This window comes from Netta rufina (assembly GCF_964035555.1).
Source record: "Netta rufina genome assembly, chromosome: 15".
In the NCBI taxonomy this organism is placed as follows: domain Eukaryota; kingdom Metazoa; phylum Chordata; class Aves; order Anseriformes; family Anatidae; genus Netta; species Netta rufina.
The window spans coordinates 7939459-8189681 of NC_140138.1; the positions used below are offsets into that span (position 1 = coordinate 7939459).

The 250223-nt window shown below is 39.2% G+C and overlaps 1 protein-coding gene across 1 annotated transcript; it reads right to left on the bottom strand.

The window, feature by feature from the left end:
• Window positions 1–49661: 49661 nt before the first annotated feature.
• Window positions 49662–229987, bottom strand: SHISA9 (shisa family member 9; the record flags this gene model as incomplete). Its single annotated transcript, XM_084296021.1, has 4 exons — window positions 49662–50032; window positions 67642–67797; window positions 222082–222209; window positions 229377–229987. The coding sequence occupies 4 exons, from the start codon at window positions 229985–229987 to the stop codon at window positions 49662–49664; spliced, it is 1266 nt and encodes a 421-aa protein (XP_084152147.1).
• Window positions 229988–250223: the final 20236 nt, after the last annotated feature.

Sequence of the window (250223 nt, forward strand, 5' to 3'; positions counted from 1 at the left end):
TATCACTAGGACTTTGTACTTCCTGACTGTAAGGTTCTTACAAAAAGAAGCCCATAGGAAGCAGTGGCATTGGAAACAATGAATAATAACCCCAAATGAATTCTCAGGTAAATGAATTTTAATTTCTTTTAAACTGAGTTCAGAGGATGATTTATTTATTTATTTATCTTTAAAGCCTGTAACTAGAAGAATCTGCATGTTTAACTTGTTATTTTGCAGGGACTTTATTTGTTTTAAATTTTAAAACAGCTTGTGAATTTTTATGCAGTCTGTTTTTTATAACCATCCAAAGGTACCTTGTGATGATTCAACTGTTAATAATATCTGTAGATTGGAGCTACTAAGGTGTTTTTTGTGTTTTGTCTGTTTGTTTTGTACTGAATATTCAATATCTCAGCACAGGAAATGGCCAAATCTCATGTTTCAAGCTAGCTGGCTGATACATGTTTTTAGTCAGTCTTCACTGAAAGCTTGAGCAAGCTTTCCTGTCCTCTCATGTCAGGAGACTAAATGTATTAAATATCTCTTAAAGTTGTGCACTTATATTAAGATATGATAAACTTGTTTATTTAAGAAACTTAAAATATTTTCTGAGTGAAGTGTTTGGCTTCAGTGATTCAGAGTCTTGAAGAATTTAAAAATATTTTCAGGTGTTCAGACTATTAAGGTATTCAAAGCAACTGTTATTAGTACATAGTTTCTGGCATGTGTTAGGGGCAAGTATGCTTAAAACACTTTTTTTTTTTTTTCCGCTTTATTTTCTGTATAGGAATTAGTTGAGGTGAATTATTCTGAATATGTTTATCTACCTTAATCCTAGTGATCAGGCTTAGCTGCAGTATTTAAAAAAAAACAAAAAAAGTTAAGAACATTGCAAGGACCTCTTTGAAAATATATGGAAATGACAAACTGCATTAGGATTGCGTATGTGTTCTTTAAAGCTTCACTGAAATTCTAATCCTTGTTACTTCACGTCTAAACAATGAAAGTAGTAGTATGGGTCTTGATTGTAAATGTTATTTATTTCTGTAGGATTTACCATCGTTATTCTATCCAAAGTATTTGTTATGGGTTTCTTTAAAGAAGTTTAGAAGACATCATTGGACACAGCTATAGAACTGACCATAGTGTGCTATTTTAAAGTAGCTGAGGTGACTACATTTAACTAAGAATACCACAGTATTACTCTCCTCGTTTGCAAGCAGTGATGCTTCATTGCTGTGCCCTTGGAAATATCATCAAATTAAAATTCATAAGTAGCCTAATGTTTGTCACTGTATGAATTTACATCAACTCTACCTTGGTTAAATTTGTTATTGAAGAAAAATTAGTGAATTATTCTGTGTTTACTAGTCTCAGGCATCCTGAGGTACAGCACAGTGCTACACAGAACACTTCGTGCTGACTCCCTGCCATACCTCCTGCTGGTGGGGCAGAACAAATACCTGCAGAAGTGGGCTTAATTTAGCATGTGCTAGGGCATCAATATTTTTGCAGCAAAGGTAGAGATTTTCCTATTTGTCAGCCTTGACTCTTTTTGTCATCACAGGTCCCATGAAATGATAGAGTTTGCCAATGAACCGATACCAAAACAATTTTGATTCTGTCCTCCAGAGTGTCTGTGAACTCTTTTAGATTATTGATATTAATTATCTACAGTTTTATAAATTCATTATGACTAGAAATATCCAGACTGTTAACATTAGATTAACTGTCTGTTAAGGACAGACTTGTGCAAAAACTTCTTTGAAATGACATCATAGTCTGACAGCAAAATATTGGTAACAATTCTGAATGTTTTGTATCCTTGGCTTTGCAGCTGAAGCATGGTAGGTTTGCAGGTCTCGTATGTTAAATCCTGGTGGGTAAGCCAAAATGCCAGTGTTTCACAGATGAATATGTGGTACTCTTGGAGTTTCATGACTGACTAGCATAAAAATCTGAAGAGCTGCTCTTTGGATTTGTATTCAAATAGTGCAATATACAACACTATAGTTAGAAAGTACATGTGCAGTTCTTGCTTGTACTTCATCTCTTCAGCATGATTGTCAGATTGTGCATGACAACTGACAAACCACTTAAAGGTAACATCTGTGACTCAGTGAGCCTAAATAATTATGCCCAGCCTCTAGCACGTGTCTGTATGCTTTGAGATAAAGCCTTTTGAAATGGCATTTCAGAATATCAATAGGAGAAAAGGCACGAACTCTTGTGTTGTTTTTTTTGTTTGTTTGTTTTGTTTTGTTTTTTCCTATTGCCTTCATCTTCCACTTACAGTTAGCAGATTTTGATATTTACTAGTGGTGCCTAGTAAATATCATTTGTGTTACATTTTCCTGCAGTTCTTCCAAAATGAACAGTTTGGAAATAACCATAGTGATGCAGCTACAGGTAAGTCAGCTGCACAATTAGGCCATATGATTGGCGTGTGGTCTGAACAGATTCCATCCTGTGTTGCTGTACCGTTACTCTCTCTATTTTCACCTGTGTTCTTTAACTGTGCAGATATATTGCAACTTTCTGTGTACCAAATGTCCAAGGATTATTTTCCAACACAGGAAACTGTGGGAGAATGTTCCTTCTAAATACAGAAAGACATTTAGCAACAACTGCAACTTAAACGACAGCAAGCAAGCACCAGAAGAATAAATATGTGCATCGTATATAATTTGGGCAAAAACACTTGCAGTGACATGGGGAAACTTGTGGTGTAGTAATAGCTGTAGTGCAACAGGTCTTAATGGAATATTCAGCAATAACTTGGATTTAAAGAAGGTGCGAAAGGAACCTCTAGAGTATTGATTTGCTGCTAATTCTGGAAGAGTCTTCTATTTCATTATTCTGTCTTTTTTTTGTCTCCTTTTTTTTTTGCTATCACTTCCTTGCTGTATCTTCCCCTGTATGTTTCCCTTCTCTTCCTGTATATTATATTCAAGCTGAGATATGTTTCAGATGCTTCAAATCACTCCTCCACTACTTCCTGTGTACATCCCAACCCCACTGCAGCAGCAGATTCACCTGTTCATCCCACATAGGTGGAAATTGCCATACTAATACTTCATGAAGGCTACGTCAGTATGTCTGAGGTACCCTTAGGCCAGTGCTATTTATGTTGCTTTCTTCACTTGGGGCATAGCTATGTCTCACAGTAAGTTAATCTCAGCCTTCTGAGTGCTGGAATCTAATTACCCTGCTTTATTCAAGCAGCTGCTACAAAGAGTTGAAAAGCAGAAGTCCCTTTGGTGCCCATTATGAGCAGGTTTTGCTGTGTTTGTTTTGCAGAAGCATTCATATTTTCCAAAAATGAGAGCACTGACTATCTGCAAAGAAGCTCGTGCACAAATTTGCTGTTACATGTCGAAAAATAAAAGTTTCATATAAACTGTCACACAGTCATATGAATAAGCCAGCTCTTGTTTTACTCAGACTGAAGGGATCACTGCTGGTGGGCTTTGGCCTGAATCGCTCCCCAGACTGCCGTGAACAGTCGAGCGTTAGTCCCAGTGGGTTGTATGTGTACTTCATCCTCTCTTCCTTACTTTAACAGTGATTCACTTACCAATATGGAATTCTCTTTTACTGTGGTCATGTGGATTTATCAGCCACTGCAGTTAATTTATTGGGAGGCTACAATTTGGTCACATATCTCACTGTTAAGAGTTTGGTTAAGGAAGAAAATAAATCTGTAGCATGGTTGAAATCAGTAGGCTAATTTTTTACAGTTTTTACAGTTATGATTAGAGCAGTTCAATCCAGTGTTTTAAGTACCCTAATGTAGGGAAATGCTTAGATATTTGAAAGGGAAAAAAAAATCACAGGAACACAAATGCTTAAGTCTGTCTGATCAGTGCTTAAGGACAGTATTACACAGCTGGAGAAGGAGCTCTCCTTGCTGTGTATGAATAGCCCTTCTTAGATAATGCTGCCAGGTATAAAAGTTTTGGAAGTCAGGAGTGTGTATTCTGTTAATATTCTTAACTTGTCTCTTCTATTTCGATGAAATGTTCAGCTGCTGGTCACTGGCATCGTTCTCAGTGATAAAATCATTAGTTTTCTTCTAACTCCTAAAAGGACTGCTTAAAAAGTGCTTTGCACAGTCCCAGGTGGGAAATGAGGAATCAGAATGGGGATGGAGATCAGTTGTTCTACATAACTGCTGCTTACTCAGATATACAGGGGTTTGTGCGGTTCGTTTATATCGACTTGCTCTACGTGAGTGATCAGAAACTGTACTGCACCATGTTAGGAAAATCTACCGCTGTGGACTATGAATCAGAATTCCTAGCATCAGCTTTTTCCCAAAATTAAATGGATCTATAATAAATCAATTTTCTTGGGAATAAAAATGTCAAACGTTGGCATTTCTAATTAAAAAGGTGTGTCAGTTTCTTAAAATTTAATGTCTCATGTCTCTACTGGTCTGCTACAGCAGTAATACTGTTCACTTGACACCTCATAAATAATTTTCACTTGAAGACTTCTATATGGAAGACACTTTAGATCATCTGAATTAATACATTTCATGCATTGCAGAGAAATGGGTGAAATTAATACGAAGTGCTAAAAGTCATCAACAGGAACTATGTAACTTTGGATGTAACTCTTCATGTTGCTGTGAATTAATAACCTTCACTACTACTATTAATATTTTATGTAATCAGGTCAACAGAGAAAAACAATATTGTATTCTATGAGCTCCCTATGTGAAAGCCATTCCCTAATTCCTTTTAGGATACAGAGAAGTAATTCGTAATAGCTGTAAGGTGACTGCTGGGATCTTGTATGTGCATGCAAGCTCCATGTTTTTTTGGTATGTGTTTTTTTTTTTTTTTTTTTTTTTTTTTTTTTTTTGTGGTGGTTTTTGTTTTTCTGTGTTTTTGTTGTTGTTTTGCCAGAAGTCTTATGCTATGATGTTTTAGTGCATTTCTGAAGGTAAAAAGATGAAGAAATTGTTTAAAAACAAAAACCCAAACAAAGCTTTTTTTGTTTTCAGTGCATTTTATAAAAATTCTGTAAATAGTTCTGTGATACAAGGAGGGCTTATGGTTAATCACTGTTGTTATTGGCTCTTGAGAAAGCCCCACCCCCCAAAAAAAGACACAAAATAGTATCAAGTATATTGCATTTTTTTTTTTTTACCTGCATGTGCACTATTTCCTTTGTGCACACGTTTAGCTAGTTCTGTTCCAGGTAGTTTTGTTTTAATTGGGTTTTGTGGTCTATAACCTTTGTAACCCAGCAAATTATCTTGTTGCTTAAGGCTGTCTATTACAATGTACACACCAGCTAATTTTGTGCAATTTTCCTTATTCAAAAGACCCAAGCTTGAGGTACCAGGCATTCTTCTGTTTACTTGGCATATGTGATGTGGGTACATTTTTATTGCCCACATTCCACCTCTTCATTAGTCTCATTCTCTGTTTTCATCTCAATTAAAATGTCAGGATCTGCCACTTCTTTGCCAACTTCATGATGGCCTACACTGGCAAACACCCGGAGCTGTGCTATAGTCACTTCTGCAGGTGGAGAGGGCAGCATCTCTTGAGGTTTGATTTTTGAACCCTGTGTATTGAAGCTGCCTTTTCTAGCTGTCTTGATCTCTGAATCTGATTGTTTGGGATGGAAGCAAAAACTTAAGACTGAAAGGGACCTATTTTTACAATGAAGTTCAAACAGTAACTTGCTGTTTCAGTAGCTCTTTCATATCATATGCAATTATTTTGTCTGGTTTTATCTTCTGGTCCACTTAAAAAGTAAGGAATTTTGTTTTGGGACGTAACCTGAAGTGACCAACTGAAACTATAGTTCACATGAATCTGTATATTCCCCCAGAACTTGTGACTTGCTGTGCACAGGACAGAGAGGTCAGCATATCTAAATGAGAAACTTTCACTGCGTGGCATGTGATATTTGCCACTTCTGCTTTCCAACAAGTTGTTTTTTTAATTGAATATTTATATTTTAACCTTAACAGTGAACGGTGGGAGACAAACTGTCGCACCTTTCTGTCCCCGGCCTCTTATATAGCCATATGCAAAAGCACAGAGGACACACAACAGCCCAAATACCTTCATAGTATTTTTTACCCACTTTGTACTGCACTGAAATTATTCTAGATGCACAGTAGTAGTAATTGGAGAACAGCAACCTGAAATATATTGCAGCTGCACAGGAAATCTCATGCTTTTAGAATGCAACATTTTTTATGAGGAAAACCCATTGCCCTTGAGGGGTTACAGTCCAAGGAAGGCAGCAAAATTTCCTGTTATTTGCTGAACCTTGATGTTAATGAAATGGGTGCTCTTAGAAAATAAGATGGTGTTCAGGTTTGCAGTTAGCCAGCTCTCAGCCAAAATAAAATTTTATTCTGGTCTCCAATGGCAGGCTTTGCAGCAGAGATCGGCTGTGGAGCCCTGCTATCAAAACTGCATGCTGAGATCCTTCTTTCATGCAAATTATGACTTTTTCTGTGAGCAGGTGATAAGCTTTTTCAAACGGCTTGGTAACCTAAGAAATAAAAGCTTCCAAATTGGCATAAGGGAGTGGCATCCATTGTATGCCTCTTAGTGACCTTAATTTCCATGTGATTAAATTTTGATCTTTTAATGACTTTTGCTATGATGGGTGACAGAGAAATGAGGGACAAGCAGGAGAAACTGACACATTACTGCTTGCAAATGAGCTCATTTGAAAATACATAAAATAGATTTCAGTGTTCAACTGAACTGACTTGCTCTTCAAATTAAATTAGCTTGTACGCTCCTTGCTTTTTTATTTTGTCATAGGGATGGTTGGATTTCTGATTAGGAGACGTTGTCAAATGAAACTTAACTGAAGTACATAATAAATAATTGAAATCCTAGAAAACTTGAGCCACCTCATGTTTCCTATACTGTGTATTTCATACAAAATACTTAGAACCATTAGTGAATTTAGTTGTATAGTAATTAAATGTTTGATTAGTAATGCTTATTGCTTCCAGCAATATCAAAGACTGTCTCAGGTGGAGCAATAGGAAAAGTGAGCCACTAATTCAACCTAATGCTTCAGATTCCAAATGCCCTTGAGTGAGTAGGCAGAGAATTATTTCAATGGATTCAAGTAGTATTAATTTTAATGAAGTTATTTCTCTGAAAATAACAATAGGATCAGATCCACTTACCACAAACAAAGGTGGGGATGTGGGGCTTGGAGGGGAATGTGACTTGTTTTAGAAGGGCAGCTATTATTAAAAGGATGACATTATCTAGGATATTGATTCTTGTAAAAATGTCACGATGGTGATATAGTAAATGATAGACTTTGATTATTGCACCCTATTATGAGTTGTGCAGACTGTTTGAATCTGACCCCACTTGTTTACAAAAGTATTAATGGCATTGATTTTTTTTCTGTAAAACAAATGTGTTCGAATTATTCATGTTTTTTCAATGGAGGAAGACTCCATTAATGTCATGTAAGATTATAGTTGCCTGTCAGCTTAAGACCCTGTTTTGAACAGAACCACTGTAAACTTCACAGCTATTTTCACATGAAAAGGAAGGTGTCTCATAGTAGGCTTCAAATCATGATTCTCCAGCAGCAAGGGAATCCTCTACCTGAAATTGCTTCAGACTAGACCATAGGAAGGAATGAGAGATATTAGAAGCCTCTGGAAAATCTAGCTTAGTTAAAATCAGTGGCAGCTGGACTTGTAACTTGAGCGTTGCTGAGTACAGTATTTTATAAAGCACTAGTGTTGACAGAGGTGTCCAGACCTGGAAATTTCCTTTGTCTGTTATTCCTCATGTGTTTTCCCATAAAATTAAAATTTTGCTGACAACTGAAACATCTGAAAAATGGAAACTTTATATGCATATATGGCAATGCCTGCAAAAGCAAAAAACAAAAAAAAAACCACAATCCTTCAACATATCCGTCTACATCTAAACTCAGACTACACATGTTTGTTTTTTGCATTACTCTGAGTATAGCTTTTAATATAGGACTTCTATCTCTACATCTTTCCTAGGGACTAAATCCCCTTACCTAGGGGCGCTTGATTAAGAATTCCTTCTGTCTTACCAGCAAGTGTGGTGGTTAATTTAATAACCACTTTGTTGTAAAAGCTACAAGTAAAAGAATAGACGTGCAGCATTGAGGTGATTTTGATACAGAAAACACCAAGATAATTTTCTGTTGTGCTGGTGTTCTGTGCATGCAGTTTCCTTTGATGTTAAGTATGCACAAGAAGGAACTTAAAATAATAATGCCTTTTCTTTTCCATGAGTAAACGCTTGTAACTGTGGCCCTTGTATCTGGCAGTTTTAACTGTGCCAAGTTGCAAGGTTTCCTTTGCACAGGAAAGCCAGCAGCCCTCTCGAGTCGCTAGGCAATCCCTGGTGTCTTAGCTGAATGTGGCAGAATTGATGGGGGTGGAGGGGAGCAGGCAGGGACATGGTGGTGGTGTTTTACCCGAAGTTTGGAATTAATGTTAATAGAACGGTCACCGTGTTAGAATAGTTCCTATCTGAAGGAAGTTGCTTCTGATTTGTAATTACATACTGCCATCACTTGTGGTTATTTGTAGAATTGCAGAGGGGTGTAGGTTGCAAAGGGCCTCTGGAGGTCATTTCAACTCCCTGTTTAAAGCAGGACCTCTCAGATTCAGTCTGTAAACAATTCATATGCCTCTGCATAACGAGGGCATGGTTTGATGCACAGCCTTGATATTTATTCAAACCTAAATAAACCACTTGGTGTTGATGAGAACTTGTGGATTCTTACATTGTCTCTCATATTCTAAAATTGTGTGGAATAAACTTCAAGCATTATGGAGTTTTGTATGTTGCTAGAGTTGCCTGTGCCTGCAAGTTGTTGTTGCTGTTGTTTTTGTTGTTGTGTTGTTTTTTTTTTTTTTTTTTTTTTTTTTTTTTTGTTTTTTTTGTTTTGTTTTGTTTTTAATGAAATACATCATTTCAGCCTGGATATGAAGGCATCTATAGCAATATATACTTGCATTAATGCCTGAAGTTTATCCTACACAGACCAGACCTATGAGCTTGTAACATTACCTGCATCATCTCAGCGCTGTGAATCAGCTTTCATATACTGAAAACACTGCTAGGCAGACCAGAGAGTCCTGCTTGTTAGACTCTACTGAGAGGTGATACCGAAGAGGTTACTGTGAATGTAGATATGTTCGTGTACTTATTTCAACAGAAATCAAAGCTTAGCTTTTGTGTTTCCCATCTGTATTTGAGTCAGCTAGTCAGGAACCCTTAATCTGGCAAGCATGATGTCTTTTACATATTTTGTTCTCTCTGTGAGAAGCTGTGAGCCAAAATCAAATACAACTTCAATGAAATTTGCATCTACTTTAGCAGGCACTGCAGTTCAAAGAAAAATGGTCTGTAACAGACCTTTGAAACATCTTTTGGTAGTTTTGTGCTATAACATAGTGACTACTTTGTATGTAAAATGGTCGTTGGCTGTATGGATTTGAAAGCACCAAGAAATTGTAATGCTAACAGCAGCCACAGGTGATTTCATCTGGACACTAATATCTTTCAAGAGCATCATAATCTGGATTTTCTTTCCTGATGCACTAAAACTGGCATAAACAGCACAGTGGAGTGCCATACAGTTGTGGTTAAACATGGGTGAGCCGCATGGGTTTAGCGTTTATGCTGCTCCCAGGCATATTGCATAGGTAATGGATTGTGTGAAGTGAGAAAGAGGTGTTAAGATCAAGTCACAAGTCCGAGAAAGTTGTTTAAGACTTTGCTTGTTTTTACTGTTTTAAATAATTTAACTTGCACAAGTATTAAGAAAAGTGCTCTGCAGTAATTAAAGCAAGTGGCAGGGTGCACAGAAGGGGTGGGAGAAATCAAATGTAACCAGACTCGGTCAGTGCAGACACAGAGAGGTAACGACTGGTCAGCCCAGCTTTTCTGCTCCATACTGTGTAACTGCCAAGTGTGGGATGGTGCCACACACTGCTGTTGGCAGCAACTTTACTTGGGAAGTTTGTTTTCCCTTTGGATCATTTCAGAGCTGTGGTTGACAAACCGTGGTGTGGGGAACAAGTGCAGCTGGTATGGGCAGACGATGTCAGAGGGACATGGCCATTTCTTAATGGTTTTGCTGCTTAAGATAATGTAATGTGTAATTACGTCCTGCAAGGGTGTCTGTGTGGGGACTGAATTATTTTTAGCAATTTAAGCAATGCTAAATCTCTGTATAGGCAATGTTATTCAAAATTAAATTGATCTTAATTTAGTTTGATCTAAATTACAGTGAAGGTGAATTAAGACAGATGAAATAAAAGCCATTTAAATTCTGAATGAAACCATCTGCATAGTTTTATGCAATTTAACCAATGTCCTTCAAATCTGTAGACTTAGTTAAAGTACTTAGCTTTTCTAAGATCCTCAAATGCAGTGATGGCAATTAGAGTCTGAAAACTCCTGTGAGGTGCAATATTTGGGAAAGTACAGAGGCAGTATTCTTTCTAAAACCCCATCAGGTTAATTTAGATAGTTCATGTTTTATCGTTACAGACAAAGGTCAAATTGAACAAAGTGTAAACGAACTTCCTCTGAAATGACTAAAAGCATTCTTACCCAGCTGGAGAGAATGACCAGTAGAAGGTTGTGTTTTCCTAAATGCAGAGTTCGCTAACAAACTTTATCACCGCTTAAAGGCACCATAGAATTCTGTTCTGAAAGTCCAATAATTTTTGGCAACTTTTCAGACCAAAGCTAAAAGATGAAGTTAATGAAAAAAACACACACACACAAACAAAAAAAAAATACTTTTTGGTTCCTTCACTGGAACTGAATTTACACTTGTTTTAGACAAAAAAAAAAAAAAAAAAAAAAAAAAAAAAAAAGAATAAATAAAAAGTGAATTAGAGTTTGTGGTATTTCTTTAGAATATAGTTTTCAGAGGTATGAGGATTATTATGATAAAATATTTATTGTGGGTTTATAATGTATGGATTTCTCTTTGATATAGGGCTTTGTTTTCATCAAATACGCTTTCAATTTTTATATCACATAGTAAATTTTTAATTGTTTTGAGCAATGCATTCAAGACCCCACTGCTGCCTCTTACCTATTTTGTATGGTAATCAGAGACTAAATGTCTCCCTATTGTCATCACTGTAGTCATTTTTTCTTTTTTATTCTTTCACCCTTTCTCCACCAAATGTGTTCTGGCATTATAGGGCATTTATTTAACAAGGTGAAGGGGAAAAATGGAATTAGGTCTATGATGCAGGCTTCCAGAGGGACTCTAGGAATTTGTCTATGCGCTAAACTGATTTCTCTGCTCATGTCCCTCTTGTTGGAGGGAACTTTGGTAAGGTCTAGCCGATGTAACTGCAATGTCTATCTTCATTAGAAAACACTAAGAGAAAAATAAGTGAGAAACATGACAAATTATTGTAAAAATAACTTTAATGCTTTGACAAGTGTTATTTTAAGGTACTCGAAAAACAAGTTATTACTGAATTCTTCATGTATGACATCTCGTTCCATGTTGGGGTTAATGCGGGTATGAAGAATTAGCACTGAAATTCTTTGTATGGAACTGAATTCTCACTTAGAATGAGCTGTAAATTGCCAATATGTCAGTGAGCGTCTGTCCATTCTTACAAAGCTGTTCTTCACTCTGACTTGGGGTCAGACGCGCATGAACAGGAAGTTACATGTAACTCGGTTGTCTGCCAGCTGATCCTTGATCCTTTTGAAGGAAGAGGAAGGAAAGGAAAGGAAAAAGCAATTGCTTGTGCTTTTTCACATGGGGTCGTGTGCAGTGTCATCAGAGCTGGTAAGAGCCGAAGTCTTCTGGAAGATGTTGGTCTGGCTTGTATTTGCGTATCATTTTGGACTACTCTGTCCATCTGTGTATGGCAGTAAATATACTGGCACTGAAATGAAATTAAACCAAACATTTCTTTTGTAAGGTATGGGTATAATTGTAAAGAATTAAGAATTTTTTTGCAATTAAGCTTTTCAGTTGATCATTTTGCTGTAAGAAGTACTGGTGTCTGGCAAGAAAATTCTGTTCAGTGTCAATAAATGAAAACAGTGTGAATGGTACTTGATGCTGCACTGTTATGTAAAAACCTTGGGACATTTTATATACTCAGTGTCCTCGTGATGTTCCTGAGAATAAAGGAATGTACAAGGGCATTGGTCTTGAGCAAGGATTTGTTCAAGCCAGTGGTTAATAAGTCTTCAAAAACTCAGTTCTAACAATGATCCCAGTAACTTTTATTTTGCAAAAACATTTGTCTTTTTCCTAAGTGAGAAAGTCCTTATGAGAACATATTTTCTAAAACTCTTTGTGAATTGTTTGTAATAACTAACTGTTAGTATAAGCATTACAAGGAAATATCTTACAGCTTTTTACCTCTGCAGAAAGATTAGATTTCTCTTTCACAGGTGTTTATACTAGAGTTCAGTAGGTACAGTCATTTTACAAGTACAGGATGGAGAATTCTTCAACGGTGATGTGTTTTTTGATTAGATGGAGCTACTTCATGAATTAAACAGCAAAGCCACTATGATCTGTATTATCTCTTCCTGTTGTTGGCTTGTTTCACCCTTCTTATGTTGGAAATAAATTCAAAGCTGTCTTGAGAGCTCCATATCGAAGCTTATCTAAACATCTCCAGAGCCTTAACGGGTCCTGTGCTGTACTGTTGTATACCTATTTTATAAAAGTCACTAGATCTCATCTTATGTTAAGAGATGTCCTTACATTACTTCCTAACTGTTCAGATTTTTGCTTACAGTTTTCTTACCTTAGCAAACCATTTATAGTGATGGTGTTAAACCACTGTTTTATGTAGCTTTTCCATCTGCATCATCCCTTCCATGAACACATACTCACCTTTCATTACACCATTGTTGCTACAACTTGTTTCAGTAAGTGGAAGGACATAGAAGAGAAATTAAGCTAGAAAGAAGAAAGAGGTTTGACTACACTGGAAATCGTAGAAAAAGAATGATTAATTCCTAGCTTTTTACATACTTCTGATCCCCATTAGTTTAGTTAAGATTTCCCACTGCATATGTTACCTCGAAGTACTGACGTTCATATGATGGCTATGGTATTCCTACTGGTGATATTTTCTTTTGACATATGCAGCGTTCACAAGCACACAGTGACTAAGATGTCCCAGGCACATGATAGTTGTGTTTTAGGGAAACAAACACCAAACTCAAAAGAGGAGGTTGCAATTACAGTTCTTACACACCAGACAGCTCTCCCTCTAACCAGGCAGTGGGTGATTTAGAGATAGGAGTTAAAATTTTTATTTCACTCCTTTCCTTGATACTTTTTTTTAAATATTCTATTTTCTTATTACTGTTTTCTGTCTCTATCAGCAAGTTTAGCCTTTTATCCATCAAATATCATTAAATATAGTTGACTTGACCAATCTGAAATCATTTTAAAATGTTTATGACTCCTTCAGTCATAACATCAAAATATTTAAACTTACTCCTAGGTTTTCTCTTGGGAACCATTTTCTTCCTACAGTAGTGAAGCCCAGGACTTGTCTCACTCACTTCTCTTTATATCATTCTGAACAACTGAGAGAAGAGGAAACTGTCCCTAGGTGATAGACTTCTGCCAGCCTTGACTACCGCTTGGGTCTGCAATGTGTTTGTATGCATATTTCCTGTGTTTTCACCTAAAATTTCCTAAGTGTTCTGTTGACGGAGTAAATGTTGAATGTATAGCTATGATGCCAGGTTACATATGTGATCTCTAAGGCAGTACCTTTTAAACAAAAATGCTTCTCACAGCAGTCCAATCTGCATTGAATTATTTGCAAGTTTCCTGAGAACTGTTCAAGGATCATTGTTTGCTGTATCAGCCTGACTGATCCCTGCCCTTCTATTCTTCCCCACCAAGACTTTATAAAATAATTCACTAGAGATGAACTTGGATGCTCACCAGGGAGAGGTGGTATTTTTCATCCTTTTAAATGATTAGTGAAGAGGGTCTAATAATTATTTTTGCACAGCAGCCCTAACATGAGACAACAAATTCCTATTTCTGCAATATGGCAATCAAAATATGTGCTTGGCTGACCAGCTGTGGATCACTGAAGTCAATTGGATGTTGATGAAGAAATCCACCTAAGATATGTTAGTCGTCTTATTCTCAGATCTTTAAGTGAAAATGCCAGAGCATTGAGGAAGGCATGCTCATTAAATATTCAGTATCTGTGAAATGATATCCTGAATACCTGAGCATTTTCCTGGATCAGAGCTTAGAATGCCTGTCTGCATGGTTTTATATGAATCGTGAAAGTCTCTGCTGACATCTATAGTTAGACAATTGTTTCGAAGCTGTACTCTACCTATGCTACAATTTTCCCACTGTTTTATGCTGCTTTTCAGGTATGGGGGGAGAATTAGTGGATGATTTCTAAAGCTGTGTTATATAATGAAAAAAAATGTTTCTTGACTCACAGTTACGTATCTAATTCTCTCTTAATTTTTTCTGATCTAGAACTTTCAAAATGCATTTTATAGTTCATCTACAGCATCACAATTTCATTTTCAGTTTTGAATATCTCATTTTAAACAATTTCCTCATGAGTAACTTGCTGATAGCTTCCCTCAGTGTTAATGTATGTTTGCATGTAGGATGCGTGAGACACTTTTGCTAAGTCTATGATTTGAAATGAGTTTGTGAACCAGGTTCCCTATTGCGTCCAAGATCTTCACTGCTGAAAAAGATTTTAGAAATTAATTTCCATTTTGTTGTGCAGAAGTAGAGAGAAAGCAACATCTGGACTGCAATTCCACCCGCATCTCAGAAGGCTCATCGAATTACTGATACTGAGGAAATTCAGCATCATTCCTTAACTCCTGTGCGCTGGTTTTAGAAGGTAGTGATCATAGTTCTGATTTACTTCAGTGACAAAGACCTGAGTGTTTTGGAGCCTCTGCCTAGAGGCAACCTGGAAAAGAAAGGGTGACTATACTTGTAATCATGTGGCCTTTTTCTTCCTGTTAATCTGGATTATTTTAATATGGCGAACATGAACCAATGCAATATGGATTTAAATTTGTTTTTTGTCCAGGGGAAGCACTGCTTAGAATTCCTTATGTTGTAAGGAATTTTCTGGATTTTGGGTACAGTTAGATGCTAAATGACTATGGGCAAAAAACATAAATAACTTACTAAGATTCCTGGAGATAATTTGTTAAATAATTACTAGTACAGCTTTTATCTTACAGCCAACATATGCTTTTTTTTTTTTTTTTAATTCATACTGTTTGCATTTTCATTAGATGTTTAGAGATTAGAAGAACTATGGTGTTTGCAGAACTATTTGAATTATCAAAGAGATCTGGATATTAATAACTAAGATTGGGTAAATTATGTGTGGATTATAGAAGTTTACACAAAATAAATGAGCGAGTGCTTTACTGTCTATACCAGTGGGACCAGGACTTGATATGTGACAGATAAGGGACAAATATTTTAACTAGAAATATATATCTTGTATTACCTGCAAATTGGATTGTCATGAAGAATGGGGGAGGCAGAAAAGCTAGAGTATAAAGAATATGTGAAAGCATTTAGAAATTGTTTGTCTAGTAGAATTGGGAATGTAGTTGTATGTAAGAGTATAAACAACTCATAGGGTATTTCATGACACATTAATGTGACTGATAGGAGGAACAAAGGTGGTGTTCTATTTGTGTATTTTACATGCTACTGGACTGTCAAGCCAGCTTGAAGTAAAAGAGAGGAAAAGGCGTTGGACTTAATTACTATGAGCGAGGTCTAAGGGAAGTATGAGGAGAAAATTAGTCAAATAAAATTTTTAACCATTTTATATGGTAATAAATAAGAAAAAATAATGCAGTGAGATAAAGTACATGGTGAAGGACCTTTCCTCTGGAATTAATGGATTCCGTCCATCTCTGGGATGTCACTGGCTGGTGCATTTTTCCATTACCTGTCATGCTGTTGAAAGAAAACTGTTATTTGTTCGTTCTTTTACAAGTTATTGAAGCATATAGCTCAAGCAGTTTTGTGAATGGACTGTTGAAAGAGAATTACCTGATGCCTGTTGGCCTTCATTAGTCTTATGCACTTAATGCAGTGTTCTTCACTCCTCAGCCACTGGAAGATCTTGTCAAACATCTGTTTCTTATACAGAGCTTTGCATTTGGTCGGTGTGATCTGCAACATGTTGCATCCAAAGCTCTTAGAAAGAAGCTTGAAGGCAGAGATAATAGACCTATCTTCTTCTCTGATGTTCCCAGTTGATCCTGTTCTGGGGATGTCATGAGCTTGGATGTCATGACTTCTTTTCTGCAGTCAAGTTGAACTCGAGAAGAGTATTCCCCAGGATTTCTGAAAAGATATGCATAAATACTCCATGCCATTCTTGGTCTAAGGATTTACTGTTCTCTGTATTACAATTCTGCCTTTTCCCCATCCTCAGCATTCCCAAATGTACTGATTCTTATCACAAAATGCATCTCTAATCTGTACTGATTACAGATTAGGCTCTTACACATCCTTTAATGAGACCATTCAAGAAGTTGTAGGATTGGGCTCACAATATGTAAAATTAAAAAAAAAAATTCTCTGTGAATTATTATTAATACATTCTAGTGGCACATCAGAAGTATTTAGTAATTATAAGCATTAAGAAGAAAGCACCTTTTCAGATTAAAGGAGTTTCCACACCTGAAGATATATGTGCAAATTAGAAGATGTAAAGGAAAGCATGTAATTTAGCAATGTCAGCATATTTGAAATAATTTGGGTGTTTTTTTATAGGTATGCTTTTATTCAAAAAAATTCTATTCCATGTTACAGAAAACGTAATTGATTACTAAATCCCCTGAAGGAACTGAGCTGAAGTATACCATAATAGCAGTGACTGGGAACTTGCAGGCATTTTTAGTATTGATTTGAAATGACTTGTAAGGGAAGCAGTGGAGGTTGAAGCTCCCAAGAAGTGAGAATGTGGTTGAAAAGTGGCAATCGCCTATCCCAGATAATATTGAGAGCTGGTGTGAAAAACTTCATAAATAGTAATTTTAATACCCATGACCTCCCTGTCCCCTTGCCACCAAAGAGCTGTTTGTTGCTTATGCTATGGTCTTGACAGTTACAGTTCAGTTCTTGACTTTCCCTAGCAAGCAAAAAACATTCTACATTGATGCTGAGACACCTCAATGTGAAAGTGAGATTCTGCCCATGGGATATTCAGTACAAAGTTGAGAGTTTTGGTCCTTTTTTGCATTCAGCACTCAGGCAGTAAGCACAACATACTATTGCCCTGTAGAAAGGCCATCAGGATGACTTTTGAGGAAAAGGAAATGCCAGTGCCCCCAAACTGGGTAACACTGGGAGTAACATTTCCTTTTACTGGAAATTATCATCATTCACCTCTTCCGGAATGCAAAAGTGTTCCTTTTGTACCACAAAATGAAGGTGCAATAGATCATGGAGTATTTTCAGGAACATCTTCCTCCACCAGTAGGACATTCTGCAGAGAGAGCTTCAAGAAGAGCTGGGGGTTGCCTATGAGATCCTATAAAGTAAGTTTGTTTTTCACAACAGCATCCATCCATCTGTCCTTATTATTCTCAGTGCTTTAGTCTCCAAACAACTTTATATTCCAATTCTCAAGTAAAATCCTGTGTTTATAAAGTTCCCTATTTTCCTGCACAATAGGGGTGTTTATTTAAATGTGATTTTCACTGATTTTGTTGCTTATAAAAACTATATATCGTGGATTATTTACCGTATGTTGTTACCACAGATTGATCTTAGATATTTGTTCAGAGGCAATAACATGCATAGCAATTTTTAATACCCATAAAGCAGTGCTGCAGTAATAAGTAAATGTAATATTATGGTAGATTATTCCCATGAGTTATGTTTTCCTGCATATCCAAAGTCAGATGAAAATGTTTTGTTTTTTGTTTTTTGTTTTTTGTTTTTTGTTTTTTTTTAAAAAAGTCTCACAGGCTAAAGCAGCTCAGATACTTAATATGAAAACATCTTAAACCAAAACAAATTACTCCACATTAGCAGTCTTATGAGACATGATTTATCTTGAAAGAATGCAAACAAGTGGGATGGAAATCATCTTTTTATTGGCTTTTAGGTTTTGTGTTTCCATTATTTAGCAACTTTGTGTTTTGTGGACTGAATGGGAATTAAAAGTACATTTTGCTTAATAAGAACCATTGAACTTTACAAACAAAAAGAAAGATTTGGTCTAGTTTCTTGTTAAATGTTTAATCTAGCTGTAATAAGCTTTCAACATTCGCTATCCATTACAGCAAATAATTATCTGCGAACAGTTTACAGAGTTACAGAAGGAAGAGGGCATTAGATCCATTTGCAGCTCCTTTCCAGGGAGCTTTCAGGTTATGGGCTTCACATTTTTTTGCTGTAAAAACAGGCTTTGGCATGGGATCTCTCTGCTTACTAAGGTGGGCTCTACTAAATCCATTAAAAATCATCAATCCCAAGACTTTGGATAAAGGAACAGGTGATGTTTGTAGAAAAGTAAGGAACGTTCCCCATCTCTGTATGACCAGATCTGAACTGGCTGGGAAAAAGCTGGGATTTTTCTGTTAGGATTATCTGGCAAGGGGAGAGAACCACAAAGAAAGCAGCTGAGTCACATTATCTCCCAGGGTTAATCCTGCCATAGTGCAGTTTACTAATCACTCCATACTTAGAATTTTGTGTAGAAATAGAAAGTAGGTCAGAACTTCTTCAAAAATGTCCTTTCTTTGTTCCCAGTTCACTTCAATTAAGTGCTTTTCTGTAGTACCCAACCAACAACCATTCTCAGAAGGGCTGTCGCTCTGCTAGAAGAAAATTCCGCCTTTCTCCTTTTCTTCTGCCACTCTCAGGCCTGCTATTACCCTGCCATGCCATACTTAAAATCTTCCATTTTCTGCTGGGTGAATAAAGCACATTCTCCAACTTCCATCAGAACATGTGCATGAATGCTGGCATATCTAATGTTTGACACATTTGTTATAAACAAAGTAGCAGATGTTACCTTACCCACGTATATTAGTTCATTAGAGAGCATATTTATTTCATTTTAATTTTTATGTTAACTCTTATGTGCACTTTTGCTGCTAACAGAAAAGCCAATATAGCCTTAAAGCTAATGTTTCACCTTCCATGTTATTTTGCATGCTGAATTACATGTTTTTTCTTGCTTTCAAGAAAGCAGCACTGCTTTTTCCTTAACTCAAGGCAGGATGTGCCTGAATGTAGTCTCCTTAAATTGGATTTGCTTACAATATATATTAATTAAACAGTTTTGTGTGTTTGTTATATATGTAAAAAAAAAAAAAAAAAAAAAAAAAAAGTTAAGAAAGAGGAGCCAGATGGCAGGTTTGAGTGGGAATCAAACCTGGCCTGGATCACCGCCTGAGGCCCCTTCCAGCCTCAGTTACCCTCTGCGCAATTTGAGGTGGCTCCCAAATCCTAGTGCCGCTGGTAGACAATGAGTTAATGATTCACTTCTGGATCAAAGTTGGATTCAAGTCATCCATGAAATGAGTTCATTGGTCTTAGCCTGAAGGCACAGCTTTGATCCTGCAGGCTTCTGTAGTGAGGTACTCATCTGTAGATGTTCGCCAAATGTGACTCGGCACCCCTCTGCACCTACGGCAAGCTAGGCATTAAACTCTGAGCTGACACGCTCATTCCGCTTACAGCATCTCTCTGACCTTAAGCCAGTTCTTGAGGAATTAACTGTTAGCATGTTGTTAAGACACCTGCCCCAAAGCAGTCTTAGGCCTACAATTACTCAGTTTCTCGGCCTCTAAATCCAACGATGTCCACACGCTGGTGGAAGAAGTTCTGCTGATGCAAACAGTGTTTAAATTGGCTCCTTTTGGAGAACAGAGCATATAATATAAAAGAAACCTAGTTGTAGTTGATTTAAATTATGAGGTCTAGTTGTTTTGTATCTTTAACACATCTTTATGAGTCTCATGTACTATTTTATTGCTAGAAAAATCTACTAGGAACAAATTAGAAAATTATAACAATTAGTGTCTCCGGGAGTTACTTCTTCAGTGGGTTAAAAAGGAAACAAACACTGTGTATGTACAGCAAAGTAGTCATTTTTCTCTCTAAAGTCAATAGTTTTCCAAACATAACATGGATAATCCTCTGTGATCATGGCAAATGAACAACAGTCTGGCTGCCATGGTTGAAATCTTAGCTTGTTACATACTATTAATGTGGATTGTGCATGTGTGTGTAAGCATACACCTTTGGTGTTTTTATATTTGCTAGTATTTTTTAAAAGAGATTATGAAATTGAGGTTGTTAACATAGGTGTGACTATATTTTTCTATACTGGCAGTATGCCTTTTTAGTTAAATGGAATTAACTGGAGTTAACTAGATAATGCTCTGAATCTGTTTTCTCTGTCAAAAGACTGACATAAAAAGGAAAATTTGGTACTGCAGAGAGGTCAACTGCTATGGGAATTACTGACTACATGTCTGTGTTTTAGTTAATCTTGATTAAAAGCAATTGGCAAAGAAACAAAACTGAAGTAAACAGAGGATTGCAAAGTGGAGAAGAGGTATATAAAAAAAAAAAAAAAAAAAACACCCTTCTGATATCTCTGGCATGTGTAAATACACTAAATGCAACAGATGCTCTTGCAACTCATTGTATAGATAATGACTTCAGAGGCAAGGTGACGTTTTATAGGTGGGAAATATGGGGCTAGAACTTTGTGAAATGAAAAGCAAAGTTACCATGGAAGTGAGTGTATACATCACTTCTCAAAATAAAAAGGTTTTATTATTTCAGGACTATAGCTGATGATTCTTCTACAGGAGGTGCATCTTCTCCATTAGTGTCAGGGACAAAATATTAACACTGGTATTTTTTTTTATTTCATCTCTGATTGATTTAGACAGCTCTTGACTGATCTATTCTGTAACATGAAAATATTTTAATATCCTGTAAACTGAAATGAAAATTCAGCCAAAAAAAATACTGTGTGAAGAAATGGCAGAATATCTGTACTTCAGCGTTGAAACTGAAAACTGTTTTCTCTAATAGAAATGGAAATTGTTGAGATGCTTTAATTAGAAAGGGAAAAATGGGTAGTATGAGGCTACAGTTTTAATCTGTAGCCAGAGGAATAAGAAAACCATCACAGCTAATCTATTTGGCAGTATTTGCAACAAAGAATTCTATTTGCTTTCCCTCTTTTTGTAATGTGTGGAAGGAAAAACCTTCTTCTATGTACTTGCCAATAATGAAAGGTACCTAACAGGTTTTAGAAACTATCAACAGTTTTTGTATGATAACTATAACTGCTTATTACCAATCTTTTCCCAGGAACAGACTGTATATTTTTTTTTTCTCATTTAGTAATTTTGAAAACAGGCCCACAGTTTTACATACCATTCTGCATTAGAGTGTATGGTTCGTCATATTAATATTCCCCCTTAATTCTTTTAAATACAGTTTTACATTTTAGTAAATATTCTAATTTTCATGGAATTAGACATGCTAATCTGCCCTTTAATAATATGTTTACATTTTACTTCTCTAGGGTTGGGAGTAAATTAAAACACATTTTAACTTATCTTTCTGCATCTTCTAAAGTTTACATTGCAGATTTATATATTTAGAATATATGCATATATCTGTACATATGTAGATATATATCATAACATGCATTCTGAAGATTAGTGAAACCTCAGTTTAGTTTTACAGATCCTCAGGCGCTATTTCCTTCAGAGTTAATTATTGCTGCAGGTAATAAAAAACATTAAATGAATGTCTTAGGAACTCTTGGTACTGTAGCCACTACGGGAGCGTATTCCCTTGCAGAAGGGAATGGAGTATGGGATAGCTCCATGTGCCAGTGCCACAGTAACCTGCTCAATTTTTGCTGATATTTCAGGAGCATCTTTCTTCCGCTCCTTAGCTCTGTTTTTGTATACATTTCTGTCCCAGGGAGAAGTGTACTAAGTTAATGAAGGGTGATATTAATATTTGCATGCAGGCAAACCTTCTGTCTTCCAGCCATCTGAAACCCCCCAAGCATTAATCACTTTAATATGAGTTATGAATCCAAAAGAGAAGACTCATGGACTTGTATTAAATGCGTTTCTTAAAGAAACAGACTGCAGGAGCTTCACAGGAGGTCAGACCTGTTGTCTGTCTCGCTGCCCATTGTGGCCATAGCCACTGGAAAGTGCTAGAAACCTGCTGTGAGCCATTGGATAGTCAGCTCTCGGGAGAACAGTGCTTTCTGTTCTGAGACTAATTATGGTGTATCTGGAATTATGGGGGCTCACACCCCTTTATTTTCTATTTAGTTAATATGCCTTGTTAGAAACAGAGCCCAGCTCAACTACACGATTGTTTCAGTTAATGCGGTCTCCCAGAGGGGCTTTGTGCTGGTATATTCTAACATTTTTTTCCATGAATTACTTTAAAAATACAGAAATATAAGGGATTAAAACCTAATCCAGCAAGGTGCTTAAGCAAGTACTATTTTAGTGTATGTACAGTCACAGTAGTTTAATCATTGTGCTCATAGGTCTAATATTTTGCTGTACCGAAACTAAAACGCATAAATCCCTCTTGTGATAAGGTTCATGTTTAGGATGCAGAAACCTTCTGATCAATGTTGCTGCAGCAGTTCATGGTGTCACATCACGATCCTTCGTGCCATAGGTTAACATGCCCACAAGAGTCGACAGGGCAGGATGTGTGTGCGCATCTCACCTCTCTCAACTGACAGGTTGGCATCTTCTCTTAAGCTGCTGTTGAGAGTGACCTCTATGGAAAGGCTGAGGTTGACAGCTTGGGGCAGTAATGTCTTAAGCTGCAAAATTCCTGAGGATATGTCAGTCTTTGGAGAGCTACCAGGGTGTTGAGGCTTAACCCAGCAGGCAGCTAAGTACCACACAGCCACTCCCTCTCCCCCACCAGCCCCAGTGGGATGGGGGAGAGAATTAGAAAAGTAAAACTGGTGGGCTGCGATAAAGACAGTTTAATAGGACAGAAAAGAAAAGGAAAATAATACGAGAATACACAAAACAAGTGATGCACAATGTAATTGCTCACCACCAGCCAGCCCCTCCGCGAGCAGCAGCAGCGCCCTGGCCAACTCCCCCTGTTACTGCTGAGCATGAGGCCACACGGTGTGGGACATCCCCTGGCCAGTTTTGGTCACCCATCCCAGCTGGGTCCCCTGCCAACTCCTGGTGCACCCCCAGCCTCCTCGCTGGCAGGCAGCACGAGAAGCAGAGAAATCCTTGGCTCTGTGTAAGCACTGCTCAGCAACAGCTAAAAACTATAAGGATGCTCTTGGCATTGGTCTCATCCTAAATCCAAAGCACAGCACCTCACCAGCTGCTAGGGGGGAAATTAACTCTAGCCCAGCCAAAGCCAGAACACAGGGAAACGTGTAAGTGAAAAAAGAGCTGCAGATTAGAGGACTGTTGTGCACGGAAAACTTTCTCATATCTTTCAGACCTTGCTTTCAGACACCCATCACAGCAACAGGCATTTGCAATTTGAATGTGCCTTATACCCATTGCTTAGGCAATAAAATTTTAACAAAATCCATTAATCTTATTTTTTAAACAAGCTGTACTGCAACCTGTAAGAACCTGCGGATATACATTACTGATAAAGGCACTGTCCATCAACTGTTCCAATTTGTATGCGCAGTCTGCAATTTCCTAGCAATTTTAGGAGTTATTAAAGGCATGAAGTCTTAATCACAACATTGTGGTCATAGACACATCACCTCATACACAGTTGCACCTCTCTTTTTGGCAGAAGCAGGCTTTATTTTGCAAGGGATTACATTAATATCTCAGGCTACCTCACTTCACTTTTAAAATTATTATCTAAATCTAGCTTCCAGTTCTTTACTTATATTGTTATGTCTTTGATCACATCTATATCTGGGGGAAAAAAATGGAATAGGAAAGATAGGGATTTAATTAGCGGTGACAGCCAGAGGGTATAACTGTCAGCACCAGAATGAATGGCCGCTTTGCAGTTGTAGCAGCAGAACAAGCAAAATTGTATCACCTTATTTATCTACCTGTTATTACACTCAGGGAATTCCCAGGTGTGTTCATCACATACTTAGCAAGTGATTGATTAGTGTGCAGTAAAACTACTAAATCTTTTCACAAATATTTTCAGTTTCTCTATCTGCAGCTCTTCCATTTTGCCACATACTGTTTCCTCTAACTCAGACTCTAGAGGGATCTGTACGGCACTCCTGTGCAGATGAGTTCTGCTGTTAATGCACAAGTTTCCTGTACCTGATGTGTCCTTCCTCCATTCTGCATAAACTGACAAATTGTTTTCAGTGAGTTAAAAATGAGCCACGTTGTTATTTTCTTTTCAACAGAGATGTACATTTCTAATTTCCTGTTGGAGAAGTTGTTTATTAAAAAATCCATCCGTTCATTATTTGTGCTTATGAAGGTGGAGCAACTTCATATGCAGAACATAATTAGCACTTGGAATTGTTTTGATCTAGTTTTCTCTAGGTAAACTCTTCACTAATAGAATATTTGTACTGATGAGAAAACTTCTCTTTTAAACTCTCTGCATCAAAGCCAAACTACATGAATTTCTTGATTCAGATAGGTTTTCAGTGCAATACAAATTGAAGTCTCTTTCTCTAACACCTCTCTTTATGCTAATTTTGCCTTGGGTTATTTGTTGGGGTGTGTGTGGTGGGGTGGCATGAAGTGTAAATAGTTAAAAATTAAGTTTAATAACTGGTGCATAGAACTTCTTCAGTCTGAGGTCTGCATGGAAAAGTAACACTCTAGAAAAGAAAAAAAATCCTCTCCTGGCTGCACATTAAGATATGGAGAAGGGAATGGAAAATATCTTGTCATTAGAACTGCTGTAAGCACCTGAGGAAAGGTTTCTTATGGCAATTGATTATCTGCCTGTGGTGTTTTGAGGCGATTAAATTAGTCATTCTGCAGTAGCTCTTTTCATTAGGTCTTGGTGGTCAGCTTGAATGAGATCCATGAGAAAGATGAGCATTCAGAACATGTTTTAAAGTGACTTGTACCCTTGTAAACCCCCGGTTTTAAAAGTGGAGTGTGATACATGTGCTGGCCTTCCAGGAGCAGCAGACCAGGAGATGCTGTAGTATTGGTGCCTCCTGTACTCAGCTGGCTGTTAGGAGTAGACAGGAGAAGCCAGCAGTTTACCAGGAGCTGAACAGGGTACTTCAGTTCTGCCAGTACATCACCAGCTGGCACGTTATGCCTTATTCTACCTCTTCAAAAAGTAAGGAAATGAGAACACTTTCCAGCTGCTAGGTTAGCTTCAGTTTCACTAAGACTTCAGATTAGGATGTAGTCCACATAGTAGTCATGAGAGGCTGTCCTGCTACCACAGCAGAGGTAGCCTGTTCCTTTGAAAACTGGATGCATATTTAGCGCATTACCTGTAATACATCTGAGGTAATAATGCTTTGAAAACCCAATTGCATTCTCAGCTGCTGTGTTATAATGGTCTATTTACTTTTCCTCTAATGTTAAATATCCTTCTCATTTATATGCATGTGTAAATTAAGAACAGCAGAGGTAATGAGTGTAATGCAAAGGTTTTAGAGAAATTGTACTGATCAGTCAGGTTCTGAACATGCAAAATCTGAAGGATTTTCTATTTTACAGGACGAATATTTCACTACTGAAGTACTCCATCCCCTGTGCTCTTTGTTCCATGTCATTCCTAAAGAATGGAGCAATCTTTGTGTTGCACTTGCTCTGCTGAAAGTTGATAGGAAGCCCTATCCTTTGAAGAATGTTACATTCATATAATTAAAGTACACAGAAAGAGAAACACAAACTCCTGCTCCAAGCTAATATTTTTGGCTCTGCAGGACACACCTGAACATGAATGACCGGGTATCTTTTTAATTTAACCTTCACTTTAATTTCACTTAAGGAGCTGACAGCGTTAGTCTACCATATTGATTAATCAGCTAGAAAACACTTCTACAGATGATAGTAAGGTGACAGATTTATATCTAGAGAACAGGTATTGATGTGCTTAATTTGCTTGCAAATTGAACTGATAAGGTACAGATTATTTAGACCAAACTTGAAAGTTAATTCTTATTTAGTAGTCATTCTTGCTCAGACTATTAGAAAAGATGCTAAAATCAATAATATGGTAATTTTTTGTTTGCATAGGTAAAATAAGTAGTTTCCACACAAAGTACATGTGTACTTAATATATATATGTACTCACACACTGTGTATACTTTCTAGATTTAAGATTTAACTTGGATTTGTTTTTACTGACAATAAATGAGACAACTACTAGATCTCTTGTTAATCTAGTTTATTCCTCTTTCTGTACCACTTCTTACTCAGAGAATCCAGCATCTCCAGTGCTAAGTACATACCCCTGACTGGCTATGTAACATGCAAAACCATGGATTAAGAATTAAACAGAATACCACCTGATCTAGCTTCAATTAATGATTTGTCTTCCTACTCCCCATAATGCAGTCTCCCATAACATGAAAATTAGTAAATGCAATTGAAACAAAAAAAGACTTCCAAATGAAAAGAGAGTAAGAATTATAATCCTTAACTTATCCATTATCACTCTCTCCTTCTGTTTAAGCCTCTTTGCTGCAATAATCAAAACTGCAGTTGCTTAGTCACTGATAATCCTACATCATATATTCATTCCATTATTGTCCTGCAGGCCTTAGAAGTACCTTTTGACCATGATACAACTTGTCCGGTGATTGACAAGTGTTCTGATAGCTTGTTTCACAGCTTTCTTGCATCTTAGGTGCTGAATTGCTGGAGGCACAAGCTGTGGAGAGAGAAAATCAAGCCTTATCAGTGCTTCCCAAATTCTCGTTCAGGTTTTTCCTCTTGAGCTTCTGCCTGCCTTTACTGATTTAATTAATGCTTCTATGTCCCTAGGTTACATACCTGCTGACTTTAAATCTGTTGTCATTTATCCATTATTAAAGTAACATTCTATGCCCGATGACTTGGCTGACAGCTATAGAATGACTGCCAAACTCCCATTCCCATCAGAGATCCTTGGAAACAAGTACGTTAAAGATTTTTTTGTAATGAAAAGAGGTAAAATTTATCTTAATAGTTTTCAAGTCTGACATCCTGAAGCTCTTCAGAAGCCAATTAACTTGCATTGTATTGACTTGGATATTATTATTTCTCCTTTCACTGATGTCAGTGCTGCTTTAGAAAATAGATTCTTCTGAGAGCCACTTGACTATGCCTTTAAGGGTGAAGTTAAGGGAGGTAACCAGTGTTACTGTAATATCTTTAGTTTCAAGCTTGTTTCCCTTGCTCTGGCCACTTAGCTCTGAAATTCATGCTCATATCTGCTCTCAAATGGCATCCTGTTCAGGGGATGACTGTACGTAAAAGGGGACTTAGTGCAACAGCATCAAATCAGAGGAAATCATGGCCATCTCTCTGAGCTTCCTGCCATTGAGGGAGATCTGTTGTACAGCCTCATCTGTGAGAGAGAAAGCATTATGTCACTTCCCTACTAAAAATTCTTTAGTTCTTTTGTATTGTGTTAAAGCAATGATGTACAGTAGCTCTCATTAGCCTCTCTGTAACTCATCAATTTTAATGACTATTTCCTCTGTGCAGTTGTCCACTATATTTTGACTAAATGTTTCTTGGGTGTTGTTTTTTTTTTTTTTTTTTCCTAATTGTAGGCTAGATTTTCTAAATGCACCTGTGCATAATAGGTTTAAAACTATTGATAAGAGACTTTTACTTCTCTGAATTAACGTTTACTGAGGCTGTCAAGGCAGTCCATAGGACCTTAGATGTCTGTGGGTTATGACTGGGATATACAGGAAATGGTAGGTTTGATTTAGGGGTCAGTATGTCCCTGGGTGTTTCTGTATAGATTTCTTCAGTATTTCAATACCAGCATTTCTGTACTTTTTTCTTATCTTCCTGTGACCTTGGACTTTAATTAAATTAACTTTTAAAATGCACAGGTTTTCATTTACTAAGCACCAAATATAAAAGGATAACAAATGAAATAAATGGATATAAAATTCCAAATAGAATAGTTAATCCTGTGTTCACAATTCCATCCCAGCCTACGTCCAGATGATCTTTCAAAACGCTCAGAGGGCATCAAATTAAACTAGCAGGAGGTAGATGGAAAACAAACAAAAATGTCTTATTCTTTGTGCCATACAAATAGTTATGGAATGCTTTTCTGTGGGTTGTTGAGGATCCTAAAAGTTTTAAGTGTAAGATTTGTAAGGGAAACATGTAAGATCTGACTAGGAATCATAGTGACAGAAAAAGAATACATTGAGAATTATTAAATAGAAAGCTGCCATCTCTACCTCTGGAGATTCTGATCTTCAAACTGCTGGAAGCCAAGGGAGTACAGGGTAAGTATGCTTCACCTGTTCTGGCACTATTTCCAAAACCACTCCTACTTCTGAGCTTCTCTGTTCACTGTGAGAGATACAATTCAGTGTCATGCTATACTGTTCTTATTTTATTATTAAGGTGTTTTTCCCCCTTGGCCATGTCTTTGTGGGACTGTTTCAGGATTATCTCCTTGGTTAAACTTTTGCCATCTTTAATGCTTTAATAATAGATACTATTCATGCAAACATTTCTACTCTATAGAAACAGAGTAGAAACAGGTGTCTCTGTTGAAATTGTTATGCCTGATTTGATTTAATCTTTTTAACAACGTTTTGTCCAGGATATAACATTTGAATTAATACAATTAGAAGGAACCTCAGCATTTGAAGACTAAGTTTGGGATTCCCAATCTGCAATAAAATCTTGTGTTTTAAACACAACAAGTTTTGAAAGCATTGAAATCCCCAAATTATGACTTTGCTCAGTAAGATTGGCTTCGGTTACTTTTTTTTTTTGTTTTCTTTTGACCATCTTAGATAGTTTTAACCTCCTATTATAGTAATACTTGTAAGTAGCTTTTATATTTTTGGAATATGACACTTTGCTATGATCAAAATTATAGCATGTCGAGTCTGAGGTATGCTGAATAATTCCTGCAAGTATTGATATAAAAGTGTATTTGGCTTCCTTTTTTCTAGACCACTATATTTGAACAAGTTGTGTAACAGCATCTCAAACTTCTAAATAAGTGTGCATTGTCATTACAGAAGGTGATGTCTACGTATGAGTAATATGAAATGTCATTTCAGTTGACAGCTAACATTGTACAGTGAATGTTTGTGCACAGTTTCATACAAATAAACAGGGAAACAAGTACGACTGGAATTAAAAAAGTAGAAAAATAAAATTCCGAAGTATAGCCTAATACGTATTCTACTGTAAATGAAAACTTTTAGAATCCTTAGATTCTTTCCAATAGTTTGCTTTTATTTCAAAAAGGTTGAATGAGGACTAGGTATGTATGGGCTGTTTCACTCTTTTATGAAATGCATACCTTGGTTAGCTACTAATTGTGCACATGGAGATAGTTTCAGGTTTTAGCACTGTTTTGTCAGACGTGCATTTATCAAGAAAAAAAGCTACAGCCAGATGTCACCTAGATGTCAAAACAAGAACATCAAAAAGAAATGCCATTTAAGAATCACTTTTTCAGTTCACATTTTTGGAAATTTTCAGATTAATTGATCTCAGAAAAAGAAATGAACATTTAAATTTTCCAGTTGAAAGTAATTTTAAATCTTTACATTTAGAAAAATAAAAATACCTTTACAATTGTAAATACTTGCAGCAGAAATGTTTCAAAAGGATTTTAAAAACTCTAGCTGAATCAGAAGCGATTATATTATAAAAGCAAACGTTCAAGATTTTAAATTTGGATTCAGCCCTTTCTCTGGAGGAGGAGGTGGGAGAGTAGTGGGAAAACTGTGCCCAGCCCGACTAACCTTTGTAGAAGAATAGCTGAGGTGTGGATTGACAAGGTAGGTTATATATTTGTGTACATGTATACACGGTCTGTGTCTGCCACTGTAATCTCCAGTATGGTTTACCTGGGGTGGGATAAAATTTCTTTCCTGCTCCTTCAGCTTAGTTTTAGCAGGCATCTTTTATTGTTAGCGTAGTCTTTATGTTCGTATTTCAGGAAGGCATCCTTGACTTGTGTAGATGAATCCAGACTCCAGTTGCTTGCTCCGTACAGAAAAGTTCCTTGTGGGAGAAGACAGACAGTCTTTTTCCTGTTTGTTTTCATTGCTGGTAGCTTACTGCATCTCTCCTGGGATGCTCTTTTGTTTTGCCACACCATCTCTCTCCTGGCTACCAGAGAGGAGGTTGCTTTCTCCATTCAAGCCACCTCTGGGCAGATTTTCTGTGGCTGGGGCTTCATGATAGTTTCTTTGTTGGTTTCTGCCTGTCTTAAGAGTGTGGTGGATCAGGTCCTCCTATGATAAGGGAATACAGTTCAGGTGTATCATTTCTGCTTGTGTTTTAAGAGCTAGTTTATGAGAAGGTTTAGGCATTATCCCATTGCTCTGGTTTCAGAATGAGGGAATTACACGTTGAACATTGCTGCTCGCTTGGGTTTGCTCCAAAACACAGCAACTGACAATGGCAGATTAAATTCCTTTTTATTCCTTGTTACAAGTTTCAGTAATCAACACACTGAAGATGTGACAGGCCTGGTTGCTTCCTTTTAGCACAAGTGACCCAGGTTTTAGCTTTCCCTTATCAGAAAGGGGTATGGATGTGTGAGGATTCTGCAATCGTCTATCTTCCTAAAAAAATCACCAGTTCTTCTGATACAGTTTGAAGCAATTTCAAGACTGTATTTAAAAGAGGCTTAGGGTTACATTGGCAGTAATGCTATGTGTCAAGGCTGAGGTGCATTGGCAGAACATAATTGGAAATCTTGCATAGTTTCTGCCTCGTACCTGTTTTACTTATTTATATTGCTGCCCTGTACATTCTAGCTATTGTTATAAATCTGTTGGTTTAACAGTCATTGACATTGTAAAAGGAGGTGTATCTGACTTAATATTTGTTTAAGTTTTCTGGTTTCTCTCTTCAGCTACTTTTTTATCTTAGTCGTATGTCTCTTCATTTGTATTCAGGGGAGCCTCATTCAAATCCAGGGAGCAATTACGTTGTGGTGTAACCATGAATAATATTGCTGTTTACACATGCTTAAGACAGTCCATTTCTTGACAGGGGATGATGTTATGTAGATTGATACCATCTATATTTTTAAAAAATTCTGTCTGACTTGCTATCCATCTTTCTAGACATTTATGAAATATCTGTCTTTGTAGAAACCTTCCATTAAAACTGGAGATGATGTTGTATCCAATGATGTATATTCTGCTAGTGGTTACAAAGCTGTGGAGTGCATGCAAGCTGCACAAAGTCACTTACAGAAAGATAAAGTACAGTGAGAGAAAATCGTGAAGACTTCAGCAAGGGATAACGTGTGGAGGTGAAAACATTTCATTAAAGGCAGCCTTTTATCCTTTAAAACAGAACAAATAGTGAAATCAAGAGGAATCTCATGTATAAAAGCTTACAGGCAGGTTAGATGGATATGAGACATTCTTAGGGGACTGTTAGAACAGGCTGCTTGCTTGTATTTTTATTACTTATGGAAGATGAACAAAAAAATACATATATTTGAAGCTTTATCTGAACATAATTTCATGAATCCCTGTTCCTTACACTTTTTTAATTTTTTTTTTAAGCAATATACTCCTTAGCTTGCAGCAGTTTTGCGGAGAATGAAGAGACTGATCATTTTGAATGTATTCATGTACGGTGCAGTTCCTTCTTCTGATGAATGCTATAGTAATAATTTCCCCAAGGTAAAAAGGTCTCCTTAAGGTCTTCTAAGTGATCCCAGGACATCACCTTAATTTGCACAGGCCTTTCAGACCTTACTATATAGTGCTCCTTGTTACCAGTGACCAGTTTTATTCAGAAAACTAGGATTGCATACAGCTATAAAAATGTAGAGAGCTTGAAAAAAGGCTCTTCACTGTACTCCCCTTTTCTTTTTTGTAGCCAGATTCTTGGTCTCCCCCCCTTTTTTTCAGAATGTTAATTGAATGGCATCTTTATTCAGAGAGAGAGAAAAAAAGAATCTAGTAATATTGATATCCACAATTCTCTTACCACTGTTGTTTCATTTGCTTGGAAGAGAGTGCCCACTAAAGGGAAATTATAAATGTAGAAATGGAAATAACTAAATAGGCAAGAAATTTGCTACTATACATTACTTTCATATTTTATGTAAATAATAAATTAATGATACATCAGTATGGTAAACTACAGAGTAAAGGATCTTAGGTAATTGTTATTTTTGGTGAGGTTAGATCAGTTGCTCCAACACAAGCACTGCGTTACAGAAGTCTATATTGGGCAAATCAATTTTACCAGAAACTGAGCTCAGCATGCAGACAGCAGATTGCTGTACTGGGTTAAGTAATCCCACATATGCAGAAGATATCCTTTTGATTTAAATAACTCCATATATTTCAAAAAAGTAGTTTCTCAGCTGAAGCTCAGTGCTGTAAGATGCATAAGAACACGTTTAGCTTTAAGTCCAGAGCCTCTGCCCTTAACTCTCAGATAACTGTCAGATATAAGGTGTGTGCTTAAGTACCTTGCTGAGTAAACATTGTCAGGTGTGAGCTAATTCTTGTGGCGGTCAGTAGGAAACTATCTATAAGGATTAGGCTTGGGCATGATGCTGTCTCTTCTTGAAATAAATACCTCTAAACTGATTTTGCTGGCATCAACAGTGCAGCATTTTGCTAATTTTGTTTACAACTTACAATGGTTTTTAAAATTTTAATCCAATTTATACTTTTATCAATCTCTGTTTCTCTTCAAAAGTCAAGCTCATGCATATAAACTGTAAATTATGATTGCCAGTGTTATTCAGCAAATATCGCCAATTTCACTGTGAAATAGCTGAATGATTGTTTTACATTTACATTTATAAATATTAAGTGACCAATTCTGTAATGTAATGAGTACAAGGAGCTATCTCTAAGTTGCAGAGTAACTTGTAGGTATTTTAAACATTTTATGTATAATTGTATTCATCCAGCTCTAGAATGTGGGTAGAGTATGATCATCTGTGGATCATAATAAATATACAAAATAAAAAGAAATATGCATACATTTCTTTGGCATATATAGGAGTTTCTCTCACAGTCTGTCCTGGAGATGGGTTCTCACCAGTACAACTGAGAATAGAAGTCCTGTTTAATGATGCTCTTGCAACACCCGTTATGACACACTTGCTAGTAGAGACTGATACCATTTTACTAAACCAAAGACAATGATTCTCCTACAAACAGCAACTGTAAAGCAAAACAACATCAAAGAATCACAGCAGATAGAAAGTTAATGGCCAAAGCTCATGTGAAGTTCTAGACTAAGTAATGATTACTTTTCTTCAGATGCATGTTTTCAGTCACAGCTGTAGTTTCTATTATTTAAGCCAAAGTGTTTTGCATTTAAAAGATAAAATGCCTGGGAGGGAACAGTTCATCCTAGAGGATTTGGTATCTTTTGTTGTAACTTTTTAGAAAAGGCTTTGAGGGATCAAACAAAAGTAATCACAGCTACTGCTAATTTGAGTTTCTTAATGTTGTCCTCATTTCTTAATGGAGAACTGACCAAAAAGAATTAACAGGTTTGGTTTTTTTCTCTATTGCAAATGTGACATACTTGCAATTAATTTTTTTTTAATTAAATGTAAGCAGTTTTTCTACTTTATCAATAAAAAAGTACACAGACATGCAATGTAAGTGTGACTGTGGGCTATACTTTTTACATGCACATCTGCACTGTTGATATAAATTCAACTTACATTTATTTTATACGGCTTTTCTCTGTAGTGGGTAATAGCAGTAGCCTGGATTGATGGTGTTTCTCAAAAGAGTAAGGAGGTCTCCCCTGCCAGTCTCCCACTGGCTTTTACAAACTTATGCTGCAGCCAAGGCAGCGGCCAGCAGCTCAGCACCAGCTGCAAAAGCAGCCCAGGAAAGCAGGTAAATGCATGCAGGATTAATCCTCATTGCAGACTGCGTGATTGCATGTGGACATCTAACAAAACCCAAGGTAGTTGTTTTAAACACATTACAGGCAGGTGATGTAACAGTGTTTTTTGCAGTAGTTATTAAGATTGTGCCCATATACATTGTGATCGAGGACACAATTAGGAGGTTAGAACAGGAAAGGAACTCTAGGCCACATGTTTCTTCATCCCGCCCATTATAGAGAGGTGGCAACATATCCTCTAACGTAATTTAGTTTTTAAATTACAGTGTGGCAGTGCATAAGGTTTCCTTATTTGTTCTCTTGATCCCCTGTAATTCCTCTTAGAGGAGTCTGACGCTCTAGATGAGTCCATCCTCATGCTCTGAAAGGAATGGGGCTTACCCTTTAAGATTTTTGGTTATGTTTGAAATATATCTTTTGTTTGTAGCACTTGGTTTTATGTAATTTCTACATGCCAGAGCAGTAGGGTTTTGTGTTTTGGACATTGTTACAGTTTGGCTAATTTATTCTCAAGTACTCCTCTTTCCATAATTTCTTTTTTTTCTGGGAAATCCCCCTGATTTAACTAATGAATCTAGGACTGATTTCTGAACAGCTGCTAATAATAAGAAAATTGTCTTGATGGTTATTCTCGAGTCTGGAGAATGAGCATACAGGCAAGTTATTGGGTCTTTTTTTTACTTTCCAGGATGTTTGGCTTGTTTGGAGAGCTCTTATGTCAAATCCCTTTTATCTGTAATTACAAAGCATTATGATTTCATCTTGGTGCCAAGGGACAGCGAATGACTGCAGGGAATATGAAAGCCCATTTGCTTATCATAAGGCCAGCTTTTGGTCATAGTGACATCATTGTCTAAATCCTCAGTGAATTTGTCTGCCTGTAGCTTTAACCCTGTGCATGCTTCCAGGGCTGACCAGAGTTTGTATATGAACTCTGCTGGGAGCAAGGGGAAATACATTCCCTTCCCTTCTCTCTTAAAATAGGACAGGCTAGACTGCTTGTCCCAGGGAACTTTATAGGCAAATCATAGACAAATGATTTTTATCCCCACTTTGAAATAATATCGCAAATAATCAACTAATACCACAAAAAGGAATTAATTCATCCTAAGTGATGTAGAAAGTCCATTATGGATGCGGGAAAGAAACGATGCTTTTGAAAACCTAGTCTTGCATCCTCATTCAAAATCTTTCTACCTCCTTCAGTGCTCTTCTACCCTTTCAGATGCTTTCTGGGAAGCCAGCAGTATTATTTATTCATTCTGTAGCTGGGAGCTGACTTGTCTCTGAGACCACGTAATCTGTAAAGGGTCATGGCATTGGAGCTGGGGATTTTGGATTTTTAGAGACTGTGACTGTCAGGTAGGGACATGAAACAAAGGAACTACTGTCAAATGTTTATATCAGTAATATGTAACAACACAGTTAAAACAGTCTGTGCCTCAGGAGTCTCTCTTTGCAGACATTGTAGTGTGTCAGAATACACGCACTTGTAGATACTGAATCAGTCTGTCATGGGGACATTATGCAACAGTGTGCAATGGCAGTGTAACAACTCTAAATTTGGGGGAAACCTGTGATACCCATATATTACTAATTACAGCTTTCATTTGCTGCTCACTGACAACAGAAACATGAGAGAAGACTCATTCCTAGAGGAACAGACTTTGTCTCACCTTTGCTGTGGGCATTGAAGGAAAGATAATACAAGAGTTGTAATGGACTTTCAAAGATCATCTAGTCCATCTTTCTTCTTCAAGAAGGGTTCAATGATATCTAAATCATTCTTGACAGAATCAGTTCAATGTTTCTTTAAAATCATTCAGCACTGGAAACTCCACAGCCTCTGTATATAATCCATTTCACTGCTTGTCATTCCATGCCATTCAGAAGTTTTTTCTTCTAATACTTAACTAAATCATCCTTATGCCAACTAGATTTTTTCCTGTCTCCAGTGGGGCATATTATTTTCCTCTTTTCAGCATCTCTTTACACAGATGTAATCATATCTCTCTGTAGCTGTCATTTCCCTAGAATAAACATAAGAAATACTCTCTAAACTAACAAAGTTTTATTTTATCTCAGTTTTTCCTGTGTTTATCTTCATAATTTCTAATCTTCTGACCATTGCTTTTTCTCATTTCTGGAGTTCATTTATAAATTTATGGATGCGACTTCAGCTAAAGCATTACCCACGGGAGCCAGAAGGATTACACTGTTTACCTTCTCTGTGACATGCTAACCCCAAAATCTTTTTACAGAAAAGCTTCTTAGCTCATCATATCCTACCTTGTCTGTTTTTCATGTCCTCATACTAGTAGCACTTTGCCAGTGCTGTTACTGATCTGCAGTGGTGTGAAATAGTTTGGTTCAACGAGACCATTTGAATTCCAGTCATGGCGTATAAGCACTTCCAGTCCCGAATTGTTCTGTTCTGCAAGTGTACATTGTTGCCTGTCCTCTAAGTCATGAGTGAAAATACTCATTGGTACTGAACCTCTAGAAAATCTTACTCAGTGCATTTGCCTTTCCTGATCCCTGTTACTTGAGTTGGAGTATATTGGTGTTGGTGCCCACTTTGCAGTAGTTCCATCTAGACAAGTTGAGATGGAAAAAGTGCTTTGGGAAGGACTACAGAGGTACCTGAGAGTTAAACACAGGATCTCCCTGTTACGTGATGAAGACTGCTTCTGTTCCTACTCAGTCTTTCCTGCTCTTTTCCCCTTACTTCTGTAAGGGGAATGTTTGATTTTTTTTTGATTCAAAAAATTTTTTTGATTCAAAAAATTTTTTTTGATTCAAAAATGTTTGATTTTTTTTTTTCCTTTCCTAGCATTATTTATGTACCCTGTGAAATGAGCTGTAAACAATATAGCAATTAGTTCCCTCTCTGTACTTCTGAGAGCAGTTTTCTTGCCCATGTTTTGACACCCCTGGCTTCACACGTGCACTGTTCTCACAAGTGCTGTGGTCCAAGCAGCAGAACTGCTGTATTGCTGTTAGGGCCCCTGCCTTCTGCTAGGATACTGCTGAAGTCCATTGAGAGAAATGATCAAAACCCAATTCTGTAAGGAGTGTCAGGCAGGAGGAGGTCAGCTTTTTAAAACATTGCAATGCCAGGGGAGGAGAGGCCTAGCTGAACACCACTAGTGTCCAGGGTGCAATTGCTGACATTGCTGTAGTATAAAATGAAGTAAGTCCTTAAATCTCATTCAGCGTTAGTTCCTTCCTGTTAGGTAATTCTGTTTCCAATGTAAGATCTTTGGAGAAGGGGACTGTGTTTCTAAAGGATACATGCAAGGAACTTCATGATGCCATCTAAATGGTGTGATTTATTGTTAGTTAATGACTATATGATGTCTTAAAAAAAAAAAAATAAAACCCTTTGCATTTGTTAAATAGCAATGGACCAACGTCAACACTGACGTCTGTGTATGTCACCTGTTACTTGCATTACTGGTGCTATAAGCAAAGAAGCTAAAGACTCAAATGGTTTCACAGTAAGTTATGGCTGCACTGCTCTTTGCATTTGACACACTCTTGTCAGATGAAGTCGTACCATGAAAAGTTCAAGTTCATATACGTTAATGCTTATCTGTGGCATTTTGCTGTTTCATAAATCTGACATAAACCTTGAGGCTCTCCACCCCATTTATGCAACACAAGAGCTTGACTGAAATTTGTTAGTGGGTTGAAATGTCCAGTGGTGGAGCTTACACAACTTGAAGTAGTCTGTCCACCACTGAATCTTATCTCTAGGAAGATTTTCTGAAGATTTAAGGTTCATCATATACACTGTACTTGGAGAATCTTGTTTTGACTCCACTATACATGAAGAGTTTTACCCTCTTTTCAGTGGCTCTTTGTTATAAATTATATAGTCTGTACATAATATCTCTCTTCAGTTGTCTTTTCTGTAGTATAAAAAATACTTTTTCATGGTTTTCCTGTGTTTTCTGCACCTCTGCTTATTCATACTGACTATTTAAGTGATAACCGATTACAGTAATATTACTGGTTTTTCCCTGTCTGGTACTTTCCAGCTGACCTGTATATTTCTGGAAGCTTGATGGCTAAAGTTTGGCACAGTATTCAGCTGAGGCTTTCTTACAGCTGAGCAGAGTGGGAAGATTACTCGATGTGATTTTTTTATTTGTCCTGTCTGATTTTCTTGACTCATATTCAGTTTGTATCATGCTGTAATTCCCAGACCCCTGTTTTGCAGATCTGCTGCCTGAGTTGTTCTTCCCAAACTTGTATGTCTGTGCTCTTAATTCCTGCTTAGAATATGTGGTAAGTATGCATATATAGTGGTATGCAGTAATCCTTGGTGCTGCATCCTGTTCATTTTACTCCACTGCTCTTAATTGGTAAACACTTTTTGATTCTTATTTTGCCTTTCCATTTTAATTTGGTGGGAGTAATACTTTTCCTTACTGAGTTAGACAATGAAATACAAATATAGTTTGATAGTTAGAAGTAAACTTTAGAAGAAAGCTTCTTGATTCCTCTTTCTGGTTCATTTTAGAGGATTGCTGGTAACAATGTTGTTCCATTATGGCCATACTTTCCAGCAGGCTAATTTAACCCCCATTTCCCAAATTTCTTATGAAAATGTGAGATAAGACAGAATCAGAAGTCTTGGTAAAGTGCATGGTATCTACTGCTACTTGCCATCTTCTTGGTTGGACATGTTGCCATTAGGAACAAACAGCTGACTTTTGAGATGTCATTGGTTGAACGCAGGACAGAAATCTGCACCTCTGATTGGGATGCTCCAGGAGATATTTTCTCTGCTCACCAACAGAGAGCCAAAAGTGCTTTTCCTGCTAGCACCTCCATCAGTCTGAAGTTTTGGATGGGAAACCTATAAAACAGCTTTCTGGCATATCTCCTTCTCTTGCTGAGAGCAGGAGATGAAAACAGATGAGAGCAGAGGGCTCCTTACTCTACCACATCTTCAAGCTTTATATGCAGGAGTATGCACAGGGGGTATTAGGATTCTGTGTGTATGCAAAATAGTCTCCCAAGGGAAACAGGCATGTCATACAGCTTGAGAGATGGTACAGCTTGAAAATAGTAGAAAACATGATATGGAATAGTATGCTTGAGATAAGATGCTTTTTATTCCCATCTGTGCTTCAGGGGTTGAATTGGCAGCAAATTCAAAAACCTTTACTAGGCAACAGAAAAGATCAAAAATATAGTATATGCATGGCAAGGCCTGGGATATAGCTTTGGCAGGAGGTAGCGTACATCCCAACTGGATAATAAAAGCAGGTCTGGGGATTAACGTAGAGTGTGAACTTTCCAAATGTTTTTTTCTAATGCTATGTCAGTTTTTGAAGAACCTTCATGGACAATGTTTTTTGACCTCTAGTTAAAATCCCTTTGAATAGAGTTATTGAGGAGAAGCCCCTACACTCTATTATTTTTCTGGCATTCATTATTGTGCAACATACGGATGTGTCCCTCTGCGGAGGTTGTGTTGTCTGTCTCAGCTGCTATTCCACATTGATAAAAATACTGGTTCTCTTCTCACTCGTATGTATTAACAGCTTGAGTGTAAGTGAACATATATGCCACAGGTTCTGGAGACTTATGGTCTCCAAGAGGGGAAAAAAATATCTCTGTTTATTATGGTATATCTCATGTGGTTCCCTTTTGCAGCTGACAAAGGGGAAATTAGCAGATGGTGTAAAACCTCTGTAGTTATTAACAGGCAGCACTATCAATTCTGTATAGCTTTTCTTGCTGCAGTCGTAGTCACCTCTTCATTTTTGTAACCTTTCTCTTTATCTAGTATTTTGATAATCTATCTTTTCTGTATTTTTCTGTTTGTTGATGGGAATGTGGCCATTCTGATATTAACAAAGCCTACCAGCCAAATGGAAACAACCAATCAAAACCAAAGCCAAAGCAGAGAAGAGAGGGAAAAATTACATAACCTCTTTATAAAGTTAATGCCCTTTGCCTAAGGTTCTGACAAGGTGGGTATCATTGTCTTTTCTCAGGTGACCGGTGATAGGATGTGGGGCAACAACCTCAAGTTGCACCAGGGGAGGTTTAGGTAGGATACCGTAAAGAATTTCTTTATTGAGAGAGTGGTTGGGCATTGGAAAGGCTGCCCTGGGAGGTGGTGGGGAGGTGGTGGAGCCCCCATCTCCAGAGGTATTTAAGAGACCTGGTGCTAAGGGACATGGTTTAGCAGTGGACATGTGTTAGGTGATGGTTGGACCTGATGATCTTAAGGGCTTTTTTTTCCAACCTAAAATGTTCTGTTTCTGTATTAATGCAAGCTGGATGCAGTTAATGTTGGTAATACACCCTTTGGCTAATGTTCTGTAACATTGACAGCATACGTGGAAGGTGTAGTGCACCTTACTATCTGCTCTGTGTCTCTTTTTTTGCTGCTTCTTTTCACATATATATATGTATGTATGTGTAAGAGGTGCAACAACCATTCTTCCCATTTTCAGATAAGATAATAGAAAAGAGTATTCAAGGTTAACGATTACTGTAGTGTTTTACAAAGAATAGCCGTGCAGTTTTGTCTCTTGTATTTTTCTGAAAATGTGACCCATCCTAAAAGGTCATCATTGAAAGTGAACAGATATAATAGAACTTGCTGAAAAGCTGTTAATAGAAAGTCAGCTTCATCTTTCCCTGGAGCTGATTAAACGTTTCACTTCAGTCTCTGTAGTCCTTTTGTATGAGAAAGTATTGTTATACAATGCTTGTGGCTGTAATACAGATATGGGGAATGGGACTTGGGCTCCTAAAGACTTGACAATATCCCTTTACTTAAGAGTAGCATCTCCTCTCTTCCACCTCTTCACTCTCACTCCACACAGACATGATCTTCTTGCAAATTTTCCTATTATGAAAAAAAAAATCTTTAAAATGACAGAATAGATTTTGTAGTGTATTTTAGGAATTTTTAACACAGTAATTTTTCTGTTACCAACCTGTCAAGGAAGTGCAACCCCCAAAATAACAGAACTGTGCTTATGAGTAAAGCTAGGGGTCGTAAAAGGGGTTTCCTGATGAATATTTAATCTAACACTGTTGTCTGTGGACAATGCAATCTCAACTAGTAAAAATAAAATAAATTGTATGCAGTAAAGTAACAGCATGTGGGATACTTGCATTTAGTGTGGCATTCTAATTTTGTGTAGAAGCTTGAAAAGTATTGTAACAGGTAAGCAGACAAATATTAATTAAAAGTCAAAGAAGCTTTTAAGGCGGGAGTTTCTAAGGAGCCATGTAGCACATGGAAATTAATTTTGAACTGAGCCTCAAGCTTCAATATATATTGCGATGCTATTTGTAGAAAGTGTTAAGTTTTGTACCTGCGCTTTGATTATTTTATGCAGACCTTATTTTCCTAATGGCCACAGTGGCTGTCATTCACATGGGGTTTTGGACACTCACGTTGGAGCCAAGCAGCATCCTGAGGATGGAGTCTCCCCTGCTCATTATGTGCTGTGTCAAAGTTACAAGACAACCAGGCAGATGAGATCCTGGCAGGATAATTGCATTTTGCTACCAGGCAATATTGCAGCTATTATTCTGTTGAAATGCAGTCTCAGCAGTGACTGAGTCCAGGAGATGTGCACGCTCCTGTCATGTACCTGTCGCATCCCCTTTCATATACCATTTAGTTGGCTGATTAAAAAAAAAAGTCACTTATAATGGAGCTTAAAAAGTTTTGCATGTTGAAGAGGTGAGTGAATTTATGTTTCTGTGGGTTTTGGATTTAACATCTGCACACTGGCAAGCCTGCTACTAATTCAGCAGTGCAGGGTCAGGGCCTTTGCTGTTAGAGCCATGCCGTACAGTGTTGTACCTCCTGCTCTGTTTAACAGGGTGCCTCTGTTATGAGTACTCTTAGCGTTACACCTTTTAGACGCATCTCTTAGAACAGAAAGAAACAACCTTACAAATCACTGTTAGTAGAAACCAGAACAGTTTGCTCTGCATAGGCAGGCTTGTACAGAGCCTTGCACATAACAGCATACACAAGCTGTGTCTGCCTTAATGGATCCTGTCAAGTTGCTCGCTATCACTCTTAGTATTATCATTCCCCAAGCAGTAATGGTAAAATACATTACAGCATTGAAGGACACTTTTCATCCCTGAAGTTTAGACTATGTCTTCTTTAGAATGTCACATCCTTTAGTATTTCATTTTCAAAAGCATGGAAGTAAATCAGGTATATAGATCCTATCTTCAAAGTGATTTAAGGCCCCTGAAACGTAGCCAGGCAGTTAGGTGGATTTGCCAAAGCAGTGTTAATGTTTGATGGTTGCAAACACAAATGCTTTAGGGAGGCAGGCTCCAAAATTCACAAAACTGATTTGGAAAAGGTTGTAATATGTGTGTGTGTGCAGGCACATACAGGTGTACATGGAGAGGGATTTTATTTTTTTCTGAGACTACTACGTAGTTACGGAAGTTGGGAGCCTAAGAGAGGTGCAAAGTGTGGTGGGATGTTGAAGAAGACTGTAGGAGTTCTCCAGAGAGCATCAGTTTTGAAAATACTGCACTGTTCTTCTGACGTGAGCAGTGGGAAGTAGCCACTGAAATCACTTTATAAGACACATCATCAGTGACCCCAGCCATGTGGGCCAGCTTGGTGAGAGCTCTGAGAGGGCCGAGTGGACAGCTTTGGAGGGAACTGTTTCATTTTGGGGGCATAGTGGATGTGTTTGAAGCCTTCTTATTTTCCTGAGTTGCATTTAATTTTGTAACCACTACCAACAAGCATAGTACATTCCTGTGAAATACATGTGGCATATGGTAACGGCAGTACTAATGCAACAGCAGTCCAGTCTGTGTCTTTCAATTGCACGATTGTTTTCATTCACAGTGTGTGAGGGAGTCAACAGGAAGTCTCTGCGCTCAGCAGTCAGTGCTATCCCCTGCAGAGCGCCTAGCAAAAATCCCTACTGAAGTATAACAGTGCCTTGAAAATTTGAGATTCTTGACAGAAGAGTAGTCATCCTTCAGCTTTCTCCTCACCCCTGTAAGGAACTGTTAAGGACAAAGCAAAACCCAGTTTCTCTTCACCTGTGGTGGAGAAAAAGAGCACAATTACGGTATTTTATGATTTTGTTGCTTAACGAAATAGTAAGTAACAGGTAAAATGCTCTTTCCCTTGGGGACCAATTACTTTGGGGAATTATATGCATTCACATTGGCAAAGGTCTCACAAATAATAACTGCTGTGATCAAAATGTTGGTGTGAGCCCAAATACTGGAGAGTGAAAATGAGGCCAACAACTGCATGCTGTAAAGATAAGAATGTGCTGCTGCTTGAGTGGCATTAGTGACTTCACTGACACACCTGCTGCTTGGTAAGACTCGTTTCCTTGACAAAATAATCCTGCCAATGACCGCTCAAAAGCCTGGTGATTATTCCCATTTTTCAGTGCTGGTTAGTAGCTGAACCTCAGGCTGAGCAGCTGCACTGCCTGACATATTCTCTTGACTGGAAATCATCACTGCTGATAGCCTGTTGTGCTTCCAGCCTTATTTATTGCTAGGGATGCACACAACACTCAATGGACAAGTTCAGATGGTGAACTCTGCCAGCGAAACATCAGCCCCTATTAACAGGCAGTGATGCCTTGTAATTTAAATGCAGGAGAAGCTGCTAAGCAAAGCAAGGTAGTGTTGACTTAACAGACAAGGTGTAGCTCTGTGTGTAACAGCAGAAAGCTGAAGCCCTGAATAGACCAAAAAAAAATCCTCTACCTTTAGTAAGGGGAAAAAAAAATGTAAAATTTTAACAGTTTTGGGATGCAAAAATGTCCTCAAGTTATTTGCAGAGAAGGATAGACACAAAGACCCTCTTCATGCACCAGTGAAGGTCCAGATCTCCGTAACATTGCCTCGTGAACCTGGGTACAGGTAGTGGCTCACTCTTTTCACGTATGTGAAGGAGAGCAGCAGTGACAGATTAGGATTCAAGAGCTGTCTCAGCTTCAAGTAAGCAGGCATTCATTGCTTCTGCTTCCCAGAAAGGGAGCCTAAACTCTGAGGGTGGAAGATAAAGTGAAAATGAAGGGGGAATGTTGCTCTTGAAGTAATACTCTTATCTTGACAGAAGAGTGGGGTCCTAGAATGGAGAACACCTATCCAGGGAGCCCTGGACTGTTCAGGCATTTTTTATTTGGCAGATAATGATGTAGAAAGAAGCCTGAGAACTAGGGATTGATGTCCTTCCAATGCCAAGAAGTGTAATTTGTTGGCACTGGTGATAAATATGTCCATCTCATATGTTGGTAACCTGGTAGAGCCGGCAGAGCTGCGTGAGGTGTGTCAAATTCTTCTTGGTGCATGTTCTGCAGAAGCATTTACTATGTCCAGTCAGCTGCATTGGTCTGCCTGCAGCTTTTGCAGATATGCAGAATACAAACAAAATCCTAATTTGGCCCCAACTTTCATTAGTGCAGCTGGATGGGGAGGAAAGTCCTGGTTTAATGCTAACGTTCCAGATCAGGTTGGTGGGGAGGAGGACACAGCTTACTTGCAGACTGAGCAAATTCAAGTCTGGGAATTTCTAAAGCACAAAGTGTGAATTCCAAGAATTGTTTTTTTACAGCCGCTTTTCAAATTAGAGCTGTATGTTGGTGTTTACATTGAAAGTTTTCCCCTGGGGTTTTAGCTGTAATAGCATTTGCTGGCTCTTTTATTTTTTTCCCATCTGTAGGCTGAGATTAATGTGCTATTATGTCACATTTTTCAAATGAATTGATTTAGTGTTTTAGCATAAAACATTGAAGTTTATCTTTCCTCATTAGTCACACTCATCTGCCATTACCCTCCTAAACATGGTCCTAGACAATGTATAGCAGGAGAGCCAGCTGGGCTGATTGTGCAGTTTGCTAGAGCAGCGTGCGAGTGCTGCAAGAGCCGCGCTTGGAGAGTAATAATCCAAGGTCCAGTGGTAAACTGATACTGCCCAGCCTCTTTCTTCATTTGAGTTATCCACACCTTGACATTAAGCCTGCTCCTAACTGAAAGCACTGCTTATTTATTGGGCAAACACTAGCAATGAGCTTGAGTTTGAGTCCTAAGCCATCAGGTAAGACTTGCATGCTCTTCTGTGGGCTGCCCATAGTGGGAACTGCAGAGTATGACGTGAGAGATTGTCTTGTGCATCGCACTTCCATGTGGGTGGCAGCTGGACGGAGTGGTCAGAACCCAATGGGAATGTAATGCAAGTGTAAATCACACCTTGTAAACTAGAACGGTGTCATGACTGGTCCTCCAGGTGACTTGTAGAGTAGTGCCATTATATGCTGCATTTGCTGCAAAACTACTGGTAAATCCATAATTTTTTCTATGATTAGTAAACCTCAGATTTTGTTCTCCCAAACCACTCTTGTTTCTAGAGGATTATTTACCAGGATTTTTCTGAGTAGTTCCTGATATTTAATATAGCCAACACTGTTAATAATAGTTTTACTCCTTTGGGACTTCATTATTGAACTAATAATGGATTTATTTATTTTTACTTAGGATTTAAATGTATTCTGGAAACTATGTCTTACTGACTGCATAATAGTATTTTAGAAACAATCCATAGAGCAAGTTGTTGTGTAACTTTACATGAACAGGGCTTTCACTCATCCTTTGTGGCTGAAAGTAGCTTTCATACCCAAGCTAGCATGGCATCTGCACTACTACTAATATGCATTGTATTAATACCAATATAACTGACAAAAGTTATCTGAAGCCATATATAAACGATAGACTTAGTCATATGGCTTTCCCACCAAAAATTGTTATACGGTCGGTATAACAATTAATAGGTGCAGGCTGCCCAAGGAAACTTACAACATGAATCGGATCAGCTTTAAATTTGCAACAGTAAAAACATGTCCTGGAAAATAGGTGAGAAAATGGTAGAGAAAATAAGATTTAATTATTAAATTAAATCAAATAAATGCCCACAAATGAACATGGAGAAAAGAAAAGGATGTAACACAAGTCAGTGGAGCGGAGCTAGGAGCAACCTTTCAGAGGGCAGATCAGAGAAGATGCTTTTTGTTTTGTCCAGGGTGAGACTACTAATGGTTTAGTGGGAAGGGCACTTGAAAGAATATGGTGCGTAGGGGAGAAACTCAGTGCAGCTGCGTGAGTGTGACAAACAGAGCAAAGAAGTAGACAGTTATATCTGAGAAGGAGCATGTTTGAAAATTCCAGAGGTCATGAGGAGGGAAACTGAAAGGTGAATGCAATCAGTCAGTGTAGCAGAAGTTAAGGTATGCATCCCACAATTCGCAGATGGGATGGGGCTGAGGTATGTGGTGATTTTGTGCCTTCCTGATTCTGAGTTATTTAGGGATCTGGAAAGAGGTTGATGGATGTGAGATAACTCATGGGACCTGTGTAAGGACTAGCGTCTGCTTTATGTCTTTTCTGGTATTTTGATGTTAGGTTGTAAAGGCAGGAACTGGGCTTTTTTATTTTTGGCATTTGTTTGACACTTTGATGAGTGTTATGGCTTCTTAGGAATGACAAATGAATTGTTTAAAGGATTTGCAGTAAACCATGCACCGAGCTGATTCTGAAGCTAGCTAGGTATCCTGATTCCTTGTTTCTTCAGAAATTTGCCCAATATCACTGCAGCAAAGCAAAGAGAAGAAGCTACCTAAACACTCCCCTCTTCAGAGGGTTCTGTTCACGATCAGGTTTACGAGCCATTAGCAGTAATGAGAACCTATAAAGGACATTTCTGTTCCAGCTGGCTTGGTGAACAGATGTTGTGTACAGGTTTTTCTGTAGTGAAAGTATAAAAAACCTGAAACAATGTATACCAGTGTTTCATCTGTGCTTGCTGGGTAGCTCCAGTCCCAGGAAGCAGTTGAAGCTTACTGCAAAACTCCTGTGCAGTCATGAGGAACAGGATCTGGACCTATGCATTCTTACCTTATTTTTCTGTCCTCAAAACCATAATTTAACTGATCAAGTGACACAAGCTGTGTCACATGGAACTTTGCAAGGCATGCATACCTGGTATGTATTGTTACGTTGTACGTAACATACATTGCACATATGTAATATATATGACGTGTCTGCTTTTCAAAGAACTGCCTGTTCACAAGACTACCAGCAGAATCGAGCCATCATACGTGCTGAGATGAACACTGTTGGCTTCAGTGAAAGGTTCCAGAAGCTCAGTTAATTCTCAAAGCTTGACTCAATAATAAAAGCTTAGGAATGAGCCAGCAAGTTGGATTCACATAGAATCAGTTTTTATTGCCAGGTAAGAAATTCATATTAATATAGTGAATACATATGTTTACAAATAAACATTCTTAAAAAACAAACAAACATTTTTTATTGTAGGAAGTATTATTGGTATCATAAACTCTGTAGTTAACAAGTATTAACACAGTTTTACTTACAGAACATACAGTTACTAAAATATTTCCACATAAAATATGCTCAAGTTACACGAAACCTGTGTGAATTAGAGTGCAGCTGTAATGTGTATCTAAAGCATATGGATTAACAGCAACATTCCATAAAAGGTCAAATTAAGTCAGCCAGTTGTGAAGGCAATAAAAATTAAAGGAATAAAAGTAAGATAATGGAGAGTCTGGGTTGTGTGCAAAGTATTTGTCCCGTGGGCTTTGTCCACGTCTGATAGTCTTAAAACATATGATCATACAATTTAGCAGCACACTTATGGAGGGGTGCCGGTGCTCTCAGGATGCAAATCAATCTCGAGATAGCTTAAAAAAAATGGTCTTTCCACTTAACCATATTTGAAATTCTTAGCCCTTGCATCCTTCAGACTAAGAAGAAACACTGCCAGTCAGTTGAGTACAGTAAGAAACGCCACTTCCAATTCTTGTTACAACATAACAGCTCTCACTCCTCCCTGCATACTCTTCCAAAACTAATCTCAAGAAGAACTGACAGCTGCTGAGAATTCAGCTGTAGTAAGATAGCTAGTTAGGATTCAGCCAAATGACTTGTTCTGGGGGAAGGGCAGGAATTTAAGTGCAAGACTGAGTGCGTTGCCTGCCTTCGGGCTGGTGCAGCACTGCCTGCCCATCCCAATTGTGTTTACCTCACTGTGGATGTGCAGAGACATTACAGGCCCAAGACCACAAGGCTGCTACCAGGGCCCAATTCAAGAGTGGTTTTACTCATACAAACAAGGCATCCAGCTCATCAGAGCCGCAGCCAAAACCACGAGTCCAGTTGTTTGTTTAGTTTAAACCCAGACTTCTTTGACGTCTGAGGCTAGTCCAGTAGACTCTTCCATCAAATAGTCTGCCAAGAGGGAATGCCACCATACAAAGCCAAACAATAGAGACAATATACCATATAACATTTAATTGAACTACAAAGAAGAACTACTATGGCTAAAAGCAAATACAAAATGAGAGACCAGAGGGGAAAAAGGTTAAGTTGGGAAAATTGAGGGGCTAACTCAATAGTCTTGACTGTGCAACCACCGCATGGAGATGTAGTCCAGTTCCCCTTCAGGACAAACAGAGGAGGCCGAGCAGGACAGAACCCTTGTCATCCTTACCAAAACATGAGGAAATAGTGTAAAGGAACAGAGGGGCCACTTTGAGAAACAAGACTGTCATTGAACAATAGTAATACAGTAAAGGCACCACCCACGCTTATTTTCAGTCTGAAGCAGTTGAAGATAGGCAAAACATTTAGGTGAAGTAAAAGTCCTGACAGTCTGCAAAGTGAGAATTGTCACCATCTGCCTGAAAACAGGAGGACTGAGAGGAAATTTTTGATGCCCTTATTCCTCCAGCAGCTTTCTGTGTCACATAATCTCTCTCTTCTTGTTTTGGAGGTTCCCAAAAATTTCAAATCAAACAAAGTAAACTGAAATAAAATCTTCTGATGTTTTTTTTTATCATCCCTCAAAACTCTCTACCAGCCAGAAGTGTCCCACGTGCTCTTAATCATAACAGTCTTCTTGAATTCCAGGTGAAAGGAGTTTTTGTCCCTTATTGTATATATATTTTTTGCGCTTTCTATAGGATGGTATACAATAATAGATGTTAGGGGTTGTACCAAGATGCTTGCTCTTGGCTTTTCACAGGTCTAGTGATTGTTAATAGGTTTTATACAAAATTCCTCACTGAAATAATAATATATTACAGTGTATTGTTCTCTCTTTCTTCCTCTGTCTCAAGGCAGGAGCATAGAGTAAATGTTTAAGCAGACATAAAGTTTCTCTAGATTGTGCTACTTCTCATCATGGATTTTAGTTTCAAGTAAAAAAATTTAGTCACAAGGGTTTGTGTTCCATTGTGAAATACAAATGGAGTTTATAATTCAACCTTCAGTGTGTATTGCTGAATGGTATTAACCCACTCTTCAGTCTGCAGTTAGCTGGCTACCAAGCGTGTCCAGGTGGAAGTTCCTTCCTTCCTTCTTTCCTTCCTTCCTTCTTTCCACTCCCATATTTTTGTTTTTTCATTTTTTTATATTTAAATTTATTTTTTGCCTTTCAGTTGAGTGTTTGTGTTGTGTGTGTATGTGTGTGTGTTTTTTAAAGGATTTCTTTAAAATTAAAAAAAAAAAAAAAAGGGAAAGAAAAACTCAAACAGTTACTTCTGTCTTGCTGTTGGTTATGAAGTATGGCTGTGGGCCCAAATAATGCTGGCTCCGGGTTGTCAGTGGGTCGCTTAACGTGGGGTCGCCCATGCCGTGCTTTCCCTTGTTCGCGTACGCTTGCCGTCTAAGAGACTGGTCGTTGGGATCCCAGGTCTTGTAGTGGGAATTGTAGCCTAATGGGTGCGTGTGGATCTTTGCCATTTTGGACTTCTGCCCGTTCTGTTTGGTTAGGCCACTGTCAATTGTGTATGCTCTGTCGTCTTCTATGCGCACTGGGTGGAGCGGCAGGCTCCCCTTGGCAGCCAGCTCTGCAAGGTGGCGGCGTTTGGTATAGAAGTCATCGTTGACTTTGTCTGCTGTTCGGATTAAAAAGGGGGAAGGAACAAAAAGTTAGTTGGACACAAGAAACTGTTGTGCAGTTTGTAATAGCACAAATCATCTGTGGAGCCAATACGATTACAGGTATGTCAGCAGAAGAAATCCATACCACCCCCTCCGCCTGATTTTCTCTCTGTAGTATGTCTGTGGATGGCATTATGCTAGGCATTATATGGATGTATATGCAGGCAAAAACGTGCTGTCCTTTAGCAAAAGACTGTCCCTGGCCAAATCACTCGGGTTATGCTGATATTTATTACTATGGGGACATGTCCTGTGGATCTTACTTCATTTGCACTGCTTTAGCATGAAAGGTACTTTTAGAAGGTCTTCTATAATTCGTTTTGGATAACCAAGGGATAAAGGCAGTTCTGCCATTCTGCTGATCATACTACTGCTTCTCTCACATAGCATAGGAAGTTTAGGAACAGTTCAGAATTGTATAGGCTTTCTCTGAAATGCAGAGACATCTTGGGATGCCCTGTTGCATCAGAAGACATCTTTTAAGTGCAAGGGGTGGTTGGATATTTAACCGAGCCAGTTGTAAGGTCCAGCTGTGTGAGGAGGCCCACCTTATGCTGAGTAATGCCTCAGGGAAAAATAAAGAATGGGAACACTTCTGAACAGTTGGAAGTTCACTTCTGCTTTATGGGGCTGCAAATACTTTGGGCTGCTGAAGGTTAGGTATTTACACTATGATTTTACAGACAATAAAAATCTTAAATTCCCGGTCCTGACATCATTTTCCAGGGCCAGTGCTGCTACGATATACAGCAACAGCCCAGCCAACAAATATAGCATTGCAGTTCTCAAATTAGGATTTTGCCCTCTGCGATTTTCTGGACAAGTGTATGCTTTTGCTCAACTTTGATTGTTGTCATGGATGGCATTTATTTGGCCTTGCTTAAAAATATGAACCTTACTCATGAAGCTGAAGGCATTCTGCAGCAGCCCAGGAATTCATTTAAATTTTGAGACTGAGCATCAGGGGCTTAGGAGAAGCTTAACTGAATTTCATTTTTTGGAGCTTACTTGTACGTAAAGAGGGTTTATTTACCCCCTTCAAAAATCCAGATGTGGATTTCAGATAGGGCCAAGTATATAAATTAACTAACACAGTGGTACATCAGTCATCTGTGGTGTGCCTTTAGTATGTGACAGTGTCAGTTGGGATTTGACTTTTGCTGCATCCCAGCTAGATCCATCTATTTTCCGTGAAGCTACAAAAGATAAGGCTTCTCTGCTGAAGTTTTGTACATCTCTCTGTATAGCTCAGTACCACTTGCCTTCAGGACAAGTAGGATTTTAATTCCCTGCACCGTTTTGTTTATTGTCCCTCTTTTTCTCTCTTTCCAGTATTGCTAGGAGGCTTTTGTGGCACTTTAAATTGTCTCCTTCTCTCTAGTTCTGGACTGGATCCTTATGCAAGGTAGTGAAATTTCCATGAGCACCACATTAATCTTCAAGATCAGGCTTCAGTTCTGCATCCCCCTTGTTTTGGCACCTCAAGGGGAAGGAATATTACCAATAGCAGTTGCAGTTTATCATCTGATGACATTTTTTGTGTAATGACTGTATGACTGGGCTTTGATCTTAAATCTTTAATTTTGTCGTTAAAGAGGTGTTTCCTCTTAGATGAACTGAAATTGCTTCTCTGTGCTGTATAATTAGGTTTTACATGCTTTACCCATCTCCATCTGTCTCTTTTTTAATTGGTGAGTGAATGCTTTTCTATAGGATACAGGTGTCTTCAGTTTTAAACAAATCACAGAAGATAGATAATGGCCCAGTCTAATTTCAGTACAGGATGGGAAATTGCAAAGAACCTTTGCTAATTCTGACTGTAGATTGTTTGGTTTCATTTGTTAAAAGTCATTGAATGCCACACACACACACACAAAAGTTTTATATACAAACTGAATACAACTGGGAAGGAAATGCAATCTGTATTGCTAATTTCTCATGAATGTTTCTGCTACCAAAAAAATAGTTGCAAAAAATACATTGTGAGTATACACAAGTATTTATTTGTGTAAATTTTTACATCAAAGACACTGCAAGTTAGCAGGTTAGAGGTGCAAGCTTCTATATCCTTGTCAATATATGAAAAGTCACACTAGCTTATGTAATTTAAATTCAGCCCAGTTAATTATGTCCAACTCTTAATATAGATACATTCGTCTGCCTGTTTCATGTTTAAATTGGTTTAATTTGCATAGAAAAATTAAAAATTAATCTAATATAATGTAAGTGGAGAGTAAAATTTTACATTTGTACTTTTAATTTGATCTTAGTTAAGCTGCAGCAATTTGTCTGGCAAAACCAAGGTCTTTGATGATAAATTGCAAGGTAAATAACATTTTCTGTTTAGAGAAATAACAATTATGATGCAGTTAGATAATGATCTAAAACACTGCAGATAGTTGCATTGCCCGTTTTTTGTACCATTTTTATCTATTGCAAGGTTAAGTGCAAAAGTCCCCAACAAGCTCAAGCTACTTCCTTAGTTTCTGTAAAAACCAAGCAAGGAAGAGAACAGCCTCACAAGGACTGTGCCTGCCAGTCAGCTGTGAGTTCACTTTTGCTCTTGTTTATGCCACTTTCTGTGTAAGATTTTCAACTCTGTTTCTTATGGAAGGCCGTACAGAAAGTGAAATGGTTAATTCTGTGAATGTGCTTGTATTAAAGTTATTCTAACTAATTTAGCCCATAGGTGCTTTATAGGGCTCTCGTCTAGAAAAAGAGAGATTGAGGGGAACAAACCAGGCTTTGGTCTGTAAATCCTTGCCAGGAAAATAAAGTAGAAAGCTGGCAAACACAGGACATATGGCTGAGAGCATGCATTTATGGCAGTGATAGTATGGTGGAGCTGCTGTTTATGTCTGTCCTGGTCAAATAATGCTTTCCAGGCTTGTGCCTGAAAATTTCTTTTGTATGTCTGGGAGTTAAATGCTAGTAGTGAAAGCCAACCCTTCTATCTCATGTTTTAACTTCTTTAAAATCGGCTTCTTTCAGCATGCTTTTCACACCTACAGGTAGGCACATGTATTAAAATTAGGTGTGTTGGGGGGAAATACCAGTGTAGAAAATACTGTTTTGGCAAATAGGTGGCACAAAAGGAGCACTGCTAACACCAAATCGTTAATTGTTCAAAAGGACTTTGGCAAGACTTGAAGGAGTCCTCATTTTTGCACAATGACTAGATTATAGGTTTTTCGATACCGTTGTAAGTAACCTGATGCTAGTATAGTATAGACACATTCTTATAATTTCTAATTTTCAAAGCAGGGAAAATTCAGAAGTGTGACATTGAGCATTGTTTTGTAACAAATATTTTATCAAGAAAAACATTTATACTATCCTGACACCAACTACTTTAAAAATCAACTGTGAATCTCAGGAAGTTCTTTTTTTTTTTCTCTCTCTCTCTTTTTTTTTTTTTTTTTTTTTCCTCTTAACCATCTCCTATAAATATTTTGTGGATTTCAAACATGCAAAGAGATGTTTTGGAGTTACAGGATGGATTTGTTACGTGACCTTGAGTACATGACTCAACATTCCTCTGCCTTGGTTTCACCAACTGTAAAATGAGTTAACACATTAGAGGAGGTAGTTCAGTGCTATGCAGATTAATTGCTATTTGCAGAGTGTACTGAGTTTTCAGACGAAAGGTGCTATAGGAAGGCGTCTTGCATTGAGTGCTGTATGTAAATCAGTAAAATAGGATTTAAAGATATCACTGTCACGTTTGCAAAAGCAGTAAAGAATTAGAATTGCAAAACTGCCAAATGAACAATGGTAAAATAAGGGCTTTAATTCTGAATGTTATCCTTTGTGTTCCCTCCCTCCAGTCTTAGCAGCTAATTATACAAATGATCTCAATTTCAATATTTTTTTAAGGTTTTTACTTCTGCAAGGTAATGCACCCACAAATTTAGTTACTGTTGTAGCTGTTCATCCAAAAAAAATGTTGAAATATGAAGGTTTTCCAACCCAAAATGTGATTTAAAGCATATGCCTGGGAGGGGGGAGAACTTGGACTTTTGTTTCTGCTGTGCCTGAAATGGATAACTAATAAAATATAGAAACAGCATAAAGATCAGAAGCAGGACTCCTCCCTCCCAGTTGAGTGCCCTAACTGTTAAACTGAAGAGATGCTTTCTCTTCCTTTGTCTTTCTAGACTAACAAATCTTGAATTTTCTTCTGCTTTATGGCACAAATTCATTGGGAAGTGAATCTGGGTGGGGACTGTCCTAGCAGAAGCTGGGCTGATCCTTGCTGGATAGGAAATGGAGTCTGAAATCTCTCAGCTGTAACAGTCATACAGCCAGGAGACCATCATCTACACGGTGGATCCCACCGCGCCTCACTCTGATCTGAATGCAGCAATGTCTTAAAGGAAGTGACTACAGCTGTGTGTTTTTCATCTTATCATCTTGACTGTGCCAGTAGCAGAGTTCCTTGCATCTGGTTGGGACCCTTCAGATGCAGACCTCTGCCTTATTCCTAGCTTTCCATTTTGATTTTGAAAGGAGATGGCTACCAAGCTCCTTGGGATGGGGAAGTCTTGGAAAGGCCTGGAAAAATTACACATGTGCATTATCAGTGTGTGGTGCTTTCTCTTTCTTGTAAAATACTGCACTTGCAAGCATTTCTCTGTGGACAGTAAAGAAAAACGAGGAGATCTTAGGTAATTCTGAAGCAGTTTCTTGCCTTTTTTTTTCTTTCTTTTTTTTTTTTTTTAATTCTTTTCCTCATTGACAATACTATCATCTTTGTTGGTCCTTATGGCTCTAAATCCTTGGACTTTTTATGTCGAGGTGTAGAATCCTGAAAGATAGTCAAGTCCTATGGCTGTTCTGAAAGCAGGCACCTAGGAGTGGGGAGAAAGCTCTGGAGTAAGAGAGGAGAATCTGCAAAGGAATGAGGCTTGGGAGAAGCCCTAAAGAAAAAAAAGAAGAAAAAAAAAAAGCTTCAATGACCTCAGTGAAAGCTTGGAGTCGGCCAGAAAATACAAACGTAGGGAACTCTATTTTCTCAGTACAGGTTTCACAGAATTGTTTATCTGACCATATTTTAAGAACTACTTTGTGAAACACCGAGCTTTACTCCTGCCACAAAGAGACTGTATTTCAAATCTAGGGCTAGAGGTAAATCAAGCAAGAAGATGAGAAGAGCTAAAGGACAGGACAGCAATGAAATGACTATGGTTTCATAGCAGTTAACAGCTAAAATACATTACCTGCCTATTTGTAGATGGTTTCTGTGGAACAGTACAGCTCTCTGTATGTAATATTTAACAGCTCATAACAAGGCTTTGCTTCTACAGCCATGGCTTTGCTTAGTCTTCAGTGTAGTGACCCAGAGCTATTGGAACCTTACATTTCTCTCTCTAAGCAGTGAAACTGAAAGCTGAAGGAGAGACGAAAGGGTAGTGAATCCTGAAAGACAACATGAGAATTTTGCCCAGGGAAACACTAGCGTGCTGCCTTTGGTGGTGCTGTTGTTGATCCTGTCTGAATGTGTGATTGCTTCTTCGTTTGCTTTTCTAAGCTGGCATCTCAAACAATATGTTCAAAGGCTTCCAAGCTATGAGCCAACTCTATGTGAGAGTTTTAGCAGAAGTTCATGTCAAAATCAAAGAACTATCATTTCTGCGCTAGCATCGGTGTGTTTCTTGGGTGAGGGAAGAGACGAGCATGAATCGAGTTCAAATGAGCTGTCCCTGGATATGAGTTTGATCCAGTATATTCACTGAAAAGCATGTTCCATCAAGTGAAACAACTAACGGCCTGCCCTTTTGAATGAGGGGGTTCAGCCGACATAATACAGCATCGAGGGATTTGCTTTGCCAGACCTGAAGTCTATTGGAAAGCGTAAGGCAGCTAGATGTTACAGGTAGACATAATCATGTTCGTACCGTGCCAGTGGTGGGTAGGATGATCTGATCGATCTGTGTGTTTTAGCGTGGCCAAGAGGAAGGAGCGGGGCTACATAATGCTTGGTCCCAAGCTGCTCTCTTCTCGTGGGCACTGAGTGGCTGTGTTCAAGGTGGAGCAGTTGGAAACCTCGCTGAATTCTAAGAAAGGGCAAAGGCCTTTAAATTTAAATGATTTAAAATCATTTTTGCATCTCTCCCTCTCCATTCTTGTATGGAGCTCTGAGAACACAGAATTCAGCCTGTAGACAGCAATGCATTGATTTCTGTCCTAAATATTTGCCTTTCTTCCCCCCCAAAAATCTAATACCAGTTTGGCCTTATTTAAGAAGTCTTGAAAATGAAGATAGTATTTTTTTATCTGTGGATTCTGTCTCATGATTTTTAGTCCCTGCCACTAGTAGGGGTAAGGAAAAATACATAATGCTTGGAGCCACCATTAAATTAGTTCTAATTTTGGTAGAATCTACTTTTTATGGCTCTGTATTAGTCTTCTCTTAGCCCTCCTTGCCACTTTATCTATTTACTTTTTACTCACAGAGATCTGGAGAGAGGCCAAGCATGAAAAGGCATCTTATATCAACCTTTTCTTCTGCAGATATTGTTTGAAAGGAGCTTGTCCACCTCCAGACACAGGGCTGCATTTTGTTTTCCCAGTGAAATAAAATTCTACTTTCATGATATGAGACATGATGAAACATAAATATGTAGGCCCAAACATTTCTTCTCTTCTATCAATTACTTTTATGACAGTTTCTGAAAGGCTGAAGAGGCCAGAATATTTCTGGGTTTTGAAATGCATTAGGAATGGTTTAGAATAGGAATGTAATTAGACTTGGTAAGTAGAGCCTCCAGTCTCAGCAATGTTCTCTTTATCCACTATAGGCAGCGAAGGCTGCTGCTTGGCTGGGGATGCTGCGACAGAATTCGATTAACTCCTCAGGCACCTGGCATCCTGTGTGGTACCTCATGCTCAGGGTTACCACTCCCTGCAACATAAAATAGCCACATCTGCGTGAGCACAAGCCCCTCTCTTCTGACAGCGTGCCAAAAAGCACAGCACTGCACAGTCTGTGTTTTTTTTTTTTTTTTTCTTTTTACAAATATTTATTTGCTCTGTAAGATTAAGCAGGTTTCTCTCTGGACACGTAAACCGGCTCTGCCAGCTGGACTTTGTATATTTGACTGCATCAATTTACATAGTACTAAATTGCAGTACTTATCATTCAATTTTACAAAGTGCTGCAATGATATCATGCTTTGTTTTTGATCAAAGTATTCCAGGTACTTGCACACACATTGTATCTACTGTAGAAACCTATGAAATGCAGAATACTTGGGTCTAACCAGTGAAAGAAAAACAGAGCATTCCTCATTTACCAGAATCAATAGATCCTGTCAACCTGGAAACAAATGGTGGCTACATCTTGTTAAATTTATGTTAAAATTGTAAATGTTTTCAGGAGACCAGAAATCTGTTGCACGCAGATAGACAAAGATCACACTACACATATCCTCGAGCGATTTAGCATTTGAAATTCAAGCATCAAGATGTTAAGTTGCTGGTTCAGTATCATGCAGTGAATGATAAACTTGAGAAGGAAGTAAGATTGCCAGTTCTATGCTTGAACCAATGGATGAAATTGTAAAAGAAGTCTAAGAGAATTATGTATTTAAATCTCTGAGCTTTCTTTGAAAATGCAAGCCAGTGGCTGTCCTGTAACTGTAAATCTGTTTTTTCATTATTTTTTTCCTAGAGGCCACTAAGCTCATGTCCTTTCATGGCATCTACAATGACAAATAAATATGAAAAGTTCTACTGTGAAATATTTGTTTCATTTTATCTCAGGCATATTTGTCAGTCTGAGTTTTACTGGAAACCTTATATATGGTAAGAAAACTTGCCTTTTGAAATAGGAACTATCTAAGGAGTCATGCTGTCATGCTTAACTTCTGAATAAAGCATGACTGCAGCATAACCTGATTAGAGGAGAGGAGGGTTTGGGTTGCTTTCTAAAAATGCTGTCCAAAGCCAAAGATGTTAACACTTAGGAGATTTGTTTAAAAGGCTTCTGCCACTTCTTCCTTCAATCATCTTGCTTGCTTTTTTACTGGGTAAGTTTTAATGCTTCACAAGCAAATCAATTAGGACAAATATGATGGTGTCAAACGTTTGCAGCAATGCCTTTATACGGCAACAATAATACAAAATTGTTTGTAACCCTTTTGGTCGGTGAGAATCTGCAGTTTGTTTAAGGGCAAGGCATCCTAACTATTCCGGGAGCACTGCTTTATTGTCTGTTTGCAGAAAAACTGTGCAGTCATGCAATAACAGGCTGTGCTATTGCAGTCGGAGTCACTCAGGCAGTTCACACCCAGCCTTGCTCCTGGGAGCAGACCACAAAGCATGTGGGCATTCCTGGAGACTGTAGGCTGAGTATTACGGGGGTCACATTGGAAAAAAATGCAGTGCTCTGTGCTGTGATTCAGTGTCTAAGAATGCATGCTTGTTTTTCCTGAAGGTGTTATTTTATCATCATTTAGCATATTATTATTTAGCTGCTATATTCCTGACCACATTTATTTGTAATAGCTGTTCTTAGCATGCATCTTTTTTTTTTTCCCCACATCATTGTTGACATTCTTCCGTGTACTAAATTTAATTTTTGTTCTTTTAGTGTACTGTTGGTTATAACTCTTTAACGTGTCTGAATCAGCTACAGATATTCCTAGTTAAAATGTTGTAGAAAGCTGCATGAAGACCCAGAAGACCCAGTTCAGGTCTCTGAATACTCAGTTAGTATGAGGGTTTGGTGCTGAAGTAAATCTGCATTTTTCTGTCTTTCAGCTGACATCATACCAGATTTACACCACTATTTGTGCACGCAAGGTGAGGCCTGCAGGCTTTCAGAATTGTACTAGTTAAATGGAAAAAAAAAAAGTCCCAGTGATGTAATAACTTCTTCAGGAGTTATTTTATCTTGCTCTGTTCTTTAACTGCTATAATTTTAAAGAGTTTTAAACTATCATTCAGTATTGAGGTCAATTAAAAAAAATAACTGTAGCGTAAGTTGTTTCTAATAGAAAAAGTTATCTTTTTTATTCTTTCTGCCTGAAGGAATTCTTTTCAAGAGTGGGTTATTAAGCAATAGCAGAAAACTAGGGAGTAATTCCATATCATACAGTCAGTTCTGGTTTTCCTCCTCCCTTTTTTCTCTCCTTCCCATTGGACTGTGTTTATTCCGAAAGTCTTATGCATAATTGTCTGTGGTTCCCAAAACCTTTTGTCAAAGCAGAGATGTCTGTCAAACTGAAAAGAAATAGGGTTCACTGGCAATTTCCAAAATTGCACTTTCAGGAGGAGATCAGTTTCATAAACTTCTCACACAGGTCGGGCAAACCCAAAGGCAAAGTGCAACTAAAGCCTGGTCTGAGCAGAACCCTTGAGTCACCTTCAGATAAGCAAAAACACTTGTGACTGACAGCCAGTCAAGAAAGAAGCAGTAATGAAGCTCTCTTTGCTGAATATTTAATAGTGTGCATACACACAAGGCTCCTGCCATAGCAGAGTGTTCAGCTCCCACCTGGACCTTCTTTGCCAGGAACTGCAATCATAATTTCACTTGTGTAAATGAGACCCAGCAGTGCTGAGCTGCAGATCTGCCTTCCCCACTGTGGGAGGTCCCTTGCAACGGAAGGTGAACTTTCCCCAGGAGCATCTTACATCGTCTAAATAGCTCTGCAAGCTTTCCCACTACCAAAATTACCAATTGCATTTAATGTTGTCATTAGCATGTGATATTTATTGATGCTGTGGTAGCATAGCTAATGTATCAGAGACATTATTTTTGTTTTCAGCTTTTCTTTTCCTCCTCATCCTTCTTCAAATAAGGTGGCAAGGGAAGGACTTGTGGAAAAATGAACTGTGCACATTACAAATCTTGTTATTGCTCTTCCTCCTCTTATGCCTCCAGCCCTTTGTTATTATAGTGTGAACGTGTAGGAGTAAAGCAATGATCTCTGTGGCTTTTATCTGTGTGATTTCTTTCTTAAACACATTTACTGCCTTTAGAACATCCTATGCAGAACAAAAATAGCAGGCAGATAACTGCTGCTATTTATATTATATTTTTAATAAGGGTTTCATTCCTATCAGCTATCTTACTAGTTTTCATTGGTATTCATGGGTAATGCTGAAGAACTTTCCACTACTGCTGTTGACATATATCCCTGTACAAAGCAGAAGAGTGTTCAGGCTTCTCTGGTTTGAGTTCTTGAATTTGGTTGCAACAAAAAAAAAATAAGTTATGTACTTCAACTTAGTTTGCAACCGAGTAATCCTCATAACTACATGTACTTAAAATTACCAAGCCAAACCTGTATGAATGTTCACATCACAAACATGAAGGTAGCAATCAAATTTTATGAAGATTATAGCCAGATTTATATTTGAATATTGTCAGCATGAAAGACTATTCAGTGAATAAAAGTGGTCCTTGAAAGCCTCTAGGTAGACAAACTTTTAATTTAATTCAAGAAAATTCTCTTTGAGATTTATTTTCCCAGAATTCATTCAAAGTTGACTCTTTAAAATCATTTAGATTTAGCTTACATTTGCTGAGCTTAGAACACTGTCTGCATACTGCAAGTACTTAAAAGTAGTGATGAACTTGTGACAGGTGTTCATAATCTGTTGATTTAAAATATATGTACATGTATGCGTAGATTTGGATCACCTGTAAAATTAGAAGATTTGATCATGTGGCACCTCTGAAAATCAATCACTTGATATATCCCAATTTGAGCAACTGTTCCAAATTCTTTTTGCAGAAGTATTGTCTTAAATGACATGGGTTTTGCACAGCTAATAGTATGGGACAAAAGAGTGGATTATGTTGAGAGCAACCAAAACAATCAGTGTGTAGACTCCACAACTGAAAGCGCAAAAGTCACTCTTCAAATTAAATCTGGACTTGAGCTGGGATCCCACAATATTGCTGTTTATCTGCAAGTGTTCACGATTGATTTTGTGTTTTTTTGTGATCAACCTCTATTCTTAAATAATCAGTGTGAATACGTTTGTGTTGCAGAATGACAAGAATGTTTATGTGCAGATATATATTTATACTGCAAAGTAAAACAGTTACTGGGAAGAATGTTTAAGAAGAGTTGCGCTTGAAATTGCTTAACATGGATAGACTTTGTCTTTGCTGTTTATTGGCTCTTTTATTTAGTGGTGTAGCTTAAGTGTAAGGCTTCACTTCACTCGTGCCCTCATATCACTTAATGTGTAAAAAATCTTGTGCATAATTTATTAACATTTAATGGAAATAGATCTGAATAAGCCATGCTTGATTTAGGTTTTACTAGTTTCCTGCCTGTGGCCATTGCTGATCTCAATAAATGGAAATAAAAGCTGGTTCTTCTTAGGTTGTTGCCTCAGAAGACTGCAGTCTTCAAGGAAAACAATCAGGGAAATACCGAACAGGGAAATGTTTTGACCAAGAATCCCCAAGTATGTTTTAATGTTAGTTTGTTTTTGTTGTTGTTGCTATTTGTTTTTTAACCTATGACAGTGTGTGCATGGGTATTTGAAGCCAATTTGGTAAGTAAGAGAAAATAATTGATTTAGTAGAAGCAAGAAAAGATCTTGAAAGCCTGCACACAGTGGGCAGGGTGTGAAGTTTGTGGGAGTGTCAACAGAAGCCCCAGGTGGAACAAGTGACCCTGGCACTTCATCTAGCTGGGAGATGGGAAAGGAGAGGGAACAGTGCTAGTGAGGCTTACTACTGGCGGCTGCTTTGCTGTCCTTCTCTCCCTGAAGGAGAAGCAAGGATTAAAAGCAGGAAAGACTTCCTTAAGAAATTAACACCAAAAAGCTGCACGTTTTCTCACTGCATTAGTTAAGTAAATAATAATAGTGAATAGATATCAAGCTTTTATGTCATACTTCCTTGAGACAGATCCATAGCTCCAGTACGGAATCAGGCAGATTGCTTAGTGTAGCATTCTGTGTGACGCTGAACCTACCTCTGGATACACGAAATCATTAACTGAATCCCTCTGCATACGGCAAATGCTGCATTAATCTGTACTTCCCTGTCTGTTTTTGTGGTGTTAAATCCAGAGAGCTGCTCCTGTATCTCAGATTTTTTAAGCCATTTTTGTGCATTAGTACTAGCAGAATATGTCTACTTTCTCAAATGAAAATGCAATTGCTTTTTAAGCCTTCCAAAGAAACGTGAGTATCTACCTCTCAGTGATTGGTATAAGAAAATAAAGTAACACGAGAGTATTGCGTCCAAGTACTCTGTAACTCTGCTTTTTCTAAAAGTCACCTGTATCAGCTCCTGTCAATGTATGCGCAAGCCTTTTTCCCTCTTGTGTGTTTTCATTTTTCCAATTACAGTATTTCTTTCCAGCCCTCCCTGTCTTTGTCCCTGAAGCAGAGCACGGGACTATAGGGAACAGCATAGAATCTCTTTCTCTGGTGAGATAGGTATAAGATTGCTGGGGGCAGCAGGGAAGTCACTTCTAGTCTCAAAAGACATCTTGTATCAGCACAAACTTAAAATCATTGTGTTAGAAATTGAAGGTCAAAAGCTTAAGAGAAGGCATCACCAAATTTCACACTGGGCAGGATGGTTCAAAGACAACACCTTACAGTTATTCTGATGGTGATCTCCTTTGGATCCTTGTGTGTGTGTGTAGATGTCAAGAACAAACAAACTGGCCAGTTCTCACCTTCTTCACCTTTTTAAGGGAGTTGTTGGTTTGTGCATTGGCACACTTGTAGCCACAATATTATTTACGTGGTAACAGTAACCTAAACAGAAGATGCTTCTTTGTGTGCTGTCCTTACAGAATCTCACCTCAGTGTTTTTCAGCTGCAAGCAGAGCCAGAGCACTGTCTGATGCTTTCCTTTCCAATCACAGAAATGGGAAGCTTCAAAAAATGCTGGGAGCTGTAGGCTTTGAGATGTGACAGTGAGTCTGCTCTTAATTATATTCTCCTTCTAGTTTCACTATATCCAATCAATTACATCTGATTTCATCCTATTCTACCACTCCCAGTATCACTGAAGGCCTTCTCAGTCTCTATTTCAGGGAAGAATTCTGTCCGTTGTGCTTTCTGCAGCAAAAATATGAGCTGGCTTGGTTATTTCTTGTCAAGTTGTGCCCAGGCAGTTCCTCAAATGTTTGTGTATGCATGTGTGGGTAAGAGAGGGGAAGAAGAAAGTTCATGAAAGAAATATAAAGTCATGTTAAATTACAGAAATGCTTATTTTCTCATTTTTCATGTGCAACTCTCCAGCAGCCAAATGGTCTCTTCTCCCTGTCATGTGGGTCTTAAAAGAGTTGGATTTTTTTTTGTTTGTTTGTTTTTAAATTTTTGCAGGAAGTTGTGAGAAAGAAAATTGGTCACTCTGCACTACCTGAAACTCAGGAAAAAAAATTAACCGTTTCTGAGCCTGGCTCACAGACTAATGTGAGTGAATAAATGTAACTAATACCACAGGATATTGAGGCCAATTAGAGTTCTAGGAAGCTCTTATTAAGCTACAGGATGGATTCCAGTTCTTACAGCTTAGCAGAGCAGAATTTGAAGTTGGACTGTTCATGCTTCCTGAATGAATGTACAAATGAAATCTATCAAAAAATGTGATGAGCTACCTTGGCATGTCTTGGGACTCAAATTTCACAAAGTGTTCAGATACAGGATCTCCATCCACTTGTAGCAGCATTGGGCATGTCAGGATTGCTTAAGTGAGCAATAACCATTTAAGCATAGAGTAAAAACATGGTTGATGAACTGGAAATAACAATAATTTATGCAGAAAAACCACTTTCGGCACTTTTAACATAAATAATCAAATACTGCGAAAGCACCAAAGGAAACCAAGATGATGTCATCTCAGGTGACCAAAAAACTGAAATATCCAAACACTGAGTGTTTTATTGCCACACGGCATTCAGTGACCACTTCTGGTAGAACGGTATTAAGTAGGAGCTTGTATCTGAGCTGTTCCTCACATACAGTTTCCTAACATTCCTTTCTGGGAGAAATTTAGCCCTGTTAAAATAAATAAATAAATAAAAATCTCTGGCTGAAAAATGGACAAATAATGGATTTACAGAGTGCAACAATCAATCAGTCAGGTAAGCTAGAAAAGCAAGGAGGTAGGTCTCTGCTCCATTCTTTCAGGAAATGCATGTTGCTCTGTCTCATTTCCAAAGGTCCCTCCACCTTCTCCTGACTATTCCCTGCTGGTGTATGTGTCCAGGTAAAAGGGGAGTACAGTTCTGCGGCAGTGAGGAAAACAGCAAATAAATCTCAACTCACCATTACCTTGTTGTGCTTGAAGCACTCATCTGAGAGTATAAAATGGGCACAGAATGTCCTCATGCTACTCAGAGATGTAAATGCCACCAGACAGTAGGAGAAAAAGGTGAATTTGGTCAGTGGCTGCTGGTCAGTACCTAAGGAGTTCTGGAAGCTGCAACAGCTAAAGAAATTCCTAAAAGGAAATGAGGAAAATATCCTCTTCTCTTAAGAATGTGAGGGTTTGGCTACACAGTTTGAACTGGGTCACATAAAAATATTTTAGTTTTTGAATAAAATACATCCACGTTGGCTTTTTCAACTCTCTTCTCCCCCATTGTGCTGAATTAGCCACTCTGTACTGCACACAGTGCGTTGTATGCATGCACGAACAGCCCCACTTCAAGTTGCACTCTGCTAAGCTATGTGTATGACATTTGGGGTCTGGGATGTAGATTTAAATCGTTTCCTAGGGATCAGCTTGGCCTCACTAGTAAGGTGTTGATAATTCTCCATGAGGAACACAATGCAATTTAATGCAATGGCGTTTTTGTCACTTGTTTTCAGAAACATTTAATACTGATTTTAACACAGATCCCAAGCAGGATCCAGAACCAAGGTTGCTGTGACTGGTTACTTCTTCAGGAACTGAATTTTCACAGCAGCCAGTCACTGAGAGATGAGTGGCTCACTTCTAAAATTAGACAGCCAAATTTTTAGGACATCTGTAGTTCAGAAGAAAGCAGCTGTGTGGAAATTAATTTAATACTGCCTCTGGTAAAGCATCACTTTTTCAGTTATCTAAACTTCTTACCACTTGTGGCCACATTATGATGGGTGGTATTAATACATTACAACTCCAGTCACTAGAAGCCAATAGGAATGCTGCCTCCTCCACCCACCCCCATTAAAAAAGGCAGTTAAGAACACCAGACTGTATCCAAACAATGGGATCGGGTAGAGTGAGAGGCATTAAATGAAGATGGTTTGCATCAAATGCATGGAGAGATACAGAATGCATCCCTTATTCAATTTCTGTTGTGGCAAATGAATCCACCCTCAAACCACTATCTGTGTATATAAAGGGAGATGGGCTACACAGAGTCATTAGTCTGCTACATGGTTCAGTAAATCTGACTGAATGTTACTGTATGACAAATGTCATGGCCCTGTGACGTGAATACCTGGCTGGGGTGAACTCAGTCTGTGTCTATTTATTGAAAAGTTGTTGTCAGGTTAAATTTATATCGTTGAGCCTGATGTGGGCCAGTTACTGTTTTCTCTCAGAGCTCTCGTAAAGCCGATATCAACTCTGCAAGGTACGCCAGCTTGATGTCTGCACAGTCAGAACCCAAGCGTGGCTGGGATCTTGGAAAAAGTGCGTTGTGATCTTGGGATGTACCTAAAAGGTGAACCTGAGAGGGGTCCTGGCCTTGAGAGTATGGAAGTGGTGAAAAACTGAGTGTGTTAACTGGTTCTGTGTGGCCAGACAAAAGCTGTAAATGCATGTTTAAAATCTCCAGTGTTTTCTGTTGAAAAGTATGGATAACATTGCAGTGATTTTGTCCATTTCCTGTGAAAATTTACCTGAATCTAGAACTTGGCTAATGTGTTCTGAGACAGGTAGATCTGCAGGAAGGAAAATGAGATATGGGATAGGAATGGTATGTGAAAAGCATGGGGAGATGGTGAAATCCTCCTGGAAGAAAATGTCCCTGAAAGTTATATTTAATTTAGATGAAGATTCTGAGAGGCATACATGACTTCTGGAGCTGCAGTGCACAATCTTTTGAGCTTGATTTAACAGTATGGTTATATTCTAGCTGCTTTGAAAACTTGTACTCAGACACCTAAGAATTATCCAAGTTCTAATTTAATAATTTTAAAAAACAAGTACATTCACTGACTCTTGGGCAGATAAGAGCAGTTTCTTTTGAGTGTTTAAGCTCTCATTTTATTATGCTTAAGCGCCTTTTAGCTTTGGTGATTGGCTTGACCTAAACTGACATCTAAAAACGAAAGCTGGTATTAGTGCCTAATTTGTGATAATCACTACATCATTGCACAGTATCACCTTTTGAAGAAGGAATATAAAGCTACCTTGCCTGTATTCAAAATCAAGCAGAAAGATATGTCTTATATAAAAAAAATATTAAAAATGCTACTTGTCAGAAAACAAAAAGGTAAGCTAAAGCAACACTAAACTACTTGAGATGGGACTTTGATCTGCATTTTGTTAGAGGTCTGGTGCCCTGAAGTTTGGAGAACGGGATGTCAGTTTGTGATTAAAAATCTGAAATTATGAAGTCAGAATCCTCTCAGCTGTTCTGTTTTTCTGAGCCAAATAGCTCTGTCTGGAAATAGGCAGTGTGATGCTGCTCTAAATTCATGGGGAAATGATTTTAACGTACGTATGTGTAGGCTGAGCAAGGGTTAGTGAACAGCTGTTTGTGAATAGACCTCCCGCCAGAAGTTATTCATTTAGTGTTGTCCAACAGGGGCCTAAAATGTAAGGTAAGAAAGGCCTTCTGGTGTCCCACAATGTGCAGCAGGTATTTGAAGCTCCTGAAAAGCACTAGGAACTTCTGATTCCAGTGTGAAAGTTACACTGCTATGTTTAGCCACCATTGTCCTCTTTCTTTTTCCACAACTGTTTCTTTGAGGATGTTCCCCCATTTTCTTAAAATAATCGTGTGTGACATTAATCAATAGCAGCTACCACCAGGATCTTTATTAGGAGCTTTGTGATGCACCAGTTGTTGGAAATTGTAAGGCCTCGGAATATTCCTTTGACGACCTACTAGTGCACATCCTGCTGGAAATGTGAGAGCGGTTACTTCTGAAGTGAGCAAGTATCTTCCCTTCTCAGAAGTATTTGGCAGGTGTCTTAAATATATGCTTTGAATTAGCAATATACCTGATGATTTTCTCTCTCTTTGTGCAGACAGGGACAGAAAGCACATACTGAAGTGTGTATGTAGGCATATTCAGGGCATAAAGAACTAGGGCTGATCACAGTGCATACAACACAGGTGAAACTTGATGGAAAATGGTGTACAGTAGGTACGGTGTGGTTTTGTAGGTATATGTAGACATGAGTGTATGTTCACCAATTCTTAGATGTTATTTTCTTATCACTAACTGTAGTTCCCATAAATTTTTTATACATTTCCATCTAACATAATATGAAAATAGACAAATTCTGTAATGAAGCAATCTAGAAGAGCAAGAGTTTGTTTTAACTTTGAAGCAGAACGTCAGCTGACAACAGCAAATGCAACGTGCTGATCTGAAGGAGAAGTCGTGCATCGTGTTGCTTACTTACCGACTGCCTTCAGAGAGGCGTACTTGTTAAGCTCTTTGCCTGGGGGCTGTTGCTCGTATGGGTTTGTGATCTGTCCCAGGCTGGGATACGAATGTTGATGTGCCATCTGAGGAAGGAGGGGAGATGTTGGCAAGACGTTATTCATCTGTGGTGGATCTGTATTAAAGAAAATCGACAATATTAAAAATAAAAAAAAATAAATAAAAAAAAAGATAAATCAGTCTTAGGATTCTAACGTCATTATCCTGTACAGATTAGACAAGGTATGTCATGAGATTTAATGTAACAAAGCACTATTTACTATGAAGTGTGAGTTAGAATACGGCAAACCTGTAGTTCAAACAGTTACAGCGTGATTAAAGGCTGATGAATGATTGTAGCAGCATGCACTAACTTTTGTGGAAAGAAGATTTTTGCACTAAAAAGTAGGCTTCCAAAACAATTGACCGCTAACACAAGACTGAATTTGTTGCAGTGTCAAGATAGAAACCAAAGCATAAAGTTTATCCAAGGTAGCTTGAATACAGGGCAATAGAATCACTCTGTGCAGTTAAATAGCCAAGCTCCAGCAGGCTGCTGTGTATACACGGTTATACTGCTTTTAGTACCAGAACGAGCTTGGTTATTTGCACAGTGTTATGTCATGTGTTGTAGACATGCCCCACAGTGCACAACGTGCAGTTTTGGCTCATGACTACCATTAGGTAATTTCTTCCAAGCTCATGCTTTGCCCTTATGTTTTCTCCTTTTCCCTGGCAGTAGGTAACATAGTTTTATACCAGGATAACTTTTTCTCTAGCAGACATACCTAAAAACAGAAGCTAATTACTAGTAATGTACAGTTTTATACCAGCACTCACCCCATATTAATTCTGTGGTAGATTTGTTCCTTTATAGTAGAGAATGCAGCTTGGATACTTTTTCTTTCTAAGATACACCATTGTTTATTAGTTTTGGTAGTGTTTGATTCCAGCCTCTAAAAAGTTTGATCAGAATTGTATGCTGCACTTAATTTGCAAACCTACATTTCAACAGATTTCAACGTGTTTGGCATATCTTTTTTTGATGAGTCTTTCTCCAGTGTGGGTATTTTGAGCTATTTGGAGCCAACTGTTGATCTGAGAACCTTCTCAGGGCTTCTGAAATCACAGAGCACTACAGAGTTCTTCTGCAGTTAACCCGTGGTGCTGAACTGGTAGCAGTAACTCCCACAGCATCAAGCACAGGCTTTATGATCGTGTAGAAAGAAAGCTGGGCTGTTAGGGGAAAGAAGGCTTATAATGACGGAGCGAGTGGACCACCCCCCAAGTGCCCACAGGATCTGGCAGGCGCCAGATACCACTGCAGTTTGCCAGGGCTTTAAGGGAATTGAGCCACTTGGCAGTCTACAGCTCACTAATGAAGCCGAGTGCATGAGCAGGAGTTCTGAAGCCAGTTAACAGATTGACTGCTGCGAAAGGAAAGGAAAGCTAGGGTGTTTTTCAACTTCCTTTTTCTTCACCATTGCTGCTGCCTGGTACAGTCTCTGCTGGTCAGGCTGAGGCTGCACCTGCCTCTGCAGAGCAATGTGATCATCCTGCCACATGCCATGGGAGAAGAATGGTAGAAGTGCTAGGATCTAGCAGCAGCCTGTGTCTCCTTGCTGGTTGTTAACTGGGAACAAACTGGTATTGGGTACCAAGTAGAGCTGAAAGAGGAATGATTTTCACATAATAGAAGAGTTCTTTTTGCAAATATGTTGTCATATTGAGAGAAACATTTTGTTATGATTTCAAAATTGCGGATATGTGTGTGCATATATATGAAATAAGTTGGCTTTTAAAAGAGAGGTTCAATTTTTTTAAAGATATTTGTTATTTTGGATTGAAAAACAAACTTTTCTGTTCCAGAATTCCCCCAAAATGTATTGGAATACTTTCTGGATCTATTTTGATAGGTTCACTTTGAAAGCATAAGGTTTTTTAAGTCATATCTTTCACAGAAACAGTCTTTTGATGGCTTGCCATTTTCTAATGAATAAAAGCTCCCCGGTAGTTTCTCTTCAGCTTTAGCACTGGTGTGTCCAATGTGACTAAGGGGAGTGACTCTTCTTTTACTGAGAGCAAGAATTTACAAAGTCCTATTCCTTTTCCATCCTATCTCTAGAGTACAGCTGAGGAAAGCCTCTAGCTCCAGTGGCTCGCACCAAGCTGACCATTCTTTGCAAACCACCTGCAGCTTCCAAGCGTCTCTCTTTTATGGCTGTTTCTACAAGTACGCTTTTGAGGAAGAATGCTAGCATGGCTGTATTTCAGTAACAGGGCAACTCAAAAGATGCCAGCGTGTTGGGACCTTTAATGTAAGGAAGGTGTCAGCCTTTTACCACTACATTCCCTCATTTTGTTCTGAGCAGGTCTAAATCAGCACTTTGCAGATACCACTACCATGAAGTTCCCTTGTGGCAGTACTTACTATTCAGTCTGTCAAAACATCTTCACTTCACTGTGATAAAAGTATCGTGAGCTCCAGTATTTCTGTGCTCACTGCCAAAGTGACTTGCAGCTGTGGAGGACTTGCAAAAGCAGTGTAAATAAGGTGTAGTTAACCAGTTTTCCATCTTCTTACTTAGACCTATCCATTTTATTCAGTCACCTCTTTAAAAGTAATGAAGAAATTTACCCCCGGAATGTACTCGGGAAACTGACTTGGGTGTACTTGTTTTCCTTCCAGCTGTTCTGAGGCAGACTAAGTTGTTACTGGGATTAATTTTGCTGTTTTGGTGCTTTTGAGTTTTTATGAGAATGTAAGGAAATATATTTTCCATTTCCAGATCATCTTTGACTTCTGTTTTGTCTTCTTAAAGGCCCTCTTCTAAATTACGAATTTCAAGCAAATTAATGACAGTCATGTTTCACTGCTACACTGACTGCACAGAGCCACTCATTCACACCCAGCTGCTTACACAAGACTAAGTCATCACGTAGAAAATACAGTTCAAATTACTCATTCAGTTGGCCATTTGCAAAGTAAATTAAGCAAAAGGCCAAACTGTAGCACAGTGAAGAAAGGTTCCTATTTATAAAGAGACTCCCAATGGACTAGAGTCCCAGGGCCTAAAGGAAAATCTCAATTTGATATATTCACCTCTTTAAATCTGAAAATCTGGTTTTTAGCCTTCACTGGTCATAACTGGGGAATGTCCAATTTCTTTACAAGCTCACTAAACTGTTTGTGATGTGAATCCTTTTCTTTGTGTTTCTAGAAATGTTAGCAAATGGAGCATTTATGTTTTCTCCACACATAATTAATGTAGTAATGAAGGGTGAATTCACCTGTCTCTGGATGCTACCCAGGAAATGTTTCTAATTGAAGTAACAATGGTGTAATGCAAATTGTGCAGCAGGTATATACCCCCTGCACCAGGGACTGTCAGTCTGGCCTCCCGAGGGAGCCCAGGTTTAACCATGACCCCAACTAGCAGGTTTCAAACACGATTTACCTTGCCTACACTTGAGCAACTCATAACTAAAGAATATATTGTCCCCAACAGTGGTATACTTGTAAATACCACTTCAGTCTCAGCAGTACTGGATAGGGATTCTTTCAGGGAATACAGAAATTTGTCTACATTTCCTTGAAGATCTTAAGGAATCTCTCGGAAGTTAGCGATTTTTCAATTTTAGATGTTGACTCTTTTCTGAAATTGGATAAAAGTGTTAAGTTTTCTGGAGCAAATAATAACCCACTGGATTATTCAAAGTATTTTGTGATACTTCTGAATCCAAAGGATTAGTCTCAACTGGAAAAAAGTTTAACCAGAAAAATCCCACCCAGTTTTATCACTGACAGCTAGTGCCAGATATACAAATCCTTTGTATTTATAAACCAGATATCTCGTGATGGGTATTTGCAATAGCTGGCTTTGCTGATTAGGGACATCTTTAACCTGAAAGCTGAGGCTATGCTGATAGATTGCTTTTGGCATCCTGACACTGGTACCTAGTCCAGGAGGGTATTCCATACACCCAGCTGCACTGTGCTACTGCCAGCTTACGTATTTATTTTTAAAAGACAGACAACACAAATGTCACAGTCAAAAAAACACTTGTCGCAGCTTCTGGTGTGAATAATCAGACCTGATTAGTGGTGGTGATGTTGTAAAATAGCAGCAATATTAAAAACCTATCTTATATTCTGCTGAAACAAGGAAATATGATGCCAGGCTGCTCCCTAACCTCCCAAGGCTTTGAGGAGCCATTCTGGGCATGGCATTAGTGGTTTGCTCTATGTCTGCCTACAACCATCCCAAGAGAAGGATTTAGAAGAAGCATGCTCAAGTTCACTGTTCAAAAGCTGGACAACTGCTAGGCAGAAAATGAAACAGACAGGAAACAAGAAAAAAAAAACCTTCAGATACTGAAGTGCTTTTGACTGTTATTCCTGTAAGAAGTCTAGGTACAGAAAAAACTTCTGGGAGGCAAATGAAACAGAAAATAAGCATTGGTGGGAAGCTGCACCAAAACCAGTTTTAGCTAGAGAAAATGAGTTGTACATCTTAGCTACCAACAAGTAGCCTTTGGAGATGGCAAAGGATCTGCTTCCAGCCACAGTGCTGGTGGCTGATGAGAACTTTCATCATTATATTACCTGTTATCTTGAATTATATCTCAGCCCATGCAATTGAAACTTGTCACAGCTAACAGCTTACCGCGTTGTTCAAGTGAAAATGCTTTTTTTGAATGTTTGCACCCCCCTCTAATTGTCAGTTTTGGAGTGGCTGCAGTGCGCATCATGGTGACAACAATAATATAATCAGTTGTGGTTACAGCTGCACTGTATCCAATTAAGATAGTGTCACGTCTAATTTATGCATTTTATTTGGAAATTAGGGAATGGGCAGCTCAACAATTATTAAATTATTAAATCTGAATAGGAACCCAGTGTTGACCTGACATGCCATGGTCACAGGTATGAATGTAGGAGAAAAAGGCCAAAGCCCCCCAAGGTTGGTTTGTTTGTTATTTTCTCTTTGCTGTTTATAGCAGATGGTACGCTGTTCACCTGGTTTTATTATTCTTGTCAAGAAGCTGCCAGAGTTAATGGAATTATTCAGGGTTAGACAAAGGGGTGCTCTTAATAACAAGCACGTTTGCTGTTTGAGAGCCAAGGGCCGACCACGAGCCTCCCAGAAGCTCAGCCACTGGTCTCCTGCTCTTCTGCCAGGAGGGAGTGAAGCCTCCTCTGCAGAGTGGCCTGGAGATTTGTTCCTTTCTGTAGCGATGAAGTCAATGATTCAGTGCTTGGAGACATGGAAAATAAAAAAACTCCATAGGCACAGAGTGGGATCTATTAGTAAATGAGCAGTTACAAACATAAGGAAAAGAACAAATGAGACAGACGATGCAGCAACAAAACAGGAGAGGAAGGGGGAAGGGCAGGAAAGCAGAATGAGATTTGGCTATAAAAGCCACCTGCAGACACACATACAAAAGAAATGAGAACAAGACAGACAAAAGAAGACTGGGAAGTCAAAGGGGAAAAAAGGGAAAATTCAGAGCAAAACATAATAATAGCTGAGCATTTTCAGATACTCAAGAGGAAAAGATATGCCCTGAACTAACTAAAATTGAAAACAGCAGCTCTGAAAACAGGATAGACCCGAGCAATTAGGGAATACCAGCACAAACCTGCTCCCCTCTCCTCCATAACTGCACTGCACCAACATGCATATTTGTCTCTTTGGTCTTGAGTGTACTGCACTTAATTCTAATGCCAGCTCATCCAGCACCATAAATCCATGCTCACAGTCCTGCAAACCTCACCAACAAAACCTGCAGAATCCCAGATATCAGATCTGTGAGATTTTAAAATCTTGACCATGAGTGTGCACTGGTTCCTGTCAGACCAGCTCCTTTCTGGGACTGTTGTTTTGTTCATGGGTCTGAGCCTCTGTAGCTCATCCCAATGTAGGTGAACGGATCCTGTCTGTTTTTTTGTGCGTATTATGTGAATTTTCTTCACATAAATATACCTTACGTGTTTTTTCTCTTTGTAGTTCATGCATTATCATTGCCTTTATTTAGATTCTTTGCCTCTTCCTTCAGATTTACATTAAATATGTTTTTAAACAGTGTTCTTACCTGCATCCAGAGCATCAATGCTTACACTAAAGGGTATCTTCTGCAACAGCTGGTACCTCGAAGTCTGGCTGCATACCGTTAGTTAATGCACAGTTTGTGCATATATAGACATGTACATAATATATGGGATCTATTTGGTTCAGTAGCCACTCTGTCCAGTACATGCCTTACAGGAGGGTGCAAGAGCCCTGGTGGTATTTATAAGTGAAATCATGTACGAAAGGTGTGAGTCAACCCCTTCCAAAAGCAGCAATGCAAGCTATGCCCAAATACAGCATTGCAGGTTATCATCTTGCCATTAACTCTTATAAATCTTCATGATCGTAGAATTACAGAACAGCTCGGGTTGGAAGGGACCTTAAAGCCCACTATCTGCCTGTGTAAAAAGTTGGTGTCCATCTTTTTTATGATCTTGTTCTCCACGTAGACATGTTTTTTCAGCTCTTGGCAAATTAGTGGCAATCCACAGCAACATTTTTCACAGTCAAGAAGTCCTGAGATGAAAAGTATTCCTATTATCAAATTTTAATTTCTCAGCCTTGCAATTTAACTGATTTTGTTTTAGCAAGAACAGATGCTCCCAAATCAGTTTCTGTACCATTCATTATTTTATATGCTTTTTTTTTTTTTTTCCAATTTTCAAATATTTGTCTCTTTTCTAAAGTAAATAACTTTGCTTCTTTCAGTCTTTCTTTATCTGACAGTCTTTGCAAGTTTTGCTTATTACAGCTGCCATTTCTCAACTACTTGCCACCTTGCGGCAGCTTTTAAGGTGAGATTCTACCCTCAGTTTTTCACATGGAGTTGTGTTATTCTGTATATAATGGTATCAGCAGGTCACCCCTATAAGTCTCTCCCCCTTATGGTATGCAGACTTTTCTTTTTCTTATCAGTGATGCACAAGCCATGTGAGTAGTCATATTTTCCCTAAATGTGATAGCTCTGAGACAATAAATACTTCTCATGGCAATTTATGTTAACCAGTTATCTGTTCTGTCTCTGCACCGTATCGCAAAAACATTCTTGTAACACAGACAACTTCCCCGTCTAATCACCATCACAAAAAGGATCTGAGTGGGATGGCATTTCATCCAGCAAAAAAAAATGTTTCTGTTTAATGGAAGTGACAGTCTACACTGTAAATGCCTGTCATCAAACATACTGTCTTGTGCCTTCCTCTGTCCTATCTAACAATTGTAGGAGTAGTCCCGTGCTACCTGCTATGCTCTTGCTTCTGCCTGGTGCCACCGAGCGTCTCTCAGCTTCCTGATGCGTAGTGATGGATGCTTCCTCTTCATTTCCTACATGATTAGCCTCTTGGTCTGTTACTGGGTCCCGTGGTAGAGGTTGCCTGCTATTTCACATATGAGTATCTTCAATAGATTTCTGAGGAGAAGCTTTTTTTTCTCCTCCAAAATTGAAAAATGCTGGACCGAACAACATCTTCAGTTACTGTCAGATTCAACAAGGTATTAAACTCCTTATGGGAATCATTTTGCAGGCTGTGCAGAGAGCGAGTAGTATAGGCAAGTGAAGGGTATCCCCTGCTGCAAGCGTTCATGAGTCAGCAGGGTTGGTAGTGCTGGCTGACCCCAAAAAAGACCCATTGGGGCACGTTGGAAATTGGAAATTGGATGGCGTGATCTCTCTTAGCACTTTATTGATCTCATTTCAGATGCTGTTGGACAAGGTCTTTGTGGGCACGGTCTTTATGTTAAAGCATTATTCATGGAGGGATTCATGAGCTGGTGTTGAGAGACAATGTCACTCGTTTGGACATGGGAAAGAAGGTCAAGGAGCCAGGTCACAGGATCCACGGTGCTCTGCCTTTGGTCTATATCTTAGGAGGAACTGACTTTCCCCTGGCAGGAGAGGTGAGCTGCAGAGCCGTATCAGTGAGCCCTGCAGGCAGAGTGCTGCTGGTGCTTGACAGTGCCCATGCCTGGTTTGTCAGTGGCAAAATTCCCATTTCCTTCCAGTGCAGTTGAATTCAGTGCTGCTGTCAGATGGAGGCAATGCTATCAGCACACACTTGGAAACAGATGGACTCTGATTTCTCAATTCTTTTATCTTAAGTGCAAATGAGGACAGGGTTGATTTTACAATACAAATCCCCCTCCCTTTTATTTTCTATCTGCATCCTTCAGGGATTTACCTGTTACTGTCAGAGATGGTACTTCTTTGAATAATGATTTCTGGGTAGTTGAAACATAAACAAAAGAAATTTTGCAGTGATGTGGCTGAAGAGGCGGGGGGCTCCCCTGCAATCTGAGTTGAGCAAAGGAAGAGCACACAACATCTTCGTAAAAGGGCCTTTTTTCTACTGAATGTGCTGCTGCCACTTAATGTTTAAATCTGTGGGAATTATATCTATATGAATGTTATGCCTGTGACAGGTTACAAATGGGAAAAGAGAAAACTGCATCGCTGTGTATCGGTTAAATTCAAGAGCTGATCATAAAGCATCCCACTGCCTGTTCAGTGAAGCCTCTGACGCTGTGAGGGGCTGCATTCTCTGTGGTCACAGTGATCTGGGAGATGGGGACTTTGTCATGTTTCAGGTTTGGGCTCTTTGTTTCTGGTTGGACTCCAAGTGTGTGGGAGCAGAGTTCTGTGAAATCAGTTGGCAGTTTTACTGCCATCCGAGGAGGGTGGGAGTGGGACATAGCTGGCCTTGTGACTAAACCAACTGGAAGCCTTTCTCCTCTTTTTCCTTTCCCTTGTGCTTGGTGTTATACCATCTCACTCACATTGTTATAATATTTTCTGGGCTCTCGTATTGCAAAAGCACTACAGTCTGAGGTTGGTTTCCCACACAGGCTTTTATTATGTGACACCCTGTCTTCTTTTATGAAGGTTATTTTTGTGTCCTCTGAAGGTTTGCTTTTCCTTCATAATTACTCACAACCTGACAGACTTATAATCCTCTGATAGGATTTGTGACACTGTAATCTTCTCTAGAGCAACCCATTGTGCCTTCACAAACAGGGGATTATAACCTTTAAGAAGGCAATAAGCAGATGAACTCCTCAGATATCAAGACCCTGCTTTCATATCAATTTCCAGTGCTTGAGTTGTAGGAGGGCAGGGAGCAGTGCTGTGTTCTCACTCCCACCCACGTTTCTGGTTTTCTTCATCTTCTTTTGCCTCAAGTAGCAGAGTTGAGAAATTAATTAAACCCACCAGTTACACACACACTGAGCACTGCAAATATCCTTAGCTATGCAAATTAAGAAAAGATAAATTCAGCAAATTTGACTTACATGACAGATTTTTTTGCCTAGAAGAATGTTCTTTACACTTTCCCATAAGGTATCAGTTGTTTTACAAATGAAACAGTTCTGCACCTTCTCATAGAAATAAATGCTGCTAAGATGTACCAACCAACTCAGATCCTGTATTTTGCTGTTTTATCTCTTCCTGTGAAATCACTTTTCTTCCAACAATAAATATACTTTTACTTAAGAATGGGGATGTGCCTGTCATCATAGTATTTGGTATGTCTTCTAAATGTTTGCCTTCTTTGCTTGTTGTTTTCTCATACCGTAATGACTGTTGGCCACCAATAAGTGCCAGTTTTTATGCAGCTAAATATATCAAAAATTCCCTTACTTGAGGCATTCCACTAGCTTGTCCTGAGATATGAACAGTTTAGAAGGGAAAGATTGGACAATATAAAAACTATAAAAACAAAGATGTAACCGACTTTATGTATTTGTTATTTGCTCTTATGCTTAAGCAGTAGCATAGTGGTCCTACAGCTTGTGGGTAGCAAATTGCCTGTGGGATTTTCACACTCTTCTTGAGCAAAAGCAATTGAAGAGTTACAGTTTAAGGCAGTGTTGAAGTTAATATTTGAGGAAGCTGCTCAGCATTGTTGCCCTTCAGTCAGCAAAAGACTGGGGACAATTTCAGTAGCTAATCAGCTGGCTAATGTGGGGTTTAAGAAACACTTTACTGAAATATTCATCTCACCTGTGATTTATCCCAGTGGCCTATGCTGTCCTGATATGCCAGACCCAGCAATGGAGAAGAGTGTGCTTTTTCCCTTATGGAATAATGTAGTTTATTTTTTCTAGTGTCTTTCTAGAAATGAAAATACATCAGAATGCTACAGTGAAGCTGCAAAATCCAGTTATATGTCTCTTCTTCCCTGATCCATGCGTGCAAGTCTTATTAATGTTTGTGCCATTTTTATTTTGTTAGTCTGTGTTAAGCAAACAAAAGCTTGGAGAGAGAACTTTGAAGGCCAGTGAAGAATTGCAGTCCTGTCTTTAGAGAAATAGCTGTAATTTGTTACCTTTTAGAATGGCGGGGAACACAATTTACTTATTACTGAGTGGGATACATATGATCATGTCGCATAGAATTATAGAAAATACAAATGACTGGCTCTTCAGAAAATTCTCTCTTTTATCCCGTATTCCTCTCAGGGAGGATTAAGTATACTCTGTAGATATTAGCCATGTATTTAAAAGCCTCCAATGAGGGGCTCCACAACCTATCTGCACAGTCTGGTCCAATTCTCATGCTATTCTGGTGGCATCCTCACCATGAGCAAACTTGTCCTATTATCTGTTTTACATCTCCTTTGAGGCAGTCCATTACTTCTGTTATCCTCCAAGGACATGGAGAGAGATGATTACCATCTCTTCTGCCGCTGCTTTTTATGTATTTTAAGGTTGTTACTGTGGTCTTCCTTCAGTCTTCTTGGGACTACATAATAGAAATTCTTTCTGTCTTCTCTCACAGAATGATGAGATGTCTCAGAAGTCCAGCCTTTTGGAATAATCATTTTTCTCATATCTTGTAGGATCTCTACTTATTAATGCGTCCCAGCATACCTTTTCTTTTCTGGCTTCAGCATGATATTGTTGATCCATTTCTGCTTCTGATCCCCTAAAGCCCAGAAATTCTTTTATGTCAGACTGTTCCTTACCTTGCTGTTCCTATTCTGCATTCATTCCGATGATTATTCTTATGTATAGAATCTTGCATCTCACTTTGGTGAAATGCACCTTATTTTTTCACACCATTTTTTCCAGCTTTTTAAGATTGTTTGAATTCTAATTCAGTTCTTCAAAGCACCTGAACCTCCTTCCAGCTTGGTGTTGTCCACGAATGTAATGAGTATATGCTCTGTTCTGTCTTCCTCCTCATTAATGACAATATTGCACAGTGTTAGAGACAGAACAAATCACTGCAGAACTCTGCTCAGTATGTCCTTCCGTTCTGAAAAATATGAACCACTGGGGACTATTCTCTGCATGCAGTTTTCTAGGCAATTTTGCACCTACCTTCTATAAACAGCTTCTGAAGTCTTATTAAAAATCAGGATTTATTACATCTACAGCTTTCCCCCTATCCAAAGGTCCTGTTATATTGTCATGGAAGGAAATTGCTTAGGCTTAGCTCCATTTGTTCTTGACAAATCTTTATTAGTTGTTATTCATGATTGTGTTTTGACCAGGTGTTATAAAAAGTTTGATGAACTGTTGATTTCTACTCCTTCTTGCCTTCGTTTCCCCTGTCCTTTAACTCATGAATTAAATTTAAGTGATCTATAGTTCTGTTCTTCCTTTTTAAGGCTTTACAGAACTTTTTTTTTTTTTTTTTTTTTTTTTGTCAGTTTTACAGAACTTCATCCACTGGGTGAGTTCTTAAAGATAATGGCACTTAGAGGACTTGAGCCCTTTCTATGAGTATGCAGAATGAATCCTTCTGTAACATCAAGTAGTAGCACAGTTATAATTTTTCTAAGTGCCCTTGAAACCTGCCCTTCCTCTTGTCAGGTGTGACCTCTCCCTTTTCTGATGCTAATTTTGGTTAGTTTCTTTAAACTATTGCCTTTTTAGTGAATGCTGAGGCTCTGTCCTCTAAAAGGGACAGTTTGAGTCTGAATTTTTAGGTGTTAGTTCTGGTAAAAAATAAACAAAAATGAAACACTTTGGAGTCCAATACATGGTTCCTTTTAATCAACATGGAGCATTATAAAGCAAGCATTTATTTGAGCCACAGCAATTTGGACTGGCCCTTTTCTGTAGAATAATAGTTAAACGTTCAGCTGCTTAGTTATAGCATTCCGTGTTGCTATTTCAATAACTGCTAGATTCAAATTATTTCCTGTTTAGATAATGTTGTTTTATCCAAATATATGCACAAGAGTTTCAGGAGAAACATTAGGTGAATGAGAAAATCAGACAAGTAGCTTCTTTTGAAAAATCAAATCTTATCTTTGGGGGGAAAAATGACATATTTTTTCCTTCTCTCATTTCTAGCCCATCTCATTTGCTTTAGGCCTGTGAGGTGAAACTTTAAATATAATGCAAGCAAGGTAGACTAAGTATTTTACAAGGGTAAATGGAAGGCTAGTAAGTGTCCAACTCATTTTCTTCCAAGTAAATCACTTCTAACCATGCTGCCTAGGAAATCTGTTATTGTTGTACCTAGCAGTTAGATGGTCTGAAGGTTGCATCCTGTTAACAGAGCTCCAAATTCTCACCAGAAAGAAAACATCCTTAAAAACCCTTATGGTGGTGGATGTTTAGGTTCTAACTTGCTGTGTACTTGTCACAAACCGGCTACTTCTGTTTGTAACTTCCTCATTACTCACCAATATGTCTTAGTGTAGCTATTGACATTTCAGCCAGAAGTGAAATAACCCCACTACCTGCTTAGGCACTAGCGGCACAAAGATGGGGAAATAAGTTTTATAAAATACTTCATTTTGCACTTAAAATTATGAATTTCAGATCCTGTCAAGAGAAACAGGGAAGGAATAACTGTCCATGTTTTTAGTGGACACATAAAGTATTCTAAATTACTTCCTTGGTCCTCCCACTCGTTGTTCCTGTCTTCTGATGACGAACATTCAGACCTATTGAAGGAAGTGTGAAGTAGGTATAAGAGTGGAGGAAAGTGAGGAAAGAGAAAATCTTTCCATAATTAGGACATGGGTAATCCTGTATCAACAGGAACATGATTTTCCCTTTCACCATTTCAGTAACGCTCCTTTTCTATTCTGAACCTTTCAACTTAAAAGGCAACTGTGATAGCTACTGCCTCAACCCCCACGTTATTTTAAGAACCTCCTCTTGTGTAATTTCTGTGATCGATAATGTCCACTGACGTGCAGCATAAAGCTGACCTACTTCTGTTTCTGCATTTTAACAGCCTTTTGTGGAGTGGTAACTCCACTGCTACAGGGCCAATGATGAACATATGTTTCAATAAATGAGAAAATCTAGTGCTCTCGAGAAGTAAATTTCCATGGCTTTTAAAAGACTTCTGCCACCTGAATGCGGATTGAGATTATCTATTACATTACAGCCCTTTTCCCAAATGCAAATATTTTCTTCCAAACTGTTTACTGAAAGCAGCCATCAAGATAACTGCAGTAGGCTAGGCACAGGGCACTCTGCCCCTCTGAGGAGAAAACATAGTGGGCTACTTTATCACAGGTAAGTTGCTTCATAAAGAATACTTTGAGTTATGTAGCTGACATGAAGGGAAAGCTGGGAAAAGCCTCCACCTGGCCAGTGATGGAAATCAGAATGGATAAGTCACATAAGGCTGAGCACATGAGCTAGTGTGAACCCTTGTGCTGTGAGCCATAGACGTACTAAACATCTCCTTTGTGTGGGTACCTACATTAACGCTGTTGTTCTCACTGTTGTTATCACTACAGCTGGGACCGTTTTGTCGGATCAGTGTCCCGAGGGCGTGTGCTCATGTCTCATGCACTGTCCTGTTTCATCCTGCCATGCCAGAGGAAAATGTGAGTCCTGCAGCTCCTCCTGCCGCAGTCATGCTGCTGCCAGCTTTCTCTCAGAGCCTGTCCTTCTTTATTGGTTATTTCTGACCTGCATTACCTTAGGCTAAACCTCTTTTTGTCTTTCTTTTCCCTATAATCTGTGCAGGGAATGGCCATTTGGCTGTGGGGCACCTTCAGCCATGTCTTCTCTTCGGGTCTCTAGCTGTCTGTGCTGCCTGCCCTGGAAAACATCCTCACTGCAGATGTCTGTACAATCTCAGAGAGGCAGGAATCAGATATGGCTGTGAAAAATTATCCAGCCTAACTCTTTGGTCTCTACCGTATATCTGGAGAGCCAAGATAGCTGGCTCTGGAGCCAGTCTCATCCCCTGCTCTGTCTCGGTGCCCAGACTTGTCTCTGGTGCGGGGTGAGGGCTCTGCCAGGCCCCGCAGGCAGGCAGAGGAGCCTGGCTCCAGAACAACCTGCTGGGGCAGGCCCCAGGCTCATGAGCAGCCAGCTCAGCTGGAGGTAGCTCTGCAGTCTCTTCCGAAACGTGGCAGTAGCCAAAAAGGCAGGACTAGAGAGGGAAGGGTGGCAGCAATCCCCTGCTGCCATACCCAGGGGTATTGCTCAGCATGCCTACGTACAGGTTACAAGCCCCAGCTCACCCCAACCCAGCACTCTCCATCACTGCAGGCATACAAAAAAGTCCTGGCTGCTAACGCTGCCCATGCTGGAAGATGACTGGGGAAGTCTTCGGGGTGTCTCATTCTGTGCCAGACCTTTTACCTTGTTCCTTCTCATGACTGCATTTAAGGAGATGGTTACAGCAGGAGGAAGGTATGCTGCTGTTTCTGTGTACCACACAGGTGGTTGCCCCTCCTTTGAAAAGGAAAGCAAGTAATATACCAGCACTTTTTTGGTTCCGAGGAAGAATGGTAATGCTGAGCTACCCTGGAGCTGCAGGAATTGGAATACATCCATTGCTGTAGCTGGTCCAGATTGGTCACACCAGACACACTTACAAACCACTTTGTTTTCTCCTCTGTGCTCATGTCCAGGTTTCTGGTTTGAGAAAGCAGAGTTCTAGGCACATGCCATTCTTCCATGGTACAGTAAGAAAAAGTGAAGAAGATGATTATTCCCATCTAATTGCTGCTAAATCAATTTAGAATAAAAGGTGTCCAGCTCTTATGATTATTACGTAAATGGACACAGTGTGAATCAACAGCAAAGAAACTGGCCTCAGTAAACTCCTTGTTGAACAGTTTCTTTGTTTTTCTTCAGAATTAAAAAAAAAAAAAAAAAAAAAGTAATTAAGTCTCTCAGCTCCTAGACAATTCCTTTCATGGCCCCTATTTGCTTACTGTTCTGTTCATTACTCTCTTACTCATTAAAGAGGCTGCATAATTTGTAAGTTGAGGCAAAAGTATGAACATGGAGATGTGAGATTTTGAAAACTAACTTATTTAGGGTATGTTTTTGTTCGGTGCTGAGGCTAGCCTTTACTTTGTTCCCAGTGAAACTAGGAATTTTCAAGAATAGCAGAACCAGACAAATTTAGAACATTTCTGAAGCTCTGTATAACGGATTTTATGAACACCTACTTTAATGGAGTTAGGCCAATGTTTAGAAGCTGAATAGCAGTAATTCAGTATGTCTTCTATAGTGATACCTCATCTGTGGTTAATTTACAAATGCAGAGCTGATGAATTAGGTTCATGGTACCTTTTATATCCCCAAACACAGCGCACATGTCACTGTGTTTATTTGCATTCCTCGTTGCCAGTGTGCCCTAACCTCAGGCAGAAGCGCTGTACCTCACTGAAATATCTCATCCCATTCATCTTTTTTGACCTTCCTGATGAGATGAGCTTCTTATTAGTTTCTCTTTCAGAGCTTTTTATAATGTGGTCACTGGAAAGTGACTGAGAGCAACAACCCTTTTCACAAAAGCCACTGAATAAAAATGAGTTGTTAAATTAATTCTCAGTCCTTTGCAGCCAAAGGTGGGTTATGTTTGTGCTGATGCCTTGGAGTGGGGTCACTGTTATCCCATGACAGTTTCCTGAGCTCTGGTTCTGTCTTTCATTAAATCACAGGAACATTATTTTGAATCTGGTATGTAATTGCTCTCTCTGGCATCTGTATTCATGCAGTATTATCTTTCATAAAGAGGCAAGGTACTAATGACTGACATTTCTGGCTTACGGATTTTACTTTGTTTATTTAGTTACAACCCAAATAAGAGGTTCTTATCTTACAGTCCTTTACCTTTCTGTAGGAAAGCTGGATGAGTTTACTGAACGTAAGAAACTTCTCAAAACTGGACCCTTTCCCTCTTGCTAAGTTGATAGGCAAACAGGATTGCTGGGTTTCACCGCCTTGTCACAGTGCTACTAGATCAAATGTAAGTTCCTTTAAGAACTGTGATTAGTGATACAAAGTGATGAAGAGGGGACTGGGACAGTTTATTTAGCAATGATGCTAATTAACAGTGCTGTTGAGCTTAAGTGCCTTTTGGCATGGGAACAACATCCAGAACAGATTTTGAATGCCTGCCCAATGCTACCTGCCTAAAGTAAAACATGTCAGAAGGCAGGCTCAGCAGGGGACACAATTTATGTCCCTTTACAATATGATCTTTCTTGTCGTGTCCGTCTCCTTATTAGCTGGACTGTCTTTCATGGTACAGTTCTCCTTAAAATAAGGTACAGGCCCAAAAGAGGAAGGAAAATTGATGCTTCTGTTCTCAGATGTTTGTAGTTATAGCCTATTACTCTGCATACATTATTTTTAATGAATTGTGGAATGCCTCTTTAGCTTTCTCAGAATGTCTTCCAAGAACAAGGCTTTATGGACTCCTGCCAGGCACACACACACATGATTTGTATGCTGGCCTTTTCTTTTCTCATTGGTAACAAAACTGTTCTGGCAAGAGCCTTCCTACACTTTCTTCAAGTGTGTCTTCCTCTAAAACTTGGAGAAGCCAAAGTCTTAACCTTCTCTGCCTTAGTGTCAAATCCAGCCAGGTACTGAAGGGCTCAATTTTCTGTGGGCTTTCATTTATAAGAGCTTAAATGAAGAGCCCCTGGAAGAACTGTGTGAAATCCCAGGTACAGCACAATTGATCGGAGCTGTGCACGGCATCGGGTGCTCATCCCCAGGACTCTCACTTGCCTGGAAGGCTTCGCTCCTGAGCAAGAAGCTCCCTGCATGGCTGGCTGAGGCAATGAGCTCTTGGAGTGCTACACAGTTATTACAAAAACTTTCCCATACAATCTTATTATTATCTATTTATTCCTGACGTGGTAAGAATTTGCCCAGCAGAAAAAGGCCCAGTGCCTGCCCAAGGGGAGCCTGCTGGAAGCTCTGATGTTTGGCCGCCTGTGAACTTGCTGTGTGACCAGAGGCTATGTCCGTGTGTTAATTCTGTCAAAACTATTGCATCTCACGGGGTGTTGCTGTAAATAATCTCTGTTTACAGCAATGGATCATTACTCAAACTTCCCACAGAAACTCAATATGCTCTGAGTGTGTTTCCCTTTGTCTTTATTATGTTTTACCTCCAACTTTAATCAATACTACTTCAGGAAAATTCCATTACATATTTACAGCCAGAAATACTGTGGCTAACGGTTCCTTTATAGTATAATTAAAGGTAAATCACACAGCAATTTAACCCTCCCTTCTGTGTCTTAATTATGGATTTTGGATCATGTTCTCATCTTCTATGTAGTATTTCAGTGACCTATTAAACAACTGTTATGTTTCACCCAAGGGTGATTCTTACTGATAGCTGCGGTGATGATCTCTTTGTTCAACTGGTAGAGTAACCTGCCTCTCTCCCCTTCTGAGGGGAAGACAAGGATACTTTTAGTTAAACGGTGGTGGTGGGTTCACAGTCCAGGACCTCAGTCCCTGACTACACCAAGGTGGTTTTGTGTACTCTTGGTGAAGTCATCAAAACTGAAAATATAAACAGTGCATCTAATCTCCGCCGTTATGCTGTTTGGCAACCTAATACTCATATCCTTCTGCTACTGATTTCTACATTTGCAAATGGAAAAATGTTACAATACAACATTTTCTTTTTTTTTCATTTTGAGTAATTGGTCTGTACAGACTTCATGGCAGCTAGCATTTGCTAATTGCACTGGCCTGGCAGAATGAAGTCACCTTTGATTAGAAAACTAGGTATTATCATGAGAGAACTTAGCATCCACAAAGCTGCTCTAATGATTTGTTATAGTTTCTAGTGCCTAGGTAGATTCATGTCAGGAAAAAAAAAAAAAAAAAAGGAAAAAAAAATTGCCTTTTGTTAAGTACCATTTGTTCTTAAATTTAGCAAAAGCAACTGAATATGAAAGAAAGAATGTACATTCACAGACACAGGATAAGACATCAGAACAGCTTTTCTCCTATGTTGGGATTGCTAAATGCTCATTAATCCTGAATCTTGCATAAAAAATCTCAGGAGAAAAAAAGAAGTTGATACCCTTATACACTGTATGCAGTTCCTTGAATGTTATGGATATTAATGCTGTAATAGCCTCGCAGAACTTGGAAACTAGAAGTCCAGATTCTCTCTGTATTTTTAATTAAATATTCATAATGGAATAAACTTGGGTGTTTGCAAACCACAGCAAAATTCTGTGATTTGCCTGCTATCAGGATAAGATAGTGGGAGCTGTACAACTCTGAGGCTTCTGTCCCATGAATAAATGCCATAAGAATGCCTCCTCTGTATGTCAAGTTGTTGTATTTATTGAAATAAATGGTAAGATCTTTCACTCTTCAGATTGGAGACAGACCTCGAAGGCAGATAAATGTGTGCTTAACTGCCAATTATGAATCTCTTTGGCCTTAGCAGGACTAAAAAACGTAATAGGACTTTTCTACCTCTTCTCTTTCAAATTCGGTAAGAAGAGAATAAGGATTTTTTGTTGTAGTTTTTTATTTTTTCCCCTCATGGGTGGATGAGCACCCTGTGCTTAGCTATTTCTTTTCACAAAATAATAGAGGCACAAAGGGCATTTCTGTGATTTATTATACATGCATCTGTCCACTCGAGTAAAGATTGGTGAAAGAAACTGACCTTTATTATGAGAAAGGGGCTATAAGTGGAGGACAATTTTTATGTAGGCATTCTGTTTTATGGATGTGTGTGAATATGTATTTGTTTTCGAATATTGACTATTGTCACTTTCTTGGCTATGTTTCCTTAGAGAATGGTGCTTGCTTCTATTCATCCTTACACTTACTACCTAGGTTTAAAACAAAGGCAGGAGGGATTTTGTTTATGTAAAGACAGTGCCACTTATGCCAGAAGTTGGGAAAAAGACGATGAAATACACACTTGTTTTTCAGATGTTTTTTTTTTGTTTGTTTGTTTTGGTTTGGTTTGTTTTTTTTGCAAGTAGACTATATGTGCAATGGTTTGGGGTTTTAAAAGATGAGGCTTTTATATGGAGCACAGGTGAAACCAAGTGCTACGTTTTTTTAACAAGGGATTTATTCTACTAGTAGTGAAGTTGCTGAACATTTTGTTCCTTTTACACCAGTCTGCTTGTGCTCAGTCACTGATGTCATCTGGGGTGTAACAGGTAACACCATTGGTGGGGTGGGGGGAAAGCAGGATTTCTGCATTTTAGTCTGAACCAGTACAATCCTGGCTCCTGGTAGGAGTACTGCTGAGTCAGAACACCTGCACACGGGTTTCTGAGCAGGGCCAGCTGCTGCTGGAAGAGCCCGGCACCACCGCTTCTACAGGCAGGCCAGCCTGGCCCCAGGTGGATCAGGTACCACATGCAACCGTGTCGTGCATGCAGACCCAGTCCTCTTGTGAAGCACTAGCCCTGCTGCAGGCAGGGAGGGACGCAGCTTTCACACATAATATTTTGTTTTCCATTTGAGACTTTGATAAAAAGCGGTTGAGCGCAACATATTAAACATCTAAAGCTATCCATGCAACAGTGCTGTGCAGGCACCCAAGTGTTCTCCTGGATGAAGGCCACATATCTTTAGTCAAACCTCTGATGGTGGATACTTTTCCATATCATCAGTGGGGTTTAGACAAAATACAGGGATTCAGCAGTACTGCTCACAGGTATCTCTGCTTTCGGGATTCAGTGCCTTGTAGTTCAGCTTTCAACCGCATGAACCAATTATGCAGGGAAATAGCCCAGATTTGCATGAGCCTCTGGAAAAATGAAATATGTTGTAAGATTTTTGTATCTCCTCCTCTGCATAGCTTAGTTCACATCTATATCCACGTAGGGTTTGATTAAGCAGTATCAGAGACAGTACCAGCAGTATGTGATGATACAGCTGTAGGTAGCTGAAAGTGCCAGGACAAGTTAACCATCTGAGTCGTTCCATTGCTTCTGTATGTTGTTGTTGTGATCGTTTCCAAAAACAGATTTGAGAGAGATGTGCTAAACCTCTAAAGTTTCAGCAATTACCGTACATTAGTGGCAGTTAGATGTGAACCAGACAGCCACCCACTCGTACATTTGGAGCTGTGTAATACTAAACACGGTTAAATTTATTGATATGTTTTAGCCAATCGCTGTGTACATGCTTGGTTCATCAAAAATCTCTCTTTTGGCCATGTAACAGTTTTACATGAGCACAGAACTATCAGCAGAAGGTAGGGTTGAAGGCTGTGGATGCCGAGGTCAGTTCTTCCTTTGGCTGCTGTGGTTACTTATCCTTAACGGTAACATGAGGAGAAAAATACTTTATAAAAGTGCTTTGGAATGAACTGGATGCTTTATGTTTAGGACCAAAACCTGATATATTTACTCTAGAGAAAGAGTAAACTTTTCTAAGGACAACTCATGGGAGTTTTGGCCACATAAAACTAGCTTTGCCCCTTGGTTCATCCATAAAGTAGGCATATTCACGCTGCCTGTACAAGCAGTTTGCATACTGTGCTGGAATATGAGGCTGAGGTATAGGCTTATGTATAGGCAATTAAATTTCAGTTTTGATGGAATACAACTATAAATACTATATAATTGTTATAGAATTAAAAACATCTATGGAAAGAAATAAAAATATATACCCTGGAAAGAGTAAGGTAAAATAACTGATTGCTTGGGGAGGTCAGCCACCCTCTCAGGAGCAAGCCAGCTGAATCTTAGACTCAGAATATGGTCTTTTTATTTTACACACACAAATTATACATATATATATATATATATATATATATATATATATATGTTTTCTTAAATTCTGAATTTACTTTCATTTTTCAAAACAACACCTGAAACTAAAGGAGTCCTGTGCAAAGAGCCGAAGCCCAGAGCTCAACATTGATGGGTGTCCAATGGATTGTTTTGATTTCCAGACAAAGTGCAATTAAAACAGCCTATTGAGTATCTACTAAATGTAAGTAGCATGACCCTCATTTAAGTAACGTACTGAGTCTTAATTCCAGCTATGTAAAATTATATCAAATTCAGTTGTGAATTCACGTTTTCCTGTAGTAGTAACAGTGAGGGGAAAAATAAGCAGAAATGAATGTCTGTGGACAATTCAAGTCTAATTGCTGGTGGCATTAATGACACTTATTATTCATGATTTTTTCCAAGTCTTAAATAGCATAAATCATTAGTAATTTTTTCTTTCTCCAGAAAGGATAAAATGAGGACTAAAAATGTAAATATTTCAAATTCATGTAAATATGATGTTTTCTTCTTGTTCTGGGTCTTCAGAAAGAGACCATTTGACAAGAATCTTCAGGAAAGCCATTGTTTATCTCTTGATTGTTGGTAGTGTGAAATCCATTGGGCTCTAATCCTGAGCACATTAAAGACCATGGCATCAGGCCCAGGTCCCAAGAATGTGCTGCTCTCAAAAGAGTGCATTTTCAAAGGAATCTGGTGGAGACAGGCATCCAGCTCTTGTGGAATTTGCGATTTGGAGCCTCAGCTAAAGCTGGGCACAAATACTTTGACTGGAGAACGCTGATTTTTGAAGATCAAAGCATTACCCAGGGGCAGTTTGGTTTTAACCAAAGGCTAATGAAAAATGAACAGGTTTTGAAAGTTGCATCAGTCTCTGTCAGCTATCTGCCAGGCCCTGAGCTGCCTGCCCAGCGCGCTGATGGGTCTCCGGGAGCTGGGAGCTGGCTGCCCGCCTCGGCCTCGTCTGTGGCACAGCTGCCGGGCAGGCGGCTCCAGCTCCTGGCTGCTGTGCAGCTGTGCAGCTCCCCTGGTGTGTCGATGAGGCACCAGGGCTTTGGCTTCCAAGCCTGCAGCTCCTTGGCTGTCGGCTGCCCGGCAGCTGTGCCCCCACCAGTGAGCTGCAGGACCGCCAGAGCTTGGCGCTGGACTGGCCGTCTGCAGAGAATGCCAAAATGTGGAGTTTTCCAAGAAGTAAACCAAATTCTGAAATTTCATAACCCTCCCAAGTGCAAAACATAATCTGCTCTCTTTTTGTTGTTACTTTCATTTGTAACTGTTTGGTTTTTTTCCATGGTAGTAAACAACAACAAGGAAATGCATATTCAGACATCACTGAGCAGTAATATCTATCCAGAATTTCTCTGTCTTGGAGCTACTGTCTCCTAAACAACCCCAAAGCACAAAACATAAAGGTATTCTCCTGGCAAATGCATAAGAAGGAAAAAAAAAAAAAAAAAAGAAAATTGTGTAAGCAAAGTAGCACAATCTTTTGATGGTCTGGTTGCACTAGAAAAGCATCCTTCAGCAGCCAGTTTTAATAGGAAATAATTCAGCATTCTGCTGACCTTTACAACTTTAGCCTTTATGTAGGAATGAATTGTTTGAAAAATGTTTCTAATTTAGTTGTCACAAACAGACATCAGATTTGCGGCTGATCTGTTTCATGAGCAGAGCCTTCTTTTTTCTTTTTCTTTTTTTTATAAAGCATCAAGCTTGATCTTGTACCCCATCTCCCATAGTTCTCAGGTGCCGGATCAATTCTGCTTCCTCGCAAACAAAAGGCTGTTTGAAAAAAAGCTATGCACGTGGCTAAGATAATGAGGATAATAAAAAGGTAATCTTGGCAATTATTGCTGCTTACACATTCAAAACCAGACACGGTTTCCATCCCAGGAGCCATGCTGTGCCAAGCTGCTGAGGAAGGAGGAAGGATGCGGACTTACTGCTTATACGCGCACACACACACACACACACATATATATACATATATACTTAAATATATGCACACAAACATACATCTATATACACGAGGGAGAAGGATGCCTTTTATCTATGTGTTTATAAAAGGAGCAACAGCGTAGACCACTTGCTGTACAGACAAGGATAGGAGACATAATAAAAACATTTATTACCTATGGAGCTCACTAACAAGAGCAGTCCAGACTCCAGCTGCAGCTGGTCACTACGTAATGCCACTCGCTCACTGTTTTAGACTCCTTTCCTATTAAATTTGTCTCCCTACACATAGCAGTGAGCAGGACGGAGCACCTTGCTTTGTGGCAGGGGAGGACACATGAGTGGTGGCAGCTGGTGGCTGGTGCTGAGACCTCAGAGCTGCCAGGCCTGCTGCAAGCACGGGGTGAAAAAGGCAAGTAGGGCAGAAGATACTTGCTGCACATCAATCTTTACTTCTTGAAAACGTGCAAGAGGACATCTCAGGGCCCCCATTGTTATTAACAACAAATAGTAACTAATCAGCAAAAAAAAAAATGCCTGGAGAATATTGTAAACTAGAAACTGTCTTTCTAAATCTGTTTTCCTCAGTTTACTTATTATTTGGAAAAGAACTGATAATACATATATAGCTGAGAGAAATGCTCTTCCCTTATGAAAAGAGTTTCTATATTTTGATAAAGACATAATTGAGTCATTAAACTTAATTCTTTTTTTAGAGCTGATGTACCACTCCTCTTTTGTGGACAGAGCGCAATGGTGTAACAGGGCTCGTTTGCAGCTCAACTTATGCACTGTGCAGGAAGCTGTTAGGAAATGTGCCATTAAGCTTGTAGACAAGTAATTGTAAGACAGAGCAGTATCGCTGAATCACTGAGGCTTTGCTCTGTAGGTAGCGGAGTCAGAGGTCAGCTTCGTGCTGCAGTTCCTTACTGCAGAAATGCACCAAAGACTGCGCCACGGGCAAGGTTCTCTGTTGTGAATGGAGCGAGCACGTGGCCCCTATGGCAGATGAGTTTTATTCATACGCTATATAAATGTTCTTAGCATCTTTTGACTGGTATCAGTCAAACTGGAGTGGCTTTTCCATCGCAGGCCTATGGGACTGATTTTCAGCTCATCCACGGGCTCTTGTGCAGCTGGCAGAGCTCAGAGCGCAGGTGGGCTGCATTTCACTGAATGCAGCTCCCTGGAGCTGGAAGAGGTGCAGGGGATTGCCAGGTCCATCTGAGCCCTGCACTATGTGAGTCTAGAGCTGCTCAAACCCTTGTGTCCCACCACAAGCCCACCAGTGGCAGAGGTGCCTGTTGGAGGCTGCCAAGGCGAGGAAGTGCCTGTGGCACAGGCAGCGCACGGGCATGGTGATTCAGTCTGCGAGAGAGAGTTGTTTCCGTTGTGCAAAGGCTGGGTGTCTGAGTGGGAAGGAAGCCAGCTGGGCTTTTTCTTCAACTAACATACACAAGAACAGGAGTGTGAGAGTTATTTTGATGGGGTCAGAATAACAGTAACAAGTATTATGCCTGTTGCAGTGGTGTGAATCTACATTTTGCCCGATTTCCTTCTTCTGCTTCTATTTAGAAGGAATAAAAAGAGGAGAATGGCAGAAAAAGCCGTGCGGTGCAGTTCGGAATAATGAGGCATTGGTGCAAAAGCCCCAGTCGGTCTTTTGCAAGTCCCAGAGGAAAGACTGCCCAGTCCCTTTCAGGTTCATGGCACACACACGGAGCAGCTCCACGGCTGCAGCAGGCAGGGAGGAAAGTAAAATTTCTCCACCTCTGCCAGGGGCTTTGGGAACACCTGTAAGGAGCAAAAAGCTCACGTGTTTGGCTGGGAACGCCTTTGTGGTCCTTACAAATAGCTGATATGGGGCAGGGGAGAATTGAGTTTATTTCTCCTAGGTGCTTTATAGTTAAAGAAGTATCATATAAGATCAGATGAAAAATGCTGTTTTCCTTCAGTATTTTCTCATTTAGCCTCTTTCTCCCATTAGCTGCAGGTTTTGCACCCAGGATTGCCAACATTCAGCTCTTCATGAAATGACCTTTCTAAGAAAAAGAATGTAAAAAGGTTTATGAGCATAAACGAAACTGTCTCTAATTAATGCCTTAGAGAAATATTTTTATTTAGTGGTTTCTTAATGTGTTCTAGTGAAATATGTTAACGTCCCCACTAATTTATCTTGACTGATGAAAAGGAAGGAAACATATTCTGCCACCTCTAGTAATCATCCCACCTGAAATGGCATTATTTTACATATTTACATAATATGCAGAAATTTTGCATATCCACTCGTTGTACCAGTGTTTACAACCAATTAATCCTGAACACGTTTATCATCATCATGCTTTTATTCCAGGGATTCATCTTCATATCTGCACCCCCTGCACTCCTCCCCGCCCCCCCCCCCCCCCAAAAAAAAAAAAAAAGTAAATTTAAGTTTTACTATACTGATGATATTGTGCTACTTCTATTTTGCACTCTCCTGATTTACAGGCAGTTGTGGATTTAAATAAATAGCTGCTTCCATTCAAACAAAACAAGAGAACAATTCTGTCTCTTTTTAAGGTGTCCCTTTTCAATACAAGCTGAAATAATGTTGCCTGCCGTCCAAGGCCTCTACTAAATTCAAATATAAGAGTTTGATTGATTTGTTAGTAGCTCTGCATAGAAAGCAAGAAGATGAATTACCCTTGGAAAAACAACCAGAGCTGCCTGCTCCCAGCAGCAGAGGAGTCACCAGGGCAGCAGAGAATCGTCTTCCAAATGTTTTAATAAAGGGAGCAGGAGAAAAAGATCAGTAGCTGATTAATCATGTTGCTTGTGTTTTCAGGGACATGGGCTAATAGAGAAGCAAATGTTAGGAAAATATGTTTCAAGGGAACGCCAACAGAAAAATCAGAGGAATGCACCGCACCCACTGATAATATTGTGTATAGAGCTTGAAGGAAATAGGAAGGAAAGAAGAGCAGATGAGGGGTAACTCATGAAAGATCAAATCAAAACCATACACATAATAATTTTTAAAGGTCATAGCAATGCAAGAGGAATAAAATGAAAAAAAGAAAAAATAGCTCCCTGACACTGTGTTTTCTTGTGAACCGCTATTGTAGGTGTTGGAGGGTTGCTTGTAAATGACAAAATGGACGGTAATCTGTGTCCTCAAGTCACCATGCGTAAACTGAATGAATACTGAGAATCTGCCCTGACAACAGACTTTCGTCTTTGATGCTGGAATTTCCTAAGTCATTACTTGTCAGTTAATTACTAGAGGCACTTCCTTCTGCACCCCTTCAGGCCAGTCTCCTCTGTTACACAAAGATGAACTGTGAATTTTGAAGGCAGCAAGATATCATGCAGGCAGAAATGGCAGCCAGCCAGGGGGAAAGGACTGTTGAGTACATTACCTATATTGAGAATTACCGCTCCGACACTACCCAGCATCCCTAGATGAGACCATTCTGTTTCAGTGCAGTAGCTGCAAAACACTAATTGTGTGTCTGACAGAACAGTCATAGTTTCATTTGAGAGATTTAATGAGCTTCATGGTCTTGCTGAAGAATGGGAGAGATTTTTTGTTGTCAGGATGATTTATTAGTAATTGTATCTATTAACATTTTTAAAATGTTCAATAATTCCTTCAATACACCTTGTAAATTAATCTTAATAAATATGCAGTAGGAATCAGCTTACCCCAGTAATTGACATTTAATAGCATACAATAGCTACAATTTACTAAGATAACTTCTCAGAGAGTTTAACTCTTAATTAGCCCAAGGGAAAATGCTAGCCCTACAGACAGTTATTTGTTTATAAAAAGCGTAATGTGAGAAAACACACATGGATTTGTTTTTGCAGATTTCTGTGGGGTAAGTTACATGTGTGAGAACAGTTAGCAAACGGAAAACAAGAGCATAAATACATTTTCACTTTAGTCTACTGCATTTATCACCTCCAAATTCACAACAAGTACAACTTTAATTTTTATTTTTATTTTTTTTTATTTTATTTTTTTTTCCTTTCATGCATTTTAAAAAATGTATCATTACTTAATTTTACTGTGTGGGCAGACTTGGAGTCATATGTATTAGAGGAGACGATATTCCCAGCAGTTTTGTTTTGCTGCAAGAGTTACAGTGCCCTAGACCACTGGTTAGTGGGGACACATGAGACTGACTTGTGATGATGACAGTACCGAAGTCTCAAAGGAAGCTTTGATTTGAGAGAGAGAGAATCCTTTAGATACCATGGTCTCATCCCCAAAATATCTTGAAATCTGCTGATATTTGGTCTTCACTTCTCAAAATATCTTTTGATCATCCTGTAAAACTGATCCAGGGTAACCTCCAAGGAAAACTGGAGGAGATCTCCAGGGGAGAGGCTAAGTTCAGAAATATGAATTGCTTGGGTTCAGAAATACGTATTGCAGAAAGTGAAGATAGTGAGTTACCATTAATGCTTATCTGCAGAAGTTTCAGGCTAAGCACCCTTATTTCAACTTACTTAACTTGTTTAAACCATCTATTGCAAAGCCTTTGTTCCCAGTGACATTTTAGTTCTCGCTAAAGAAACAGACTCATCGTGTAATTACATCACTGCTATTAATTATGAGACTTTTTCCTGTGATTGCTGCCTTTTTTGGGCATGCTGCTTTAACAACAGTGACGCATCAAAACAGAAGACACTTTGAATGAGGTGCACAGCAGCCACATTCACCTTTCAGATGTTCCTGTCTTCTTCTATATTCCCAAGCCAAAATGTTTCAAGAATTTTATGTATAAAACTGTATTTACTATGCAAACCCACTTAATAAGCAAAGTAATAATTACCATCAGATTGCTTAATAATGTGACTTTATTATTGTTTGATTCTATTTCTAGTTCCTTTGGTTCCCTGTTATGGGACCATACATCTCTCACGTTAGTACTCCTGTGTTGCAGGGCTGCATTTCCATTGTAGTGATCTTACTTTTAATCTTCCTCTCTTCTTTGTCTCTGTCTTTCTCTCTCCGTGTCCCCTGCTCCTCCTCTCCCCTTCCGTTCCCTTTTTTCCTTTGATTATTTTTCTGGCCATACTTTGCCAGCTGTGCACAGCCATTCAATTTCTGAACTGTCTGTTCCATTTAAAAATAAATAAATGGCAGCACATTCACTTTTGCCTCTTCTCAGCCTCATGTCAGTGATATTCTCTTCTTGTTGCAATTATGCAGGAATCTAAAAAAGTTTTCAGCCTCACACCATTATAATCATTCCCTGCCCACACCAGTCGCTACTTTGATATAGCTCCATGTGATTTAGTTTTTCTCCCGGAAAGCATGAAGTACTGATTCCTTCTACCAGCCCATTTCAAGGTTTAGGGAATTGTCTCACCCTTAGAGAACACAAGGATACATTCAAACATTATGAGGTGCATTTTCAAAGGGGTTCTTTGAAAGGGAGTCATACATCTCATTAGCAAATAATTGAGATTCATGGGCACAAATCATTGGCTGCTTTGAAAATGTACCTCTACAAAGCCTATAATTTGCTAAAGTTAAAAGAGGGCAAACTATGTTAGAGTGCATCAATTGTCAGTGAAAGCATATGTGTGAATGTGGATGTTCTGAGTCAGCTTTAATCCCAGGTAAATACTCTGTCTCCTCTAGTACTGATGCTTGTCCAGGTCTCTTGGAGATGTAAATGGTGTGTATTCCTTCTCTTACAGGAAGGAAGGTATATTTAGGTAAAAGAAAAGTGCATTTTGTGCATCCTATATTCAGCTGCACCTAAAGCCCTGCAAAAAGGCTTTGTCCACTTTTATTGTACTGCATGTCCCACTGCAGCTAATTAATGAAAGGTTGAGGCTTGGAGGAGAAAGAGCTCTTGCTACTGCATACATTCAAAAACAAGGAAACAAATAAAAATCCTGAGAAATGGTACAGGGAAAGAAATATTACAAAGGCTCATTGATTAGTGCTCCCCCTCAAAAGGGAGCTTTTCTGTGTCTGAGCTCTTACTGTCATTGGGGTTCTTCTGAAGCTAACAGGGCCAAATGCTCACATCTCCAATACCAGGAACAGTTCTGTTGACTACTATGGTTACTTCATATTAACCAGGATGCTAGAGAACAAGATTTGGTTTGCTGCATTTATAATTGATGAAATGAAGTTTCAATTTTGCACCCACGACTGCTGACCATTGAGGCACAGACTCCCACACGAATTGCCTGGTGCTCACGCTGAGTGAGGTCTCCCCTCCTGGGTAGCAGCCCAAGGAATTTTAAATTCTGTTCTCACATTTATTCTGGACCACGCTTCTCTCATTTCAGTACAGCTAGGTATCAATTCCCATGTAACAGCTTGAACAGGTTCTTTGGCAATTCTTGTGGCTGTTGTATCACCCGAGAGAAATCACTTATGCATATTGCTTTAGAGTGTTATCTTGAGCTGAGATGATTTTCTAAGCTGGTGTTGTTGTAAAGGAAAAAGCAGCATCTTTGATTCTGATACTATATACAGAAATATTACAAAATGAGCAAAAAGATACGATAATTTTTTTTTTTGATGGGCTGAGTGACTGTGGATGAGGTGGTCTGTGAGTCTTTGCACAAGGAAAGTCTCTTAAGCTCTTATCATTACACTTGCCTGTATACATCACTTGTTCCTAGCCAAGCTGAAAATGCATTCTTGGGAATTCTGCTGTTGTGTTGCAGCTTTCCTTCATCTAAATCAGAGGTAATCTTGGTTATGTAGATTGATATGTCAATGTGTGACCAACCTCTCCCTGCAGATTGATATATATTGTGTAAAACCTACCCTCTTTCTAGAATTTGACTTTATTAATAATTGATCTCAGAATAATCCATCTAAGGAGAAGCTTTATGTGGAGTGCTTGTAATCTCAAAGATAAGAGAGCTATATGCAGCGTCCTGTGCCTTGGGAAAAAAAAGTGGAGTTCTTTAGGAAGTTTAGGTTGTCTTAGGGAGACAACCCTGTTTTCTAATATTGCTTGTAGTTTTGAAATACCAGTACTTAAATATAACATACTGAAAAGAGTGGGTTATGTTTATAAATATGTATATATATTTAAATCATTAATCTGTATTTTCTGGAAAAAGAAAGGTTATTTATGTACACCTTTTCCCTAGTGGAGGTGCATAGCCCTTACACTCCTATAAAGGCTGATAGATAAAGGTATGCAGGGTGCAGCAAGCTGAGAAAAACATCATAAAGAAGAATTACAGCTGCTGTGAAGGGACATGGTGAACTGAGATTAACTTCACATCAGCATATAAATTGACGAACAGCAAAAAAGCATTTCATGGAGCTTGGCATGTATATAAGTAAGTAGGACAGCCATCTCAAAGTACGAATAAATACAAAACAATTGTATGTGAAAGATACATTCCAGAAATACCTGCTCTTTTATGTCAGTGTTTGATATTTTTTGGCAACACTAAGTATTGAATTTCATAAAATCTCTTTATTAGCCATTTCTTAGAATTTCTTAAAGCAGGTATCTCAACAGAGACAGACAGCCATTCTGTTTGAATAACTGAGCATCTGTCTCCATTAGTATAACTCTCTCTGGTTTCCTTATCCTTTTGTATGATACATTATCCTTTAGGGATAGGATGGACTATGAGAAGACAGAGAATTTATAAAAGAGTCCTGAAAAAGAAACTATTGTTTTAGGTTCAAATTCAGTTCCTTTCTTTTTTTTTTTTTCTTTTTTTTTTTCTTTTTTTTTTCTGATAAAGTATTTATTAAGATTCATCATTAGATAATATGCTGCCCTTTTCTCAAAACAGAACAACAAGCCAGAATGAAGTATAAGTTTTTATGTGCTTATTCACAGATCACAGAGGGGTAGGATGTGGCAACATGCTTCAACCAAGCAGATGTAAAGTGTACAACACTTTGATTCTGTTTTGGAGCAGGAAGTTTATAAACCTGCAAGGGTATCCCTCCTCTTTGTTCTTTCATTGAGTTCTTTGGCATTTGCTTACTTTGTGATGAAAAATAACAGACCTCTGTTTATATAATTTATCTTTACCACATATCAAAATGAAGGTCCTGTGTTAAAAATGCATGAATTGTGTCACCTTTCTGTGATACTCCGTGCACATGTTCTTAAGGCAGGTACACCTGCACTCCTCCAGAAAACCCCTTTCCTTCTGAACCGCCTAACTACTATTGAAGTGAAACTTAATTACTTAAATCTGTCTGCTGCTTCATGTCCTTGGGTGAAAGGATGTGAAAATGCTTGCTGCTTAAAAGCAAGGAGTGCCCGAGCTGTCTGACCTTAGCACTCTGAATATTGTCTACTGTCAGAAGAGGAGAAAAGCCCACTTCTTAAGTATCAGATGAGTTCTGCAAACCTTCTGCCTTCCCACTTGTTTATGGATGATTTCTATAGAGGGATGGGTGAAGCTGCAAAGGTGAAAATACATGAGACACAGAGTGCTGCCTTCAGAAGTGTTAATGGGCTAATGGGCAGGTTACGGCCCTGGTCTTCCCAGCAGTGAGCGATCCACTGGCACCACTTGCCCTGCTTGGCAGCCACCGCGGTGACAGTTGTGATCTCCTCCACAAGTGCATCTACTTCATCTGCATGTGCTTCATCTGCTTATTGTAAGTGGCACACTGAAGTCAGATATCTGCTATTCTAAAAAAACAAAGCCATTTTAATTTTTAAAGCACTGCTAAATAACTTATAAGTGCTTTTTAAGGAAGTACTTGACCAGATCAGGAAACTAGCTATCGTTTCCTATTCCGTGGCTACGTACAAGTTAACACATTAGTACAGGCTGCAAGGAGGGGAGAGCTCTGATGCTCTTTGGAAATCTGTTATGGAGAAACATATACTGTATATCAGAGAGATGTATCTCAGTATCAAGGTAGCTAGTGTTGTGTCTTGAGTGCTAGCTCACAAAGGTACACGAGTGGAGTGAAGAACAGATTTTAGCAGTTTTCATGTTATTTTAAGAAAAATGACCTTGTCTCATAGGTAAGAAGAAATGTTATCAGTTTCACTGAGACGAATACGTAGAAACTGGGAACACTATAAAAAAATAGGTACTTAGGCAGTGCCAATAGTCAGAGGTTGATGCACAGTTTTGAGAAGGCAATGATTCTGGGCGAGAGGGATTTATCTGCATGTGTTTGCACTCCTGGTCTCTCCTTCAACTGCAGCACCGCTGTGTCACCACTCCCTCCAAGTGTCCTGGAAATCCTCCAGCTCTGAGCCCTAAGGATAAATATCCCACCCTTAATCAAGCACTACTGTTTTGTTGTGTGACTGGATATTACTTTTCTTTTCAATTTCTAGCAAAACTTATTTTTTTGGTTATGTTTAGGTTATGGTTTGATATATAACAGCTCTACAAATCCTATTCAGTGGCTGGACTTCTATGAAGAAAAAATAATTAATGTAACAACCTACAGTATGACAGCCTTTTTCTAGTTTTAAAGCCATTTTCCATCTTTATTGGACAGGAGGAATAGTACTGTGAGAGCTGAAGGTTTTTTTACTGGATGTTTTATGCTTACATTCTTGAATTAATGGCTGTGGTTTGTTATGCCTGCCTGTCTTTATATCAGCTGACTAAGGAGAGTACAGAAATGTCACGAATGTTAATATCATGTTTAAGGGTATTTCTTGTGTTCTGTTGTCATTCTTGTCATAATGTCTGATACTGAATTCTTAACTAAGTCAAGTCCCAGGCTTCACTCAAAGCAAATGCTTTGTAGAACAGATACACAATGGCCACTGCTCTGTGACATAAGGATGATAGAAACTCATGTGAAAGGTACAGTCTGCCTTCTGCTCTATGGAATGGAAATTCTTCTTATGGAACTGTGTTTAACCAGGATGTGTCACATCAACACTTAAATGTTAATAATTTTAATTAAAGGCTAAAATTTTAAACGTTTAAAACTTAAACTGAAACCAGGACACGCACAAAAAAAAAAAAAAAAAAAAAAAAAACAATCTCAAATGCAAAGTTCAGTTCAGTTGGTAAATTGTGCTGATCCTTGTTCTGATGATGTACTTAAATCCCCTTATGTAAAAGACAGCGCACAGCAATGATAATATACGTGAAAAATATTTGAAAACCTTCCACTGTTAGATCCAGATGCAGAGATGTGGAAATGTCTCATAGCTTTCTTGCATTTGCTCTGTAGCCTTTTTCCAGCTAACACAGACTCAGCACACCTTCTGCTCCAGCACAGCCTGCCTCTGAAACATCTACTGCATATTAGTTACCCTGTTAACCACGTGCATTCCCTAAGGATTTGGTAATAAAGGAGTCCTTCTGAATCATGGTATTTCTAATGTGTAAAATATGCTTCAAGTAAGACATTAATATTTTCTTTCTTTTCTCATTTTAAAAGAAAATCCAGAACAGCAAGGTGCCACATGTTTCAGAACATATTGATATTTTAGTGGGGTTTTGATAGTACTGCAGTTGAAGAGCAAAAATCTCAGCTGTAGTGCTTGTTTCATTGTAAGTTCCTCAGAAAAGGAAAAAAAAAAAAAAAAAAAGAAAAGGAAAACTGAATTTATAATTAAGGCAAAACTGTGACTAAACTTAGTGCTTTTAAGAATTAATTCCTTTTTTTAAAAAAGTCAAAAATGACCTCAGAAGAAAATTTCGGTCTGATACTTATAGTCATAGAGGATAGAGTAGTTTTACTGGTCTGAAGATGTGATGCAGACCTGAATTCAAGGCTGTGATACTGAAAGTAAACATTTAATCCTGCAAATGTTTTTATCAGAGTAACTCCTATGCATATTACTTTACCACAATAAGGGTTTCTTCTCGTGAATGTGTACCAAAAGATGTCATTGTAGTGCTCCCACTTTCTGTGCCGTTCTGACCTGAGCAAGGCAAAGGAGCAAACTCTTTCCTCGAGGTTGGAAAGGAGCAGCAGCTACCTCCCCAGCCAGTCTGTCTGTCTGTCTGTGTCCCAGAGGTGATGTGCAAAGTGGAGCAGCTTGCCTGCTGTCCCCCCTGGAAAGGACAAGTACAAAAGATCCACTTAGGCTTGCTAGGACAGGGAAGTAGTGAGGCTGAACGCTCATCTCTGAAAGGAAGGAAAAAACAACTCCTTCGGTAAACTGTATTTACTGTATTAAGAAATATTAACCAGTTTTGAAAAAAATAATCCACCAACCACTATCATCCAATAAAAATACTCCTCCCCTGTCACTAGTAATTATAGAATTAGAAATGTTGGCAATGTTGCTACCAGAATTAGGCTATGGGAATTTCACTTAATAGGGTAAGAGTCTCCCTAGCCATGGGGTGTCAGGGCAGGCAGAGCAATGCTCGTGACCCCATGTCCCGTGACACACTGCTTGTCGCCAGGGGACAACCCTGGGGGGGGTTCAGGGGTTCCATCCCCAGGCACATCATGCTGCATTATTCCCAGGCATTGATTGTATTTGTTAGTATAGCTGTCATGTGAGAAATAGTGCACTGGCACTCTCCAAATTTGAGTCAAGTATTCTCTATATTTAGTTGGTTAAATATAGCAGTAAGGTCAACTGGGAAATCTTAACTTCTGCTGTGGAGAGCAAGAGCTATTAGGAAGCCACACAGCTGTGGCATGCAAAATGGTGATACGCTCACCCACTGGACCTTTGTCTCATTTGCTCAGCTACCCAAATTTACAATGATAAAGGACCTACAAAGTTTTGTCTGTTTATGCGATGGTAATTTTGAAAATGTTCCTCACTTGACAAATCTTCTCTTAATCTGTAGGGTGCTGGATAGCCTGGCCGGTGGCTGTATGAGCATCTTCTGCTCCTATGCCTCAGTCCCAGAAATACCACATGCTGTGAAAGATTGAGAAAGGCTTGTACTGAGGACTCAGGATATTGTTATCTTTGATGACAGAGGCAATCAGGGTGTTTGTGCAATATGTGTATATGACAAATAAGAGCCACAGGGAAGTTTAAGTTGCAGTATCAGAGGGACTCCATCTGCTTTACAAATTTCCTAACATTGATAGAATATGCACAAACTGCTCCCAAATGCTATTAGTTGCCAAGTATCATTGTTATAAGTGATAGCAGAAGACTTATGATCAATGTGAATTATCAGTCCCTTTTATTTTTGTAGAACCTAGAAATAAATAGGAAATTTCCTCAAACTTGGTTTGGATGCCAATTCGAGGATGACATTTGCCTAGTGGCAAATAGTAGCTATAGCCACTTAAATGTGCAATTCCTCCACTGGTAGGACTCTATTAATTTCCAAATGACTGTGTTTCACATTCTTATTTTTTGAAAGATATGTCATCTAATCAGTGTGCTTCCTGAGAGAAATCAATGCATCTTAGCAACCAGAAGCTTCAGAGCTGGTAATAATGCTAATACTGGGCCTCAGTCTTACTCAGAAAACTTTGCTCAGCCTACACAGAACTTCTGAAACAAAGTGTTCCAGTTTCACATCAATTTCTGGGAAAGCAAGTGCCTGCTTATACCTCTTCTGAGAATCAGCCTAGGCTTTGGAAGGGCTTGGTGGGAAAAAAGTCTGTTCTGAGCAAATACAGAGTTAATTGATATATGGCAATTTTCTTATGCATGTCTTTAACTATATTCATATCTAGGCTCTTTGCACTTGTTTATTCACCCATAGCTGTGTGTTAAGATTAACGTGCTGTCACAGCTAATGCACAAGGAGTGTAATTACCTGTTTCCCTGGTTGATTTTTCAAATGCTTTGATTTTGGCATTTGGAGGTTCTCACCTGTTCATCTTTTCACTTCTATTATAATTCATCTCAGTAAAAAGAAAACAGATCAGGTAAAATTCTGCTCATAGCTTTGGTGTATATTCTTGCAACTTTTTTTTGCCACTAAAGCTCACTTCTGATGTTCCCACTCTTCTCCAGTCTTTTATTTGCTCTGTCATGATGCAGTTTGACACTCCCACAGCTGCAGACATGCAGCTCTTTGTGGGTCTGCACAGTAAAATGGGTCATGAAATTATCAGGTTTAAAAATAAATTTTTGTTGTTGTTTTTGTTTAGAATAAGTGAAAGAGCAACAAGAGTGAAGTGATGAGGACAAGGGCAGGACAGCTCTGCTTCTGAGGTGGAAATTATGTATGGAATTCCATCCAAATCAGCTCTAATTTATCTGTTGTGATTCATAATGCAGTCGATACTATACTAACTAATACAGCCTGGTACGGTAACGGAAGACCCAAGCTCCTGCATATTGATGGTAAAGAGTCATTTCTTTCCAGATAGATCCCAGCCAGGAGCTCCTTGTTTGGTGCATACTCAAATGCTAAAGATTGACGGGTTAGGTGAGGGGCAGCCCTCTATCAGGTTTCGTCTCTGTGCAAATGAGTTACCTTTTAGCATAAGAAACCGAACCTGTGCCTTTATCAGAGTGACAGACCACTGCAGTGTACAGCAGGTAGGAAATAAATGAGGCTGTAGATGATGTACTAAGGACCTGGTTTTGGCCTCAGGAAAACATCCAGTCAGAAGGCATCCACAAGGCTTCCACCTTCCAGCACTGCTTTCTGCCTTTAGCTTCTGTTATTTTGTCATTTCTTTTATCATTTCCCAGCACATGCAAATGCTGCATGTGTTCCCACAGGTGTTTTATGTACTGCATAGTGTCAGAAGCTCACATACAAAATACCTGCAGGACTGAGTTAGTCGTGCTGTCTTTGGTTTAATTTGTTTTGTTGATTTTTTTTCATTTTTAAAAATAAATAGCATTTTGCTTCCTTTGTGGGATCATTCTTTTTTTTTTTTTTCTTTTTTTTTTTTCTTTTTTCCCTTTATATGTTTTGTTTGTTTGTTTTTTTGCAGAATCCTGGTATGATAAGGACTCGATGATCTTGAGTTCTCTTCCAACCTAGAAATTCTGTGATTCTGTGATTCTGTGATAAGGAAGGTAACAGGAAATCAGCCTAACCCTAGTGAACTTTTTTCATACCCATATAATTGTGAACACTGAATTTTGTTTAGCTTCTGTGCTTTGCAGTGCTGTCTCTGGCAATCCTATCAAGCCTTGATTCAACAGCCAGTGATTTTGATTTGCTTCTTGGGAGAGTTTTTGGAGCTCTGGGTGCAGGTTATTGATGGGACTGAGTTTTATTGCTCAGGAAACACTGACGTTGCCTTTGGTAACTATTCTTTTGTCTTCTTGGTGGTGAATCATATGACAGAGGTACCCTTGGCAGACAAAATGCTGTCACAGGTGGACTTGCACTTACACTCAGCAAACGCTGATAAAATGTCTGGGTGAGTGACTGAATTGTGTTTTAAGGTGTTACGCACCAAAAAAGAAAGGTTTCTAAAAGATTTCTGAATCCAGAGAGACTCATCAATACCGCTATTACATCACAGCTTCTAAAGTAAAGTGCCAAATTTACTGCTGCTCAGCAATCCAGATTTACTGTTCCTTTTCTCCATCAGCACGAATGGAGGATCAGTCCCTCCCATTAAGCAGCCAAATGAAAAGGCTGTTAAACTGCATGGAAGTGATATTTATTTTTCTTCGCGTTTTGTGCATCTAGAGTGCATTGTGTCAAAGTGAGGAATGACTGTAAGTAGGGTAGCAATAATGGCAGTAATGAAGATGGTCTCTGAGTTGGATGGTCAGTAAATGCGGTGGAATTGTGACACTAACAAAGAGAAATGTTCCTATCTACATGTATTGCTTTATCTTTCTCTTCAGATCAATAAGCTGTTTCTAGTTGCTTTATTCTGCTTTGGACTGTACAATTGAATTGTGTCCTGTGCTTCCCTCTGTCTTTTGATGCATTATGCAGAAGTCCTCCATTTTGCTACAGGAAATCCAGACTTGTTTAATACCCAGGTGACTTGCATTGCCAGCACCCAGTCTTGGTACCTTGCAAATCCATTTTTTTTCATTCCTATCTATTTTTCAGAAGCTGGGGGGCTCATTTTCTACCAGAGCCTTGTGCAGCCTCTAAACCATCTTTCCTTAGAAAAAGGGAAAGGGATTGAGGCTCTCTACGAAGAATGTATTCTTCACCATGCTTCTATTTTTTTTTTTTCTTTCTCCAGCCCTCTTTTTAGGCCCTGTAATCAGCCATCTGTAACAACGAAAAGTTAGTCTCTTTGCTGAAGGCTGCTGCACATCATTTGCCTGTTCCCCAAATAGTTTCTGATGCCTGATTCATTCTGATTAATTTCACTGCAACAGATCTTGTGTCTATAAAGCAGATACAAGAAGTCTCTGGTTTACTTGTAATGATACCACCAAAGCAGTTAACTTCTAAGTGCATGTAAAGGAAAAAGAAAAAAGGAAAATTTACTGAATTGCTGAAAATAGTTTATAGTTGGTTGTACATGGAAAGGCAATAGCTGGGGCCGTGTGCGACTCCCTGGGAGCTTCACCCACCAGAAGTGAGATAGTAACAGCTACCACTGAGTTCTCGCGAGCTTTTTTCAGTGTGGTCCTTCCTCCTTACACTGGGGCTGGCATTACCTTGCTGCTGCTTGCGCCTTGCCTTTCCCTATGCAGCCTACAGTGCCTCTGCAAACAGTGGAGAAGGAGTGGCTTCGCTCTTAGCTTGGGCTCAATTCCCCCTCCCAAGGGAGCCGAAGAAAGGCCCCCCTCGATGTTGGTGGGAGCTCTTCAGCCCTTTTTACTACTGCCACCAGAAAAGACATCCTTAGCCTTCACTATTCCAGCACTGCCTTTGCTGTGGTACATACTGTGGTGGGTTCTGTTGAGCAGAGTGTGCTAAGTACACATTCTGGGGATCGTTTTTCATTGTTCTAAATCTTGTGAAGTCTTCATGCCAGTACAAAATGGATGTCAGATGCTGATCTAGCTGCATTTTGCACCCAGGGCTTGTTGTTTTATTGTATGGTAGGGTAATTTATCAACTTCTAGTTAAAGTACTTTCTTCCCAAGAGACAGATACTTAAAATCAGCTGCTTAGAACATCAACTTCTTTCACTAATATGAAAGATCAAAATGTGTAACTACTCGAGATATTTTGTTTTGTAAAATAGTTAGAGTATGCTATAGTGACTAATTTCCTATCAAATTTCATGTTTACATTTAGTGGTCACAAACAGGGTTTGTTTGCTTTAGTATAATTGGGATTCCGCACTAAATTACAATCTTTTCTGTCTTTGCTTAACTCTTTCAATACTGCTCTTAGAATTATATTTCCTGTTTTCTTTCAGCCAGAGATGGACAGCTCTCATTTACACAATGGCAAACAGGGAACTCAGGTGGGGCCAGATTCTGTCCCAGAGAATTATATAAACTCTGACTGTGTGAGTACCGTTTCCTGTGAAATGGAACTTCTGTGTAGCTAGTTGGGAATTAGTAGATGAGCAAAAAATCTTTTTTTTTATTCCCTCTCATTTTTCTTAAAGCTTTTGAAGCATTTACTTGGCTCACACAACGCTGGCCTCAGGAAAAATGGCTGCGTAGGAAAGATATTAAAAATATCAAAGCAGTTAGAGCAATACAAAATACTACCAGAAAAGGTTAAAATGTCCTGTGAGGAATCGCCTTCTTCTAATGGAAAACTTGGAGCACATCAACTTGGTGCTCCTACGCCTATTGTGCCATACCAGGGGGAGTTTCATGTGCCTGACCAGAAAACACTGACATACATTCCTGTTTAAATATACTTTTCTGTACCTATCTTCCTATTGTTCTAAGTAATATATTCCATACAAGATGAATTAAGCAACCTACTTCTCAACCCTGACATTTTTCTTCTTATGGATCAAAAATAAGTATAGACTGGTATTCCACAGAAGTACACACTGAATCATTCCCATTAATTAAGGATCACTTTTACATCCACTTCAAATTTTTAATAATAGTCTTGAGAGTATCTGTTTTGTTAAGCTGAAATATATGAGCAGCTGTGTTACTCCTGCAGCTTTTGGCAAGTTGCAGGAAAGCAGCACCTATGAGCAGCACCAGGGTCCTGTGAGAACAGATGTAATTGCCCATCCACACAGTTCTTTTGCATACCTGGGGCCTGATTGCACATTAATATTCACGTTAGTATTTGTTTTATTGTTACACTGTGATTTGCAGCAAGCAAATGCTTCTGTCAAGTTGGTAAGGGTAGCAGAGCTGGGTCTCCCATGGCTTTTTTTCACTGAAGTGCCAGAAGTTGGTGGTATGAGCCAAACATTTAGTCAAGCATGTGCCTAAATACCTTGCTAAGATAGCTAAGAGATTGTGCTGTGCTGTAGTGGCTAAGATCCTCTTCTGTGCTGAACACAATGGTGGCAGCACTAAGAGTGGCAGTACTTTCAGGGCAATGTGCTTTCCCCAGTCCCCTTCTGTCGGATTGCAGGCATGCTGCTGGCAGTCACAGCAGAACTCGTTTCAGCAGTTGCAGCCCCCTTCATGCCGGGATGCCACAGAGTCTTCAAGAGCAGGTCTTCTCAGGACAGTTTTCCATCTGCAGCTCACTCTGCTGTGATGCAGCTACTGGCTGCTAGCCCACTTCTCACCTGGGATCCTGATCTCCCAAGTGACCAGCAGGTAAGGCTGCTGCAGCAGTTGTAGCTCCAAAGTGCACCTTACCCCACCAGCTGGGCTCGTGTAAGTCCCAGTAGCTGATAAACCCGAGGTGACATGGCACACGGGGACTGAGCTCACTGCACAACAGACTTTGGGATGCTGATCATCTTTGAGGCCCACCTACAGATCTTCGGTAAAGCTTTCTCACTGTATCTGAAGTTTTATATAATACACCAAAACGTAATCACTGAAACGTGCTCAGTTACTATGGTGACGGGCGCTGGTACAGATCTCTGAGACAGATGAATTGGAGAACAAAAGAGTGCAGGAAGCCAAGAGCCCCAAGTTCACTGTGCAGATCTAATTTGTCTGTGTAATGTTTAAAGAATAGGATGAGGAACACTGCAGAAAAAAAGTGAGGCAGATATAACTAACAAAGGATCTCAGCTGGTACTTGCGTACCTAAGGAAGCAATGTTCCTTTCCATGTTCATTTATTTCTTTCATCTTAAAGATAATTGTGCAGGCTTAAGGAAACAATGGAGAAGTTGGCAGCTAGCTGAACAGTCACTGGAAAGGGTCTGAGTTTGAGGTCAGTACTGTCAAATGTTAGTGGGAATATTGGAGGGATCACTGGAAATTCATGGAGGACACCAGATGGTATAAGAGAGGTGTGGGATAGCATCAAGGAAAAAAGATGGAGCTATACATGAGGAGAGGCTAAGCAGCCTCATAGCAAGTCTATTGAATATTTGATCTTCTCTTGGCTCACTGCTCTTTTTGCCAGTATTTGACTGAACAAGTATCATAAATGTTTTTTTAAAAAAAAAAAAAAAAAAAAAAAGCGTGGGGGGAATTGGGGAAGGGGAATGATAGGGTCTGTCCAGCTTGCAAGGAAGTGAAAAACACTCTACGTTGCTGAGAAAATGAAAGGTTCTTTAAGCAGAAAAAAAAAATAAATCTATGTGCATTTTCCATATAAATGCAATTACTGCCAGCAGTCATTCTAACTTTCTGTGGTTTGAGCAGTGTTTCAAAATATTTGTTTCAAAATATTTGTTTCACTTTCCTTGCCTGAAATCACTTTGCATTTCCTATAGCACTACTGCTGTGACAGTGACCGTGCCGTTTGGGAAGCATTATGTGCTCGACTAACTTCCACTATTTAGGTTCAACAAAATGTGTTTCCCCAAGCTCTGTACAGCAAGATTTACAGCTACTGTAACAAAGGAAGGGGAGGATGGGCTCGAGCTCATTGACCATGGCCCTGCAGCTTGACATTCTGCTGCAGTTACTGACAAGACTCTAGGAGGCAAATTGCAGCTTTATTGTGTCGATAAGCACAAGAGGCATAGTAAATGGTGGCTTAGAGAAATCAATTTCCCTGTCAAAGGTCAGTAGAGTTTGTAAGTGCATCTGTTTAGAGAATAGCCTAATCTGTCCCATTGATGATGGTTATAACTCATTCACAGCTAGAAGTTGACTATGTCCATTTTATGTGGAGGAAAGAAAGGAAAAAATATTAGGTTTTGGAATAAGACATCGAGCTAGGAATAGAAAAGCTTGTGTATTTTGTTGCTAACTCTGCTGCTGAGATTTTATGCAGTATGCATTTGCAATAGGGCTTGTGAGAATCTCGAGATACAATTGGAAGGAAAAGAAAAAAAAAAAATGCATCATTGCCCAGTCGTTCAGATGTAGAGCAGACAAAGATATTGCTGGTATTAGTTCTCCTGTAATGGGCAGGGAGAAGGAGAAAGAGTTTCTTTACTCATTTTGTACTCATGTGCTTCTCTGTATGCTCCACTTAAATACGTTGGACTCAGTGTGGTGACAACAGGAACAAATAACTGAGACAGGAAGAAGAAAAGCCAGGAGTAATGCGTCTTGGTTTTTCACTACTGTTCTGATAGCAGCTTGGTCCCAGCTCTGAGTCTGAGCTCAAGAACTCATTTTTCTCTTCAACTGGTGTTCAGCTGTCCTGGAAAGGAGCTCTATCAGTGTATCATACTGAATTTCCTTAAGGATTAGAATGGAGTGCACACTTATTAGATTAAATGCAATTTATCTAAGTGCTTTTTTTATTATTGTGCTCCAGCATGTTACAAAATGTGAGGGTCAAGAGATCAGCAAGTGTAACTTGCTGCAGTTTCAGAGTTTGCTACTTTACTAGAGACTGCTAGCCCCTAAACGTTTCTGTAATACGCCAAAGATGGGACCAGGAGATTAATGAAGTTTTAAAATCCCTTCCTAAGCATTTTGTAAACTCTATTATGATGTGACTCGGTAATTACTGGAAACCTTAGAGAGACAACTGTTCAGATGGAAGAGTTTTTAATAAACCCATTAACTTTGCAAGTGAAGTGAGGCCCTCTCAGGAGTTTCATTGATCCTTGCCTTTTTTCTAATGGTCTCATGGCCCTCAGGAATGTTTTGTTTTAAAAAGATGCTGAGTCTGAATATGATGCTGATAGAGAAACCAAGATGTCTGCAAGTTCACCTAAGCAGATAGTTAAATTTAACAAGTGTTTCTAGATTACTGATGATCACTATTTACTAACCAATGGATGAATGCATTGACTGGTGAGAGAATGTCACTGCAGGAATGTTTGCTGAATTCAGAAATAACCATCGAGTCTACCAGACTTCAGCATTTATAGATAATCTTCCAGGATTAAATGCCTTTAAAATTCAGTATGTGTATCTTTCCAGGAGCGATGGAGCACCATAGTCACATAAAATCCATTACAGGCTGCATTGTTAATTGTGGAAAGTTGTAACAATCCCATTTCTGTCTTCTGCATTGTGATACATCTTTCTGTTAGTTTTTACTGTCCGAAAAATATTTTCAGGAAATGACTTAAGGTAATTGAAATTCTTTTTTAATATGAATGAAGCCTTGAAATTTAAAATACTCACTTTTTTTTTTTTTTTTTTTTTTTTTTGAAACTGAATAATGATCATTGTAGGTATTGCACAAAAGGGATTAAGACTTTAAAAATGCATATGCTTCCCTTGAGATATACTTGTGAAAATGTTACTCGTGGTAATCAGATAAATATGAAATATGCTTTTACTTTTCGTATCTAAGTATACCATCTTTGTGACTTTTGTATTCCATTCTCAGGTTATTGATTAGTTACTCAGATGTTACTACATGGTTGAAGGCAGAGGAAAGGTGTTTTTTTTATTGTTTGTTTTTTGTCTCTGAGTTTAGACTCATTGCTCAGCTTTTTAACAGGTGGAGCTTTATTCAGGAATGTGTAGTTTGTGAGACATCATATTGTCTGAACTATTTGGTATTAGTCATCCTTTGTAAACTGTTTATTAAACTGAATATAAACAATAAGTTATGCAGAATAAATATATAGAACAAATAATTATTTTTAGATTTTTGTAAGCTCTTCTGAAGGCTTCATTTTACTGAAGTAACGTTCTCTTTGTAAATTGATGTATTCAGAGCACAGTTCTGATACTAATGTCTTTTAAAGCAGCATATAAAATAGCAGCTCAAATAGAGTATGTGCATTACTATGAAAGGCAAATGTCAAAGGCATTCACAAGCTACTGTCTTTGTGACGTGATTCTGAAGCAATTGCGAAGTGCGCAGGGCACACAGATCTGAGTTGTGGTGGAATCAGCTGAGATAACTGAAGTCCCAGGCTGACATTGGCACACCAGCCCTTTCAGTGCAGTAAAGAAGAAGTCAATAGCTACAAAATCACCCTCCTTTTTTATCTTCTGTAAGACTGAGGTTGTGTGCTGTAAGGTTGTGATGCTTGCTGTAACCAGGGAATTGGGAGTTTATGCGTGTTACACCATTTACACAGATGACAAGGTTCTTCCATATTTGTGCCTGGATTTAGTATAGCACCCTGTCTGTGTTCAGCACCGGGTCCTGTTCACACTGTGAAAATGCAGAAGATAAACATGCCCCAGAAGAGCTGCAGTTCAACACGGTACAAGTCACAGTCCTCCTCAGTGGGTTGTGTGTGGTGGTCCTGCCTCCAGCCGCAGGCGGCCATTTTAGACGCCATTTTTGTCTGTGAGGATTTCCGGCCTGTGAGGCATTGGAGCTGAGAGGCAGTTGTAGGTCTGACCTTCCAGTCTTCCTGTGAGGGACTCTGGTTCAGAAATAAGGCCTTGTGCCTTTATTCCCTCTCTTGTGGAGTCTCCTGGTTCTGTCGCTGACAGACACAAACTACTGTGGCTATTTCACCAATTCACCTGTTCAGTCGGTGCCACTAGGCCTGGCTACACGAGCCTTCCATGCAAATCTGTGACAGGGCCTGCAGCACACATACTGTGAGAAGAGCCTGAGGGAATGAGTTTGTACACCCTTAAGAAGAAAAGACAAAGGGGATCTTCATCTCCCTGACAGGAGGGTGGAGAGGAGTTGGAACCAGTCCTTTTTCAGAAGACAACAATGATAAAGCAAGAGGTAATGGGCACAAGGCGGAACATGAGCTATTCTGTTTATGAAAAAAAAAAAAAACTTTCACCATAAGGGGTTTACTCTAACAGGATGTCCAGGGAGGATCTGGAATCTCCGTCCTTGGAGATCAGTCACAACATGACCAGACAAGAACCTGAGTAGACAGATTTTAAATTCACCCTGCTTTGAGCAGGTGGTTGGACCTCTGGAGGTTATTCCAGCCTGAATTTCTCTGTGACTCTGCCTACTGATCTGCGTAAGAATGGGTCCATGCACATGCTTCCATATTTGCTTTACCAAATCTGAACCCAAAGCACAATACAATACGCTTTCATGATCTATCAATCAAAATGGTTTAGCTGTTGCAGTACTGTTTTGACAATAAATTCCAGTCACTCTTTTTAACTAACTTTCCCAGGTAAATCGCTGCATGACTCTTAAGCTTTTAGAGCTCCAAGTTGTCACTGTTATTCAAACAAGAATGCTTTGCTAGAGCTCACTTGGGAAATTAAATAAATGTAACTGTGACATGTGTATTGGTCCAGTAAATCTATTGTAATACCTTCAGAGACTCTCAGAGGGCAATTCTATCAAGTAGTATCCTCATGTGTGATGCTTCTACTGAAAGTTTTTGGGTGAATCAGTTATACAACCCTCAGGACTTGCATTTAGTGGACTTCACAGTTTTACTATGGCTGTTACATTTCCATGGCTGTTTGCTATGCTTCTTGCAATGTTTCCATGAAGTTTTAATGAACGTTTTCATTTCATGCAGTTTAGTGCTGTCTTGTTCATGATAGTTCAACAAAAACATTTCTGTTCCAGTTAAAAGTCCTAAAGAACCAATAGAAAAATGTTCTGTATGATAGTTGAACTGCAACATTTTTCCATTATAGGAACAGTGTACAATGAAATCACTGTCCCAAGTGTTACACATTAAGTATAGTATCAAGTAATTTTATAAAAGTGGGATTCACTTTTTGTTTCCTCAGTGAATGTTATTAAGGAGCATTCCTATTTGTCTCATACCATTGCTCTGAACTAAATTGGGCACCATTTTAATTTTGCCCCCTTTTTCTTATTCAGAAACATTTTTGAGTGCTTTTCCTAGTATTTAAGTTTAAAGATAACTGACACAACCTTTTAAATACTCTAATTTTTAACTTGGAATTCTGTAGTTATTTATCCAAGTCACATAAGATAGTATAAAGTGTATAATACTGTAGTGTATTGGATGGGTTGGCCACATTAGTCATATGAAGCGATGTCCACTCAGTGACTTCCTCCACGTTACCTAATTTGATATAAAATCTAGAAATTTGATAATAAAAATCTTTTGTCTATAAAATTAAGTTTAAAAATAAAACACAGCTTGAGAAATGCAAAGGAAAATCTGTACAAATACCACTATTATTCAAGAATATGAGTCCTGACAACACCTCTTTTTTTCTTCAAAAGAAACAGCAGTAAGTAACTGAGATCCGTCAAATGCTTTTGCATGGTTCATTAACTGTATTGCCTCCACATTTTCACATTTTTTAAACATTTTAAGTGCAGTCAGTCATTCAGATTTTGACAAATACAGCTTTGCTTCTCATTTTAAAATGTGTCACTTACCAAGGAAAAACAGAATTGTGAGATTTCTGATCAGATTGAGTTTTTCACAGAGATTTTACAAATAATTTATTTGTCCTTTGTTTGGACAAACACTTGAATAATCCCAGTTTCCAGGAAAAAGTCAATCCTTTCAATGTTTCACCATTGCATGGCAAAAAGCTTCTTTTTGGGGGGTAGGAGACATTCAAGATGGCAACGCCAACTAGTCTTCAAAGAGCATATATGTGTGTGTCTTGTTGGTTGGTGAGCTTCTTTTTTTTTTTTTTTTTTTTTTTTTAAAAAAAAAAAGAAAACAGAACTAACTCAGTCACTTTTAGTTAAACTTCAGTTGTCCCTAAGCAATTCAGAACAAGCTCTGGCTATGTCTTCCATTGATGAGTTTCAATAGCATAGCCAAATCAGATCACCTTCTGTATATTACTGGACACTATTAAAATTCTTTATATGGTATAGTAGTATTTTAAAATAAATCTTGTGCTAACACTGGCTCTAGATTAGCAAGCTATAATATTAAATGGCGTGTTAAGTCTATAAAATAAATGTTTTATATATATATATATATATACTATAGTGTATATATATATTGTATAGTATAAATGCTATATATATATATAGTAAGTGATGAAAATAAAATAGCTACAAAAATGTATCACTAATTTCCTAGAGTAGACTATGCCTGCTATTGATGTTTCCTGGATTTTCCATTTAAAATTAATTGCCCATTTCAAGCAACACTTTTATTTACCTTTTTTAATCGTCTAGTTAGACGTTTTGGAGTCTTGTGTGGAGAGGCTGAGCGAGTTGGGCCTGCTCAGCCTGGAGAAGAAGAGGCTCAGGGGGGTCTCACCAATGTCTACAAATCCCTGAAGGCAGGGTGCGCAGATATCAGAGCCAGACCACAACAGGGGTTATGGAGTCTCCTCCTTGGAGATCTGCAAAAGCTACTTGGACACGGGCCTGGACAAGAGGCTCAAGGTGGCCATGCTTGAGCAGGTGTTGGACCAGATGGCCTTCAGAGGGCCCTTCCAAGCTCAGCCATCCTGTGATTCTGACCTCTTGCAGCTCCAGGAAGAGTGAAGGAGCTGATCAGACCTTGTGGTTTGTTAAGTGCAGGTTTATACATCTTGATTATCTGTTTGTTGAACAGGAACCACTGTGCTACAGTTACTGTAATGTTTTGGTTTGTGCTTCTCAACCCCTTCAGTACATCGACATTCTGAGGCCTCTGCTCTATCCTGAAAATCTCTGGCAGAACAGAGCGCTGGGAAATCTGGAAAACAATTCTGAAATCTTGATGAAATGCACTTTCACAGGAATCTTTGAGCGTTCCCAGCTGTTTTCCTCCGACTGCCAATACCCTCTTACAGAACAGCAGAATACGTTATTAAAGACAAAAGCTTTAGCTGTTTATTTTATCTACCTCTGTGATAGGAATTCAAGAGACATGCATAGAAGTAAGGAGAAGATGGGGAATAATGTATTGCAGATAGAAATTATGGGTTCATGGGTATGTCTTGTAATTTGTGTGTTTGGGAACTAGATTATACCTGCTGTGTGCACACGACTTAAACCTCTTCATGCTCAGTGTAACAGTCAGCTGGAAAACACGTGAGTGTAATCTGAATGGTACCCCAGTTTTCTCAAACATGGCCATGCTTTTTGTTTTCAGCAGAACTGCTACCTTTGTTTTAACTGTTTCCTCTCCTTTCTCTTATCTCTCATGCTCTTCCACAGTCAGGGCTTGCTAAAAATGAAATAAGGAAAAAAAAAAAAAAAAAAAAAAAAGATGGCAAATGATGCTTTTGCTGACATTTAATGTTTTTGTTGGTTTGGTGGTATTTTGTTGTTGTTGTTTTGTTTAGTTTTGTGAGTTGTTTTTTTTTGTTTTTTTATTTTTTGTTTTTTTATTTTGTATGTGTGTATGTGTTTGTGAAATACAGATCAGAGCCTAATCTTCATCCTAGTGTTTAGAAGCACCACAAATCAGTTCATCGGGCATATCAAAATCTGAATCTGAGAAATAGTATAAGCTGGAAAACAGTCAATACTTGGAAAGGTATCAATGTCAATATAAATATTTTTTCCATACAAGGAAAAATCTCTACTTCTCCACCTGGTTCCTAACATTTTCTAATGCATGCTAAAACGTCTTTTGCAGGTAGGGTTTTTGTCCTGTTATCAGCCTACATTTTCCTCAGTGTGCTTAGTATCTGGCTATTTTATTCAAAAGCATAGATAGAAGCTGAGCGGTTGGAAAATCTGGATCTCATTTTTCAGAAAAACATCTCAAGAGTTTTTATTTTTTCAGCCAGAAGAAGTTAATGTCAAGCATTATCTGGATAAACGATCTCCCAATGTTAATGTTTCACTGCCTGGAATGTCTTTGGACAGCTGTAATATTTGTAGCAGTTCTTCTAAATCATCACTTCTGTCAATTTGAAAATGCCAGGGTATAAAGTTTACAACCTTTTTCTTTTGCAGTGCCACCCATTGTAAATGCTGCTGCACTAAGGAGTCAGTCAGTATGGCATTATAATATATGATAGCTCCTGTGACAACAGAAGTGGAATAATATAGCTGATTTAAGTCATTTTGGCTTGAAATTTCTACAGATTGTCTGTTGTGATGCAATTTGCATTCAACTTTTACAAAAAATGTTAAATATTCTCCAGTCTTTTTTGATATACCGACTGATTTCAAAACAGAATTCTGAAAAGTGCAATGCTTTGTGCCCTATAGATACACCAGAACCAAACCAATGGTAAATTATGTTGTGACAGATTCACCAACATAGGTGAATTTGTCCTGGGTTTTGAAACACGTACCCGTATTGCAATAAGATGTACTGTAGAACTTCAGAATACCTCAAAGACTATCTTCACGTCTTTATATGCCTAAAAGACTCTGATGAGTGTTTGATGAAATTGGTTTGATGTGTAACATTATATAATTACCAGCCTCTCTGACTGCACAAGACTACTTTCTGTGCAATCAGCCGTGGCATACAGACTTCCAAAATGGTTGGTAGTAAATGGAAAGCTCTAATTGAAATTAATGGAAGTTTTTTGCCTTTCAGTAGGATTTTGCATAATAGTAATAATAACACAGCATATTGTTTGCATTTTAAACTTGCTGGCTAAAAAAAATCCAGTATGGGTGATGCAGGGTCTGGAAATACTCAAAATGCTTTTAAACTGCATGGAAACAGGATACAGAGTATTCATTCTGATTATCTCTACTTCTCAACCCACCTAAAAGCACAGGCCCCCATTCCACAGACCTGTCATTAATAGGAAACTAAAAAGCTCCGTCAACACAGAAATTCTCTGTACTGTCAGTTCCCTTAAGTAATCCAATTTCTACAGACAAAGCATCTGCTGTGCTTTTACTAAGTGCAGTATTTGCTGATAGGAAGGGAGGAAGATATCGGTGTGGGGATCATAGTTGTGAACCTTTGTAGGAATTAGAGATCCATTTGCAAATAACTAGTAAATGTAAATATAAAGCAACAGCTCGTTGTGTTCAAGAGCCTTTGGATCTACTCAGTGAGAATTTGTGTTCCAGTTACTACATGGAAATGTATAATAGGAGCTTGGTCTGAAAACATAATGGAGATACTAATTCATCTTGTGGGATAATCTTCTTTCAGTGGTTTTGAGTAGATAGCACTCTACGTACTAGTTTCAATTTTTTACTCATTCCCATTGAAATGAACAGAGCTGCTGAACCATTGATTTCAAAACCACTTCATGTAGCAGGAAAAATATGTAATAATAGTAAAAAGACATTTTGTAGTAAGAAAAATAGGTTGTTTGTGTTACACATGACTCAGCAAAGCCCAGATTTTGTAACTAGTCACATAAAGTGCTTGTATGGCAGTTGCTCCTGCTCCTGGTAAAGTCTTGGCCTCAGGCATCTTGCCATATGTTTGGGGTGGGAATAGTCCAATGGGAAACCTACAGCTTGCTTCAGATGCTGAAACAGAGCAGGAGTTGCAGCCCTGTGGTACAGATTAATTACTATCTTAAAATCACTAATTAACTTTAGTGTTATTAAAAATTAATTTTATAACACATCATCTAAAATAATCCCAGGATCCTAACTGCAGGAGTTAGCCAACGTCAAGAAAGAATAATAAGTGGCCCACTCAGAAGTAAAATGGAGGTACTAAAATGTTTTCTCTCTACTTTCTGGGGCAGAGAGGCAGCAGGCTATGCAGGACAGGCATCCCCCAGTGGGACTTGTCTTTGGCTAAAATCTCTGAATTTCTTCCCACCTCAGCGTGCCGTAGGTCCTGCTCTCCACCTGCTACCCTCTAGCAAAAGTTAGAAAACGTATAGACTGGCAACCTCCTCATAGCCAGCTTTCTAGAAAGATGTCTTCCAACAACTGACTGGACTAAAACTAAGAGGAAAACAAATAGCTCTCCTAGTATTTTAACCTTCTGCTGAACGCAGGTACTGCCTGGTTCTGTTCATGCTTTTGTGTTGGGAATTAGTTTATTTGACCTCTTGTGCCCTTGGCTTTTATGCTGTAGCCACAGCATCCCTGATACAAGTAGAAAGTCATCAGGGGACAGATTTCTAAAAGAATCTAAGTGCCTAAAGAGGTAGAAAATAACACTAGAATTTTCCCTTCATATTTAGGTGCCCAAGTACCTTTAAAAATCTGAAGTCTCAAGTCTAAAGCTTCAATTTCTGACACCGTACTAGTATCAGAACCCTGGCTCTTGTCCTGAAGAAACTCATCTAAACGAGCTTGGGAGAGAGGGGAACAACAGCACTTATATTCAGGCCTTAGTAGAACAAATAAAAACAAAAGTTATACAAATAAAACCAAAAGTTTTACAAAAGTGTGTCCTAACAGTTACAAATCTAAAAAAGAAAAAGACCTTCAAGTGTATGCTTTTTAAACTATTCATACTTCGGATTGGTCTTGTGGACTTCTCCGGGTTTTTGAGACCTAATTTTTGAAACCTTGCCTTTGCAGCATTATGTTGTGAAATAAATACACCGACTGACTCATTTACCCTCCTGCTGAAGTATGTACAGACAATGGGAAGATTTAGCACAAAGTAGCAGCTTCATGTCGGAACATCTCCATTTTTGGCAGCCTGTATCTCAATCTATTACTCAAACATGGGGGAAGGAGTTGAATGTAGAGTGTTGGTTTGTTGTGTTTTTTTTTTTTTTGTTTAATTATTAGCTTAGAACCAAAAATAGTGCAAGTCCTGATTTACTTTAACACTAACGGTCCTATTCATAGAATAGAAGCCACAAACATGAGAGAATTGCATAACTTAGGGACATAATAACTGTAATTACTGGAACAGCAAAGGTCACTGGGTCTATCATCATTGTTTCTTAATTCTGCTTTTACTTTTATCCCTTTGTGTGTATAGTCCTATTTTATCTAGTACTTTAAACATCTTCTTTTGCTATAAGCATGAGTTAATTCCTTGTCCCAGAATTAAGCAGCACACCAACTCTTCCTGAATGTCTCCATTTTTGTTCTAAATGCTATGACTTTTCAGTCCAGCTGTCTCCTGTTCCACATTTTTATTTGGATTTTAAATCAGTGGGGAATTGACCCACTGAGAGTAGTGTTGTTCTTGCCACTGCTTTCCCTTAAAGAGAGGCTTCAGTTGTCTATGAAGTTCTTCCCACTGTGCAAAAGTGTTTACTCTGCTTACTCTTCACAGTATACATTTAGCTAATAAATTGTTGTATTTTCACTCAACCCTTGCCTGTTCAAGGAAAAAATACATGTTACCTCTCTATTTTAAATCTAATTTCTGGTGGGTTCATGGGTCTTTCACCTCATCTGGGAGGTTGGCAGCTGCTTTCACTTAAGAAGAAGTCTACATCTCTTATACAGTACCCTGTTACAGTAGGGAGCAGAGTCTGCAGAGCAGAGTCTGCCTCTGATACACTGAGACAAGATTGTTAAGGTTAGACATGCTCTCACAAAAGACCATTACCAAAGCAGCTTAGAGCCTCCTCACCTGTACAAGATCAGATTTTGAAATATTTGTATACTTAGCTCTAAAGGAATGCTACCAAATCAATGCAAAACTATCCAGGGAGCTATTTGATTCTCATCATCGTTTATCTTAGTGCTGTACTGTATACAGTGGAGTTTCTGGACTTGCTAGTGTGATTGTTTCCCTCCATCAGATAGGGCCCTGAGACAGAGTACATTAAATAACTTCTACTGAGCTGTATCAGGGATCTGCACCTATGCCATGAATCAAACATGAGTCTTCTAAGCCCCATATCAACAACCTTGGCATAAGTCATACCTCTCAGGAGAAGTCAAGTTGCTTGGCATTCAGGATTCCTCAGAATGTGCAGGGGACTAGTCTTGGGAATTTTCTACTTCTGTTTTAAAAAATCATGTCTTCCCAACATGTATTATCATAGAATGTTTCAGAAACAATATGACCCACTGGCAGAGTAACATTAGTCTAGGATAAAATGTTAGAATAGGGATTTCTCTCATACCAGGAACCCCCTTTGTGCTAAGTGGACTTGCAAGAACAGGGCTACAAGAAAGGTCAGGTTATTTTTACTTATGCTCCAACTTGAATTATATCTTTGGTAATAATGCTATATCCTTTTACTTACAATTCTGTTTGGGTATTGAACTCACCACACAATTCCCTTTCTGTTATTTACCAACACTTTGAATGTAAGTCTTGCCTTTAGGGATTTTTTGAAATATTATCAAAAAGAGCTTTGTGAAAGGTGCAAGATTTCATACCTCCTGCAGGATTTTCTAGGAAGGATTCACATCTTTTTGACATGCTCTAGTGTCTGCCCTGCCTGATACATTATCATTTCTGGATCCTACACTCAAGGAGCTACCTGGGGCTCTAGTAGCAATAGACCTGCCTTATACTAGTGTTTTGCTCCCTGCTGAGAAAGCTGAATTAGCCCAGCTGGAAAAACATGCCCATGTGGCCACCTTTTGCCCTCTCTAGTGAAGATTTAGCTCTCCTGCTTATCCAGCACTGGAAAGATAGCTCACTGTCTCAGCCTGTATTTAGTTGGAATTAGGGTGAGTTTGCCAACATCCAAGTCAGGCAAGAACAGGGAATCAATAGTGGATTTAAACAAGGAGCAACATGGAAACACTGGAAGTCAGTCTTTTACTGGGCTTATAGCTTAGTGGTGATCTTAAATCCCAAAGCCTCAGTCAGTGTAGAGTTTAAAAGTACTTGTTTTAACTTACAAAACCCCTCAGACTTAATAAATTAGAACTAATCTTTTTTCCACAGTCAGCCCTTACCTGAGAACAAGTGCTCAGAGTAAAGCCACCTTGTGAATAAATGTCTATTAATATTTTCCACCTAAATAAATTATAAAAATTAAGAATATTTGTGGACATGAAAAATTAGTCAAAAATCATTCAAAAAACACGTGCGTATTTTAATGTCGAGATGGCCTACTTTCTTGAAGGTCTCCAGAGTGAAATTGGGAAAGGTATGGAAAGGATTAGAAGGAACAAGGAAGGCAAAAACCCCTGCACAATGGTCAGTGAAGCTTAGTGGGCCATTAAGGAAAAGAGATGAAGTAGCACATACACCTAAGATACTGTTCTAGATGGAAGAATAATGTGATATTTTGAGTGAAAGGAAATAATGGTTTTGAATGGAGAATGGTGCATGTTACAGGTTAGCTTGTTAATAATTAAATTCTTAGTAGTTGGTGCCTGCACATTCTGTGACTACCTTTACCTGAAATACTTTCACCAGGACAGTGAAGTATGCTGAGGACTGTAAACTTGATAGTGAAATAACTGTGTTTTAATTGCAATCATAAAAAATCTGTCTTTATTCCAAATTCAAAGGGTAAGGAGGATTGCTAACTCCATTGAACCACAATGTTTCCTTCAAAATATAGCCTGAAATCTGTATAGATAGCCATATTTTTGCAAAATAATAATGATCTAAATGTTTAGTTTAGACTGTTTCTTGAATATCCAATTTAAGCTCTCTCTCTTTTTTTTTTTTTTTTTTTAACCCTAAGTTCAAAATTGTGATTCTTTCAAGGAGATATGCTGCGTCTCTGTAAGCAGCAACTTGTACTGGTGCAGTATAATAAATTGTCTAGTCTCCTTGCAAATCACTTTTCTGCCCTTGTGGGGTGCGAGAAGTAGGAAACATTGCATCTGAGTTGTTGCACGAGCCCAAAAGGGAAAGATAATATGAAAAAGCAAAAATACCTGTTGTAAAGGAGGTATTTGATTTCTGTCACAGAAGAAGTGGGTTCTCTTTGAAAGGCACTCCATTGCTAATTTATTCACATGCACCTGAACTGCGTGATTTCAGTTTAAAAAGCTAATCCACTTGCATGAGTTTGGAGATATTTTTTAAAAAACAGAACATTTGAAATGCCTATGAAAATGCAAAGAAATTTATAGGGGTTAAAACTTGATCTGATGTATTGTTTCTCCAAAAGCACATTTAGAAAGGATTTGTGAGAATGAGTGTGTATATACATAGGTATGTAAATATATTTTAATGTATATGACAATGACTGAGCTGATTTACTTTAAGCAAGATGCTAATGAAGATTTCTTAGTAGTTAGCCTTACAAATTCTTAAAATAGATGTAAAAAATCCTTGCAAAAAAAGCATCCAAAATATGGATTTTAAAGGAGTTATGCACAGAATTCCAGTGGTGCTCTGGTGTGATAAGGGAGTTCCTTATAGGGATATTTGAAGGCACCTCTCCCAGAACACTGCCTCCAAGAAGGAGACTTGGCATGCAGGATTCATGGACCAACATCAGAGACAAACATTTAGCTAGGAGAATGAAATACAGCCGAACAGGTTTATCCATATATGAAACAATTTCCTTCCAAATGTTGATCCTTAACAATACAACACCTTTTTTCACATTTTTTCAAGATTCTAGAGATCAGAATGAAATAGAAGAATTGCTTTCAGTAAACATATAGGCATTTTTAAATTGAGCTTTACGTTTCTTGTATCAAGTGACACAAAACTTCTATTTCTTAATTTGGAAATGCACAGAAATATCACAGTGGTAGCCACACAGCAGCTTTTTTTTATTATTATTTTTTTTTCTTTTTTTTTCCAGAAAGCTGCATTTTTGAGAAAATGCAATCAAGTCTCTCAGACCTCTTGCATGCTGCAATGCTTAGATATATTTATTTTCTGCTCTAGTATTTATTACTTTTCTCTTTCCTTATACTCTCATGCCAACTTTCCTTATTTGTATTCAAGGTAAGTAGGGATGGTAGCAAAGAGTAGTTGTTTGCAGACAAATGCTTTTGCAAGACAATTAGACTAACTCCTGACCTTCATTTAGGTGGGATCACTGTAGAGATAATACTGTGAGGGAAAACCCCAAAAGATTTAACTTCTAGATCCCCTCCTTCCCCCCCCTCCCCCCCCCCCCCCCCAAGAGCTAGTGCAAGCCTTGGGCTGAGAATACAGGGAGCTGTAAGAGCTGCTAGTCATGGATATATTCCCTGCTCAGCAGCAGTTCTAAGTCTTAGAAACGCTACAGTACAGTTAAGAAAAGGCTGCATTACAAAAATAAAAACGTTCTTTACATCCAATCATGGACTGCAGTTTTAATGCATATGAATGTTGAAACTTGTGCCATGGTAGATGGACCTGTGTTTAGCTTTAGCTCTGCTATTACTTGTTCTTTGACCTTGAACCGTTTTGTAGAGCTATAATATTCTGTCCAACCCTTTTAATCAGAAACAAACAAGACATTGAGACATCATTTGAGCCAAACTTTTTTTTTTTTTTTTTTTTTTTCTTTAAAAAACTCTCAGAATCACAGAACAGTTGAGACTGGGAGGGACACTGGAAATCTGGTCTGACATCCCTGCTCAAAGCAGGATCAAGTAGACCAGGTTACTTAGGACTGTGCCCACTTTGGTTTTGATTGTCTCCAAGGATGGAGGCTCCATTAATTCTATGGGCAGCCTGTTGCAGTATTCAATCACCTTTACAGTTAAAAAAGGGTTGCTTTTGTTTTGTTATATCTAAATGGAATTTCTTGTATTTCAAATTTTGCCCATTGCTTCTCATCCTATCGCAGGGTGCCACAGAGAAGAGTCTGACTTTGTCTTCTTCCTTTTTTTTTTTTCCATTAGGTTTTTGTACTTTTTTTTTTTTTTTTTTGTACATTGTTTAAGCCTTCTTGTCTCCAAGCTAAGCAATCCTGGCGCTCTCAACCTCTTGTATAACAGATGTTCTAACCTCTTAATCAACTTCATGACACTTAACTGCACTTACTCCAGTGTGTCTCTTGTACTGGCAGACAGAGTTGGACACAGCACGCCAGGTGTGGCCTCAGCAGTGCTGAGTAGAGATCACCTGTTTTGACCTGTTTTCTTTTTAACTCAAAGAAATGCAGCTTCGGGTTAAACTTTTAAAAATATTAATTGGAAGTTGAGTTGAAACAGTTGTGATGTTTTGCCACGTTTCAGCTTAAAAAGCTGAGAATTCCTGATGAGCTGAGTTCTTTCCCTCTCTGTCAGACAAGGTATCCATGAAGCTTGAAGTCTTGAAGGTTTTCTTAAAATTTTCTGGGCATTTTATTACCCTTGTATGAATACTCCTTGGAAAACTAAACAAAAAAATATTCTTAATGTGAGCAATAATCTGATTTTTTCTGGTTAGCAGCTCCACATATGCAGGGAGCCTCCAAATATCCCCTTACTACAGTGCTGTTCTCACAAAGCGTTGAAAGAGGATGCAGTAATAGGTCAGGACAGAGAGAATATCAGAAAATCCCAAATAGATTTTTCATGTAGCTTATTGGAATCAAATATATCCTGGGGCAATGAGAAAGAAAGGAGTTTTCAGTCTGAAATGGAACTTCTAAGGTTTTTTCATCCTTTTCATAAAGCATCTGAAAGTCTAAGGAAAAGTAAGGGAAAGGAGGCAGAAGTGGGAAAAAACCTTGAGGGACTGATGTTCATGTCTCAAATAACACTTTCATATTTTGCAGCTCTCAAGCTTTTGGGTTTGTTTTATTTTTTTGTTCTCAGAATAACAGATTTGTTTCCCATAATACAGAGTGTTCTGTGCGTGCAGCAGTCTCTGTTCTAGCTGTGGTCTGATGAGTGCTGACTTAAAAGAGAAAAATCCTCACTGTCCGCTGGTGGATGTTCATACAGGCTGAGGTGCTGTTGGCCTTCTCAAGTAAGGATGTACTGTGGGTGCACACTCAGCCTCCTGCACTCCCCCAGCCCTTCCAGCAGAGGTTTAGAGGCTTGTCTGGAGGTGCAAGACCTTGCTTGTATCCTTGCTGAATTTCCTGAGCCTCTTTCGGGCCCCATCCTCCAGCTGGTCTAAGTCTGTCCAAATCGCAGCCGTGCCCTCAAGCACACTGACTTCGCCTTATGTTAGTCTATACTCCTCAAACAGTTTCCGTAACCTAAAGAGAAAACTTTTCAGAAATGTCTGGCAGCTGCACTTGTGGCATTTTAAATCATCTTTAATTTTGTTTTGGCCAAAGAGGTGTCCCAGTTTCATTGTGATTCTGTACTTCAGTGTTGTGTGGATTTCTTGTTTATCTTCTCTCTTTTTTCTCACTCAGTACCATATTTTTCATGAATATTTTGGTATTTAGTTCTGTGCTGTTTATCATGTCTTATGTGCAACTTTGTTCATTTGTGATTATTAATAGTGGTTAAATTGACAGCCTGTACCCAGAAGCATTTACGTGCCATTTTCTATTTTCTTCATGCAAACCTTTAACTGGCACGTGCAAATCAAGATGCTAGACACAAATGCCTATTTTCATGAAGAAAATTGATGCGTGTTTGGTTGTATGAGTGACTAAATATAGGGCAAAGACCGAAGATGCATAATTTTGGACAATTAACTTCAAAAAATATCACCTGGTTTATTTTTAACAGCTTCTGATTTTTTACAAACTAATTGCTCTTGCTCTGATTCATATATCTGCAGAGCTTTCTGTATGTTTGTAGCTCCGCTCAGACTTCACAAACTGAGCAGTCAGCAGTCAGCAATTAGTCAAAGTCTGAGAAGCTTGCTCATATTAGTATTTCTGCTACAACCGGCACTTTGGGCTGCACACAAGGCTATGACTAAATGTCTTTCTTGGAAATGCTTCTTAGAAGTATAAGGCGTAAAGTGCTCTTCTAGTTCAGAATGAGCTTGGAAGTCTGTTGGTGAAAAAGCAAGAACAATGGAGTAATATGATAAATATTACATATATAACAGGGATGTACAGATCGTGACCAACAAGTACAGGATGTCTTCCTTTATACATTTAGGCCCTGGACCAGGCTGCCCAGAAAAGCTGTGGATGCCCCATCCCTTGAACGTTCAAGGCCAGGCTGGATGGGGCTTTGGGCAGCCTGGGCTGTGGGAAGTGTCCCTGCCCATGGCAGGGGGGAACAACTGGGTGGGCTTTAAGGGCCCTTCCAACGCAAACCATTCTCTGATTCTGTGATTCTATGTTTTTAATACCAACTTCTCTTTCATAATTATCACTCAGTGAGACATTTTTGTGTTAGAATAGGCTACAGGCAATGTTAAAAGATTATTGAGGTAGCAAGACCAAGCATGCAGAAATGAAGCAATGCCTTTTATCTAGTTAGTATGGATGCATTGCAAGATAGTATTTAATCAAGCAGTCCCATGTTGCATTTTCTGTTTTCCTAGCACTGCAAATTCATTCAGCTTTTCAGGGGAAGGCTGAGTAAAATAGATCAACTAGTTAGGTAGCAGAGAGTCCACCAGTGGAGGAAGGAAAGAGTTAAGCCGCTCTGTGCTGCTTCTCAGTAAGCCTGACGACCCAGGAGTTTGGGCCGTCTGACACCTTTTTTCATGTTCCTGCAGGATCTCATTAAGTAGGGTCCTTTACATCCCTCACGTGTTACACATATGTGAGAAATGTGGCAGACTGTTAAAGGACAGAAAGTGAAGCCACAACGGAGAGGCCTGAGAGCTTGTGTCGGAAGGATGAGTCCTGGGGCCTGGCTGGGTCTTCACCTGAGGGGAAGGGGCCGCGCAGTGACAGGCCCTGGGCCCATGCTGAGAGACCTCGCAGAGCTCGCAGGCGGTAGTGGTGCTGCTGGCTGGGGCTTGTGCTGAGTAATGCAGATGGGGCTGGTAGGTCTGACATAAGCCGGTGTCCCTCCTAAAATACAAACTGTCTGGTTGATGAAATACCAGACCTTCTTAATGAGACAGCCTTAACCTAGACAAGCAATGTGTTTTTCCTTCGCCTTTTTCTTAAATTGCATGAATGTTTCTTCAGTGGAATTATCACGTGGAAAAAGAGTCAATATGACTCTAATATGAACTAGAGAACTAACTTGATTTATATTGGTCTGAATAGTTAAAATTTCAAAAAGTAATAAGCAATTGAAACTGAAGTCAAACAGAAAAGAATTAGATGTACAGAAACCATTCAATGCGTAATAAATTTTTTAAGTTTCCCTTTTCTCCTTTAAGGACTTTTTTTTTTTTCTGTCCTGTCTCAAGGAAATGGCATAGTTTAGACTTGGCAATTGTTTAAAATATTCTTACGAACTTTTTAGTCTTGTAGACGAGTAATGCTCTCTTGCCTCTTAACATTCAGTTAGTGCCTTTGGGATGAAAGGTGACCTTAAGCACATAGGGCAGTGCAAGAGGTGGAAAAGATGTGCCCTGAGATACCAAGTGGAAACCTCACTCTCATAATCTTCATATATGCTCCTGTCTAAGATGTATCAAAGATAATCAGTGGATTAATGCTTACAAATGTATGAATTATTTGGTTAGAGTATCAATTTTTTTTTTATTCTAATCACTAAAATCTTTTTGTGCTGGTTTCAGATATAAAGCAGTATTAGTAAGAATCATCGCTTGTGTATGATAAATTTTTAAATCTTTGTTTATGATAAATGGTGTTTTTTTCTTTTCTCACATCTGACAATATAATACAATAATGCTGAGCATGACTCATACATTGCAATGATTCAGCAAGCTTAGAAAATCAAAAAGTAGATATAGCTGACTGGAAAATTGGAGAGACTGAGCAGTCAGAGCTGTATAATTTGGCTGTATAAAAAGTAATGCAGTTTCAGTGAAACTGTTATGTATTGTGTACATATACACAAAAGTACATATAGGTTGACCCCAAGAAATATACCAGGATCTGATATTGCAGTTATTAAAGTCAATAACAAAAGTGCTAGTAATTTAAATCCAAGTAGGACTTGACTCTAACTTTCTGTAATATTCCGAATACTAATATGAACAGAAATGTCTGATACTTCTTAAGAACCAAGACATCTGCAAGCAAAAGCTTTTAAAAAGCAACAAGATAAATAGGCTGAATAGGCTAGTTTTTCCACAGAAAATCTAGTTTGGTTCATCAGATGACATCGGAAATGGCTACTTTTAGGCAGTCAACTGATCATCAGCCAAACCATGTGTTTTCATCTTCATAACAGATCCTGTCAAGATACTTTCATAGTTTGGCACCAGGATTCAGTTGGATTTGGAGAGTAGATGCTCCCAAACACAGGGAACCGCTTAAGGAGTAATAAAATAACAAGGCATGGCCTTTTTAAAGGGGGCCAGCCAAGGAGAGAAATATAAAAATCCCTGAGGCTGAGGGTGGGAATGATGGGAGGAGGGGGAGGCAATAAAAAAGAACTAAATGGAGAAAGGCAGATTGAAATTAGATGGCAATTACTGAAAACATATCATCCATGTCCTTCAAATAGTGTTCTCTGTGATCCAAGTGCCTGGAAAGATCTAAATACCCAGTTGTTGCCACTGGGCAAATTCAAATGCTGAGCATTTCCACTTCTGGCTCCTCCAAAAAGTTTAGAACACCCCAGGTAAGATCTTCAACGGGTGGAAATCATCTTTGCTCCGTTAGCGTATGATGTGTCAAGTCACTGGGGCTAAAACAGTTTACACCAGCTGAAATTCTGGCCTATCAGAATAATCTTCACTTTGGGGTCTTTTTATTGTGTGAGCATTTAGTAGCTTCTGCTCTTGTCTGGGCTCAAATACCACAAAAAATACACCATTTGTTTTATTGTTGACTTTCAGCAGTGCCAATTCTATTTTAGCTGTAGCCTAAAGTATTATGACAGTCAACAGACCAAAAAGAAAAACCTGTTATGTAGATGCTGGCTACCCACTAGAAGATATTCTTATATGTGCAGGAAATTGAAATGAGAGATCAGAATTTGTTTTATCAGGGTATTTTCCCTATTTCCATGTTTGATCAAATGATTCTTCTTGTTTGTGCTGTTATTTTCCTCTTTTTAGAACTGATTCATGATACTTCTGTCTTTATTTACCATGGGATCCCACCTGGGAAAACCTTAAAAAGTTGCAATATGTATCACCTAATCTTCATGCCGTATCCTTGTCTCACTTAGTGCTGATGTTCTTAATACCTCAGCTCCCAAGCTCCCCTGTACCACTAACATCAGCTTGATAACTCACCTGTTACATTTTCGAATAGAGATCTTCCCACTTAGCACGAGCTTCCTAACAGCACTCGCAGAGCTATGTTGTTGACTGCCTTCACATCCTTTCCGAAAGCCTTTATTTTCCATATGCTGACAGAAAATTGTGAGTGATTATGCAGCTGGTCTGCTTTGACCTCTCCTTTTCTTTCACCAAATATTGGCTTACTGTTATACTGGGCTCCGTGAATCCATCTGGTGCCTCTTTCATATGCCTAGATGGTGAGCCGTGTGTGACAGCTCCAGTCCACGATTGTGTAGGTGCTACGGCAATACGAGGTACAGAGCAACAACAAAAGCATTCTCGTTAAGAGGAGCGGTTCCATCAGAAAGCCTCTCCTTTCGTTACCCTGTCGTACTTAAGGGGGAAGAATTAGGAGCTGGAAACAGCAGCCCAAAGCAGCCCAAGCCCGTAGCTTCAGTGTGTTGCTCAAGCAGACAGAACCACCAGGTTGGGAAAGTTGTGCAGATCAAAATAACAATATTCGCCAGCTACTCGTGTATTCATAGCTACCAGCGAGTTAGAGACAGCCACCATCAATGTAAATTATGTTCTGTTTTAAAGGCTTCTTGTAGGAAGATTGTTCTGCCTCTTCCCCCTTAGTACATTAGCATGACTGAATAAGCAAGGAGAGAAAGGACTGTCATGCTACCTGCCCTCTGCAAGGGTTGTACTGTTTACTGCAGAGTGATTTATTAGTGCTTGAGCTTGAAACTGTTCAACATTTAGCCTGGCCTCTCGCAGGCAAGGTGAAGTCCCTCATGTCCCGAGAGCTTACAATGCTTTTGCCAACCGTGCGAGTGCAGATGGTGCATTTTTGTGCTCAGACTTCCTCCCAGTAGCTGTCCCCATGGTTACTCTCAGAGAAGTTAACTCCTGTTTTCTTGGTATCCATACCCTGGGAGTAGACTGCTCCCATCTCAGACGCTGTCAGTACTCCTTCACTAGGACCATTAATTGAAGCCCAATGTATAGGGGTCTTTAAGGTTAATTCTGTCTACTTACAAAACAGAAAAGGCGTGTTTAATCAAATGCAAAAAAAAACCACACCTCTGAGTACATCTCCTGCCTAAACAGGAAGTTAACCAAAGTGAAGTCCTTGCAGGCTTTTCAAGCGATCAGAGCACAACCGTAGGTGCAGCTCGTAGCTCGCTGTCTGTGGTGAGGGCAGAAGCTGCCCTGGTCCAAACAGGCACAGGTGAGGGAACACAGGGCACTGCAGAGCTGGTGCTCTGACCCAGGGGCACAGCACGTACAGGGGCAGCTGGTAAGAACGCCAGTTGTTGTTATCTGATGGCCAGGCACATCTCGAGAGGGAAGCCTGTGTCCACCCTGTGTATTCCTAGTGGAGCAGCGTGTTGGTCTGTAGCCCTTAGGTAACTTCAGAGGCTCTCTCAGGAGTTATCCAAAGTCTTTGTTAACGGGATAGGCCTAATTTTCTTCTTTGGCTATGCAAAAATTGCAGCATTTTCTAATTGACAAAAAAACACTTAATGAAGTTCAGTACTTTGTGCTAAACACTCTAATTTCTTTTTTGCATATTCAGCCACTTCAAAGGTCTTTTCTAAACTTCAAAGACTACCTTTTGAAGTCTCCTAAATTGTGAGCCAGCTAAAAGGATTTACCTCCTCCATACCTCCTCCATTCAAGGGGTATTTAAGTAAATGCTTCCACTGGAACAATTTGTTTTTATTTTATTTTGTGAGTGTTCCCCCCAAAAAAGTCTTGCTGTACTGAAAACTCCTGTACTGGTACTTGATAAAGAGTCATGATAACATATTTCAATAAGACGGCTATTAACATATGACTTTTAGATACCTACTAAACTACTGCATGGAAAAGGAAGAGGGAATTAGCCCCTTTTTGATACTGAGAAAATGATTTCCTTAATTCCAGTTAAATTTATAATAGCACAAACAGATGGGTCAGCAAAGCCCATCAGCGTTTTTCTGTGTGGTAATTAAAACTGGAAGGTTCTGTCAACATCCTTTCAGAGGTAGTCTGTAATCCCCAGGCCACAGAGACACTGTGGAGATGCTTTTTCTCTTTCCACTGCACTCCTCCACCAACCAGGAGAAGAAAGCAGCAATAATTTCTAAGCTGAAATGATCTTCCTCATTCCAGCCATATGGACTGGCTATTTTGGATAGGACAAAAAGGGCTCCTGTATCTGGGACTGAACTTCCAAGTTAATTCATCTCAGAACCACATTTATAGCTCAGGAAGTCCTGAGGCAGGTGTTCTCAAGCATTTCAGGATAGTTTGTTTGTACCAGTTTATTTCTAGTCTTTGCTACAGTGTGAAATCATGAAAAGGTTGAAAATGTAAGTATGGCATCTGTTAGTTTACATTTTCTGAAAATATAGTGTTCTCTGTGTAAAGCTCAGTATTCTGTGAATTTCATACTTCTTTGTGGTATCCTGATTGCAGACTCAATTGGAAATTTTTCTCGAAAAAGATTTTTGGTGGAAAAAATGATTTTTTCAACAAAATCAAAAGATCTCCAAAAGTGAGTAACCTTTAACGAGTAAAATGTGAAATGCTAAATGTCCAGCAAATCATCAAAATAACAGTTTGAAGAGGGAGAATTCATAGTTTTATTTCATTAGTTCACATTCTGGAGGAATTGTTCAGTGCTACATCTTCTGTATTTAAAGACATGTCAATAGAAGTGGCGTATTAATGTGCACCCAATCATATAATGCAACAGTTAGATATCAAGTTACGTTTCTTAAATAACTAAGATAAGCAGATACTCAGTACTGACTGATAAAGCATCTTATACTTTTTCCTAACTTGTCTTCAGCATTGTTCCAGTGAAATCATCAGAACTGTTGTATCAGTGCCAAACAAGCTAAAAATAAATGTCGAAATACTGATTTACCACTTAAATGGAAATCCCATGTCTGGCTCAGATCTTGATCATCTCCCCACATGTCTATATGTTCACAACACTTTTTCATCATCTAAACAATTTGTAAGATGAAGATACTGTTTGTCGCTCTTTAAGAATTGAGTGGGTTTGCCTTGCTGTTTTGGTTTCCTATTCCCCTCATGTTTTGGCTAGACTCTGGAAGAGACCTTTAGGTTAACCTATCTGATTGTCATTTAAGTTAGTAAATATCTGAGACCTCATGTTTGTATGTTTACTTTTCTGCTAGGAATAGGTTTAGCAATATGGCTATAAGATGTCTTTGACCACCAGATCACAGCTTTGCACTCACAAAGGATTTGTGTTTCAGAGAGGCCAGAAGTAGTTTCTTGCTAAAGTAGTACCAAAGCTCAGTTGATGCCTGACCAAAGTAGCCATGTTCCCTCAAAATGCAACTTCTGAAGCTGCCTTCATACATCAGAAATACCATTTTAGGCATCCAAAATAAAAATGAGACACCTTCCAAATATGCTGAGTGCAGCTCCCATTTTATTTCCCTGGGATTCATAAAATGTAATTAGGCCACTTACAGTGTAGGATCCAAAAATGTGAACATATTTTATTTATCTAGGTTAGGATATATTGGCCCATTGTTTGCTTCATACCCAAGGCTGCTCTCCTTTCTAAATGTATTACAAGGAAACAGGTTTCTTCCAGTCCAATTTAAATATGTTGTTTCATAAATATTATTAGTGTTCAATCTTAGCTGTAAATAATGACTCTCATTTTGAGGTAGACCAGAGCTTAATTGGTAAAACTGCTTAATTGTCTTACTTACACACTGTGTTCTCTGCTGAGTTATTTAGAGTGCTTTCTATACAAAATGCATTATTCAAAACGCAATCTGTGCTCTTGACTTGCAGACTTCCCATACATTACAGAAGCTCGTCTGTTCATTGTTTTCTTTCTTTTTCTTCCCTATTCCAGCACCTACATCTCATAATATTTATTTTCTTCAAAAAAATCTCTTCAGAACTTCTTCACCCTTACAGAAAGCTAATCTAAAGCACATATCGGGGAGAAGGACAGAGACAGCATGAATACACTTTAAGATGATAAAACTCCCTCTGCTGTCCTTTCCAAGTCATTGAACAATAATGGCATCAACAACGGTTTTGCTCATCTTTCTGCCTTCCTGGTCGCTTTCAGCAGTTGAAAACACCCTCTTTAAGTAAAAGAGCAGAACTCACTGGTTTGCTGTGGTATTTTCTTTACATGGCAGATTGCTAGGAAAGTACTATGTTACAATAAAACAAAGTTATAAAAATCCCATTGGAAGGAAAGAAAAGGCAGGTGGTATCATTCCCTAGGAGTGTGCCAATACATTGCATCAAGCTGTTCTTGACATCTGTGATTGCTGTCTGCTTGTTAGGAGGACAGGCATTGCGACTGCATATTGTAAGTGGGAAGAATGAAGATTCCTGGCCTTTCTGCGGTACCTGCTCTCACTCAAAGTGCAGTTGAGATACTATGACAAGGTAATAATTTTAAGAGAAGTTCATTAATTAATTAATGCCCCAATTAATCAGCAAGCAAGGTGAAGTTTCGTCAGCAGGTGCTAAGAACCCTATGAAATCCCTGTGACTGTTAGCTTCCCAGATGAATGCCTCATTCAGGCAGTGCCTGCATTGCACCACTCCTCTCCTCTCCTGTTGCATAACGGTCCACCGGCGTCCCGCTGTGATGTGCTCCGGCTGGTGGAGATTTCTCTTTGTCACCTCACCTTGCTGAAAACCCCGTTCCTCGCTCCCCAGAGGTACAGTTACCGCTCTTGAGAAGTGCTGCTGCTTGGGACGGGTCTTAGCTACACGTTGCCTTGTGCACAGCACTCCGTCCCCACATTACAGTTCTGAGAGTTTCTCATTTTTCAGTCTTTCAATAACAAGTGGTAACAGACTGTCTTTAATCATTGATGTGTATAGTAGGTAGCCTCAGGAATTATCTTCACAGATCTCTCTTTTAGCACTCCCCACATGCTGGCTTGCTCCTGTGATCAGGGACCAGGGATGCTTTTGAAATATTTTTTCTAAAAATTGTCTTTCCTAAAGTCCTGGTTAGGAATTTGGAAGGGAAGCTTTCCATGTTACCGGAGATGGGGAAAGAGGAAGAACATTCCTTGAATTCGCTTAAAGCTAAGAAAAGGTCTAGCTTTAGTCTGAGCTTTGGGAGAGACTTGCATTACCTGCATGTTCCCAGCCGATTGGCTCTCCCAACCATGTTTCCTTCCATCAAACCTTAAAGCTGTCATTCGTATTTTTACAGGTGCTTAAGATGTTATGCGGTTAAACGGCGCACAATAATTCACCTTCAGTTGCAGTCATTTTCTCTCCCATAACAAAGCTGTCATAAATCATTCCTAACAAAGTAAATAAATCTCCCTGTCCCCACCATGCACCATTATTTAATTTCAATCCTTCCCTAAAATAAAGATGAATGCATTTAGTAACTGCAAATAACTAGAACTGCCATACTTTAAAATATTGTCTCCTTGTATAGAATTCAAACTAGAGAAATGCATTTACTATTAAGAATGTGAACGTTAATCATGTGGCAGAAGTGGCACACATGCAAGCTGGCTGTGGAGCGGGGCTGGATTTGACACCTCCAGGGACTACCAACAGTGGCCTACAAAAGGAGGAGTGAAATACGATGACACTTTGCACAGAAATATGAAAGCACTCCTGATATATCCCCCACTGCTGGCAGCCATTCTGTGCCCTTGAGAATCTTTCATAACAAAAGTGTTTAATTATTTGCATTAGTTTGGCAGTTAATTTTTGTGCTGTGAACACTTCTGCAGTTTCATTTTCATGTGCTTATTTCCACTGGGGTCAATAAGGCTCAGCAGTTAGCTTTGCGTGGATTCGAGTCCTCTCGGTGTCTCAACTGTGTGGCAGATAGGACTTCTATTTGTGTTTATGTTCTTGTCCATGTGCAACTAAATGGTTATTCTAAGAAGACATTGATTTCTTTTTTAGAAGTGCTTGTGATATTTCATCTAGGGATTGTCTGGGGTTAAAGGGTTTAGTGTTTTTAGGTTTTTCCCTGTTGTTTGTTGTTACACTTTTCATTAATATTTATTAACCTTTTAAGATTAACTTCTAAGAGTATAAAAAAATTGGTCTAGGATAGAAAATATGGCATATTTGGTTTCCATTCTATTAAGCATGAAACCTTGTGTGGTAGACAATCATAGTTAAAAAATCGTGTTATTTGAGAATACAAAAGATCTTCTTGATTAAAAAATAAATCCTATGGGGTCTGTGTTCAGGATAAAAGCCGTTATTTTCTTTGATGGTTTCTTCGAATTAGTAGATTTTTCATAAAGTTTAAAAATGATGTTATGGTAGAAGATTGCAGCTGAAGTGAAATAGGAGATCCTAAGACAAGAGTATGGTTCTCTGATCAGTCCTTAGCATGTAATACAGTGGATGGTGGAGATCAGAGTAATAGTATTATTGTACACACTTTGAGATGTAAATGACTGCCAGAAGTGATGGTAGCAGTGAATCAGCCCTACTGTATTTAACAGCTATTTTAGTAGACTAAACAATGTTTACATTGTCTTTCTCTGAAGGAACCAAGCTTTTTGAAAGTGAATGAAATGATCTTAAAATACAGCCCATCAAGACCTACAAAAGATGCGCTTCTTGAAGGAAGTGGTATATTTACACATTTGCATTTAAAATTTGGGCCAAAAATCACTGTCAAGTGTCTGTATCTTGCCAGCAGTGAACACAATAACTGTTAAAACCTGCATTCAGGACACCTTCAGCAGCAAAGTTTGTGTGCAGGGGTTTTTGAAGTGCAATGAAAGGCTCCCCGTTATCGATTTCTAAGCCCTCACTGGTGCAAACGCTTGCAGAGAGAAATAAGTGTACGCACACGAATAACATTTCTCATCCAGGGCAGCTGTTGCTATCATACAGTGTCTGTCTTCAGACATCGGGTGAAACTTTTTGATTTCTTTATATGTTTGGTTGTTGTTTTTTTCCAAATAGTTGCCTAAAACAGCATTTCCCTTTACAGTAAAACACATAGTGTATAATGTTCTTCTAACGTGATAGGTAATTAAGCACAGAACTAACCACAGAAGGTAAAAATAACTGCCTTTGTTTTAATCAAAACTGATGTTTCTTTAGTTTCCCTTTCCCAGTCTAATTGCAAGGACCCCATGCAATGTGTGAATTGCAACTCCAGAAAAAAAAATAAAAAATCTTTAGAATTTGACTGAGGCTTCTTTATGAATTAATACAGGTACAAAGAAGCTGAATTCAGTCTGAGTCTCTGCACTGACTGACATAAACATTTTTTTCTGTTAAAAATAAAGAAACAAAAAACTAAAAGGAGAAGGGAACATTTTTATTATCCTATTTCAAACCCTTTAATATTTACAATGAATTAAATAGAATTGCAGGGCTTGCAGGAACCAGAGTCAACCATACCTAAGGTGTTATGTTACCTATAGTGATCCTCACTATAAATTAATTCCAAGTATCTACAAGTATTGTAGTTATCCTTCTGTGAAGCTGAAAATGCAGGGAGCCTCTTTGTCACAGACTAATTGGATAGAAAAGGCTTTCCATTGAATGTTTCCAGCATACAACTGCTATTATATGTATTTTTGTTTGTATGATGCAGCTGTATATGGCACATGCTGTTATCATCTAGCGTACAGATAACACTATGGAAAGACATGGAAAAGTGACAAGAAAAGCTTTCCTTGTACTTAGTTAAGCTTGCCAAAAATTGGCATGTTGAGAGTTTTCTTCTTTTTATTTTTTCCTGATGAAAAGAAAATCCATGTCACTGCGGTTGTTGTAAGTGACAGAAATAGCCGAAGGTAAATAAATAAACAGAGCAATTTTATTCTTTCTCCTGAGTTCTCACAAAATAGCATGGCTCCCTTGCAGTTAACACAAAACCACCCCAAGAACTCCATCACTCAGTAACTTAATACCCTTCTATAGCAGGTGAGGTAGTCTTGTGCCTTCTCTTGAACTCGGTTTTTACAGGTTTAATCATTTCCAGTGAATAATCAAGAGAGACCATGTGTATAAACACTGTCCACCCCTACCTGGTGACATTAGGGAAGCAAGTTTTTGCAAGTTTGCCATGTCAAATGCTTGAGAGCAGCGCACACACTCCTTCTATCCATTTAAGCACTTAACAGAATGTTCACGTATCGATTTTAGAGCGTCTTTTAAACCACTCAAATGAATTACATATGAGCATCGCAGCATTTGTGAGCTGTCCAAATGGGCATTGATCCTCCATAATGACCTTGCTTCCACAAGGATCATTCTCTTTATTCCTTTCCTTCTATTTTCTCTTTGGTTCGCCTTGCCAATATATAGCATACCACATTAAGATTCAGTCCCCTATCACCAGATGTGCCTTAAACATTTTTGTTGTAATGAAAGAAGGAAAATGATATTCCACACACTTGCCCTGAATTCTGCATTAACATCATAATAGCATTATTCCTCACTGAAAGCAGTGTAAATGAGAACACAGGCAGGTCGAGGGGGTTTCTTTATAAAGGGGTTTTCTCTATGAGTATATAAACAGCATGGTGAACCACACTAAGCACGGAATCAGTCTACAGACTACTCAACCCACACAAAAAACTTACAGGATACTTCATCTTCTGAGGTTAACGAAGCTCAGTGCTTCATCGTCACATCTTAAAGCATCCTGCACATAGTCTGCATTGTGAAACATGGTTCCTTTAAAACTACACAATAACTCCAAGAGGTTTCTTGGTGTGTCCCAGCATTGATGGGTGTTGCCTACTGCCTGGGGGGGGCCTCGCCACGGGGTGGATAGGGGTGGCCTTTCTGCCTCCTGCAAGGTCCTCTCCTGCTCTTTCTCTTCTCGTGGTTGAGCCACTCAATACCAACACAAATAATACTCACTAGCAAGAAAACAGCGTGGATTTGCCTTATAAAAGGTGTCAGAAGGCCACTAAGTGACCAAGCCAACAGAATTTAAGCAGCGGCCAGAGTACAGAGTGAAATGTTTAGCGCGGTCCTCCTTGGGCAGTCAGGCTAGTGATTTGTGGCTGTCCTCCCAGGGAGCACGTGTTTCAGCAGCAGGGCTCAGCTATTCTCAAGCACAGACAGGAATCACAAGCTGCATTTTTTCAGCATCTCAGTTTTTACTGTCTGGTCTGAGGGCTTTGTTTTTGTGTTATTAGTTAAATCCACGTTTAGTTGCAGAGGCAAAATGATGACTTAGGGTAATGCAGTTGGCAACACAGAGCTTCACCTACAAAATTACAGGTCTTTGTTAAAAATCAGTACTTCCCCAACCAAAACTCCGTCAATGATCACTGATCACAGCTGTACTTCCAGCCCTTCCTGCTCTTATTCAAAGGCTAAGAAATGCACAGAAAGATTTAGAAAGATCTTTTGTTCTACAGGTTTACTGGGGGGTGTAAGTTACAAAGAAGTCTAGACAGGGACACAGAGCCAAATTAAACCCAATTGATTTCCTATAGTATTGGTACATTTATTTCAATATGCCTTTCTGTGATATTGTCATCAGATACAAGTTCTCTTGAAGTAAATTCATTTTCCTTTGGTCAATTCAAGCTTCTTTACTTCTGAGTTACAGTAGCCACATGAACTGAAGACTGTGTTAGAGGTAGTTTAAATTTGTATCTCCATTCCAATAATTCTGTCTTTGCTTTCCTTCTTATCTTTCCCTGTGTAGACATGGCATCACAGCTGATAGAACAGAACCCAAAGGGGCTGACCTTGACAACGTGATGTAAAGTCTTTCTGTGTTGTCTAGTGCCTGGTACTGCCTGTTCCTTTCACCTCGGCTGAATCACAATGATGTACTCTGTAACAGGAGCTGATATGGATCATTTATAACTGGGACTGTTTTTATACACATTAGAACAGAGACAGCATGATAGGTACATTTATTAAAACTCAGAAAACAGGTGGCTTTTTAATTTTTTTTTTCTCTTAATTCACACTTTTATGGAGCTGTATTTCTTTCAATGAATGGCTGGCTGGCTAGATAGACATCTTGGCCTTAGTGACCCAGGAACTGTCTTTCTTCCTGTGTTCCTGTCATATAGTTAGCTTCTCGAAATTATATCATCTTTATGTTTTAAGCATGTTTGTCAAGTGTCTTCAGGTTGCTTCATTTGCAACCCTTCTGGGTCATAAAGCTAGTAACTAATTCAAATTATGACAGCAGCACCAGAAAAGCCAAACCATACTAAACAGAGCTTTTCGCTGACCTCGCTCGAGGTTAGAGAAGGCTCTTACTCTGCCCCAGAAATGCAGCGAAGGAGCTCCGTCCCAGTGCAGCTGGAGTGCCAAGGCAGGTGGCAGCCCAGGGAATTGGGCTTTTCATCTCACAGCCTGTACATGTGAGTATGCAAGGACTATGCATAGCAACGAAGCAAAAGCCTTCACGTTCTACCTTGCTATGCCTGTGTACTTCGCGATACTTACTTCTACATGCAACACTTGCAGGCTTGAATGCACCTGTGCTTTGCTTTCCTCTAAGCTGATAATGTCCAATTGTAATAGAAATAGTTGTTCAACCATTTAAGTCAGAGTTAAGTAACCAGAGAGCACACGGTGGAGAAGACAAGGGAATATGAGAGCTAGCAAGCAAGACATGCTGATCGGCTTGGTATCCTTGTTCTCTGCTTTATTTTGTTTTATAAAACATTGTGTTTCACAAAATACATTATGTACTCTCTTCTTCTGTGATGTCTTTCATGCAAGGGATCTCAGAGCACTTTATACACATTATTAATTAGGCCCCAAAACAACCCAGGAGGTAATTAAGTATTTATTATTGTACAGATGCATGAGCTGAAGGAGTCTGAGACACAAGGCCTCGTTTACATTAAAGCCCCATTGGACTGCTCTATCAGCATAAAATAGCCTTAAAATAATTGTAAATTAGAGTCTTAGGAATATTAGTGCTTTTTTTTATTATCCATCTGAACAGTGTAAAGAATGCGATTGTTCACAGGCCGGTTTATGTATCTGATCCTGCACGTGAACTGGCAGAGCACAATCTGTTCTCTTCTGTCCTCACGTACAGACATCTGCACAGAGCCTGTTGTAGAGGCAATGTGTGTTGCTCCCAGCACCGTTTACATTGACAGTTTTGAACTGCAACATTTATAAATTGCACATTTAATCACTCTTGTGATTTCCCCATGAATCTTCCTAATTACACAGCGCACATCTTCAGGAGGAGGCAGGAGGAGTGGCCCTATCCCAGCCTGTGTGGTCTGAACTGCACAAGGTGGCTAAAGTGCATTTGATTGACGTTGCATTGCAGTGAAGTGGAAACCAAGTGTCTGTTGTCTCAGAATATGGGTGATAATTTCCATCTAAAAAATGGTATTTTCTTCTGTTGTTATTATCTGCTCTTGCCCTTAGTTTTAATTGCTGAGGTTTCTCCTGAGGACCTTCTAGGTACCTCTGTTCTTCTTTAGTTTATCCCTAAGTTCATCTGCAAACATTGATTGCCCTTGTTCAAACCTTCTAATATACTGTGTCTGGTTTTTTCTCTCTCTCTTTCTTGCTGTTTCCTTGGCAAATTTGGAGGAAGAGAGAAAATGATACTGCTTTTTGATACACAATGTAAGAAATACTGTGCTAGGCGATTCCATCGCAGTCTACCTTTGCTTTTAACTAGGACATTTTGCTGTAGGGACAGCAGGACTTTGCCTCTGCTTCTCACCAGCAGAGCTCAGCTGAAGCCCTACCTTCCTGGGTCTTCATTAGCTACCCCTTCCCAAGGGAGCTGCACGGGACTGCTTTCTCAGCATAAAGGAGATAAGTCAAAGGGAAATTAAAAATACCAGCCTTCCAACTAAGAAATCTTCATAGTACAAAAAGGGGAATGGTTGCTGGGCTGGCCTGGCTGATGGCTCACCTTGCCCTCCTGTAGACAGTGATCTAGCAAGTCTCCAGAAAGGGCTTTTCCTGAACAGAGAAGTAGGTCCCATGCATGAAGAACCGTTGATACATGTGGGCTACACGTTTCAAATGAAGAACCAAATGTGAAACCTAGTGCAACATTTCCATCACTTGAATTTACTAGGCATGTGTCCCTCAGAGTGGAGCTCAGTTTCAAAACCATCTTTGGAGGTACCCATACTGACACGTACCAGTAAGTATTAGCTCCCATCCTAAAAGTGTCTATATATTAGTGTGGCACTGGGGGAACGTATAAAAACTCTGCCTCTTGTCATGGCTTATTGGCTCACAATGATAGTCTGATACAGCTCCTTCTGCTTCCAGGGTCGGTGTCGTCACCACTGATCCAGGCTCTTTGCTCAGTGGCACAGACATCCCTGGAGGTTTCTTCCTGTACAGAGAACTCTCCGTGTCAGATGCTGTTTAGGAATGCAGGCAATTTCTCTTTGCTTTTCTGTTTGCACTGATGATGTTAGGGTAGGGTTTTGTTTTTTTTTGTTTTGCTTTGTTTTGTTTTGTGTTTTTTTTTTTAAAGTTAATCAAGGTACCTTCCACAACTGCTGTGGTAGCAGAAAGAAAAATAACGGCAGTGATTATTGCCAGTTGATTTTGTCCCTCAGCAAAAAGGCTACAAATTTAGGACACATGTAGTTTAAATGTGGAGGACATTCTGGACAAATTTCAAGGTTGATTTGAATTTTGGGCATAAACCACCTGACAGCTTTCATTTTATATTGTGCAATTTTAGCCGTTAGTAAGTATAGCATCAGTACCAAACACAGGAACAGCTGATGCACAAACTGGTAGATGCTACTTAATTTGTCCTGACAAGAAGTTGCTGCTGTTCAGTTTAGTTTAGGAGTGAAATAACCTTGTATTGATCCAAGTGTATACATAAGAGAGTTTCAGCTTCTAAGTAGGAGTGTTTCACATTTTCTCCCCTATGACTAAGATTTTAGACATTTACATCTCCCAAATACTCTGTGGCATTTAAAGGAAACCATCTCTCTCATCACTGGACCATGGCAGGAACAGGAAAATAAGATTGGAAAGGACTTTCTGGATTGTCACGTCCACTTGTGTTCTTTCTCAGGCAACTATGGTATAAATGCCTCACATGTGCTTTGAGGCTGGTTGTTTTCCTTGCTCTGATAGAGATGTTGGTTCAGGAGCTCACTCCTTTCATGATTAGAAATCTATTATTTGCAACCTCTGTACATTTCTAGCCAGTCTACACCAGTTCGTACCTGTACCGACTTCATTTATTAGCCATACAGCACTACCTCCTACGTTGTGTTTCCCTCCAAAAGCAATTTTTCCCTTTTTATGGAAAAAGTGATCTTGGCTCCTGCCCACCTGTCATTTTTCTTGGGTTACCACACCAGCTCTTTTAAATCTTATTCTGCAAAACAGATTTTTTTTTTCTCCTTGATCTCTCTCATAGTCCTGCTCTACACTTTCTTCACTTTGAATTAGTATCTCTTGTTTGTGTATAGCCAGATGACCAGATTTGTGTCCAGTAGTAACTAGGAATTCTTTTTAGTGCCTTGGATCATGGGATAAATACAACGTAAGGCATCAATTAGCCCATTAGCAGAACTTATTATTAATTCTGGGTGCTAGTATTCTGTTTTGCACTGGCAGAATCTACCTGATTTTTGTTATTTCAGTCCTCAAATCATTCTTCTTCTTGTATGATACTGCTGTCTTCCATATGGGATCTGCATCTCACCTTTAGTCATCTGCAAATTCAGTTAGCACACTGCTATTTTCTTCTATTTTCATTGATGAGAAGATCAAATAAGCTCAACCCTTGCACTGGTCCTCAAGGAATTCTCCAAGAAAAATCCTTCCAGCCTGATAGTTGCCTTCAGGATGACCTCCAGCACAATCAGTCCTCATCCACTTTACATTTCGGTCCCATCTTCTCCATCATAAATAGAAGTGGCATATGTGGCATCATGTCATAAACTTTGCTTTGCCTTGCTGAATACCTTTTTTTTTTTCCTATTAATCATGAATTATCCTTTCCAAGAAATATAATACTTAAATTTAGCATGTAAAACTTGAAACTATTCCATTAGTTTTAAAAAGTATTTTATAGTCTTTTTCTTTGCCTTGTCAAGAGGAGGAGAGACAAACTTTTATAGTCTGCAAAAGAAACAGCTGCCCAGTACTCTCCTGTGACATAAATGATGCTTAGGTTCAGGCACAGGTTTGAGCACCTGCACATGATTGCTCCATTTCCTAGCAATCAGCTTGCTGCCGAATATAGAGATCCTTCCAGCTCATTTTCTCCAAGACTCGTCTGTTCCTGAGCTGACCGGTTCCTGAAATGCCCTGAAGACTGTGCAATGCCAGGTGTGTGTGATGTGCTCCTTGGCATGGCACAAAGGCATGAGGACTGCTTCTGGGAAACGGCCCTTGCAGGAGGGGACAAAACCTGGCATGACCAGCATCTGCATTACCTGTTCGGTGGATTTTAGAGAAAAATACTGTAGCCACTGTACCAGGGTGTCCTCTCCCAGAAAACTTTGGTAAGTCACCTGGGAGTAAATTGGCAGCAGTGTGGTGTGGGCAGTCTGGGACCTGGCACTGTAGAGGTGGCTGTGCTTGCACATGCTCCCTGGCATGTGCTGTCCCAGCTCAGATGATGCCTGGATCACCTGAACACCCTGTAATCTGTGATTCAGGGAAACCTGGCCAACTTAATAATTTGAAAGTTATCTGATGCCATTATGGTTTCTAGATCTTGAGCAAAGTATCTAACACATAATCTTTTAGGAACCATTTATTCATTTGCCTGCTGCTAGCTAAGGTTTTCGCATTGGCTATTTCCTTTAAGGAATAAAAGGAGACATTTACTTCTGAAAAGCCATCAGGACCATGATAACTTACTTTAAATTTAGGCAAAAGCACTTTTTTTCTTTGCAAATGAGTATTTTAAATCTATGCACACCAGAATTATTTAACTGTTGCTTTCAATTAGAAATAATAAGATTGAAGAAGCAACCTCAATTAAATTACACAGGTATGGAAAGAAATTCTTTTCAACTAAGCAAGAATGGAAAGTCTAAATGTTGCATTAGAAGTTTAAAGTGTACAGCGAAAATCCCCAGTATACATTTTAATTTGCATTTAATATCTGAGCTCCTGTGAGTGAAATCCCAGTTGCTTATGAAAGGATGAGGTTTAACAACTGTCTGGTGGCCATAGTCTTAAGGCAGAAGGTCAAAGAAGTCCATTAGTGAGAGAATAATTAAGGGTCTGCTTCTCAGCTTCGCTAATTTGATGCAGTTCCTCCGAGGTTAATGGAGCTTGGCTGATTTACATGAGCTGATAACTTACCTTCAACACCATGATTTTAAGTGAGTAAAATAATTCTCTTCCCCTTTAAAAGCAGAACTGCAATTATTTGCTAAGTAGTGTCTCATATCCATTTAGGAAATACTCCACAATGAGGGAACATATGCACAAAGGAACTTAATGATATTAATCGCCTACAGGGCACTAAGCAAGAGCGAATGACAGAGATAAAGGTGAAGGTCTGCTCAACTTTTAAGGTATCTGTAGGGTGTACTTTCTGTGCACTTGCTTATGACAAGTTGAGTAACATAGCGCAGGATAAACAGGACTGCTGCTAATCCTCTGTGTGTACCTTACCCAGATCGATTGTCGTTGTGCTATTGCAATATACAATATTCTCATATAAACTAAATGCAGATCGTGTCTTTGTATAGTATCTCCAATATTAATGGGAGAAACAATGTCTTGTGGAAGATCAGCAGTTCCTAAAACAGGGGTGTTTAAAGATGCTGTGCTATGTTATTCCAAATGTCATGATACTTAACATCTCGTTTGCTGAATAATACTTGAGTTGTTAATAATGCAGGGGATTACCATAAATCCACCAACAGGTAGCTGCTGAATGAATTGAGAAGTGGGATAACTCAAATATAAGCATGCATTAGGAAAGGATTTAAAGGAACAAACTGTCTCAGTGTTTTCTACTGCTCTTTGATAGGGGGTAGCTTTTTGTTCAGTAAGAAGCATTTGGAGATGCTCTTTCTTAGCAAGGGTAGCGAAATCTAGATTAATAAGTAAAGGTCTTCAATGAGAATGGATGGTTTTGTAATCAAAACATCAGACAAATTTCTCTGCTGTCTTTGCTATACGCTTAATAAATGTGAACAGACTATTTGTTCACTTAATTCTCCTGTATCCAAATTGCCCAACAGTAAGTTGAAAATAATATTTGGTTGAGAATGCTTTCTTTTGAAGAAGGAAATTCTTACAGCCTTGTTTAATTTGCATGTATTTAACACGCTCAAACATGACAAAAGTAACTGCTGTAGATGGGCATGACAAATAGCAGTCTGGTTGTCAGGGTAATTAGCTGGTGTCAGGTTAGAGGGTTAGAGAGCAACCTCCGCTGTTCAGAGTGCAATGTGGAGCAGCCAGAGCTGCTGCCTGAATTCTGACAGGGGACTGTTCACCCGTAGCAGCAGGAGCATTGCATCCATCACAGATTGCCTTTGCCTTTCCTGCACAATGCAAACACATCACCCGGTGGAAAGCGCTCTCGTGGTCATTGTTTTCCCTAATGGGTGATGACCAGGACAAGACTGAGACCTGTTCTTGTATGTGCTGGAGAAAGCATGAGGTTTCCTGTGTCAACTTCCCCATGTTTGCCTGAATCCACATTTTCCGTAGTTTGTATATAAAATAAAAATAAGGCAATTTAAAATACAATCAAGGATAGCTGAATAGCCAAGGAAAGCTGGGAACTTTTAAAACAGACTTGTTTCCACATTTTATTCATTTTAGACCTACCAAAATAACATGTCTACATAAGAAAGAAGTAAATGCTATTTTGGCCAATGCATCCTCAGTAGAAACATTGTGTTATATTTAAAGCAGCTTTTTGCTTTTAAAGTTTGGATCGAGAAAAAAACACTAACAGCCATATCATAGTCTGAATTTACAGCACGGGAAGACAGAAAACCAGCTCATAACTGAATTTCATAGAAGAATCCAAAAAATGATTCATAGAGAGCTCCATAACTCTGTTTTTCAGGAAACACCAATAGTTCAGATTGACTTGGATGGAGTCATCCTTTGGATTATACAAGGGGTGCAAGAGATGCTTTTCTCTAACTGAAAACATGTAATTTATGAAACCGCAATATTTTCATGCAGAGTCTTGCAGTGGAAAAAAGCACAAATGTGTAGTATTGTTTTGGGAAATTACAGGCTGGGAATGGGACAATCTGGTCTGACTGAAACACGGGAGGTTTTCTGCAAGCATTGTTCCAAGTGTGGGTGCTTGAGGACTGAGAAGTTTCACAACTGGCAAAGAATGTGCTTAATAAGTTTCTTCAGATATTTTTTTATTTATTAGCTCTATCTCTGTTTATTTACAAGGTACTTATCCCATAGCCAGACAAAAGTGGGACTGCAGTCTGTGGGCTACAGTCCTGCTCACTTCAGTTGGTGAGGCACAGACTTCCCATGTGCAGATGGCACGGTGTAGCAGAGCAAATCCTGATTGCCAATGTCCCTACATCCCACATGCCTTGACAAATTCTTCTGATACATCTTTTTTAGTATTTCCAAAGCCTTAACAGGAACTGAGTTCTACTCAATGAACTTCCAACTAACAACACGTGGATATCATGCATGTCTGAAGGGTAAAATCTGGGGGAGAAAACACCAAATTCTTGTCTACTAGACTTGGGCAGAACAATCTCCCAGAGACCACTGGCCCAATGCAGAGGTTGGAAAATCATTAAGAAATTTGGTCAGTATTGTGTGTATTGCACACTCTGAAATTACAGATATTACAGATATTGGCTATTCATAACCTCTAAAGCTTTTCAACTCTGTCTCTATAAGAAGGTCAAACAAGCCTATAAAATCCATGAATAGAAGAAAAATATTATTGCGAAAAGTGTTATAACCTACCATTAAAATTAATTGGGACATTCTTAGTTATCTAGGTCCATTTTGAAAGAAATCAGTGATTAAGTGTCAGGATCCTGTATTTCTGGTGGTGGCAAGAAGAAAAATACCTGAGCAACGGTTAAAAAATTGCTCCTTTAAAAGATAATGCTCTGACTTTCTACTATGACAGCTTAATAGCCTCTAACTGATGCGGTAGAAAGCACTCGCACAGCCTTACAGCAGACACACACACAGACACCATCCTGCCTAGTGCAGAGAGCAGTATCTTCCTAGAAAAAAAAAAAAAAAAAAAAAAAAAGGAGAAAAAGATTATCAAAATTCAGCCCTTAAATACAAGCACTATTGTTACTGCTTCAAATTCTTATTAGTTCCTTAAGCATGGCAGACTTTGCCTGATGCAGTGCTCTCCCAGCACCCAGCACTCCGGTGATGGAGTGGGGTCTGTGTGGCTGCAGACCAGCAGTGACACCACCTTTTCTTAACTTACTTACAGATCCTCTGGACAATTTTAATTTTCTAAGTAATGATCTCTTACTCTGAGCTTCAGTGAGTGGGAAGGGATTTGGTGGAATAAACTATTGGGCCCTATTAATTATGTTTTATTGTACTCTGTAGTCAAGAAATACAGTGTTCTGGACTGCTTTGATCACTCAGGCTTATGGTAATGGTTCCTCCCACTTTTAGACCCCTTGTGGAGTTTTCATCTCACATGTGTAGTGTTTTCAACAGAAACACCTTCTACACTAAGTTTCAGAAGTGTTGGTACAGTTTTTATTTCTGAGAGCTCCAACTTCCCTTTCTCTCAGCAGACATCTATCATTACCAGGCGTTTTAAAGTCCAGCATATTGTTCAGATTCACGGAGTCTGTTTTTTTTTCAGTTTAGTAACAGCACTAGGGGCAGCTCTAGCAGGGTCTGCTATCAGGTCAACTATTTTTAGTGTTACGTGAACTAAATCCAACTTGTGCCCTCTGTTAGCCTGGTTAGATATAGTGGTTCCAGCTGGGTAACTTAGAGGCAAGTGTCCTGTCAAATGTTTAACTGGAAAAGCTCCAGCATGCTTGAACTCCCTCTTTGGCTACATATTCCTTTAAGATATCATCAGCTTTTAGATTTTTTTTTATCAACGAATCTCTGTGCACTGTCTTAATTATAGACTATTTCTCTTCTTTTTTTGGTTCATTTGAATGCAAATCCTGTTCCTCACTGCGGAACAATGGAAATGTCCACAGCCCTCACTTCCTCAGATCAGGGTTCAGATTTCAGGAATCAAAAGAAAAGAGCTGTGCCAAGCCTGGAGAAAATTAGAGTGCTTGAAATGCTTTTGAATTGTAATACTTCACATGCAATATAAAGTTAATAGTATTGGGCCGTAATTAGGACACTTGTGTATGCTGTGGCCTACCACATAAAATAATGTCAGCTATTAATTTGATAACTGTTTGTATTTATTGAAAAAAGCATCTGTCCTGTATGCTGAAATAATCTCCAAATACTTTGAAAGAAACCAGCTATATTCATAACATAACTATCTTACTTAGTCCTCAAAAGGAGCACTTCTGATAAAGACACAGTGCTGGCAACAGATCTGCTCCAGGTGGAAGTAGGTCAGTAAGAAATTGCTAAGTCAATAGTTGAAATAATTGAATAGTTGAAACCAGAGGATAATAATTGAAAGATTCAATCTTCTGAATCTGTGTACTGTGAGAGTATCTACGTGACTCTGAAACAACAAAGGCTATTACAATGGAGATCCTCCTTCCTGAAAGATATGAGATCAGAAAGTGTGTCTTCCAAAAAGAGACAGAGATTTGGAAGGGATTTCCTTAATGAATGTCAGTATAAACAGATAGCTGACTTTCCTACCACTACACGTACCTTAGGCACCTTGAGATTTTTAGTGGTTTTTAACAGAGAGGTAATGCTTATTAATTTTGACTGGATAGGCCTATTTTCTACCTTTTTTTTTTTTTTTTTAAACTTGTGTATCCTTTGAGTTCCTAGGTTGGTTGGTAATTCAGATGACAGGCAAAAAGTTGAAAAGAATATTAACATAATTTGTTGCTCGTTTCAGTTCTCACAATTGAGAAAGGTACATACAGTCAAGCATTTTTCTTATTACGTCTCTGTATTATGCAGCGTGTTTCAGCTAAACTGGATTCCAGAGGGAGAAATAGTAATGAGCCCAAGTGGAAAGTAGTCCTTAGATTTTATGATAAACACCTAGCGTGATGCTGCATTGCTCTCAGGATTAATGGGTGCTCTGTGTTCCTGCAGTCAGTGGAAGCCTCCTTGAGAACATAGTGGCTCCAGCCCAGACCCTACAAGGGCAGAAAACCTCGCCCAAAGGTTCAGACTCAGTAACAAAGACCATAAGAATAAGTGTCCTCTCTGGCATGCTTTTTTACTGAGAGTGTAGCAATGAATTGTTCTTCCAGGAGTGTGTTGACAATTAGGAATAAGGACGACATAAAAATGGCAAATTAGGGAACTTGTTGATTTCTGAGTGCTGTTAACTCGTGATCAGGTGCTGCATTTCTTATGCACTTTGGTGTATCAATCTTTTTGCTAATTGGGACCAGAGAGGCAGGTTCAAAAAATGTAACTGGTTTATATGGCCCAGAGGGATGCCTGTATGTTTTAATCATGTTGGGCTAGATCTGTATTTTGATCACTAACCATTAACAAATGATTATAACAGATGAACTAGTGCAATAAGTGTCTTGGATATTGATACTGTAAGACAGATAACAGTGTTTAAAACACAAATCTTTAAAGCTAAAATAAAATATGTTACCAAGATTATATTCAGTATTTGTTTTCCATAACAAATGGAACAAAAAAAAATCTTTTCCATAAAAGTAATTCCTTCCTCAAACTTAAAAATATCAAGTTATAATAGTGGGAAAATAACATGTGCTGCTAGCATATTGTGATGATATTCAATTAAAGCTTTTTTCTCCATTTTCCAGGCCATAGTAAAAAGAAATTTGTTCTATTTTTGTCAGCACTGCAGACAGAACAGTCAAAGTGAATTAGTTTTCACTGATTTTCACAGTCATCTGTAAACAAGATTTATTAAAATAATTAAATGAGGATTTTCTAATTTGTACGGCATTTAACTCAGAATTTGGAAGTGTTAAAAGTATTAATATACTTAGAATTGATTTGCCTTTAAATTATGAAAGACTTGCAGATAGTGCTGTTTCCTAATGGAATCGTAATCAATTTGAAACCATCGGGTTCGTGATTATTTTTGGAGAGTGTACATTTGAGGGAAGAACTGCGACACTGCTGTTGGGAGGAAAACAACCTGAAAATGTCCACACATGAGAGGATGCCATGCATGGGCTGGCAGCAGGACGGGGCATGAGCCTCACCACAGGCAAATCCTCCCATGCTGTTTTCACTAGGATTGCAGCCAAGGAATCTGACCGTTGATGTTTCTTACTGTAAATTCTTTTTCCTTCCATTCACCACACACATTTTCCTCCCACAGTACCCAGCCCGTACTCTCCTGACCCCTCTAAAGGTTTATCTCCCAGTCTTTGAGTCTTTGCCTTGCCAGGTGATCGCAGTGGAGCTGCTCTCAAGCTTCCAGCAATCCGACTGCTGCCCACATTCCCCCTGTATAGCCCGCTGCTGACCTCGAGAGAGCTCCAGCAGCTGCTTTCTTCCTTTGTGGCAACCCTCAGGTACTGTGCCTACCAACTGCAGCCAGCTCCTTGTAACGGGGTTGTGTAACCCAGTGTATGAGTGCTGGATGTGTGGCCAATTGTAAGAAATTTTTGCTGCTTTTAGAAACAGTTTCTTTTGAAAAGAACACTTTTTTTTTTTTTTTCCCCCTTCCTTTTCCATTCCTAAAAAGTGTTGCTTTTCTGTATTTATTTTCATTAAATACACTCTGATGATTCAAAGGGGAGGTAAGAAGTTGCTGATGCTAGTAGTCCTCTGCTCTGTCATCTGTGTGGAAGAATGAACTACAAGGGTTGTGGAAGCCACAGGCGGTGGTTGTTAATAGAAGAACAAATAACTTCTTCCCTTCTCCTGTCCCAACTGAAGATTTCAGTGTTAGAGTGCAAAAGTTACAAGGGATGCTGTTCAGAAGTGCTGGGGCTGCCACTTCTGGGCTCATGGCATTGGGAAATTTGGGGATGTGTTCAGTCAAATGTCTGCTGGCATCAGAACCTCCAAACACTTTTTCTGTTAAGTCCCTCATTCTTATGCACTTGTTGCTGTTGTTTCAAAACGTGTCATGGTAATCGTATCATTTCACCAGGACACTTTGTCTTCCCATTCAAACACTGCAGAGCATTGAGCTCTGCCTATTTGTGGGGCACTGAGGCAGAGCTCTCTGTTGGGTTTCTCCTCTCCAACAGGCAAGGAACAGCACAACACTCACCCTCGTTTCAGTTTGGGAGGCTGCAGAGGTGAAAAGCCAGCATGCTCTCTTGCTACCCAATCTGTCTGCTGGAGGGGGCTGCCAGTCATGCAGGTGATACAAAGCAGGGCTCAGTTTTCCCCCCATGTCACAGCAGCCTGCTGCATCTGTCTTATGGGCTGCAGACCTCCACTGCATTCTGAAGTCCTGCCCCAATGTGCTCTTGCAGCAGCCCTGCTTGGCTCCATCCACTTCTGCTTGCCTTGTGCAAGAGCCTGTCCATTGCCAGAGCTGGTCTTTGGGCAGTGGGAGGTTGGTTTAGTTTGGATTTCTTGGGGTTTGGTTGTGGTGTTTGTTTTTTTTTTTTTCCCTTTAGTATGTAATTCATTGTAAATAAATCAGCCTAACGTCAACTGAAATAACTATTGATGGAGACTGTGGGTCCTCTGAAGAAAATCTGTTGCTTTTAGAGTAACATAATTGGCATAAAAATGTTATCTGAAGTAATGTAGTAACAGATTAAGGTGGCTGTTGCTAATTGTTCTCTGTATGTGTTCAACTCTGAAAGCATCTTAGCAATTTTGATTTCTATTTTCTCTTCCAATAATACTTGTGTCGAGTTATCTTCCTTTCTACCACTCTCAGACCATCTCGCCCTTTTCTCTTTCCTTGACTCCACCTCATGTTGTTTCAAATTTAAGGTTGTCAGTAACTAAAGAATTTAAAATTAAAACGTCTGCAACATTTATACTGGATTTAAGCAAATTGACAACATAATTCTAGAAAGTCAAATGACTTTCGTCTTTGCATTCCTGTAATGGGCATGCAAGTAGGGAATAATATTGGCAAATTTCTATTTCTGAAGTAATAGCTAAAGTAATAGCTGAGATTGTTCCATCAGCAATGATTGTACTCATCATGCAGTCTCCATTGCTGAAGAACAGAGGAAGCTGCACAGTTTTTAAAAAAAGAATTTTTAAATATATAGAGAAGTGCTGAAAGGCACTCAGAGCCACATGGAGCAATTGCTTCCCTGCTGAAAAAAATATTGGCTACTTTGCTACTCATTATTTTACAGATTGCTTTATAACCATGGTTAAGAGAATGGGACCTGTTGCATAATGTATATATTTTTTAATGCTGTAATTGTTTCATGTTGATTTTCATTTTACTGTCTACACAGCCTCATTAGAAATGGAATATTTCTAATGAGTATTTTCACGAACAACCACATCTGAGCAGTAGCTTTGCCTAAAGACCCATGTGGGATCATCCTAACTGATGTACCTTAGCTGCTGCTCCTGTAGTGTCCTGGTAATCTTGGTGTATGCATGTATCAAAAATGCTACGTATTTTAAAATCTGTATATTTTCCATTATTAAACACAACAAAGTAAAATTCAGCATAGTATTTTACACTATTTTAAGAGTACATAGGAGTTAGTTCCCTTCTTGTGATCAGAGGGCTTAGAGTTGTTTAACGTGGTATTCGATATAATGATGACATTTATTTTATATCCTTGATAAGCATTCAAATCTTTATGAGCACGTCTGATGGATTTGACTGTCAGAATGAGTGACACTGGCATGTAGTGCCGTTGTCCCTCTCAGTCCCTTCCGTCCTGCCAGCTGGGGTTGGTGCCTCGAGGGTGGCCCAGCTTGAGCTCAGGCCCACAAGAGCCTTCTGAAGGCTCACCCCATTAATTTCTGACAGACAACCTCAATTTTAATTTCAGTTACTTTAATTTCATTTTTTTTCAACATTATTGGAAAATATTTTGTTTATGGGTTTGATTGTATATTTAAAAAAAAAAGAAAGAAGGCAACTTAAAGAGGTAGGAAAAAAAAAAAAACAAACAACTAGTTAAATTGCATTTGTGCTAGTTCTGGACCTACAGAAGAGCCCACTCAAGTAACACCATTGGCTTCAATCATATGCCAGGTTTAGCAACCAGTAAGCTGATGAACTTGCACTCTGGACAGGCTCCTGGAGCTGTGTACTGCACACAGGTACCACATCAGTGAATGGGTGCAGTAGGGTGGGGATTTGATGCTAAGATTGCATCCCTCATTATCCAGGAAAGTCAGTTTGTACCAAAGTTCAGATCATCATCAGGCAATATATTGTGATGCACATAGAAGAGCTCTTTGTTTCCTCTTGTATTCACATCTGCCTGCTTATTAGCCCTAAAATTGGATTTTGTTTCCATAGACAATACTTCTATGCATTATTAACTAAAAATATTCCTAATCATTCTCAAAAAGATATCACAACATATTTGCAGTAGTTCCATGAGGCTTTTTTTTTTTCCCCATCATTTCATGGTAGCAAGGCCATCTAAACTTTATGAGGAGGGTTAAAAAAAAAATGAGACATGCATGCAACATGTAGGTGAAAATTTGGAGTGGTTTCAAAGCCATCATGTTAGACATGTAGCGTATTGTTCCAAAAAACAGTCTAGTTCTAAATCTAAGCTTCAAGGACTCCATCTCTCTCTTTTGTCTAGAGCAAGAGCCCATACCTACAGCCTGTTTAAAGTTGTTTGGTGGTTATAAATCGTAAACAAAACCAGTAGCTTTCCTTTGATATGACTTCGAATGTGTTTCTTTATTTTTAAAATAATCACGCTGCATATGTAGCGGTGACATTAATTACCACAATGGATATATAAAATGCCAGTTTATTTGCACAAAATTTCCTCCTTAATGATTGCTAGATGTGCAAATTAGGCCAGCATTTACTTTTGTATACACTGGAAAAGGTGTGCGTTTGCTACAGAACAGATAACGAGTGAACCCATCAGGAAAATGCCCAAAGCGCACATCATTTCTGCTGTAAAACAAATAGCTGCTCCCCTGCTACAAGTGCCCCTTCTGCAGTAATGTTTTAACACATAAAAACTTTAATATATTAATCCTGCAGTAAAAAAGTCATTTTTGAGTGAAGACAAGGTCTGTGAAGCCAAGTCATTTTGCTCTGTAACGACATATACATAACTGTTTTTAGAGCATACTAAAATTATAAGAGTGCAAGTCTCTGCCCAATTTCCATTCCTGTTTCCATTATCTGCAAAATAGGAACATATCTGAAGTTAAGGGAATATTTTGTATAAAGTACCGATCATTTTTATTACTAGACATGGTATTTGTTTTATTTTCCTGTATCTGCTATACTCAAGGAGAACGCAGCTTGGCATTGTGAGCGTATTTTAAATATTAAATTGGCTAAGAAATACTCAACTGGGGATCTCAAACAGGTCAAGAAAAGGACCCAGTTATGTGGAGAGTTATATAATTTAGAGGATATGGGTTGCAGCCCACTATTCCTCAGATTTCCTGTATTGCTTGGTTTTAGCCCTACCAGAAATACGTACTTCATGGTATTTTGGCTGCCATCTCTGATACTAAAATGGAAAAATGAGTTGTGGGGGTGGGAGAAAAAAATGAAAAATCCAGATCAGCTATAAGAATTTTAAGACTACAACCAAATTTTGGGTTGAGCCCACTTCACGTTGGGGGCTACCATGCAGGTCAGCCCTTCGATTAGAGAAATGCACTCCTTCCTAATCGGAAGTGGTTTTCTTGTGCCAGAAATTACACTACTTCTTCAGAAACTGAGCATGTGTGGGTTCGGCTCCTGGCAAGGACAATTTTTAGCATTCAGATAGTGTGGTGCCCTAGAAATAACTACGATAGACAGACAGAAAGAATGAGTGAGGTTAGCACACTAGTCACAGTTACAATACTGAGTCATGTGTATATATTTATTTCACTGTTGATTGCCAAAGGCAATGCAAGAGTTTGAGACTGGGTCACGTTGCACAAAGGACATCTGCAGTATTGCTCTGAGAACGATACGGTCTTGTCAGAGCCAAAATACCAGATATAAAAAGGACAAAGCTCCAACTTTAGAAACACAGATACAATGGTAGTGCTGAGCTTTCTAATGATAGGAAATTAATTTGACTCTTATTTTATATTGGATTACATTAAACTCAATTTGTTTATAAACTGTCTAGTGTTGATTTCCCTAACAGAGATGAAACGATCTGTCCTTCAGTTAGCAGCTCCTCAAACAGGGACAGTCTTTTCTGTGTCTTTTGGAAACCATCTAGTGAACAGTTTGTATTCAAAGAGGAAATGATAAAATTAGGATGAAGATTCCAGAAATTCCACTGGGGAAGGTGTTTGCAAGGATTAAAAAATCAATAAATACTTTAATGCCTCTCCAACAGCGTGCAGCTATGCCAGTACTCAGGCTGGGCTTAGTGGGGCTTGCTGGAAGGCTGGCAAAATGCGGATTTGATAATGACTTCCAGTGATTTTATGGAATATTTTTTAGCTCTCAGGAAGAGTTAAATTATCTACCCAGCGTACTCTGGGGCATCTGTAAAGGAGGCTGGAGACATAAATATTGATTACTGTCAGCCAATGCAAATTCTTATTGGAATCAGTCTATTTGAGTAAGAAGGAGAAATTGTATAATAACAATTTTTTTCACCAGAAGAGGCAGCTGAGACACTCGCTATTAGTGCAGCATTCATTATCTGTTTCTTTTGGAGCAGTTGTTTCTTTCCTTGCTCTGCTCAGAAGCATTTCCAATCTGTTGTTATTACTTATCCTAATACCAGAAGAAGTATTGTCAGAGCAATTAGGAGTCCCGAGCCATTTTGAAGGCTCATTGCAGTTAGTTTTGTAATGTCTTCCGCAAGAGTTTGCCATCCAGCTACAGTTTAGTATCCACTAAAAGTTAGTGAAAGGAAAGGAACTGCTCACAGAGAAGAGAAACCTCAGGGCAAGGCGAAAATCTTGTGACTCTCTGCGCAGCTGTTTGGCAAGATCAAGTTTCTTGAAGCTACCAAATATTTAGTGCACTGAGCAGAACTGCCTGGTGTACTTCTGGGAGGTAATCTGAGAGAGAGCCCTGCTGCCTTGCAGATTAATTCCTGCATGACAAGTGGCAGACGATGTGCCACAGCCTTTTTGTTTCAAAGGGTTGCTACGATGCAGCCTACGCGCTCGTACTACTGCTTTTCAATATGCTTTTCAAGATGGTTTTTGCTCACTTCCCCAGTTCGGGTAGCAGCATCCCGTTGTACTCCTTATTTCAATTGACACAACAGAAACGGGAAGGGCTCACGATGCAGAAACCTGCACAGGTCCTGAGCCCTCACAGCCCTGTCAGTCAGTTTGCCTCCTCATGCCTCCTGTCTCCCCGCAGCCCCAACTCCTCTGCTCCTGCAAAATGACTCCGCAGGCACATGGCTGGCTCTGGGAGAGCCCGTTTCCATTGCAGCTTAACTTCTCGCACCCTCCTGCAGCCGGGCACTGGAATACCAGGAGCATTGCCTGCCCTCAGCGGCACCAGCAGCCGGAGCGGGAGCCAGTGCAGCGCTGCCGTCCCCAAGGCAACCACACATGGCGTAGCCCTGGCAACGCGCTGCAACGCGCTGGATGGATGGAGCCCCAGCCAAAAAACCCGTGCAGTTTTTCCACTTGCAAAAACGCTTGAAAATTGCTAAAACATGGCGTAAAAAAAAAAAAAAAAAAAGCAAAGACAAGAAAAGGCAGCGCTGAAAAGCATCGCTTTTTCTGTACAAGATGGATAGCCGCAGACATAATGGTTTTGTCTTTGCTATGTGAGGGAAACAGCTTTGTGATGATCTTTTCCTTTACTTGTACGACTTATAAAAATAGGGCACGTGTGTGGTGCATATGTGTACAACTTAGGAGCGCAAAAATAGTGTGTGCGTCACAGCGGGAGTAGATAGCGTACCCTGAATTCTTGCGTGGAATATGCTGTGTCTTCTGCTTTCGATTTAGTACAAGCAGTTGAAAAAAGTTAGCATGAGTTAGAGTGGTTTATTTCTTTATTTATAGTCTGTTTCTCTTTTGTGTCTGTTCCTACCTGTGTTTGAGTGCGTGTATGTACACACTTATTTCCACTGCCTGCTTTAAGGGGTTATTTGCTTTTAAACAACAGGAGAGTGACCTTAAAACACTGTTTGTATTTTGCAGTGCAGAACACATTTATATTTCATTTTGCTCTTGTGATTTCTACTAGACTATTCCTGGTCATCATGTTTTTGTATAGGTGCTGTTGTTCCAGACGGGGGAAATGGAGACCTTCCCGTGGGGCAGGGCAGGGTTTCACAGCCCTGGCCGAGGGCAGGGCCTGGGGCAGACACAGCTCCTTCCCGGGGGCTGGCCCCGCGCTCGGTTTGACAAAGGCGTGCTGTCAAGGACGTGTTAGGGGGATTATGTAGGAACTTGGAAACGGAAGACTGAAATTACAGCCTGTTTAAATCCTAACCCGTAATTCAATTTGACTGTACCTCAGTGGTTTCAGCAGTCAGAGCTTGGAGGGCGTAATTTGAAGGTGGTTTGTAAATGAGAGTAAAAGGCTGCTTGGCACCGCCACGCCGTGCAGAGCTGCGGGCCGCCTGCAAGTGCTGGCGAGCGGTGTGTGCTCTGTCAACGGAACCACGCAACCATCGAGCTCAGCACTGCCACAGCACCACGTGTGCTCCAATGGCGGTGGGACCGAGCCTCCCTCAGGCTGCTCAGCCTGCCCAGCTCTGGTGCTGTACGGAGAGGTCCTTTTCATCAGTGACTTAAAACACTGAGAAAAATGAGTGCAACCATTCATGAGACTCATGGTCATAAAATACGTCAGCTCACACCTTTGACTGTTCCAATTCGAACTCCGAAGTGGCCTTGGTTTAATACTTAAAATGCAGCTTAGAGTAGCTAGGAATGAACTGTTATAGATGTTTCCTAAGGAAATACAAACTTCTGAATGTTTGAAGACTTCCTACCCTACTGAGCATGGTTTTCCTCTGCATGACCATCGCTGTCACTTTGTCTTTTCCTCTTTCCTTTTTTTTTTAATTTGTTTATTTATTTTTGCTTCTCCTTGTTAGTCAGCATTTGTGTGTTCAGGTGGAATTTTAGAAGTATTTCCCTGTTGCTTTCAAAACTCAGGATCCAGTTTTCCATCGTTATAGCTATACCACTGTGTAGCTAAATGCATCTATTCAGTCCAAACATAGGCTGTGAATAATCAGAAAGGGTTAAAGGGTGTTTGGACTTGAAAATATTACTCAACAAGTCCCATACACAGCTATAAGTCATGATGTTTCCTTAATTTTTTTATTTTATTTTTTTGTGGTGGATCAAAATGGATTGGGGTGAATTGGGGTCTTTGGGGAAGGGCTATTGCTATTCTTTCTATTGTGTTCTCTCTGCATGTCACCAGATAGTACTCATGACCTTAGTCAAGGTTTGACATGAAACTCCTCTGTTTCTCAAAGTTCACAGTGCTAACTTTGATACTAAATGTTCAAAATAGTTTATTGGGATCATGCACAAGCTTTTTAACAAATTATTATTATACACGTCTGCTATAGATTAAACTTCTTTCCCATGCTACATGCAAGTGATTGCCACTCTGCTATTGTCACTAAAAAGAGAGATGATAAAAGCTCTGTCTGAAGCTGTAGATGTTCTGTCAAAATTTCAAAATATATTTGGGGTTTCTTAATGGTATATGCATATATTCGGAAAAGGAATAGGATTTGTGTCTCTTTTTTGGGTACATGTGGCTTTCTCAGCTATGTCAGATGAAGATTGTTGCTAAATGCTCAGTCTGTAGCATGATTATTATTTGGTAGTAGCAGCTGAACTCATCTTTTAGGACTTGATCCTATGCCTGGAGCTCTTATGACTTGGTCCACAGATGTTTCCTCATTGATTCCATCAGAAGAAAGATCAAAGAGTATAGTGCATGGTTGTAGAAATATTTTATAATTGTCCTGGTTACAAATGCTAAATACTAAGCAGAAGCCTCGGCTTTATCAAAACCAAAGGACTTGTGTGAGAGTACCAGTGAATGGTCCCGGCAGAGCTCTGTCCCCTTGCAGACGTAGCTCTAGGAGTAGCTGTCGTATGGGTGGCTACACTCACATTTGATGACTTCAGTCTGTCTGTACCAAGTCACCATATACAAGTAAAACAATCCCTACTCCTAAAATCAGAGTTTTGTTCTTATCAGCTGTTAACTTGGAGCACATTTTTGGCTCATGTCAGTGGGCTGCAGCAACAGTGGAATCCCTGTTGCTTTCGGGACAGTGCCACATTTGATCACAGGCATTCAGGAATATTTACACCCGCTTGTAATCCTGTGGAGGGTATTTAACCTTACTATTAAACACCGCTTATTAACATTAATTAGTGTTTAGGTTTTACCTTCACAGGAGGTATATCCCATACAGTCATTAACTGAGTACCTGCTTTTCAACTAAATGATTCAGAAGTACTGAAAATGTTTGTAACCAGTGATTTTTTTTTTAATCGAACTATTTCAGAACTCCGAAATACAGCATACAGACCAGGCAACTGTAGGAACATTATCAGAAAAGAGATAGGGTTTTAGCTTGGTATTGAAAGTCAGTTTAGTACCCTTTTCACTTTTTTAAAGCAGTAGTGAAGCATTTACTTTTGCACATGCTGGTTTCAAAAGTCTACATAACCTCCTGAAACCTGAGTAAATTCCAGAAATACATGTACAATATGATACGTCATAAAGTAGATACCAATATATTGTGACTATAAATATACATGTCTGTGTGGCTGTGTACATGAACACCACCTGGTGTTCATTTGATACGGAAGGCCACCCTACATCATCTGCATAAATTCTGTATAAATCCCCACGGGTCTGCTAGAGCTTAGTAGCCCCTGCAAGGAGTGTCTACAGTTCTACAGTTGCACTGGCTGATGTGGATGTGTAACAGAGTCTGTAACCTCAAGACAAGCACTTATTTCAGGGAATTAATTCACTGTGGTTGTTGCACACTACCAATCACCTAACAAGAAAGCAATTTGCACAGCTCTCTCCAGACTATAACTGCATCCAGCCCTCAAATTCTATTTTGGCCTTTGGTTCCTCTTTCCCATCTGGATTCAGAATGGTACAGAGCTTTACTTTAGCTAGTGATAAGCTCAGGATGGTTTATGTTTCCTTTTGGGGCTGGTGAGGAAGCCTTACTGAACCCACTTAAAACATTAGATGTTAATTAAAGTTTAGCCTCTCTAGTGGAAGCTCTTCAGCTCCATCCCAGACAAACCAGCAGTATGGACATCCTACAGGTGTGCCAGAGGCTTACATACCTAAAAGTTCTTGGAGAAATTCCCCACCCCAGCCCATGCTGTCTGCTCAGGATGAGCCACAGAATTTGTCAGACTTGCAGACTCTGCGCCCAGCGAGCCTCCAAGCTCAGACTCAAGGCAAATCAGAGCATGCTGGGTATTTGCTTGCTTGCGTGTGCCAGGAGGACAGGAAAACCACCAGCAGTGCCTGGGCACACAGCCTGCAGGGAAGCTTCCAGATGTCAGGAAGAAAGTCAGATGGGCAGGAGGCAGAGCACGGTAACACCTCAGCAGCTCCAGACCTGCTGTTTTCAGAGCAGCACAGACTTAGCTAACATGCGGCACTGGCCTCCAGGCTGTAGCCATCCTGAGAGAAGGTTCTAGGACTCTGTACTTCCAAAATTCATGAAAAACTCTGCTTTTTGCAGAGGCAAAGAGCTCACAAAGCAAAACTGCTGAATTTCACACTGCTCTACCCCAAAATGTCCTCAAGCACATAGTATAGCAACGGCTAACTTGGACTGCCAGAGCTCTGTGATATTTTCATTTGTAATCTTTAATTCAGCATACTACAAAGCTGGGCTTCAGGTAGTGATAACACTTCAGGTAATGGTGGACCGGGTATTGATTTTGGTAAACTACTTTCCCCCCTCCTGGTAGTAAAAGTATAGGTTTCCAGATAATATAGTGGCTGCCAAAACATTTGTCACCTGTACACTAAATAAGAATTGTAAACATCTGGGAAAGGTAATACACTATGTACCTTTCTGTGGTGATTTTTCACATATCTTTGTAATTCAGACATAAACGAAGATGACTGTGGTACATAACTGTAACAAGTGCCTTTAAGTACATTATAAAGTGTCACCATGGCAACATCCTTCTGCTCATCGTATTTATAGTGAGAAAAAGAAAACAAGCAAAAATAATATTAACCCTGAAACCTTTCTGAAATCTAGAGGTTGAATGAGTATCTGAAGTCAGGGTTCTTCTTTTTAGCAATGTGTAAAGAGCCTTGAACACATCACCAGCGAAATAGTAACCAAAGGTAGGAGCAGAATGTTTTCTTCTGATTTCACTTTATATAAAAATACCAAATACCTAGTTTTTGTTTGAGTCACTGTGACCAGATACCACTTGCTTGCAATAGAAGAAAGTTGGAAAAAATGGCACGTTTGCTCAGCTCCTGGGGGACCAAATCATGCCGGGCATGACAAAGGAGCAGTCGCAGAAGGCCGGAGGAGCAGCACTTGGGAAGCTCCCCCTCAGACATCCTCCTCTCCCCTGGACTCTGGCATCGTGTGAACCTGACTCTGAACTGACTGGCGTCCTTCTTGTCAGGGCTTGAAGGAGTGGCAGTGTTTTCTCTGTTCTCCTGCTACCGCATTTCTGCAAGGTCTTTTGAAAGCCTGGAATGCCCGGGTCAACTGGAAGGAATCATGTAGAAGCGTGACAGGGTGCCCTGCTGGAGAACTGCACATTAAGTGCTCCTCTTAGCATCACCTCCTGGGCTACAGCTGAAGAACCTTCCAGATAGCATGCTGCAAAATAATTCTGGATCCCAGCAGTTATATCTGTTCTTGCATTCTCTCTGTGCATCTCCCCATGGTCTCCACAGCCCCGTGTTAAAGGAACACATTCTTCAAGCAGTGTGAAAGAGGAGTGCAGGCTCAGCAAAAGGCTCAGCTAAAGCTCAAGGCAACCAGAGTGTCTCAGGCCACCAAAAAGGAAAATGGGCAGATTCTTAGGTAGCTCATACAAATTCCTTGCAACTGTGGATGTCTGTGGGTGGCCTGAATATCTAAACAAATCGTACCACTTCGTTACTGAAGTATTGGTACCGGGTCTAGAATTTAACCACCTACTTCAGAAATTATTGGACTTCTTTCACTCTAGTTCATTCCCATTCATCTAACTATTTTAGAACAAGTTCTTTGTTTATATTCAATATAAATAGGGAAGGAAGCTAAGGGGAAATAAAAAGATTCTGAATTAAACCCAAAAAATCCAACTATTTTTAATCCTTCATGAATTTTTCATTACTACTTCCCACAAAACACCTCCTGCCTTCTCCAAATGTTCTAAAAAGTGCTGCCATTTTTGGTAGATAAAAGCAGGATAAAATAATTGTATTAAACAAAATTCCTTCCTTTTTTCTCAAACAACTGCTATATAGTGATTTTTCACCTCATGTCTTCTGCAGTACGAATAACTTCTTTAACTGTCAAGAGAGTGAAAGCTGTTAGCTGTGCTTACAGACCCATAAGGGAGCTTGAGCACAGGGACAAACTTAAGAGGCCCTTTTGCTCATTTACACAGAGAATTACAGAACAGAAGTTCATTCTATTCTATATGTTCTTGTTTTTAAAGGAAAAACTGTAATTCTGGTACCAAAACAAGGAGGAGATGCTCTGTCCTTATGCTGTGTCCATCCATCAATATTCTAGCCACTGTAACCTGAGTGAGTTGGAGCAGGGAAGGGTTTGGAGGAGAGGCTGACAGACCTGCTGGGAGAGATGGTGCTCTGCATCTCTCAGGCTGGAAGAAAAAACAGTCTGAAATCTAGCAGAGGTGGAATTTGCTAAACGTTGCATTTAGAACTGGTCAAAAAACTTGTCCAAGTTTGGCTCCCTTTCTTCTACAGATATTTTCCCATACAAAATCAGGTTGGATGACAAGCAGGCATGACACCACACAGGTCACCTGGGCGCGAGGACCAGCTTTATCTGCATTTAGACCTTTCTCCTGCTTCAGGATTGAATGCACAAAGTGCTTTTCCCCTCATTTAGGTCCTGGCAAAAGAAAGAGGCAGGCAATGCAGTGAGCAGGAGACAGAAGCCACAGTAGTTTATTTTGGAAATACTGAGTAATACTTATCAAATTTGTTCGTATGGGGGCAGCGTGTATTGACCTTGATCAGGGATCCAAACTGACTGTGTCAGGCGTTGGACAGAGATGGCCTTACCAAGGAACAGCAAGTGAAAAATGACACTCCTTTAATGCTCACTCTGCTCTTCGTGCAGGGCCCTGGTACATCCGAAATGAAGCCCTTGCTGAGGGTGGCTTGCCCTTGACTACTAAAAGCTGAAACCTTGAGCTGCCTAATACCATGACACAGGGAACAGTAAGGGAGAAAATGTTTTTGTTCCGAGTGTGTTCTAAGCTATAGAGAAAGTGCATATTTTGCCACTCCAGTGCCCAGAGTGATCAGCAAAGCCTAATTGTTTGCTTAAGCAGCCTTTGGAGCAGCGAGAGCTAACAGAGCTATAAATTGGCAGGGCTGGCCAATGCAGTTGAACAGCAAAAAGACTTTCAAAGAGAGGGTTTTGCTCCCAAGTGCTTATTGTCAGCTCTTCGAGTTAAACAGATTTTAACAACCCAAACAAAAACTCCACAGGGGAGCTTTTTACAAACAGAAAACAAAGGAGCTGGGCTCCAGCTACATCAAAGCTTCCAGGCCTCCCTAACCTCTGGTGGCAGCTTGTTTCATCCAAGGCCCCTAACTCAATGCTAATGTCAGTTTTCCCGCCCACCAGTGAACCATTTGGGGGAGTTCCCTGATCTAGCTTTTAGCTGACTTCAGAGAAGAAACAGGCTTGCTTTATGCAAAGCTACAACCATCCATCTGCCTTATGGAACCGTGGTTGCCCCCACAAAAGGTGTGTGAAAGCTGTGCTGCCGTGAAGCTGCAAAGTCTCAGGTGCGATGGAACGTGGTCACGTTGAACCCACCCTGTTCAGATTTCCTTTGCTGTGCCAGCTGCCTTCTCTTGTGCAGGCTGGGAGGATCACAGGCAAGTTTGGGTTGGTATCACTGTAGCACACAACCCGAAGATAAGATGCTGTGGTACATTTTTGTCTTTTTTTCACTTCCATGTTTATCCCTCAGCCCAGTGTAAGTATGTGTTAGTAATAAGAGATTGCAAGTTATAAAAAGTTCATGGTAGTGAAATTTCAAGCACATTTAAGAGAGAAGCATGTTAATTTTAGTTTTGCTTTTTTTAACAGTTTTTTTCAGAATACGACGACATTTAACACTGCAGTTAAAGGGGGGATGTTCTTGAAGCCCTGGATAATTAATGACAGAGCAGGATGCAGCCCCAGTGGAACAAGTGGCTGGACCAGCTCCTGGCTGCTTCCCTGTGACATGACACAGCGGGGTACATGCCGCTCTGGTAAGTCCGTACCTGATGGAAAGAATGCACTGGGTGTTAAAAAGTAGGAAAGGAAGATTTGGAAAGAGAGCAGAAATGAAATATGTTGTTGGACACGTTGTAGGTACAGTTGAGATTTCAGTTGTATGAAACCCATTGGCAGAGGCAAAATGCTTTTGCAAGGGGAGGGAGGTTACATAGAAGACATATGAACGTTTAGATGTCTTTCCCACAGACTGCACTGGGACCTAACTGTGTCCACAGAACATGTAGTTTTTATCAAGAAAAAAAGTAATCGTGAATATTAAAAAAAAATGCTTAAAGCCCCCACAAAAGAAATGTTTTTCCTCTGGGTCACTCTAAAAGAAAGTCTTTCTCTCTCCAAGAAACAGTCATATTTTTCATGTTTCAGTAAAGTCACTGTTCTCTAGTCCTCTTGTAGGGGCTTTTCAGACAATATTTCACTACCTTTAATAAACTAGAAAGCTTTGAAGACCTTATCCCTTTCTTTGGTCTTCTCTGTACCTCCAGGTTTCCTAAGCCAAGTAGGTGATTGCGTAATCCTGAACAGTAGTACAGGCTTAAAAATATCTTTTCACCTAGGATCATCCTGCTTTTCATTGTGTCTGTGTAGGCTGAACAATTCTGCCTTTGCCATTGTATGTAAAAGATTTATTTCTGTCATCAACCGGAACATGCCATATATACAGACTCCTCTTGAGACCTCCATGGCTGGTTACATTTTTAGCAATATCTCACAGACTGCAAAATACTGACATGTCAACCAGATGCTTATTGTATTAAAAGAAAATATTTTTGATCCTGTCACATTAAAAGTTGAAAGTGCAGGCTCCAGATGTCTCTGAGTACCTCATTTTCCTTCCCTTTGTGCCATCATAAGGAATCCAGTCCAATTAAATATTTGTTGCTCGGGAGGAGGTGGATGGGAGCGAGCACAAGTGCAAACGTTCATTTTTTCCACTAGATCAAGTCCTCTTTAATTGTGTGAAAATTGACAGTTCTCACAATTGTGAGAAATCGTTTTCAGTGGATAAATGTCGTGAAAGAAAAGCGTAAACTTCCTGTGATAGTGATTGCAGGGCAACACGGAAAGGATGTAGTTACTCATGCAGCCTCATACAGAGAGCTTCTTACAGCCTCACACAGCCTCTCACACAAGTCTGTCCCCAGGGCTGCTGTCAGAGAGCCAAGTGGCAATGTCTGGGGGGACCAGGCTAGGCTAGACCAGCCATCCCAGCCTCACCACGCCGATGCACTCAGCAGAAATAGGATCAGTTTTTTGGAAGCTCATTGCTACAGTTTTGTTCTCAGTGTAACTAGGCAGTAATCACAAATTGTAAGGGGAATTTTAAAGATTACATAATTCCTCTTACTCCTACTAGTCCTGTAGTTTATATGTTTGAGTACTCTTTTTTTTTTTTCTCTTTTTTTGCAGTAAAGAATGAGTTGCTGTGACTCTGAAGGGAAGAGCTTAGGTCCGGTTCTGAGATTCAGTGTATATTGTTTGTGCTCCCAACAATTTTGCTCCCAGTTTATTCTGTGCTGCAATAGCAGAAGAGGAAAAAGATGCAGACATATTAGATTTAAGATATCTGTAAAGCTTCGTGTGCCACACCTGTGGGAAACATGCCTTCTGCTAGTTAGGACAGGGTTTCAAGTGCCAATGAAGTGGTTTTCAGCTGGACACAGGGAAATAGTAGTGCCACCAGGGGAAGTATTTGACAGGCTTTCTCTAGACTGCTGTTCTGGCCAGCCTTATTGAAATGTTGAGTTCAAAACGCAGGAAATGCAGAGAGGGCATTCCCAAGAGAACAGGCACAAAAAGTCCATTTTGTGTTAGGCAGTTTAACAGTTTAGCTCATTTAGCTCAACAAAAGAAGGCTGAGAGGAGATGTGATTGCTCTTGGAAAAAGTATCTGCACAGTAAATAGCAGAGAGGAAGAGAGACAGAACAGAAAAATGGCTGTTTGTAAACTGGCCACAGCTAAAGTAGAAGCAGGTTTCTAACTTGCAGAGAGGTTAGGTTGTGGAACAACCTAGGAGAGCATCAGAGATGAAAGGGTTTTGGTGGACTTCTGAAGTACAAAATTCCATGCAGCATGCAGTCACCAACTCAACCTCTTTGTTTCAGTCTCACCTTGCTGTAAAAGCATGTCAACTCCATGGTTACAGCAGGGTTTTGACCACAGCAAAATTTTCATTGAATGGCTTGTACGCTTGGATTTGAAATGTATTTATTCTAAAATTGAGGCAATTAGAAAGAAGTTTCTTACTTTGCTCTCTGAATGGTGGGTGTTGGATTAGAAGTGAATATCCTGTCTTTTAGACTGAAGAGAACTTGACGTGGTCAGAACTTAAAAATTGGCACTAAAGAATCTGATTTTTTGAAAGATATCAGTGGAACATGTTCATGTTTTAAATTTCTAGCTTAGATTTTAAACCTGTAAAGAGGGATGTAAGAAAATATCTGGGAAAGCTGCGGTGGTTACAGTACCATAATTCTATAGGAAATATTTTCTACTATTATTAACAAAGCTTATTTTTACTTGTATTATGGACATCTTTCACTACTTGTTTTTTCTCAGTCATCAAGATATGCACACAGTGTAAGCTCTGGATGAAATGTGCGATTAGAGACCCTTTAAGATATGTATTTCACTTCAGAAATAGAACGGTCAAACACTGATAATTAGGTATATAGCCCCTTCAGTATTGTGTCTGAGAAATGTGCTATTTCTAATGTGTCTATTTCTAGTGCTACCAGAGAGAGAAACTCTTGTAGTTTCACTCATCAAAAAACTTTTGAGTGTTATTAACGTAGGCATAGTAGTAAAAATATCCCCAACTAAAGGCAGATCGAAATACCATGACAAACACTGAAACCTTTTGATGTCACTGCCTATTTGCTGTGGTAAAGTATCAAATATACTGTTACAACTACATGTAGAAACACTTCAAAATTACCAAAATCACGAGTTTAAAATTTGTAAATGCCAACATTTAAAATTGTCCATGTAGCAGCACTTGTATTTTTCAGTTGTACCCATGTTCCTGATCTCTAGGCAGCGTCCTTTTCTGCAGGAGCCTTGCCTCTTACCGTGCCAAGGGCGGACAGCTCTCCCAAAAGCTGCCCAGCACCTCCCGATACACTTCTTATGCAGTGTGTGGTACTGGCCTTATTTGTTTCTCACTGTTCAAACCATCTCAGAAGAGAAATAGTTCCCTCACAGACTTTTCTGTCTCATTTATCACTACTGTCTCTAAGGGCTTCACAATGACTAATTAATTTAACTTCACAAACTCTTGCGAGATAAGGGATGGCATTTAATTGAGGCACAGAGAGATGAAGGTCAAAAGTATCTCCTCACTCGGAGGTGCAGTTCTGAGGTGTTCTGAGCATGGTGTTTAGAACAATAAAGCTTTTTGTGTTCAAATTACAAATCATTATTCGTCTCAGTTGCAATAAATAGTGCTCAGCATTTCTGTCAATCAGGATGTAAGCTCAGGACAGACACCTATAAAATAAGAAATGAGGAGTTATGAAAAATTTGCTTTAAGTGCCTCAGTTAATGACAGGAGGACAGGAAACCTTTGACAGATGCAGAGCTATAATGTGATGCAGCATTTAACATTCAGGACATGTTTTCTTTTCCTGCAGCTCCTGTCTCATTGTCAAAGATCACCTCCTCCAATGGTCCGCCTTGATGAGCAGGAAATCAAGGAAAGGCAGCAGGAAGCCTGCATGGATGACCAAGGAGCTCCTGACTAAGCTCAGCAATAAAGGGAATGCATACAAGACACAGGAGCGGAGACAGGTGGCCCAGGAGGAAAACAGAGGCACTGGACAAGCTTGCAGGCCTTGGAATGCCAAAGCCCACCAAGAATTGAATCTGAGGAGGTTCATGAAGGGCAATGAGAAATGCTTCCACAAGTACCTCAGCAGGAAAAGGAGGACCAGGGAAAATGTGAGCTGACTGCTGAATATGGCCAGGATCCCAGTGGCAAAGGATACAGGAAAAACCTGCTGTACTCAATGCCCTCTTTGCGTCAGTCCTTACAGGTAAGATCAGCCTTTGGGAATCCCATATTCCTGAGACACATTTCCTGGGAAAGTATGAAGCAGGGAAGAGGAACCCTTGGTGGAAGAGTATCAGGTTAGGGAGCATTTAAACAAACTGGACATACACAAGCCCATGCGACCTGACAGGCTGTGCCCACAAGTGCCAAGGGAGCTGGCTGGTATCATCGCAAAGCCACTGTCCTTTATCATTGAAAGGCTGGGGTGATCAGTTTCCTGAAGAGTGGAAGAAAGCAAACATTATTTTTCTCTTTGATAAAGAAGATCAAGGGAACTACAGGCCTCATCACAATCCATGAGAAGGTAATGAAGAAAGTTGCCCTGGAAACCACTTCCAAGGTTTGGTCTGTTCCTCCAGAAATTTTCTTCCCGAGTTTCTGCTTCCTTACCCAGTTCTGTTCTGTCTCCATCAGTTCACTTTTCAAGACCTGTGTTCATCCATCTCTGTCATTCCCCTATCTGCAGACCTTACTAGTCAATGTAATTTCTTCTCCATCCTCCTTCTTTAAGCTGTCTTTCCCCTTGCAAGTAGCTGTCTTCCAAATCAGTTTCCTTCCCTTTGGTTCTCACTTTTCCCCATCCCTGTTGCCTGTTCCTGTGCCCTTGTGCTACCTATTTGCTGAGACAGACTAAATGTTTCTAAATTGCTGAACTGCTCCTTCTGAAACTTTCTTTAGCTAAAAAAAAGTAGCCTGAAGCAGACAGCACAGAAAATGCAACTTGCATGGTTGAAGTTGCTCAGTGCTTTAAGAAACTGAAAATACAATCTTACAAAGCAAAATGTTAAGCAACCTTAATAAGAGACAGACCTACTAACATGCAATAACATTATCTTTTTTTAAGTGTCCGGGATTCCTAAATACTGTCCCAAACAGAATCACAGCTGATGTCCATTATAGCACAAAACAGCTTGCATACTAACCATCTATAAAAACATCTGATAAAAAGGTGTTGTTTTTTTTTCAGAAACCTTGAAAATGCATAATGAATATTTCAAGTATTTGAAGACTTAAACTATATTTATGATTACTCTTCTGCAATTTTAATAACCAAACTATTGAAAACCAAAATATGCAAACAAGTACTGCCCAAAAGTTATTAACATAGAGTGACACTTAGCCTGCAGAAACAAGCACAGCCCCCACTGATTCAGTGCATAGTTTCTGGAGGCCACTATTTGGAGCTCATGTCTGCAGCTGTGGAGTTGCATTATCAGTCTGTTGGTGTGAAGAAAATTATCTACCAACCTAAAGAATATAAATTACTCTATTGACATTTTTAAAGAATGTTTGTGAAATCAATAAACGAGTTCAAGAAAAATTGTAAAACCACAATAATTTTGTGAAAAGAAGAAAGTAAATTTATAGTTTAAATTATTTCCATGGTACTATTCACATATATACACATATATAAGTAATAAATCCTATGTTGGTAGCAAAAGATGATTTTTAGGATGTTGTTCAATAGCTGACAAGGATGAAGTCAACTGAAATGTATTTTTAACCAGAGGATAAATCCTGTTTGAAGGCTTTATGAAGGAACCTTATAAATTTAGACCAAAAGCATGAATTTATTTTATTCTCTGGACCTCAGTTTGGCTTTTAATCACAGGAAAGCTGGTGTAAATCTGGAATACCTTCTTTGAAACCAGCTAGGGTTTTCAGAATGTATCCAAGAGCAGAATTTAACCCAGGGCCCCAAAGCTAGCTTTACTGAGCAGGAGACATTTGGTCTGGCTGCAGGGGGGAGAGGCTGTGGCAGCTGGCCAGCCTTTCTCCCCAAGAAGCGATGTCAGGCTCATCAGCAGATCCCTTTGGGCATCCAACATCATGGGAAATAGCCAGAGTGTCTTCTGAATGGTAACTGTTAGGGACGGCCAGCTGGCACCTCCTTCCGAAGGCTCACGGGAGATGGCTACCACCTAGAGGTGCCTTTCTGGTGGTTGGCCTCTTGTTTCAGGGCTGCCATGATTTGCTCTCAGTCCTCAGTGTTTTCATGACATAATTTAATTTATGACCACAAGAAGTGCAACAAGAAAGGGAAAAGATGAAAAATATTATGCTAAATGCAACCCGCCATATACTTGAAAATGTAAACATCAAACTATTCCCTAGATATGTAATTACAGGCAGCTTCAAAGAGCGAAAGGCACATTTTCAGCAAATACATCGTATTTTGTGTGTGCTGCCTTTACTTGAAGGACAGTCTGCTTTCCACAGGAGCACAACAAACTGTTTTTAAAGGGATCATCAACCAGAGTTTGTGGCTGATCACTTGGTGCTCCCATGAGACATACAGAGTCATGACATGGAAAGGAAAATAAAAACACAAAAGCAAATGTTGCACATCTCCAGCATGTTCCTCTTTCCTTCCCAAGCCCCCAGGGGATGATCTGCCAAGCCATGCTCTGGGGTGGTGGGACCCAGAAGGAGCCATCCTCTGACACAGTCCCACTTCCCAGCTCTGTGAAATGAGTGCTGGAAAAAACATAAGGAGGAATCCGTCTGCTCCTGCTCCAGGCTGTCAGTGCCATACAGGGAGCTAGAATGGCTGTGCTGGATGGCTGATTTAATAGCACCAACTGGTAATAAATACCCTTAACAGCCTCCCACCCCACTGCTGCCATCACCCCCGGGAGCTGCACTGGGCTGCTGTAAATGTCTCCTCCTTTGACCTCTGCACTGAATTGGGTCACGAAGTCCTGGCTCTGGAGAGAAACACATGTAAGCCCTGGCCCCATGAGCTTCCTGGTCTCTCTCCATGATCCTGGTCTACGCTGCCAGAACCGGCAGATACTCATTCCTTCAGTAGCATGTTCCTCGTCGCATGGTGCAGATTTAACTGAGGTGCCCACTGCTGAGCACCACAAGGGGTGTGGGACGGGCCTTCTGCATGCAAGCTCCAGTACCAGCAGCAGGAAGTTCTCTTGCAAACCCTGCCTTACCTACCTCCATCTAATGGCCTTAATCCTCTCCCTTTGGAAGGGAAAGGCAGTCTGTGCAGTGGACTTCTGTCATCAGGTTGTAAAACAGGGTGTCTGTTGCTAAAACCTCAAGTTTATTGGCACTGCCAGTCTGATCTAAAGGCTTCTGCACTCAGTGGCTTTCCAGGCAGTGACTTTTAGAGGAGATCCTGGTAATCAAAATCTACAGTTCCACTTCATGCAGGACTTCTAAGAGGACAGAAACTTTTAGGCATTTTGAAGATAAACCGAAATAAACAGTATTTTTCCACTGATCAGATGGCATCAGTACATTTTTTAAAATGACCTCCTGTGCAAGAGAGAGAACCCATGTAAGTAAGTGCTTCACAGAACTCTACACCTTCTAGTCCCTAGCACTTAAATAGAAAACCCTGAAGTGTGACCAGACCCAACCCAAATCATCTTAGACATATGGAAAGGTGGTCACCTCAATGAGGAGGAGTAAAGGGTAATGTGTGTGTCCCGGTAAGGAATGGGCGAAAAGGAGAAAGCCCAGGCACACAGACCAGGGAAGGCCTTTGTGCTCAGGTCAGGCTGATCCCTCCATAGCTGAGGGTTAGAGGGTGTCAAGAGCAACCAAAGAAGACATTTTTAACATCCTGAAATATTTCCAGTTTGTGGTAGTAGCAGCCCCTGTTTGTTTTTCAGAGCTCTGGTAGAGGCAAAGCAAGCAGGAAAGCAACGTCTGTTTTACAGTCCCCAACACTTCGCTGCCTTGGGCAACTGCCTCCATTGGCTGTTCCATGTGAGAGCCACCTAAAAGCGAGCACTGATGAAAAAGTTCCCTGAATTCGGGCTATTTTATATTTGTTTTATCTTCTAAAACATTTTTCACCTCAAATAAAAAATCCCAAGAAGATCAATACTGCCTAAGACCTGAAACATCCGACTTGCGTGTTCTCTCTAACAACTTCCCCATTCTGAAACTTGTTAGCCTGTTTGTGGAGAATAGCAGCTACTTGTTAGCTTTTTTGTTCCCCTTGTTCCTTCTTCTGCTGATATTCTTTGTACTAACTGAAAAGATACCTTGGTCAAAAGATTTGGTGGAGATTCTTTGTGGAAGGAAAGAAAAATGTTATAGTTCGAATTTATGAATTAAGAGATTTCTTGCTTAAGTTTTCCAAACTTTTTTCTTAAATAAATGGAAGGGAAAAAAAGTTTTAAAATGCCAGGAAGAATAATAAAAAATGAAAAAAAATCTGGTAGCAAAAAGATGAGCTGAGACAATTCTCATTTGCATTCTAGAATACATCTTTGGACAGCCCAGAGAATCAGACGGAGCCTGAGGATGCCTCTGTGAGTAATTTAAACTCATGTTAAAATCTCTCTTGTCTGTGGCAGACCATTTTACCTCTGGCAAGTAGTTCCTGGTGTCCTAATTCCTAAATATGGATGTTTTGCATTTATTATCTCCAGCCCTCTGTGATGATGTTTGTTTCAGAATAAGCATAGGGATTTATGTGGCTGCATTTGATTTGTCTGATGCTTGAAAGCCGAGGGAGTAACTTAAAGGAGAGAAACTATTTTCTTGGACTGTGAACAGGAAAAAAAATCAAACCATTCCTTAAATGTTAGGAAGATCCTCAGTCATTTCACTTTAACAGGCTTTCATTTAGCAAATATAGCTTGACAAGAATCAAATCCTCAGCGTAATGTAGCAGTTCTCTCTTTTGAATATTTGTTTCCATTAAGTGACTGACTGAGAGAAACTATCTTTATATTTTCTTCCATTTCTTGTGAGCAACAGTAGAGCAGCATCAACATTTTATATTTCTGATGAGGGAATCAGACTATTTTTTATTATGACCCCAAGACATTAGTTGTACAAATGACCTAAGGGCAAGTGTTACTAGCAGCTAGAATTAGTAACTACAAATAAACTGCAGGGCTGAAAGGCAGAAAATTGTAGAGTTGGTGAACAATTATCCTAATGGTATATAAGAGAATTCACTGTTAGCCATATTAAAAATTCATCTTGCTGAAACATAATTTAAAAAAAATCACCATAAATTAATGTAATGTATATATAATAGTTGGCTAAAGTGCTGTTTTACAAACATATTGTCACTAAGAAAAACATAAGGTAAAGAAATACAACAGTGTAAGAACACAAAATACTTAAGGCAACACAAAAGCATACGGAGTTCTTCATACAACGTGCTTGACATACAACTTCACATACTTGTGATTTCTACATAGTATTTGCTACTTAGCAATTTTTTATTGACTGGGGGATCAGCTGATTATTTCCCAGCAGCTGGAAGGCTAACACTCATCAACTGATTGGTGAGCCGGAAAACAGAGCTTTATTCTTTCCCAATACTGTGCCGGTTTCAATAGCCAGAGTCCCTTCTATGAGAAGTCGGTGAAGAAATAGTTCAAAGCAATTGTTTTGCTTGACAGGTTTTTCTGTCTTTCTGAATGCTCAAGAGTGAAGGGCTGGATTCAAAGCCCCCTGCAGTCGCTGCAGTGGCTCCCATTGCCTGTAACAGGCCACAGACGAGGGCCCACAAGTGTAGTGTTGAGCTGGGGATGCCAACCCCATTGCTACAAGGGCAGCTGAGGGGACACTACTTGTACAGATACTTCTTTGCATCCACTTAGAAAGGGTACAACGTGTGCTTCCTCAATGCCTAGACAGCTTTCCTATCTGCTTTATCTTGCAGAATAATGGAGGTAGAACGATGTTCTGACATGGTGCTGAGGAGCTGCAGAGCTCTGCCAGGGCTGCAGGTGCTCCTGGTTCCTACCCAGAGCACCACGCTAGGAAAGGTTGGAGGTGTTACCCAACCCCAGCCCTCCCTATGCCCTGCTGATAAAGCAAATACATTTCTTTACCAAAGTGTGGATTAACACCAACCTGTAGATCGATAGTTTGATGATAAGAAAACTGTGATTCATATTATTAAAATGAGTTGATTTTATTCACTTTTCTTGCGCTCCTGCTTTACATTCTTCCACTGTATTTGCATTATAGCACTCCCTAGTACTTAAAAAAGCCATACGGGATAAGACATATACATCTCTTATTATGGTAAAAAGGCAAAGAAGCATAGTAGCAAAACTTTTTGCATATCTATTAATTCCCAGGATCTTTGAAATTTCAGTAAAATGAGAGTGAGCCTAATGGAATTTTTATTTAATTCCTACAGATTTCATTGCTGTCCCATGGAAGGAGGATTGGCTGAGTCTACTTTAAGATCATGGCCCCACCTGTGTGCTGGGTGAGTAACAGTGGAAGGGTGGTGGTGAGCCCTTCCTGGGGGATCTGGGTAGATGGCTGGAAGGGTTTCCTCAGCCCCTAGTAGTTTTTGAACGCAGAGTCAGAAGCAGCTATCAAAATACATCTCTGTCAGGGTATGTTCTTGTGGTTGTTCCTGTCTTTGTGCTGTAGAGCTGCAGTACCTATGCTGGGGCACAGTTTTTGGCTCCAAGTGGCTTCTGAAGTTTGTGCTTACATTTAGCTCTTCTGAAAATTAAGGGGAGTTATTTATTTATCTTGAAGACGCTGTAAATGTGCTATTAATATACAGAAAATCACAGTTTGGTGAGGGACCATTATCAGTACTTGTTCAAGACCAGTCAGGTCTCCTAGGAAAGATCCAGCCAAGTGGATATATGTTACAAAGGGAGAGTGGAGCGGAGGGGAGGAGAGGAGAAAGGGGAAGTTTTCAAACCAATTAAATACAGTAAATTAGGCCTAGTATGGAGTACACTATTGCAAGAATTAAGTGTGCTTACAGTTTCTTTAAAGTCTAGGTCTAAGTTATTGTTATTATGATGTTACTTAAACCCTCTTAATATTTAAAATGTATGTGTTCTAAGCAAGCGTTTCAGAGCTCCATATGTTGCTTGCTGCTCCATGGAAACATTCTGGATTTGCTGTATGGACAATTTCTGTTTGCAATTATAATAGTGTGGGAGAAATACAGATCAGTGGAGTACAGAGGAGTATTATGAATTAAAACTGCATTAAAAATTCAAAACCTCAAAGGGCAATATCTATTGCTTAATAAAACAAAGCAGTAAAACAGTGATTAAAGTGATGATTGATCTTGTTTAACTTTAAAAATCTAATTCCTAAAGATTTTATTTAGGGGTGGGGGGAAGGCAATAAGGACACAGCCAATGGAATTACTTTCTGTGGCACCTGTGGTATTGATTTCTAGTCAGTCAAAATGGTGGAAGACTAGTCAAAGAATCTGTTGCAGTCTTCTCGAACTTCTGTATAGTAGTTAATCTGCCAGCTCCAGTGTTTGCTCTGAAGTTATGTCTCCTAATGTATGGTCTTTAATTGTCAAGCTGTACTAATGCTCTGTTTTCTAATACTCATCTTCATTTTTTTTCTTAAACTGCAAGACATTTAATAAGCAGATGTCTCCCTCTCACCTATCATAGGCTTTATCTCACTAAAGTTATAAATTAACTCTCAAGTGAAATGTAAGGAGGTGTAATAGGGAATTTTTCAGACTTTTTTTTAAACAAAGAAGTTACTGAAGTAAAAGAAATACTTGAGAAAAGATCCTTTGCATTTTTATTTATGTAAATGGTGAAGATGCATATGTTTGGAATTAAATCCTTTAAGGATACTGTGCTGGATAAACGTGTTTCTCCAAAGAAATGTAATGAGGCATCTTTTGAGTGTTAGTCAGCTGTGGACAGCATTACTTTCACTAGTTCTGATTAATGTGCCATTGCATCCCGGTAAGATTAACGAACTGTGAAGGATATGTGGACGCTGTCTCTTCATTTCAAAGTAAGAGTGTGAAGAATTTAAATACACGTAGCATTTAGATGGCCTGTTTTGTCAGGATCTGATTGACTGTGTCTGCCCCTATAAAGCCTGGCTGGTTTTGGTTGGTTGGTTTATAGGTGGTTTTGGAGCTTCCAGCTTTTAGACACTAGCTGTGTTTGCAAAGAGCAGCCACTAGCTAGTATTTCAACAAGCAATGAGAACTTGTGCTGGATAAGCTGACTACATCTGCATCAGCTACTAGATAATGGTATAAAGTTTTATAGATGCCTTTAAATCTGATTTCTCTGAATTGCTATAAAACATGAGTAAATCAGAAAGGGAAAAAAAAAAAGTTTTTTAAAAAATTGAAAATAGAACAGAAAAAGTTGTAGCTGCATCAAGGTCTCTTATGTTACAAAGAAAAACTTAATGGTTGTCAACAAATAGTGGGTTTGATAAATTTCCAAGTTTATTTTCAATTCGTAAACTTCGGCTTATTTTTTGTTGTTGTTGGGATGGAGTTTGCCCTTGAAGTTGTCTTTAGTGCTATCTCCAGTAATTACTGTCAAACCTTTGTCAACCACAGAGAATTAAATTCAGTGGCTAGGAAACAATTCTAACAATTGTTTCTAATGCTTCAGGTGACAGAATGTTATATCCCTCCTGATTTTGAAGTAGTGCATGCAAATACTAATACACTATTAATTAAAAGAAACTAATAAGAATTCATTGTAGAATCCCTAATTAACATTTTTTCTTTAAAAAACAAAACTCTTCTGTTGTTTTCTTTTTCACTGTAATACCTTAATCTCTCTAATTAGACCTACCTTACATGATGAAGTATTTAAGCTATAAGAGACTGAAGTGTGACTATGAGCCTTGAGATTGAAATTGAAGGTGCTTGTTTTTACGATCCATGATATAAAATTGACCGATAAGCAAAACATTGCTTATTTCTGTAATCTTCATTGTTCTACTTGCATTGAAGACTAACAATCAGTGGCTGATATTCAGGCAAGTGGTAGTGTTTGGGAGGGGGGAAGCACGTCCATACTTGGTGCTGGGTATTACTTTTCATTGCAGTTTTGGTAGGATTGCATCCTCTGTGACTTAATCATTCAACCTAAGTTGGAGGCTGTGGTTTGCACGTTGGTGTGTATCTGTTATTGCAGTATGGGAAAACAATTCCAAACGTTTCCTTAAGAGCTGCATCAATGAGCTTTGGCCTGCAGATCCGTTTAATCCAGCACTTTCCCGAAGGTACAGAATAAACATCTGGGCAAATCTAATCTCTGCCAGTTCTGGCAGATTCACTTTACTGGAGTGATGCGGTTGATTGAGTAAAGTAAAAAGCAGAAGGGGAAAGCCAGCTGTAACCAGGAGGAAAGGTTTTTTTGCATTTGCCAGTGCTTAAAGCTCCAGCAGTCAATTCAATATAGCTAAAATTGTTTTGTATTTATCACTGTCTTTAGAACTTTGAGCTGCATATCATGATCATCAACCAGAAATTACCACAGGTCATGGTGCACAATAATAATGGCAAAGAGAGTAACTTAAGGCCTTCAGATTAAAAAATAAATAAAATTGTAAATCCCTTTCCCTAACAATAAAAAACATGTAACCATGGAGTCAGTGACATACAGATTTTGAAAATCAGAGGAAAAACCTGTAAGTTCTTCTGAATTATCCTGCATTTAGCAGTGGTTGCAACTCCAGGTTAACTCTCTGTGTAGTGGTGTCAGGGTCCTCAGAGCAAGTGCTTTCTCTGCTCAAAAATCTGAAAGGAGAAGTCTGTCTGTCTGATAGCTGGGCTTTGTTTTTGAGGATATTTTGACAGACTTAACGAAAGTTAAATAATTATTATTATTATTTAACTTTGTGGAAATTCTGTTGTTAATGAGATCTGTTGTCACATCAGAAATATGCCAGCTTCGCACAGTTTTAGGAGTGTTTGTCAAAACAGGTCTAAAACTGTCTTCTTTCCCTCAGCCTGGTGGAACCCCTGGGTCTGTTTCTTGCTGTCACCTTCAACATATTTAGCAAAACAACATCTATGTCCCTTGGGACACGTGTATGAGTGGTACAACTGATGGTTCAGAGGTAGGTAGAGCCTGGTAAGCTTGACACCGACTTGCTACATGCAAATTTTCTCTAAGTTGTTCTATGCAAATATAGCATAAATAGCTCCAAAAAGCCATCATATAAAGTCTGGCTCTTAAAAATAAAAGATAATTAAAAAAAAAAAAAAAACTGGGTTTTTAGGTAAAGCGGGAAGTCCAATCCAGTGGCAATGCTCACACCACTGGGTACAGCTTTGGAGTAGTGAGAGAAATCCCAAATGGTTCTGCCTTTAAAAAAAAAAAAAAAAAAGCTTTCTCTTCTACGTCTGTCCCACATTATGTTCTATGTTATTGTCTGTGAATCACCAAACATCCTTTGTGACGTTTATATGGTATAGTTATAAATAACTCCAGCACTCGCATGTTAAACAGAAGGTGATTTACGAACTGCTGCTCGATCTGACAGCTGCTACTACAACATAGCCAGAATAGATTACTTGCAAGTTTATTTCAATTATAGATATGCCTACAGTGAAATACTATATTTACCTGTTTTGTACAGGGACTGAATAATAGTGGCAAACAAAAGCATGAGCTAAAATAGAGTGCTGGCCTTCGTATAAGTCACTTGTTTTCAAGTATTAGGTTTCCACCTGGCTGTTTTGAACAGGTTTGTGACCAAGCAAATCCTCTTACAGAATTGGTTAGGCGCCTATTTGAAATGCGCAGAATATCCGCAAAGACCCACTTAAAATATGATGAACTGAGGTCCAGCCTTCACAGGAAGAAATTTGCCCATCAGTCTGGGGCCAGTGATGGTAGTCAAGTATTAATACCAGCAGGTTTCTTCTTTGTGGGAAAAACTGTACCCACTAACAAGAAACGACTCTACTTTCTTCCTTCAGATGCTTCTTTTGTGATGCCACGAGTCACATCTATGGAAACAAACAATGAAATAAATCCAATTTGTGTAATTCAGTACTTTAGAACCTGCCTTATGGAAATAAGGAACTGTCCACAGATCTTGTCTTCTGGATTAAACAGATCAATTGGAAGACCAGGGCTCTCCGGTGGGCTTCCTCCAGTCAAGAAGACAACTGCTGAAAGTAGTAATTTGGAGAACTCTCATGCAAACCCTACAAAGACCCTTACATCGCCCTAATAATTCAAATTCTGCCAGAATAGAAATGTTACATGGTAGCAATCTGAACTCTGATCTTGTGTAGTGACAGTTATGAGACTAATCTTGAACAGTCTTTGATTTTGGATCTCTAGAAGATCCTTCCTTACAGTAAATACAGGAATCTTTGTGGCAGGGAGGAGGGAGGTATATTGTTCTTTTATGAATACATAATTGTAATACTCTAGCAGAGTAATAGGTATTCCAAAAATAATAATGAAAGACAACTTCAATATGCTCACTGTAATACCTTGCACTCTGGGTTTCCTAAAATAGGTCACTGACAGAGAATCTCTAGTTCAATTCTAAATGGTAAACATTAATAGAAGGTGCTTCACTCTTCTGAGGTAATGTGACCTTCTAACCAAAAATTATACATAGTAATTTTGCATGTCAAATCTTCAGAAGGAAGGCAGAAAGCATGAAGCACGTATGGTTTTAAGGCAAAAGCTTGCTTTTTGTGTGTGTGTGTGTGTGTTTTTGAGGGGGAGGGGAATCTCATTCCTAAGTGGTGCCAGACTTCAATGCTGCTGTTAATCAGCTGTGCAGTGAACACTGGGCCTTGCATGAAAACCCTGCAAGTGCAAGTCTTTGGGCAGATTGAGGAGCTATAAGGAAGAGAAGTCTCCAGCCTTCAATGGAAATAATTAACCTTGTGTTAATGCAGCTTCTGATAATGTATTATGTGGTTTATTTTATTATTTTTTTTTAGATCAAATTATATTTAAAACATTCCACATAGAGATTCTCTCTGTAGATCTCCATATATTGAAAGCATATGTTATTTCAAACTTGGGAAGACCAAGTGTTCTTACTAAGAGTGGAAAGAGGGCACTATTTTCAGTGTCCCTGAAGTTTGGGTGAATTTTGTCATGAAATAAGACTTTCACATTTATAGCACAGCAAGATTATATATTCTGTATTCAAACTTGAAGCTATAGTAATTTCATTGCAATAGCTTGAGCTTCTGTATTAACATTTCTATAGAGAGACTTTCAGTTTCATCAGTCTCTAAACATCACAGCATCCCACCAGGGACATCTTATCTGATGCCCTCTGCTGCTTTGTAGGACTGGACAGTATAAATTACCCTCTGACCAAATGTAGATACAGATGGAATCAATTAATTACTGCTTGCCTGCTCTGAGAACGATCATCAATGCAATATAGCTGAGCAATACTAATCTCTAGTAACCATCTGGAACCATTAAGACAAACTATCTCTCCCTGCCCAGGGGAGGCAAAAGTTTTGGAAGCCCTTGAGGACCGTGGCCTTTCTCATACAATCACAACAAGCTGACAACAAAAGAGCCAGAACCAGGTTTCCAGCAGAGCTTGTGTTACTTATCTGTGTTGTGATAAGCAGAATGGGATTTTGTGGTAGAGCGTAACTGCTCAACTTAGGTGAAAACAAACAATGCTTTGAAGGTAATAGCAACTCCAGGATTAGCAGAAGAAATAAAAAAAATAATAATAATAAAAATAAAAATAATTAAAAAAAAAGGTTAAAAACCTAGGCGTAATCCTCGATGGATTTAGGAGGACCAAAGGTGCGTTGAAGATCACCAGATGGGTGCAAAAGCTGCTTGTTTTGTTGTTGTTTTTTTTTTAATTCCAGCTTTGACTTGTAAAAGATATCATTTAGTATCGCACTTTCTAATTAAACCCCTGGGTTTCTTAGGACCCAAACTGGATTTCATATGGCAGAAATGGTAGTTACAAGCCCATCCAAACCCTGGCATGCAAGTCCCCCCAAATGAGGAGATTGCATGTCAATGCAAATTACTTGGAATTAAAGTCCTACTGAGTGATTTTGAGGGTTCTGTGCTCCTAGCTTACAGCCCAGTTTTTGTTTTTCTCTCATATGCTTCCACCACAGTAACTCACCTTCTTTTCCTTCACACCTCCATGGCAGGAGAGCTTGAAATAAAGTGGCAATGTGAGAATTTAGTACCCCAGATACTTGTCTTAACATCCTGGCTTTTCTTTTTGCGTGCCCTGTTACTGACACGGAAATTCCCAGGCTTGGACCGGGAACTGTACTGTGTACTCAGTATATTTAGACTGCAAAAAAGAATTTATTTTTTTCCAGAGGAAGGCTTTCTTAATCAGTTTCAAAACACTTGTAAAAATATGAGGGAAGGTCCCATAAATTACTTCAATTCTACCTCAAAAGCATGTGACAGCGCATTAGGATAACGTTGTAGCAGGAGTTTAAAGCTCCAGTACTCCTCTGGATTTACATGTCTGTACCAAGCAGGTCAGGCCCTCAGAAAGAGATACCAGATTTGAAGATTGCTTGAAGACCCCTTTTAAAACTGAGAAAGAACAAGCTAAAGAAGGGTGTCACAGAGCTGGCTGAATGATTTTGAGATTGTGAAAGGATGGATAGGTAAGTTGTGCTGAGATCATGAACAGCCAAACAACAGTGGCTTCTCAATGCCTTTTCTGCAGACTGGCAGCTCTGTGCCATAATTTTCCATGTTAGGAACTTCTTGGGAGCAGCTGTTGCCCACAAGTATTGCTTTCTACAGCTGTCTCGTTATGTAGCAGCCCTAAGCAGAGTTATCTAAATCTATCCACTTTCTGTGTAGATGACTGCCTTACAGTCTGTACTTAGCAAGTGGAGTACTGACCTGGCAGCTACGTTTGGGCTTTGGACTCCTTTGTAAAGCAAGCACAGGCTCTTGCTACACCATGCTCTATTTTTTGCATACCCTTTACATAAGTGAGTAAGCGTGGTCTCATCAACAGCAAGGCAGCTTGACAGGCAAAATGCTGCTCTGTTCTAGTCACAAAACATCCTCCTTTTATTTCTGTCCTATGCTCCTCAGTGACAGTCAAACAGCTGGTTTTGTTCTTACAGTCAAGCATTGCTTACCAGTCAGGAGGAAAGGAGATAGAAGGATCTTCCACAAAATGAAGGGCGAATAGCAACATGCTGTCTATAATGGTGTCAATGGGACAAATTTATTTTTTCTTTAAACAAAAAGGCTGATAGGTTTATCTGGTTAAATCGCTGCGTATTTGCAAAAAAAAAAAATAGTCACTTTGCAAAGCCCCGGTTTTTGTGCACTCACTAGTTAACCATCAAAATGGCACCAGATTCTCTCCATGTGAGAGATGAATCTTGAACTTCTAGTTATGGGACAGTATTTGCCAAATGGTTATTGCACAGAGACATGTGGGGATGTACCTCACCATGCCACAGCCTGGAAACTGGAGAACAAGCAGGAGATCACCTGCCTGCAGCTCTGTGCACTGAAAGCTGAGGAAGTTCCCCCTGTAGAAGTGATGTTCTGTGGTGTGGTAACAACCAGTTACCGGTGCAATCCCACTGTGAAAATGTCATGTATAATACTCTCGAGATGAGGGCTAACCAGCCCTCATTGCTCTCTGGGTAATCAAAAGAATGGAGTTCAGACTGCTCTCATGCACTCTTGCATATGTAAATCCCTTTCAAGTTGACATAAGTTGCATGTTGATGTAAACTTGAGCACAGGGATATGTAGGCTTCTTAAAAATGTTTCTGGAAGGTTTTCTCCTGGGAGTCACAAGAAATTGCAGTGAATTTCCACTCCTAGTCTTGAAACAAATACCTGCAAGTCTTTTGTGTCTTGTTTTCATGAGAGTTGTAATTATTTATTTTTAAAACTCTAGCTGTTTGCAGTCAGGTAGATAAGAGTGCTTTCCTTTCAGTAGAAACACTGCCTCTGCTATCTAACTGATAATCAGATCAGATCCAGAGCCTGAAGATGCATCTCCAATGAGTTTGGACTTTCTCTGGAAGCTGTAGTTAAAAGCATTCTCCTATCTTTTAAATCCACTTAAACCTTCTCCTCATGTAAAGCCAAACTCTTATCTATAATATTGATCAAGTTTAAAACAAGTAACATTTCCTTAAAAGGATGTGTGTATTTTTTTTTTTTCTTTAAAAACTTTATTCACATTCCTATAAGTTCTTGCAAAGTCTAGCAACCTTGTAGTATTGAATGCTGCAGTATGAAACCATCCTTATCTCCTTATTTGCTTGCAGGATCAGTGTCTTATTTTTGGTACTAGATGATTTTACCTGGAAAACTTAATACAGAAAACCTCAAAACTGTATTGTTGCCTTGACAGTGACCCTCAACTTAAAAGGAATATTTTGTTTGTTACAGCTCCTCATTTCCTTGGCCGCTTCCCTGACACCAGTCTCTACGTGCAGAAACAGGAATTGTCTGTCTCAGAAGAGAAGGGGCAGAGGTAGGATCTGTTTTATTTCATAGATGGAAAATGGCTAAGTCCTTCTTAGCCAAATATTTCTTGTTTAGCACTACATTGAACAAAGTGCTTTGAACGCATAGCATGAAGTGTTTGAATAAGGCTGTTGGAACCAAAGTAACTATGAAAAAAATGCTGCAAATGTACATCTCCTTTACAAAATCTGTCTAAAGAATTATTCTATTCTAATATTTCACTGTTTTGAAATTGAATTTGAAGATAGTTTGAACATCAGATTCAAAGAATCATAACTTCATATGCACATTTCAGTGTTTGAAATATACAGCCCTGAAGAAGGGGAAAGACCCCTCCACGTTTGTCTATGAGAATTATAAACTGTGACAAAGGTGTAACAAAAGCCAGTGAACCTTTATAAACCCAATGTAGCTGATTTACCTCCTTTCCCTGGAAGGAGACGCATCTAGCTTTATGAGACACCATTCTAGCTGCTTAGTATGCAGGCTAATGCTGTTGGTGAGCATGGTTATTGTTGATTTATATTATATCAATAAAATATGTGAAAAAGAGCAAGACCCATTCACAAAGGGATTGGAAACTACAGGAAGTCATACAAGGTCAGGTAGAATCTCCCACCTCATGCTAAGCTTTTATTTGTTTCATTTTACATACAGTATCTTTAATAAATAAAAAAGTAAAAGAGGCTCAATTTTATTTTAACATGTTAGAAATAGAAGAAGTGTGTGTGGCAGGAATTTTCTGTAGCAGACAATGGTGCCTGGAGTGCATGGCTTCTTGGCTAGAGCTGGTTCATGTCTGGTCAGTTCACATTGCCTGCAGTGAAAGGTTTCAACTCCATCTAAACCCACTTTTAGAAATTACCTGTGCACATACCTTATGCTGGCCGTTAGCACAAGCCAGGGGCAAAAGCTCTCTCAATGTCTACTTTTCTTTTTAACACAGAATTTGAGCTTACTAGGACTTCTGTCCAAGTGAGGTAAGGCTGGTCTGACAGATTAAGAACAAGCACTGACTGCCACCTCTGTTTATGTTGTCTTTAAATTTATCTCTTCTACATTTAGAAGTTCAGAGAAAATGTTGCAGAGGCTATCAGGCAGGAAAGAGAGAACTTACTTAATTTCAGGGCCTGACTGGTTTCCAGGCTGCTTTTTGCTCCCTTACCCTACACTGTGTGACTCTCCTCAGGCTCTCCTCGTGCTGAGGCGTGACATCTATTAACTGGGGTGAAGTGAGGCAAGCGTTTACATGCAAGTGATGACTTTGACCCCGGTCAAATCTTGTGAAACGCTGAGCACTAAAACCAGTAGGAAGAGAGGATGGCTGGCACTTTCAGGCATGGTCTCTATAGATTTTCCTAAGAAACTCGCTTGTGCTTTACATGTTAGCTCAGTGATATATTTCATTCTTAATTGAGAGAAACTGTTTGTTATTCAGAAAAAAAAATGTAAAATTGCTTCTGTTGGTAGATAGGTAACGGCAACTATGGGTTTTCTGATGTTTTTGGAGTTTCTTGTTTTAGTTGTTTTGTTTTTTAAAGACCGATCTTGGCCAAAGGCTAGTAGATGGAAAATATATTGGCTTTTCTTCTTTCAGCAGATTGGACTCAGAATTTGGAACTAACCTTGGTATTAGATGTTTCCAGGTAGTTGATAAATGAGCATCAAAATCCATTTTCTTGGCAATCAAGAACAGTAGAGGCAATTATTGTCTTTTAAAGACGTAACAATAATGGGCTGTTTGCTCATAATTACAGAGTCAAGGTCATCAGAATCTGAAAAGAAACAGTATAGTGCCTCTGCTGTCTCTACTGTTAGAACCGTTACTTCAAGTTTATAATGTCCTATGTATTTTTTTAAGAACCTTTTGCATCTCTTTGAAAAAAAGATCTTTAAGGCCGATAAGACCTTGACCTGCTTGCAAATCTAATGCAGTATTGGATTATCTCTTTTGTCTCCTGTTTGCTGATTGGAAAGTATTATTTGTCCCTGAATGCCAAGGACGGTTCTGCAAAATTGGCTGAACAAATGAACCAGTAACCCCAACCTGTATGTTTCTCCTCAAGAAAACAATATAGAAAAAATAGCTGTGTGTGTATACAGAGACAGAGAAAAGACTTATTTTCCCTGATATCATCTCTGACATTTTTGAATAACTTATACTCAAAAAGCAAAAGTAAAAATGTTGCCTTGAAAATAAAATAAAAGCTATTTAAATGCCAAATCCTAGTCAAAAGATCTTAGTGCTCTGCAGACTAGATGGCTGACCTTCAGAGAAGCCACACTGCAGTAAATAGGCAGGAGGAGAGAAGGGACTGGAGCAGGTTGGAGGAGGCGTGCTTGATGCTGTGGTCACGTCTCTGCAATTTCTCGTGATTGCCAGCCCCAGAGGGCAGTGGAAGCCACGCAATACTCCAGTGTTGGTAATCTAGTAGCACCAGCTGCTCCAGAATGGGAGAAGGGGGATGTGCTGTCTCCGAGTCTGATTCATTTGGCCCAATGTGCATGCATGCCTTGAAATGCTGTAAACCAGAAAGCCATAAAACTTGCACACAAAATTCTCAGAAGATGAAGCTTAACTTATAGGAAATTTAGGCTATTGTACTTATACTCCATTGGCTGAAATCTGCTTGAAACTCCTTTTTTATTTAAGTGGGAATCTTTCAGAAACTCAAGCTATAATATTAAGTAAGATAGGGTCTCTGTCTTAGCTGCAGCGTTAGCACAGATGTCCAGCCTACGCACTGGTTTGTATGGTCTCTGATACAGCAGCACTGCCCCATGGGTCTGGACATGGCTTCGGGAAAACACGGGCAATAAAATGTTCCTGGCAAGTGGTTTGGATGGGGCCACCCATCGTGGGACATGACAACTGTTAGCTCTGTGGCCGTACTGTTTGAAATCAAGCCAGCTTGCTGGTGTAGTCATAAGCTCATGGGTCTTGTCAGTGCTGAGAAGTCTGGCTTGCCTGTGTTGTTCTGTCTCACTTGCTCTACCGTTTCAAGCCATGTCTCAGTTACTGGTTCATGTTTTTTAGAACTGGTAAATGTTTTTAGAAACTTGAACCTAAACTTTTGTCATCTCTGGGAGAAGTTCTGCTATATGCTGAGACAAGTCACTCTATACTGCCAGCTGCTCCAGGGTTTGCACAGGGAGGAGAGCACAAAGAGCATCATGACATATTTGGGGTATAACTTGGTCTCAGAGTCCTGGAGACCAAGGGCTGTAACTTGTATTTAGTGCCCTGGAGCACCATAAGTGAAAAGAGTTTCAATGTTGAGTCAGAAAAATTGGCTGCAAGTCTAAAGGCTAAAGCACGGAGAGCATCTTCTGTGTGCACTGAGAAGTTCCATGTTTAAGTCCTCTGTTGCAGAGCAAGGCACAGGGCTCAGCTTTATGGCTACAGCTCTAGGTGTTGAGAAGAGAAAACCCCAGAACCTGCCACTTCAGGTTATTTATGAGAGAAGTAAAACAAAATAAGTTCTGTATCTATAATTGTTTATTATGGTAACGTAGGAAGTCTGTTTTTTCAAATGGCAGAAGTATAGCTGCTCAGTATTGTGTAAGAAGCATTATATGCTTTTACAAGTCTGTCACATATCGATTATTCTTGATTTCATTTGTCAATTAAAATATCTTTATTTCTATTCAGTATTTGAAGAAGTGAGCTAAAAATAGATCGTTATATTCAGTTAAAATCAGCGAAGTGCTAAATTCTGAAGATTCTTGGTTTTATTTTGGAGAAGCGGGATTTTGGATGTTTTAATTGTCAATTTAAAGAACTACCCTAAAACTACATAAAGCTATTTTAATTTCTTGATAGTACATAGAGAAATAAACTTCCATTGCGTATTGATTCTTTGGTCTGAAAGCAACAGATTAATATTTCATATTATTTAGTTTATATATACTGTAATTAAGGCTGATACACTGTAATCAGTCTGCTTCAAATCATCTTCTAGAGTGTCTCGTAAATTAGACTGAATCCTGTTTACTTTTCCTTTTAGTACTGATATGAAAAAATAATTTTCATTAAAAAAAAAAAAAAAAACACATGCAAAACAATATATCTGAATCCACCAGCCATGACACACATTTAATATAAGACAGAAAAGCTATGGGTAGGCACATTATTGTCTTTTTTTAATCTATCATGCTGTTGCTTCCTCTTGAAGATATGCACAAAGTAGATGCAGGGCCCTATTGTTAGACAAAGTTTAGTCCCAGCAGATCCAGCTTGTGATCCAGCTCAGATGAGCTTTGTTTGCAAAGCTGCAGTTTTCCCTCTACCACCACATGCTGTAGGGTGATAACATAATGCTGTACCCATCAGATGTAGAATGAGATTCTAGCAGACCTTATAATGCTGGATAGCAGTATACATAGAAGTAGTTTTAGTCCCTAAATGTAGATGGTAGAAGAGTTTTGCAAGCACTTGACTGGAAAAGGTCATCCTATACTGAGGATGTTGATTGATGTCAGATTTTGACTGGTGGCTGAGAGCTGAGGCTCCCACAAGTTGTGTATTCATCGTTCCTTACAAATGAGCAAAAAGTTACAGAATGAGCAAAGCCCTGAGGGGTAAATACTCCAAAGACAAGCAGGGTTTTAGCCAATGAAGTCACTGACAATCGCCTAGCTATGGCTGATTGGAGATAACCATATAGTGAAGGCTGCTTGTGACTTTTGAAATATTTAACTCGAAATAGTGTAATCAGATGGGACACTGACTGAAAACTGTAGAGAGCTCACTGCATGTATATTATGAAAACAACAATTAAATACCTGTGAATTTTACAGCATGTCAAATATAGGCACCCTGCATTGGAAACATGCCTCCTCCGATTTTTCCTTCATAGGAAATTTCTGTCACAAAACATTTTATTCAGCACTTAAACTATTGTTCAGGGTTATTTTCACCGTAAGACAATCTGTTGAACTTGAATATATTTGTCATCTTTAATCTTCCTAGAGCATTGTACGGGACATTCACATTTCCCGTTTTGTTATTAAAACTACCATTCAAAATAGCAAGCTTGTATTTATGAAGAATTCTGTTCATCCAACTACCAGACATCTATACACTCCAGAAAATGGATTTTTGTATGTTTTCATATGTTATGAAATGGGATGGCTGACATAGCACCAAAACAGCACTTTACCTCCTGTACTCTCTCTTCTCCCAAATTCCTTTTACAGCACATTTTCCACCCAATCTACCTTCACTCTCTTGCATGTCCCCCCCTTCTAAGTTTGAAGAACCCTTTGCCCTAACGTGGCCAGGTCACAAATAACTGCAACTAGACTCATCTCTGTTGCCAAGTGTTCAGTTTATGTTGTTTGTTCCTCATTCCTGATGAAAAAATGTTGTCTGTGGAGCAGAAGCTATGCTTGTCACAGTTGTTTTGTGTGTTGTGTTTTTTTTCTGTTCTGCTTTAATTGCAGTTTAAACTCAGTTAGGTCACCAGAATTCTGGTGAAAATTTAATGCTATATGGAAGCAGGCTTGATGGTTTTCATCAGACTAGTTAGATTACGTTTTTATCCTGAACTAGTATGTGTGACTTTCTTTAAAAACAAGGATTATGGTGGCTGCAGATTTGAAGAACACGTGAAGGATCACTGAAGCAGGCATGCATGCAGCACTGCAACAAACTAAGTAAACCATACTTTGTGTCTCTGACTTGCAAATACAGGTATTCATTTGAAAAATAACTTCCAGGCACTGTTGTAGACTGATAGCACTTCAGAAAAAATCACAGATATTGCAAGTAGAAAAAGTATAAATAAATCATTAAATTACAGTATTAGTTTTGGTTACGGGGCTTTGCATTTATTTAAAATAGCTGACAAGATGCAGTTATGCAAAGCTTTCTAGTGGAATGTGTAGCATAATTCTGGAAGAGTCTTGCTGTGAAGACTGCCTGACTTTTTGTTAGGAATGTAAAGTTCACTTGTACCACTGGACACATCTGAATCATCATTCTTAAAATGCTAGACTTGGTGTTCCCTCCACTTTAACTTAATCTATGTATTAATATCCATCTGGAGATTTACAACTCCTGTACCACAAAGTTTCCCTGGAGATGCTGAAAAATATTACCTAAGCAGAAAGAGTAATATATTGTATCATCCAAGATTTCCAGATCTCTGGCAGTCAAGTAGGAGCAGTGATGTCTTACAGTAATTCTAATGCATCTTAAAATGAATACAGGGGCATGCACAGAGCAGTAAATTGCCCTGTGAGTTCAGCATATCTTAAAGGCCTCAGACTTGCTATGCAGTGTGTCTTACCCCTGCTTTCCTCCTGAGATTTCCATGACAGCTACCTGCATGCCTAAAGTGTTCATTACAGGGAGCTGGGGTATGGGTGTCCCTCATTTGATAGTGACATTATGCAGTGACTTCAATGAATTAAGACTTCACTATAAACCTACAAATTTAAAAACCGAAAAATACTGAGGGCTAGTCAAACTATATAAGTGAAGTGCATGAAAAATAAACAAACTTTTTTTTTTTTCCCCCAGTTTTCAAGTTGAAAATGTAAGGCACTGCTTTGTCAAGAAATTCCTTTGTTTAGCTTTGGCTTTGTCATTTGTGATGGTACCAGCCATCCTCACCCTGTTTCATGTGGCTAACAACACCAGCTGGGTATAAACCAAAGCCTCCCTGCAAGCACTGAGCTCTGGAGAAGTTGTAGTGGGTTTACGTGGCAAGGTTTTGGTAGCAGGGAGCCATAGGGGTGGTTTCTGTGAGAAAGATCTAGAAGCTGCCCCATGTTTGGGAAGGGCCCCATTGTTTTCCAGATCCGAGCCAATAAGCGATGTTGTTTTTCGCCTCTGTGAGAGCATATTTAAGACAGGGAAAAAACGCTGTGCCACACAGCAGCCGGGAGAGTGAGAGGAGCGAGGAACAGCCTTGCGCCAAGGTCAGTGTAGAAGGAGGGGGAGAGGTGCTCCAGGCGCCGGAGCAGAAGTCCCCTGCGGCCTGTGGTGAGGACCATGGTGAAGCAGGATGTCCCCCTGCAGCCCATGGAGTACCACGGTGGAGCAGGGTTCCACGCTGCAGCCCGTGGAGGAGACCACGGTGGAGCAGGTGGCCCTGCACCGATGGAGGCTGCCGCCTGTGGAAGACCCCTGCCGGAGCAGATTCTGGGCCGGACCTGTAGCCCGTGGAGAGGAGCCCACGCAGGAGCAGGTGATCTGGCAGGAGCTGCTGCCCGTAGGGGAGCCAGGTTGGAGCAGTTTTCTCCTGAGGGATGGACCCCGTGGTACGGACCCATATCTGGAGCAGTTCTGAAAGAGCTGCTGCCTGTGGGAAGCCCACGCCGGATCAGTTCATCAAGGACTGCATCCCGTGGGTGGGACCCCACAGCACAGGGGACGAGAGTGACCGAGAAGGAGCGGCAGAGAAGAAGTGCTGTAGACTGACCATAACCCCCATTCCCCGTTCCCCTGCGCCGCTCGGGGGGAGGAGGTGGAAGAGGGTGGATGGGGGGGGAAGGTGCTTTTGGTTTTTTTTTCCCTTTGTTTTCTCACTTCTCTCGCCTGTTAGTTGTAGGCAATAAATCTTACTATCTCCTTATGCCGAGTCTGTTTTGCCCGTTACAATAATTATTGCGTGATTTTCTCGTCCTTATCTCAATCCTTGAGCCCTTTTCACATATTTTCTCCCCATTCCTCTTTGAGGAGGGGGAGTGAGAGAGCGGCTGTGGTGGAGCTCGGCTGCCCACTCGAGCGGAACCACGACAGTCTTTTTTGGCGCCCAACGTGGGGCTCGAGGAATTTGAGATAAGGATGATAGTTAGTAGAAGTAACGGGCAAAAATATGTGCAGGATGATTGTTAGGAATGTACAAGTTGTGAAGAATTTAAGAAAGCAGTAACTGTGATATGTTAGTGTGGTGAAGGGACGAGGGGTGGTGTGTGTGTGTAAAATGTCCACCTTGTCGGTGCTGTGATGATGTTATGTTTATTTTGGTGTGGTGAATTCTTTTTCTTTTTGATGTAAGTGAAGTTTGTGAAGGTTGTTGTGATAATTGTAAAGTAAGAGTATGTTGTGAGTAGTCTTAAATATGCTTTTAACAGAGGCGAGGGGTGGAATGTAGTGGGTTTACGTGGCAAGGTTTTGGTAGCAGGGAGCCATAGGGGTGGTTTCTGTGAGAAAGATCTAGAAGCTGCCCCATGTTTGGGAAGGGCCCCATTGTTTTCCAGATCCGAGCCAATAAGCGATGTTGTTTTTCGCCTCTGTGAGAGCATATTTAAGACAGGGAAAAAACGCTGTGCCACACAGCAGCCGGGAGAGTGAGAGGAGCGAGGAACAGCCTTGCGCCAAGGTCAGTGTAGAAGGAGGGGGAGAGGTGCTCCAGGCGCCGGAGCAGAAGTCCCCTGCGGCCTGTGGTGAGGACCATGGTGAAGCAGGATGTCCCCCTGCAGCCCATGGAGTACCACGGTGGAGCAGGGTTCCACGCTGCAGCCCGTGGAGGAGACCACGGTGGAGCAGGTGGCCCTGCACCGATGGAGGCTGCCGCCTGTGGAAGACCCCTGCCGGAGCAGATTCTGGGCCGGACCTGTAGCCCGTGGAGAGGAGCCCACGCAGGAGCAGGTGATCTGGCAGGAGCTGCTGCCCGTAGGGGAGCCAGGTTGGAGCAGTTTTCTCCTGAGGGATGGACCCCGTGGTACGGACCCATATCTGGAGCAGTTCTGAAAGAGCTGCTGCCTGTGGGAAGCCCACGCCGGATCAGTTCATCAAGGACTGCATCCCGTGGGTGGGACCCCACAGCACAGGGGACGAGAGTGACCGAGAAGGAGCGGCAGAGAAGAAGTGCTGTAGACTGACCATAACCCCCATTCCCCGTTCCCCTGCGCCGCTCGGGGGGAGGAGGTGGAAGAGGGTGGATGGGGGGGGAAGGTGCTTTTGGTTTTTTTTTCCCTTTGTTTTCTCACTTCTCTCGCCTGTTAGTTGTAGGCAATAAATCTTACTATCTCCTTATGCCGAGTCTGTTTTGCCCGTTACAATAATTATTGCGTGATTTTCTCGTCCTTATCTCAATCCTTGAGCCCTTTTCACATATTTTCTCCCCATTCCTCTTTGAGGAGGGGGAGTGAGAGAGCGGCTGTGGTGGAGCTCGGCTGCCCACTCGAGCGGAACCACGACAGAAGTTCACATTGAGCTTCGACCCAACGCAGGAGATAAAGCTAATTTTCGTGGGGAACAATTTTTGGTCTGGGTTCACAGTGAAACTACCTATGTTATGAAAAAAAGATACGGAGGTAAAAAGACAGCAGAGACTCCAAATTTCTGGAAGTCCAAATATCAGTACTAGTCTGGTATCTGTCAGGGACTTAAACTTGGATTATCTTGAAAGACTTGACAGGAATACTGTCAAGGAATTGGACATCAGCAAATATTCAGGACAGAAATAAGATCTGTCCCATAGCATGCAAGATACCATAAGCTCTCGGAAATGTACTAGCGCATTTGGCAAATGAAGTTTCAGATTTCCAGCTGTTTAAAACTATTTTCAATAAAATGTCATCTTTTTGCACTTGCCTTCCATTCCAGAATTATGTGATGGCATTGAATATTCAATATATTTAAATCAGAAAATAGGATGATTGTGGCTATGAAAAAAAAAAAAAAAGGTCAACTGGCATATAATTAATCCTTTATTTTAGTCTACTTGACATTGTAAATGCAAACTCCTTCTAATAGACTTTAGACAAACAGATTTTGATTTATAAAAAAAGAAAAAAGAGTTAAAGATTTTTTCTAATACTTTTATTACTGTATACTTTTTGAACTTTGTTTGATTTTTATAACTTGCACCATTTTCCTCATGGAATAGCTTCCATGGCTAGAAACTAATGCACAGCAGTTCACATATGTTTGTTTATGTGAGTATTTAAACAAGTTTGTTTAAATACTTCATTTCTCCCTGGTTTTGCCTTCTGCAATTATCACAGCTAATAAGGTTAAAGTCAGGAATGCCGTTGAAGAATATTAGTACTTTTTTTGCATCTTCTATTGTACTGTATATTTGTAGTAGAAATTGTAATAATTTGGTTGAAGAACAGAGGCAAGTTACATGGCATAGGTACAAGAACAACACAGGCTTCATGTTTCTGAGTCCAACTACACAAATCATTCTTAACATTATTTGTTAATTATTGTCTGCTGATCACAACTGAAACAAAATGAGGCAAGGCCAGCAGTACAAAAGGAGGATCTCTGTGTAAAGCTGAATTCCCAGAGCAAACGGGCAGTTCTGTTTCTCAGGTGGAACATGGCTGTACATTTTTTTCTACCTTGCAGAGAATTTCTTTGCACAATATGTAACTCCTAGGTCACACTGAACACTTGGCTATGGGAACCAGAAGGACAGTTTAGCAATGCTGCTTTGTAGGCTTTGCAGGATTGGTAGCAGCTGGACCAAATTAGAGAAACCCACATCGTGCTCTGCTTTAGATTGCAGAAACCAATACAAAGCTCCCTTGTCTGGAATGGAAGAAGTCCAAAAAGTTGCCTGGCACCTTTACCCTGCTGCTAATCAGACAGTGAGGAAGTGGGCCATATTCCTGCACAGAACCATCACCAGTAGTGCCATGCCTGGTTTGTGTTCACAGGACATTTCACTTCAGATTAAGCAGTCTAGATTGTAATGTTTGACTTCAAAGGATTTTGTGGAGTATAAACATTAATACATTCATTAATAGAAATCATAATATAATGCAAACACAATTAGTTTAAAGTCAATTTATATTTAATGACATAGCAGTTATCAAAGCTCAATTACTCTAATTAGAATTTTATTCAGTAAGGCAAAGAAAGTGTTTGCTCAGCATTTTACTGGATGAGTCCCAAAGACAAATGGTGATTTAGGTTGTGGGTTTTTTTAACCGAGTTTCTTATTTGTACATTCCCAGAAAAGAAATGAGATGTCGTTTATCTGCCTTTAGTAAAGTATCTCAATAATCTTTACATAATAGTAGCAAAATACCTGCATCGTAGCAGTTTGTGAAATCAACTAATTCATGGGCATCTTATATACTTGGTAATGCGCTTCTTACATCCCTCTTCAGTCAGTGAGATGTTTCTTGCTACAACCTGCTTTAGAGTTTATTCCTGCATTTGAAACTACTGACTTGTAGCATAAAAGTACATAAAACTTACAAAGCATTTTCATGGTAGTTTATTCTGTGTTAAATTTGTTTTCACTGAATGCAAGTAGGGCTGCAGTAACTATTTATTGTAATAAAATCCATGATCAGCTTCTCCATGGTCCTTGGTGAGGTTATGGAGTAAACTCCCTATAAAGCCATTTCTAAACACATGAAAGGCAAGAAGGTGATTGGGAGCAGCCAGTAGGGATTTAGAATGGGCAAATCATGCCTGACCAACCTCATTGCTCTCTCAGATGAGGAAACTGCACTGTAGAAGAGAGGGGGGCAATGGATGTTGGATAACTTGATTTTTAGAACAGGCTTTTTCCCAGTCTGCCACAGTCTCCTGGTGGCCAGTAGCTAGTAGGGTCCTCAGGGACTAGCAGCGGGACCAATACTATTTAATGTCTCCAGTAATGATCGGGGGGATGGGTTGAAGTACATTCTCTGCAAGTGTGTGCACAACACCAAGTTGGGGAGAGTGCTCAATATGCTGGAGGGCAGGGCTACTCTTCAGAGGGTCCTGGACAGGCTGAAGAAATGGGCTGAGCAGGACTTCATGGAGTTCAGCAAGACCAAGTGGGAGATCTTGTGTATGTGAAAGGATCCCATGGCACAGTGGAAACTGTAAGGATGTTGCTCTGCAGAAAAGTGTCAAATATTGTGGCGGGGCCCCCAGAAAAGTTACAGAACCACTGAGGTGTTCAAGACTTGGTTAGACGTGGCCCTGAGCAACCTCGTCTATTCAGACCTTGTCTGAGCACAAGGTTGGACTGGACATCCTCTGAAGTTTCCCTACCCCCTAAACTATGATTCTATAACTATATGTTGTTTCCTGTATAGTGCACTGTGTATGAGTGAAGACTTTAAAGAACATAGCATTTATTTAAGTTAATTTAGGTAATTATTATGCAGAGTACTATTGGATGGCTACTGCAATGTCATCGTATTATTTTTCTGTGAGTTATAAAATTCTTCCTACTCTGAAAAAAACTGTTTCATTAACTTCTGCTCCAAACTAGTGACACAAATATTTAATAACTTCTCTAATTTCTCGCTGGAATACTGATCAATGTGTTTCTCTGCCCTTTCTAGGAGATTAGAGGACACAGCATAACATTAAATGTCTGTACAATTATTTGAAAGATGTGAGAAAAGGCCACAGTCTTAAAAACAGGCCCATCTTATTAAAGACAGGCTATAGCAATGTAGAGATGCTACTTTAAAAAATAAATAATGAAATCCTGAAATGGATTTGGACATGGACATGGGAAGGGTTGGTACTACGGCTGTTCATGTGTTACTGTGCACTGTAATACAGAAGTAAAGGTCGTCTTGAACAGGTAACCTGTAGCAAATTATCCACTACCTGTCTCTCCTGTCTGGTAATACTGGATCCCCATTTGCAATGGCTTTTAGAACTCCCTGATGAATATTCTAGATGGATACTAAGCAACCATTCTCATGCAATGAACATGTAGTTCCATTCCACATGATACATAAACATGACCTGTTTATATAGGTGCATCTTATGTCCAGCCTGGGACAGTTTTTTGTTTTGGTTTGTTGTTTGGTTGGTTGGTTTTTGTTTGTTTGTTTGTTTTTTCCACCTGAAAGGATAATAGATTTGGAGTTAATTACAACTGGCAGCTAAAGTCGTCCTCTGGGATAGTTCTGACAGCCAGAGGTTATAGAGTCATGCGGGATGTTCAGGCCACACACCTGCTTTCTTGGAAATGCCATCTCCAGCTGCAGGAGCACAGCCACACAGATCACTGGGACAGGATGTGAAACTGTGCCCACAGAATCCACGTATTCCAGGAAAAATAATAGAAGTGTTTAAATTACTATGCCATGAGAAAGGGAACCGACATATAGGATTACAAACTAATCATTACTAGAAAGCAGGAAATCAGGTATAAAAATTTTAGGAATTGAAGTGCAGCTTGCTAACTTTTCCCCTCAATCATTAAGTCATTTGTTTATTTTACACTGCACCTTCTGTACAAAATTGTTAAATACCAATGAAAGGCCTCAGTCTGCTCAGCTAACTGGTGTGCCTGGATGCTATGTGTTTTACCAGTAGTATAGACATTTTCTGCAACACAGGCTGTGGAAATGAGAGAATTTGAAAGCTCTCTTAAAATGGATTGTCTTTAGTTACAAGAACTGCAAGAACACCTCAAAAGATAGAGGCCTGTATTCACAGGCCATGCTCATGGCACTAGAAGACTTCCAGCTTGTCAGAAAGTGACTGGAGAAGTACAGTGGTAGTGCCTAGATAGCTGCAGTGCCTTTTTTTTTTTTTCCCAACAGTCTGTTGTACTGAGTATGGTGACCCTTGCACAGCATGCTCCAGAAAGCATGCTTTCTGCAGCCCTACATTGAGACAATTTTCTCATGGATAAGACAGAGCCTTTAAGAGCATTCCTATGTCCAGCTGGTCCTGACATCGAAATTATAGTGTAATTTTGAAGTACCCTTCCCTTACTCTACCCTACAGTTTGAAAATTCTCTTATAAAGTGGCACATTGTGGTCATGGGTAGGTAACTTCTCTAAGTCTAGTTAAATTCATCTTTAAATCCAAAGTGGGATTTGTGTGTATATGTGTATATATATACACATCATTGTAGTACAATATTTAGTGACTATTTTATACAGCTAATACAATCAACTAACTATATATAAAAATAGTATACAATATTTAAGAACTTTTCAAGGCAAGGGTATTTGATTCTTTCATACCAATGAATAAAATGTGAGGGATAATGCTATCCAACTATATTTCAAGGTCATTGAGTGTATTCCTGTTTCCACTCTTCTGTCACTGTTGGTGGCAAAAGATCTTAATTGCAGGCAGCTTTCCAGAGAACAAATGCAGCAGGTTTATAATTTTGTTTTTGTCAAGGTGATGCATCTTGTAGCCTGACTATGAGCAGAACAAAGGAAGCTTTCAGCTCTCCGGATCTTGAATTAGTCTAGATCCTGGCATAAGTCATGAATGGCTTATTGGGCTTTTTCTAATCCATCAGATGATTGTATTTCATGTTCTACTGTAAATCTGCTGAATTAATTAAAATCTATATCCTTCCGAAATTTGCTGTTAGAGAAGCTGTATGGAAAGAAGGTCCTCTCTCACCAGTTGGTTCCACAGTGATAATACTATGAATTGTAGTATAAACATAAGTTCAAAAGTTCCTAATATTTATAAAAATGCCATTAGAAACGCTTGTCTGACAGGGAAAAGGAAAAAAAAAAAAAAAAAGAAAGAAAAGGAGCCTATTGTTTTTATTTAGAAAACATTATTATGGAAGAGCTGAATATCCGCTTTGCACAGTGTGGTCATTGAGACTGCTGAGTTCATTCCGGGGTTGCCTGATTGCCTGCAGATGCTGAAAGAAAAACAAAACAAAACAAAAAAACTAAAAGACTGCATCTTCCAAAAGGAAGCAAGGCAAAAAAGTTTGGCCATGGGCTCCATGGCAAAGTGACCTTTTACTCATTTTCAAGGTGCTCTGTGAAGGCTGCTGACAGTGTAGCATTGGCACCCTGCAGACCACATCCCTCATCGTCACCACCAGGGCTTGCATTACCGTTACTGGTACTCTGCTGGCCATAAATGAAAGGTCATTGGCCAGGAAAGAAACACAACTTTGTTTCCCATTTATTCTTTTATGCTTTTTGGATTGAAACTTCATTTCTATTGAGTGCTATTTGGATGAGTGTTAATGGTTTTTAGTTAGAAACCACAAGGTTGTCTCTGGCTGCGTAGCCCCTCCTCTCTTGTACCTGCCTTGCAGAGCTCCCAGGGACTTGAGAAAACCATGGCAGAGAAGACAATTTCCAGTATAGGCATAAATTATTGAGAGATTTCTAAGTTGGTAGCGGAAAATTGAGAAAAATATCAATACTAACCTCCCATTTCTCATTTGTCCCTCATGTTATTGAGGAACTGAACTATTTTATTCAAGGCATAGAATTAAACCAGTTATTTAAAATGCCTGCGAGGACAAGCAAACACGTTGTCTCATTTGTCTAGAACCATCAGTCAAGTACTCTCTGTAAAATAGTGGTCACATTACTAAAACAATGAAGAGATTAAAATTTACTACATGTTTTAGGCTGACAAAACAGAAAAGAGGAACATAAAATGAACTGATTAAATTAAAACCTTTGATTAGCTCTTCTAGGACAAATTACTCTCCTAGTCTATTATGTCTGTACACACATATGAAGAACATGGGATTAATGTACAATTACTTTATCACTATGCAAGTTCTGTTGGTACATTGAAATATGTGAATGGATTTCCTTTGTGTAATTCAGAGCTATTGGGAAATCAGCAAGAAGGAAACTCAGAGGTCCTTAAAGGAATTAAGAGTCCTTAAGAAAATAGCCATTAATTTAGGGGTGCCCACTTCCTGGCTCAAATCTGATTAGCAGGCTTATTTCTCTCGTATTTCAAACTCAGAAGGACATTAAATTGTTGAAAACAAACCTTGTGTCTACAGGAGAAGAAATATGAGCTGCCTGCAGCTACAAGTGGAGGGATGCCAGCAAACGAGCTTGCTCATAGCCCCGAGCTGTAGCCAGCTTCCCTGGTGTTCTTCCAGGCCTATTTTATAAGGCCCCTCTGAGGACTAGATGAGGAGATGAGGAGAACTGGTCTGACTTTAACTACATTTGCAGGTGTTTTGTTATGTTGTTTTTGTTTTTCCCCATTATTTTAAAGCCCCAGCAACCCTTCAGTCTGACTCAGAAGACAGTCGTCAAGCAGCAATGCAGTTGTAATGGTGGGAAGGAGGGCAGTGATGCTCTTCAGTAAAGAGACAGGAAAAGGAAAAGGGTTAGGGGCTGAGATGAGCGCACTGAGCCAATGATACTGCTGGAAATGTCTGGTGACACCACGGTCACACAGAACAGAAAGATGCATCTCACCTGAACCACAGGCTCTCTGCAATGTACCTGAGGCATACGGGTCACCAAGTACATCACTGGGGGTTAAGGTAGTCATAGGGTGGGAGAAGAGAGCATGGGGTACGCTGAATGCAGCACCTGGGGCTCAGCACTTAGACAGCTGTAATTGGTTAGGAAAACCTTTCATTTTGTCTGTCCAAAAAGCAACAAAAGTGCAGGATTCGCTAGAGGATGTTTTTGAGGGACTTGCTAGCCATGTTTGGCACCACTCACCGCATTCCTGTGCAGGACAATGGGAACAAGGTGATTGCAATGCCTTGTGATCCAGAGTAAGGACAGGATGAGCCAGCAGCAGAAGTAGGGCCTGGCAGGTGGAGGCAGTACCCACACCGGGACAGGCGACACCTGGACTGCTGTTCACCCCTGAGCCATCACAACATGACACCCTCTTCTTCTTATGTAAGAAAATAATTTGCACAGCTAATGATTCTGTCTATCACCCTGTTAATAAAAGAGCAATAACAAAATCTGTGGGTGTACTATAAATGGAAGGCATGCTGCCCCCTCATCGTCCTCAACAAAGTCTCCACAAAAAGCTAAGTTCTTAGCTCTGCAGGAGGAGCTGATGGAGACACACTCACAGTGTGAGCAGGATGGCTTTCTTATGCCCAACATAAACATGGTTTTACTCCAAAGGTTTTGTTTTCTACTCCCAGCTCAGTTGATTTCCTAATTTGACCTACTTCATACTGAATAGCTTTTTAGTGTGGGCACCACTGGCACCTACTGAACGGGGACTTGCACACCCCCATATGAATCAGCAGCAGTTCCCATAGGAACTGTTGGCCAAGTTGTGTGCTTATTTATTGAAGGCTGTGGGACAGAAATGTAAAAGTTTTGGTTGGAAACATTCAGCCTGTGGATTATGTTTACCGTTGTCATATATTGTACGGAATTGGACATGCTGAAATATTTCCAGTTACATTACCTCATAAAGTTAAGTTACAAAAACATTGTGCTGAAATGCTTCTAATCAGTGGAGGTTTTCTTAAGCTGAAGTATTATCTGCTGTGAACTAGGGGATCTGTTAGCTAACCTTATTGCTGTATGTCTACTGTTCATTTGACTACTGATTTTGTTGATATGAACTTACTATAGATAGTGAAAAGGCTCTTAATTATTAGAGAAATACTTGAGCCTCTTCACTGTTATTATTGCGATGTTTCATACTGAAAACACTGCCATGACCACTGTAGGTAGAAACCTTAAATTGATGGTAAGGTCACTGATACAGTAAACCACAGCCATAAATTTGTTCAGAAGAACATGGTATGTGATCTTTAACTGCTTATTTTATGTTCCCGTTTATGTAATTATCTTGCCATTTTAAGTTGGTGTCAGAAATTACTGTTTTGGAAATATTTTTAAATCCACTGATCATTCATGAAATGCAATTATTCACATATTTTAACACAAACAATTCATAATATATTAAATTTTTAGTATATGTTAGAATAATAGGGCTTTTGTTGTATCCGTGTTTGCAAAATTAGGACTGGTATAGTGTAAATGGTTTGAGACTTGAGATGTACACAGTATAATGGTCAGAAACAGACAGAATAGTTGTTGCTGTGCATGTTTCTGACTTGTTTCATTCCCTAATGAAGCTGCGTTTAAAGGTGTTGGAATTGTGGCCAGTAGTCTCTAGTATATATTGAAAACTAGGACAGAAATGTCAGATACATTAAGAAATAGAAAATAACTAATACTGTTTCCCTGAAGTTCACCTTCAGAACACAGAGATGAGAAGATCATGCACCATATGCTACCTTGAACAGTGCTTATGCTGTACATTTCCAAACAGTACATGATGTACAATGAAACTACTGTGCAGGCACTTAGCAGGCACAGGATTAAACCTGGTTCATGTTATGAAGTGAAGTAATAACAATTAGCACATTTCCTAGGTGGGAGCAACCTAGACAAGGAGGTCATTGCTCAAGGGACTGGGTAAAGGAAAAATAAAACTGTGGCTACGTGATGAAAAGGTAATGAAAGTTACTTTACGCTGTGTAGCTGGTGTGTTATTTTGGACAGTTGCCCAAGATTGACATTGGCTGTAATCCATTTTTTAAAGCTTGAAGCACCACTGTAAGATTTCAAAGTTGATATTGAAGTCAACAGGAGAGAAAACAAAAAGGCAAGAATAACTGTAATTAAAAAGAAAAAAAAAAATACATCTATCAATATGATCTCAGAAATTCCACATACAAGATTTTTCCTCTGAATTCACTGCACATTCATGCTCTGAAATAGTCAAAAATATGCTCTGAAATAGTCAAAAAAGCTGTTCACCAGATATTTGAAAAGTATGTGGCCTATGCACAGTGTTTTTACGTAATATGTCACACTGAGCATATATTGTTCAGGAAAATAAAATAAGAGTCTGAGAACCAAAAATGTGTTTTTAGTTTTGCCTAATGTTAAGGATTTGGGTCATTTTGTGTTTTAGTTTTTCATTGTAGCTGTGTGGAACAGAAGAGTGAAGGATTAACATTGTCCTCTGAGGGGGCTCTTTGATTATTTTTGCATAGAAATGACTAAAGCAATAACTTGGGGAAAAAAAAAAAGCCAAAAGCAGTCCTATTTGTTCATTCCTTTTTAATAATTTAATTTATTTCTGTAATAGTCCATTACACTTTGTCTTCTATCAATCTCTGTTTATCTAGATAAATAAGTAACTGGTATAGTCCCCCATATATAAATGTCAGATAACATACAGTTTAAGTAACTTTCTGTCTCAAAAACAGTCATGTGGACTTTTAGCATTTGAAAATAATCGAGACTATCTGAGTGAGCTTTTCTCACGTGTATACTAACAGTGTCAAACAACAGCGAGCCTTTACAGGTTTAGTGATTTTGTAGTTTGGCCTTCTGCTAGATGACTAACCTTTCACAATCAAGACACGTTTTTCAGTGATGTGGATAGTTCATATGTTTAGCACTGGTATTTTCAGTATATGGTCTTCATTTCATGAAGATTCTCTCCTGCAAAATGATAGTTTTGTCTTCTGTATAAGCTGTTGCAGAAGACTGCTCAACAACGCAGGCATGAAGTTTTGTTTCTCTCTTAAAGTAATGCTAGGACTGGTTACTAGTGCTTCAAATGCTATGTACCAAAGCCATCATGTAACGTAACAAAAAAAAATGAATGCTCCTGAAATATAAAGAGGCTCTAGACAAAGGTCATCTTTCTATCTGCACGTGTATTAGAATGCACAAGAAGGATGTCAGCCTACTGACAGGTCTCTGTCTGTTCATACTGGTATCAGCAGAGACACTAGACAGCAAGGCAACCTTCTCTCCTGTCCAGAGTCTGCACCGTAACTCTGCAGGTGCTAAAGGACATTTTCAGGAGCAATAGCAATTACTTTGTAAAATGAACTGTGCCCAAGGAAGTGGTTAAAAATATCTACAAGTGGAAGAGGGAGCCTATTGCAGAAGAAGGGGACTGACCAGGGACAGACCTTTAGAAGTCACCACCTCCTCTCCGAAAGGCCTCCACAATACCGCATGAGGTAGCAATGTGGGCATAAAGTAGATATTGTATTAGTTCCCTTTATTTAGGAAGCTGAAAATTATCTGACTCGAGACAGCTGCCTTGACTGCTTGGACTTCAACAGATTCCCTGATCAGGCAGAAAGCTGCAAAGCAGATGAGATTCAGTAACACTGTGGTGCAAGGAGACGTCAGTTGCCTATAAGTGAAGTGCACAGATATTATTTTACAGCACTGTCTTTAGATTGATCAAAAGCTGTTAATCTTAATATACGTCTTCTCCTTGACTTCAATGAACTTTGGATTGGGCCCTTTGAGAACAGATATAAGATAAAAATATTGCAGTGCCAAGACTGTGTAAAGTCAGTAGAGAAATATGATCAAATTTATCATTATAATACTCAGCAGTTTGTAAACTCATTAACATTTGCAGAGAACATGCTGTTTTACCTGTGACCTATAAATTTTGGAAAGCTCAGGAGAATTGCCACTCTGAAAAACATTGATAGGAAAGATACTTGGGGGGAAATAGGATGAAACCAAGTGGCATTGTTTAATTGTAGTTGGTATTATGAAAGGTTCATCAATGCAAATGACAAGTTATTATGCATCTAAATGGTTACAGAGATTGTGCAAAGAGGACTTTATGAAATTATCCAGAAAAGTGGGAGTTGGTTAGGTTAGCAAGATAGTGCCCACATACTAAAACACATTTCCTACAGTTTACAGCAATGGGAGGATGGATGATGCTCACATCCCCATTCCAGCTATGGTAAACGTGCTTTTCAACTTGAAAGTACTGAGAGCAAAAAATTTAATTCCCGGGTTAGATGAGTAAAAGCAGCAGCACAAAGGAATATAGACACTAGAAAGAACATTGGAGGGCAGAAAAAAAAAAGATGTAACAGACATGAACAGATTTAGGCACCAAGCAGAGAACTGGGAATCCTTAGTTGTGGTGCAACGTGTTGGAGAGTCAGCACTACTGTCTCATGAGAAAGAACACAAATAGTGCTTGCAGTCTTTTTATATGAAAAGAGCCTTTCCATTAAGAATTTTTTATTTGTATGGTTTAGATGATAATATCGAGTGTTTGTTTTTGTTGTCGTTGTTTTTTTAATATCAGAAAAATTGAAGATTCCTGGTAGCTTTTTCTAGCTTTACTGATCATAAATCAGTAGCACCCTATATGTAGTATTTAGAGCTCATTGTTAGGGACTGGCCGTAACTAAAGGAAGATCTGAAAAGAATCTTTTGTGTTTCCACCATTTACATCCTATTTTTTTCAGTCTCAACATGCTTTACAGCAGCCTGAACGTGATGCCAGCCATCCTAGTTCCTGGTGAGTTCCAGTGCTATCTGGGGCCGCTGTTATCAGGACAACTTCAGTGATGCTCTGCTCTTCTTGTCCAAGGGCTGTAATCACTGGTGCACAGTTCAGTTCCTAAAAAGGGTGGTGCAGCCTTAGCTACCTCAGGGAACTTCTGGCTGTCTACACCATATCCCTGGCCTTTCTCATCCCAAGCCAGGCAGCTGGACAGCTCACAGTGTTTTCCATAGTATAAGGTGCATTACAAAAAAGCAGTCTAAATCCCAGCCAAGATCAAGCTAAAATGTAAGGAACAAGTAAGGCTGACAGCTTTCTGCCTCGTATTGGCAATTGTATACAGTGCTGTGGGATCTACTTGTGGCTGTGCTTTGGTGCAGGGGTTTTTTGAAGTGCATTATGTGTGCAGGCAAAAAAAAAAAAAAAAATACCAGACACAGCAAGTTAATGCTAATAACAATTGTGCCATACCAAGCTACCACATATTCAGTGTGTGTTTGCGCTATGCCATATATATGCAACATTTGCTACCAGTATTTAGCAACCATTTCAACATCATTTCTTAAAAAAAAAATAAATAACTAGAGCTGTGAGCCTTCCTGCATGTATATGCTCTTTATTACTAGTCTATCATTTAGAAATCAGGGTAACTACCAAAAACTCTAAAACATTATTTTGCTTTCAAAGAACTTAATCTGTTTGTATCAGTTTGGTAAATGCTGTTAGGGAAAGATCAAAATTCCAGAATATCAGAGTAGGTCTCAGAATACTTTGGGAAAAAGCATAGGAGTTGGTCAGTCATGTACAGATCCTCAGGAAATTAACTGATGTGCTGAATCACATTGCCATATATGTGATGGGAATTTATTTGTGTGCATATCTTTATCTATAGAATAAAAAAATAAAATAGCTGTGAAAAGATAGTCCTGTCTCTCCTAATTCAGCCTTTGGTCTCACTGCTGAACTTGCAAATGTGCAGCTGGAGGAGGGGAGAATCAGGAATTTCTGCTGTAGACTTTTGTCCGGTAGGAAATAGATGGAACTGCCAACTTATTACACATGGGCCATTGAACACCAAGCAAACACTACTCTTTCCCTCCTGCACATTCGCAGGGTCTTTGGGTTTCCTCAGATAGTTACTTATCGTATTAGCTTAAGGGAATAGCTCTAATTGCATTCACATGAAAGCAAAATCTTCAGTATATGCTGTTTCCATTAGTATTCTTCTCCTCTTTCCTAATAAGCACTTAGGGTTTAACAGAACTCTCAGGATTATAAGCATATTTTACACTTCTGTTTTGTATTAATATATGATACCAAAGCAAGTAAAGAAAAGCATTTATCAAAAGTCAGTAAAATACTGTACAATACAACACTTAGTACAGAAGGCTATCAGCAGTTTGGCTTCACAGCTCACATGCTGGTTATAAGAACTGCTGCATAAAATTGTAGGACACATATTTGAGAGGGGGTGTCTGTATAGATCACAGATCTATAAAACTCATTTCTTCTTTATAAACTGTGAATCCACAAGCCTGTGCAGCTCCCCTACATGCTGCATTTCATAGCTTAGAGGTGTTCGGAGATGGAGGTCTGCCGATGTGAGCATGTTGCAGGTGGATCACATTTTTGCCTGTTCACTTTTTCCTTTTCTTCTCCCACACTGAGTGACCTTCGATATCACTGAGGTTACTTTAGCCCTGAGCATGTTGTAACACCGGGGAGGGAGGAGAGGAAAGAGAGGCTCAGCACCACACCGCTCAGCCCAGTTACCCTCAGCCTGTCCCAGAATTTGTTCCCCCAAGTAACGATTCTGCCTGAAATGCAATCAATAAGGCTAACATCCTACTGTTTAAAAGACCTTTATTTTTGTTCCTTAAGACCAAATGTGTTCATAAATTAAACATTTGCTAATAAACACTCTCATCTCTGTTTTTAGCAAGTCTGTCTGCTTAAGAGAGCAGGTTACTGACACCATTAAGAACACTGGCAGGCTTGTTTCTTTCCAGAATATTTAATGCTCAAAGGATTAGAAATCTAGTGATGGATAGTTTAGGCTGCAAACTTACAAACTGGCTGGTGTTAAACTTGCTAGGCTGTATTTAAAGAGGGGATCTGGATGTGAAAAGCTCCATGTTCTATTTAATCACCATCCAGTCCCTTCAGGCTTTTTTGTTTCCATGAATGATTTCTTCAGTGCCTATGTCCATTTCAGTAGAAGGAATTTTTTCTTACACTCAGCTTTTACATGACTTTTGAACCATCATTGCTAACTGTGCTAATTTCTTTAGTGAATTGTATACAATTTAATACACTAGTCTGAATAGTTGTTTTACTCATTTAGTCTTGCATGATAGATGCTAGAAAACTTGTACTTCTTCCATTCCCCCCCAGAAATGAGCTGCTAATTAGTGCCAATTCTTAACTTCTTTGAAGTGTTTGTTTTAATAACCTGGAGTTGCAAGGGAAGTGGGAAGTGTTCCCCAGTCAGCTGCTCCGTGCCTGGCAGACTGCCAAGGTGGTTGTGACCTCCAGAAATCCTTAAGGTTTTGATCAGCATTTCCTTATCCCCAATACTCTGTTGTTTCTGTTTTAAATTACATCTCAGTGTACCCAGGGTAGGTAATAATGTTACCGTAAGTGCTATAACAGATTGTTACAAGCATCCTTGGATTATGAGATGGGAATATCTTGATTATGTAAACAATGATAGTTTTTATTGTATTATATTTCTGAAATTATTATAGCATTATGTTGATACAAATTATACTGTCACATCTCAAGTGTATTTATTTAAAATATAGTGGATGCGATTCAAAGACAGTGGAAGACAATACCTGACTTTCGCTGCTTTTGTATCAGGATCAGTACACTATCGTAAATTTTACACTATTTTGTGCTAATTCCCAGGATAAGAAGATATAAATTTCTTGACCTTTTTGTGCCTGTATTGCTAATCACTTCCATAATGATAAAACACTGTAAATAATGGGCAGAAAGATCCTGCTGCTGCTGAAACACGTTTGTTAAAGAATATGTAGTAAGTTAGTTCAGGGGATCTTGTGATAGTAACTGTGCATGATATAAGAAAATGCATCTCCTGGAAGGCACCTTTTGTTGGTAGTTCATACAATGGTGCATAAATATAAATGAACAGCTTCTTTCCCCACTAATGCTTAGAAGGGATAGGAAAATGAGGATTGTTTAAGTGGCTGAAGAAAATGCATTATGTTCTTCTCCATTTATCCTTTTGATCCCATGCCAGTGAAGCACTGAGAATATTATGTACTACATGTCACAAAGTACATGACACATATATTAGCATAGGTAGCTAGGGGTGATATGGCATCTTATAATACTCTGTACATGCAGGGCCTAAATTCAGAAATTTAATGGGGACAGAGGAGGAACATTGTATTTGCTCACAGAACACATAAGAGACGCCACGTCTTGAAGTGATAAGAAGGTTAAAGGATGTAGGAAAACACAATTATTTGTTTTTTAAAAACGTGTTACTCTCAGCCAAGAAGCAAAACTTCAAGCTTTTAAAAACCTGTAACACTTTTTCAGCTATTGTGTTTGTTGAAACTGAGACAAATATATACTGTCCCCGATATCACCTTTATGGATCCTTTTGCTGCACGGACTTTTAAACAGCAAGTTGCTTTTCCCATGCATTTGTAAATGTTTTTCATTGATATTTTTTTTCTTTTAATTACTGATGACCTTTAAACAAATCTGTTTTTTTCTTTAAGTTACAGAGCACGACATAAATTTACATATTAGTGATCACTTCCAGAAACTAACGTCAAGTATTCAGTATTTCATTTCATTTCTTCTGGCAGAATTTTTCTAGAATGCTTGCCTTGTCAGTAACTGTGGCATATCTTCATTACTACTGTCAGGCACAGAAAAGCAGAATCACAAACATGAAGGCAATAAAAGCTTTGCTGGGAGAGAAAAAGATCAAGTGAGAGAGAGGGAAATTGAGCTGAACAATGGTATCATCCCTGAGATACTCTCAGGGTGGGGAGGAAGACACTTTGCTTGGACTGCTTTTGAGTCACAGCTGGGTAAAGCATTAAATTATTATTACCATTGTGGTAAAATGAATTTGATTTTCAGGCTCGTTTTTGCTTACTCTCTTTCTGATATTACTTATGTGTGTCTTAAAAAGAAAAATACAATAGGGTTGTCATCCAGACATTTATAAGTGAGTTAAACTGACACAGTGCCAAGTGGCCAGTCCAGGTATGTTTCCCCACGGGGGTAATGGCTGTTCTGCTGGCACAGCTCTCTGCTCTGAAGGTTCGGTGAGCTATGTAGGTGTTGTACACTGCCTAGTTCTGCAATTTTGAATCCTTTTTCAAAAAAGAATCTCTGGAGCATTTTAAATTGAACCCACTCTCTCTCCATGCTTTCTGACATCTTCCTTGTGAAAGGCATCCCTTCATTGTCATCTTTGATGAAGTTTTTGCCTGTATATTCCTTTGACAGCTCCTCTCATCCCATAAGTTCAATACATACTCTCTGAGCACGTTATCTTTTCATCTAGCATTTCTCTATGTTAAGGCTACGCTGATCCTCATTCGTGAATTGGATTCTGCCAGGCTTGCTGATACTGTGTACTGTAGTTTGCCAGACCTAGTTTGCTCTGACTGGTAGTGATAGCAGTGGATACAACTTCAGACAGCTGTGGCAGCAGCAATCTTTACTACCCAATTGCAGGTGTCTAGCCATAAATATGATAACGTTGTACTGCTGGACCAGAGCCAGCTCTGCACTGACTCCTGCAGCACCTCTCTCCAATATGAAGCACAAAGATGATTTGATGCTCAGATAGGCCCTTAGCTCGCATGCAGTCACACCATAACAAGCCCAGGGTGGCTTCAGAGGGACACAGCACCACTGTAAGACCTCACCATCTTTTATATGGGTAGGGTGTCAGGTACTGTTTCAACGCATGAGGAAGTGTGTGCCTGTTGTAATCCTGTGTACTATGTAGAAATGCACTCCGTATCTTAACTAGAGGAAAGCTGGTTAGAATGACAGAGTTAGGAGCTGTCAAATCCAGAAGACAGAGCAAGCAGTCTGGATACCACCTGCAATTTTCTCACACAGACCATATCTAGTGAAATCTGTGGCTGCAAGTTACTGTGACACTATTTTAAAGGGAGTCATAAGATGAAGAGTACTCAGTATCATGACATAATGGCTGCCAGAATTCAGTCATGCCTATGATGTTGGAGTATGGCATGCGTATGTTCTAATTTTAATTTGCTTGGGTGATAAGGTAAAATTCCCCCTCTTCTGTTAATTCCTCCAAAGTTGAGAAGTCCTGTCAGCAACTGTATGAAAGGAGTATTCTTAAAGTTGCTAGCTCATGCTCACCAACTTCCAAGGTGCTCTGGTCTTGAACTCCATATATTCTACAGGTCTGTGGGGAAAGTAAATCCAATTCTAAATCCATACATACACACAGAGCAGTGTGCACTTAGGACTTCTCTGTCTGTAATCTGCTAGTTAGCCTCAGATTACTTAACACCAGTGACTTTCCATCCTTGAAGCTGTGCAGTATCTTCTTTCCCAAGAGTGTTGCAAGCCATAAAGGAGGATTAATGCTGCTTTTGAACTGCATTAACTATTGTGTGGATTTTCCACTTGGAAGGTTCTAGCATAGTCTTAGCACCATGTAAAGTAGAAATAAGAATAATTGGCAATTAATAAATCATCTGCCAAGTTCTGAGATTGCATTTTGCTCTGTGATAGATCTGATCTTCTGATATATCCCTGCTCCCTTCAGACTTTCTTATACAAATAGTTTAGAGCCTGCAGACCAGGAATCATCCTGACTGCTGGGAGACAACTTTGATCAGTGGGGAAGGGGGTGTGCCATGGGTTCTTTTATCCTTCTTTTCTTATTTTCCTGGCATGCCCAACCTTTGATAACTAGATCTCCCCATTTGACGATTATGGACTCTCAGAGCAACATCTCAATACTTACTTGATTTATGGAGCCAAATTTCATGCTAACAATGCCCAGTAGCCTTTTATTGCACTTGGTAAATAACTCTAGATTTATTGTTCTTAAAAGAGAACATAGCTAATGTAATTTTTTGTCTAGCTCTCTGTTACTCCCCATAGTAACTTTTAAGCCATTTGCCCCTTGATTGCACGGAGGCAAAAGGCCAAAAAAGTACCAACTCCATAGTTTCTTGGTTTGTTCTGTTTGCTGATCAGTCAGTACATATATACCAGAATAGATAACTCTGTAAAAGCCAGAACATACTACTTTTGTCCAGGCAAAATCAAGAAACACAAGGGGAACCTGAAGCATTGCTTATGGGTTACTGATATAATGGAGTGCAGAGGCACAATCCTTGCTGTTTCTGGTGAACCACACAAGAGGTGTTAAAGAGGAAAGGGGAACACCAGTGTTATTTCAGTTCCAGGTTCAGCAGAACTAGGACTAAGACATAAGACTAAGTTACAGAGACCATGTTTTCATTGACCTCTTATCTTTTTTTCTAAAAACGTTAGAGTGATTCTGGAGATTGCAAAATCTAAAAATCTTTTTCTGTGCATGGAATAGATAGGTGATTGCCACTTTCCAGCACAACTCTAACTCCATGTCTCTGATTCTGGGGTTAATCTCCATCTATGACTCTGTAGTTGTAGAAATGGAGATAAAGTGTCACATAGGAAAGAATGTGTAGCTTCCAAATAAATATTTCTAGCCTGATTTTCGTAAGTAAATGTTAATGGCTGTAAAATGCTAGACTATGACAGTGCAAGATCATCATATCATAAAGTGTGTCACTTGTATGCACTTGGAAAGAATCCTGATGACTTTTTTGCTATTGTAAATTGCTTACCCTGACAGGAAATAGGCCTAATCTATTTGCACACTGTTATTTATACCTCCCTACAAGAGGTGTAGAATCACAGCTGGAAAAAGAATTAGTGTTAGGTAACTCTTAGATAGGTGCATTAAATTATTAATATAATGAACAAGTTAGTGAAAGAGCTTTCTTGTATTTTATATATGACCTCTATAACATAACTGTTTAAATGTGGACATCTGCAAAGAAGCATAAATAATTTTACTCTTAATATTCTTCAAGATTCAGAAGTTTCTGGTAATTGTTACTGGTTTTGCTAGATGCACATTTTTATCCAGGCTCAGCCTCTGGATTCTCTGTCATCCCAGTCAGACCTTGGCATGTATAGGAATAGTATGTTGAGCTCCAAAGGTAAAATTTTAGTTTACTGGCTTTGATGTGCAGACTTGCAGACAAAAGATGAACCTTGGACAGATGCTAGAGAGCAAGGAGATATCTCTTCTAAGTGAATTTTGCTCAGTATAGCTCTTGAAGAGGTCTTTCAGTCAAACTTCTATGAAAAAGCCTGCTGCAAATGTCTTACACCACAGAGTATTCGCCAATTTTTTTTTTCCTGATCTTCTGTGGATCTTTTCTGTGGAAAAGATCTTGGTTGGGGCCAATTAATTTATTTCCAAGAGAAATTACTATTTTTCACAGACCTCTTTTCCTATAAGTGCTTTGAAATAGCAAGGAGAATAAGCAAGAATGAAAGAAAAGTAATGTTAAAGTAATGGAAAAGAAGTAATCATGAACATGCATTTTTCCATCTCCAACATTGAATTCTCTAAGCTGTATAAAGTTTCTTTTACAAAGCTGTAAGCTAAACTTCCTGCATCTCTCTTTACATTTCTGCTGTATTCGAGATGAATTACAAAACACTAATTCCCGTCAATAAGATAGGTGTGATGTCCAAGAAGTTGTAGTGCCACTGGGTGAAATCCTTGAGCCATTAAAGAAGGTGAATGCGTTGCTATGACTTTTGTCTGATCATAATTTCATCTAATTGGCTTAAACTATGCATCATTGTAAGCACTATCAAAATCCTACAGTTGTTGCAAGATCTCCCAGCCTGTGCCTCCCCCATCTCTGAACTGCATGCTGTAATTTATGGCTGAAAGTCACTTCTCTTGAGTGCCCTGTCAGTAAGATGAAATGCTCCTAGACATTTGCTATACTTTTGTGTGTTGTGGTACTCTTTCATATGCTGTCCAGAATGGCCAAGCGCATGCTTTCTAAAACAGCAGAAATTAGCACCATCAAATAGTACTTGTCACTCAGAAGGCTCAGCTTGTTATAGGCAGCACAAGAGGCAGTGATAGAAGCACAAAGCTCTGCATGCATGGAGAATATGCTAAGACAAAACAATAAAGCAGTTCAAAAGTGATAAGGATTGATCAGGTTACTGCTGAAAGAGCAACTGGCTACATGGGAAAGGCTTTTTGTTGTTGTTTTTGTTTTTCTGGCTAATGCTGTAGAGTGTAAAAGCCAAAATAACGTAGTAAGAGCAAACTCTTCAGGGTATAAACACATAGGTGTTTGAGACACTTGGTTTATTATGCATGCTTCCAGATAAACAAATAGTTGCTAACCCCACTAAAGTTGTCAACATTTTGTCACGCACGTGCTGTCTCTTTTGTGTATGCTCATGTGTGTATAAATAACTACATATCAAACATGCATTTCCTTTTCTGATAAGGAGTAGATGGTGAAACCCAATTGGATTATTCTGGACTGTTATAAATTCACTGCAGACTCAGAAGTATAGTTACAGCCTTAAACTGGGTGCATGGACATATCAGTTAAAAACAAAAGTATGCTAGTGAAAGACTCTTAAAAGCTGTTTATATATGATAACTTAAAAATTAAATTTATAAGTATGCCTAAGAAAACATTAAAGTCGATTTCATAATAATCTGTGAATGATTATTAATGCAGTTTTGTGTGATGGTTCTAGAGATTTTTTCAACTATTGTTTCTGTTATAAGAATAACAAAGTCATTTTGTAAATATTAAACACTCAAGTCCCTTCTTGACTTTATGTTATGATAATAAAACTGAAGTCAGAGCTGATGTGTACATTTCAAAGAAAATTATGATATAAAGCAGAGAACAAAGCTTCTGAAACCCATTTACGATTGAAACTGTAGTTCGAAATTTGAAAACATCATCTCACTGAATTGCATGTCACAATCACTTGGTAATACTGGGATGTATTTTATGTATTCAGCCAAACTCTTCTACTTTATTTTGTAACCAATATACAGGTTCTGGTTGGCAAAGTTGGTATGACTGCATTCAAAAACAAAGAGGGAAGTAATTTTATGGAATGTTAAATTTCTGAGAATGGTATTTTAAAATCTAATGTATAGCATCAAAGTTTCAAATAAATAGTCATTAAAAGTGTGTATGTTTAGCTGTGGATAAATCAGTTTACAACAGTTTGTGCTTACACCTGAATACATAGACAGAAATCAACATAGTACTGAATTTATGTTTTTATCATTTGTGTTATAAATCTATGATTTTTTAAACAAAATATGAGGGTGGAAGTTAGTGGATTTAGAAAGATGATTAAGCTGTAAGTCAACAGTTAAAAACGATACTGTTTTGGCACGGAAAAAGCGAGTGCGGTTTGTCTTTCCAATGGCATTGGCAAACCAACCATGAAAACAAAAGGTGAAAAGGTGCTTTTTGATTGCCTTTTTGCCTTTTTTTTTTTTTTTTTCTGGTTTGGTTTGCTTTTTTTCCGCAAACACAATTCCTATTACTTTAGCATTGTTTCCCATACCAATTTTTGACAGCAAGAATCCCAGCAACATGAAAGATTGCGATAAGCATGAGGCATCGATGATGGATCTTGCTGACACTTCTGGTAAACAGTGGGAATATTTTGCACTGGAAGTTCTTGAACACTGAGAATCCTATTATTCAGTGTAGCTCTCCAAAGACAAAATACAATTTTAGATACTGAATTGATATAATGGGAATAATGCCTCACTAATAAAATTTAACAAGTAAAACTCAGATTGCAAAGTGTCAAAGCAGTAGACGATGCTTATTCTTCTAAGGATTAACTTTGTTTTCAGGAGAGTGTTTGATGACAGCATGTATCAATACTTAATAACAAACACCTGTGGAACTAAACCCTTATTAAATAATTATGATGATGATACAGAAGTAAAAGTGGACTCCCAAGGGAAATATATAACTGTTTTCTAAGGTCAAACCATATTTAAATATTGAACTTTTCATCTGCTAGATGGTAAATACATGCCTGTACTATTGGGCAGCATTTCAAAGTACTTTAATCTGTACTCTGATGACAGCAAAATGAGTCTCATCCCTTACACGTGCTTTTCAAGTTTAAAGTTGTGTGACTCAAAGCTACCTATGTAATAGTCTGTCACTGCAACGCTCTCTTCTGTTATGACAATGTTTTTTGTTTTGTTAATTAATCATTCAGCCTTTTAAAATGCATTATAAAATATAAAAGTATATTGCAAATAATTTTTATTCCATAGCTAAGTATTGCCACTAAAGGATAATGTCAGTGATTAACTGTATTTCTCCCAAATATGTTTTACATTGATGAATATTTTTATGAAGATATGTCAAATGTATCTGAATTAAAAGCTCTCTAGAAGTAAATTATAGGATGCAAGACAGTAATCTAATATAATTATTCTTATTGCACAATAAATGAAGACAGAGCAAAATCTTCATTGTTGAGTCCAATTGGGAAAGGTTATATTGAACAGAGCTTATGAAGATCTACCCAATATCATTCAAAACATATCCACTGGCTAAAATTGCAGAAAGGGTACATGACATTCTCACTGGGTTTCCAATAACATCGTATCTGCCAAGAAATACTTTAGAATAAAGAGGAAACCCAGTGAATATATGCAGTGACTTCAAGTTCACAGTTGTATTTGATTATAGACACGGGATACAATCCCTGAGTCCTTGTTAGTGGTGCAAGCTATTGTCTTTTCTATTTGCTTTAGTTTATTATTTTGCTTGCTAGATTAAGTTGAAAGGTTGATTCCAAAGGCAAGCAATTAGTAAGAACTTTGTTAGAGTTCTGACATATTACACTAGGTGAAGATAGGTGTAGGTGTTAATAAAAGGCTACTGTGTGTAGTATATATTAACATTTTCAAAATTACCCTTTCTTTTTTTTTTTTTTTTTTTTTTTTTTTTTTTTAAACGAATTAAGGGAAAGTACTGCAGTCAATGCTTAATGAGATATTTCATTTGTTTTACTGTTTTATCTTTCCTAAATAAACTCACAAGCTCTCATTATCAGGTTGTAATTAAATTCCTTGAAAATCCTTATTGGTGTTTCAAGAAGGTTCATAGCATCTTCTCATAAATCAGCATCATGAATCTGAATTAGAATCTGAATGTAAATTACTAACATTTTTATATTAACGATTGTGAGACTGAACACACATTCAGAACTGATTAAACATCACTGTCTGACACTGAATGACTGAATTGCAAGAGAACAGCATCTTTAGACTTGAAGTTTGTATGGGAAATTGCGTGTCCAGCATGGAAGGTTTGGAGCTGTAATACTCTTCCTCTATAGCTAAGAAAAAATCCATCACCAATTTGTTAATTCTTTGAAGTTCTACTAGATACTGTAATTTCAGTTGAAATCCGTATCTAGAATTTAATTTAAAGTGGTTTGAAAAGTGGTCTCAAGAAACTATGTTAAAAAAATACAGTATTTCTTTTGACGTGGCTGGTGATGGTGATGTGGGCTTTTTCTTTGGTGATTAGTTTCAAGACTTACGTAATTTAAAAGTAGAATCTTTCTTCCTTGTTGTATATAACAACCAAAATGTACTCAGTAGCCGTCTCTCAGTTTACTTTAAGCCTATCGGCTTTTAGGTTAGGAACTATCTAAAGTATCTGATTTTTTGTAATAGTGTTAAGGTGCTTCCTGGGTAGACCATGGATCAGTAAAATGAGGTTTTGCATTCTGGCCATGAAAACTAAGGTTTGAAATGGAAACAAATTCCCTGTGCTTACTGACTACATTCCCTTCTCTGTCACAGCATTATAGTTTCTTGTGAACTAAGGACATCCTCCAATTAAGCGGGCCCTTTTATTCTCCCTCATTCTTCGCTGTCTCAGTGCACTCCATCAGCAGTACTTCTTCACTTCTTCTTCTGTCACTGTGCATCTTTTGGAAACTTATTGGTGTTCTCCATCTCCTCGCTCATAAAACATGGCTGGAGCCATGTTAAAAAAGCATTTTACTGTAATCAAGCAACTTTGATACCAATGAGGCCAAAGATAGTTATTTGTTCTGTCCTTTGCATTGTGCATCCCTCCATCAGAACAATGTTTTTAGTAGAGCTTCAAGGCCCCTACCAACACAAGTATATTATTAGAGTAATACCTCACGTTCTCTGTGACTACTTCTTTGTTATTACGCAAGTAAGTAAATTAGTGTTTTGTATCAGTAGGAATTGGGCTTATATAATGCAATGCAAACCCATACACTTGTTTATATCAGATGATGTTATATTTGTAAGTTAAACATAAAAATAATTAGTTTGCCAAAGAGCTCTGCATTCAACAACAAAAAAGCATATTCATGAGGGATGAAAAAGACTGCAAAAAAACTCTTGCACATTCCAACTGTATTTTCACAGTGTCAAACCAGTGACAGTTTCTCTCACTGGAAAACAGGGACTGAGCTTCTACTTACAGCCATGGGGGAAGTACAGGAATACACAATGCAGAGTGTTTATTCTAATACGTGAGAACTTCAAAAAATACCCTCCTCTTTTCACATTTACTGTCTCAACACAAAGAAATAACAAAAGTTAACTTATCATAAGGCACCCATTACAGAAACGCCTTAGCTTTGTTTTCAGCATTAGCATTTGTAGTCAGTAAGTATCCAGGACAACTGACAATCAAATGCAGCAGCAAACACATTATTCCCTTGCATATATTTAAGAAGAGAAAAAGTCATTTTAGTCACGTGTGCTGCAAATCCTTGGCCAGTATTAAAACCAGCTATTTTGATACAGCAACACTTTCTCCTTTCAGTGATGTGTTTGCAATTCCCTTCTTTTTTGTTATGTTAAATTAAAAATGAAGAAATAACTTACACATGTCAAGCTAAGTAAAAGCTAACATTTTTCACCTTAAAACCATCATAATCTAGAATTGTCTACCCTTTAAAGTCAGCTGTATGTTTGAACTCTGCATAAATGCTTTAAATATGAGCGCAAGGCCAGTTATTATTGAGGAAATACTAACCAAGCTTTTACTGATCATTAGGAAAAGTGACTGTGGATAGCACTAACATTAAGTATTTGTTTCACTGTGCCATAATAGATTATGAATTAGAAATAATAGTAGTAATCACCTTCCAGAAATGAGGATGTAGCTAGAAAGCCTCCTAGCTCCTGCTGCACTATTAGTATAATCCCAACAAGTTAAATAAATTGCTGACTGCTAACACAATAAGTAGAAAAAGAAATCCTGAATGCTGCTGCTTTCTTAAGGTTCATGAAAGTTAAATAGAGATGAACAGAACTGATCTCTAATTCTGCAGAAATGTTTGCTCTTGGTTTTGTTTTTAACATGCATGTCTGTTTTATTTTATTTAACATGCCATGCTAGAAAACTTGAATGCTGTGATTCTTGGTAGATAACTGCTGCTTGTTTACAAAGCACTATTCCATTCTAATGTGCATGAATGAGGTGAAATAATGAAAAAGTAATCCTAAGGAAAGCACATTACAGAAAGAAAATTATGGCAACTAACTACCACTAAGGACAAAGTGGCTTTCACTAATGAGCATCTAGGTTGTCTGGATTCACATGGGCACAGAAAAAAAAAAAAATGTTTTTCTAGAATCTCCAGTATGGCTTTTCTTTTCTGAGTATGAGAAAAGAAGGGACAAGAAAGTCGGTAAACTGCACTTCTTAGACTGCAGGACACTGAAAAAAAATGTCTACTTTTGGCCTTCCATTGCACAGCTGATTTTGGCAAATATCTGTGCTTACTGCAGGCAGCTTAGAAAATCGTTGTTTTCTGGTAACAAGGAGTCCAGGGATAAAGACACATTCATTTTCAGTGTCAGATGTCATGCAAAGTTTGTCCCATGCAAAGTTTGCCAGCCCACTTTTCAGAGCTGGCAGCATCAGCAAGATGTTTTTTCAAGAGGGCAGAAACAGGAACTGACCCTTCAAATCAGAACATTCTTAATAAAGTTTGGCCTTCAAAAGTTTGTCTTCAGTATCTTGAAAGACACAATATGGAAATGGTATATAATGCCTAAGAAATTACTCCTGCCCTCTTCTTATCTATGGACCAATGTGAAAAGTACATCACATTTTTAAGTTTCATTTCAAGATGGCTAGTAGATAGAAAGTGGTAACTTAGAAAAGAGAACTTAAAAATATATATATCAAAGTGTCGATTCTATAATTTTGTTACCACTTCATTTTCTCTGTCTAAGTAAAGATTTGGAATAGAATTCAGTCTGGTTTATTTCCTTGTAAATATACCCCCAAAAGCCTGTCACTTTTTCAGCACTACTAGTAGGTAATGCTGCTCTGACAATGGTTCAGCAATATCCCCACTCTTGCAGTGTTTCAGAACTCCACTATAAAATTTCAAATCGCTTAGATACTGGGCATAGAGTATTTGTCTTAATAATGTTTCTTTCTAAAGCTTTTTCCCTGCACCATAAATGCACATGCACTCAACACGCTTTAATCATTTGTGATGTATTGGCTAATTTTACAAGGTCATTTAGTCATGTTTTAGATGAGTTTATGAGGGAATATAGTGGCAACAAATACAAAATAATGAGTAAATGTATAGAATATTGGTTAATCTGAATTCAAATCCAAGAAACTTAATGGGTTTAAAGACCTGCTGTGGTATATTGTATATTGAAGTATACAAAGATTTAAGTAAAACAGTGTGAAATTACAAAATTCTAGACACAATCAATGCAGTAAGGATCTATTTACTTTCTGGCTCTCTTCGTTAACTGGGATTCTTAATAAACATTTCATGTATGAGAGAAACAAAGGATTGTACCCTGAGTTCATTAGCATTTTGCATTTTCCTCCTTGAAAACATGGTCACAGGGAGGATCAGAAGAGATCAGGCAAGAGCTAATACACAGAGCAAAGAGAGAGAGATAGTGCATATCCTCCTTAAACCACAGGAGCTTAAAGGGGTTAGAGCACCTTTGATTGAGAGAGAGAAGCATAAGTTCCCCTCGAGAAGTGGCATGTTTTTACACAATTAGAGTTGTTCTGCTGCAGTATGTAGGTACCTCCCCCTCTGCACTGTACAACTGCACAGACCCAGGTGGAAGTACTTTGCTGGCAAGCAGTGCAGACAGATTAGATGTCAGAGCTCACTATATGTGGTATCTTTATTAGAGGTCACAGTTTTAATTCTCTGTTATCCTGTAAACACATGCATAAGAAATCACAGTCAGCCTCTACCACAAAACAAGTATCAAGAGTGCATGCAGCACATGAGTCATCTCTTTCTCTCATTGTCCTTACCCTGTTCCCCCAAAAGAAGGGAGCAACAAAATCTCACAATAACTGCACAGTGCAATCTGAATAAAACTAATTCTTTGCCCAGCTATAAGCAAATTTTCTGCTTTCTGCAGTTACAGAAAGATAAGGAAAAGACCTGTGCATATAGTTTAAATGTTTCAAACCACAAATACCACTTCAGAAAAGTATATTTGCAGTAACATGCTCAACTACCTTGATCTACAGCACAGAATAAAGCCATCCACTGCCTAATAATCCATACCTTCCTGAATGACACAAACTTATAAATATATTGAACTTAAAATTGTAAATATATAATCTAAAATTTCTATGTATATATGCATATAAATGATATAGATGAATACAAAATACATAAACATGTGCAAAGTAAAATTACACTGAAACTGTTCATGAAAGGAAAATTTATCTGAGCATGAGAAAGATCTGCTCTGTGGTCTAATACAAGACTGAGAAATAAGGTGCCTAGGATTTCAGAACCCCTTGAAATGTCACCATAGTTCCTCCGAAACTCCAAGGTGTACTTTTTCCTTGCCTTCAATAGCAAACACATAATATCAGGCACAGAATAAAAATAGTATTTAAAACAAAATAATAGCCTTTCTCTCATATTTCCATTACAGAAAAGAATGAGAAAGTGAAAACCACATACAACTTTATGCTCTCCAGGAAAGTATTTAACTATTTTACTAGCAGAGATGATATAACAGCCTAATGAGACTACTTTCCTATTGGGTGTTACAGCTGTATGAAACGTCTCGTTAAATCTTGCTGTAAGCTTAGCCATTTCTATTTTGATATAACAAAACATAGAATAAGGGATGGATTGATGAGCTGAAGAAAAACACCAGTTAGGAGACAAAAGTACAAAGCAAATATTAGTCAACCAAGACACCTAACTAAAATAAGCACAATAACTCTTTTTCTAATCAAAATGGCTTGCCATTAGTGTTGCACTATTTGCACCAGGAAAACCTAGATATTTCTAATTCTGTGATAAAGAATCTTCCTAATTTGCAAGAATCCTTGTGCCATCTATCCTCATTTAACATCCACCAATATTCATTCCATAGTACTCATTTTAGTGCCAGCATTCCAAACATTAATATAGTTCTAATGCAACTTACGTAAATTATTTGGAGGAGGTCTTGTATCCATGTTTTCATAATGTTGCACGTGTACTACAATGTTTAGATCTCTTTCCATATGATCTGTTGTACAAGGACCTTGAGGTCGCATAACGTCAGCAAGAGCCCTGAAAAACAAACAAACGAAATCAGATAAACCTGTTGCAAAATCTGTAAGGTATTTGCAATGCTTTACAGTTTATTTAGTTTGAGATACGGCCCATCATAATGTCTCAGGACAAATCAGGACTTAGATTCATTGTGAGACTTTGCACCTAAGGCTATTTAGCCTGCCTTAGTGTGCTAGCAGTAATAGACACGTTAAGTTCTTCAACTGTCTTGGCTCTGTAGGAATGTAATTTTAGCTTGTTGAGACTTGCAGAGTTCTGCCATTGCCTGTGCTTGGTGACTGCCACTGCAGCTCTGCCACTGCACTCAGCTGGCAGCTGAGCAGCACAGCACCGGCCCCTGCAGTTATCCTCACACCTAGATTCCCAGCAGGGTCTGCTGAGGTTAGCTCCCATGCATGCAACTAACTGCACAGAGCACCCACCATGCAGAGGTCTTGGCCATTTTTCTTGAAAATTATTATCAAAGATGAAAGGTCACCTGACTGTAGCAATCCAGTAGGTATAGCACCTGCCATAATCAGGGATTTAAACTGTTCCCATACAGAAAGGGAGCTAAAAATTGTCTTTTCTTACTTCTGTGACAGCCACCTGGTCATTAAGACAGACCACAGCTATGGCAACACTGCTGGCTTCCTTGAAGCTAGTTCAGAAACAGGATGAAACCTAATGGAAGGACAGAGAGCAAGCAAAAGGGGTCCTAAAAGTTAGGCCAGGCCCAACCAGATAGTGGTTCGGGGGTGTTCTGCAGCATTGCAGGCAGAAGCTGTATCTGACGTATCTGAGATGGGTTCATCCTGTGCTTGTGTATTTTTTCCAGACTAGTTTCACTGCCAAGCAACCTGCCTGGTAGAACTGTGTTCTCAGGCACATAGGTAAGCATGCACACCTGTATCAGCTACCTTTTAAGCTCTGAAGCTCTCAGCATGACATTACCTACCCCTCTCTGTGATGCTGGGCCATGGATTTCTACCACTGACTCCACTAGGAGCAGGATGAGCCCCTAGGTACATGCTGTGTAACTACCTGCTGAAGCTCAATGGTACAAAATAACTGGCCCGCCTGCAGAAGCTGTTCCCTTGGGCAAAGGACAGACACGGTGGGTGGAATGAGGGTCTTCAGGGTTCCGTGCAAGGCCTCTCTGTTCACGTTAATGCAGCACTGACCACTATTTGCCTCTAATTTTTAGCTCTCTTGAGCTAGTTTTTAAGGGAATCGCTGCATCTTCTGGGCACTGTGCCCTTTTTAGTTTAGTTTAATTTTCTGCAAAAAATATATACAATGTCCCAGATAGCGCGTCAAGGAAGACTAGCTTATAAACTAATAAATAAATAAAAATAACCACATTCACTCGTGAAAGCCACAAGTACCATCTAGCTCTTCCACTGCACTTCTGTGATATGTTGATTTCTTGATCAAGAAGTACTGTACTTTTAAATATTAAATAGTAGCTTCATTTAAACTACAGAGAGGAATTCTGAGCCGGAGCGTGCTCTCAGATTGCAGGAACATTGCTTTGGTACACATCTGAATGATACTGATGTTTCCTTGTGTTTATAGCTAGCATTGTGTTATTAAAATATTAGTTACAGTTGTGATCAACATGTTACAGAGTACTCTGTTGATGCTGTAAAAGGTCAGGAGATAGCAACCAAATGATTAATGGTATCAGAGCAATGTTCCCATTTGAAGCAATGCTTATACAGCAGAAATAGCAGAGCTGGCCTAGATAGCAGAAAAATAAAAATTCACTAGGAGAGATCTCACAAAGGTATGTAGAAAATGGTGCAAAAGGAAAGCATTATATTGCAAAACATAGTTTTGAATACGTGGGCACCAAAAGCATCAATATCTAGTCAATTTATGCAATATTTCTTTATACAAAGGAAATTATTGACATCAATATTCTTATTCCAGAGAAATTACAGCTGGAGAAAAGTCTGGGAAGGGAAGAAGGGCAAATGAAAGTTCCTAACTTGGATGTGCAAGTTAAAGCTGTGTGATCTCATAATACATAGATTAGTATTTCCCAACTTTGTGAGAGAGGGTTTTCAGAAATGCTTTCCTCATTGCCCTTAATCTGATTGTAAATATTGTTCACTGTAGACTTTAAATAACACCACATGTGATAGCAGATTAACTGCTGCCGGTCTGTGAAAATGCCAACTAAGTTTCCTACCATTTTAAGGTGGCTTTTTTTGAAGAGTTTTTAAGGAATGAGCTGTCCAATTCCAACTGCATTAAGGAAAAATGAACTTCTCATAATGAAGTTGTATTTTTAATAGCGTGGCACCTATGTTTGTACTGTGTTAGCCAAAGTTATGATCTTCTCAGGATGGAGTAGGTCACATAACAAAGCTTGTCCTTATCTTCCACTGGTGTAAGGGAGAGTTAAAAATGTGTGGTAGCTTGTATTACTGAAGCACAAACGAAATGCTGTACCTGTATTTTGTTCTTTTAGGGATTTGTCCATATAATGTAATTGATAAAGGGAGTTTTGCACCCTAGAACATGATAACATGCTTGAACAGATGTGTGCTTCAAAAACTTCTGCATAGGCCACCAAACTGTTTTAATACCTCCATGCATTTGTCTCACCTGAATCATACAAAATAGGTCCCACTGAAAAATTATATATATGCAGAGGATCTTTATCCACACCTTTGCTGTATTTGATGATTTCTTAAGGAAATGCAAACTACAAGATAACCTTCTAATCAGGTAGCCGTATCAGTATGTTCTGTATATTGCTAGTGACTGTAGCATTACAGCATACCTATGTGTGAGTTCGTGCCCCAGAACTATCCAAGCATCACAAAACTTCAGGATTTCTCTTGCCACAGGATTTTTCTCTTTGGATATATAATATAACTTACAGATGTTATAAAAACATGTGGAGCCATACATTTCCCTTATGGTTATAAGCCTGAAGAAGCTGAAACACAGGTTATTTCATGAAAGGTCAGTTGTCATATTTTGCCTCCAGAACTGGGTCAAAACCCGTGAGGGAAATAATTTCACACATAGGATTCAGTATTTTGGCAAGTCAGACTATTTTTGGCCCCAGGTACATGCCTATTGAATGATCAACAAAAGGCTTGACTTGTGAGCTCAGCACATTGTGAAGGATAAAAGAAGAGCTCAGATGGTTCATAATATTCGGTAAGCTGCTAACAGGCTGTCAGAAGCACTGCTTAAAAAAAAAAAAAAAAAAAAAAAAAAAAGATCTATAGAGTACGAGTATGATTGTAAATATTGTTCTTTCAGTTCCTGGTTTGTTTGCACATTCTCCGCAAGGATTAGGGAAGAAGACAAAAGTGTAGCTTTATTTACAGAAAAATCTCCTCCATGGAACAAAAGTAAAGCATTTTCCTTTTCTACAAATTTTCGAGACAGCATTCTCCACTTTAACTAGGGAGCCTAAAAGTCTCATTGCTGTAGTCTTAAGCAGCAAGCACATGCTGCCCTCATATGCCTAGCGGAGCTTCTAGGTCTGCTTCAGGAGGCAGATCCCTTCTCTGTTTCCTTTCAGACACAATGCTGCCACATGCGTTCCCTTTGCCATGTCTGGTACCATACACCATCTTACTCCCTTGCTCTCTTAGAAGGCAGGAGGGTAAAGAAGTTACGCTGCTTGGACCCTACTCTTACTGCTTAGCTCTTGGACACTGTACCCAAGGGAACATTTATCTCCTTTGTCTCCTTTTAATGTCATGTAACAAAGGGAGAATGATATAAACAATGTATTATCATGTGATGTCTAAAGGCAAATGTGCCATGTAGAGTTGATACTGTCCTTCCCTCTCCATTTTCATCTTCCATATTTACAGTTCCATACCAACAGCAAGGTGATTAACTGAAAAGCACTGATCTAACAAGAAAGAAAATGTCAGCAGTTCCATACTTGGAGTCTTTTTGTTTAAAACAAAAGGAGGTAACAAATTCCCTAAAAAAGAATAAATTTTGACCTTTTTTTCTAAATAGATTTTCCCACTAGAGATTTTTTTACTATGCATTGTTTTCACTGCATACGTACATTTTCCCAATGCTTTTTCATTGTTGAATATTTCAGGAAAAATCAGGGAAATGAATAGAGCATTCTTGGTTTGTTTTGGTATAGCAGTAAACACAATGTATTGAAAGACTATAGAAACTACACTCACCGAGTCTGTGAAGTTTCCTCTATTTGCATATTGTACCACTCTAACACACACGTGTCTTACTTCAGCAGCAGATTACTGACTATAAGATGAAATAATATAAGGAATTAATGTGTGTGGCACACTCTTACTTCCTATTTACAGATCATCATTCTTATTCCCATGTGTCAGGTAGCTGTTCATATATTTTAATATAAATAAAAAATGGAAATACATTATTTATACTAATTGTATTTGGTTCACTTTTAAAAAACTCAGCCCTCATAAAAAAGATCAGTTTATATTATGCATTGCTTTTTTGATAAGCAATGCCAGCCCTTCTGTAGGTGAATCTTTTCCTAGGATGGAGAGGACTGCAGTGTTTTATGTATCTTTTGGCTAGGGGAGGGAAAGGAGACAATCTTAGCTAAGGAAACTGAAAACAAATCAGCCTCCATGTGTTTCTTGCTGCCAGCCAAAATGGAGTAACACTTAGTCCTTCTAATTTGGCCTACCTAACACTCTCAGTGCATTATACTTTTGCTTGTTAATAAGGTTCAGTACATAAAAGACGTAAGGGGTGTTCTTTCTGGTTTTGTTTTTTGTTTGATATTATAGTTATGTGTGATAAAAAATGGTGAATATGAATACAGGCTAGATATTACTTTAATTGCTGGTACTGTTAACTGCTTAAACAGATAAATTATTTGTTTCTTAAGCACTGCAGCCTCATTTGCACAGCATTAGTAGTGTAAAATGAACTAGGATGGAATATTTTAGTTAAACACACATCCGAGGACAAAGGGGTTACTTCAATTATTCACTCAGTGAACAGATTTTTAGATTGCCCAAGAGATTTACAAATTAATTCCTTTTACAATTAACAATAAACCCACCCCATGCAGCTGTAATAGGAGTATGAGAACTTTTTTTTTTTTTTTTTTTTTTTGGGGGGGGAGCAGTAGCGCTGCTTTTTCAGAACATGACTAGCTATTATGTGTACTGAGTGGGTGACTGTTTTTCCATGTGATCATGACTTTCCAAGTTGCTATAATCCTGACTTGAACATTTTCATGGTGAGGAAAGATCTCAGACAGTGTTAAGTAATCAGGGTAAGACATGACCTTTCTAATAACCACTTCAGAAACCTAATCTTTATGCACACATCACTGAAGGATTTCAGAATGATTTTCCAATCCCCTAAAATTCTCTTTCCAAAAACTAAGACAGAATATCCTTTCAGGATACTTCACACCTGTACTTTAAATAGCAAATATACAGAGCTTCTTTAGCGAATATTTCTGTTAGTAGAAAATGCGATCTATTTAAGCTAGGAAGGGGAAGGCTACACCTTCACTTTGTCCTGGTTTTTGTAACTGTTACAAGCCCTGTCTTTTTGCCTGCATGAAGACACTACAGAAATAGACAGAAGCAGAAGCAAAGGAGAGCTTTTTCCAAACAAGCTTCAGCTCCTTAGTTTAAGAGTAAGATTTTAAGAAGAAATTGGGATCCGTGTATTCTTCTTTTTCTCAATTTTGTAGTTCAGAATATTCAAAATGTCTAAAGGATTAGTATACCTTGCTCAACAAAAACTGTCTTTGCAGAATTACCACTGACACACAGTGTTGAGTTGACTAAAATTTCTGTGATGTGCTTTGTTCTCGGTAGTATCCATATCAGCCAGTTTAAAAATAGCAAATAATTGCTAGTGAACTGGTGATGCATTTGCAGGAGTATTTTGGTGGCTTTTTCCTGTTCATTTCAGGATAAGCTGTTAAACAAAAATCCATACAGGAACTTCAGTAAAAAAAAAAAATACGGCTCCAGGTGTTGAGTTGATCTCTTGGGCTGTATTTCAGAGGAAGATTCTTCATCTAAGCTTTAAAGATTGTGAACCACACCATTAGCAGGGCAAGAGGAAGCTTTCTGCCACACTGCATGTCCAGTAGAAGGCATCCTTTTAATTGCATTTCATCACTGAAGTTGCCCAAGATGTTGGAATCAATTTAGACTCTTTAATGGAGCTATTTGCCTTTTTCAATGCCTTTACCCCATCTGCTTTACTTTCATGTGCTTGGGATTAGCATAAAAAATCAGACAGACTGCAAACTTGACAAATGTGTTATGCCTTGGTTTTGAACTGCTGTGACAATCTTGGTTTGAAATATGTTGTTAAAGCCACTGGGCTCTGTCCCGAGCTGCCCACCTGCCTCTCCACCACTAGGCAGCCAGGATCTGGAGTAGACAGCACACAGCATGCCTAACTCTAGGTGGGGGAGGTTCTCTTTGATGTAACTCAGCCATTACACTGTGGATATAGAGTATAACACACACGTATATGGATGCAAGATTTTCATATTCCATCTTTTACCTCTCAACGGTAACTGGAAAATATTAAGAAATTCTACAGTAGATTTTCCATTTTGTTATCCCTTTTCCCTTCTACCCTGGCTCATTTTTACAGCTCAGATATTTTACAAATAGCTCACACACTTGCAAGGGTTGGGGGAGTAGGGAAGGTCCTGCCAAAATCATTTTGCAGCTGGAGAGGGAGGGTGAGATGACATTTGTTTACATGCTTCAGTTGAGAAGTAAAAACATTTTCCAAGCTTTGAAACAGTTGGAAGAGGGAACCCATCAGGCTTTCTGTAATTCAGTATTGCTGGTTTCAGGATTTTGTTTTCCTATTCATGCACAGTGTATCTGGGAACACTTGCTGGATCTTACTGGGGAGAGGGTCAGACGCTGCAGATAAAAATGGACTGCTGTCTGTGCAGACTCCCCAGTTATTTCTAGTCTTCCTCAGTATACATGCACTTTGATAACCCAAGCTTGGGGAACCACAGGAGCCCTGTTCTGCGAAGTTGGTCTCTCCGTCGGTCGCCTTGCAGGAGAACGCAGCCTGCCTGGCCGGAGGTGTTTGTTTAGCAGGAACACACGGGCTCCTCTCTTCTTTTTGTGTGTGTGTTAGAGGAGGAGGGCAGGGGGGGCACACGACACGACCCTGCTACCTGGCACTCAGCCTTACCTGGACATGTGCTCCCGCTGGGGTCTGTGCGCCTTCTCCAGCCCTAGTTTGGTGAAGATCCCCACCAGCACCATGACTGCCACAACCCCGCAGATGATGTAGACAATGAGGTTGGTTTTATCCCTGGTGGGGTCGTGCAGAGGGTCGTCGATGCGGGAAGGAGGCTTCCCAGTGTTCATCCACAGCGGCGTCTCATAGTTTGTGCAGGTGCTTTGATCCAGCCTCGTCTTCTTGAACTTGCAGCAAAACCTGAAGCCACAAGTGCCGCAGCAGAAGATGAACTCCCCCGAGCTGCAGTTAAAGGGGGGGTCCCACTGCCCCATCACGTCAAAGTAACCCCTGCAGAAGTCCGGGGTGGGAGGTGGCTCGGAGGGGTCCAGCTGCTCCCCGAGGCTGGAGTGGTTCCCCCCTGAGAGCACCACGAAGCTCCCCAGCTGCTGGCCGGCTTTCTCCTGAGCCCGACACACCAGCGTGAGCAGGTCCGCCACCAAGTAGCCGAAGAGCAGCCGAAGAAAACCTTCCATTCTGCCTCCCAGCCCCGGCTCAGCGCTGCCTCCTCCGCCGCCGCCGCTCGAGCTGCTGGATGCTGCGCTGCGCCAGGAGCTGAACATAAATACGAACATACAGGGGCTGGCTCCGTCAGGGGCCGGCCGGCCGCTCGCACTCAGCCCTTCAGCACCGCGGACAGCCCCGGGCGGGCCGGGCCGGGCCGGGCCGGGCCCCGGGCGGTGCCGCAGCCCCGCAGCCCCGGGCGGCACTTGTGGAGCGGGGCGAGCCGGGGGGGGCCGGGCGGCGGGAGGCGGAGTGCGGCGGGGGAGAGGGGCGTGGAGGGGAGCGGGCGAGCTCCGAGCCTTCCCCGCGCCGCCTGGTGCCGCCGGGGGCTGCCACCTTCCGCTGCCCCCCTGCGGGGCCCGGAGCGCTGCTCCCGCACAACTCCCTCAGCCCGCCGCCCAGCCCCGCCCGGGAGGAGGAGGCGGAGGTGGATGAGGATGGGGATGGGGCGGCTGCCCGGTGGCATCCAGCCCGGGGAGAGCCGCCTGGGCGGGCGAGGCAGAGCCGGCGAGCGCAGCCCGTCCTCCGAGGCGCCCCCTTCCCTTGCACCCCTCTGCGGAGCCGCCCCCCGCCAGCTGCGCCCCGCTGAGCGGCTTCCCCGCGGCCATGGCCCCAGCTCGCACCCCTCAGCCCCAGCCCTTACATAAGGGACTTCCCGCCCAGGCGGGCGCTCCCCACAGGTGCGCAGCCAAAAAGCCCCGGGGCGCCTCCTGAGGGGGGCCAGGGCGGCCGCGTCCCCGTCCCTCCTCAGCCCGCGGTCTGCCCGCCGAGGCGGGCGCCTGAGGGGGGCGAGGAGAGCGGGCAGCCGGCGGAGCGCTCCTTCTCCCCGCCGAGCCCCACTCACCTGCGAGGCGAAGGCAGGTGCCGGCAGAGCGGCGTCCATGGGGCTGTGCCTCCGCTAAGCCATGGGCGCTGCCCCCGGCCCGCCGCGCCGCGCACAGGTGCCGCCTTACTCGCACCGCACGCCTCAGAGTGGGGCTGCCTTCGTGCCTCCTGAACATGAGCTGCCCCGGCGCATCGTTTGTTTAAAAATCTTGTTCTAATGTCAGTCAGGCTGGCTCTAGAGGACGCGGTGAGGCTGCGGGTTGTTTGTGAGGCACAGAATTAAAATAACTTCCCCCCCAAACAGAGAACTGACTCTGGAAGAGACTTTTTGGTGATTCACTCCCCAGCCCTGTCATTTAACTCTCGCATCTCCACCTTTTGGGTTGGCAGCAACCTGCGCAAGTAGTGATAATATTATCCTGAATACTATGCTGCCACCAAATGTAGGAAATAAGCCCGTTATGGCGTGACTTAGCAGTGTGGGCTGGTGCTTCAAGCAGCTTCCCTTTTCCCCTCAGGGGACACGGTTGCGGTGGCCTCGCTGTGGCCTTGAGGGCTCTTTTGTGTGTGGAGGGGGGGGCTGCTGCCCTGGCGTGCCACGGGGGTACCAGCCCTGTCCCCCTGCTGCACACGAGGGGTTTCTGTCGCCGTGGCATTCCAGGAACTTTGGCCAACTTCACGTGGAGTTGTTGAGCGGTAAATAACCAGAAAGGTGAGGCAGAGGACAAAGCAGACGTCTGGAATTGGAGAGGGCTGTAGTTAGCTAATTGTGATCCTTTGCCTTCTCTTAAAAATAGACTCTAAGTACAGTGATTATTCCACCACACAGTTTGACAGTAAGCCTTGCATCCTTGTCCAGGAGGCAGGTTAGAAAGCCCCTTTATTTCTCAGCAGAGAAAAACAATCAGTCTCAGCCAAAACCAGCCTTTTTGGGTTTTAATATTTAATTCTTAAAACCTCCACCTCATCAACATCCCCTTTCAAGTCTCCTCTGAAATCATATCATTCCTCCCTTGTGTATACTTCTCTCTGCTATTATTTATTATTTAACACTTTGTGATGCAGTTTGTGCTGAAAATACTGCACAAAAATGAATCTGTTCCATACGTATTATCACATCTAGAGACATTCAAGGTCCAGTCCTGTCAGGCGCTTAAGATTATGCAAGTTTCCCTGTTGATCTCACTGCTAAAAAGCTGCTTAAATATTTTGCATGATTAGTGCTGTACATGTGTGGAAATAATAACATCATAAAATTATTTATTTTGTAGGCTATTAATCCTGACTGCCTGTGGTACAAGTTTCTTGTTTGAGTTCCCCAAGAGCAACAAGACCAAAGGGTTTAGACTATAATCAAACATCTGCTTGATTCAGTTCCATGAGATCAGGATCTGGTGCTAAGTGACATGTGCTAGCTCAGAACTAAGGGGGAAGAAAGGAGGGTTAGTCAAAGCTCCCTGAAAAGCAATGTTTTCTATGTCACCAGCAGATCCACAGAACCCAGAACCCATAAATCATGTTGCCCTAATTAATCATAAATTACTCTAGTTATGCTCTCTGTGCCTGTAAATTATGTTAGCAGTAAAGTTATTTTCACTGTATCATGTCTTAGAATTGTAATCATGAGCTAGAGTTGTTCTCAACTAGAGCATGAGCCTCTTTTTGGCCTTCTGCAATGTGTTTTAATAGCTTCGTAACATGTAGATGTGAAAGTATCTACATGATCAAAGTATAAAACCATTAAGTACAATAATGGAAACAACAGAATTAGTTGAGAGAAATGGGTGTTTCACACAGTACTGGGGCATGTGTTGGGTCATTATGTGATTTTATAAAGCTTTTCTTGATGAAGTCAGTCAATAAACTTTTAATTTCTTTCAGTCATCTTTATGAAGTTGAGAAATGCGGAAGATTTCACAATTTAGCACCACGGTCTTCCACTTCCAAGAATTCTCTTTTGACATTGCATTGGGGTAAGAAATAATTGCTTACTTTTGTACAGTTTTATCCCATAACTAATGCATTTTGCATCTGAAACAATGGAGAAGATGAATGAACATTTCAACTAGAACTCATAGAACGGTCTTTGCTCTAGCTCATACCCACTCAGTTAAGAGAAATGCTTAATTTTAGGCACAAACCTTATACAAAGTCCATTAATGCTATTATACTTTTCTCTGTTTTATTTCACTTGTTTTTACCAAGACTTTCACCTGTGGATCAATGTCAATGCTCTTTGTTCAATTTTAAGCTAGAAAATAGGCTGTTCGGGGGAAATCCTGTAGCAATGTACAGCCACATCTCAGGGGAAGTTATGTGAACATACACTCACTTGTACTCTTTATATGTGTGTGTGTATTATAGATGTTCAGTTTTGTGCTTAGCTATATAACTATTATAACTGATTCATGTGGACTTTTTATGCAAATAAGAGATTTTGAAAAAGTAAAATCAAGACATAAAGATAATGTGTTGGTCTGAATAGAGGTGGAGATAAATCTGAAGAATATAGAATAATCAGAACACAGACCAATTGCATTGATCACGTTCCCAATTCTACATCTCTTTTTTTGTTAATAACAACAGTGTTGATGTAAACACTGAGTATTTCCCAGGGACAGATTACCTGCTAGGGATAATGGTCCTTTGCTGAGCACTGAGCCACTGGAGCCTTCTAGCCAATCATTAATTCCTGAGAAATGCCATACAGCTCAATCATTATTATTAACAGACATTCCAGAACCATGAAAATCTGTCAAAAAAGCAACAAGACAGGCCTGATCTCAGACAGTATTGATGCAAAGGGTATTTTGTGATAAGAAATGTCGTTTGGAAACTGGAATGAAGCAGACAGTGTCTGTTTCCTTGATACCTATTTCATACCGTAATGAGATATTTGGATGTATAGATATGAAATGTATTGCAGCCGGAAAACAAAAGAGATGATTCTACTATATGAGGCCAAGTGGAAGCATGTTTGCAATCACTAGTCTTTAAAAGTACATTTAAATGTTAGAACATGTCTGCTGTGGGGTGATAGGGTAGCTTGTGACATACAAGATACCTTAGCAGACATATCTTGAAGAAGGATCAACATGTGTTCAGCAAGGAGGCTGCAAGAGATGTGAGGTTTGTAGATACTGAAAACAGTCCAGTGATTTACAAATATTGTAAACAGTCCTGAGTGATACAACACACAAGTTTGTTTTAAACACTCCTACATTCTTGAATCATCTTGATTCACATTCATCATACAGCCCCATCTGCTGCTATTAAGTTTTGTCATTCTTACTGTTAGGAGAGGAGTATGCTTTGCCATTGGTGTTAGGCTCACTGGGTGGTTAAAACACAATTGGTGCTAAACCTTTCCTTTAGTTACACAGCTAACACTTCATAAGCCTTTGGGTTTTTTTACCCAGTAACTACAATCATTAGTAACATATTAGTGCAGCACTGTGTGAAAACCCAGCCTGCAGTGTGTTGACACTAAATATGCTGCTGTAATTATCAAACACACAACTTTTAAACTAACCTTTTGCTTTTCATTAATACAGATGCACCTACAAACTAGGACAGAATGAGTGTTTTTTTTCTTATAATTTCATGAATTCATAGCACCTTTGACTAGAATATCTTATAAAAATTACACATCATATTAAGCACTTTTTAGCAATTGTCATCAACTCTGACAAAATACAGCTTGCACATAGCAAAGGGATCACCATCAAGAGATCTTACTGAGCCAGGAGGTGATTCATGAATGAAAAATCACAAGACTTGTTTTCATGGCTCACTGAGGAGGAAAATAGTTTATTGCAATTCTACAATGTAGAAATTACCTTTATCACCTAATATTTTCCTCTGACATCTTATTGTAAAACCAAAACAGTAGTAACTGCATGGGGTAGGGTGGGGAGAGGCAGTAACAGCATTCACGCTTGGAGTGGATTTAATGAAACACTGACTGTTCTTGTAGCTTCAGTTAAATGCAGAGGAAATAGTTTAATTCAAAATAAATAAATAAATAAATAAATTTAGAAGGTAAATGGAGTACTTTTAAATGTAGAAGAGGAAACGTGTACTGCAAGGGTCTTCAGTATACAGCAGGGGAAAAGTGCCAGAATGTCACAAGAGGCTTTCAGCAGTATAGCTGAAAAATGAGTTGTGCCCTCAGGTTTGCCTGTTGCACAGCTATTCCTCTAATTCTGAACAAGGAAAACTGCCAGTCAGTTTCTCTCTTTGGCAAGATTGATGTTGCTTTTGAATTGTAACAGTATTGCAAGTACCTGTGAACAAGGTATGTTTCTGCTCGTTAAAAATTAGACTGCCACAGAATTTAGATTTGGAATGATTGGCCAGGTGTCTGAGGATTACAGCAACTGACAAAGCAAGCTCTGCAGATCATTCCAGACTCATGCCAGCAAAATCTTTATGTCTTGTTACCAAAAAAGAAAAAAAGGCTACAGAGGATCAAAAAAATTGGAACTGCTTTTGTATCCTTCCAACTGAAAACCCAACTACTTTTGTTCCCATGAGTTCAACTTTTCAAGGCAAAGAGGAAGCCTTTCTAAACAGACCTAAAATAGCATTAAAATTTTTCAAGGTTAAAGGCAGTATAATAGGCTGTATACTCTGTCTGAGCATAGAGAAGCTGTGCTTAGGCATAGAAGAGGACACAGCAGAGAAAATTTTCTAATCCTCTCCTGTCTGACTCTGGCATATATTAGAACAGCTAGGGAGCTGATCTAACCAATACCTCTTGTAAAAACTCCTCAGTAACTTTATATAACAGGGACTGGGAAGTGGACATGTCTTACTTTAGAATGGTCTTTCTCCAGGCCTGGAACTTTCACAGATGGAAGTCAAAACAGGAAGAAGTCCAATTAGTGAGTCAGTTATAGCCTGTCAGTTCTAGCACTATTAACTCTCAGGAGTTAAAAGTGAGCTGTAAAGTGCAGAAGTGAAGAACTTGCTCTTTACATAAATGTAAAGTTTCTGTATTACATAATTGAAATAAGATTTTAGCCACTGCATATTTTCATGTCTTCCAAAATGTGCTAAGTCAGGCAACCAGAATCAAAAGTTCTTACTGAACATTACTTTCTAGTGTGCTTCCCTGATAATAAGCTTTAATGACTCCCCATATCACTGTCACAACTTGCCCATCCAAGTATTTTTTATCTTACATGTAGTAATAATACATAGATGTAGGAACTCTCACATTTGTGGAGAAGGAAAAGGAAATTTCTCTGACAGTTTCATTTTTAAAGGATGTTAACTGCTAAAAGATGCTCAAGATTTTCAAGTAACAAGACAGATTAAATAAGGGGTACAGAGAAAGTAATAACCATCTGAGTTCTGTGATACTTTTTTGATTATATCACACTGCAGTTTTCATGTGGCTATCAGATTCACTTATGTGATTACCATGCCTGGCTGAGAATGTCAAATGTGGTTGCCAAAGATTAAATAGCTACAGTCCAACTCAGTAGCTATGAAATTTAACAACCGTCTTTCCATTGATTTAAAATGGAAACTGCACTGGGTGATTTTGTTCAGAGATGCTGAATAATCACAGCTTACACTGAAATCACCAGATGTCTGAGTGGTCAGTACTAAAAATCGGGTCACACATTTGAAAGCCTAATAATGAATTCAGTGACTAATTTAGGCACATATGTTGGAAAACTGCTGACATGCACAAGTACACATACAGGTTCCAGACCATGCTTTTAGGCAGATGGTAACAAATGTCCCTTCTTGACTCCACTTGACAGACAATGTAAAGAGAAATACTAAGGCTGGCTCCAAAGGGATTTGTTACTCTGTCCTCTAGGGTGTTAGCCAGTGAGAAGAAATGATCTATGAACCAGGTGTACTGACATACAGGTCAAAAAAAAATGAGGATCTCAAGGCGGGAAGCTAAATGCAGTTTCATGTGTTTTCTTTCTAGAGAGCACTGTGATAATGTTAATAGGGTTCATCATCGATAATTCTCAGCACAGTACAAGTCTGTTATACCTACCTGGAGTATCTATCTAGAGCATCTGTCTAGGTATTGTGTTATACCTGTCATGAAGGAAAAGACATCAACCTTGCTTTTTGCATCATGTTAATAGTACACTGAAAAGTAAATGCTTAAATTAAATAATGTATGCTGTAGAGAAACAGGTTTGATAATCGTTCATTTTTTTCATCATGTGGTTTAGTTGAGTATATTTGCTTAAAGTTGTTTTGTATTTATTTTTTTTTAATTATTGTGAAAGTACAGTGATCCCACAGCTACTAGATAATGGGTCAAATAAAAGGATTTTAACTGTTATGTGAAATGCACATTAGGGAGTCTTGAAGTGGTGCAAGAAGATGCTGAGAGCAGATATTAGTGGTATCTTTTCATTGTCATGTTTACTTAAATCAGCAGATTATCTCTAACCTGCTAAATATAATATAATTTTAATAACATATTCAGGATATCTGCTCCCCAACACATAAATAGGAGATTACAGTAAGGTTAAACATGTTTTTAGTACAAAATGCTGGCACCTGAGAGTACAGATTTCAGAACGGTTTGTTTATTCTGCATATTTGTATAATCAAGTGACATTGGACTAAAATGTAAAGGAGATGCAATAGGAATACATATGTATAATACAGAAATTATATATATATTTATAAATATATATATAGGGCCAGTTGTAACTTAATACTTGATAAAAGGGCAACTCAAAATTCTCTTGTGTGTGTGTGGGAATTAGTCTGTCATTCACTCCCACACACCTGATAGAAAGTTGGCCTCTTTAAAGAGAATTTTGTAATTTATATACACCTTGAAGTCTTAAATATGATTTTCTAGTTTAACAAATTCTCCCTGTGAATATTGTGATTGTTCTTCTTTAAAAAGAAAAAATAAAAAGGAAATCACATGTCATTTCTATGCAAAGTAGGACAGTTGAAGTGAGCCTTGATAATATGACGAAGAAACAGATAATTTAGATGGTTGAATAATCGGATTGCTTTCCTACATGAACAATGCAAGCATTTCAATACGTAAAATGACCATAAGTGAAAAAGAGCAGATATCTCATAATACCCAATTATCTCACTTGTTTCTCTCACAATGTTTGGCTCCAGTTAAAAAAAAAAAAAAAAAAAAAAAAAAAACACTTGCACAGCAAGATCAGAAATAGATCTTCAGTGCAAAGACTGAACCTGAGTCCGGTTTTCAATCTTTTCCTCTCGTCACAGAAGACATTGGTAGTATTAGGTCTATTGGTTGTCATTAATTTCTTATTGACAGAGGACAAAATCTCAACCTTTTAATGTTAAGAGGAATATTGCCATTAACAGGAGAGGAGATCCCACAGTGAGGATCAAAATGTGATAAGTTCATTCTCATTGAGATGTTCTTTATAGGACATAAAATTCCTTTGGTTACAATGGGGTCACTTTGTAAGGTTGGTGTTATTCATAGCAAAAGCAAAAAAAAAGACTCAAAATCTAACATTAAAGGATACAAAATAAAAGCGCATAGAAAATGTTAGACAAAAAATAACAAAGATTAGGGCCATATTCTCAGGCCTATTACATAGAGAGAATATAGAAATATTTAAGGAAAGATTATTTTACATACAGTGCACCTTTAAATGCCAATGCAGATAGCTCTATACTGCTCAAAATGCATTCAAACAGCTCTGGTTTCTATGTCCATCAGCACATTGAAGCCCAAGGGAGGCACGGTCTGCTGGCAGAGTGATAAGGACAGCTCTCTAGTGCATATGCTGAGGGAAGCTGCCTGCACTACTAGGGAAGCCAGTAAAAATCAGCAGCATACTCAACAATCCTTGTTTCTACCTTCCTGCCTACATCTATCCTAAGCAACTTTTTTGTGCCCTGACAATGTAAGAGTATGAAGGCTGCTTCTCTCTGACTTTGTGACCTTTTACTACAGTTGCATTTCACTGGGACAAGAGAAGTCATCTCTATGCTGTGAACAGATAAAATTTTCTTGGCAGCTGGCATACAGCTGTGGAGTTCATTCCCTGGTGACACTGAAATGATTACAAATCTTAGCTCCTTCAGAATAAAATGTAAAATCTGTTATTTTCACCTACCTGTTCCATAACAATGAGAAAAACAAAGCCATCCCTCCTCGGACATGAACAGAAAGATAGAGATCCTTACTGTGATTACTCTTGGAGCTTGTAAAGGTGTTCTGGTACCATGGTGATGAACACAGTATAACTGCCAAGATAGATGATAGATCCAGCTGGCACTTCTCCCTCCTCCCCCACACATCATGGTGCTCACCACAACAAGTTTATGATTTTGTCCTAAAAATCTGTTGAGTCTTGTTGGTCTTTATGAATTTATTGCAGAAACCGCAAAATGCTCTCTTCTCTTTCGATTTAGTCTCAACTGTATGAGAGAGGTGCGCAATTTGGGCAGAAATGACACCCAAGTGGTATTTTTTTCTCTTGATTTTTCAATGGAGCAAATAACTCACCTAAAGTTTTTGCGGATTAATAAATAGAGTTCTCCTTCTCGGCAAAAAAAAAAAAAAAAAAAAAAAATCTGTCTGCTCAGTTGTTGTAGTCAAGTTTTACCCAGAATGATATGATTATGTTTGTTCAGGTGAGATTTGTTGTTCAGAAACTCAGTGAGAAAGTCCTGTCTCTACCTACATTGCACTCTGTCTGTTTACATAGGATTTATACAAGGATGACAGTTTGTTGCTTGGTTGGTTGGTTTTTAATCCAGAAAATAAATAACTTCTAGACTAGTGTAAGATCATAGCAATATTGAAAATGTATTTTCTTCAGGAATGGAAAAGTGTGAAAAATAATAGCAACGGCATTCGTTCGCAAAACCTTTCTCAGGTTATGCTGCTGTGGGAAAAGCAGATGTCAGTATCCAAGGTTTATAAATCTATTATTCAACATGCTAGTAGTTGATTAAAACATTTTTCATTGAGAAATTAATTTTGAATGGATTTTAGCAACTGAAATACTTTATCTGGATGTTTCCAAAACACCTACATGTTTCCAAAACAATTATACCTTAGAAACTGTGTGAAGTAAATACTGGGAGAATATTAGCAAATGGAATTCTAATGGATCTAAATGGGACTAGGGCTCCTTTCAGCCAGGGTGAATTTGGCTCTTTATTTGCTTGAGTTGCAGAAATCTGATTAACCAAAGTTTATCCAGAAGTAAATTAGCACTAAAGCATTAAAATCAGAGCTTTGAGACTACTAGCACAGCCTTATGCTAGCTTTTTTCAACCAAAGAGTCCAATTAAGCCAACTTGGCAGAAGTCTTAAAAGCAAGTGTTTTCTGCTGGTTGTTAGTAAAAAAATTGATCACTCTTTATGTTAAGACAAAGGTTGCCTGTTTGCCCAATGAGGAGCAGAAGAGGAAAAACAGAGCACAACACCAAAATACAGTTTTCTTCTGGCTTTGGAAGCCAAGAGGAAAGACTGGAAATTCTAGTACTAGTCTGTTAATGATATCATTATTTCTGGCTGACAGCAAGATAACAGATGCTTCTTCAGGTCAGTGCTTCCCAGCCTGTTCCTAGACAGACTTCCTATCCTTATTTATGATAGATGGACTTCAAGTATTGTGGCATATCAAGTGCATGAACAGATCACATACAACGGTCAATGACTTAAATTTCACAGTGGGAGGATCCCTCCTACAGTGTAGCAACAGTGGCTTACAGAACCTGTGCCGGAAACGAAATTTAGCCCTATAAAAATAGTCAGTCCTGTCCCAAATAAATTCTCAAAAGAAGGCTTAGGACAGTCAGAATTTATGCACAGATTTTATGCTGATTTTCTGCACCGATTCCTCCTTCTTCTTCCTAGATGAATGGAAATATGCTTAACTTGTGCAGGTATCTTGTTTAGGTGGCTATCCGTTTTGTATTTAATAATATTTGAACTTTGACTGCAACTTGCCTGAAAATAAATAAGTAAATCAACCTGACTTCCTGTTAAATTTGACCAGCTCTTGAGCAAAGTAGTCACAGAGAAGCAGAGTAGTTGCTTTCCCAACAGCTTGTTTCCACAAAGAATGTGATGATCTCCATCTAGGTAAGCTTAGATGTATAATCATGAATGTTATTTTGACAAAAGTTCCAGCGCTGGCGCATTCTAAACAATTCAGAATTATTTAATACTTTTCACAGAAATAGTCAAACAAGGTGGTAACAGATTAGACCAGATAGAATTGCTTGAGAACTTGTGAAGGTAAAAAGGTACTGTCATTTTGGAATCAAGACAGACACCTGGTCCTCTATGTAGGACGTATAGAGAGTTAGATGCCTCAGAATAATGAACCTTGAAGTCTGAATACTAAGTGGAAAACATGACAACCAATAATTAAGCACTGATCACAGAGGTCTATCTCACCCAGTGCCCATCTATGGAAGTTAAATATCTAGCAGAAGATAGCAAGCAGGTGCCTCTTTCTATTCAATTCCAGAATCTGGACTCTGAATTCCACATTCATCTTGTCAGCATAAGAACTCTGGTCCCTGTTTTCTTTCTGTTGTATTTGTTTTGTTTACTTTACAAAAACCATTAATAAGAGATGAAGAAGCTACTTCAAATTAATATGAGGAAGGACAGAAAAAGAAAGAAGAGGTTCTTTGGAGATCAGAATATCTTCTTTCTTCCAGTTGTCATGGAAAGCCTAAATGTGAATCATTTGGACTTCACTTTGCTCTTCAAAATTCAAGTGGTAGGACAAGTATGAGTACTACACCAACACTAGATATACTCCACTAGCTCTCCAATCAGTGATTACTTGTTCATATTCAAGGCCTTTCTTCAAGGTTTTCACTGGAGTGCAATATAATTCCTATGGCATCTGCAACTCAAAAGGTCACTGCATTCATTGAAAACATTTTGAGTTATGGAACTCATCATGAAATGGGAGTAAGGAGACGCCTTCAGAGTCTAAGCCTAAACACCAAAGATCAAAGCCTGAAAAGATTTCCTCCATTCATGAGAAGACATTAGCATAAAAACATTTAGAGGGAAGAGACACATGCATAACTGCTTATCTTACTATGAATTTGCATGTGCTACAGATTTAATTAAAAGACAAAAGGTCAACTGTATTTTCTAGATATTAAAGTTAATTGGTCACTACCAATCTGCAATCTTGCCATCTTTGTCAGAGCCTTAGCTAGATTATTAAAATGCAAACACCACCACTCTTCTAGGAATTATATGCTCATATTTTTCTCATCTGATTTTTTTTTTTCATTCAGAAGCCCCTAATACGTAGGAAGGTATCGTGATTTTGATTTCTATATGTAACTCCAAATGACAACATATACACTGTGTATGCTATAGCCTCAGTCATTAGGAAAGTTTTGAGCTTCCACTTACTTTATTTTCTTTATTTCCTCCTAGGCACTTATTACATTATTCCTATCATGCTGAGCTCTAATGTTTAGAAATATTATAGAATTAAAAAGAAAACAAACAAACAAACAAAAAAAAGTCAATTAATTATTTCATTTGAATAATTAAACATTTAAAATATTCCCTCCATACCTTATGTTCAGTTATAGATATATTATTAATAGTAGCTTGTACTGTGCACTCCAAGAGAATGTTAGGCACATAATTCCTAGAACCTGGGGAGGATAACATTTCCTGACACCATGAATTTACCTACCCAATGAAAAAGTTATCGTGTTCTAATTCAAATATGTTTCACAGTGTAATAATTACACTGTATGAATGTTGTGCTTTTTATGCAAAATTCAGAATAATTAATTATTCAACAAAATTGTTATGGTTGATGAATCCATCCCACTGTGTTTAAAAAATGTTAATCATCCTTCACTATTTTTAGGATGCTCTTGTTTTATCATTCATTCCCGTAGCTTACTCTGTAAAGACCATCCTATAAATGTATGACCATAGGTTGGTAGCCAGACTGACTGTTGTCAGTTGGGTATCAGCAATGGTTAAACATGGTTTGTCACATCTCTGCTTGTTGAGTATGTTCCTGTAGACAAATGGCCTTCAGTCTCTAATTCTTTCAACTGGCGTTCTGTAATTTTCCCACTCCCGGACCCAGTCTTCAACAACAACATCCAATGATTCCACCATGCTTGTTTACCAGCCTGACTAGGCTTCATATTAGAGGCTCTTTTCTTCAGGAGATTGTGTCCAAAAGCACACAGAAAACAGTCTTTTTGAATGAGTATAAAAGGTGACTGAATTATAGAATGGTTTGGGTTGGAAAGGACCCTAAAGATTATATAGTTCCAAGCCCCATCTTTAATTTTTAAGTTTCTGTTTTATCAGTATATACATCAAGATTAAACTTCGACTTCTTGGTTGCTTTTCTGGACAATCACAGAATATTGATTTAACTCAGAATATGCCTACAGTAATCACAATGCCTAAATGACAGACACATCTGTAAATGACAGATAACTTCAAATCTGTCTCTTAATCGCTTCTGATTAGTTGTAGACAGGCTATAAGAATTTAATGGAAGTTGTATTGTAATAGAAAGATACTGCCTTATTGAGAGAGTTTTCTGGTGCCCCCAAGTTCTGTAATTTAATTATTATCCATTAATATAATTGCCATGATGCCTAAGTTATAATACACTAACTTAGCCCCAAAATTTTGATGGCCATGAGTCTTAGTTTATCTGATATTAGAGCTAGAGTGTCTGAAGCACAAAATGGTGGAGCAATTCTTTCGCAAGGTCATGGGGTAAACTTGACAGGAATGTATTTGCTAAGCATTGAATGTCGCATTCTTCTCGTTCAGCCTACTGTTCTATGGAATGCATATCTTCTGTGCATTTTCTACTAGACACCTGCAAAAAGCAAGATGATCTCTAAGGGTTCCATATCATCTGGAAAAGAGGCACTTAAGTTAATTTCATCCTTCTGCCTGCTGTATAGGTGAAGTATCTTTGTTATGATCATCCTTCAGAAATGTATCAATAAGACCAAGGAATATTTCCACCAATAAAATTTCAGTTCCCCATTATTAAAAAAAAAAAAATTGAAGTTCAAAGAGCAGGAAAGCCCCTTTTCTATCAGCAATAAGCTCTGCTTTTTTGTACATAGACATTGGACTACGTTGTATTTGTAAAAGGGATCTGAAAAGAGTTGGAGGGTTAAATATTTAGAAGAACATCACAATGGGAATACAGAATGTTTGCTGTCATTGGCTTAGTTGTTATAAATAAATACAGCTGGAAGAAATCTGAAAAAATCATCACAAGTACAGTGAAGGAGGAGAGTACCTGAAGTGACAGGTTAGTGCAAACCTGGTGGATTACTTTTGCCTGGTAGGGGATGCAATCTTATCCTCATTTATTATTAATTTTGCAAGTGAAAGTTTTGTGGTGCATGTTATGTCTTCACTCATAGATCAGCCTCTCCATGCCTCCACCTGTGTTCAGATTTATCTTTATCTCTTTTTACCTAAGGCCCATAAAACACCTACAGATCTTTAGACCAGGAACCTGAGAGAAATGCAAAATGTAATTTATTGCTGAGATAATACTATTGAAAAATGGATCCTTCTGCTTATTTAATACTATCCTTAATGGAAAATGAAAGGTCCTTGAAATTCTGAGACGTAGCTGAGAGTCCACATTGAAACATAAAAAAATCAAGTACTATTTAATTTTGAAATCATATTTTCTACAAATTAAACTAAGAGGTTTGTAATAGCAATAATTACCTATTCAGCATCCTTCATCAGTCTCTGAACTCATTTTCTTCAGTCATTACTTGAGAGAAAAAAAAACTTAAATGTGTCATTTATGCTTAAATTAATCTGTGGTTTTCCCCACATACCTTCTTTGTTCATCTCCAGCTTTAATTATGGAAAAAACATTTTGTTTGATAGAAATCTATGGCAAAATAGGTGCCTACTTCTTAGTCATCCTAAGTTCAGTGACTGCTAAATTAGTGACATCAATTGTAAGATCTATTTGACTTGAAAAAACCTGGCACACGACATGAATGAGCAGGAACATGCAGAAGAGCTCTTTGAAGCTTTTAGAGGACAGGAGTCATTCTGCAAGGCAGCAAAGATTCTCTCAGCTGCTGATGCAATCTATTTGTAAGGCTGTATGTTGAGGGGAGGATCTGTGAAGGCCAGTCTACAAGAAGGTTTATTTGCTTGTTTGATGTTTAATTTACAGTTGCCACTTGTGCAAAGGAGGACACCTCTGAGGTGCCAAACCTCACTCTGCATTTGGAGAAGCTACAACTTCACAAAGTAGCATGACAGTGGTTCCACTTTCACAGGTGTTTGTTGTTTTTTTTTTTGTAATCATTAAGACTTTTTTTTTCTCAAGGTATTCTGATGTTGTTTCTTTATGTCCAGTTTGTTATATACAGTCAGAATGGTGATGCACATGTGCTTCTCAAAAATATACATGATTTAACAAGTGATCTGGAAAGAACCTATGTACCAAAACTTAGGAGACAAATAAAATAAAAATAATAATAATAATAATAAAATCCCTATTTATGAAAGAGGATGAATTATGTTTATACAAGAAAGGAAGAAAAAGGAACATTTTTTTCTCAGAAACCCAAATTGTTTGCATGTCACCTGTAACATAAAAATGATTTTTTCCTGTTTGAAAAATAATTTTCTGGTTGGAGCAAGGAAACAAAAGGATTGTCCTTGTACTTTTGCAATGCATTTTGAGTTAACCAGTGTAACAGTAAAACAAGAACATCCTTGTTGTAAGCCTAACTGAAAAAACATCTAAATGCTCTGATTGTTTATTGAATTTTAATACTTGAAGGATTGCTGCTTCTTTGCTTTTTTGGCAGAAATAGCAACTGTGGTTAATGATCATCTGGATTTTTATTTTTTTCTAATAAAATGTCATTTATCAGCAAAGAAGGAGAAAGGAATCTGAGAGTCATGCATACAGATGCATAAACTAAATACTGCTTCTTTTGCCAGATTGCTGCTTTTGCTTGTACATTAATGGAAAATCTGATTGTTTAAAAATAAGGGAAGTCCAACAAGTCCAAATTTTAGATCTAGATGTGAATTACAAGCTCTTATGTCTAGATTTTATTCTCAGACCAAGTCCAGTAGTACATACCTGAAGCCTATAGTGCTCAGAAACATATATTGAATTGTATCTTCACATGTATTTATATACATAATTTCCCCCTATTTGTGACTGGACAGGTCTTGGTGATCACCAGGAATTATACACTATATACAATTCAACATCTACAGAGAACATTTAAATGTTTAAACATCAGGAAGTGCTTAGGTAGTTCAGGATGAGGTGGCTGCCAACTACGACCTTTCCACATATTTTTAGAGAAGGGTACTTCCCTTACAGCCTTGATTTTGTTACTGAGCTCTAGGCTTCCCGTGCATTTTTTCTGAAACTGCATTTTTAGCAGTTTCAGTGCAAGCTCATGACCCAAAGTTCTATGGCTCTTCAGGAGCAAAAATCTAATGTGTCACAGATATACACTAGTGCAAAGAATTGCTCTAGTCTGGTCCTCATGTTCACTAGAATGGTAACTGGTCATGGCTGCTGAATTTGCTGGCACCACAGGTCTCAATTGCTTAGTGAAAGCTGAAGGTATTTAGTGTATGTGAAAACAAAATCTCAGGATAGGGAAATCCAGAATCAGAGGCACCCTGAATAAAGTAGAACTCATGAATATTTGGCAGCACATAAAATGAATGAGACACTTATTACAATCTTACAAAAACTACCTGGATCTAGATAGAACCTGTATCTGTGTCAGAAATGGGAATTCAGTGTGCAAAACAAATTGAGTTAAATAGTGTGTTTAACTCATTACATCAACTTTTATATCTCTCATAGTTACAGTGACTCAAGGAATATATTACAGGTTTCTTGAACAAATGGAGCCTGCCCACACTAAATGAGTCAGATAAAAATCAATTACATTTTGGATTCTTAACTCTGGAAATAATCAATGTCATCATTGTTCCCTTCCTAGAAGCAAAATATTGGTCCTGGACAACCAATCTTTTTAAGTTGGTTTGTGCAAAACATTTTAAGTATTTTTTTATCTAATTTTTGGACCCTTTGAAAATGGATAAATATTTGGTATTGAGGCCAAATATTAAGAGGGCCTTTTAAAATACCAATAAGCACTGTTTAATGACTCGTTTATGTTCATATAGAATGTTAAAAGGGCAGACCTTATGTTTTATTTTATTTTGTAATTTTTCAGGCTCCAACTGGTAAATTTATTTGTATTTCTGTAGTCTGGAGTCTTCTACTCTCAGCAGTGTAATGGGAGGTAAAGACAGAATAGGCTAGTATAAGCTACTACTTAAAGGTTTCAGAGTTTAGAAATTTGTATCCATTAGTTGTTTGGGGGAGAAAAATAGGAAGGGTGTCATATGCCAAACGTACTAGACTATAACATCTACTAGGAATGCTGTACTACTGTTACAGCATTTATGTGAGCTGGAAGGAGAAAGAAATAGAAAACAGACTTGATACATTACATTACATGCTTTATTTCTTCAGTCTATGTAAGTCCATATTGTCTCTAAACTAATGCAATGATGTGATACTCTTTATACCATCAGTTTTTATTAATTCCCCTTGCTTTCTCTAACTTATCCCTCAAGGACTGATATATATTAGCAAGCACTGAAAACAGATGTTGATAATTCTTTGTGTGTTGTTTACACCTCCAATTTTCATTGGATTCCCTGCATTCCAGATGGCACGTAGTGATTCTATTAAATGTATAAGATTAAAATGGTTTACTTCCAAATCTGTGTATCTGTTTGTGCTTTGTAATTTTAATTTCAATGTCTAGACCAATCCCATTCTGTCCTTTTGACCTTTTGGATTCTTCCATTTTTGCAATTTGTTATCTTCTTGTCATTTGCCAAGAACAGAGAAAAGATTCCCTGCTTCAACCATTCCTCATATGATTTGTCATCAGTGATAGTAAATTTCAGAATTAATTACTTGTTTTATTGGTACATTATTTAGGTCTCTCAAAGTACATATAATCATACTTAATTAGTTGTAGTAGGAAATGAAGTAGACTGCAACTGTTTTTTTGTTTTTGTTTTGTGTAGTTTTTTTGTGTGGGTGGGTGGGTTTTGTTGTTGTTGTTGTTTGTTTTTGTTTGGTTTAGTTTGGTTTGGTTGGGTTGGGTTGTTTTTTTGTTTGTTTCAGAACTTCCAAGTTAAGAACTATTTGGATTGGCAGTGTGATGTAATACATACTAGAGTGATTCTTAGGAGAATTGGACTCCTCAGACCTGCCCTATTCTAATCAGTTGTTACAAAGCTAAACCTCATATAAACATTTCCTTTTCACTGCTTCCGTTTCTCATTTTTGATCTATCTTATATTCAGTATACTGCATGCTTTTACAGAATGGTATATTCTCCTGTGTATGTTCACAGTAACTTTTTAAAATTATTAAAACTGTACTCAATTTATACTCTATAAAAAAGATCAGATACACGGTACTTTAAATTATTTATTCAGTGCCATTATATTCAGAACACTTCATATAACAAATAAAGTCCTCTGACAAAATTCTGCTGCTTTATCTAGGTCTCATCTGGAGTAAGTCCATAAAAAACTATAATTAAAACAACATAGATATGTAGTAACTTTAAATGACTTAGTCATAGTAAAATGAATATAGCACTTGGTCTATGATCCTGGCTTCAAAAATGTGCACTCCAAATTTGGCAGAGTGAAGGAGGCAGGAGAGACCAGAAATTCCCCTCCTGCACATATATTCGCCATCCTCAGGTCTCACGTTTATATGCAAATGTTCCTTTATTTCCTCAGATGAAAACACTTCTGCACTCTGGCTGCAAAATCACAAGAAAATGTGTTTAAATTACAAAATGGAAATTTCTCATGGCATCCTCATTACAGTAGACAATACTCATGCAGATGTAATATCAGTGGATTCCATTTGAAGAGGAGGCAGTGTAGGCACACTGCATACTTACCATACTCATCACCTAGAAAGAGCTAAGCATCCTGAAGCTCATCCATGACCCATCCTGCAAAGAGATTGAATACAGTACTGACAACAGAATTGTAGAAGAGAGTCCCCCTACACAGACATAAAGAAAAAAAAAATAAAGCTGTGAAATTACAGAGATTTAGATAAATCTAGATCATGGAGTCCATGTGGCTGTAACCATCCACTTCTTCACCAGGTCTGATTCACTCGTTTGGATGTGCATATCTTGGTTTAAGAAAAATGGATATCTTTCACTGCACATCCAGGTTAAGAAAAAGGTAGCTCTGTGTGCTGATCAAAAGCCTGTCCTTGTGCTGTAAAACTACAGTAGGCTGTCTTGCCAAAATAGTTATGTTCTCTCTACACTTTTTTTGGCATGATCTTGATGGTATTTCACTTGCAAAATTCATCCTGAGTTTAGCTGAAGTCATGCAGTTTGGAAGATTGTATTCTGCTGTGTGACTGTATGGTCCTATTAAGCAGACAAGTTGAAAATTGAAAAGAAATAGAAAAGGTCAAAAATCTCTTTGGATCATTCAACCAATTGCTCTTATTAGCCGGAGCTGTTCCAGCATTATACTGCGATCACCTTCAACTATGATGGCGTTAGGATATTTACATAGGCTACACCTGAGAGTGACAAATGCACTTTAATATTTACTTGCTTAATGTACCAAATGCTGCCTCATGAAGAGGGGAATTGACATAAATGACTTAATAAAAAGACTTCCTCTGGAGCTTTGCATTTAATGATCATCAAGTAGTTTACAAGCAGGAATGAAACAGGCATTAAAATGGTCTTCATTCAGAGATAATAATACCCCCATTTTACAGATGGAAAAATAATCCAGCCATAGGAATGTGTTTTAGGCAATGATAGCAGCCTTAACCAGTGCTTCACTGCATGTTTTAGGATGGATGAAGAGGCACTCAGAGCCCTGCATGTCATGGGGTGAAGAAGAATGGGGCTGTGGCTGTACTGTCATGGAAATCACCACTGTGAGGACTCATCTACAGTGCTGGGTTGAAAAGGGACTCCAGTCTGGAACACATTAAGAGAACTTTGCCTCACAAGGATTACCCTTGTACTCTTATGGCCTGACCATGCAGTGGAGACTACGTGGGCCATGGCAACTCATGCGATGGGGAGCAGGCACTGTGCCTCTGCTGTTTTTGTATAACCATTGGTGGTGATGTTGGTCTCTTCTCCGGTGAGAAGTGATAGGACATGAGGCTATGGCCTCAAGTTGTGCTCGGGAGGTTTAGATTGGATGTCTGAAAGAATTTCTTTACAGAGAGGGTGGTTGGGTATTGGAACGGGGACCCAGGGAGGCCCCGTCTCCATCCCCAGGGGTGTTTAGGAGGTGTGGGGACGTGGCACTGAGGGACGTGGGGTAGGAGCAGACTTGTAGTGTTCAGTGGCTGTTTGACCTGATGATCTTAA